The sequence below is a fragment of the Chelonia mydas genome, chromosome 7 (assembly GCF_015237465.2).
Source record: "Chelonia mydas isolate rCheMyd1 chromosome 7, rCheMyd1.pri.v2, whole genome shotgun sequence".
Classification (NCBI taxonomy): domain Eukaryota; kingdom Metazoa; phylum Chordata; order Testudines; family Cheloniidae; genus Chelonia; species Chelonia mydas.
Window position 1 is genome coordinate 90,306,467 of NC_057853.1, and position 285,467 is coordinate 90,591,933.

Here is a 285,467-nt window from a genome sequence, read left to right on the forward strand (position 1 = left end):
TACTGAAACCCTCCCCCACCCCAATCCCTTCTGCCCAGTTTTTTCACACTTGCTATCTGGTCACCCTAGGCTGCATCTGCTAATGAGGATTTATTTCCAATGGATTTTAAAATGTTTTCATCACCTAAATATTTACCTTGATTCTAGCTCAATGAGACATCTGAAAATACATGATTATAGCACTGGCATCTCTGTAAACTAGTTGGAATAAGTAATACAAAAATGCATCAGCTGCTTTGAATGATTTTTGTATAAATGAACTGATTTTCCTTTACTGAATGCTTGAAATGAAATGTTAATCAGGAGAACTATAGGACTATATGACCAATGGTGTAAATACTTTCATGCTACAAGCCCTATTCAGCATATTTAGTAGCTTTTTTCCATGTAAGATTCATAACTCCCTGCCAGGTAATTTTTTTTAAATTCATCACCCTGCTATTATTAGTCAGAGCCAGCATTTCCTTACTTGCATGTTACTTACATAAGATGCTGCCCTTATGGTTGTGAAATACAACCAAAGAAAGTCATCTTTGTAGAGCTCATCCATTGCTATTGCTTTATATTTGCTGTGATTACATAAAGAGTAAATAGTTTCTTTAGAAATATCTAGGGACATAAAAACTTGGGATAACGTATGGTTGTTTTTTTCATGGCAGAAGGCTACCAAGCATTCATCCAGCATTGTTTTCGGAAACAATTAAAAACTATGCTTGACTAACTTTTTTTAGTTTTATTTCATTCTAGAACATTATAGGGTCTCTTTCAAATGAAAAAAAAAAAGCAAAATTGCCTGCTTTCTTCAGAATGGTTTTCTGGGTCCTGACCTTGCAGTAAATTTCACATGGTTGGGCTCCTGCAGCCATGTACAAATCCATTGAATGTGGTGGGGCTCAGTATGAGCCTGAGAATACACCCACACAGGATCAGTTCAATGGGTCCCCCAGCCATATCTAAGGTCTCTTACTCATGGTTACCTTTGGGAGATGGTCTCTTTGAGCCTCATCTGCAGTGGACATTGGCTGCAAGATGGAATTGAAATTATGAACACAGCTTAGTCAAATCACAAGGGAGGAGTCCACATAAGTCACATTCTTTCATATGCATCACAAGTCAATGTCTAGATTGTTCAGCCATCTTACAGCTGCCACGTGTTAAGCCTCATCCAGGATCTGCATCCCAGGTTGCAAACAGGTGGCAGTAAGCTAGTGCTTCTGAAGTTCATCATTATGCCTGTCTCTCTATCCCAGAGTTACTGCCACTTTGCCACTTAGTTGTAGAACCTCATGTGCCATTCTTCATCTGAGATTGGCACTGGACCAGCAGCATGGGACATGAATGCATGTCTGGCTGCCACAAAAGGATGTCTCAAAGTCAGTTGTGGCAAGTAGCAGGAATGGCAGATATAGATGTTTTCTTCTGGAGGCAGGCAGATTTTCTTGTGGGAAGTGTGTTTTGCTTATTTGAATCTATTGCAACTGTCACCCTTGTGTGCAGTAGGTTGTTTTCTTCCGGCTTTGCCCTTCATGCAGTTTTAAGTGTGATGGCATCTCATCAAAGTTTTGAGGGAGCTATGTAAGCCAACACACACAAATTAGAGGTTAATGTGCAGCTAAAGAGGAATAAAAACAACCTGAGGAATTACAGACCAGTAGGTTTAACTTCAGTACCTGGAAAGATAATGGAGCAAATAATCAATCAACCAGTTTGCAAATACCTAGACAATAATAAGGTGATACGTAACACTCAACAAGGATTTGTCAAGAACAAATCATGTCAAACCAAATAGCTTTCTGTGACAGGGTAACAAGCCTTGTGGATAGGGAGGAAGCAGTAGATGTGGTATATATTGATATTTTGGTACTGTTTCACATGACCTTCTCATAAACAAACTAGGGAAATACAGCCTTGATGGAGTTACTGTAAAATGGTGCATAACTGGTTGGAAAACCATTCACAGTGAGTAGTTATCAGTGGGTCACAGTCGAGCTGGAAGGACATATCGAGTGGGGTCCCACAGGGATCAGTCCTAGGTCCACTTCTGTTCAATATCTTCATAAATGATTTATAGTGGCATAGAGTATAAAGTTTGTGGATGATACCAAGCTGGGAGAGGTTGCAAGTGCTTTGGAGGATCGGATTAAAATTCAAAATGATCTGGACAAACTGAACAAATTGTCTGACCTAAATAGGAAATTCAGTAAGGACAAATGCAAAGTACTACACTTGGGAAGGAACAATCAATGTGCACACACAAAATGGGAAATGACTGCCTAGGAAGTAATACTGCAAAAAGGAAATTTAGGAAAGATGTGGACTTCCAGCAGTTTTAGGGTCTTCCAGCAGTTTTCCTGGCTTCAGAATGGCTACAACCTTTGCCCTGCGCCAGATTTTTGGGATGCAGTTCTCTTGGAAATATCTGTTGAGGAACTGAAGCAACCGGCTTTTGGACACAGGTGAAGTAAGAACTCTATACGGATGTAATCCAGGCCTGGGGCCTCTCCTGTTTTCTTAAGCTTTGTGGCCTGATCCACCTCTTTGTCTGATAATGAAACACACACAAGGAGCCTGCCCCTCTCTGTTACCTTATCCAATTCTGTGTACAGCCATTAGCTGCTGACTGGGATGTGATAGCATTTGCAGTGGAAACTCTTTTTACTGAGACTGGAATCTCCAGAGAGTCTTGTGATAGTCTAATAGGCTTTCCAGATAGAATAAGTACAGTGCATCTTTGTGACTCTCTCTCTCCATTGATTGTGCCAGGTTTGATCCAGTAGTTAAATGAGTTCCTTGCTTTTATTAATGGTCTCCTGTTTGTTACCAGCAGATTTAAACTCCTGGTAGAGCTTAATTGCCTCTGATGATCATCCATGGATATACTATCAGCGATAGCCTCTAGGGATCAGTTTCTTAGCAGCTGCCTGAACTATTTCACAGAAGAGTTAATAGGGTCTTTATATTGGCTGGACATGTCAAATCCAAGTCAGCCAGTTCATTGACAAATGTCTCCAGTTCCGCTGGAATGACCTCCCACTGGGCTTTCTGCAAGCTGCTTGATATCCGCAAGGCCTGTGGTGATCAAACACGGCCAAGGCTGACACTTTTGGGGAAAGTTTCAAGCACCTTCCACTCTATGACCACTGGTGGCTGTTGCCTGGAAGATGAAAAAGTGATGTCAGATGAAGAGCCTGTTGCACATCTGCTACCGTGAAAGCTTGGCGTTTTTCTTTGGGTTATAGAGGAGTTGTAGGTAAGCAACTGATGCCCACTCTATTAGACTCTCTCCTTCAGCATTGTTATCAAGGTATCCCAACACACATGGCAGGAATTGAAGTTGCCACTGTAGATGGAAGGACCTGACAAAGTAGACAGAGCAGGGGTTGGTATGTTTGTAGACATTGATCAGCATAAGTTCTTTAACCTTTATTGCTTACCATTTTCTGATGTCATTTGGACCAGATGTCAATATCATGATCACAGACAGCCCCTCTGTAATATAAGATGCCAACCCATATTGCTTGTGATGGTGATGAGCCACGACAGCATAGCCTGGAACTGAAAGGTGCACACTGATGGTGGAGTGCGTCTCCGAAGCAAGATTACATGTGCTTCAAGGTTTGTAGCTAGGTGGAGGAGATTATTCCTTTTCACCGCCAATATCCCCTCGATGAAATGCAGCATGCTGAGAATCAGCCCCAGTGCTATGATTTGCAGCCCTGAAAAGGGCCCCATCGGAGCACAGACCTTTTGGACTGATTGTTGATTAGAACATGAGCCTCTGTTTCACATTTTGTCTACTTACATTTTGCTATCTGCAGCAGATGACATCTCCCCAGTTGACTCTTTCATTCATTCTTCATTCCTTCTCCCTAGCCTAGCCCAGGAGTAGAAAGTGGAGACAGAGAAACTTCTCGCCCAGCTCCATTCCGCCCAGCCAGGCACAACATCCATCTGCATTCTGGGCAAGCAAGGAGACGGTATGAGCGTCTCCAAAGTGATTGAGCCTGCCCCTCCCCTCAAGCCTATTCCCAGGGGTTATCTGTCCCCTTCTGGCCCAATCAAACATCTTCCTTGGGGTCAGCATTTCTGCTATCTGTTGGCATGGTAAAAAGTCTTAACTATGGGTGGGATTTTTCAGAAGTATACAAGTGATTTTAGGAGCACAAGTCCTATTGAGCCATAGTGTGAAGGATATGTGGGAAATTAAGGAAATACTTTGTTTTCAGGGGGGCTAAATTATGGGCTGACATTTTGGGCAATTTAGGAGGTTGGGGTACTCTCTGAAGAACACATTGGGAAAGTTCAAATATTTTTCCTGTTAGCTTTTGTGAAGAAATAAAAATGCCAGTGTATCTAACAGCAGTTCTTAAAATGTATTCAACAAAGCAAGCAAATCTTACTAGAGTCATTCACAGTACAAACACACTTTCCTTCTCATAATAAACATAATGAAAAAATCAAGTACATGTACAGACTGCCTAGAGGTGATGTACTTAAAGTACTCCTGCTAAAATTAACAATGATTTTGCCTTAGCCAGAAATAAATCATGCACTTCCATTTAATTCCCCCACAGCTCCCAATGTGCACTGCCTAGAGATCAATTTATAGTCCTAATACGGTTAATACTCAATTTTCTAGCTTCTCAGTTTGTATATCAAGGACACAGAGCAGGTAATTGCAGGATATTAACTTGCCCTTGTCAGTTTCCATTAAAGGTGCCTCAAAATGATTAGTGATCAAGTCATTTCAGGAAACAGTCACAAATTGTTTAAAGAGATCATTAACCCACAGAGTATTTTTAAGCTTTCTAACTGAACACTAAATATGGGATTTATGTCTTGATCAGCCATGTTTCTTGGCGATCTTACTCCTTGATGGACCATTAATAATACTACACAATGGTGCATCCTATGGTCGCTATGAGAGAGCATTTCTCCACATGTAAAAATGTTTTAATTACTAAAGAGCATTTTGAAAGTGGTATAACCTTAGCAGAATTATTCAAAATTGCAGTCCAAACTACCTTGATCTTTTACTCTTACTCTTAAGTTCTCATGCTGTCAACTCTAAAGGCGAACCTAAACTGAAATAATAGAAATCAGTGCTCTCTATACTTGTTGTTGCGGAAAATGTAATTGCTGCCCAATTATTTACTTGAATCATGTTCAGCCATGCAAATCAATGACTTTTAAATGACTGCCTAGATCAAGTGTCATTTTAGTATTTAGCATCATTGTCATGGAACAATGAAGACAATAAAATAAAACACTGAGGAGATAAGAATATGAAATGAAACTGTGAAAAGAAATGTTCTTACTCATGTTACAGATGCTCTGTTTTACAAATCACTCCCCCAGTCCACCTTACATAAAAACAAATGTGGCAGGTATATGAGGTTGCTCAGCATTGCCATAAATAGATCAGCTGATATCATAACCCAGGTTTAGTTACATTTGGTAATTAGTGAGCAGCAAACTCCATGGACAAAGTTGAGTTAAGACACAAATTCTCCTTCTCAGCTTTAGCCACACTAGAACAAGGTGTGTTGTTTGCAACGTATGTACCTGCACTAGCTTTAATCTAGCTAGCTTCCTAAAAAACTTTCTAACTGTGAGGGTGGTTAAGCACTGGAATAAATTGCCTAAGGAGGTTGTGAAATCTCCATCTGTGATAAATTAAGGTAGAGGGTAGCTCCCTTTTATGGACACCTAGCAAGCCTGTAGCTATAAAATCACTCTTAGTAGCTGTTCGCTAATTGCTCTACCCGTAAAGGGTTAAAAAGTCTCACTGCTATGCATAGGTAAAAGGAAGTGAGTGGGCACCTGTTAGGATATAGATATTCAGGCCTGTCTGTAAAGGCCTATACTCTAAGAATTTAGGTGTATTCTTATCACTTAGCTAGTTATAGAGGTATAAAAGAAAGAATCAAAATCACTGTCTACCGGTGTAAGGGCCTTCTCTTACTGTGATAGTTTGAGGCCCTGTTCTTAGGCTAAGACCTTTGGCTAAGCAGCAGAGGCAGCCATAAGCTGGGAAGCGAACGGTCACATCCTCACATTCCAAACTAGTCACATTGAAATAAGGTGCTATTGGGCTGTTAGGAATACAGTCCTGTCCTGATAATGCCTGTCACCTCCAGAGAAAGGGAAGTGCCTAGAAGATGTAAAAGGAAACTTAGTTTGATAGCATCCTGATTGGCAAGAACTCACTTATCAATAGCTGGGATGTGAAATCCTCATTTCTGTGGTGTTCTATCATTGTAGTCCCCATTTCTCTATTGTTTGTCTGTATAAGCTCTGTCTGGTTCTGTGATTGTTTCTGTCTGCTGTATAATTAATTTTGCTGGGTGTAAACCAATTAAGGTAGTGGGATATAATTGGTTAAATAATCATGTTACAATATGCTAGGATTGGTTAGTTAAATTTCAGTAAAATGATTGGTTAAGGTATGGCTAAGCAGAACTCAAGTTTTACTATATAGTCTACAGTCAATCAGAAAGTAAGGGGGGGAATGGGAACAGGGAATGGGGGTGGGGAAATTGGAATCATGTTTTGCTAAGGGGGGTGTCATAAAAATATAGGGAAGGGTAACCATCTTTCTGTATACAGTGCTATAAAATCCCTCCTAACCAGAGGCAAAACCCTTTCACCTGTAAAGGGTTAAGAAGCTAAGGTTACCTCGCTGGCACCTGACCAAAATGACCAATGAGGAGACAAGATACTTTCAAAGCTGGAGGAGGGGGGGAACAAAGGGTCTGTCTATCTGTGTGATGCTTTTGCCAGGAACAGATCAGGAACGCTCTTCAGAACTCCTGTAAAAAGTTAGTAAGCAATCTAGCTAGAAATGCGTTAGATTTTCTTTTGTTTAAATGGCTGGTAAATAAGCTGTGCTGAATGGAATGTATATTCCTGTTTTTGTGTCTTTTTGTAACTTAAGGTTTAGCCTAGAGGGATTCTCTGTTTTGAATCTGATTACCCTGTAAGGTATTTACCATCCTGATTTTACAGAGGTTATTCTTTTACCTTTTCTTTAATTAAAATTCTTCTTTTAAGAACCTGATTGATTTTGTCATTATTCTTAAGATCAAGGGTTTGGGTCTGTGTTCACCTGTACAAATTGGTGAGGATTTTTATCAAGCCTTCCCCAGGAAAGGGGGCGTAGGGCTTGGGGGTATATTTTGGGGGAGGAAGACATCTCCAAGTGGGCTCTTTCCCTGTTCTTTGTTTAAAATGCTTGGTGGTGGCAGCAGAGGGTTCAAGGACAAGGCAAAGTTTGTACCCTGGGGAAGTTTTTAACCTAAGCTGGTAAGAATAAGCTTAGGGCGTCTTTCATGCAGGTCCCCACATCTGTACCCTAAAGTTCAGAATGGGGAAGGAACCTTGACATGGTGGCAGAGGTGGGATCATTTTGGGATCATTTTGAGGTGTTTTTTTTAGATCATTTTGAGATCATTTTGAACCAGAAGCACAGCAGGATTTTAAAAGGTTTTGTAAAAGAGGATTGCAGCTGTAAATTCTGTGTCTCTGCCTGAGGGGGGATGGAGCAGCAGGCATAACAAAAGGATTCTTCTTTTCTGAGTTGGAGTTTTCTCTATCTAAAGGCAGGGTAGTTAACCTCCTGCAGGGAAATTCACAAGTTTTTCACAGACCTGAAGAGGGTTTCTTTTTTAAGCTAAGAGCAGCTAGAGGGTTTTCTGTCTATTTGCCTGGAGATAGAGGTGTTAGTTTTTTGGTTTTGGGGTTTTTTTAAAGGATTTTTCTGTAGGCTGAGAATAGCTATCAGAGAACATAGGTATCGCATTAGGTATCACATTACAGCACAGCAAAATTTTACAAGCCAGGTTTTTTGGTTTTATTTTGTGGTTTTCTTTCTAACTCTCGGGTGTAAAGTTAGTTAAAAACAGAGAGGTTAGGATGACAGAAACCAAGGCACAACACAAACTGGAGTTAACCAGACTGGAGGCAGCGAAAGAGGCAGAAAAAGCCCAAGAGGCTGCCCACAGGAGAGCTATGGAGGCAAAGGAAAAAGAAATGGAAGCAAGGGAAAAAGAACTGGAGGAGAAGGAAAAAGAGAGGAAGCATGCACTGGAGATGGAGAAGGCAAAGGCTTGGCAGAATATACCGGATAATCCTAACAATCCTTCCCCAACAATCCAGAAATGGGAGCGACTATGTCCATAGTATGATGAATCCTGTGATATTGCTGAATATTTTCTCACCTTTGAGAGACTGTGCACACTCTATAAAATTCCTGAAGCTCACAAGATGACCACATTGGTTGCAAAATTGACTGGAAAGGCTCTGGACACATTCAATAAGATGCCTATTGATGAGGCTTCTAACTATAATAAATTCATGGATTTGGTTTGAAAGCAATTTCAAGTTACACCTGAAACTTACAGAGTAAAATGTAGAGCCCTTAAGAGAGGACCTGGACTAAGTAATGTGGCTTATATAAACCAGATGAAGGATCTGTTAGATAAATGGGTCAAAGGAAGGGGTGTAACTAGCTTTGAAGGAATGTGTGATTTGATGACTCAGGAGCAATTCCTGAATATGTCCAAGGAGGATATAAAACAGTGTTTATGGGATAAGAAAATGGACTCAGCAGAAAGTCTTGCTTCTTATGTTGATCAATACGAGCAGTCCCAGACCGCCAGAGAAGCGGGGCAAACCGGAACAAAATGGGTGACGGGAGGAGAGAGAAACAACCATGGTCGCAGTTGGAGTAGATACCAGAAGGGACAACCTCAGATCACATCCTACTACCGGGGGCAGCCCAAGGCCCCAACTACACCCCAAGGAACGCTCCAGACACTTATCGTCCCGCCACACCGTTCTCCAGCAACCCACCTCTCCCTCATGACCCGTCAGCTGGACAATGTTTTAAATGTAACAAGCCAGGACGTGTAAAGCCCAACTGCCCCAAGAACCCCAACAGATTATAGTCCATTTCACTGGAATCACACCAGAGGTCCTCAGGCCCAAATACCTCCCAGATACCCTCGGAGCGGAGGGAAACTGTGAGTGTGGGCAGGAAGAAGGTCACCGCGTGGAGGGACACCGGAGCACAAGTGTTGGCTATCCATGCTTCCGTAGTGGACCCCAATTTAATCAACCCAGAAGTCCAAGTGACGATTCAACCCTTCAAGTCCAAATCTTTTGACTTGCCTACAGCCAAGTTACCGGTCCAGTACAAGGGCTGGTCAGGAATGTGGACTTTTGCAGTCTATGATGATTATCCCATCCCCATGCTGTTGGGGGAAGACTTGGACAATCTTGTGAAGCTAGCCAAGAGGGTGGGAATGGTCACCCGCAGCCAGGCTAAGCAAGCCATCACGCCTAGCTCTGTTCCGGAAACTTCTACCAGGACCCGGTCAGAGGTGATGAAACCAGACCCCATGCCAACGTCTGCAACAGCAGTAGTAGATCCAGTCACAGAGACCCAGACAGAGCCAGTCTCAGAACCGGAACCGGCGGAACAACCAGCACCAGAACCATTGCCAGCACCGAATCCAGTACTTGCAACCCCAACACCAGAGGGCCCCACCGAACCTGCACTGGCAGCAGCAGATAACCCTACACAAGAGGCTCAGCCAGAGCCTGAACCCCAACATACTGCACCAGCAGAGAGCGGTTCACAGTCAACGGAAACAGCCCCATCACCTGCATTGCTTCCAGAGGGACCAAGCCCAGATCCACAATCCAATGAGGAACTGATGTCTCCAGCATCAAGGGAACAGTTCCAGACTGACCAGTAAGCAGATGAAAGCCTCCAGAGAGCTTGGATGGCAGACCGGAGCAACCCACCGCCTCTCCGGTCTGCCATCAGCTGCTCACCAGCTCTTCTAATCGATCCAGGTTTGTTGTAGAAAGAGGACTTTTATACAAGGAAACTCTTTCTGGTGGACACCAGGAAGACTGGCATCCTCAGAGACAGTTGGTAGTTCCAACTAAATACCGGACCAAGCTCTTGAGCTTAGCCCACGATCACCCTAGTGGCCATGCTGGGGTGAACAGGACCAAAGACCGTTTCGGGGGGTCATTCCACTGGGAGGGAATGGGCAAGGATGTTTCTATCTATGTCCGGTCTTGTGAAGTATGCCAAAGAGTGGGAAAACCCCAAGACCAGGTCAAAGCCCCTCTCCAGCCACTCCCCATCATTGAGGTTCCATTTCAGCGGGTAGCTGTGGATATTCTGGGTCCTTTTCTGAAAAAGACACCCAGAGGAAATCAGTACATACTGACTTTCATGGATTTTGCCACCCGATTGCTGGAAGCCATGCTGGGGTTAATAGGACCAAAGACCGTTTGAGAAAGTCATTCGACTGGGAAGGAATGGGCAAGGATGTTTCTACCTGTGTCCAGTCTTGTGAGGTGTGCCAGAGGGTGGGAAAGCCCCAAGACCAGGTCAAGGCCCCTCTCCAGCCACTCCCCATAATTAAGGTTCCATTTCAGCATGTAGCTGTGGATATTCTGGGTCCTTTCCCTAAGAAGTCACCTAGAGGAAAGCTATACATACTGACCTTCATGGATTTTGCTAAAAGCATGAGCCAGGCATTGGCAGATATTTTTGCCAGGGTAGGTTGGCCCTCAGACATCCTTATGGATTCGGGAACTAACTTCCTGGCATGGACCATGAAACATCTTTGGGAAGCTCATGAGGTGAAGCACTTGGTTGCCACCCCTTACCACCATCAAACGAATGGCCTAGTGGAGAAGTTTAATGGGACTTTGGGGGCCATGATACATAAATTTGTGAATGAGCACTCCAATAATTGGGGCCTAGTGTTACAGCAGTTGCTCTTTGCCTACAGGGCTGTACCACATCCCAATTTGGGGTTTTCGCCCTTTGAACTCATTTATGGCCATGAAGTCAAGGGGCCATTACAGTTGGTAAAGCAGTAATGGGAGGTGGTTATATCTTCTCCAGGAACTAACATTTTGGACTTTGTAACCAACCTGCAAAACACTCTCTAGCCCTTGCTCGAGAAAACCTACAGGATGTTAAACAAGAGCAAAAGGCCTGATATGATAAACATGCCAGAGAGCATTCCTTCAGAGTAGGTGACCAAGTCATGGTCCTGAATGCGCTCCAGGCCAATAAGATGGAAATGTCGTGGGAGGGGCCATTTATGGTCCGAGAGTGCCTAGGAGCTGTTAATTACCTCATAGCGTTCCCAGACCCTACCCTAAAACCTAAAATATACCATGTTAATTCTCTAAAGCCCTTTTATTTCCAAGAAATCAAGGTTCTCCAGCTTACAGCCCAGGAGAGAAACAAAGCTAAGTGGCCTGAAGGAGTCTACTATGAAGGAAAAAGCAACGGTGGCATAGAAGAGGTGAGCCTTTCCATGACCCTTGGGCATAAGCAGTGACAGCAAATCCAGGAGCTGTGCACCAGCTTCACGCCAATGTTTTCAGCCACCCCAGGATGGACAGGTGATGCTCGCTCACTCCATTGGCACGGGTGATGCTCACCCAATTAGAGCCCAACCCTATCAGATGGCTCCTCAAGCCAAAACCGCAATAGAAAGGAAGATCAAGGGTATGTTACAGATGGGTGTAATTGCTCCTCTGAGAGTGCATGGGCCTCTCCAGAGGTTCTGGTTCCCAAACCATATGGGGAAATCCGTTTTTGTGTGGACTACCGTAAGCTAAATGCTGTAACTTGACCAGACAACTATCCAATGCCACGCACAGATGAGCTATTGGAAAAACTGGGATGTGCCCAATTCATCTCCACCTTAGACTTAACTAAGGGGTACTGGTAAGTGCCACTAGATGACCCAGCCAAGGATAGGTCAGCCTTCATCACCCATGTAGGACTGCATGAATTTAATGTGCTCCCTTTCGGACTGTGAAATGCACCTGCCACCTTCAAGAGACTGGTAGGTAGCCTTCTGGCTGGATTTGGGGAATTTGCAGTCGCCTACCTTGACGATAAAAAGAAAAGGAGTACTTGTGGCACCTTAGAGACTAACCAGTTTATTTGAGCATGAGCTTTCGTGAGCTACAGCTCACTTCATCGGATGCATAGCATATCGTGGAAACTGCAGAAGACATTATATACACACAGAGACCATGAAACAAAACTTCCTCCCACCTCACTCCCCCGCTGGCAACAGCTTATCTAAAGTGATCCTCAAGTAGAGCCATTTCCAGCACAAATCCAGGTTTTCTCACCCTTCCCCCCCCCTTGACGATGTGGCTGTATTCTCAGATTCATGGGCAGAACACCTGGAACACCTCCAAGCTGTTTTCCAGCGCATAAGGGAGGCAGGATTAACCGTTAAGGCCAAAAAATGTCAAATAGGTCTAAACAGAGTAACGTACCTTGGACACCAGGTGGGTCAAGGAACTAGCAATCCCCTACGGCTAAAATAAATGCTATCCAAAATTGGCCTGTCCCTAAGTCAAAGAAGCAGGTCCAATCCTTCTTGGGCTTGGCCAGGTATTACAGACAATTTGTACCACACTACAGCCAAATCGCCACCTCACTGACTGACCTAACCAAGAAAAAACAGCCAAATGCAGTTCAGTGGACTGAGAAGTGTCAGAAAGCCTTTAACCAGCTTACGTCTGACCCTATACGAAGGGCCCCAGACTTCGACCAACCTTTAGTCATAACCACAGATGCATCTGAGCATGGTGTAGCAGCAGTTTTAATGCAGGAAGGACCAGATCAACAATTCCATCCTGTCATGTTTCTCAGCAAAAAAATTTCTGAGAGGGAAAGCCACTGGCCAGTCTCAGAAAAAGAATGTTACGCCATTGTGTATGCTCTGGAGAAGCTACGCCCAGACATTTGGGGATGGTGTTTCCACCTGCAGACTGACCATGCTGCACTGAAGTGGCTTCACACAGTCAGAGAAACTAACAAAAAAATTCTTCGGTGGAGTTTAGCTCTTCAAGACTTTGATTTTGAAATATAACACATTTGAGGAGCCTCTAACAAAGTGGCTGATGCACTCTGTTTCATTGAATCTCCTGATGCAAATTTTTTTGAAATTTTCTAAATGAAAATTTGAGTTTTTCCATTTCAAATGACTTTTCATTTTGAAATATAAGCAGGTTAGACCGAAAAAAGTGATTTTGAAAAAGAAAAGGTCACAATCAAGACAAAATATACTTTGGTTTTTGGGTTTGTGAACATTTTTGAGATTTGTACTTTTCAGGATGAGAGAAAAAATTCAAACTCTCAAATATATGAAAAGGTTTCCCTCCCAGCTCTATTCACAAGTACAGATAAAGTCAAATCTATTTACTTTCAAAATATTGATTGCTATTGGTGTTAAGTGCTTTTGAAAGGCAGTTCAGGCACTTAAAACCTTAATTCCCACTGATTTTGAATGAGACTTTGCCTAAGGGCTTGTCTACACATACAGCGGTGCAGCGCAGTGCGCTGTTGCAGCGCTTCTGATGAAAACCCTCTATGCCAATGGGGGAGAGGCTCCCGTCGGTATAATAAAACCACCTCCGTGAGAGGCAGTAGCTATGTTGGTGGGAGAAGCTCTCCCGCTGACATAGCACTGTGCACACCGGCGCTTATATCAGTGTAACTTATGTTGCTCAGGGAGGTGGTTTATTCACACCACTGAGTGACATAAGTTATGCCAACAAAAGCTGTAGTGTAGACATAGCCTTAGTCACTTCTGAAAGCAAGACTGCGGCCTGATTTACACTAGAAAATTAGGTTGGTTTAACAAGAGTGGTCAGGGGTGTGAAAAATCCACACCCCTGAGCAGTATTGTTAAGCCGATCATAATCCCTGTGTAGATAGCACTAGATTGACAGATGAATCCTTTCATCACCCTAGCTACTGCCTCTTGGGGAGGTAGATTGCCTACATCAATGGGGAATCCCTCCCATCAGCGTAGGTAGTATCTACACTGAAGCACTACAGCTTTTAAAAATTTTGCTGTGTTTTTTAAGAGTTTGAATGATAAAAGTAGTAATTGAAGCTCTGGCTTTGTATCAATGACAACACAAATTTAATCTTATTTTTTTTCTCAAGAGACTAATTATTCTCTAATATAGGATTTTTAATACAAGTCTGAATATTTGTACTGTAGCATTCAATTTAAAAATAAAAATGCCATCAAGAGTCTTCCTGCATGTTAGTCACAATTTGATTAATAACTATAATTGGTTTTACAGCCTGGAGATTATCAATCAGCTAAATTTTTTAGGAATATACATTTATTTTCTATACCGGTTCTTTTGGTTTCGTACACATTACTGGACAAATATTCTCATTTGAAATAGTGCCTTCTGAGCTTTACTTATCAGTAATCCTTATTAGTACTATTTATATTATACTAGGAGATGTTGCTATTTAAGCCTTTCCACTGGCTTGTTTGCAAAAATAATTCACTAAGTATCAAACACTGCATTTGATGTCCCACAAATAGCTGTGCAGGTGTTCCAATACTCATTTTTAGCTCCTACCTTAGAGACCAAGTATTTCCGCTCTTCTGACAGGTTATCTAACATACTAATTGTCTAAAAATAATGAGTGTGTTGCTTTCCAAATGAGTCAGCTGGCAGAGATTATTCCAGGTCTGCCAACGGACAAAAGAAACTATCTGCTGCATAAACTATGGGGATTCTCCACTTACCCCCAGCATGCCCTGTATGCAGGTGTTTGCAAGAGGGTTGTGCAAGGCAGTAATGGCTGTCCTTTGAAATGATTGCATGGTGGGGGGGGGGGGGAGCCAGGAATTCTCACCTGGCCAGCTAATGGGCTTTCATAGTCCCTCTGTGCATTTCAGTGTTGTGATAGGGAGAATCCCTCACACAGTATAGAACCTCCCCCATGTGGCTTTTATAATGCCCAGAACAATGAGGCCTTGATCTGATGTCTAATACAGGGATGCAGTCTAATAGTCTCTGGCTCTTGTACTGACATGGTACCAGCATTGTACTGTTCAGTGGCCTCTCACTATAAATAGTGGCAGTTTCCTCGAGAAAAAGAGGATTCTGAAAAGACTCTAGTATGCTAACTTGCCTGAAAAAAAATTCACTCTGAAGATTTTATATTCTTATTACTGTTAGGAAACTTCAGTAACATTCATCATTATTCAAGAATACAGTACTAGACATCTACATATGCCATTGAGAACACTGAATGTCACTTTCCTTGTTAAAACAACAGATTATTTCTCGTTATGCTAACAATAAATAAATCTATTCATAGTAGACATTAGTGTGGATTGGAACACTTTTGACAAAATGCTTCATAGATATGTGTTGATTTGGTCAGAGATGAAGAGGGGAAGTCTCTCTCTCTCTCTAGCCTGGTGGTTAGGGCAATGGCCTGAGAGACACAGGTTCATCCCTGCTCTGCCTAATTCAGAGTGATCTGGGATGAAAACTCTGCTCTGACTCAGGCAGAGCGGGGACTTGAACCTGTGTCTCTCAGGCCACTCACCCCCAGCATGCCCCTTATGCAGGTGTTTGCAAGGGGGATGTACAAGGCAGTAATGGCTGTCCTATGGGGGCAGGAAATCTCACCTGGCCACCTAATGGGCTTTCATAGTCCCTCTGTGCCACTTCAGTGTTGTGACGGGGAGAATCCCTCACACAGCATAGAATATGTCAATTTTTTAGACAATTAGTAAGCAGCGACTTAAGCCTCTCCCAGGCTAGAGCTACACACTCGTGAGTGCCAAGTTATCTTGTATAAAACCCTCTCGTAACAGTTAATGTTGCTGGTTTAAAGGTTTTACTGGGCCTCCTGGACAAACACACACAGGTGGCTTTGTGCTGTTTCTGTGCCTTTCAGATTCTGGTCTGCCTCAGGGGCCAAAACAGCTCCAGCACAACATAGAGAAGCCCCAGCGTGTCCCTGGATGCCTCTGGACTGTAGGGCACTCCAGAATCCCCATAGTACAATGTGCTACAGCTCTGCCCTGAGCCCCACCTCCAGCATCTTCCTTACAACAGAGCTTGTCAAGGAGGCAACAGAGACTTGCTTATGGTGGCCCTATTCTGTCATTGCACAACAGGAAGTCTGCTCTAACCAGTTGTGTCTTATTAACCAGACTGGATTGGGGGACAGAATCTGTCTAGCATTTTATCATTCATTTATTGTGTGTTTTAAGATGTTGGGATAATAAAAGTATAAGATTATTTAGTAATTAGAAGGAATAAATATGCATTAGGTATCCAAGTAAGTAGGGCTGAAATGCCAGGCCTACAAGCTGAGGCCTGTAAGATGTCAGCTTAGCCATACTAGGCCATAGGCTAAGAAATGCTTGACATAAGTAAGTGATCAAAGAATGACCCAATGCCACAAGATTGCTGAAAAAAGTGCCAGTGGTATTGTGAAAAATTAACAGAGTAATTTTTTGCTTACAAGATACCTGGTAGTTACCTTTTTTCTAACACATGCCCTAACCACAGAGTGCACTATGTGCGAAATGCTAATGGGATATAGTTAAAATCACATTATAAAAAGAGAGTGCCCAAACTGGAAGAATTGAGTTCACTATGGGAAAACACCAGCAGGAACCATCCCTCTACTGATAGTCAATTGGCACGCAGCCATCAGACCTTAAGAATATCTTTAATGATGTAAGTATAACTATATTTGTAACTTGTGCATAGGTCTTTCTAAAATTTCTATATGCTTGAGTAACTATAACTTTAATTGTAACTTTAATAACATTTGTAAAACAAACTAGACCTTGTACTTGGAAATGTATGTGTGGTCACTATCCTTAGTATTTACGTGTTCCTAGAAACTCTAAATGTAAAGCAAGTAACAAGGGTGATTTTCACTCTGTTAGGCTTGAAACTGTAGCCACTGTAGAGCCGAACACACAATGGCATAATACAACATTACAAAATTCGCTTTAAGTAAAATAAAATTCTACACTGGTGTTGCGATTTGTGTGTGAGTGTAAGGCTGCTTGGTGGTGACTTGTTTAAGGTATTGCAAAGACAGGAAGAGCATGCCAAATGCCCTAATGTATTTTTGTTTTACCTGACTAGGGTACTGACCAGGAACAAATTTAGTCAAATCTAGTTTGACTGATAATTGGAAAAGAACCCTGACTTCAGAGGAGGTTTGGAGCTCTCTACATTTTCTATTTACTTAATGTTCTGGACAAATCATATTATATTTGATTGTACCTAGTTGTAGCCTGGTGCCCCAAAATATAGGATTCTGGACATTGTACTCTCAATAAAATATTCCATATTTTCATTTCACTTACATGTGCTTTCATAAAATAACATGCGTTTTAGGTAGAGAAATAGTTAACTGTGAAGATGACTACAATCGGGGTGGTTCAGGCAAATTGGCCTCTCAAAAATTTAATATGCCTTTGAATATGAATTACATAATTCAATAGAATAACTGTAGTGAATGACTAATTTAAAATGCCATAGTGTGGTTAGTTTTACCTTGATAAATTAAAGCTTTAGGAAAACAGAGAAAATGTGACACCTAAGATTTCTGTTAAATATCAAGCTGTGTAGGAAGAATGCACACTTTAAATTCATCTCTCAAGTAGAGAAACCATGTACTATTCCCTTGCTTATTAAAGGATAATTGTATTACTAATGTAGCATCCAGATGCCCAGTTCGGGATCTGGACCCCATTAAATGCAGTTTTATGTTTTAATGAACTGATTCTAAATGAAACGTTTCAAAAAACTGAAATAATCCAGTTCAGGCTGAATTGATCTGAGATGAAATATTTCATTTCAATTTTCACAATGAAAGAATGATTTTCCCAAAAATGTTTTGATTTAAGAGCAAATTTCCTCATAAAAAGCCGGACCCTCCATTGATGCGAATGGTATTGCAGGCCATTTTCACTGAAGTGAATTGTATTAACTTTAATTAAGCTAGGCTAAATTACCCCAGTTTAGGATCTGGACAATATTGTTAGAGAGCTGGAGAGAGAGGGGAGCTGGGAACTGAGCCACAGCTTTCCCTTCACCCAGAAATATTCATGTGCTCTTAGCCATGAGGGTTGGTTCATACAAAGCTACTTTTGGGGCTGTAGGGAAGTTTCCCATGTCCTCTGCCACTCTAGCATATCTGTACAGTGAGAGGCATTGTTAATGTCATGTATGTGAACAAGCGCCAGGGATGGGGATAGCACAAAGTCTTCTAAAGGATTGTTTGGAGCTTGGGAAGGGGGGGTTAACTCCAGGTCTGCACAGTGAGGCCTACCACCCTGGGTCAGTGAGTGGTTTTGGTTGGGAGAAAAGGGAGGGAAGATGGAGTGGGTTTGCTGGGAAAATTTGCCTCCAGATTAATGTAGAGTTTGGAATAAAAAAAGCTAAAAACTAATGTGAATCTCAGTCACTGCAAAGTCTTAAAATAAGTTCTGTGTTTTTGGCATTGTATGGAGAGGAAGAGTTAGCAAATTAGAACACAGAGGGACAAATTTTGCTTGGTCACACTGGCGTAAAGCTGGAGTAATGCCACATGAGTCAGTGGAATAACCCTATATATATATAAGTGAGCAGAATTTATACTTTCTGCCTTACAGAAGCAACTTCCAAGAGCCCATATCATGCTGCTGATTCTGAAGCAGTTTTCTTCTTTGAACCAGTGAGAGTTCTGGTGAAAAATCAATGCCATGATAATGATGCTTAATTTAATTAATAAAAACAAGTCACTTTTAAAATGATCTTATACTGTTTCCATAGCATTTATTTCCGTACGCCTGGCCTGGAATGAGACCACCATGGCTTGCATTCCTTATAAAAATTACAATCCTTTTTAATATTTATCTTAAAGATTAATTATTAGACATGCTAGACTGCATTAATGAACACATTAATTCAGTTCATTATGTGACCCTTTAATCAGATGGATGCAGGAAGCACAGTGATGAGTCAGTGTATAAACACTGAAACAAGTTCACAAAACATACAGGCCCAGATTTTTAAAGGTATTTATGTCTACTTCACTTAGCCTTGCAATGCCTAACTGAATTAAGAGTCCAAGTCTCATTTTCAAAAGGGATATAGGCACTTAGGAGTCTAAATCCCAGACAGTGGGTGGGATTTAGACTCCTAAGTGCCTACATCCCCTTTGAAAATGAGATGTAGGCTCCTAAACCTCATTAGGCTTGAGTAGATGCACAAAGGCCTAAGCTAAACAAAGCTGAGGAAATGTTCCACGCTTGTGTTTACACAGATTGGAGGAAGTGTGTTGTTTCATAGAATCATAGAATATCAGGGTTGGAAGGGACCTCAGGAGGTCATCTAGTCCAACCCCCTGCTCAAAGCAGGACCAATCCCCAATCAAATCATCCCAGCCAGGGCTTTGTCAAGCCTGACCTTAAAAACTTCCAAGGAAGGAGATTCCACCACCTCCCTAGGTAACGCATTCCAGTGTTTCACCACCCTCCTCGTGAAAAAGTTTTTCCTAATATCCAACCTAAACCTCCCCCACTGCAACTTGAGACCATTACTCCTTGTCCTGTCCTCTTCTACCACTGAGAATAGTCTAGAACCATCCTCTCTGGAACCACCTCTCAGGTAGTTGAAAGCAGCTATCAAATCCCCCCTCATTCTTCTCTTCCATAAACTAAACATTCCCAGTTCCCTCAGCCTCTCCTCATAAATCATGTGTTCCAGACCCCTAATCATTTTTGTTGCCCTTCGCTGGACTCTCTCCAATTTATCCACATCCTTCCTGTAGTGTGGGGCCCAAAACTGGACACAGTACTCCAGATGAGGCCTCACCAATGTCGAATAGAGGGGAACGATCACGTCCCTCGATCTGCTCGCTATGCCCCTACTTATACATCCCAAAATGCCATTGGCCTTCTTGGCAACAAGGGCACACTGCTGACTCATATCCAGCTTCTTGTCCACTGTAACCCCTAGGTCCTTTTCCGCAGAACTGCTGCCTAGCCATTCGGTCCCTAGTCTGTAGCTGTGCATTGGGTTCTTCCGTCCTAAGTGCAGGACCCTGCACTTATCCTTATTGAACCTCATCAGGTTTCTTTTGGCCCAATCCTCCAATTTGTCTAGGTCCCTCTGTATCCTATCCCTGCCCTCCAGCGTATCTACCACTCCTCCCAGTTTAGTATCATCCGCAAATTTGCTGAGAGTGCAATCCACACCATCCTTCAGATCATTTATGGAGATATTGAACAAAACCGGCCCCAGGACCGACCCCTGGGGCACTCCACTTGACACCGGCTGCCAACTAGACATGGAGCCATTGATCACTACCCGTTGAGCCCGACAATCTAGCCAACTTTCTACCCACCTTATAGTGCATTCATCCAGCCCATACTTCTTTAACTTGCTGACAAGAATACTGTGGGGGAGCGTGTCAAAAGCTTTGCTAAAGTCAAGAAACAATACATCTACTGCTTTCCCTTCATCCACAGAATCAGTAATCTCATCATAGAAGGCGATTAGATTAGTCAGGCATGACCTACCCTTGGTGAATCCATGCTGACTGTTCCTGATCACTTTCCTCTCTTCCTCTCACTTTCTAACCAGTTTCAAATAAAAATTTCTTTTACAAGGTCCACCTTTTCTACATTTGTACTGGGTTGCCTATGCGTTGGAAGTGATTCATTTTAAAAAAAACAGAGACAATGTCAAACATGCACTGGCCTTGTCAGCCTGAATTTGACATTGGGTGGGATTTTCAAAAGCATCTATAGACTTAGGTACCCAACCCCTTTGGGTTTTTTTGAAAATTCCATCCATACCTATTTCTGTTGCACTCATCATCACAGCTTCTGGGAATAGCCTTCGGCTTTTAACCTTTTTCCAAAATTACCAAATTACTTTTTATGACTAAATCAACTCTTTGAACATGTATAATAATGCTATAAAATTGATGATACTATGGGTTATAACAGTTCCTTTAGTTGAAAATAGGCCAAACAATTCAAGTGCCTGAGACAAGGGTTTCATGGAAATGGTCCCATTTCTCAATTGACAATGCAAAGTGAAACAACTTGAATTCCAAGTACTTTTGCCCCCTCATACTATGTCCTTTTCATATCTGTCTGGTCCCACAGTGATAAATGCATCTCACAAGACAGTTCAATAGTCATTACTTTGGGACATTTTTTTTAAAGTAAATAACCCTGTTAATTCAGAAAGTGTCCCAGATTGATGTCTTCAGGGGAAAACCTGCCAAAGCCTACCACAAGCTTTTCCTCGTGGAGTTCCTTTATATTTTCCTCTTGGGTTTTCTCTCCCCGTGAAACTCAAGTCCATCTTGGAATGCATGCTGTGCCTTTGCATGGCCTGTTGGCTCTTGCAGCCCTCCTCTGCCTTTGTCAGCAAAGCTCCAGTGGAGATTGCTTGCAGGACTTCCTTTGTAGAAACGCTCTCATAAAGGATGGGAAAGGGTCTCCTGCATCAAAGGGCACCAACTCAGAAGTTATTATTTATTTGTATTACCATAACTCTTAGGATCCCATTGTAATAGGCACTGTACATACACAGAATAAAAAGACAGTCCCTCTCCCAAAAAGGCTTAAGATCTAAGTATAAGGCAAGAGATGAATGCGAATAGATGGAAACAATAAGGCAATATTAGTCATGATAGGCTGTGGTCTCAGTACACTAGCAGCCTAACCATTACTAAGTTTTTTGATAGGCATCATTGGCAAAGGAGAGTTTTGAGGAGGGATTTGCAGATAGATAATGCATTAGCTTTGCCACCGTTTTCAGGGAGCACCTCCCAAGACTGTGGGCACATTGGGAGAAAGCACAAAGGCGCTTGCTTGAAAATATAACAAGTTGGCACTGGAGGCTGGCATCATGAGCCAGTCAGAGGCAAGCATTGACAGCTCAGTAGTGAATGAGAGATGACAGGTAGATTGGAGTTTGACTGTGAAGGGCCTGAAAGTAAAGCTTTGCAAAAGGTTTGAAGATACTGGGAGTGATGCATATTTCCCTTCTCCAGTTGTGGATCCCAGGGAGAAAAGAGGAGGGGATAATATCAGAAAGACATCTAATAGTCTTTCAACCTGCATAAATGATGAGATCTGGGACCAAATGCTTAAAATACACATTCTGTCCTTGATAGTGTTTGTGTGTTTGTCACTGATTTCAGTGGAAAGTACCTGGGTGTACATGAGGACAGACATTTCTGTTAAATTATAAATCAATTCAACTAATAGGCTATCCTTTTGGAAAATGTGTGCACACTAGTAAATGTTACCCTAAACCGATAACTCGAGCCATTTAGTAGCTTTCCCACTAAAGAATACCCTTTCCTCTTCCCACCCACCAACCAAACTCAATCAATAGTAGATGGTCCACACATAAATAACTGACTGAAATATAAATTCCAAAAACAACACATTTCATTGCAAAGAACAAGTTAGGTTGCAGAGTGATTGATGACAGCATAGCACCATTTACAAAACCCAAGCTCCAATGAGTATAAAGTATAAAGAAGTATATATTTCATTACAACATAGAAAACTTTACTTTGTCGCAGGAGTTGTATTTTATAATTTTTTGTTATCTTGCTTTTGGTGTACTTTAAGTATCACTTACGTATGTTTATCAATTGACAGCAACATATTTTAGCAAGTGCTTCTAGTTGCTATTGAGAATAATGTGCTATGTGCAGTTTGATAGGAAAACCATGTACTAATTTATGCTGAAATTATGTTTGTGGACTTGCATTTGCAGCTTATCAGTTTATACATATAACCAATAATTCTCATTAAAAAAAGTTTTGTTTTGTGTTTTTAATTATATTACTTCTGCAAGAATAATATTGGGTGAGTCACAGAGGTTATCTAAAGGAATGTGTACTTGGTCACTTGATAAAAATGTGTGCAGTGTGAAATGTATTATGTCCTTATCCATTTACTTGCTTTTAGGTGCTTGGGGTTTGTAAATGATGAGATAGGAAACAACATTACTGTCCTTAGTGATCTGTTCTGGTTTATAAAACCCATGTTACTTTGTTTTTCCAGTTACCCAGGTGGGTGTGGGGAGGTTTAGTGCTTTTTGATATCTTTTTTGTAAGTAAATAAAGATACAGCATCAGATCCTTGGTTGTAATGTGGCCATAAATGTGACTCAACCAGCCCAGGCAGGATCACTCTAATGCAATCAACAGATAAAACCAATATTAAGTAGTGACTAAATCCCAATTAAAACCCAGAAGATACAAAATATTTGCTCAAATGTTGAATAGGCAACCATCTTACAACCGCCTACTCTGTGTAAAAGGCAGTAAAACAAATTATATTCTTCCAGCAGGAGACAAATAAATTGTGGGCTTATATAAGAGTTAGTAATAATGCAGTCTGCATGTCCTTGAAAAATTGTGCCCTAAATTTTATACTGGAGCCAGAAGTAGTTCAGACATTTATAATTTTCTGTGGGACAATTTCTCTTATCTCTTCCTTTACAGTTTATTCTGCACAGTTATGATGCACTTTGAGCTTGAGTCATCAGAGGAAACACAAACGGTAATGTGTAAATGGAATAAATTATAATTCACTATCTAGATAAAAATGGTTGTAGAAAGGGTCAAAATATGACATTCAATAAAGAGACACTGGAAGGTGCTCAGAAAACATTTGTTCGAATTTTATGCAACATCCATTTCTCATTTTTTTTAAGAGTAATTCACTGAGTCTAAATTTCAGCTGGGATCATGCTTCCCAGCATGGGTAGACAGACATGTGCTAGCTCTGCTCAAACTAGCACACTAATAATAGCAGCATAGCTGTGGGTAGTGTGGGCAGCAGCCCCAGGACATAGCCAGTGGGGCCGGGTGGGTTTGTATTTGATCAACTAGTCTGAAATGTAGCCCATGCTATCCTCGGCTACACTGCTGTTTTGAGTGCACTAACTTGAGCAGAGCTAGTGCATCTGTCTACCCATGCTGGGAAGCACGCTCCTAGCGGCAGTGTAGACAAACCCTCAAAAGAAGAATTAATGTAGCAGCAGCTCCTTTAGCACACCAGACTGCATGATACACGCTAGGTGTGGGTAGTTGCTAAAATATCAGTAAGAGCAGGTCTGCACAGCATTTTGGAGTGAGGCTCCCAGCCTGGGTCAACAGACTCAGGGTAGTGGAGCTTGCACTAGACGTCTAAAAATAGCTGTGTAGACCATGCTTTGCAGTTGTGGCCGCGCAGCTTTGAAATGGGGGGTTAGGGGGGTGCTTCAGAGCCCAAGCTCCAGCCTGAGCTGCAACTTCAAAGCACTGTCTATATAGTTGTTTTTAGAACACTAGCACAAGCTCCACTAGCCCAAGTCTGTTGACCTGGGCTGGGAGTGTCACTCCAAAATGCTATGTAGACATACCCTAGGACTTCATTGAACCACCTAACATGCTGCAGAACTCTCAATGTAATGACACGATTATTTGCAGTATATTATTCTGCCTTTAGATGTCTCTGTGTGCTGTATCGAATTCCAGACAGGGTGTTATCATTGGTAAATAAGGAAGACAAAGCTGGACCTTGAGCTGCTTGGAAGTCTGTTTGTCTGTAGCTGGTAGCTGTCTTCCTTAAAATACATGGTTCTATTTATCATGACATCTAGGATCACTTACAAAATAACTTATACTGAACATATGCTCAGCTTTCAATGGCATATTGTAACATGCTTTATTTTGACATAATCTTCCATTACCGTTAGCAACTGACAGAAACTAAGCAGGTCACTAACAAATGTAGAAATATACAAGAACCAAATTAAAGCATATTGGTGAAATTCTGGCCCAAATGCAGTCAGTGGGAATTTTGCCACTGACTTCAGTAGAGCTAGGATTTCACCATGTGAGTGAGTGTAGCATAGAGGGAAGGGGAGAATTACCTGTGCTGCTTTTTTTAAAGAGTATTAAAGGCATTGTAATCAGATACTAAGGATGATCTGGTTTATACTGATAAGGCCAACAGATAGAATTGAAGACCCAAGCAAATTCTCCAAGGACTTGTAGAAAAGTAATTTGTATTTCTTTCTGACAAAGTATGAGAGCACAGAAACTGGCAGCTGCACATGAAGAAATACTTAAAGAACAACAGATCAACAAAACTTACTTTTCCTGGACCTAAAACCTAGTAGTTAGACAAGTCAATATGAATTATTTCTGATAATGAAAGCATCTGTTAGGTCAAATTTGCCTCCAGTGACTTTGGATTTTTTTTCGTTAGTCGTGCAATGTAAATATCTGTCTTTCGTGTATATATGTGTATATATATATATATATATATATATATAACATAGTTGGAGACAGGCTTTCAGGGTTGGTGAATATTTGGGATAGTGCTGGCAATGTTAGAACACAATTCTTTCATTGGTCTACAAAATCCTTGTAGTCTAGTTGTCCTAATTTAAATGACATTATTTCAAACTAGTCAACTGGCCTTTAAACGTCTGTAGAGATCCCACATAATTACACAGATGCCAAGGACTACCCACTGGCAATCTGTAAAAGTTCGCAGTTTGCATAAATTGCCTTAATCAAGACTAAAAAGCAACACTGAATCTATTATCTGTGGTATTTTTTTATTACAAAATAGCTCAGTTGTCATCATAAATTAACACAAGTTTCCTTTATTTGTTTAATTTTTTTATACAATCCAGCCTATGAAATGTGTAAGAACTATAACTATTAACTCAATTTACTGACTAAAATCCCCATGGACATCTGCAATATGTAACAGATACAAGCTCACCAGTTCTGACACTGAAAACGAATCTTGTGGAGAGGGACAGTAAAGAGTAAATATCATAAATATCTTTATTAGTCTTCAGTCAGAGTAAGATGGAATTTTCCATTACAGCCCTTTTGAGGAAGAATGTTCTATACCCTTACACAAAAATGTGCTGGATCTAAATGTACATGTACAGTACATTTCCCATTCTTACTATAAATGTACTTTTGAAGATCTAGGCAGACACCTGGCTCCCCACTCTTTTCTGTGTTGAAGTGTCTTTTCTTTTACTTCTTCAAGAACCTAAAGGAACACAATCTATACCTAAGAGGGAGGAGAAATGAAGAGGTAGCAGAAGTGCCAGTCCCAGGTGCTTTGCTGCCCAGGGTGGAAAACATTCCCCACCCTCACCTGAGTAGCTGAAGATCAAAGAAAAGAAAGAAAGAAAAAGATTGACAGACAGGCCAAGTAATATGCAGCTGTGGATGCTGATTTGGCACCAGTTTCTAAGGAAGAAGCACATGCAATGGAGTAGGCTTTTTTTACACACACACACACACACACACACACACGTATGCACATATGTATGTGTTTCTGTTCGAGAAGAAGGATTTTTATGCAGTTCTGGAAGTGGAGGAGGGAGAAGGAAACTAGAGATGGCTCCAATCCAAAATCCCAAGTCTGAACACCCCTAAACTTAAGGGAAGTTGTGGCTTGGGCTTGAAAGTTGGGTTTGAAACAGCAAAATATTTTTGGGATATTTAAATAGGCAGAGATGTGTTGAGTAAAAATTATAGCCACAGGTACACTGAAGTGCCTAAATTGTGTAATGCACACCTTTACTTTTATTGTATCCATCATTATGATACTTGGGCATATAATAGAAAAATTAAAAACAATTTTTTCCAAAGACTGTGGCAAATCAAACCCCCGCCCCACCCCACCCCCCAGACACTGCCTCCCTGCCTGTTATAATGGGTCAGATTAAGAAAAAGCTAGAGTAAATAAGTGGATGTTGCACTGTGTCCAACATATTTGACTCTGGCAGAGTGAAAGAAGGAATTTACTCCAAAGCCAAGGGCCTTCCACCATAAATGTATCATTGCATCTGCCACCAGGAGTTCAACATGGGACAGACACAATGTCTATTTTGATTTATTAAAAAAGCTAATGAAGGCCCAGTTTCACAAGATGGACAGGGAACTACTCCAGCCCACCTGTGCCTCATTCACAGCCTGGATGGCACCTGATAGAGGGAAGGTATTCTTACAAAGAACCAAAGTGACATAGGAAAAAGGGGAGAGATGCTTTCTTAGCACAGTCAGTAGTATGTCAGTCTCCTAAACTAAAGGTTCTGAATTTGAGTTTCAGAGGGGGCAGCCCATTTCCTTCTTTGACAGGGTTACTAGCCTAGTGGATGGGGGGATATTTTGATTTTAGTAAGCCTTTTGACGCAGTCCCATATGACATTCTCAACTAGGGAAATGTGGTCTAGATGAAATTACTATAAGGTGAATGCATAGCTTCTTGAAAAACTGTGCTCAAAGAGTAGTTATTGATGGTACACTGTCAAACTGGGAGGGTGTCTCTAGGAGGGTCATGCAGGGGTCAGCCCTGGGTCTGGTACTATTCAATATTTGTATTAATTACTTAGATAATGGAGTGTAAAGCATGCCTATACAATTTGCAGATAACACCAAGCTGGGAGGAAAAGCGTAATTATAGAGGTTGTTGGGTTTCTGAGATCCTACATGGTATTGAAAATAATTTGGGGTGCACTGCTTCTTTCCCTGTGAACAGGGTTGGAGGTGAGTTGAAATTATGAGAGATTTTATTGTCACTAGACGCTCATCTGCTGCCGTACTGCTCTTCCATTATATTCAGAAGGTGCATTAGGTAAAATGATCAGCAGCGAAATAGTTAACAATGTTGGTTTTTAAACTGTCATCATTTGGTTCCAGTGTTAACACTTATTAAGATGAAAGGAGGCAGTATACCCTGTCTGAGCTATTGCTTTGGGCTGTCTGCAGACTCAGGAAGAGTACACTACCTCCTTTCACTCTTACTTCATTTTCTTTGCAACTATACACTAGGAAACAATGTTTAAATGTAAGCTTAAACTCTGTCCTACATTTCCATGGCAGAGGACAGATTCTGCAGCAAATCCCCCAGCCATGGTATTTCAAAATACACAGGGCCATGCCTAAACAATGAAAATCACAGTAAAGTAAAACTCCTTGGAAAATGATTTCACTTATGTTATTTGAAAAGCTGTCATAGATTTGGTTTCGTGATAAAGAAACTTGCAGAGCATCACTACACAGAAGACTGGGAACAGTAAATCTTAGGCAGTATACAAAAAGAAGTGGGAAACTAACAAGAAAATGTGTTTTTTAATTAATACATGAATTTGCTCCTTAAGTAAATTTTAAAAATCAAGTAATAATATTAGGTGTTTTCAGGCATGTAGATAGTAGGAGAGGCACATAAGTATTGGAATATTTTGTTTTTAATCTTATAAATTAAGAGGATTTCTACTAACTGTTCAGCATAACTCAGTTAATTGTTTCCCATTCTAAAATAGCTTATAGGCTATTATATAGACTTCTCCACCAATCAAAAAATTAGGCCATAAATCTCCACATAACATGGGAGATGGTGAACACACAATTTAGTTTGAAATGGTGAGCAAAATTATTAGAGGCCATATTTACTCTGTACAGTTTCCTCTCCAAGGACATTGGATACTAGCAGTCTGAGTGCAGATAGCGGTTATGTTATTTACTACAAGCTAGTTATTCTCAATTCCGTTGGCCTAATAATCTGTATGAAAATAGGAAAACACATCTCAGTTGTTATGTACTGGTGTTCTTGAGATGCTCTGAAAACCTACCTGAGCAAGAAAAACATTATTTAACATACTGTGACAGGGTCCGGCCAGATGGCTACAGGAGAGTAATAGAAGGCAGATATATTAGCCCCAGGTTAAGTAGGTCTCTTTTCCCTGGGTAAGGTAACAGGGAAGGTTTTTTTTTTTGCTTCACTCTTATTTATTCAGTAGCTGTAGCCATAAAGAATTTACAGAAAATACTGTGACAGGGTCCGGCCAGATGGCTACAGGAGAGTAATAGAAGGCAGATATATTAGCCCCAGGTTAAGTAGGTCTCTTTTCCCTGGGTAAGGTAACAGGGAAGGTTGTTTTTTTTTGCTTCACTCTTATTTATTCAGTAGCTGTAGCCATAAAGAATTTACAGAAAATACTGTGACAGGGTCCGGCCAGATGGCTACAGGAGAGTAATAGAAGGCAGATATATTAGCCCCAGGTTAAGTAGGTCTCTTTTCCCTGGGTAAGGTAACAGGGAAGGTTGTTTTTTTTTGCTTCACTCTTATTTATTCAGTAGCTGTAGCCATAAAGAATTTACAGAAAATATTGTGACAGGGTCCGGCCAGATGGCTACAGGAGAGTAATAGAAGGCAGATATATTAGCCCCAGGTTAAGTAGGTCTCTTTTCCCTGGGTAAGGTAACAGGGAAGGTTGTTTTTTTTGCTTCACTCTTATTTATTCAGTAGCTGTAGCCATAAAGAATTTACAGAAAATACTGTGACAGGGTCCGGCCAGATGGCTACAGGAGAGTAATAGAAGGCAGATATATTAGCCCCAGGTTAAGTAGGTCTCTTTTCCCTGGGTAAGGTAACAGGGAAGGTTGTTTTTTTTTGCTTCACTCTTATTTATTCAGTAGCTGTAGCCATAAAGAATTTACAGAAAATACTGTGACAGGGTCCGGCCAGATGGCTACAGGAGAGTAATAGAAGGCAGATATATTAGCCCCAGGTTAAGTAGGTCTCTTTTCCCTGGGTAAGGTAACAGGGAAGGTTGTTTTTTTTTGCTTCACTCTTATTTATTCAGTAGCTGTAGCCATAAAGAATTTACAGAAAATACTGTGACAGGGTCCGGCCAGATGGCTACAGGAGAGTAATAGAAGGCAGATATATTAGCCCCAGGTTAAGTAGGTCTCTTTTCCCTGGGTAAGGTAACAGGGAAGGTTGTTTTTTTTTGCTTCACTCTTATTTATTCAGTAGCTGTAGCCATAAAGAATTTACAGAAAATACTGTGACAGGGTCCGGCCAGATGGCTACAGGAGAGTAATAGAAGGCAGATATATTAGCCCCAGGTTAAGTAGGTCTCTTTTCCCTGGGTAAGGTAACAGGGAAGGTTGTTTTTTTTTGCTTCACTCTTATTTATTCAGTAGCTGTAGCCATAAAGAATTTACAGAAAATACTGTGACAGGGTCCGGCCAGATGGCTACAGGAGAGTAATAGAAGGCAGATATATTAGCCCCAGGTTAAGTAGGTCTCTTTTCCCTGGGTAAGGTAACAGGGAAGGTTGTTTTTTTTGCTTCACTCTTATTTATTCAGTAGCTGTAGCCATAAAGAATTTACAGAAAATACTGTGACAGGGTCCGGCCAGATGGCTACAGGAGAGTAATAGAAGGCAGATATATTAGCCCCAGGTTAAGTAGGTCTCTTTTCCCTGGGTAAGGTAACAGGGAAGGTTGTTTTTTTTTGCTTCACTCTTATTTATTCAGTAGCTGTAGCCATAAAGAATTTACAGAAAATACTGTGACAGGGTCCGGCCAGATGGCTACAGGAGAGTAATAGAAGGCAGATATATTAGCCCCAGGTTAAGTAGGTCTCTTTTCCCTGGGTAAGGTAACAGGGAAGGTTGTTTTTTTTTGCTTCACTCTTATTTATTCAGTAGCTGTAGCCATAAAGAATTTACAGAAAATACTGTGACAGGGTCCGGCCAGATGGCTACAGGAGAGTAATAGAAGGCAGATATATTAGCCCCAGGTTAAGTAGGTCTCTTTTCCCTGGGTAAGGTAACAGGGAAGGTTGTTTTTTTTTGCTTCACTCTTATTTATTCAGTAGCTGTAGCCATAAAGAATTTACAGAAAATACTGTGACAGGGTCCGGCCAGATGGCTACAGGAGAGTAATAGAAGGCAGATATATTAGCCCCAGGTTAAGTAGGTCTCTTTTCCCTGGGTAAGGTAACAGGGAAGGTTGTTTTTTTTTGCTTCACTCTTATTTATTCAGTAGCTGTAGCCATAAAGAATTTACAGAAAATACTGTGACAGGGTCCGGCCAGATGGCTACAGGAGAGTAATAGAAGGCAGATATATTAGCCCCAGGTTAAGTAGGTCTCTTTTCCCTGGGTAAGGTAACAGGGAAGGTTGTTTTTTTTTGCTTCACTCTTATTTATTCAGTAGCTGTAGCCATAAAGAATTTACAGAAAATACTGTGACAGGGTCCGGCCAGATGGCTACAGGAGAGTAATAGAAGGCAGATATATTAGCCCCAGGTTAAGTAGGTCTCTTTTCCCTGGGTAAGGTAACAGGGAAGGTTCCAGAACAATCAGGAACCTTCTGGAGACAATTAAGACAGACAGGCTGATTAGAACACCTGCAGCCAATCAAGAAGCTGCTAGAATCAATTAAGGCAGGCTAATCCGGGCATCTGGGTTTAAAAAGGAGCTCACTTCAGTTTGCGGTGCGTGTGTAAGGAGCTGGGAGTAAGAGGTGCTAGGAGCTGAGAGTGAGAATGCATACTGTGGGAGGACTGAGGAGTACAAGCATTATCAGACACCAGGAGGAAGGTCCTATGGTGAGGATAAAGAAGGTGTTGGGAGGAGGCCATGGGGAAGTAGCCCAGGGAGTTGTAGCTGTGGCACAGCTGTTCCAGGAGGCACTTTAGACAGCTGCATTCCACAGGGCCCTGGGCTGGAACCTGGAGTAGAGGGCAGGCCCATGTTCCCCCCAAACCTCCCAACTCCTGGTCAGACACAGGAGGAGTTGACCTGGATTGTGGGTTCACAAAAAGGGTCAAACTGAGGGCTGCTGTGAAGCTCCAAGGTGAGCAAATCTGCCAATAAGCGCAAGACCTACTAAGGTAGGGGAGGAACTTTGTCACAATACTGATATGTTATCACCTGAAAGCTGCTGAGGAAAATTGATGACCCCTGACCCTTCCAAGACTGAGGTTTTCCCCCCCCACCATAACTGGTTCTTAAAATAGAGACTATACACTTGTCTGATGTGACTATGTAGTAAATACATTTAAAATAGCCTCAGGATAAGTTGCAAAGGAGATAATTAACTAATCATTATTAAATAACTGCATCAGATGAGTGCTGAGTAAGGCATGTTATTTTTGATGGATTTTGTGGTTTTGCTTCAGAATGGCTTTATTTGATAAAACAATACAAAATGTATTCTCTAAAATCACTAGTGGTTTGGAAAAATATAAACTGTGGCAAAATATGGAAATATATCCACTGGTGGGATTGTATATTGTAGAAGATCATTAATGACATAGGAAGCCTGCCTCCTTTAGGTCTCTAGCTTGTATCCAGGACCAGGTCTATTTGGACTGAAATTCAATTTTGTGATGACTGTTTGTTTGGTAGCCTAGATTAAAGCTGTCTTGGTATGATTTATATCACTCTCATCACCATGTAATGAAGTGTCTGGGTTTGTGATTTTACTCCAGGAGCCTGGTGACCCTATCAAAGAACTGGATCTTATTGGTCCCTTTTTTTTGCCTGTTTGCAGAAAAGCCCAGGGTTGGTTGGATGTGGAAGCTGAGCTACCTGTGTTGTTCTTTAAGATTACATTGAGTCATGTTGGTGTGTGCAGTATACAAAGGTTTGTGTTGCTGCTATGTGCTATATTTAGAGAACACTAATTGCCAAGCTGTCAACCTGGCATCATTCACAAGCACTAAAAACTTATAAAGAAAAATATGACCCAGACCATAGCTAACCCTTAGGAAAGTAATAAACATGAATAAGCCACTTTTAAAAAATGAATCATAAACCTGGTTTTAAAAGCTAACACTATGCTAATATCACAAACTGGCAAGAGCAGGGAAATTCAGATCCAAGGACAATAACACCTTAATGCAGAGATCTTACATATGTGAAGTGCAAAAGAGACCATTTTTACTGTCTGAAAACATAACCTGGGGTTTAAATGAAATACGTTCTCGAAATAAAATAAGAGAATGGGGTGGAAAAGGGACAAGCAGAGGTATGCATGTTCAGTTAAATGAGAGCTACAAGCTATTGCAGAATAGAAGGATGCACATATACTCTGTAAGAAATGAAAACCAGGATAATAGGATACCCCCACTGTTTTAATGCATTTAAAAATCCTCCCACATAGCAGAACCAGTTTTTAAAATGTGTTCTCTTCCATCATTTCCTAGCTGTTGTGACAAGATTAAGCCTGACCTACTTACAGGAGAGAAACTATAACAGATTTAAGACCTTAGAACATCTTGGAAAGATCTAAAAGCATCTAACCAAGGTCATACTTACAAGAACCTGGTTTATGCTGGAACATTTATGGTCCTTCTTATGAGAATTGGGCTTTTTCTGATCTAGGGTTGCTATAAGAGGCAGGTTTTCAGATTGTTCAAGGTATCCTTGTTTACTTGGATCAGAAGAGCTACTTGATAACTCTGGAAAGACTGCTGTGAAAAGCCTAAGCATTTTCCATGGATGTAGAAGTCTAAAACCCATAGTAACCTGGAAGGGAAAAGAGCTGTTCTTTGCTTTTAGTTGGTTTTTAGTTTTCTTCATGACTGTCCCTTTCTTTACATTTCTGCTCCAATATGTATGTATTTAAGTGGGTGTCCGTGCTCTTAAACTTCAATCCATGTTGTTTCTAAGGTTTTACCAACATCCTAGCTTTGGTTTCTGCCTGAGCATCTGTCCTGACTCCAGCCTGAAGCTGACAGTACTGCCCTACCAAACTACCACTAGCCCACAAAAGGAGCACCCATTATTCGTTTCCTTTCCCTGCTCCTGTCTTCTCTTACCTGGGTTTTTCTGTGTGTGTCTGCATTCATTTTGAGAAACTGACTTGACAAAACTCATATCTGTGTAAATAAGATGAAAAAGTTTTGATTGCAGCTTCAATTACATTTTCATAAATCAGAAGATCATGAAGAAGCAGAGCTTATTTTCTTTTCCTTAGTAAGTAAAGGTGGGTTAACATCCTGTGTTGTTATTGAGAAGTTAAACCTGAGAGTATTAAAAAGAATCCTAAAACATAGCCCCAGCCACGGGGATCAAAGTAACGTCCAATGAAATTGCATATCCTGACATAGTCTCAGGAGTCAACCTTTCAAATTATTGCTGCCAACACTCTAAACAGGCTTAATTGGCTCTTCTTGGAGCAGTACCATTGGCTTCAGTGCACTGGCATTGTACAGAGTTCCCTAGCATCCATATTCTACTTGCATATTACAAATGGCCTTCCTGGGTCTCGTGGGCACCTGAAGTACTATAAGTGCCTAACTGCCACGTCCTCTGTGGCTAAATGCCTTTAGCTATAGGGCTCTGTGATTACTTTTCCAACTCTTGGCTAAGTTAACTTACAAAAATAAAAAATAGCCTGAAAGCAATGCTTCAGGAGTGGCTTTTGCCCTGACTGAATTAGGTGTTCCATTGCCTAAAAGTGGAAAGGTGTGTTCTAAGGGCAACCATGGTCATTGTCTATGTGGGCAGCACCCGTATAAGCAGCTAAAACCAAATCACTGTACCATAGCCAATTTCAGGCGAAAGTAACAAAAGGAATTGTAGTTTTAAAGGGCCCCAAGGGAGAATAATGTGAAGGAATCTCTGGAAAGCAAAGACTTGCAGTATGGAATGAAAAGGGTTCTTGTAAATGAAAAATGTGTGATAGTACTTTTTTCATCTGCTTGAAATTAAGTACCTGTCCTCCTTTACAAAGGTATAAACTGTATCCAGGATGAGATGGGTTTTGGCTATTTTCATTCCCCTGCCACCTTTCACATTCTAATGATTTTCTATGCTTGTTGAAACAGTAAAAGGGTCTTGGTATTAAGATCTACAATTAATAAAGGGAGCATATTTTGAGCAGTAGAGTGATTCAGTAAGTTTTCTAGAAATAAGAATGATTAGACCTGATCATCAACAACAATAACAATTGTTAATATTTTTTCCTTTTAGACTCTCTGATCTGCCTATATCCATCTGTTGTTTCTTGTCTGATACTTAGATTGTAAGCTTTTTGGGACAAGGACTGTCTTTTAATTCTGTATTTGTACAGCACCCATCACAATGGGATCCTGATCCGTGCCTGGACTCCTAGATACTGCAGCCATACTACTAATCATAATGGTTAGACCCTTTATATTGAGTTTCATTTGTAGTTATGGTAGATACTTTAATTAATGAGCAAGGCCAAATGGCTATGAATGACACCCTAACATGTTGAAATTAGACTATGTGATGATGTGTCTACCCCACATTGGCAGATAAGGGTTAAAGACCCCTAGGGAGGCTGTGCAAAAAGCAGCCAATAGGAGAGCGGTTGTGAGGAGTGGCCAGTCAGAGCCCAGCAGGCCCATATATAAAGAGTCTCAGGTCAGTAGCTGTCTGGAGCTTGAAGAGAAAGGACTGTGTCTCTAGCAGGCTGAGAGACCTGCAGCACCTTGGACAGAGCTACTGCTGGCAGGGGCTGTGGGAGCAAAAGGAGCTCCTATCTGGCTGCTCTGCTGAGACTGGGTAGTGGCAGTCCCTGAGGAAGGGCAAAGAAGGTGCTAGGGGCCATGGGGAAGTAGCCCAGGGAGACACAGCAACAGGGAGAAGAATTTGAGGCACAGCAGGAGGCTGTGATCTACAGGGTCCCTTGGCTAGGACCTAGAGCAGTGGGCGGGCCTGGGGCCCCAACATTCACCGCTGGGGAACTGGCATGACAAGTTACTGAAGTTGCCATTGTGGAAGTGGCAGGACTAGGAGCTAAACTCCCCTGGAAGGGGGGAACACAAACAGTGTCACAGCTGGAGGGCTGAGTCACAAAGAGGATGCTGTGATTCCAGAGGCTGTGAGAGGGATTGCAGACCGTGGACGGAAGCATCAGCCTTGAGCTAATCCCCAAGATGGCTAGCAGCAGGTGCCAGTCCAGTGGTGAGTGATGTGCTCCATGAGAGGGTACAAAATAGTTTTCAAAACTGCAGCTAAAAATTAACTTGATTTTTGCAATCTGGATTGTGAGATTGGATGCCCTGCCATGTGCTAATAGAGTATTTGCTTGTTATCTGTTAAAGTATGGTTCAGCTCTTCAGTTCCAACATTCATGTTTCTTTGATTTGTGGGATCACAATTTTGGGCAGTATATCCAGATGTAGGGGGTAGGATTAATCCCAGATTAGGATTAAGATTATTGTGGGGGAGAGGTCACCTAATCTCCCAATTTCATGTTTGGGAATTAGAGAATATGCCTTTTCCTAGGATGAGGGATCAAACGATTATCCTATGCTAATGAAAAATGTAGTGCAGACATTCCCATATCTTTTACTGAAAGACTTGGATACTTCCCAGCCTAGTATTTCTGCTGAACTTTAGGTCTGTCTAGACTTTCGGTTTAGCTGGCCCCATTTGAGTATATTAAAGACACTCAGAGCCATAAAAGAGGGGGGCAAATAGTGATGGTGTTATTAGTTTAAAAACTAAACACTGTGCTTGTTCTACAAGACGCAATCTCTAGTTAAGATGTTTACTGCCTGAAAGGCTGATAAAAGGCAAACGAACTCGGTGGGACACTCAGACAGTGGCAGGAACTTAAAACTGTTTTAAGTGATTGAAATGGTGATAGTGTAACGTTGTCAAGGTTCACCATTCTGGGTCTTGTGGCTTTAAAAGACAGCAGAGGAACTGCAGTTCTCCCCCTTTGAGCCATTGCCAGGACCTGTTGCCCTAAGGTGCTCCTCTAAATTCAACTCAGTAAAGTGACATCTTTTTGGTGATTTGCTAAATTAACCTTGTGGCTTTCCTCATTGGTCCCTGCTCATAATAACATCTGATTAACAGATTTCACTGAAATTCCTGTGGAAATAAAAGGAAATAATTTTAAACAAGACCTGGTGTTCTGTCCGGACTCATTCACTTCAACTCCTGATTGCAAGTGAGCTCATAACAGAAGCACTGACTTTCTAATGTGCCGGTGGGGGGGTGGGGTGTGCTCTTCTGGCTCCACCCCAGGCTCTGTCTCAGCTCCACCCCTTCCCTCAAGGCCCTGCCTCCACTCCACCTCTTCCTGCCTCCACCCAGCCTCTTCCTGCCCCATTCCGCCCCCTCCCCCAAGCATGTCTGGCCCTTGCTTCTACCCCCCTCCCCCCAGCACCTCCTGCATGCCAGGTAACAGCTGATTGTGGCAGGTGGGAAGTGCTGGTAGGGAGGGGGAGGTGCTGATCAGTGGGGCTATCAGTGGGTGGGAGGTGCTAGGGGGAGGAGCTGATATGGGGGCTTCCAGTGGGTGCTCAGCACCCACCATTTTTTTTCCATGGGTGCTCCAGGGCTGGAGCACCCACTGTGTTGGCGTGGGTTCATAATATAATGACAAGTAAAGTATTCCAGAAAAGTTTTAGGTCTTGATCCAGTCATTCCTACCAAGGACAAACTACCAGACCCGAACCTGAGGAAGGATGGTCCAGTGGTTAGGAGGACACTAGTCTAGGATTTTGAGACCTGCTCCTCCACAGACTTCCTGTGTGAGTTAGGGCAAGTCACTTTGCCACCCAGTGCCTCAGTTCCCCATCTATAAAAAGGGGATAATAGTTCTCCTTCCCCACCTACCTCTCAGTGGTCTTATGAAAATAAATTTATTAAAGACTAAGAGTTGCTCAGATACTAAGGTAATAGGGGCTGTACTAGTACCTAAAATCGATCAATCAAATTTAGTAGCTTGGACAAATCTCTTTTATATTTACTACATTTTTTTTCACAAACTCTTCTTATACCTGACTCTGAAATCACTCACCTTCCTTAACAATGGAAGTCATTGCAAAATCAATGAAAACCTACTGCCTCATTTCCCTGTACTCTGCTGTCAAGTGCTTTAATCTCAACCAGTACATCCTATGCTCCATTTTGTCTTTTTAGATTGTGCTAGTAAATTTACAGATCTATAGACTAGCTAGCACAACCTAGATACCTTGTTTTCTTCTTGGTTGTATGACTCCACAAATATAAAATCATAATGTAAAACAGGGTATCTTACTAAGATTAGTTTTGGTTTATTTTCACTTGGCTATTGTAACAATCTGAACTCTCATACCTTTTGGAAGACTATTAAAAATTATTTTATTTAGAAAGAGTCCTTCTGTCCTAGGGTCATCAGACAGCAAGTGTAAAAAATTGGGACGGGGGTGAGGGTGGGAGGGTTATAGGCCCCTGTATAAGACAAAGCCTCAATTAGCGGGACTGTCCCTATAAAATCAGGACATCTGGTCACTCTATTCTGTCCTGGCTATTTCCATTTCCTTGTTACCAATCTATCTCCATGGAAAAAAAAATTTAGTCAACAAGTTCATGACCTGTAATTAGTAATTCAGCACTGCCCCTTCTTCTATGCAGATTACCAGTGCAGCCCAAAATAGTTCACATAAATTAGGGCTTGCAGGATCAAACCCCTTGATTCTAAACTCTCAATTGGTCTCAAAGGGAGAAAGTGATTGGGGAACCTTTACCCATCCAAAAATGGGGGGAAAAGTTGGGTTTAAAAATTGCACCTCTGGAACTGGAGCAATTAAGATTGAGCCCATTCACTATCAGCCTGGATTTCATTATGGCTAATAACTGGTTAATTCCAGGAAATATTCTGTCTGTGGAAATTTCCTTTAAAGTTCTGGTGTATGTGAAACAAATTTGTGGATGATTTGTTTGTAGTGAGCAAGCTCTCCTGCAGTATGTCTACATTGCAGCTGGGAGCAAGCCTCCCAGCCTGGGTAGACAGTCTTGTGCTAGCAGGGCCTCACGCTACCATGCTAAAAATAGCAGTGTGAACATTGAGGCACAGACAGAGTCTCAAGGCACTTGAGCTCAAGCTGACCCAACCTCCTAGATCCAAGCTCAGGTAGCTAGCCCAAGCCTCCACCAGTACCACAATGTTCACGTAGCTATTTTTTGTGCACAAGTATGAGCCCAGGCTGCTAAAGACTGAAACCATAATGACAGTTATATAGTGTGGGAGCTTTCCAGGAAGGGGAAGAGGGGGGAATGATTGACACTTGGTTTGAGACACAAGATCAAGAGAGAAACTTTAGCTGCTAAAGTTCTTGTGGACCTCAAGTGGGAATAGATTCATGTTTGTTTGCTGAAGGTCTTGGACAAACAGATAGTAGTCAGAAGATAACCACAGCAGCAAAATATGAACCAGTTGATCTGGTAAATTCTGGCCTAGGAGAATCCTTTAAAGATGGGACCTTGTCTGGTTCTACAATCCTAGGAGAAGAAAAGGTAGGATTGGAGTCCTAAGCTGGATAAATCTTGGAAGAGACACTGAACAGTAGCATCATGAATAAATGAAATGCTGTATAGAGTTGCCTCCCAGGATGAAGCCTGAAGTTATCCATAAGGACCATCTGAGGAAGTATAGGGAGATAGAACTCCAGCTTGACTACCTCATGCCCTCCCATCCCACCCCTATCCCTGCAGCTGGAAACACAATTATGGAAGCAAAGGTTTAGAGAGCAATAAAAGGAACAATGGACCTACCACAAAAGTCAATTGAAAGGGGACCTTCCCAATCTTCTGAGAGAAAATCATAGGAACATAGGGCGGGAAGGGACCCCAAAGTCATCAAGTCCAGCCCCCTGCTCTGTGGCAGGACCATATAAACCTAGAGCATCCCTGACAGGTGTTTGTCCCACCTGTTCTTAAAAACCTCCAGTGATGGGGATTCCACATGCTCCCTTGGAAGCCTATTCCAGAACTTTACCTGTATAGTTAGAAAACTTCCTCATATCTAACTAAATTTCCCTTATTGAAGATTAAGTCCATCATTTCTTGTCCTGCCATCACTGGACATGGAGAACAACTGATCACAGCAGTGGGGGAAACCCTTCCAGCAGTAGACGCTGCATCTACTCTACAGGGTTATGCCAGCATAGCTACAGCGCTGTAGCTATGCCACTTCAGTCCCTGTAGTGTAGACATGGCATAAGTTTAGACTAAAGATGAACAAGTCAGATGGCTATTAACAATAACTACATTAAGGATGTGAGAGTTATTGAAACTGATCTCATGACTTAATAATGGAAAGGTTCTAACTGAAAAAGCCCCCTGCCTTTTTTTTTTTAAGAGCTTAATGCAGATTATCACAGACATTTGATCCTCAGTGCTTTTTATTTTTGCTTAAGGGGCTGAAATTGCTATTCCATTTAAGACAGATTGCTGCTTGTTTGATTTTTCAACCCCTGCATAAAACAGGTACCAAGCAAAGGAGTCTCACATGACCCTGCAGTGAGATATTGCATATCCTCACATTCTCAATGGTTTGGCATTAAATCCATGTGGCCTCAAAAGCACCCAGCTTTCCGTTATGGGGGAGTCCTAGAGGTGTGATTCATGACTAGTTCTTAAGCATTACAAGTAAATTTCATTACAAAATCTGACTCAACAAGCTTTGCAATGAAAACCAGTATGGGGTGGAGGAGGACAGATTCCCCCCCTACTTAATACACAAAGCATGTGGCACCTGTGCAACTGCTCTGCATCTTTTTTCTGTGGTCCATGGGCCACCCGTTAGCCTGCAGGATGCCAAAAGCCCATGTCTGCTCTTACAAAATGGTCTGCCATGGGGCCTGGTTCCACAGTGAACTGCAAAGTTCTTCTTCATGGCCTGACATTGGTGTGAATTGGTTCCACTGTATTTTGGGCCTCCCACAGCTGGAAGGATTTCTTCCAAAGTAACTTCAGTAGAGAAGGGAAAACATAAAAGACTAAATAGGGAAACTTTTTAATCAAACCAGTGAGTCTTTTAAGACAAGGTGGCCTGTCTCCTTTAAGAAGTAGTAGGGACCAGAGCCACCCTGTTCTATGACACAGCCCCTTCAATGTTCTAGGAATTCTGGAGCAAACAAGGGCATAGGGAATGGTAGAAGCAGATGCTGGGAGAGAGGAAGTGGTCCTGAGGTAACAGCTAGCATCAGGGGTGACAGGGAGTGGACGCTACTATTTATTTAAGGGCCTGAGAGCTGGAGCCTTGTAGTGTAAGGTAGGACAAGACCCTCCTCTCTCTCAGCCAACCAGGCCAAGCTCTGAGAAGGAGGGCCACGTAGAAATTGCTTTTCCCCTCTTTATGAGAGAGGGACTAGCAGGAGAAGGACTGCTTCTCTCTTCTAGCCCAGGGGGAAAGGACTGAGATGGCCTCTAAGTGGTAAGGATGATTGGACAACTACACCCCAGCAGAGATGTCTGAGAGGAAAGGGTTTTCTCATGAAGGTGATGTTTTGAATTCTGTTTGTTTGAAAGTCTTTACTGCCGGTCTAGGTGGAACTGGGTGCATGTAATTTAAAGGGGTCCGCTGGGAGAGCATGGATTAGACTGCAGCCTGCCTGAATCACAGGCCCTGATCTAAGGGGTAGACATGTCTGAGACCATGGGAGGCTCCATGAAATGGGGGATGAAACTTAGATATTGAGGAGCTGAGTGAGCCACACCACAGCCCCATGAAGGAGTGCTGTGGAATCCCTTAAGCAAGGGGAAAGAGTTGAGTTCCTGGATCAGGGCAGAAGGAGACTGGAGAGAGAGACTCTCCAGAGAGTACACTGGGACTGACAGAACTCCCTGGCCCAGAGGGAACAGGGGGGCACCTGGGATCCTAAAGCCTGAAGAAAGTGTGTTGGAATCCCTAACAGGGATGGATTGGGCCTGAAGAGACATTGGAGACAAAACTATATAAAGGCTTAATAAATTAGACCCCAAGAAAGGAAATGTACTCTGGACTGTGAATATGTTATTGAGAGATCCAGGAGGGAACTGGGGATGAGGTGACTGCAGGGCCATGCAATGAGTGGATGCGCTAGGGGATGGCACCCAGCCACAGAGGTACATAACTTTCTAGGTGGTTTTTAACATAATTATTAAGGTGTGTTGGTTAAAGAAGATGTGTCTAAAAGGATATAAGAACTCAGCAAGAGACTCCAAAATAATCCTAGAAAGTAAAGGCACTTCTGTTTTACTGCATTCTTCAAGTAAAGCTTACAATTCCATACTGTATGTATACAACCTGACAAAAACATTACACAAGGACAAAACCTATTTTTCCCTAACTTTGTTCTGAGAAATGGTTGAATCATTTTTGCTTATGACATCCCAAAAACCTCTGTCCGGGGCAGACACCCAGCATGACAAATTTCCACCCAAATGACTTAAGTTTGACAAAGTTACAAATAATTGAAAACAGGGTCTTATAATGGGAACTGATCTGAGATCTTAACAATAGATGTCTCAACCTTTGCTACCTACAATGGGTAAAGAGGGAACTCCGTCCTAGGAATGGTGTTTATTAGTTTCTCCACCTAGTCAAATACATTCCCTATTACCAGGCTAAGCATAAATGCAACAAAAGTAATGTTTTTATTACTCTTGCATGCCTTAAAGGTAAGGTTTAATCACTGTAACCTGGGCAAACCATTGCAGGTATGAGTGAAAGGCCTTAGACAAAGTCTCTACAAAGTTAGGCTACTTGCAATATGAAAAAATTAATGAATCATCTTCAGAATTATTCACTCTTAACAATTCCCAGATAATAAAATATTGTGGAACAGGGCATTTTCTTTTGGTCAAGAGTAATAAATGAATGGAACAATTTCCTGTTCATACATCTCTAACTAGATAGTATGAGTCACTGTGGAGTAGGTGAAGTGGCCTTGTTCTGAGATCTCCATGATTTACAGGAGATGCTTTAATAACAGCCTTTCTGCAAGGACTAAGATCCTGTCAGAAAAGCAGTCCACTGTATCTGAAAAACAGATCTAAACTAGGTGAGACTCTCCGTTAGCATGTACAATACCTAAAGATCTTACCATAGATTGCTCTTTTATGCTTGCTAGTGGTATAAAACACAGCCATTTCAGAGTTTGTTTACTTTATGCTACAATCTAATAATGAAAATTAATTATATCACTGAATGGAATGCATATTGAAACTTCTATGTTATTGGCAACAAAATTAGAAATAAAACAAATTATGGGAATTAGATTTACAAGTAATTGAAAGTGCTGCAGAGGCTTAAGTGATTACAGCTTATCTGAACTTCCCAGAAATAGAGTAATGAAGTGGCGTTCAGCTCTGATCACGGACTTCATTCTTCCAAGGTTTGGTATTTACCTTGCAAATCTTACAGCATGAAACTCTACTCCTTTGGAGGCTGGCGGTGGGGAAACAAGCCAGATTTTCAGCCCTATACTGTGCAGGTGGTTCAAATGGAAGACGAACTGCCTGAAACTCCCTAACTGTGGCTTTTTCCGGCCTGCAGGGGGACCTCAGCAGGTGAAGCATTGTTCCTATGTAGGGCTTGCCAATACATTTCTTAATTGGATTTTTGACTAAATGAAACTTCACAAAAAGTGTTTACTTTCCAAGGAGAGCATGAATTTATTGTCACACTAAACTCCTGAAAATAAAAATATTTCAATTCAGGTACCCCACTGCCCTTATCATGAGAGCTGCACTTCAGTTTCCTCATGACCCCATTCTCTCTAATGGGCTGGTCTCCCCAGCTGGACTACATTGCCTATGATACACCCCGACTAAGGGTGTGATGCAGTTGTCTGCCCTCACCATGATAAGGCTTTAGGCCATCGTGCAGTATTTGTAGAGTTTAAGGCCAGCAGGGACAAGGGGAGCATCTAGTCTGACTTCCTGTATATCTGGGCCATTACATTTCATTGAGTTACTCCTGTACTGTGTCAAATAACTTGTCTGACTGAAACATGACTTCCAGAAAGGCATCCAGACTTGATCTGAAGACAGCAAGAGATGGAGAATCCACAACTTCCCTTGGTAACTTGTTCCCATGATTAATAACTGTCACTGTCTTTAAAAAAGGAAAAGGAAAAGAAAAAGAAGACACTACCTAAATTCTAGTTTGAATTTCAGCTTTCAGTCACTGGTTCTTGTTATGCCTGTCTCCACTAGTCTAACCAAGGAGCCCAGTCTATAGGGGAGAGTGCAAGCATGAGGCACCCAAACTACAATTCTGTGAGGTACCCAGGCAGCTATTCTGAGTTGAAATTTTCTGAAAGAAACAAGCTCCTTTTCCAGCCAGCTGTACGCTTATGCCGTCGGCCTTCCTTCCCTGTAGCCCTAGCACAAAAGGAAAGAGGCGGCACGGCTGGAGCATTTGCAGGGCTGATATTTACTTCCTTGGGGACCATTTGGTAGTTGGCCTATGAAAGAACAGCCACCAGGTTAGGGCAGAGAATCGGGAAATTGTAACCAACTTCATCATGTCTATTGCCTCACTGCTGCACTGAGCAGATCCCAGGTGCAAGAGAGAACTTGGCCCTGTATCTAAACTGAACTTAGTATTTTAAAAGGTAACTTAGAACCTTTGTGCTCTTTTCAGAAGGTGAGAACTATAGTAACTAGCATGATTTTTTTTTCTTTTGTATAACCTGCATTGTTCTCTCATATGGAACAAATGCTGAATGGGGAAAATTTCCCTTGCTGCTATTTTCTTCTCTTGAGAGTTTGAAGCTCTTGACTACATGAGAGGGGTAGTGAAAATTTTCTCCTGTCCTTGGTAGTGATTATGCAGACAAGACTTCACTGGCTGTTGACATTTTTAACATTCTGGAGCAGGGTTAGCATCACCTTACCCAAAGTCTGACCTTTACCAGTTGTTTCTGTTCCTAGCTTTGGGGTGCTATCAGTGACTCAGGGGACATAGATAAAACACAGTTGTCCTTTCTCCTAATTGCAAGAGTTACAAGGTCTAACATATGAGACTTTGACATTAGTATAGAATACTAGTGAAGTCTTCAATTAATTTGTCTTTTTATAGGAGACAGCTGTCCTGTCTATTTTCTCCATTGCAGTCATGCTGTAATGGGTCAGCTTATGCTTGAAAAAAGACCTTGCTAATCGTAAGGGCTCAAACAGATTTTTTTTTTTTAATGAGACCTTTTATTCTGTCAAAGCTGATGGAGCTATTAGAGTACTTGCCAATCTGGTGTCCCAATTCAGTCTGACCACTGGGTACACTTATTTGTAGCTAGTGGAACTTCATACATGCCAAGTATGGACAATTCACAAAATTAAACACTCTTTCCTGGTTTTCTTGCTGTTGCAGTGTGCTCCACAGTAGATGGTTCTGCTGGGAATTGCATGACCCAATATGCAAATGAACTTTGAGAAAGTCCTGTTTGAGGTTTAGTTTGAACAAAGTTCTGGAATGGATTTTTAAAAAGATGCTATCTCTAAAATGCTCTTAGAAGTCAGTTTTTGCTAGCGTGGGAATCTCTGGTAGGCTTTGTTACTTCTAGGAAAACTGCCAAAAAACTAGGTTGAGAACCAAATATTAAGAGCACAGCTGCTGTTCTAATTCCTAGCAGTTGCTAAATTTAGATGAGCAACAAAATAACATAAACATTGTTAATGTAGCTGAGTCAGCCTGGTTCACTGTCTATCAAATGGTACTTGTTACTTTTATTTACAGTGATGACATCAATCATACACTGCAGTTAGCTAACTCTTAAATTAAATTTATCACACTTCTACACCTCATAACTTGATAAACCATTGATCCTTAATACACCATCTAACCATTACTCCAAATGCAAACATTAGTAACATTGTAACTTTGATACTTTATACACAAATACTTTGTAGTGACTATTGCAACAGTAGCCATGGGAGGCAATGTAAACTGATCCCAGTCACATGATAGATGTATACCCTCTTGTAAATGACATGTGTAATATGACGGGCATTAAATACATGCTGTCTCTTACCAGGTGACCTAATCTGTCTTAGCATTACTGCACATATGAATAATAACCTGGGATCAGTTACTGATTACATTGGCAGTCAATGAATAAGTCCTTAGGTCACTGAATAGGACAGTTGTGGAAAGGAGGGCAGAAGTGGGAAAGTCATTGCTTTGCATTTATTTGTAGTGACAAAAGTTAAAAAAAATTTTAAAAAAGAAAACAATCATTTCTTTCTTTTCTGTTTAAAATAGGTGTTGGGTAGCTATCACTAATAGCTTAAAAGTAGAGCTGGTTGAAATTTTCTGAATGGAAAAGCTTTATTTAAAAAAATGGCCTCTTCTCAAAATTGAAGATTTCTCTCATTTTGTATTTTAAATTTTTTCTTTAACTTTTTTTGTTTTCCTTTTACCATAATTTTCTTTTTTCTCACTTTTTTTTCCTAGTCATCTTTGAAAATCAACCCTGTTTTTAATGATTTTATTTGAGGGTGGGGAACATAAAGAAAAATCCAAAAAAACCTGAAAGATATGAGAGGAGCCAGAGGGGATGAGAGGAGTGAAATGCCTTCATAAAGCATATTGATTTATTTGTATTTAATCTATTTTTTTACTCCAGATGAGAAACTGATATCCTACTCAAATATCACTTTCTAAGAGAATACATTGAAGTTTTATTATATGGTACAATGAAAATAATGTACAATTTAACTTTATGTGGGGGACCAGAACCATGTAAAGAGGGGACCCCCTATCTCATTCCCATGTAGAAGGGGATATAGATTCTTGCATGACACTACCAGAGAATAGTCACTGCAATCATACTTGTGCATCTATAGCACCTTACATCTGAAGGTTTCAAGGGGCTTTACAAAAATTAAGTAAGCTTGATAAAGCCTTTGAAAGACAGGTCAATAATAAGCCCATTTTCAGATAGATAAATTGCAATACAGAGGGGTCCAATGGGAATTGCACCACTTGCTCTACAATTTAAGTCATCACACAGCAGATGGCCAAGGTCTGCATGTCACCAATGCCTTCATGTTCTTCAACGTCACATATAACAAGTACAAGCAAGAGTTAAATTTAACATATCATGCAGTGTTCTGTGCAGCTTGCTCACTCATTTCTGTATTTCAAATCAAAACTCTAATTAAACAGTTCAGAAAGGAACTTAAGGCCCCCTTTGTGAGATAACGGTGCACCAAGCTGAATAACAATGAGAGGAGAGAAACAGTAAAGAGCTTTTCCCTCAATTTTCAATACTGCTGACTAATGCATCTAAGGTATAACTGCAGATGATATGGTGGCATTCATGTATGCTTTAGAGGAAGGAACACATCAAATGGAAGATATATTCCAAACAGCACTGTGTCAGAGACAGACATGAAGAAGTAATGAGACACAACTAGTGTTTTTCAGTTTTTCTTTATCATATTTGCTCTCGTTTTGAAGGATATGTCAGAAGGCAGATTTTATTTGTGCAGGGTACAAAGCAAGACCCTGATCCTGTAACTTGGCTTCATGTGGATGCAAGCATCTGCTTGTGTGAATGAAGATACTGAATTGGGGCAACGCTCTCCTCATTGATCTGTCAGATATTGGGCCATTGACAGTAATGAGCCCAAGATTTCACCCTAACACTCTCAATATTATGCAACAGCTGTAGTACAATTTTCTGTTGCCTACCTCACTGTTTCTTTCCCTACAATTGTTTATCAACAAGTGGTGACCTAAGGAACTAAAACTTACTTAGTAAGGATGCTTACCAGATGTTGGATGTGATCGTTAGCTCTCTACATACCAAAAATGAATGGGATATACCTAGAGTGACTAATGGCTTACAACATTAGTTTATTCATGTGAAGTTGGATAGCTTAAGTTATACTGAATTTGCCTTTCAAATGCTTGTTACAAAATTAGCTTGCTTGTGATGGTTAAACTAGTTCAGATGAAATAAGAATCAACCTAAAGCTTCACTCATAATTAAAACTGAACCCAAACTAATAGATATTGAGATTCAATAATACAACTAACTTTTAGGAGATAACATTCAGCAAAATAATGATTTTTGAGGGAGTGGATATGTAACAACGACATGAGAATTGGCTGAATACCAGAGTAAGTTATTTAATAATAGTCATATTCATTGAGTGTTGTATTTGTTCAACTTTCATAATCGTGTATAATGTGAAAAACCTTTATCAAAATCCAGATCCGATAATAGGTTCAAGTAGAGCATACATTTAAATGGAGTCAGGAGGAAACTGGCAGTATCTGTAAACAAGGGTCTTTTATCTAAAAGTCCCTCTAAGCCTTCTGCTCTTCCTATACTTGTTCTAGTTTCTTTGTATCATCAATCATCAGCTAGGAGGGCAAAGAGGCTACTCTTCACAAAACAACTATTTCTGTATTTCTTGTCCTTGTTTGAGGAGGCTTTTTTCAGTACTGGTTTTGAAATCAATGATGCACAACAGCACTCAAAGTTCTCTCCTGACAATTCTGCTATTTTAAAATGCAGTAGGCAGTGTGAACATTTTAATTACCAATCTTCAGTTACACCCTGACATTAGTCTTAAGTGCCCAAAACTTAAATAATACATTCAAAAGAGGAAGATAAGGAGGAGATTAGACAAGTGATGCATTGTCAACAGCAAAGTACAACTGTTTCCAGGACATCTTATACAACTGGAATCTGAATATTCTTTAACCATTTGACTGCTGAAGTTTCACATTTAGGTAGTCCTCAAGGCCTGTTGACATGAGAAAGTTGTACCAGTTTCAGTAAGCCAGTGCTAACCCTGTGGGGACACTGCACTGGGTTAGCTAAATCCCTTTAAAATCACACCTTGAGCTTAGCTAACTGGTGCAACCCTTCATGTAGACCGTGTCTCAGCCACTATGCTGTTGAATGTAGCAAATATTTCCTGTCTGCCAAGGCCACTGTTCCACTGATTTCATGGTAATATTAGAGAACAGCATCATAATAGTGCAAAGCGACAGATGAATGATGAAGGAATTAAGAAAAATATTTTTTGCTAAGTTTTTTAGATACTTCTGTGATTAACTTAGAAATAGCTAATTTGTGTGATGGAAAGATACTTCGTCTCAGCACATCATTTAACCAATTTTTATTAACTGATTTAAACAACCTTCTTTGAACATATACTTTCCACCAAAGACACCTAACTTGTGGGTAACTTAAGAGTTCTGAGCTTTGATATGGTGTTGAACTTAACCACTTTATCTGAATAGTGGCTCTGACAGATCAGAAGCCTTTAATTGTAGCAGCTGCCAGCAATGTGGAGGAACCTGACTTCAAAAAGGGAACTCCTGAAGGCTGGGCCTGAAAACAAGAAATCTAGATTCTCACAGATCACCTTTAGAAGACTCACATGAGAATGGACACGAAGAATCATGAACATCAAGGTCGATTCATTAAAGAAAAGAAAGAAAGAAGCTGAGCAAAGAAGACGAGCAACCTAGAAATCAGATTTAGAGTAGCAGCCGTGTTAGTCTGTATCCACAAAAAGAACAGGAGTACTTGTGGCACCTTGGAGACTAACAAATTTATTAGAGCATAAGCTTTTGTAGGCTACAGCCCACTTCATTGGATGCATAAAATGGAACATATAGTAAGAAGATATATACACATACAGACAAGGTGGAAGTTGCCATACAAACTGTAAGAGGCTAATTAAGATGAGCTATTATCAGTAGGAGGAAAAAACTTTTGTAGTGATAATCAAGATGGCCCATTTAGACAGTTGACAAGAAGGTGTGAGGATACTTAACATGGGGAAATAGAGTCAATATGTGTAATGACCCAGCCACTTCCCGTCTCTATTCAAACCCAAGTTAATGGTATCTAGTTTGCATATTAATTCCAGCTCAGCAGTTTCTCCTTGGAGTCTGTTTTTGAAGCTTTTCTGTTGCAAAATTGCCACCCTTAAATCTTTTACTGAGTGGCCAGAGAGGTTGAAGTGTTCTCCTACCAGTTTTTGAATGTTATGATTCCTGATGTCAGATTTGTGTCCATTTATTCTTTTGCGCAGAGACTGTCCGGTTTGGCCAATGTACATGGCAGAGGGGCATTGCTGGCACATAATGGCATACATCACATTGGTAGATGTGCAGGTGAACAAGCCCCTGATGGCGTGGCTAATGTGATTAGGTCCTATGACGGTGTCACTTGAATAAATATGTGGACACAGTTGGCATCGGGCTTTGTTGCAAGGATAGATTCCTGGGTTAGTGTTTTTGTTGTGTGGTTGCTGGTGAGTATTTGCTTCAGTTTGGGGGGCTGGCTGTAAGTGAGGACTGCTCTGTCTCCCAAGATCTGTGAGTGAGGGATCGCTTTTCAGGATAGGTTGTAAATCTTTGATGCGCTGGAGAGGTTTTAGTTGGGGGCTGAAGGTGACAGCTAGAGGCGTTCTGTTATTTTCTTTTTTGGGCCTGTCCTGTAGTAGGTGACTTCTGGGTACTCTTCTGGTTCTGTCAATCTGTTTTGAAGAGTACCCAGAAGTCACCTGGGAGTGGCTGGGTCATTACACATATTGAATCTATTTCCCTATGTTAAGTATCCTCACACCTTCTTGTCACCTGCCTAAATGGGCCATCCTGATTATCACTACAAAAGTTTTTTTTTCCTCCTACTGATAATAGCTCATCTTAATTAATTAGCCTCTTACAGTTTGTATGGCAACTTCTACCTTCTCTGTGTGTGTGTGTGAGATTATACACAGACACACACTATCTTCTTACTATATGTTCCATTCTATGCATCCGATGAAGTGGGCTGTAGCCCACGAAAGCTTATGCTCTAATAAATTTGTGAGTCTCTAAGGTGCCACAAGTACTCCTGTTCTTTTTTTCTAGAAATCAGAGAGATTGTGTTTGTGAAGGAATCCACTGATCTCAAATGATGTTGGTACTTTAAGTAAAACCTTGATAATAGGTGTTGCTCTAATATCAGGATCACTGGTGTCCCTGAGAAGGAAGATGACAAGAATCCTATTTTTGTTCAGAACTTATTTAACCATCAATTCAGTAAAGAATGTGACGCTCCTACCATTGGAACAGACAGCTAGCTCACTAGGGTCCCGTCCACCTCCCCTGAACCAAATCTTAAGGAAAAAATATGCCTGGAGCCTTAATTTTTAGAATGCTCTGGTAGAAGAATGTAAGAAGGAGAATTTTCATGCAGAGAATTCTTTTTTTTTTTTTTTTTTTTCCCCCCCCAACTTCAGCTTGGAGACCGAGGTGCCAGCTGGAATAGAACCAGCACAGGGATCAATTTGCCAAGATAGTCAGGACACTAAAGCACCTGAGACCTGGTACTCTACAAAGTGAGTTGTCTTTATTATGAAAATGGGGTTTCTTTAATATCCCACAACAACAGAAGACCTTTCTATATAATTACCCTGAAGTAAAGCTGCACCTGTCTATGAAAAACCCTATGGAGTAAACAGAAACTCCACTGACCTACAACATACTTTTTTTCTTTAATGTGATGTCAGGTTTCTGATACAGTTAGTATAAAGTTAAATATGTTTAATTTCAAATTCTTATTCAAATGTATTTCTTAACAGATCCAAATGGGACTCTGCACCTCTAGGATTGGAGAGTCTTACCAAAAGAGGCACTAATTTATTTGAATGTATTATTTTTGCCTCCTAGGCTAAATGTTTAGCTCAAAAGAAGAACCTTAGGATATTAGCATTCCCCACAAGTCTGTCGACTGTATTAATATGATGCTGAGATCATTCCGTTTGTACTTAAATCACACGTGTTATAAGAGACTTACTGTACAGCAATGTGCAACAAGGGCTAATCTACATTTTGCTAGGTTCTTAACTCTCAAAAGATTTTGCTCACTTTTGTTTTTCTGCCTTTTTTCCTGTCTCTCCTTCTTTAACAAAGTTCACATTTTGTGTGGGTGTGTACACACACCTACTCCTGGGGTAATTCTGCGGGACTCAGCACCCACAGAATTCCTGTGCTTCCCTGCAGAAAATGGCAGGGAAGCAAAGAGAAGCGGGGTGGGGATGACCATGGGCACAATTTTGGAGGGGGATTAACCCCCCCAAACAGGCGAGGCATAGGGAGGCACACAGGGTTACCTGCCACTGCGCCCCCCCCCCCCCCCCCCATTTCTGCAAGTGCAGGGCTGCCCTGCTGAAGGAGGCTGTCTCTGGGCTTCGCTGACTCTGCAGCTGAATGCTGGGTCCTAGTGCCAGTCGTGCTTCTGTGTGCTGGGAGCCTTCCTGTTTTCTTTTTTCAGAGTAGCAGCCGTGTTGGGCTGTATTCGCAAAAAGAAAAGAAGAACTTGTGGCACCTTAGAGACTAACCAATTTATTTGAGCATGAGCTTTCGTGAGCTACAGCTCACTTCATCGGATGTAGCTCACGAAAGCTTATGCTCAAATAAATTGGTTAGTCTTTAAGGTACCACAAGTACTCCTGTTCTTTTTCCTGTTTTTCTGTGCAACAGTGAGTGCCTGTGGTGGGGATGGGGGAAATGATGGGGGGAAGGGGAAGAGGCAATGGGAAAGAAAGGGGTGGAATAGGACAGGGAAAGGGGAATGTGGGAGTGAGGCATTGGTGCTGGAACTAGGGGTGCTGGGGGTGCTGCTGCACCCCCTGGCTTGAAGTGGTTTCCATTATCTACAGGGTTTCAGTTTGGTTCAGTGGCTCTCAGCACCCCCACTATACAAATTGTTCCAGCGCCCATGGAGTGAGAGCTGGGAGATGGGACAGTGGGGGAAGAGGATAAAATGGGGAAGAAGAGGGGAGTCACAGGGCAAAGCAGGAGCCCAGCATCTGGCATCCCCTCGGCAGCAGCTGGGGCTCCCCTGTTTAAGCAGGCCCATTGAACCCTCACCCTGACAAGCCCTTTCCCCTTACAATCTGACCCCACTGAACCCCCAACCAGCTGCACCTGGACCCCCATGCCATCAAGCCCCACTCCCCTGGCACCCAGACCTCCTCCCCCGCTTAGCCTCCCAGACCCCCACTGCTGAGCCCCAATCACCTTCACCTGGACCCCCTGCAGAGTCCCATTGCCCCTGCACCTGGAACCCCCAACGAGCCCCTGTGCATCCAGATCCCCCACTGAGCCACCTGCACCCAGACTGACCCACACAGAAACCTCTCACCCCACACCTGGATCCCCCACACTAAGACCCTCCACACTTGGATCCTGCTGGGCTGAGCCTGCCCACCCACACCTGATGCACCTGGAGCAGAGGGGCAGGGCCCCAGGGTGTTTCTGGGGCAGGCCCAGCCCTTGCACCATGTCAGGGTCAGGTGCAGCCTTACTGCCAAGACCCTATACCGGGGGAGGTGGGGGCTTCAGAGTGATCTCCCACCTCAATGCAGCTAGTAGCTTGTGCTCCCCACTGCCATGCTGGAGCCACATTTATATATTGACAAATAAAATTTGCAGAATTTTAAAATATTTATGTGCATAATTTTTTGGGGTGCAGAATTCTCTCAGGAGTAACATATATATTCTAAAAGCAGCTATTAGAAGCAGTTATGGTCCAGTTTCATCTTTTGAGTTTGGACTCTCACATTTTGGCAAAACTCTTGGTCTCTAACTTGGATAAAGTGATATCTTCCTCAATGAATATCAGTAAAATGGTTTTATTACTGCTGTACATTTTGTAGTTAATGTTAAATAAGCAGACTATTGATTCTTCTGATAGTTCATACATATTAATGTCTTTAGATGCCAAAAGCTTTTGATGGGGTAGAGTAGGATTCTCCAGTTAAAGTTTATATTACAGATTTTTTATAAAATGAGCAACCTCCGTGTATCTATCACAGGGGTGGGCAAACTTTCTGGCCACATCGGGGTTCTGAAATTGTATGCAGGGCTGGGTAGTGAAGGCTGTGCCTCCCCTAACAGCCTGGCCCCCGCCCCCTGACTGCTCCCCTCAGAACTCCCGACCCATCCAACCCCTCCTGCTCCTTGAACCCTGACCACCCCCACCTGGGACACCCCCTGTCCCAATCCTCCTGGGACTCCCACACCTATCCAACCCCCACCCCCATTCCCCATCCCCTGGATTACCACTTTTTCTATTGTTTGGTATAGACTTACAGCCTTTATCTCTACTTATTATAACGTGTCCAGATACTCCTTTTATTAATATTGGAGCAGAGACAAACTTGATAGCATTTTTATGCTGATCACAAGTTTATTTCTCTTATAACCTGAAAAATCAATATCAATTCTACTGGAAATTTTGGAATCCTAGAGAAACAAGTCAGGATTTCAAATTTTTGTTAGATTCTTAGTACTGGTCTCTCCCAAATATAAGGAAGGAATAGGAAGAAACTCTCAAGTACCACAGCATTCATCTAAATTTGCCAGCTTCAAGATTTTCTAATCTTAACCATTCCTATCCCATTAATACTGCTACGAAGCCTGAAGGAACTTGGTGGGTCTGTATTTTCCTCAAACTGATAGTCTCAATGGAAACATCAAGGATGAACTCCTGGTCCCATTGGAGTCAGTGATGCCAGGATTTCACCCCAAGAGTAGAAATACCTGTAACTGAATAAAATCCTCTTGTGGGATTTGCAGTTTCTATTGAATAAAATTTTGAAACATAAGCGATGTAAGGAGATATCCCCCTTCACCTGAATTAAATATCCTTTTACGAACAAAAGTAATCATGCTCCTGTCTGCAACCGGGAATTATTTAGGGATAATATCTAACTATTCACCTTTCTTTTCATTGATTTTTAGTTTCTGTAAAGGAATTTTTTGAAAAACCCAGTTTTTTAGTGGACCAGATTCTGATGTTCTCACTCATGGTGAGTATCACTTAACTCCAAAGGAGACCCTCTGATTTCAAATTATGAGTAAGGGCATCTGCATCTGGTCCAATACTTAGAGCTAAAACACTCAGACGCTTAAGGCTACAACAATACATCCCTAAGAAAGTGGAGTCTTTTTTTGTAGCAGGGGTTGTTTAAGGACATGAGCTAGACTGTATTTATAAATCATTAAGAAATTCTCACAAATGAGAGGGCAAGAAACAAAATATCTGAACCTCTGCAAAAGACCTACAAATTAAAACTCTCAATTAGAGGGATTGCAGATGCCTCAAAGCACTGACTCAAGAGCCAGCTTAAAATTGCCAATTTAGACAGGTAGTAAAATTTGATAGATGCTTAAAATCACACATTTACTAGACAGTTTATGACCGTTTCCAAAGATGATTTCAAGTAAGGTTATTAAAAGAAAAAAAATCTTTCCCAGTATTTCTGGGAAGGATGGACAGAAATGTTGCTTCTTGCATAAATACAGGATATTATCTGCAACATGGTACTCCATGCTTTATTAAAACTTTGTTTTGTCTCTTTTTCCTTGTGTTCTTCAGTTTTAATTAATTTGTGTTTGCTGGTTTAATGTTAACTAAAACTAGAGATGTGGATTTTTGTACTAACTTCTGTAAATGCTAAAATGTATTAGACGTCAGTGATTTTCCTCTTATAGTAGGCTTGCATACAGAGAGCTATCTGTAACTGAAGCCAGTTATTCTCCTCTAGCGGTATGGTCCAAGATGAACAATATGGAAGAGATAGAAGCCTTTTTCCAAGTGACTGTTTGTTAAGTTATTTAAAGCTCCTTTTAGAAGCACTTGCTATTATGTAAGTAGCCTTTTAGGGTGAATTTTAGCTGTGAAGGGAAGACAACTGGGTGTTGTCTTTACACAGCACACCTTCAGACAAACAAGAACAAATGCATAAGTAGCCAAAAAAAAAATCTAGTTTGACCTCACAGTCAACTTGATTCCTACAGTTCTCACCATGATACTCTTAATGATCTCCCTGACAATGGGTATGCAGTGAAGAATCTTCCTCCACTCCTACCTAAATATCCTTCTCGGCTACAGTAATGTCCTTTGACTTACAGCTGTAGATAATGGGCCACTTTCTCATCTGATCTCAAGTGTCACTGAACATGAAAATGAAGCTATTTATTACCAGTAGTAGCATTAACAATAGAAAAATCAAGGTTTTCTAAAAACAGTAAGTATTTCAAGGTAATTCTTCAGTAATTGTATTTTCTTTTCCTGACACATGTAACTCACATTGACCTTAATGGTATTAGAAGCATAAAAAGCAGAAGAGAGCTTAGCTGTGTTTAATAACACGTCTCTATTTAAAGTGTTGGACAAAAATTGGTATTTTTTCATTCAAGTAATTATGAAGTGTATCCTGTAATCTGATGGAAAATCCAGAATGCCAGCCCCTACTGCTCAACTATTCCTTCAGTTCCCATCTTAAATACTTTTCCCAGTCCCATCTTCTTCTCTATTCCCATGGCTTCAACTACCATCTCTGCACCCAGTGTTTCCAAAATCTCTATCCCCACTGGTCCTAAACTTTCTCTTTCCACCCAGTCCCAGAACTGTAGCTCCTTCTCTGACCTCTTTTCTTGTATGTCCTGCTGTCCTCTCTAACTCTTTCCAAAACCGAATTTGTCCTTTCTTTCCCTAATCTCTCCCCTTTGTCTCCTGTTTCTATCTCCATTGACAACTCCACTGTCTGTGGGGTGTCTGAAGCCCATACTGTCAGTACATAATGGTCATGTCAGGATCCAGGAAAAGTAGCCACAACTGTAACAGCAATTGGTGGTCACAAACCCACATCACATTTATGATCTAAAAACATCTTCTGTATTTTTCACAGTATGCATCCGATGAAGTGAGCTGTAGCTCACGAAAGCCTATGCTCAAATAAATTGGTTAGTCTCTAAGGTGCCACAAGTACTCCTTTTTCTTTTTGTGAATACAGATTAACATGGCTGTTACTCTGAAACCTGTCATATTTTCTGTTTCCACGAGTACCTTTGTCTACCCTTGGAGCTCTGAAGGGTTTGAGTCCCATTCATAATGGTTAGCACTGATGGAAAGTGGCAATCACCTGTTTGTTTCTGTCCAGAGAAGCATATTTGATTCATTACCCTTGTAACCAGGGCATTTAGAAATTCTTCCAAGCAATTGGAGATAGCCGTTTGCCTAGTGCCTGTGGTGTCCCCAATGGCCCTCTGAAGAGACTCGGGCAAGTAGATATCAATTGGCAGCGACACTTTTTCTCACCCTACCAAGGTCATCCTTGAGCTCCTCATGTGGGTGCAATATGGCCTTTGAAGTGAGCTGGTACTGTCAGACCACCTGTGTCCCATATGTCAAGAACTGGCCTCCTGGGCCCAGAGAGGGTCTTTGCAGAGTATTGGTGCCTCCCCCATCGCTGAGCCAAAGGAAGTCTTCCCCCCACTCCTCCTTTCTCTCTAGATATGTCACCCTAGCATGGTTAGGTGTTTGTAGTCAATGGCTGATGTGGTACCACTATGATGCACATCCCTTACTCCTACCTATTGTATCGCTTGCCTCTCCACTGGCCTTACTCCAAAGCCCTTAGTAACTACTTTCTCTTAGACAATCAGAATCACATGTGCAAACTCTCTCTCACCCATGCTCTCCTATGTCCTGGGGGTCGTCTTAATCAATTAGAAGTGGAGTTCCTATGAGGTGTGCAGAGCAACCAATGAGCAGACTGAGCTGCATCTGCTGCCTTAATCATACAGCTAACACATGACTAAATCAGAAGCACCTGACTGACAAGAGGAGGGCCTCTAAGCAGTTCTGAAAATCTAAGTCCTAAGCATGCCCCAGACCCACCCTCCTGGAATACTCCCAGTGTTTCCAACTCTCATGGTTTTCTTAAAGCCTCACCTCCTGAAGACAAGTGCTAATGTGAGAATCTCAACTTTCATTTTTTTTTTAAAGTAAGTTTCTAATCATCATGGCTGCAAAGCTTGAAAATGGTACATGAGTGTACCCTGATGGCACAAACAAAAATTACGAGAATTTTAAAAAATGCTCGATTCTCTCTCAAGTGGATTTTACCTCCCCAAATGCTCTACATTTCATCCACATACAGCCCAAATGTTCAGGTTTTATGCTGGTGAAGTGGATTCGAAGGAAGACAAAATAGTGGCATTTGGATTTTATCAGGGAGTTTTCCTCATGCAGATAGGGCTCCATGGGAGAAAACTTCCCTGAACATATCCATGCTAACTGGTGGGCAGTAAAGGCTGGGAATATAGGCAGAGGTCAATATCACAATAGGTTATTAGCTCAATTGGGTGAGGCAAAATTTATGAAGGGCCTTAAAAGTAGAGAGCAGACACTTATATTTGATGGGGAGGTGAAAGAGGCACCGGTGCAAGGTCAATGGGGTCAGAACAGTGATCCAAAAATGATATTTAGCAGCAGCATTCTGAATGGACTTGAAGAAACAAAGCTGGTGTAGTCAAAGGCAAAAGAGGAGATTGAAGTAGTCAAGACATGAAATGTCAAGGGCTTGCACAAGAGTTCTGGCTCTGCGAACAGAGAGGAAAGGCCAGCATTTAGATGAGTCGTGTCAAGAGAAAAGCTGCAGTATTTAGAAATGGCCTGGTTAGGGGGGTTCAGTGAGAGGACTGAATTAAGGATGGCACTGAGATTATGGGGTTAAGTAATCTGGAACATAATGTGGATGGACAGAAATTATGAATTAAATGGAAAATAATTTAGAATCTTCCAGGAATAGTGTCTCTTCTATAACAAATGTTCCAATTAAATCTTTGTGACTAACATGTTTTTGCTAGTCTAAATTGGTTGAGCTGGCTCATGAAATCCCCATAGTTTATTATTCACTAAACATAATCTCATTTTCAGAAGAATTTTATATAAATCTTCATCTGTGACATCTGCAGATGCATTTACTGCAGTGGTCAGAAGGGCTATTTCAGTTGTACAAATCATCAGTGGGACAGTAGTCAGACTGTTCAGAGAAGAGGAGACTATAGCTGTATTTTTCAAACAGACTTCTCTGAAACATAATTTTTATCTAAGGATATTAAAGGGTTTTGAGCCTATTTATATTCAGTTATGGGACAAGCAAGTTATCTTTAAAAGTAAGCAATCATAAAATACATTTTTGATCTTATAGAAATTTATATCACTGTCACCTTGACCTAAAAGTGCTTTTCTAAAGACAAACCAGTGTAGTGCTTATGTAATATAATATAAAAGTCAGTTTCTCAGTCATACTTGGAACGAAAACCTATTATCTCATCCTGGCAGCTAGTTCTATCACCACAAAAGAAGTTAAATCACAATGCCTTATCCTTGATTAGCAACGCATGGTAAATGAGAGGCATAGTACTGTAGTTTAATCTATCACAAAGATCTGAATCACAATAGACACAGTGGAACTGATTCTGCTCTCACTTGCACCAGTGTAATTTTCACATAACGCCATTCAAGTAAATGAAATTTGGTATAAAATTGGAATCAGTCCCAATAGCTTGACCATCTTAGAAAACTGAAGATCTACACTAATAATGGTACAGCTTGTATGTGTGCAAATACTAATTTGCAACTTCTGTAACAAAACAATAAAAGCACTTACACTTTTTTTTACTGCCTTTCATCCCAAATGATCTTCCATCACTTTACAAACTGAACGTGATCTACAAACTGTGCATAAGAATCATTTTGTCAGCTCCTGCACTACACCTACTTTTCTCAGCCCCATCAGTAGTATTACAAGACGTGGCTTTTTCACTGGATGTGAAAAAATCAATTGCCACTAACCTCGAAAGACAGTGTTTAGTTTTTTTCTCACTTTTGAAGAGCTCACATACAATGAATATGACATTTTCTAAACGCAAGACAGTGAGATCTTTTCAGTCCTGTGTAGTAGGAGAGTATGGAGATTAACAGTGAATGATTTGTAGAAACTTTGCATATGCAGTACATTGTGAAATGGTGAAATATATCAGGTTAGTGATTCAGTCCTTGGTGAGTGGGATTACTTATTTTCAAAACCAATTAATTCTGCCTTTTCTTTAATTATTTTGTTTATATTTTTGCTGTCTCTTGTTCTCCTCTAGCATATTTTTTTTAATTCTCTGACCTGTGGAGGCAAAAGTTAAGACAACTAGCTCAACATTATCATGCTGCTCAAGTTCTATGTATATAGTTACTTGGTTACTGCTGACATTTGTCTCTTTGCCTTAATGTATGTTCATTTTTTGTTTTTAATAACAGCCAAAAGAATTTTTAGGAAAAAAATTGATTAGCTGTTAAACAATGCACAGGAATGTTACACAGTAGTTTAAGATAGGAACTGAAGAACCTATCTAGTTCAAACTGCATAGGGAAAATCCCTCCCCCAGTTAACTTCTACATGCTGCAAAGACAGCAGGTGTGTCTTCACCAGCTTTTAATACAAAATTTCCATTATAAAAATAATTAAACTAATCACAACCAACTATACCTGCAAAGAAATGATCACCCAGTTTCTAAACTATTTCCCAAAAATCCATTGGCCAAGGGTCAACGTTCATATACCCTCCCAAGTTTAAGACTGCCCCCCAACCACCACTCCCCCCACAATGTCTCCTTTACATATGTCTTTAAGCTGTAAGGAAAACACTCCCAGGGTAAGAATTAGCTCCCTCTTACATGGGCCATATTGCAAAATAAGTCTCCTGTTTTGGACACACAAATATTCTCATAGTTATTCACTCTTCTTAAAACCATATGTACTCCTTCTAAGCTCACAAAAGTTATCTTAGGGCATGTCTACACTTACCAGCGATCTATGCTGCTGCAATCGATGCACCAAGTGTTGATTTAGCGGATCTAGTGAAGACCCTCTAAATCGATCACAGATTGCTCTCCCATTGACTCCGGTACTCCTCTGGAATGAGAAGATTAAGGTAAGTTGACAGGAGACCTTCTCCCATCAACGCAGCATGGTGTAGATACCACAGTAAGTTGACCTAAGCTATATAGACTCCAGCTACATAGGTCGACTTACCCTGGTAATGTAGACAAGGCCTCAGATACAGAGCAATTCCTTCCTCCATTTTACCTAATAGAGGCCCTTCTTCAGCAAAGCACTTAAGCACATAGATTCATAATTTCAAGGCCAGAAGGGATTATTGTGCTCATTTAATCTGACCCGCTGTATAACAGAGGCCATAGAACTTCTCCAAAATAATTCCTAGAGTATATCTCTAAAATATTATTTACTTCAATGGGACTGAAACATATGATTGAGGTCAAATACATGCATAGGTGTTTTGATGAATAATGACAGACCTAAGCAGATGCTTTAATGCTTTGCTGAATCAGGGCAGTATTCCCAGTCCTTTGCTTTAGATAGGGTCCAAAATATATCTGAAACATAAAACCAGTTTACTGGCTATCCAAAGGAAGAAACAAAAACCTTTCACTCCCATTCACTGTACACACTTTATACATGTACTGGTAGTTTTACCTGTATTCCCTTTCCTGTTCATTTGTACCCGCTTATCCAGGTGTAACCCACCCCATTTGGGTTCACTATGGGGACTGAATCTACCTCCACCACTATAAGAATGAGCCTACTGCTTAAACTAAGGGCTTGGCTACACTTGCAGATGTAGAGCACTGGGAGTTAAACCAGCCTTCGGAGACTGCAGCAGGGAAAACGCTGCTGTGTGTTTAGACTGTCAGCTGCAAGCGCACTGGTATGGCCACATTAGCAGCTCTTGCAATGACACAAAGAGCAGTGCATTGTGGTAACTATCCCAGTGTGCAAGTGCCTGCAACATGCTTTTCAAATGGGGGGAAGGGGTAGAGTGTGACAGGGAATGTGTTGTTTGTGTATATGGGGGGAGAGACAGTGTGTTTTGGGGGGCAGAGAGCATGTCAGCATGCTGTCTTGTAAGCTCAGACAGCAGCAGACCCCACTCGCCCTCCACCTTTCTCTCTCACACAGCATTCCACAGTAATGGTTTCCTTTGTCCCGGAGCAGATAAGCATGCTGGCTGTCAAAAACTGAGCTTTGAAAGGGGATATCCGCATGCCTGCAGCAGAGTTCAAAATAATGACAAGAGTGGCCACTTGACTTCAGGGGATTATAGGAAGTTCCCAGAAGCCAATCACAGCGCAGTAATGCAACACCTCGTTCAGATTGACGCTGGGGTGTTTCACCCAAGGCGCACCAAGCGTTATTCTTCTTGTGGAGGTGGATTACCAGGAGCGCTCCAGCTACAGAGTCCAGGCGCCTTGCCAGTGTGGACTGGTCATGAGTTAGGGTGCCTGGGGCCGCTTTAATGCGCTTTAACTTGCAAGTGTAGCCAAGCCCCAAGGGACTGAGTGCAGAAGGGACTGAGTAGGGATTTTGTTAGGCAGAAGCACCATGCTATAAGTGTTTGGAGACATTACAGTTTTGATACAAGAGAACCATTAAAAAAGAGAGATTATGATTGTAAGAAAAAAGATGTAACATATGCTAGAAGACCCAAACACATCAATAATTGTGTGCAAATGTTAAATTATCTATAATGACAGGGAACTGAAGTGCCTATTAGCAATGTTATTTCCTGTACAGTTGGTAGCAAATCTCACATAATTACTTTTTAATGAAAAATACAGGCTCATAATGCAACACAAAACACACTGGATTTAATGCGAAAAAATGAAAATGCATATTAGCAAATTAGCTGGGTATTTAAAAAGTCATCTTTCCCAAATATCACTAATTTGCCCATAGGAAATAGTTAAAGAAGCTCTTAGAAATATCTACTGTGGTGTCTTCAACATCAGAACTAGACAACGTTATTACTTTTTTTTTTAATTGAAGATATTTGGCTTATACCAACAAATGTTAGGAAACTCAAATATGAAGCTCCAAATCTATCCATATCCTACTTTGTTTTGTTCCAGTGTTGGAAAGTCTTCTGAGAAGTGTGTGATTATGTGTTACACATTGTACTGTTCTCTGTTTTGCATACTGGGGCAGAGTACTGAGGGAGTTTCTGGGTTTTGTTGATTTAAACCCTGGTAGTGTGTGAATTCCATGTCCTTTCTAGAGTTTTTTCTATTCCATTTTCTTTGGGGATGTTTTTATGGAAAATTTGAGTTAGCTTTAAAATATAATTCTCTTTTACAGACCACTGCCTTAATGAGTAATGCAACATATGAGATGGACATATAGAATGTATTGAGAAATGTTGGATCATGATAACAATATGGAAGAAATCCATTAGATCATTAAATCCAATCCCCTTCCAGTTTGTGTTTAGAGTGATTAAACTAATCATACTATATTATAGACCATGCTAGAGGGAAAGGAAAGAGTGGTTATTAAGTCTGTTGTATGAAATCCAAAGTATGAGGGCAGAATCTCTCCAGTGCAGGGTAGCTACCTTATGTTGCACCACCAGTAGAAACTAGTTTAATTGGCCTAGGCAGGATCACCCCCGTGTAAGGATGAACCACTGGAGGCATAAAAGTCCTTACACCTCTATTCATCCCAGTTGCCAGTACAAGAGGTAAAAGGAAGTCTAGCTGGGAAACCCTCTGTGCAAACCTATCTTTGGCTGTTGTTTCAGTCCCTTGTGGCCCTTTGCAGCCAGTATAAATTAGAGCAGACTAACATGGTTGCTCTACTGTGGTACAGAGGCTGGGCCAGGATCAGATGAGTATGAAGGTGAATTTTAAACCACCCTTTCATGCATGCAGCCTGCCATGCACTCTGTGGATCAGGACCATTATATCAAGCCATTTTTTCCAGTGAAAAACATCCATAATAAAATAAGCATTTCATGTACATCAATAAGAGGCAGAAGTGGATTCTTCTCCATATAATTACAAATGAAATATGAGTCCTTCAATGGCCTTGGATAAGACTAACACCTTCTCAATTAAAATTAATTAGCATCAGCAGTGTTTGTAGGGAGATGGTTACAACGGCAATACACTTTGTTTCTGTGTCCACAAAGGGTTGATGGACTGCCAATTTCTTTCAGAGAAGTTCCCAACTGAGTAGCAACACTCTGTATTGCAAATTAAGAAGAGCTGCATGTTGAACATATTTCAGGAGGAACAAGGAGACACCGTGGGAACTTGTCTCCCAAATGATTCCATGGCCGTTTTCTCAAAGGTTTATTTTTTTTTGTATTTTATCAAAACTAGTCAGTCTTCTCTGGTATTTTGTTCGATAACAGAATTTAGGCACTACATGCTGTAACTTGCAGATAAGAGCTTGACATTTAATGGCAAAAGATATATCTATGTTATGCAGTTATGTAACAAAAGTACATAAAGAAAAATATGTTCTGTGGGCTTATTTAGGCAGTTCCTCCAGATAGGCAATCTGTTGTGTAAATATTAATCAGCTGATTAGATAGACTGAGTCATGGTAGCAAGAGACAATTCAGTCTATTTACTTTACTGTCTCTTATGATAATTTAAACAGCTAAACAATATTCCTGCATCCTGCCAATGAACTGATAGAGTTCCAGCGGGAGCCATGGGTAGACTGTCTCCCTTTTAAAAAGCATAGTGTTACTTAATAGTAATATAACAATTCTGAAGAGATATTAACAAATCTGCTTTTACATAAAAGCTATTGTGATTTAAGTTCAGTCTTTTGGATGTAGAAGATCAAAAACTCCAGTCTTGTAGAACACTTGTACAAAAATGACTGAGTCAAAATCCCTGCTACTAACCAATGACTGCCAAGTTTTTGATACCACATTCTGGTATTCTGTAAAATGAACACAAGCTTACAATCACAACTCTTATTACATACATGAGTGTTAGGATTCCTATCTGAGAATCTGGGTCAGATTCTGCATCACTCTTTCACCCAAAGCTTTTGTTGAGATTTGAAGTTAATGGGAGACTTGGGTGACCAGATATCCAGGATTGGGCCCTTAATAGACAATTCTCCAATATTTACTTATGAGTGATGCCAGTGACTAGCAAATCGGAAAACAAACTATCTCAGTATAGGAAAACATATCATAGTAAACAGCTATATACTATAGGGTATAAGTTATAGGCAGGAAATATACAGAAGGATAACACACCTCAATGGAGAAATTAGATGTGATTTCTGAAGCTGGTTAGCTGTAGTTGGGGAGTATTTTCGAATATCTGTTGCAATTGTGTACTTGTGTTTGGGTCAATCATGTTCATTCCCCTTTTTGTTCACTGTCAGTAAACATTCTCAGATGTTAAAGTTCTGTTCACTTGGACACTGGCAAATAGTTGGTATTCATACTAATAACCATTTTCACACACAGACAAGTGTACTTGGGCGTGAACGAGAATGTATTATTCATTATACACTGTCTCAATCATCCAGTCAGGGAACAGGAATAATACTGTGTCACAGAAATCAAACTACAAACTTCAGTGTAAGGAGACTGATATCTCCCCATAATTCCTCTAAATATGCTTGCTCCTTGTGAAGTTGTAATATATGGTATGCCACATGTATGCTTTTAATTTCAGTTATGTACTGTAAGGGTAATTATTTTGTCAGCTAAACTTCTCACGGGTAGCTGGGGACCAGGGATAAGTTCATTAGGACTAATCCAAGCATCAGAAGGAGTTGTTGGACATGGTTCATTTTTATAGTGAATAATAAACAACAAGTATTGGATGCAGCTCAGTCTTCATAAACCCCAGCTGAAGCAGGTGTATTAATGTATCATTTAATAACAGACTATCTGGCCCAAAGCTATCATTTTAAGAGGCAGTCTCCAAGATGTGTTTATCTAATACATATTCAAAATACCTGCCTAATTATAACTATGATGGACAAAATGTTATTGTTTTGTTATGAAAATCTGTGGCTACAATAGTGACTGTTTGTTTTTGTGTAGTTGCCATCAGTCACTGAAATGTGAAAATGCCTCCTTTTTAGATCCAGTTGGAACATTTTCACCAAAATTTTGGTGAAATATGCTGTTTTGTTGAAGCCGAAATGTTTTATGGAGACATAAATTTCCACAACTTTCCTTGGGAAGGTGAGAGAGAGAGACTTCAAGTCTTTGTTCTAAGTAAAAAACTGCTCTGAATCAGGCAGAGGAACGGTGACTTGAACCTGCGTCTTCCACGTCCCTAACCACCAGAATGCAGAATGTAATGTATGCACATGTACACTCCCCTGACACAATTCCATTTTCACAAATATTTTATTTTCATTCCACTGAGGAAGGAAAAACAAATTTCAAAATCTCAAAGTTGCTGCAAAATGGAATTGTCTTCCTCTGGTCAATTCTACTCATTTCTGTGTTTGGAGGCAGCATTTGTATACTAGAAAATGATTTTGTATTCTATGTTGCTCAGAATATGACCCCCCTAATCTAGATCCTCTTTTCTCTGAATTTCCTGTCAGTGTTTATCTGGTGGTGGTTCTTCCTGGCTGACCACACCTCTGGTGCAAATTCACTGGCAGGGGTGTTGGAACAATTTTTATAATGAGAGTTCTGAGAGCCATTCCACCAAACTATAAATCCAGTATTATAACGGAAACCAAGCCAGGTGTTGCAACAGCACCCCCAGCACTCCTCGTTCTAGCATCTATGTTCACTGGCTTCCTTCTTTGTGAGTATGGAATAGGTCTTCCTGTATTTTAGTACAGTGCACAGCACAAGGATATAATATATGTAACCTAATGTTCTCCATTTCAGATTGGCAGCGAGAAGAGCATTTGTGTGACTTTTTCCATGTTACCCCTATATAGCCAGCCAAACAAATTGTTGACCAAAGAGAAGTAGGACAGATAGTAGTGGAACTGCAGTGGCAGTGGGAGAGGTCACAGTTCAGAGGCGTCAATGTCTTGAAAGGTTTCAGAGTAACAGCCGTGTTAGTCTGTATTTGCAAAAAGAAAAGGAGTACTTGTGGCACCTTAGAGACTAACCAATTTATTTGAGCATGAGCTTTCATGAGCTACAGCTCACTTCATCGGATGCTCACGAAAGCTCATGCTCAAATAAATTGGTTAGTCTCTAAGGTGCCACAAGTATTCCTTTTCTTTTTGCGAATGTCTTGAAAGTGGCATGGGTAAACAGTGATTCCATGTGGCCTGGAAGAGAATAGTGAGTAGGAAATTCACCAAGTAGACATAATCTCATGGCTGCAGTAACTGCAGTTACATAGAAAGGTACATTTGCTTTCTCAGTTTTATATATTCAATATGTCTAACGAATTACAACACTTGTGTCCAACAGGTTCTATTCCAGATATGTGTATCTAATAGAATTGTGGCATTCCTAGGAAGCTTAGAGATGACAGAATAATTGAAGTATAAGAGATGAGCACAGATTTAATGACTTTAAGGCAAATGAATAAAACAAGAATCTGTTATTTACCACCCTAAAGAAGTTTGCTATCTATATGCACATATCCTTAGCTTTGGGAATTTGTCCTTAAGTGTATCTCCAAAATATCACAAAAGATTAACCAGCACTCTAATACAAATTATGCCTTCAAAGATACAAATGGAAAATTTGCAATCTAAGCTTTTTTGTCTTTTAAATTATATTCACATATATAATAAGAATTAGATGTAAAAATTAGCATTTTTACCTTGTGCTGAGTATACAATGGTACTACAGAAGTATTAATTTGCACACGACTTAGAGCCCTTAGAAATAATACCTACAAAGTTTTAACCAGTTAATTAATTTTAGTAATTTACACATGTGGCAAGATGGCCAATTTAGTCTGGTGTTTCCTGCGCTTTTCTTGGTAGGAAGCTAAGATGCCACCCTTTGCCCCTGCTCTTGGGTGCCAAGGGCCCCGCTACTAGGCCCCACCGGGAAGGTGGTAGAGGAGGGAAGCGGAGGAGGGGTCTGGGTTTGCTCCTTGCTCTTAGTCCCAGCCCCTCTCAACTCCTGTGGGTTTCTTACCCTCGTCCCCCTAAGGTGGGGTTACCCTCGGTCCTTAGATGCTGGGGGGAAGGGAGTCTCCCTGTCCTCCGGGGGCAGGGTCTCCCTTACTTCAATTCTCAGGTCTTCTAAATCTCTCAACACACCTCTAAGTTCCATTTCTTTTTTCTTCCTCCTCCTCTGTCTACCTGACGCAGGGGGTTTTATTAGGTTCCTAACAGGGCCTTAATTGACTGCAGGTGCTCCAATTAATCTGCAGGGAACCACGCCTTAATTAGCCTTGAGCTTATATATATTTCCCCCCAGCATTCTCCCACTGCTCCCTGGCCCTCCTGTATCACAATATGTAAAGTGACAACTGGTGTGAGAGAGATTATTGCTGTTCCTTTTTTTAAGTACAAGTCCTAATTCAACCCGATGGAAGAAACTTATAGAGAGCAACAACTGTGTTTGTAATATCATAAAAAATTGAAAGAAATTAGCCAGAGCTTAATATTCTTGATCTTGTTTAAATAATGTTTAATATGTGCCTAGTCCTGTGTGAGTGCATGAGGGACTGAGAGCAGGAGAAGGATGTTCTGATATGCACAGACAAGTATAGTAGACTCGCCAAAGGAATTGGGGGCTTATAGGGTGAGGTTGGGACTATGTTTCTGCCCCACTTGCTCCAGCTATAGCACAGCCAGAGTCTTGCCCTGAGGCTTCAACTAATAACTCTTACGCCAGCCTATGGGAGCTGGATCAGACCCTTAGTGAACGACACACCATTTAAAGTAATACATGGCGATTATGACCCAAATTCATCCTTGGAAGGAGTTCAGTGACTTACTCCTGGTTGGGTCAATCTAGGGACCACACTGAAGAATTATTGTGTTCCTTTTCAATTATTTTTTTCTGGTGATATAGCTTAATACAGCGGTTCCCAAACTTGTTCTGCCGCTTGTGCAGGGAAAGCCCCTGTCGGGCCGCGCCAGTTTGTTTACATACTGCTTCCGCAGGTTCAGCCAATCGCAGCTCCCAGTGGCCGCGGTTCACTGCTCCAGGCCAATGGGATCTGCTGGAAGTGGCGGCTAGTACGTCCCTTGGCCTGCGCCGCTTCCAGCAGTTCCCATTGGCTGGCAGCAGTGAATTGAGGCCACTGGGAGCCGCGATTGGCCGAACCTGTGGACGCAACAGGTAAACAAACCGGCCCGGCCCGCCAGGGGCTTTCCCCGCACAAGAGGCGGAACAAGTCTGGGAACCACTGCCTTAATTAATGTAAAGTTACTTGTTCAAAGACTTCTTCCACTGACTTTTCTGTGACCTGATTCCCCTAATGTTTTTGTGTTGCTGTGTCATAAATATAAAGGGAAGGGTAACCATCTTTCTGTATACAGTGCTATAAAATCCTCCTGGCCAGAGGCAAAACGCTTTCACCTGTAAAGGGTTAAGAAACTAAGGTAACCTCACTGGCACCTGACCCAAAATGACCAATGAGGGGACAAGATACTTTCAAATCTGGAGCGGGGTGGCGGGGACACAGGGTTTTTGTCTGTCTGTGTGATACCTTTTGCCAGGAACAGATCAAGGATGCAAGTTCTCCAACTCCTGTAAAGTTAGTAAGTAATCTCGCTAGAAAATGCATTAGGTTTTCTTTGTTTAATGGCTTGTAAAATTTGCTGTGCTGGAGGGAATGTATATTCCTGTTTTTGTGTCTTTTTGTAACTTAAGGTTTTGCCTAGAGGGATTCTTTATGTTTTGAATCTGATTACCCTGTGAGTTATTTACCATCCTGATTTTACAGAGGTGATTCTTTTACCTTTTCTTTAAATAAAATTCTTCTTTTAAGAACCTGATTGATTTTTCATTGTTCTTAAGATCCAAGGGTTTGGGTCTGTGTTCACCTGTACCAATTGGTGAGGATTATTATCAAGCCTTCCCCAGGAAAGGGGGTGTAGGTCTTGGGGGAATATTTTGTGGGAATAGGACTCCAAGTGGTCCTTTCCCTGTTCTTTGTCTAAAACACTTGGTGGTGGCAGCATTTTACCTAATCCAAGGGCAAAGACTTTGTGCCTTGGGGAAGTTTTAACCTAAGCTGGTAGAAATAAGCTTAGGAGGTCTTTCATGCAGGTCCCCACATCTGTACCCTAGAATTCAGAGTTGGGAAGGAACCTTGACATGCTGTCTCTACATTTCTTCTCTCTGGCTGGTAATTGTAAACCTATGAGGGATACATCTTTGCTCACAAGAATTCTGATGACTCTCCATAGGACTGTTTGTTTTTTAAGAGCAGGTTCAAAATGTTCCGTCATGTATATTACTGTTTCCTGCTGCAATAAGTGACCAAAGACAATGCATGTGGCTGTATTGTTTAGAAGTCAAATAGTGGCTGGAACAATAATTTTGCCTCAGCTAAATAACATTTCCACTTATTTCAATGAATACTAAATTTATATATTTGGTACACCCCTAATAAAAGGCTTCAGGTATGTGGTCCACAATGCAGAGAGGGTATCAGACCAATGAAACACTTATTGCTGTGCCAGGGGAAATAAGAAGAACAAATAATTGATCTGACAAGATTAACACTATAGGAGATCTAATTACTGATCCCTGTGGATATTGTAAGATGAATTCAGTATGTGAAGTGGCATATAAACGTGTCCTTTTCTATTTGGTTGTGCCCTAAAAGATCCCTTGTTAGGAATTAAAGGTAGAAATATGTAAAGGCAGCAAGAAAAATAGGAATCTAGAAGAAGAAAAATAAGAGTGGGGCAGTGAGTATAAAAATACTGTCAATTTTTAATTGTGTATTGGAGGCTTTTACTCTAATGAATTCCCCACTTCATCTCTCCTAAAGTCAAGTGACTGACATAAATCAAATGGGCCATCTAAGATAATATACAAATGTTTTTTACCTCATCCAACAGCCAGATTTTGGTGCCAGTAACCTAGATGATATAAACAGTTGGAAGAAATAACAAGTTTTGAGTTTCAGGCAGAGTAGCTCCTCCTTTCATTCCAGTCCACATACACATGCTTATCAAGGTCACTATCAAATTCTTCTTTGCTATAACCTGGCAAGAAGATTTAAAAAGTTGTATGTCTGGAATAAGATGGGTAAATACTATTGTAGAACTCTTAATCTTTTGTAATATCAGCCGAAAGCTCTTCACTTACAGCCAGTCTTGCTATTCCTGTTGTTCAGATGAAGCGCAGAAAAGGGAGGACAGTAGCCTTTCTGTTCTGTAATATTACTAGTTTTCATGGGTAGGCATTTAGCACTGATACCATGTACTTCAGGAGGAATCGTTTGCTGGACAGATCTGTAGAATGGTACCAGCAAAAGGAAGTCTCAATAATGCCTTCTGTCATTAACTGAGCTTTGGTTAATGTTGCCAAACATCTACAAATGATTGCAGCAGGAAATGCAGGGTTTGCCATGGTCATTAATTTGTCTTTATTTTTATTTCCTTACTTTTTGTTGTTCTTGATTCTCTATTAAACTTAGTGCCTGATTAATAACTAGGCTTACATAGCTATAGGACCAAGAAAGAAAATTGCACCACTGGGGTTCTTCGTTTGTAGTGCTTGATGCAATACTATAAAACCGGTGACCAACATGCATAGAGTATCTAATGTTATAACAAGAAAAATCATGACTTACAAGTGGGTTTATGCACCCAAATTGTCAAACAGTTTTCAGAACAATGTGTAAAATTAGGAAGATATACAATACTTTTATATTATGTGGCTGGTGGTGAAGGATGAGTTAGGGTTGGAAAAAATTGCACCAAAGTGGAAGCAGGGTGTGAACTGGCAGGAATGTAGCAAGGAAGGGAACTGGTAAGTAAGAGAGGAAAGAATTTCACTTCTTTAATCTTTCTCATTTAAGGCCTGATCATTAGAAGTTTTTAGTACCTGCAACTTTGGAGTGTGAATCGTATTGTTAGCACTCTTCATGATCAGCAGTATACTGAGCCCTTGGGTCCTGATTCTGCATTTCTGTGTATGTACCCACACACTGAGTCAGTACTATTTTTGTATGCCAAAGGGATTCATTAAAACTTCCTAATTCTTATTCTTTCAGAGTTATTCAACGCTATCCAGTCAATTTAAGTAGCTTTCTGTATCTTGGGTTTTATTATAGTGAGAGCTTTAATCAAACAAGTGAAGTTGAATCAGGCTTACTTTTCTTTTATTAATCTAAATTAAAATTGCCTCAGACAATGTATTCACTATCTCTATAGTATGTAAGTTCAAAGAGGCCACATGGCATAGAGGTTACCATTCAGTGAGTTTTGTAGTATATTGTATAAAAGTAATTTCCTTTTACATGCTCCCTAAATTAACATTTAATCTCTCTATATATTTGAATATTGTAAGTAAGAACAGAATACAGCTTAGTACCAAGTACATCAGAAATCCATTTCCCCTTCCTACTAATCTTGTCTCCTGGGATACACAATGTGTACCATTTGTTGCAGATATGGCAATCATCATTTTTGGTTATAATGAAGATTCATATTTTATAGTCACAGGCATTTAACATTTTTGTCACAGGCATCTGAAATCTGAAGTGTTTGGGAATTAATTTCCTTGCATACCTGATTTTCTTTAAGCTATTTTTGATAAATAGGTTCTCTAATTATGTCAACAGTCTAAAGGTTCATTTTGGTCTCATCAAGGAAATTTTTTTGTGAATTTCAAAAATATACAGAGCGCCAGTTGAATTCTATTTGAGTTATTTGCATATTGAACACTCAGTTCACTGAAATGATGAATAAAATATCTCATCATATCTGACTTGTGTTATGTCACATATGGATATGGCTTTTCATGCTTCGATGCAACGATGTTGTGCAATATGAATCAATGTCTCAGATCTGAAGTAAATCAATCAAAATGTCCTTTGGGTAGATGTTGATATAGTATCTCTGGATATGCTGAGCATGTGGTACCATGCAGCTCACTGATGTCACTGGTTCTCATTAAAATGAAGTTCACACATTAGGTCAGGGGTGGGCAAACTACAGCCCAGGGGACATATCCGGCCCTTCAGACATTTTAATCCAGCCCTTGAGCTCCCGCTGGGGAGTGGGGTCCAGGGCTTACCCTGCTCCATGTGTGCCGTGGCTCCGCATTGCTCCCGGAAGCAGAGGCATGTCCCCACTCCAGCTCCTACAGGTAAGGGTACCCAGAGGGCTCTGCATGTTGGCCCCACCCCAAGTGCCACCCCCACAGCTCCCATTGGCTGGGAACTGCGGCCAATGGGAGCTGCAGGGACAGCACCTGTGGACAGGGCCGCGCTTCCATGTAGGAGCCAGAGGACATGCTGCTGCTTCCGAGAGCTGCTTGAGGTAAGTGCCGCCTGGAGCCTGCACCCCTGACCCCCTCCCATGCCCTAACCCTGATCCCCCTCCTACCTTCTGAACCCCTCAGTCCCAGCACAGAGCACCCTCCTACACCCGCTTCCCCAGCTGGAGCTCCCACCCTTCCCACATACCCCAGCCCGGAGCCCCCTCCTGTATCCTGAACTCCTCATTTCTGGCCCCGCCCCAGAACCCACTCCCCTACTGGAGCCCTCACCCCCTCCCGTACCCCAACCCCCAATTTCGTGAGCATTTATGGCCCACCATACAATTTCCATACCCAGATGTGGCCCTCGGGCCAAAAAGTTTGCCCACCCCTGCATTAGATGGCTACAATAGGTGCTGTGGTGACTGCTGCGTGAGTTGCTGTGGAATGTGTGAGAGGACCAGCAGTGCTCTCTTACACTTTCTGCATCTTTCTTCACTTTCTTCCCAGCTGGTCTGACTCCTTATGAAATTAGGAGCACAGCAAGATGACATATTGATATTAGGTTTGAGGAAAGGGAGGTGAAAGAGGCAGAAAGAGGAGGAAAAAAGCCTCCCTTAAGTGAAACTGAGAAAGTGTTTATGGGATAAGTCTCTGTCTGCCTGTGTCCCTCAGCCATCCCCACATCCCACACAACTGTTAGTTCCTGTGGCCTGTGTTTTGGCACACTTTATCAGTTAGACTGGTATTCTGAACAGCATCAGTATGTATCCCCTGTGTTACTCAGGGCTGTTTGCTAAGTCACTCTGTGAGCACTTCTGCCAGTATTCTTCCCATGGGGATGAATCCCATCTCCTCATGTGTTCTGCAGACTGCTGCTTGGCAGTAGAAGCGACGTGATTCCGCTGGGCAACGGAAAAGAGCTGTGCAGGGGAGTTCCATGCAAGGAGACCTGAGTGGGCCCAGAGGCCGAATGAGGCCCCACCCCCTATAGGAGGCACCCTGTGGTGGAGATGCCAACCCTGCACTGAACGGTCTCTGAGGCTGCTGCAAGTTATACCAGGGCTGAACTTGTCCCCAACTGCTCTCAGGATTGGGAAGGGCACAAAGGTGACCTTTGCCCTCTTGCCCCAAGCTATGCTGAGTGCAGCTTATGCACTACAGAGAATTCAGCTGTATATATTGTGGACATTTTTCCTTTTCACCTGTTCTCTGCCCACTAATTAATCTCTGCTGAGTCTTCTTTAGCATCCCAAACCACTGAGCAACTTTCAAGCAGTCACCATTTAATGATTTATCTTTTAAAACCCTGCCACAAATGTTTCCTTCCAACTATAGTTCCCACCCCACCACCACCATCTTACCATAATCTATAAAGTCCAGGTGTGAAATTCTGGCTCATTTGAAGTCAGTGGGAATTTTGCCATTGCCTTCAGTGAGGCCAGGATTTCATCCCAGGTCTAACATATTTCAAACTTGGACTAATAATGTTGTAAGGTTTGATATCTGACCAGGGGAATAACTGTGTGGCTGGTAGTACTGCTAAAAAGGATCTGGGGGTTATAGTGGACCACAAACTGAATATGAGCCATCAGTGTGATGCAGCTGCAAAAACAAACCAAAAAAACCACTATGATTCTGGGGTGTATTACCAAGACCGTTTAATGTAAAACACAGGAGGCAATTGTCCCACTCTACTCAGCCCTGGTGAGGCCCCAGCTGGAGTACCATGTCCACTTTGATGGGGTGAGATCTGAGTTACTACAGAGAATTCTTTTCTGGGTATCTGGCTGGTGAATCTTGCCCACATGCTCAGGGTTCAGCTGATCGCCATATTTGGGATCGGGAAGGAATTTTCCTCCAGGGCAGATTGGCAGAGGCTCTGGGGGTTTTTCGCCTTCCTCTGCAGTATGGGGCATGGGTCACTTGCTGGAGGATTCTCTGCTCCTTGAAGTCTTTAAGCCATGATTTGAGGACTTCAGTAGTAGTAGACATAGGTGAGAGGTTTTTCGCAGGAGTGGGTGGGTGAGATTCTGCGGCCTGCGTTGTGCAGGAGGTCGGACTAGATGATCATAATGGTCCCTTCTGACCTTAGTGTCTATGAATCTATGAATTCTGGGCACCACTCTTTAGGAAGGATGTAGACAAATTGGAGAGAGTCCAGAGGAGAGCAACAAAAATGATAAAAGGTTTAGAAAACCTGAGCTACGAGGAAAGGTTGAAAAAAATTGGGCATGTTTAATCTTGTGAAAAGAAGACTGAGGGGCAAGCTGCTAACAGTCTTCTAGTATGTTAAGGGCTGTTATAAAGAGAATGGTGATCAGTTTTTCTCCATGTCCACTGAAGTAATGAGCTTAGTCTGCAGCAAAGTAGATTTACATTAAATATTAAGAAAAACTTTCTAACTATAAGATAAGCTTTGGAATTCTATTCAAGGTCATGGAGACCCCATCATTGGAACTGTTTTAAAACAAAGTTGGACAAATACATGTCAGGGATGGTCTAGGTTTACTTGGTCCTGTCTCAGTGCAGGGGGCTGGACTCGATGACTTCTCGAGGTTCCTGCCTGCTCTATGTTTCCATATAGAAACATCTCAACTAGCAACAGATCCTTTATCCCATTAAAGCACTGGGTCACTCCCCTTCTCAGTGGTATAAAGCATTTGGTTGTAATTTTAGAGCAGTGCACAATGTGTGACTTTACATTTGTGACCACCTATTGGATAGAAAAGGTATATTAGAAGTTTTAAAAATAGAATTTATTGTTCTCTGTCTCCCACAACTTCTACAGTATGATCCATCATACTAAGAGAAGCCAGCATTACAGAGGATGAATACAAAAATAATCCCAATAAAAAAAGCCATAAACCTTACTCTCTAAAATGGTTTAACAAACATGACAGTGCTTTAATGTTTTCTGGAACAGAGGTTTTATTGGCATAGAGTTTGGGATCGCCTAGATACCTTGAATGTGGCTTTAACTTCTCTGAATAATGAAGCAGTCCCACATTCCCAGGAATCAGGGCCAGCTCCAGGCACCAGCGAAGGAAGCAGGTGCCTGGGGCGGCCAATAGAAAGGGACGGCACTCCGTGCGTCATCGGGGCAGCACGTCTGGGTCTTTGGAGGCAATTCGGCAGCGGGCCCTGCAGTCCCGCTCTTCCTCTTCGGCGGCAGCTCAGCCAGGCTTCTTTTTTTATTTTTTTTTCCCTTTGCCGCTTGGGGCGGCAAAAAAGCTGGAGCCGGCCCTGCCAGGAACAAGCCTCTATAGTATCAAGTATGCACATCATTTATTTATATACATACACACACTCAAACATAAAAGCTTAGATTCTGTTCTTTCAGAAAAATGACAAACTTTAACAGGATCATACTCCACAGGAGATTTATTCAGAACGTCATTTGATGTTGATTGATAGATTTTTCTAGGGCAGAAGGGATCATTATCATCTAGTCTGATCTCCTGCCATAGACCTTCCCCAACTAATTTCTGCATAAAGCCCGTAATGTTCTTTTCAACTTAAAAACTCTGAGTGATAAAGAATCCATCATTGCTGGAGGTAAGTTGTTCCCGTGGTTAATTATGCTTACTGTTTTTAAAAAATTGTGACTTAGTTGTAGTCCAAATTTGTTCAGCTTCCACCATTGCTATGCTGCCTTCTGCAAGATTAAAGATGTGTGTACTGAAAAAAATCCTTTTAGACCATGATCAAGTAATCTCTTAACCTTCTCTTGGATAAACTAAATAGATTGAGTTTCTTAAGTGTCTCACTGTAATGCAGATTTTCCAGACCTTAAATCATTTTTATAGCTCTTGTCTGAATCCTTTCCAAATTTTCAAAATCCTTTTAAAAGTGTGTACCCCAGAACTGGACATAGTATTCCAATAATGGTCTCACCAATGCCATATGCAGAGGCAAAACCACCCCTCTCCTCCTACGTAATATTCCCCTGGGTATACATCTAAGGATCACATTCACCCTTTTAGCTACAGCATTACACTGGAGGTCATGCTCAGGGGTCTGTGATGGATAATCAGCGAAGTCTTTTTCAATGTCACTGCATTTCAGGATTCAGTCCCCCCTCTTGTAAATGTGATTGTCACAGGGTGGGTTGGCTCTTTTAGTGAGTTAAGCTCAGCCTTGTCTGTGTCTAGTTATCTGTCCCCAGGTGATGGGCTTGAGCCAACATTTCACTTGAGCAAGAGGACCAATATCACCAGTTATTAACCTGGTGTGAGACTTATAAGAGGGAACCTTCTTCATCAGTGAAGGGAGACCAGCTTGAGCTGTAGACTCGAAGACAACTAGGGTGGCAGTTCTCCACCCTATGCGGATGCAAAGGCCAGGCTGGAGCTACCTTCAGGGAAGGGCAGGAGCAGAATCCTTAAGAAAAATAGGCCAGAGGAAATACAGAGCAGCAGCAGCTGGTTTTTTTGGGACTGAACGTTTATAATTATATAAAGTGTATATATAATTCACTACATACATACATTCTCTCACTCATACACACACACACACACACACACTCTTATTCTGATTTAAATTGACGTTTGAACTGAGATGCTGTTTTAATAAACCACATCCCAAGAAGGGATATTATGTGACAAATATGAGAACCTGGGTGCAGTGCCCAAGAAAGGGAATATGAGGTTCTCGTGCCAGATCCAGAAATACCCTGCTACAGTGACCTTTGTTCCTAGATATATGACCTTGCATTTGACTGTATTAAAATATAAATTATTCAAATGCCCACCTTACCAAGTGATCCAGATAGGTCTATATAACTGACCTGTCACCATTATTTACTTCTCCATCAATTTCTGTATCTGCAAGTTTTACAAGCAATTTTATATTTTCTCCTAGATAATCGATTAAAATATTTAATAGCATTGGGCCGAGAACAGATCCCTGAAAGAACCCACTAAAAGCACCCCTTAAGAGGATGAGGACTTCGAGATCAGTTCATTTTTTAATTAATTTAATATGGGCTACATTGATTTTTTGCATAGTGCTGATTATTTTATCAGAATCTCATGCAGGACTAAGTCATTTGACTTACAGAAGTCTATATTATGTCAACACAATTGTCTTCATCAATCAAACTTGCGATCTCCAAGGTCTTGTCAAACAAACTTGATATATATCTCTATCTTCCATGTCATTACGTTGAATGGCATTACTTTTGGAACCACCCTTTAATTCTTTACTGATTTCATCCTATGATTTTACCCTGGATCTCAATGTCAGACTAACCAACCTAGAGTCAACCAGGCCATCCTGTTTAACCCTTTTAAATATTGGGGGGGAAAGCTAAGGTTGTGCCAGTCTTCTGGAACTTCCAACTGCCAGAAGCTGGGACTGGATGATAGGGGATGGATCACTCGATAATGGTCCTGTTCTGTTCGTTCTCTCTGACGCATCTGGCAGCAACCACTGTCAGAAGACAGGGTCCTGGACTATATGGACCATTAGTCTAACCCAGCAGGCCATTCTTATGTTTCCCAGTATGCTGAGATTTGTTTAAAAACATGATTTTCCATGGCTGAACATTACATCTTAGTCCTCATCTGATGACTTCCTCTCTAGTATTAAAGCATTGCAAGGATCACTTCTTTCCAATGCTACAATACTGAAAAATGTCTGATTTTGATAACTAATCATGGATTTGACAGCACTAAATTATACTGGTGCATGGCAGCTAGTTTAGTGTTATGCAGTTTCAGTTAGTTATGTCATGCAGTGTTGAAGTCTTACTGCTCCTATCAACAGAAAATTTAAAAATTCTTTTCTCCCCTTCTATCCAAACTACCAAGACTGTTGTTGACACCCTTATCTCATGCCTTGACTATTGTAATCTCCTCTCTGGCCTCGATGCCAGCCAACCACATTGCCTCCATCAAGTTCATTCAAAATGCTGCTGCTGGAATCATTTTCCTGGTTTGTCACTCCAATCATATAATCCCTCTTTCTTTGAATCTCCCCTCCCCACCTGGCTTCCCCATTCAAATACAAACTCTTTTTGTCTTTACTTTTAAGGCCCTTTATCATTTATCCCTGCCCTACTTATCGGATCGATGAGCTTATCAAGCCATCAACCCTTGCCAACTCTATCAGGGGTGCCAGCCTAAATTGCCTGTCTGTCGTCTTCTCCCACAAGCACCTACATACTTATAAATAACCTTTTTTAGAAAAGATATTGTGTTTCAGATATTGCTGCTTTTCTAGTTCAATATACTTTTGCTTTTAAATATTTTTAATTTCAACTTTGGTTTTAACAAATAAAAGTACATTCTCCTGTGAATGTGTTTATAATTAACATAGAGAGGAAGACTAGAACTCAGGATTAGCAAAATTCACAGGAGAAATCCTAGTCCAGAGATCGGCAACCTTTGGTACACGGCCCGCCAGGGCAAGCCCAGGCCGAGGGGTGTGCTGGCTGCTGCTTCCCACAGCCCCCATTGGCCTGGAATGGCAACCACGGCCAGTGGGAGCTGCGATCAGCCAAACCTGCGGTCGCGGCAAATAAACAAACCAGCCTGGCCCACTAGGGGGCTTACCCTGGCGGGCCATGGGCCAAAGGTTGCCAATCCCTGTCCTAGTCCCACTGCAGTTAAAAAATCTCTCACTGTTTTCAGTAGGGCTAGGATTTCATCATATATGTCCTTGATCATGAGTTTATCAGCCAATTTACATTCTAGCTGAGCTAAAGTCTCTTTGGACAGGGATAGGTTTTCTTTACCCTTTCATGTCTGAGCCATTTGAAACTTTTGGACCGCTTCAGAGGTGTGTGCCAATATAATTAACTAACTTTGACTTTATCATAGGCCATAATCTTTGTTCAATTAGATGGTATTGCTGGGCTGACACTGGGAATGAATCGTTATTTGAAATGATTGAGATAACCCAGGTCATGTACAAAAACAAGGCCATGAGAGAGAACTCCTTGGCTTGGTTGCCTCCTGCGACTAAGAAGCCTGCCAGAATGCCTTATTTTTGCCAAGACAATTTCATATTTTTAGGTTTTCCTCTTGTCCTTTCCATTTTCTCTCATGCAGGAAAGACCATTCTCCTCACCTTGAGAATTCAGTTGTAATAATTCTCTAAATAAAATGTGGCCAGAGTAATTATAAGCAGGATTTGGTTTCCAAAACTGCCATGTCTTTTTTGCTTATGAGCTTAGTTTCATCCAGAATTTGCTTTCCAATCAATGCTATTCTGTTTCATCTTAAATATTTTCACAACTGTCTTATTACTTTATATCTACTTGATTCTGATCTTCATTTTGACACACGCATCCTGTTTTTCTCCTGTCATTACATTCTAAATTCTGAATTCTCCCTTAGTTTGTGTGTCAATACAACTGGGGTCAATCGCTTGACATATCACAGATTAACAGGACAAAATGTTATTCAAGATGTAGGATCAACTCAGTGGAACACCACTTATTTGGCTCAGTTGTGTATAGAATAAATTAGATTTCTAGAACTAGTAACCAGCAAGATGTATTTATCAATTCTAATAGTATTTCCTGTTTATTTCCTTCCTTCTAGTGGTTTTATTGGATGAATGAAAACAAAAACTATAGAACTTCCTCTCTATTTCTGGAGATCAGAATGTGTCATTACTATTAGTTACTTTTCATTTGGCAAACCACATTGACTTCAGCAGAACTTTAGTGATGTATCAGGGTGCTTCTGTGATGGATATTCTTATATTTATAGCTGGTGTCAGCAGCAACATGATCCAGCCAGTAAGCACTATCACCAAAGCAGCCTGCTTGTCCTCCTGAGAACACTTTGGGCCTGATACTGAGTTACACTTAGCCCCCCTGTGGTGGTCTCACCCATCCTTGGAACATGCTTTTGCCTCAGTGTGGGATGTTGCTGCTATCTTTGACTTCAGTGCCTCCTGTTAGCTACCTGCCTCTGGCTCCAGATCTTCTGTGGCTCAGCCCTTCGGCCAAGTCACAACGTTCAAACCACTTCCAGGGTATCCCGAACAAGTCCAAATGAATCTGGATAACTCCCTGCCCCTGGGGCTACTGAAATCCTCTCCTTGAACTGGCACAAACCCTATCTCAGCAATTCCCTCACGGGAGCGTATGCTGCCCCCATAACCCTGGACTTCTGTCAGCCAAAGCGGCCTCTACAGCATCTCCCTCAACGAAGCTTCTTCAGTCTATTTAGTATGGCCTGGCCCTGCTTGTGTCCCCCCCCCCCCCCACCTCCCCCAGCTACTCACGTCTCCAGGTGCAGACATGACTAATTGGGTGTATTCACTAGCCTTGCAGGTGATGGGGTTAAGCCCCATCACACTCCCATATACTCCTCTGATAAAAGTAAAAGGGCCTTAAAATGGATCTTAAAAATCCGATTCAGATCGCTTATTCCCAGCTGCTACCCAAATAGAACAGGGAAAAGATGATGCCTTCCACATTTGACCAGCCAGCAGATCATGTCACATCCTGTCAGTTGCAGTCTTGGCCACTGTAATCTAGGCATTTATAACCTTCAAACTAGATTAGATTACTGCAACACTCTGCATTCATTATAGAAACTCAACTAGTGGAGGATGCAGCATCCTGCCTCCTGACACATTCAGGTCAATAACAGTACTGGTGTACTCATTCCAATCACTTAACTGGCTACCCATTGAATGCTGGATCAAGATTAAAGTCCTGGCTTTGATCTTCAGTGCGCTCAATGGGCTGGTTCTGGGGCATCTCAAAGGTTACCTCTCCCTCTGTGATCACCAGACCATCCTGGACAGCAATGATCTTCAGGAACAATGGAACCCGCAATGGTATCTAGAAGGCACTTAGTGACAGATACGTCTTAGTAGCTAGCCAACTTCTGTTAAACTCCCTTCCACCAGTGCCTTCCACAAGAATGACCACAAACCTGACGGTTTTCAAGACAAAATGCAAGACGCTCCTCTTTACCATAGATTTTCCATCCTAATATTAAAAACATGATGATTATATTAATAAATATTAAAAACCTTTTGTTTTTCCTTTTCTTTGACAGAAGGAAAAGAGAGTGAATTCTAGGTCAGTTTGTACGCCACTTGTCTGGATTTATGTAATTTTGAAAAGTGCTTAGATGCAACAGTGAAGAGTGCAATATAATTATATAGATAGAAAGATGAAAGAAAATCATACTCTCTTTTCTGAGGGGGAAAAGTAAGTTAAATGTAAAATAGCATGGTGAAAAATATCCTGTAAACTCAAAGACAGGTGTGGGCGGTTCAGGAAGCGTGGTGTTGGTGGGTCTCCATAGACTTGTAAAAAAAAAATAAACCAAAGATGTTCAAAAAACTGGAATTCTCTGCTGCAAAATGGACATGATCCTCATCTAATTTAGCAACCAGAAAAGAAAGTATTGTACAAATTGTAGTTTGAGGAAATATGGGTTCAGTCACTTATTCAAGCAGAATGGAGAACAGCTATAAGTGTAAAGGTTTTTGTTTTTTTAGGATGGGAAAGAAGTTGAAAGAGGCATGAGCCTAACATTGCGTCTTCTACTTTTTGTATGTACTTAAACTGGGATTTCTCCCAGGAGTCTAAGGAAATTAGGCACTCTAAGCAAATTAATATTTAAGGAGATTTGGTTACCTAACTCCCCTAGGTGCCTTTGAAATCCCCAACCTTATTTGTTAGTCCATTTGTATTTTTGGCATATCCAAAAGTGACGACTGACCATGAGTCCCTCCCATTTTTGTGTGTGTGCCCAACTTCAGACATCTAAAAGGAACCTAATTTTCATAGTGCAAGTGAAGTGCTCAGCATTTTTGAAAAGCAGGCCCCATTAAGGCATCTTAAGTTCACCCACACATCCATGTAACCCCACAGAATTAAAATTCAGACCATTACTCCCCAAATCATCCATGACCACAAAAACTAACAGAATAATTATACTCTACACTAAACTTCAGGTATTTTACAAGTTATCTAGAGCTGATGTTAAAAGGTGAAACACTAATATGAGAAAGGAAAAGCAGCGAAGACTCCTTTTTTGTTAAGGCACAGATGTTGGAGCCAGGAACCCTGAGTTCTATTTCTGGCCCTGCTACAGCCTTGGACAGGTCACTTAAACCTTTACTCATGTGGCAAATGAGGATAATACCAGCCCACCTTACATGAGGCTTAATTTAATGCTTGTAAAGCACTTGGAGATCTGCAGACGGAAGGCATCAGAGAAGTGCCAAGTGTCATTTTATGCAGATGTTCAAATTACCCATTGGCATTTTTTGCACACTCCTTTTCTTACCCTGTGGCATGTTGTACACATGATTTGCTTAATGTATTCTGGATGTGTAGGTATTTAAGGGAAGCCTTTATCGCTCATTAGCAAAGTAAGCTTTGCCATCTACTGCTCAGTATCGCAGGAGATGGGATTGCAGGAAGGCCACAGGCAGAATAATGTGCTCCGCATTGCATGACAAAATATCAGTATATTATGATTTCCAGTATTCTTTGTAAGCCAGATGTATTGTTTAGTTGATTGACTGTTGTTGGATGGTGATGATAAAAAGGTGTGAAACTGTAACCTATTATGAAGCAACACTTTCCACCAGCTCTCCCATGCTGGGGATAGGGAAATACCAAACTTGGCTCACAGTACATACTCTATTTGATTAATAGACACTAAGGTCAGAAGGGACCATTATGATCGTGTAGTCCGACCTCCTGCACAATGCAGGCCACAGAATTTCACACACCACTCCTGCGAAAAACCTCTCGCCTATGTCTGAGCTATTGAAGTCCTCAAATCGTGGCTTAAAGACTTCAAGGAGCAGAGAATCCTCCAGCAAGTGACCCGTGCCCCATGCTACAGAGGAAGACGAAAAACCTCCAGGGCCTCTGCCAATCTGCCCTGGGGAAAAATTCCTTCCTGACCCCAAATATGGCAATCAGCTAAACCCTGAGCATATGGGCAAGATTCACCAGCCAGAAACTACAGAAAATTCTTTCCTGGGTAACTCAGATCCCACCCCATCTAATATCCCATCACAGGCCATTGGGCCTATTTACCATGAATATTTAATTACCAAAACCATGTTATCCCATCATACCATCTCCTCCATAAACTTACCGAGTTTAATCTTAAAGCCAGATAGATCTTTTGCCCCCACTGCTTCCCTTGGAAGGCTATTCCAAAACTTCACTCCTCTGATGGTTAGAAACCTTCGTCTAATTTCAAGTCTAAACTTCCTGGTAGCCAGTTTATATCCATTTGTTCTTGTGTCCACATTGGTACTGAGCTTAAATAATTCCTCTCCCTCTCCAGTATTTATCCCTCTGATATATTTATAGAGAGCAATCATATCTCCCCTCAACCTTCTTTTAGTTAGGCTAAACAAGCCAAGCTCCTTGAGTCTCCTTTCATAAGACAAGTTTTCCATTCCTCGGATCATCCTAGTAGCCCTTCTCTGTACCTGTTCCAGTTTGAATACATCCTTCTTAAACATGGGAGACCAGAACTGCACACAGTATTCCAGGTGAGGTCTCACCAGTGCCTTGTATAACGGTACTAAAACCTCCTTATCCCTACTGGAAATACCTTTCCTGAGGCATCCCAAGACCGCATTAGCTTTTTTCACGGCCATATCACATTGGCGGCTCATAGTCATCCTATGATCAACCAATACTCCAAGGTCCTTTTCCTCCTCCATTACTTCTAATTGATGCGTCCCCAGCTTATAACTAAAATTCTTGTTATTAATCCCTAAATGCATGACCTTACACTTCTCACTATTAAATTTCATCCTATTACTATTACTCCAGTTTACAAGGTCATCCAGATCCTCCTGTAGGATATCCCTGTCCTTCTCTAAATTGGCAATACCTCCCAGCTTTGTATCATCCGCAAACTTTATTAGCACACTCCCACTTTTTGTGCCGAGGTCAGTAATAAAAAGATTGGTCCCAAAACCGATCCTTGAGGAACGCCACTGGTAACCTCCCTCCAGCCTGACAGGTCACCTTTCAGTAGGACCCGTTGTAGTCTCCCCTTTAACCAATTCCTTATCCACCTTTCAATTTTCCTATTGATCCCCATCTTATCCAATTTAACTAATAATTCCCCATGTTAGCACGGTATCAAATGCCTTACTGAAATCTAGGTAAATTAGATCCACTGCATTTCTTCTTCTTAGAAAAAATTATGTAGGTCGTGCTACTGGTATTTATTCCCAGGGATCATTGTTTTAATTTAACGAAGAGATGGAAATTCAGGGTGGATTTTTAAAGTCACTAATGGCTGTTAGGCAGGTGCCTGTCATTTCAGCCTCTTAAAATCTGTTAGACAAAATTAAAACAAAATCATTGGCTGAAGCAACACAATGATATTATAGATTTGCTACTGCTTGTGTTTTCAAAGGTAATGTTGGTCCAAAAGCATTTAGCACCTATGTCCTCATTGTAGATCCCCATCCACCAGTTTGTGGAAGCATTCCTTGCTTCTTAGCCCTCAGATAACATTTCTTTTACAACACTTACAAATAGAATATATTTTTGATTAAATTTAAAGTCACAATATTTACAGTGAATTTCACAGAAAATTTTAATACTAGTACATATTACAAAAATTCATTTAAATAATGGATCTAATAATGTACAATTATTCTATTAAATCTGAAGTTAAGGTTTTGCTTATCTAAAAGGAAAGCATGACATTCCACTTTGTTCTGAATACAGGTGCTTCAGTGTCTGCGAAGTAGCTAAGCATGTCAGAGTCAAAAACTAGCTTTAGAATATTAAAAGATGTCCTTTTGCTTTCTGTTATGCATTTACTGAAGAAAAAATAATCTTCAGGTTTTTGCTTTTACTGTCACTCATATGAGTACCTCTTCTCCCTTAAATCTTCCATCCTTTGTTTTATATGTTGCACCCTGTTCTGATCTGACTTTATTCAGAGTAATTCCACTGAAATCATATACCATTGTAACTGATCAGAACTTGGTCCACGGAGTACTTACAATAAACTTTCTCACATTAAATATTTAAGGATTATCAAAACTGTTATCACTGACATGCTTGAATTTTGTACAGCTCTATTTGTTCTCACTATGTACCTCTTGGAAAATCCAAGTGAATTACCAAAGGCACTTATTTTATTTAAAATGTGGAGTTCACAGTGACTAATCCTATTGATGAGGTACTGAACGGGAGTCCTGGTGACTTTTAATACTGTGACAATGGCTACTCTTGTACTTGATTATCATCAGTACAACAGCATACACCCCCATGAAATTCAACTGAACAGATGAGATATGAATCTAAAAAGGGTGCTTTTATATATATTCTTCAGAAACAGCACACAAGAGACCGTTGAAAACCTCCCACCTTTCATGCAGTTACTTGAACAAAGAGATCCTAGTTTCTCTATATATTCTGATACATCAAAAATCACCACTTAGAAAGGATATAAATTAACCCTTTGTTGTGTAAAATATATACATCTTGCTCTTGTCTCTTGGATTTTGTCATAATAAAATCCAAGAGACGCATTTTTACTGAAAGGTCAGAGACAACCGACAAATTATGTTCCATTTTTATCTTAAACACCAACCACCACCTGTGTCAAAGATGTACAACTAGACAGGGCTTTCGCCATTGAATACCAAAGGGCCACTTTTAACAAAAATCAGCCTTTTATTGTTGTCTTTCTGGATTTTAGCTCAGACATACAGAACATTTTCAACACAAGGCTTGAAAGCATCTACATTGCCACCATTTGCTTGAAAAATATCTTTTTGTAGTAAAACAAAATACATTCTGTATCATGGGTGATCCCTGAATAATAATAGCATTGTTAAAAGAAAAGGAGGACTTGTGGCACCTTAGAGACTAACAAATCTATTAGAGCATAAGCTTTCGTGAGCTACAGCTCACTTCATCAGATGCATACAGTGGAAAATATAGTGGGGAGATTGTTGTAACCCACAAGCATGAGAAACATATATGAATGGTCTCTTCTGTTTACATTGATAAAGGAGCAGATCTGTACAATATCTTGTCTTTCTGGATTTCAGTTGATTTCTTTCCCCTCAAGTGTCAAACTGCTTATTGCTAAAATGATTTGGCTTTCTCAAACAGAAAATTCTTTTCATTTGTACACAATAGCAATTATCCCACAAAGAAATGAGAGGTGTCACCACTTCCATGAGAAATTCATTTAATACAATGCATCAAGCTCATGGATTTTTTTTATTTTTTAAACATTCCCATTCAAAGAAGATTAAGTGCATTTCATAACCCCCTTCATTTCTTCTCAGGCTAAATCTTCATTACTTTTCCTTCCCCAGTCGTGCCTTGGCATATCTGACTACTTCGCTGTGTATTTGGTCATAAGTCATGACTCTTTTTTCTTGAGTAATCAGAGTTTCTCCTGTTTTAAGAAAAAACACACAACCCACAATGAATTAGATAGGAAAATGTAACAGCATCCCCTACGGGGCCTGATCCAACTCCCATTGAAATCAACGGAAAGCCTCCTGTTGACCTTGATGGGAAATGGATTAGGCTTATAAAGAATTAGAGCTCTTTCCCAGAAGTTCAGCACAAAACTTGAGGCCCAAGGAAGTGGGTGGCTAAGGGTCACCTTTGTGCTTACCCAATTCTGGGCTTCTATGAGGGCTAAAAAGGTCCTAAGCACAATTTGGACAACCCTAAAGTACAGAAGCCCAAAAACTGCTGAAGCAGCATCTGCTAAAGCCCTCCCCCTGGCCTGCCCCTCTACTCTCTGGTCTTACACTAAGCCCCACTGCCTAGCTTAGGACTTGTGCAGGGGGCCTCATAAGATAACCTGTGGTTGTCCTGTTCAGTTCTTATGAGAGGAGAATTTCCCAGGCACAAAAACTGAGTAAAGGGGCCATAGCAGGATGGAGAATCCATCCCTTGATTTTGCAAAGTGACCTTTATCCACATAACTTCTGCAAAAATAACTTCACACCCAATATTTGTTGATAAAATAATGTCACATTTTATCTTAGCTGCACCATTGTCCCATTAATAATCACTGGGGCCAAATCCTGCTCCCTCCTCTGATGTTGTGGAGAAACTCAACCCAGTGGAACTAGTGCTGTTCTGCTATGGAAAAGGAAGCAGGGGGTCATCAGTCCCTGCCCATGTCAGAGTTCTGTTCCATGGGGGCTTCCTGCACCCCACCCAGCAGGGATTTTGGGGCTTGACCCTGCAAGTTGCTGAGCTCTCTGGCCCTGATCCAGCAAAGCACTTAATCAGGTGAGTAATTTCCCTGAATTCAGAATCAAGTTCTTTGTGGAGAATGGTAGTGGATCCGTGACTACATAGATCCGCCAGTCATTCTGCCGCACAGAAAGTGTTTCCTCAGCCACTTGGACATTGTGTTGCGATCCAGGATTTGGCACTAATGCGCAAACAACAACAACAACAACAAAAAAACCTACGAGGGCAATGGTAAGGCTGAAAATTAAAAACAGAAATAGCTCAAAATTTCTGAGTTTGGTTTGCATGATAGCCTAAACTCAACTCCCTCCACATGCCAGAGGCCTGAGCAGAGCTCTTTTTCATGTGACTACTCCTACTGACATCAATAGGATTATTCACATCAGCCCAGGGTCCAGGAACAGGCCTTTTAACAGTCAATCATTTCATGAACTCAGGCATTTCAGCACATTGAACCCACCCTAGCAAACAGGAAATAAATTGAACAAAAGGAGGCCCTTCCTAGAGACCAATAAAGGATAACACAAGAAAAGCAATTTTACAGTGGGGTACAATGCAGAAATAGATTTCAAACAAGTTTATTTCCATTGTTAATTAAAATGAGAAGACATAAGCAATTAATTGTAAAAACTAACCAGATAATCATATCCAAGGTCAAAACTAGATATGGAGGAATGAAATAATCAAAAATAGGTTGTTTCATTTATTTATATATATAGTTAAATAAAAATAATAGTCAGGGTCTGCTTTAGCTGAATGCACATGCCTAAGGAAGTTTTCTATTTGATATCTGCTTATATATTGCATAAATCTGAAATGAATACAACTTATAGAACCAAATTTTTGCCCTCAGAGATACACACTCACTGAAGTCAATAGGAGTGACTTCAGACATTGCTGGTTCTGTTGATCTTTATTTGTGGATGTGGGTGAGAGAGAATTTGGAGTAAGTTATAGATACTCTGTGAAAGAGAGAAAATTTGGAATATCAAAGATACTGTAGATTGACTCTTTTAATTCTAAATTTGATTTATGTTTGAAAGTTAGAAACCCTTTATTGGTACTTTCATAGTGTTTGCTGTATTAAATGCCTGTTTATAGCAGTTTTTAAAAAGAGAAATCTAAATCAATGGCTGTGTATGAAACAGTCCCGCAATCCATGTGTTGCTGAAAAGGACTCCAATGGTTATTGAATAATGGGATCTGTCAATTCTATGTATACAATCAGTGATCCTTAAATTCTCTCTCATGCTATTTGATTTCCATGACATGTTTAAAGTCCTATCCTATCAGTGTATATATCAGGGCCTCCCAGGTGCATCCCTTAAGAGGGGCAGCAAAGAGCTTGTGCAGGCCCTAGAGAATCAATCCCAACCATACAAGACAAATTGCTCCTTGGGGTAAATTCATGCTAAGGTATGATTCTACAGAAAATTCCCAGATATCTTATTAGACTACTAAACCATAGTGACTCTGCCAGGCTTCCATTAAGCATGCTTTAACTAATCAGTCTTCACTAACAAAATCTTGTCTCTAGTGGAGGCAAATCAATCTATTTATCATAGGTAGGTGTGTAGTTATTACGACTGTATTATTTACATGCATTCTAGGAGAGGATAACTGTTCCCTTGTATGTATCCAGCTCTAAATTTCTATAGTGTCCAATCACTGTAATACTTAAGAGACTTGGTGGGATAATTCACATGATTGGAACATTGGTATAGAAGGGTACAGCTTGTTCAGGAACAATAGACAGGAAACAAAGGGAGCAAGTGTTGGCTTCTATATCAAAGACATATAAACGTGCACTGAGACAAAAGTGGGAGGCAGACCTGTTGAAAGTGTCTGGGAAAAGATAAAAGGCATAAAAACAAGATTGATGTCATGGTGGGGTCTACTATATATCACCTAGCCAGGAAGAAGAGGTGGATAAGGCTTTTTTTAAACAACTAAAACAAAATCATCCAAAGCACAGGACTTGGTGGTGATAGGACACTTCAAATACGAAGACATCTGTTGGGAATATAATACAGCAGAGAAAAGATTATCCAACGAGTTCTTGGAATGCATTCAAGATAACTTTTTATTGCAGAAGGTGGAGAGAGAACCAAGAGAAGAGGCTGTTCAACATTTGAGTCTGACAGATAAGGAGGACCTGGTTGAGAATTTGAAAGTGGAAGGCAGCTTGCGTGAAAGTGATCATGAAATGATAAGCATTCATAATTCTAAGGAATGGTAGGAGGGAAAGCAGCAGAAAAAAGACAATGGACTTCAAGAAGGTAAACTTTAGCAAACTCAGAGAACTGGTAGGGAAGATCCTTGGGAAGCAAGTCTAAGGGGAAAAAGAGTTCAGGAGAGTTGGCAGTTTTTTAAACAGACATTATTAAGGACGCAAGAGCACACTACCCCAGTGCATAGGAAAGAAAGCAAGTATGGTTAGTGACCACCATGGCTTACCCAGGAGATTGTCAATGATGTGAAACAAAAAAAAGTCCCACAAAAAGTGGAAACTAGGTCAAATTACGAAGGATGAATAGATTTAAAAAAAAACAACATAAGCATATAGGGACAAAATTAGAAAGGCCAAGGCACAAAATGAGACTAACTAGAGGCATAAAGGCAACAAGAAAACATTTTACAAATACATTAGATGCAAGAGGAAGACCAGTGACAAGCTAGGCCCATTACTCAATGACGTGGGAAAAACAATAACAGAAAATGCAGCAATGTCTGAAGTTTTAAATGCCTTTTTTGTTTCAGTTTTCGCCAAAAAGGTTAACAGTGATCAGATGACTAACAAAGGGAACATAAGTGTAAATGGGGTAGGATCTGAGGCTAAAATAGGAAAAGAACAAGTTAAGAATTACTTAAACAAGTTAGATGTCTTCAAGTTGGCAGGGCCTGACAAAATATATCTTAGAATACTTAAAGAACTGACTGAAGAACTCTCTGAGCTATTAGCGATTATCTTTGAGAAGTCGTGGAGGACATGGGAGATCCCAGAGGACTGGAAAAAGGCCTATCTATAAAAAGGTGAACAGGATAACCCAGGGAATTATAGACCAGTATAATTAACATTGGTACCCAGAAAGATAATGGAGCAAATATTCAATCAATCAGTTTTTAAGCACCTAGAAGATAATAAGGTTATAAGTAACAGTCAACATGGATTTGTCAAGAACAAATCATGTCAAACCAAACTAATATCCTTCTTTACTGGGTAACAAGCCTTGTGGATAAGGGCAAAGCAGGTATGATATATCAACTTTAGTAAGGCTTTTGATATTGTCTCATGTGACCTTCTCATAAACAAACTAGGGGAATATAGCCTAGACCAGTGTTTCTCAACCTTTTTGATACCAGGAACTAGCTTGTTGCCTTTCTAAGATCTCAGGGAATGATCCACAGGGTCCACAGACCGGTCATTGAGAACAACTGGCCTAGACATACCTACTCTAAGGTGGGTGCACAACTGGTTGGAAAACTACTTGGAGTAGTTATCAATGGTTCACAGTCAAGTTGGAAGGGCATATTGACTGGGGTCCTGCAAAGATCTGTCCTGGGTCTATTTAATGTCTTTGTAAATGATTAGATAATGGCCTAGAGATTACACTAATAAAGTGTGCGGACAATACAAAGCTGGGAGCAATTGAAGGTCAGAATTGGAATTCAAAATGATTTTGATAAACTGGAGAAATAGTCTGGAGAAATTCTATGAAATAAATAGGATGAAATTCAATAAGGACAAATACAAATTACTGCACTTAGGAAGGAATCATCAATTGCACAAATGGGAAATGACTGCCTAGGAAGTATTGCTGCAGAAAAGGATCTGGGAGTGCTAGTGGATCACAAACTAAATATGAGTCAACAATGTAATACTGTTGAAAAAAAAAAACAAACCTCATTCTGGGGTGTATTAGAAGTATAGTAAGCAAGACACAATAAGTAATTCTTCCACTCTACTCAGCATTGAAAAGGTCTCCACTGGAGTATTGTGTCCAGTTCTGGGCACTGCACTTCAGGAAAGATGTGGACAAATTGGAGAAAGTCCAGAGGACAGCAACAAAAATGATTAAAGGTCTAGAACACCTGACATAAGAGGAAAGACTGAAAAAATGGGTGGTTTTAGTTTGGAGAAGAGAAGACTGATTGGGGGACATAAAGAGGAGGGTGATAAATTGTTCTTAACCATCAAGGACAGGACAAGTTATAATGGGCTTAAATTGCAACAAAGGAGATTTAGATTAGACATTAGAAAAAACTTCCTAACAAGGGAAGTTAAGCAGTGGAATAAATTAGTTAGGGAGGTTGTGGAATCTCCATCATTAGAGATTTTTAGGCAAACACTTGTCAGTAGTGGTCTAGACAATTCTTAGCCCTGGTCTACACTAGGACTTTAGGTCGAATTTAGCAGCGTTAAATCGATGTAAACCTGCACCCGTCCACACGATGAAGCCCTTTTTTTCAACTTAAAGGGCTCTTAAAATTGATTTCCTTACTCCACCCCTGACAAGTGGATTAGCACTTAAATCGGCCTTGCCGGGTCGAACTTGGGGTACTGTGGATACAATTTGACGGTATTGGCCTCCGGGAGCTATCCCAGAGTGCTCCATTGTGACCGCTCTGGACAGCACTCTCAACTCAGATGCACTGGCCAGGTAGACAGGAAAAGAACCGCGAACTTTTGAATCTCATTTCCTCAAGAAAAAAGGCGCGAAACTATTGTCTGCTGCTGTTTTCACGGAGGGAGGGAGGGAACGGGGATATGTACCCAGAACCACCCACGACAATGTTTTAGCTCCATCAGGCATTGGGATCTCAACCCAGAATTCCAATGGGCAGCGGAGACTGTGGGAACTGTGGGATAGCTACCCACAGTGCAACACTCTGGAAGTCGACGCTTGCCTCGGTACTGTGGAAGCACTCCGCCGAGTTAATGCATTTAATGCACTTAGAGCATCTTCTGTGGGGACACACACACTCGAATATATAAAAACGATTTCTAAAAAAACGACTTCTATAAATTCGACCTAATTTCGTAGTATAGACATACCCTTAGTCCTGCCTCAGTGCAGGACTAGATGATCTGTCGAGGTCCCTTCCATTCCTACCTTTCTATGATCTCTATTTAGTCGCCATGTTCTATAAGGCTGAGATATCACAAAATAACTTTTTTCCACAGTATGTGTATCAAGCATCTGTTTGTTCTAATTTTGTATGTATTTTTCTTGTGACTGAATGATTCCTATTATTGTATGTGAGTCCTCTTTAAAAATGCTGCTTGGCTCCGTTATACGACTACTGATACCTAGCTCTTATAGAGCCACTTTTCATCTGCAGATCCCAAAGCTCTTTACTAAGGGGATGAGTACCATTATCCCCATTTACAGACAGGGCTAGATTTTTGTGCGTTTTAAGTTACTGAGTCTAGTCATTTGCATTCTGTTAATTCATGACAGACTTTAACACTTGTATGCTTAGAAATAAGAGAACAAGTTTGTTACAGTGGCTTTCTCTTTTATGTAGAAAGAAAAAGTTAAGCAGACTGTAAACACAATTTTCTGGAACTAACAAGACCACACATAAGGAAAGCCCACACATCTGCTGTATTAAAAAGAGAGACTTGCTGATCTTTTATTGATTGAGTAGATCTAAAACTAAGAGCAAAATATTTATCCAGTCTGGTATGTCAATAGTTTATAACAGTACAATAGGTTTCCTCTCAGTGGACTCTCTCTCCCTCTCTTCTGGAAACTTAGGTATTTTAATATGTATTTTGGATTCTGGCATTATTTATTCAATTAGAACTATATATAAATCGATCATAAATGATAGACAATTATAATACTAATGAAAAAAGGCATAGGTTCACGAAGTCTTAAAATGTTTCCTACATTGCCTCTATATATAGAAAGAGATAGATATAGAGATAGATATCTCTCTCTCTCTCTCTCTCTCTCTCTCTCTATATATATATATCAGCATCCACGAGAAAGCAAATAATCAGACAGCCTTTCATCTACAGTGAAGGCCATCAGTCTGGAGGTTGTGAACATATGCCCTGGGATTGCAAACACTCTGTACTTCCCATACTGCTCACAGTGCGAAAGGGTCCTAGTTATTTGGGAGAAGGGCTGAAGGAGGTCCTGGTTTGAAAAAGGTTGAGAGCTACTGATCTACCATTATTAAGATGTATAGAAAATGAACATTTGAAAAAAATTATAAACCAATTTCAATACTCATGAGGGGCAATGGCTATTTAGAGAAAAAATAAAGATAACAGCCATAAAGATACTATTAGCATGTACTTATTGTACAAAGACCAAGAGACAAAGAGATTTTCTTTTTAAAGGACGAAAAGAACCTAAGATCTACGGTGAGCTATGATCAGGATCTGCTGATAATTTTTTCCTGTGCTTTCCCTGAGAGAAGTTTATCTCTTGAGCAGTTTTTCCTGAAAGACAAGAAAAATCAAATAGAAAGTTAAGGTGGTAGCTATGCACAAAATAAATGGCATCATTTTCAAGGTTCCTTGGTATTCTGTGTCCTGCATTTTAGAGTCTTAGTTGAACTATCCCTAAATTTACCTCAACAGTGCTCTAGAGATGCTATGTTGAATAGTAAAAATAGTACAACATTTTTTTATATATACTGAATGCTTGTTATACCACAAAGCTAGAACATGAAAAGGGAGCAAAGATAAAACTTTGCAGTACAGATTTACTCATAAACACCCTTAACTCAATAACTGTCTGAAGTACATTTATTTCAGATTATTTGGCACATCTATGGCTCTGTGTGGTATTGGATAATAAAATAATATCTGGATAGGAAGAGAAAATGAGAAATTACTTTTATTTTGATCAAATGAGTATAAAATGATAGATTGATACCTCGCTTTAAACTGTTAAAAATAATTTGAAAAAAAATTATAATTCTTTTATTTCAAAGGCTCAACAACAGATCGCCACTTTCTGCTATTAATTGAATCCATCAGTTAATCAAAAGCATGGCTAAACAAATAGGTCGTATATTGTGCTCTGACACTCACCAAACCCAGGTTCTGGTGCACTGCTGGAGGTGGAAGGAAATCCAAATGAGTGGGATCTTGGCGCTTCCCAGTTGACCCTGGCTGAGGTGGGCGTGGTCCTGACTACTTAATGATCCCTAGTTATTGCTAGAGCACTTTAGTAATTGTCCCAAGTCTTTGGCCATGAGGGACTGTGCCCTAGGCTCAATGTCTGGTTGGGTCTCTGGGGGTAGAGCTACACTACAATGTAAGCCCAGGTTAGTAGAACTTGAGTTAGCAGAGTCTGGGTTTGTAAACCCAGGGCTTGAGTGTCTATGCACATTTGTAACTCTAGGTTAGGAATTGTTGAATCCTGGGTTCCACCCTGGGTCTCCAGTGTCTACACTGCATTATGTGGGCCCGACTCCAACCAGCCATATGCCAGACTTGACTTCCGAGCACCATCCCAAAATGTGGCTGCTGTAGCCTTGTTTGCGGTGCAGTGTGGGAAAACTTGCCTGTCCAGAAGACAAAGAAAGTCAGCCTGTGGGAGTGTGGGACACTTGTGGAGACTCCCAGAGCATGAGTCCAGTGGGGCTGTATCCACAGAGCAAAGCAATAGGGTTTGAACCCTGGGACCTGGCTTGACTGAGGCTTGGACCCTCCACCCCAGAAGATCCTGGGCCTGAGCCAGAGTTAGCACAATTTGTGCGTAGATGGAAGGAGGGTTAGGCTTGAGCCTGAGTTTGAACCCTGGGCTTATATTGCGGTGTAAACGTACCCTGTGAGTCCTGAGAAAGTCTAACCATAGAGATCCTGCACAGAGTAGCCCTAATCATAGAGATACAACCTAGATTGACTCCCCTGCTTTCCAAATCAGGACATACAAGCCCCTGTCCATGAGGCAGGAGTCATGGAGAATGAAGGAGACTGAACAGTTCTGGGAGCAAGCAATTCAGAATTTGTTGCTGGATACAATAACACATTAATTGCCCATGTGCCTGGGCTCTGGTAATGGGACCTGGAAAACCTGAACCTCAAACAGAATTCTATATAAAGTATCTACATACTCCAGCTTTTGAGCTTAAAATGTAGTTCCTGCACACATTCTTGCAAGCAAAACTCACTCGCTGGAATGTAATAGAAAGTAAACACAAAAGAGTGGTGTGAGCACAAACAAAGCACTTTCACTTTCAAATTTAAGTAAATATTTGTGGATAACGATTTCCATTATTTACACAACTCGAGTGTTAACTAAACCGAAACTACGCTAACATGTTGCCTCAAGTAGATATCTAAGTAAATAATTAAGGGTATCCTTTCTTCTGGGATTAGACACCTTTTGGGTTTTTCACAAAGCTAGTTAGTTAAAAGCAGTAAAGATAGTGAGAGAGCATTCTCAGGAGAAGCATAACTTTGTTTCAGCCATGATCTTAGCCAAATTCCAAAGCCAAGGACCACATTCTGCTCTGTTACACCAGATACATCTGGTGTAACAGAGACCTCAACCCTTTTGAGATGGGATGCATGGGCCTGCTTGATAAAGTGGCCACACCTCTCTGTAGAGATACTGATTGAGTGCTTATGTGGGTGAAAAGGCTCCTTCTGTCCTTTTTACTTGGTATTTCAGAAGTCTTTCAGCCTTTGTGATTAACAAGGAGCTTTCTAAACACCTCCCGGATCCAGCATGGGTGTGTGGAGAGAATCCCCACACCTGAGGATCAGATTGCTGAAAAACTTAAGCCATAATTCTCAGATGTGGGGACATAAAGCTGGATATTAAAGGCTCTTGGAGCTCCCATTGACTTCAGAATATTGATTTAGGTACTTACCTTTAGGCACTCCCCAGTTAAAAAAAAAAAATTGGCCTTAAAATGTGTTAATCTTAAAACATATGTCTGGGCAGATGGGTGACCTCTGATGTCAAAATTATTCATTTCATGTTAGATATGAAAATTTATTTATGGCAACACCAGCCCCAGTACCATTTGTATATAACATGTCAACAATCTCGGCCAAATTCTGCTCTCAGCACCTGTGCAGCTCCATTCATTTCACCTGGGATGCAAATTAGATCAGTTCATGTGTCTGCCCTCAGATTCATGGGGGTGCCCATGTTGCCTCTAATTTTGTGTGTATGTGTGCAGAACAAAAACTACTAGATCTTAAATTTAAAATCCAGGAGTCCAATCTCTTCAGCTCCCATTTTCTCCCCCAGGCTATGCTGTCTCCCTTTCTATCCATCTTATTTGTCATTCACATATTTTTTCATTTTCCTTCCTGTCCATTTACTAGCTGTCTTTCCTCATATATTTGTCTTATAACTTATGTTCCTTGTAAGGTCCTTGCCCCCTTTCATTTCCCTTTTCCTCTATCCATCCTGTATAACCTCCCTTAACTTTCAGTGTGTGTGTGAGTGAGAGATATAATCTGTTTTAGGGTTTTGTACTAATGCTTATCACCACTGTAGAGACATCTCTCTCTCCCTCACAAACACACACACACGCACCCTCCCCTCCCCCCGCTATCATACATTACTTTCACTCTTTCCATGGGAGGACGGGGAGCCTTGGGACCCCCTTACCTCAGACAGAAGACAGCAGGTGGAGTGGGAGCCCTTAAGCCCCTTCTTCCAGCAGGAAGCAGATGCCTCCTGGCAAATAAAGGTCTCTTGAATGGCTCAAATGTAACTGTGCATGAAACCTGCCAGCAGGGTGCATAGCCATGCACATGAACAAGGTAGTGAGGCAATACAATATTCCCTCTATGTATCTGATAAACATCAGCTATTGCCTACAAGCTTGTGCACTTCCAGTGACTTTACAAACTCTATTCAAGAAGACTGGGACAAATTCTGCATTGGTGTATGTCTCAAGTAACACCACTGAATTCATTTAAAGTTAGTTTAATGTGGTGAATGTTAGAGCAGAATTTAGGCCAGAATTATCTTTGGCATTATAAGATAATTACCTTATTTCTAACTTGTAGTGATGGAGACTACTTTGTAATGAGTATGCTTTCTCCTCAGCAAATATCCAATATCCTTTTCTAAAAAAAATTGGGAGTTATGAAACTGTGAAATAATAGAAAGGGTTTAATTGGCAATGATACAATATTAGCTATTCCTGAGATTTCTTTTACAAAAGCCCCAAGTTTTCCTTTCTTAAGCTTAAGATTTGCAAAATGTAGGAACACCAATTGGTAAAGTGGTTTCTAATGTTCATTCATATGTGAACACAAAGAGATCAGTGAGAAGAAGGGAATCCTCCAGTGTTAGGTGACTGGATCAGCGGATGGCAAAGGTGACCAGTGTAGACAACTTTAAAATAGTTAACCTGAAAGAAGAGATCAAGATAAGAAATAGGAGCCAAATGGAACAGTCATCCAACACAATGATAAGGAAAGGATCTGGGAGTTATCATGGGTAAAACTCAACATCTATAGCCTAAGTACACAGCTCTAATAAATAGTGCAAACTACATACTAATGTGTGTTAGCAAGGGACAGAAAGCAAAATGAAACATCTGACATCCTGAGACCATTACTGTACTGTAACTTGTTGAGTATTAGCTGGAATATTGTGTGCAGTACTGGTCATTATTCCACAGAAAGTATATTATTGATAAAAGGCTTGGTTCTGCTCCATGCAAGTGAATTGGAATTTTTCTATTGATTTTGGTGAGAGCAGGATCAAGCCCTTAGAGAGGCTGCTGCGCAGGGCAACAAATGGAACAAATGTCTAAGTTTTTAGGCAAGGTTGAATGCATTACTGAAAAAGAGAGATTTTTTTACAAAACTTAATAATTTTGAAAAAATATTAGGTAATCATATGAGTAGTGACCAAAATATGATTTCTTAGGTATCAAGTTTTATATTTGATACATAAGAGTGGTTCACAAATCAGCAGATGAGCTCTAGAAAGTAGAAAACTGCGATAAACTCAGACAATTTACTACTATTGTTGAGCAAAGAATATCAATAAGGCCAACAGAACCCTAGATTTGAGTCTGGGAAAGTTTAAGTCTAAATTAGACAAGATGGGCTCAGCTGATAATTAGATTAAGCAGAGTCAGGTAAGGGCCAGATTGCCTTTTCCTGGTCTTAAAATAGGTTATATATCAGTTTCATATGTTAAATTAGAGATGTGGGGCAAGATCCTCAGCTGGCATAAATCAACATAGCACCATTGAAGCTTCACCAAATTATACCAGCAGATGATCTGGCCCATATAATCAATGTGTATTTTTTCACAGCCATAAATGCCGTTTCATTGGAAGGTGTACAAAAGTGATAGTAAACTTCACTAATGTTCATTCACAGGTAATCAAGTGAATAAAATTATTACATATAAATAATAATAATCCCAAATGATACAATTTCCCCAGTCCAATTTTGTCTTACATTGTTTCCTTTTATAATAGTATAAAGTGGAAAGGGTTGGTTTATGCTAAAATCCCAAATACTCTAGGGCCCAGTCCTTACTACAGCAAAAAACTGTGGCACTTAGTTAATGATTTCATCGGGGCCGTTTCTCTAATTTTCTTTTAACTCTGAAGAGAAAGCAAATGTGTATAAAACTGAATTATTGTAAGAAGGGATAAGTGACCTTACAGCACAAATTCTGACTTTTCTGCAAGCTTCAGAGCCTCGTGCATCCCTGCAGCTGATAGTTTCCGGTTGATATTCCTATATCTGCACTGTAGTAGATTGCGATAGGTTGTCCTCAGGTCCCGATTGAAGAAGGCATATATAAAGGGGTTAATGAGAGAGTTTGCATAACCCAACCATAGAAATGTTCTTTCAACCCAAAACGGGATGCAGCTGCATGCTGTACCACAGATAAAGGGTCTGGCAGTTGAAAGGATGAAAAATGGCAACCAGCACACAGTAAAGGCCCCAACAATAATTCCCAGGGTAGTGGCAGCTTTTTGTTCTCTCTTGAAGATGGAAATGTTTTTTCTATCATGTTTAAGGAGTCGTGAAAAATTTGTACATTCTTCTGATTCCTTGTGTAGCTTTATAACTCCATTCACAGAAACCATGCCTTCATTTTCTTCTGGCCGTGGGAAACCAGCAAACTTGTGTTTAGCAGCACTCCTCTTAGCAGCCTTGTAAATCTGATAGTACATGAAAAGCATCACTGACATCGGGATATAAAACGCAACTGCAGTGGAGTAAATTGTGTAACCGAAGTCTTGACTGATTAAACAAACTTTTTCATCGTTCACGTTTTGGGCCCAACCAAAAAGTGGTGGTATGGTGATAGAGGCAGAGAGGAGCCATACACACAGGATCATTTTAGCCATACATTTTCCATTCTGCCTCACAGGATATGTAAGTGGTCTTGTTATTCCAAGGTACCTAGAACAATAAGGAAGAGTTACTACATGGTTCATTGATTTATGGGTAAAACTATTTCATGTAGTCTGCCATAAAGAGATTGAATAATGTTTAAATTTTATTTTACATTCTCTATTCCTGTCTCCTGCACTTTTTCAAACTTGCAGTTAATTCATGTCAACTTAATCACCTTTCGGATAGACAGAACCTGCTTTCCTGTAGAGATAGTTAGTTAGTTATTCTCCTAGGGTAAAATCCTGGTGCCACTGAAGTCAATGGCAAAACTCCCATTCACTTCAGCTGGGACAGTATTTCACCCCAGATGTAGAATCTTTCTAATTATGTAAAGACGGAAATCATTTTTTGCTTATAAAAGTTTTTTATAAAAGATTCTGAAAGTTAGGTTTTTACTTAGCTAACTTCTGGAATTTAACCGTTGGTACATTCTATGATCTACAATTCACGCAAAGTGATTACTCTTTCACATTTTGACTTATAACTGTGCTTACAGCAATATAAGTGATCCTACAAGAGGTATTCTATAAATAAAGTGTATAGATCCATGCCACTAAACTGGATAGGATACATTGTGTTACTCTTACCTTTGTGCTTCCAAGAGAAACAACATAGACTTTGCAATAATATTCCATGATTTGATCATTTCAGCAGTACATTATAATACATTTTATGATTATATAATTAGAAAGAAATGCCATTTCTTCAACACTCACATCAAGTGTTTATTAATTAAACAAAATAAAAATACATTACAACTTTCAGTTGAACAATGCTTGGGAACAAAGGCATTAACTATAACTGATAAAAAATTATTACATTTAGGATTACAAAAGACTAAGAAAACAAATTATATAAGTGCTATAGCAACAATAGGGTTTGTCACAGAGTTTATGAATAAAATGAAGTCTATTGCCAGGTTTCCATGCTGTAAATCTTTCTTAAATGTTAGTTGTTGAACTTAGAATACAAATATTTTATTCTAAGAAATTTTTATGACTCGAGTTCTATTTAGATGGTGAGACTACTGTAAAGTGCCACACTGGTGCCCTTACTGCAAGGTAGCAAATTATGGCTAATGCTACTTCTTTAAGTAAGAATCCGGTGGCAACAATCACTCCGCAACATCACTGACGATAAGCATCACTGGCATGGCAGGAGTGTGAAAGGTAGATTTTGGTAACAGTGCCATATCCTTCACAGCCTGGACTGGCCAATTACAGTGAGCTTCTAATCAAATCATGCTGTACTTCTGAAGACTGGGCCAGGAATGGGCTGAGAATGGTTATTATGCTTGTCTGGAATTGTACCTCCATGATAAGTGATCGCATATTGTAACATAGATACTAGTAAAAGCTATAGTATTTTTGTTGTTTTTGTTCTCTCACACCTTTTGCATTAGAATATTATCTCCTGCTAAGTCTTGGAGTCCTGGAGACAAGCTGTAGATGTCCTGGAGAATTCTATTCTGTGAAATCACTGGCTGGAGATTGTGCCACTGTGATGAACAGAAAGTTCCCGAAGGCATTCCAAGATATAGAAAATCAGAGTTCATACTGGAAAGGGCTGGAGTTCAATTGTCATGGGACAGAAAGTGCTGACCGGTGCAAGGTTAACTTCAAAATGGCTATCTATTAGCCGACACATTTTGAGGTTTGTGTTGGCACTATAAATAGGTGAGGTACAACAGCTCACGCTCACAATGAAGCCAATGGGATTACTTAACCCCCAAAGAGTTAAATTACTAGCATGACTGAGCATTAATAAAAAGTCACTTGTAATGCACAGGTTTCAGAGTAACAGCCGTGTTAGTCTGTATTCACAAAAAGAAAAGGAGTACTTGTGGCACCTTAGAGACTAACCAATTTATTTGAGCATAAGCTTTCGTGTAGCTCACGAAAGCTTATGCTCAAATAAATTGGTTAGTCTCTAAGGTGCCACAAGTACTCCTTTTCTTTTTGTAATGCAGTTTCACAGTTCAGGGCAACTGCACCTGTATTTCCCTTCAGTGGCCCAGCAGTGGCACCCACACTCAGGATTCCAGCTGTTGCCTTTCTTGGGTGGAGTTCTGACGAGGATATTTCCAGGCTGGACAGTTCCCCGCCTTCACTGTCTTATTCCCAGCAGAGACAGGCTGCCCAAACATACCTGCTTGCTTTCTCTTCAGAGATGGTTAACAGAATGATTGTCTACAGTTTTAAGTTCCCTTCAGTTCTTTCTACGCAGGCCTATTTTATTCTTAAACTAAAAACCATTACAGAGAAAGCATATTAAGAAGCTGTATGCATGTTAATAAGCTTGCCAGAGATTAGCCCAACTCTAGCATGGCCTCTGGAAGGAGCAGTCCTTCAATGCCCCACCCAAGGGGTTTCCTTTGTGATGACTAGCTCATAACAGTTTCAGTTCAGAACAAGCATGGTCAGAATATGTTTTGTCCACCCTTTATACAGTTCAGGGGTCTTTGATCTGGAGTTTCCAGGAGCAGGCCACTAGTAGACAATGAGTTTTTCTTCCCCAGGGCGGACCTTGCTTCAAAAGTGTGGATTTGAAAAGGGTCATTTGCATTCCCCTTGCCCCCACGCACTTTCCGAGGAAATCCACTTCATGGGTATTGTTTTAAAAAAAAAAAAGCCCTTTGGAGTTCCTAATACCTTCCAGAGAATGTATTAATCTCTTAAAGAAGGTATACACATGCAATTCCACAATAACACACACAACTGCATTTTAAATAAATGGATGCCAAAGGTATTAAAAGTACTTCAACAAGGTTTAACTTAATTCAGTAAAATTCATTCAGGACATTAGAGGATATTATCAGTCAGACATCGCTTTACAAAAATCAACACAGGATACGGAGCTTTGTAACTGAAGGGCATGAGCAATAGCAGCAGACACGTGTTCCTGGGATGCATAATACTATATATGTCCAACTATTTCATACTTTGTTTTCCATGATAATAAGGCTATGATGATGGGGGCCAAGGGTGTATAGCTTGAGGGATTAAACTAAGTTTCAGTGAAAGACAAATTTGTGCTTAGACAGGTTGGTTTCAGGAATGCCCAGTGCTGCAATTTAATGCATCCAAATGTAACCACAAAAATTAATGTAAGCAAAAATATATCCATATGAATTAAAATGTATTAGTAAAATGTGGTGTCAGTGTAAAGTTGAGTTCCACAATGTATTCTATTAGAAATTAAAATGAACTAATTTACATAAAAATAAACTGGTTTCCTTTCTACCCTATCTACTTCTGTTAAATGTAATGGGCTGGAAAAACTAAACAGGCATAAATCAAGTAACCTTCACATCTTTTATCTGGGTGCATAAATTCCATTAACTTTGAAAATTTAGATACAACTTTAAAATAACGTGAATCATTGCCACTGTATAATATGCTGGAGATTACAGAATGGTTTAACAAGAACTCATGCCCTTCTGAACTATTGTGTCTATTATTTCTGAACTACTGAGTAGCAGAAAGTAGGTTCTTTAATACAGTCAGTACCTGAATAATTATTACCTTCCAAAAGTTACTGAGTAGGAAGCAGCGGCACCATTTAGAGAGGGCAGGGGGCACCGGCCTCCTACCTCCCCCCGAGTTTCGTACCATGGGCTGAGAGCGACCCCTCCCCCTGTTGCTTGCTCCTCTCCCCTCACCAGCCAGGAGTTGTGCCTCCCCAATCTGAAATGGTGCTCCTGGTAGAAAGCAATTGTTTTCAGATACTGTTTGGACAAAAGCAGCATCCAAGAAGTCTGTAACCTCTTGAGGCCTTGCTGACAAGGAATGAAAGAGGTTGCATTGTCCAACTTCCTGTCTGGTTACTGGTTTCTCAGACTCCTTACTACAAGGAAGAGGAAGGATGATCTTTAAGGTACTGGGCTGGTACTCAGGAGATTGGGGTTCACTTTTTGGCTCTACCAAAGACATCCTATGTGATCTTGGGCAAATCTCTGAGCTTGAAGTTCCAACTGGAAATATAAGGCTAATAATACTTGTCTACTTAGCTCTTCAGGGAAGGGGCTTACAATCTGTCTCTTGCTATGCATACATACAGTGACAAGCACAATGGAGTTTCAACCTAAACTGCGGCCTCTAACTAAGCAATGTTGTAATATATATATATATATATATATATATATATATATATAAGAACACAAAATCATAGGTATTGATCTCATACCATTATCTTAGTTACTGGTCCCAGTGGGCCAATTTACATTTGAAATTAACACCCTATGCAAGTCCACTAATCACAGGGTCCCAGCAGGCATAAACCCACATTGAATTTGGCCTATTTACATACTGTGAAATATATTCATACGACTAGCAATGGAACATATCAAATAAATGGTATTCTCTTTCTTTTCCAAAACATATAAGGGCTGTTGAGGTACATAAGAAAGTGAGACAGGCTGAAATTGATAGCAGCCCTGCAGGGTGGCTATGAAAACAAATAATCACAGTAATTTATTATGATGTATACAGCCCCCAAAAGTGTGATGGGGACTAGAATCTGTAGTGAACTAGACCCTACAATGTGGCACCAGACTTTAAAAAAGGCAGATACTTTCTCCACAGGCCTGCTGACAGCAATTCTGGGCCCCAGGGCAGAATAGTTAATGAGCTCCCCATACATGCATAAACTCCCCGGGTTTTTACATACCCGCCCAGTAGGGTTGCCAACTGTCTAATCGCGCAAACCCAAAGACCCTTGCCCTGCCCCCTGCCATGCCCCTTTCCTGAGACCATGCCCATGTCCTGCCCCTTCTCCGAGGCCCTGCCCCTGCTCACTCCATCCCCCCTCCCTCCGTTGCTCGCTCTCCCTGACCCTCACTCACTTTCACCAGGCTGGGGCTGGGGGTTAGGGTGCAGAGTACAGGTTCTGGGAGGGAGTTTGGGGTCAGGTTCTAGGCAGAAGTTTGGGTCCTGGGTTCGGGCTCTAGGCTAGGGCAGGGGGTTGGGAGGGGGTGAGGGATTGGGCTCTGAGAGGGAGTTTGGGCCCGGGGTGCGGGCTCTAGGCTGGGCCACGGGTACAGGAGGAGGTCAGGGGGTCAGCATTTACCTCGGGTGGCTCCTGAGAGTGACCGGCACACCCCTCTGGCACCGGCTCCTAGGCGGGGGTCCTGGGGGTCTCCGCATGCTGCTGCCCACAGCCACCACCTCTGCAGCTCCTATTGGCCGCAGTTCCCAGCCAATGGGAGCTGCGTAGTTGGCACTCAGGATGGGGGCAGCGCGCGGAGACCCCCTGCGTCCCTCCCAGGGGCCGCAGAAACATCGGCCACTTCTGGAATCTGGATTCAAGTGGAGTGAGGGTGGGCAGAAAGCCTGCCTTAGCCCCGTTGCATTGCCAACGGCATTGGCCGGGGGCTCCCAGACCCTTTTAAATCACCTGGGGCCCTGGGCAATTGCTCTCTTTGACCCCGCCCTGTCGGCAGGCCTGCTCCTCCATGAGGAGAAGAGTGATAGTCAGAATTGTAGAAGCTGGCTGCTCTAGATAGTTATTTTCCCTAGACTCTTGGCCTAGAGATTTAAATACTGCATAGTGTCAAGCCACAATACCAGCAGCAGCAGAAGAATGTATGTTCTGACTCTGATTCTAAACAATACTATAAACATTCACTGTTTCTTCCATTTATGGATGTTTTACTTCTACAAATAAATGACAGACTTGGGGCTGACAGTAAAACTGTTTCAAATGTTATTGCTTTCAGCAAATATAACCAGTGAACTTGAACATTCGGTCACTGCTTTTCAGATTTACCCACTAATAAACATCAGGTCTCTACTGAATAACAATAATAGATAAGATACTTACAAAGAAAAGAGACCTTACTCAATACTATTAGTAAAACTCCAGCTCAGTGTGACCTAATATTCTTTCATAATATCTACCGTATTGTGAAGGATATTTATTTTCACTGTGGGTTACAGCTCCTGGGGGACATTCTTTTTTACATTTTGGCTTTTTTGATACACTATTGATGCGCTATAATGACTACAGAAAATGTTTGGTCTATATCCAACAACGCTAATATATTCACTGTACTTTCATATTAACTACAGATCACACAACCACCTCACTTACTACAGTGTGTTAAACTATACAGAAAGCTATAACAAGTGCTTTGGGCTATAACATGCACTGAGAAAGCAGCATGCTCTAGAGGATAGGGCACTGGACAGGCACTCCCAAAAGCAGAGTTCTGGACCTGACCTGGTATGTAAACTTGGGCAAATCAGGTTACTTCTCTGTGCCTCTTTTTCCCCTCCCACCCTTTGTTGGTTTTTGTCTATTTACATTGCAAGTTCTTTGGGCCAAGGACTGTCTCTCTCACTATGTGCTTGTTCAGCAACTAGTGCAACAGGGCCTGGATCTCAACTGGGGTCTCGAGGTGCTACTGTAATACAAATAATAAACTATATAGAGACTGTTGTATGGAGACCTTTGAATCCTTTAAACCATAAAATGGTGCAGAGGCTATTTCATCTACAGTAGTACAGGAGTGAGTGCCTGTAGACACCCATCTGTCACAGATGTGGCAGAACTTTCTCATCACATCTCTCTGAATGTCCCTGCATTTGTGCTTGAAGCATATGACAGTTCCATGTGTGTAACAGAAGCCACTGACTCATCCTCCAACCACAGTTGCCAAGGGTAGGCAAAGTCAGTCTTTGGAGCATTCATGGTAAGCCAACACTAATTTACCTCAGTGTCTATTGAACCCAAGTTTCAGAAACAGTACCTGCTTCCTCCTTTCCTGCGCTTGTTCCCATTTGATTTAGTACTTATCTTTGAGATGCTGGAGAAAAAGGGGAGGGGTCATTGCTATATTTGGAACCTCAAGGTCAGAGAATGAAGTTTTGTTAATAAAGATGACACCATGGCCTCTATGCCAGTGATAACCACAAAGGGAAAGATACAACTGAAGTAGAATAATCAGATATCTCCCACTACAAGAAACCTATTCCCACTGTCTCTTCTGGGACATACAGAAGATATGCTGAGGCAAATTCAGACTAGTTGTAAGCAGGCCCAACTCCATTAACAGCTCATATGACCATTTAGCTATGCATGAACATTTGCCACAGTACCTACTGCCAGCTTAAAAAAAAGATAGTATAGCCTGAAGAAAAGTAGGAGGCAGATTTGTTGCTCAATGTTTGTTGTTTAACTATTTTTTCTTTGCCACAGAATAACTGAATACATAACAGATTACTAATATCTGAGAGTTCTCAAGACATTTTCAGGGATCCTGTCCATGGTGTTATTGTCAGCCAGCCACACATATCTCTTTCAAATATACAGGGAAGCATTCCCCCAACACACACGATGTGCCTTAGGATTGGTCTCAATGTATTTCATAAGCACGGGATTCCATTTAATTCATATTTATCTATCATCCTGTATGAAATATTGCACGGGCTTGTCACTCACTGCCACTAATCTGACCTGTTCTCCCAGCATTCTGTCAGAATCAACTTATGTTTTTCATTGCCTAGCTTTGCTTTCATGAGGATGAATGGATGGGTATGGGAAAAAAATTGAAAAACTGCAGAAGACCAATACTACTTGGAATCCACTTATTTTGTTTAGGTGTCAGAGTAGCAGCCGTGTTAGTCTGTATTTGCAAAAGGAAAAGGAGTACTTGTGGCACCTTAGAGACTAACAAATTTATTTGAGCATAAGCTTTCGTGAGCTACAGCTCACTTCATCGGATGCATTCACTAGTTGTATCCGAATGAAGTGAGCTGTAGCTCACGAAAGCTTATGCTCAAATAAATTTGTTAGTCTCTAAGGTGCCACAAGTACTCCTTTTAATTTGTTTAGTTACTGCTTAAATCTTGAATAGGGTTTGGCTTGGCTTGGCTTGCCATTGTGTTTAATTCCAAGACCTAAGCTTTTGTTATATTTTAAAAGATTAATATAAAGGTTTGCCTTTATTTATTTTTAATCTTTTCTAAGAATAACCAAACCTGATATGCTCCCTTTTGTAATGTGTCAGGAGTTAGATATCTCTCTCACCATATTTGGGCCTTTCAACCCGGAGCTGTGGAATCTGGTCTAACTGTTCACCAACCAGAATAAATTATTTTAGAAGAAAGGCTAATTTAAGGGCTTGGCTATCTTTAACCTTTTGCTGCGGATCATCCACCCCATCTGTGGAGCTGCCATAATCTCTTAATAATTCATCATTAATTTTCTATTGAATTCAATGCAGTATTAAGACAAGAACAGGACTAGGACATAACAAAACATAACAGATTCTTAGAGTCTGTCGAGCATTTACAAACTTTCTCCCTACTACGTGAACGATATTTGATATCTAGAACAACTATTTTTGCCTCTTCATTAATATATTTTATTTAATTGTAATGCTCCACTGCTTAAACAACACATAACTAATCATGTAAAAATGACCACTAAATCTATTTAGTATTTCTATTACAGTAGCAACTAAGGGCCACAATTGAAACCTAGGCCTGTTATGCTAGATGCTGGTCATGCACATAGTAACAGAGAACTCCATGCCCCAAAGAGCTTATGTTTAGGTAGATGTGAGAGATAAAGGAGGGGAACAGGGAAGTATTACCCCCATTTTATAGGTGAAGAATTGAGGCAGAAAGAGAGCAAACATGACTTACTCATGTCACACAGGAAATCTGTAGCTGAACCAGGAACTGAACCCACATCTGCTGTATCCTACAAGACCACCCTTTATTTATTAAATGCTAATGCCTTCAAACTTCTTATTTAAAAAATTATAGTATTGTGTACTTACATTGTGCCTTTCAGGCAAAGATCCCAAAAGCTTTACAAAAGGTGGGTGAGCATTATTTTACCCATTTTTTTTCAGAAAAGGAAACTGAGGCACAGATGTGTTACTTGCTGAAGCTAACACATGAAGTCAGTGGCAGAACTTGGTAATGAACCTAGATCTCTGGATCTCTGTACCCATGCACAAACCACGGGATCACACTGCATCTTTGATTTGCATTCAATTAGCCACATCGGCTCATTAACAATAATAGCAGTACCATGTACTACACAGGCATTTTACCACATTCAGTGCTGACAAATGTACATAAATCAGAATGAGTTTGAGGGAGACGGATAAATAGGCTGATGGGATGTGAAAAGGAATTGGCTTGATTTCTAGTATTACAGTATTGGTTCATAAGTTTCTTTGCAACACTCACTGGCTGAATCTTGAGGCCAGTCTGGCTGTAGCCTAGCAAACCACATAACTACCCTGTCAGCTCATGGTGGAAGAGGAAGAGAATAATGTGGATCCAAAGGAAGTAAAGAATGAAATTCTACTCTCCTTCCTAGAAGGGGGGCCATTTTGCTGGTTAAATTGCAGGTACTGCATGACTTTAAAAACTCAGACTAAATATTGGTAAATTTTTGCAATGCCAGGCTAGTAAGGTTGGTTCTTTAGCCAAAATCAGAGTACTGTACTGATTGGTAAAGATAAAACTTTCTAATTTCATGTTCCCTGTAGTTAAACAATCTTTGTTATGTAGTGAATTAGGTGATAGTCTGTGAAAATCCCGAACTCTACAATGCTGGCCTACTTCCATACCCTAATTACATTACTTCACCTAATCCTTTAATTTTTCTTCCTCCTAAATGTCAGGTGTCATGAAAGAGCTTAGTTTTACTATAAAAAGTGTTATAGCACATTATTCACCATGTATAACAGTTTAGACATTATATATTGTGCACTTTATGTATAAGTCTTTACTAGTCTCATACTAAAATATTAAGTGATAATTTTTCATTATGAAGCATGGGGAAAATTAAATATTTGTGAACTGTGATTCCCTGTACCAAGGTGAACATTTTCATTTATTATTCTAGATTGCAAATGGAGCCTAAGCATCTTTCCTTTTGAAAACAAAGGGGAGTTTATGCCCAGAAAAGTAGCTCACTCCCAGTGCCAGAAGTGGGGATTGTTACTAATATGCAAGCACCAAAACTAAAAGAGACTAACACAGTTCCGACTCTTTGTTCCCAGCATCCAATCTAGAGGTTCTGGTTAGTTCTGACTGAATCCAAAGAAATGTAAACCTTTAGTGATAGAAACATTTTTTTAAAAAAATAAATCAATACATATAAATATTTTATGTTAATACTAAATAAAATTTCTCTTCACATATTTACAGCTTCCTTATGGTTCTTTCCCTCTTCCATTTCCCAGTTTTTCTGTGTTATTCTTTATTTGTTTGTCTTCTTTTTTCTAGTCCTCCTCCTATTCTTTTCTGAAAGCAGTTACTGCTTTATATTTTTTGCTTTGTATGTTCTGTATATACTTCACTTTAACTCTTTTTCATTCTTCCTTTATCTCTTCCATTCCATTTTCATTTCAGTCTCCTGCTGTTGCTGTATTTCTATTTCTATTTCTTCTTTTTTATCTCTGTATGTTTCCCTCTTCATTTCTGTCTGCAGACCTATCGTTCCACTTCCTTTAGAGACATGCATTCTGCTTTCATTCTAAGGCAATTTGTAATCATTTGGGAATAAAGGTACTTGCAGTGTGTTTCCATTTGATTTTTATTATCTCACACATAATTTCTGAAATATCATTCATTTTTACTCCAATCTTGGCAGATGTGCTTTCCCACTCCTGCTCACTTTTGCCTTGATTGTCCCTTTACCTGTCAGCCCAATTTGCCTGTCACCCCTCCCTGCTCAATTCTTAGCCTCCAGATACAACACTTCAGCATCCTGGGGGAGTTCATTGCACTGAACCCCCCCAAAAAAAATTCTGTCTCCTGCACAGATGACCTTTACCCTGATGGTAGAGTTCCATCATGCCTGAGAAGAACAGTTGTCAGCCATGGTCTTCATCCCATAGCTTTAGGTGACCTTTTAGATAGCGAGGCCAAGGCCATTGAGTAACTTAAAGATAAGGACAGAGACTTTGACTCGATATTCAATGGAAGCCTGTGTAGGGAGCAGAGGACAAGTCTGATGTGTTCCTGAGATGTGCTGCAGCTGTCTGTACTAGTTGGAATTTCCTAAAGGCTGGTTGGAACTGGTTCCTGCTTCTGCTGCTCTGTCCCTGCTGGGAGAAGGAGGGACAGGATGGCTTGAGGAGCAAAGACCTGGCCCCCTTCCAGGGTGCTCAGGGTCCCCTGTCAATTCTGGTGGGGCTGGTGGTATGAAGAGCTGACTGGAGCTGGTTCCTGCTGCTGCTGTGTCCCTGTTGCCTGGAGGAGGGGAAAAATGCCTCACTAACCTATTAAAAAGATTTGACCATGTCATCAAAACAGCAGATACAGGGAAACCAGCTGACATAACTTACTTGGGCTTGCAAAAAGCCTTTGACAAAGTCCCTCCCAAGAGACTATTCAGAAAACTACGTAGTCATGAAGAAAGAGGCAAAGTTTTGTCATGGATATGAAACAGAAACAAGGGGCTTGATTCTCCTTTTCACTGCAGCAACTTTATGCCACATGGCAGTCTAAAATGGTCATCTAGGGGACAAAACTGGATCTGGGATGAGCAGAGTATCCTGGGTGGACAAGGTGGGCCTAGCACAGGACTTCTGGTGTCATCAAGTAGGTTTCTGTGATACAAACTACATCAGATTCTTCATCACTGAGAGCATCATGTATTGTTTGATGGCAACAGGTCTTTCTTGATCAGCATCTGTTTTAGTTCAGGTAGCTTTGTGCCACCTTTTTTGGGCCCTTACCTTGGTAATGGTCCTGTGTAATGGACAGGTAGTAGATGTCTGGTAGTCAGTTTCTTACGTCTACTCTGCTGTCTCCTTGGACAGTTCCTCCCTATTTGAACTGTGATAGGTGAAGTAGTGGGTTGAGTCATGGGATGCTCTGAATAGAGGAAAGGGTGTCTGGTTCGCCAAATTCCATGAGCAAGACGTATCTGTTGGACCCCATTTGGCAATATGACCTAGCTGAGTCCCAGGGATGGAAAGAGCTGGAATAGTCTGTTCCTGTCGTCGTGGATGTGCTAGCAGCATTGTGGCATAACAACAGAAATAATTATAATAGTAACAATAATACTAGGTAGGGCTGAGTACAAGAAAACAGGGGTATCAATGGCATCAGGCAGCTGTGTGTGTGTTCCCTTTCCTGCTTTGGGGGAGAGGCAGGCAATAGTATTTACTAATGAGTAGTGTGTGAGAGTTACAGCTGTAAAATGTCCACTTGAACAGAAGATGGCAGCGAAGGCTGGAGGAGCATGGTTGAGGCTCCTCCCCTATAAGAGAGGCAAAGTCTTTGAGAGCCTCATTTCCACTAGTGGTTCCTGTTCAAAGGTTGTCCACTCCGGTACATAGACTCCCCCCCGCCCCCCGCACGATCCAGAGAGACACACAGCTCATGCATACAATCAAACCATGGCCAACCTGAACTTACCAATTCATGAGGACTTCCAGAAGGTTCTAAAGACACATCTGAAATCTCGCAAGTCTCTTTGGGATCAGACTAAGGCTCTTAAATTGTCCTCATTCAATCCTGGGGCATGCTGGAAAGTTCTCTCGGATAATGCAAATGTCCCAGACAAACACCTGATCAATGAACTTCCAGGCTTCAACCTACCCAGGAAACACTGGCATACACTGAATCGTTTTAGAACACTGCATGACAGATGCTGTCATCTCTTACACCTTTGGAAGATGAGACAATGGACCTTGTCAATGTGGACATTAGTTGCAAACTGTGGACCACATTATAAATCCATGTCCACTTCAATCATTTGCCAGTGGCATCTCCAAATCACTCCTGAAGCTACCCACTGGCTCACTAATCTGGACTTGGTTCTTCAAACATTGCTAATCATCTCCCTTGCCACGCAAAGGAATTAGTAGTTCCTGGGCTGCGGAGAGGGGAGCTGGGACATGAGTCACAGCCTCACTTTCAAAATTAGAAAATCTCTCTTCCTTCAAAAGTGAACGATGGCCCCTCCCTGGCTGTGGGAAGGAGGGGAAGATGGCGGCAGTGATAGGGTATAACTGTTTCCATACCTTTGTTTTAAAGGTGTTGTTATTAACTGAATTACAGGAGCAGGTAGAAGCACCGAGGCTGAAGCCCCGCTGTATAGTTGTGGTAGCAGAGGCAGCGGCAAGTGGCAATACAGGCTGGCCGCCCCAAGTATGTATTCATAGGGTCCGGACAGGTATGCACTTGGGGCAGCTATCCTGTGCTGCTGCTCACTGTGTCCATGCTCCTGCAGCTACACTACTATTGTTCGTGTGCTAGCTCAAAGCAAGGTAGTGCGAGTATGTCTGTGCAAGCTGGGAATCACACCCCTAGCTCATAGAAACAGCCGTGGTCCCCACCCAAGAAAGTGCACTAGCTCTATATGTCGCCTGGAGCTGGAAATTACACCTCCACCTTGAAGTGTGGATGTATACTTTGACCAAAGCCATATTCTGATTGGGTTTGTCAGAGTGCAGAGGACAGAAGCTCTGTTTCATGATGGATTTTCAAAATTTGGCTTTGTTCCAAATATGAGCAAAACCTGAAAATTTCCCATAGAAAATTCAAACAAACTTATGCTTCAGGTTGATTTAAATGTTTCATTTCAATTTTGACTTGTTATATTAAAATTTAAAAAATTACATTGTCTTTTCAAAACAAGAAGTTGAAATATTTCATTCTGAAAAAGTCGAAACATGTCCAAGTGAAATGTGGCTCAGCTGAAGTTTCTCTGATTACCTCTACGCCTTTTTGACTGTTACAACTGTAAGTCAGCTCCCAACCCAACCAAGACCAATCACTGAAATACAACAGCAATAACAAATCCCGACGTTATAATAAACCAATGGAGTGGGGGAATATTAATCTGAGGAAGAAATAACAAAGAGCAATATGGGGGAGGAAGAGAGGCACTGAGGGAGGAAAAGTGACAGTTTTAAGATGGCAGGCTGCCTGTGCAGCAGCAATTTAAGACCTTCCAACTAGTATTTACCTACAGAACTTTCTATTGTAAAATCCTTCACCGGGAACTGATGAGAAGATTATAAACCATCTCCTCCTCCTCTGTAGCTCAGTTAAGCAACTTTTTTTTTCCATTTACAGGATCTTATTTTATTTATTCTCCCACTGATATTTTGATGATGGTAGGGGAGGAGGCAAGGAGATCCTCTTTCATGCTGCAGATGTGGTGCAGAATGCTGCAAAGGTAAGGTCAGACTCAATCAGATAATTTTCAGTACCAACATAAGCATGTACCGACCACCTCCATGGCATCTCTGAAGCAAATCTCACTTTATTTCCCTAGCATTTGTTACTTTTTCACAGCTGTTTACTTGCAATATGCTTACACTTAGTTCTCCCTTCACTTACACCTATATAACCTAAATGACTTCAGCGTGTAGCCCTTTTCCTGGGTACGGTTAATAGTAGGAAGGGCCACATTCAATGTAGTCTAGGGCTATATCTACACTACAGCCAGTCGGCAAAACTTATATGTGTGAATATTCTACCCCCATGAGCGACAAAAGTTACACTGGAATAAGCATTCGTGTGCACAATGCTATGGTGACAGGAGAGCTTCTCCCACTGATATAGTTTATGCCGCTCATGGAGGTGATTTTTTATGCCGACAGGAGAGCTCTCTCCCGTCGGCATAGAGCGGCTTCACCACATGAGCTCCAGCAGTGCAGCTGTATCAGTACAGCTGCGCCGCTGCAGCACTGTACATATTGACATACCCTAGGAGTTCTATTTAAAATAAAGGAAATGAGCGGATCAGGTTGTCATATGAAACCTTTTCTGCTCCCAGCTTTTAGCAGCTTCACATTTGATCCCGCCTGGTCACCTTTACAGGTGTTTCTTTCCTGCTTGCAAGCACACAGGAATCCTTAGGCAACTCCTTTTATTTGGAAAAAACAAGATAAACATCTAATGACATAAGCAAACCCCAAGCACTGTGTTTGGGGGTACAGCCAACAGCACAGTTCCAGTTATTAATTGCCCAGATTGTTAGAGCCCAGAATGCTTATTCACAAAACAATCCCCCCACCCATTTACATCTCACTCACAAATCCATTTAGATTCAGCATGGCCAAGTAAGCACCTTGAGACATCTCTTCTTAGCCCATCTGCTGCAGGCAAGGGAAGTACGCGCCGCTAGGCCTGCCACTGCCAGGTCACGTTCTACCAAGTGAGCGCCACACAAGCTGCAAATCTGGGGAGGAAACCCAAAGGAAAAGCAAGACCCTGGTCAGGTCTCTGCTCTCTCCAGTAGTCTCTGGTCTCTGACAAAGTCTCTGCTTCTCTTGTTGAACTTGGTCTCCTACACAGTTAGAGTCCACTACCTGACAGCTCAGGGTGAACTCCTTTCCCCAGGCCGTTTCTCTCCCCTCTCGTATGGGAGCAGAGAGCTGCTTTTGGCTTTAAATCTTCTAAGTCTGGGGCTTGCATTTGGAAAGATAGGTTTTGGCCCCATGTTGTGACTCCAGTTGTCCAAAATGATAATTTAGACTACTACTGAACTGTATTTAGGCCAGCTCCATGGAACAGAGGTAGCTGGGCTCTAGGCCATCCATGCTCTGTGGCCACAAACACACTGAGTGTAAGCAGGGGTGCTATACAGCCACTGACTTCTTTCCTTAGGCTGCATCTGGGAATCTTCCCTACCCCAGCGGAGGGCCCTGAGGAATGACGTCCATATGAGAAAAGATAGTGTCATAAATATAAAGGGAAGGGTAAACCCCTTTAAAATCCCTCCTGGCCAGAGGAAAAATCCTCTCACCTGTAAAGGGTTAAGAAGCTAAAGGTAACCTCGCTGGCACCTGACCAAAATGACCAATGAAGAGACAAGATACTTTCAAAAGCTGGGAGGAGGGAGAGAAACAAAGGGTCTGTGTCTGTCTGTATGCTGCTTTTGCCGGGGATAGACCAGGAATGGAGTCTTAGAACTTTAGTAAGTAATCTAGCTAGGTATGTGTTAGATTATGATTTCTTTAAATGGCTGAGAAAAGGACTGTGCTGAATAGAATGACTATTCCTGTCTGTGTGTCTTTTTTGTAACTTAAGGTTTTGCCTAGAGGGATTCTCTATGTTTTGAATCTAATTACCCTGTAAGGTATCTACCATCCTGATTTTACAGAGGTGATTTCTTTACTTCTATTAAAAGTCTTCTTGTAAGAAAACTGAATGCTTTTTTCATTGTTCTCAGATCCAAGGGTTTGGGTCTGTGGTCACCTATGCAAATTGGTGAGGATTTTTACCAAACCTTCCCCAGGAAGTGGGGTGCAAGGGTTGGAAGGATTTTGGGGGGAAAGACGTGTTCAAACTACGTTTCCCAGTAAACCCAGTTAGAGTTTGGTGGTGGCAGTGGAGATCCAGGGACAAAGGATAAAATTAATTTGTACCTTGGGGAAGTTTTAACCTAAGCTGGTGAAAGTAAGTTTAGGAGGTTTTCATGCAGGTCCCCATATCTGTACCCTAGAGTTCAGAGTGGGGGAGGAACCTTGACATGGTGGCAGAGTGGTGGGATTAACCTGAAATCATTTTGAGATCAATTTGAGATTTTTTGAGCTAGAAATACAGATTTTAAAAAGGAAAATTTTTTTTGTCCTTTGGGGCTGCTGGAAAGGAGGTCCAACTGAAAGCAGCTAGTTTTTTCTCTGCTTTGGGGCCAGAGCAGAGACAAAAGGGGATTACCTTTGTGAATTGCAGGTTTTCTTTGCCTGGAGGCAGGGTACTTAACTCCTGCAGGGAAATTCACAGTCTTCCAAACCAGAGTTTTTTTTTTTCTCTTCCCTAAAAGTAAACAGGGGGGTGTTCTACCCATTTGCCTGGAGACAAAAGTGGCAGGAGTGTTTTTTTTTTTTTTTAGGATTTTGATTTTTTTTTTTTTTTACAAGGAGCATAGGTTTGAAAAGGATTTTTTTTTCCTTTGGGCTGCTGGTAAGCAGATTTCCAAGTAGTTGGAGGTTTTTTGCTCTGATTTGGGGCCAGAGCAGAGACAAAGGGAATTGTCTTTTTCTGTAGGCTGACAATCACTATCAGAGAATAGGTATCCTATTCCAGCACAGCAAAATTTTACAGCCAAGTTTTGTTGGTTTATTTCTAAACCTCGGGTGTAAAGTTAGTTAAAAACAGAGAGGTTAGGATGACAAAATCCACGGCTCAACAAAAGCTGGAATTAGCCAGATTTCAGGCTGAGGAAAAACAAAAGGAACATGAAAGACAGATAGAACTCATGCGGCTGGAGAAGGAGGTACAGGAGGCTGCCCACAGGAGGGAAATGGAGGCAAGGAAGCATGTGGAGGAGGAGAAGGAAAAAGAGAGGAAGCATGTGGAGGAGGAGAAGGAAAAAGAGGAAGCATGCACTGGAGATGGAGAAGGTAAAGGCTCAGCAGAATATACCAACAAACCCTAGCAATCCTTCTCCAGGTACCACTCCCCATCCCAGAAAGTTCCCCACCTACAAGGCAGGCGATGATACTGAGGCCTTCTTAGAAAACTTCGAAAGGGCCTGCCTTGGGTACAGCATCTCTACCGACCAATACATGGTAGAGCTGAGGCCGCAGCTCAGTGGACCCTTAGCTGAGGTAGCAGCTGAAATGCCTAAAGAACACATGAACAAGTATGAACTGTTTAAATCCAAGGCGAGAGTCAGAATGGGGATAACACTCAAGCATTCGGAGGTTCAGAGCCCTAAGGTGGAAACCAGACGTGTCATTTACCCGACATGCCTACCACATTGTGAGACATTGGGACGCCTGGATATCAGGAGCAAGTGTTGAATCTCCAGTAAATTTGCCCTTCCTAATGCAAATGGAACAATTCTTAGAGGGTGTTCCTGAGGAAATAGAAAGATACATCCTAGATGGGAAGCCCAAAACTGTAATCGAGGCAGGAAAGATTGGAGCCAGATGGGTGGAGGTGGCAGAGAAGAAGAAGGAAACTGGTCGCAGTTGGAGCGGAGACCAGAAGGGACAACCCCAGACCACACCCTATTACCAGGGGCCGCCCAAGGCCCCACCTACCTTCCAAAGAACCCTCCAGACACCTTATCGTCCCACCACCCCGTTCTCCAGCAACCCACCTCGCCCCAGTGACCCGTCAGCTGGACTATGTTTTAAATGTAACGAGCTGGGGCATGTAAAGGCCAACTGCCCCAAGAACCCCAACAGATTACAGTTCATTGCACCAGAATCACACCAGAGGTCCGCAGGCCCAGATACCTCCCAGATACCCATGGAGCGGAGGGAAACTGTGAGTGTGGGCGGGAAGAAGGTCACCGCATGGAGGGACACTGGAGCACAAGTGTCAACTATCCATGCTTCCTTAGTGGACCCCAATTTAATCAACCCAGAGATCCAAGTGACGATTCAAGCCTTCAAGTCCTACTCTTTCGATTTGCCTACAGCCAAGTTGCCTGTCCAGTACCAGGGCTGGTCAGGAATGTGGACTTTTGCAGTCTATGATGATTATCCCATCCCCATGCTGTTGGGGGAAGACTTGGCCAATCATGTGAAGTGGGCCAAGAGGGTGGGAATGGTCACCCGCAGCCAGGCTAAACAAGCCGTGAGGCCTAGCTCTGTTCCGGAAACTTCTATCAGGACCCGGTCAGAGGTGATGGACCCGGACCCCAGGCCAATGACTGCAACAGCAGTAGTGGATCCAGTCCCAGAGACCCAGACGGAACCAATCGTCTGGACCAGAACCGGAACCAGCAGAACAACCAACACCAGACCCATTGCCAGCACTGAATACAGTACTTGCAACCTCAACACCAGAGGGTCTCACCGAACCTGAACCAGCAGCAGCCCATAACCCTACACAAGAGGCTCAGCCAGAGCTTGAACCCCAACAGAGTGTCCCAGCAGAAAGCGGTTCACAGTCAACGGAAACAGCCCCATCCCCTACATCGCTTCCAGAGGGACCAAGCATAGGTCCACAATCCAATGAGGAACTGATGTCTCCAGCATCAAGGGAACAGTTCCAGACCGAACAGGAAGCAGATGAAAGCCTCCAGAGAGCTTGGACGGTGGCATGGAGCAACCCACCGCCTCTCAGCTCTTCTAATCGATCCAGGTTTGTTGTAGAAAGAGGACTTTTATACAAGGAAACTCTTTCTGGTGGACACCAGGAAGACTAGCATCCTCAGAGACAGTTGGTAGTTCCAACTAAATACCGGACCAAGCTCTTGAGCTTAGCCCACGATCACCCTAGTGGCCATGCTGGGGTGAACAGGACCAAAGACCGTTTGGGGGGGTCATTCCACTGGGAGGGAATGGGCAAGGATGTTTCTACCTATGTCCGGTCTTGTGAAGTATGCCAAAGAGTGGGAAAACCCCAAGACCAGGTCAAAGCCCCTCTCCAGCCACTCCCCATCATTGAAGGTCCATTTCAGCGAGTAGCTGTGGATATTCTGGGTCCTTTTCCGAAAAAGACACCCAGAGGAAAGCAGTACATACTGACTTTCATGGATTTTGCCACCCGATGGCCGGAAGCAGTAGCTCTAAGCAACACCAGGGCTAAAAGTGTGTGCCAGGCACTAGCAGACATTTTTGCCAGGGTAGGTTGGCCCTCCGACATCCTCACAGATGCAGGGACTAATTTCCTGGCAGGATCTATGGAAAATCTTTGGGAAGCTCATGGGGTAAATCACTTGGTTGCCACTCCTTACCACCATCAAACAAATGGCATGGTGGAGAAGTTTAATGGAACTTTGGGGGCCATGATACGTAAATTCGTAAATGAGCACTCCAATAACTGGGACCTAGTGTTGCAGCAGTTGCTCTTTGCCTACAGAGCTGTACCACACCCCAGTTTAGGGTTTTCCCCATTTGAACTTGTATATGGCCGTGAGGTTAAGGGGCCATTACAGTTGGTGAAGCAGCAATGGGAGGGATTTACACCTTCTCCAGGAACTAACATTCTGGACTTTGTAACCAACCTACAAAACACCCTCCGAACCTCTTCAGCCCTTGCTAAAGAAAACTTACAGGATGCTCAAAAAGAGCAAAAAACCTGGTATGATAAACATGCCAGAGAGTGTTCCTTCAAAGTAGGGGACCAGGTCATGGTCTTAAAGGTGCTCCAGGCCCATAAAATGGAAGCATCACGGGAAGGACCATTCACGGTCCAGGAGCGCCTGGGAGCTGTTAATTATCTCATAGCATTCCCCACCTCCAACCGAAAGCCTAAGGTGTACCATATTAATTCTCTAAAGCCCTTTTATTCCAGAGAATTAAAGGTTTGTCAGTTTACAGCCCAGGGAGGAGAGGACGCTGAGTGGCCTGAAGGTGTCTACTACGAAGGGAAAAGTGAACCTCTCCATGACCCTTGGGCGTATGCAGCGACAGCAGATCAAGGAGCTGTGCACTAGCTACGCGCCAACATTCTCAGCCACCCCAGGACTGACTGAACGGCATACCACTCCATTGACACAGGTAATGCTCGCCCAATTAAAGTCCAACCTTACCGGGTGTCTCCTCAAGCTAAAACTGCTATAGAACGGGAGATCCAGGATATGTTACAGATGGGTGTAATCCGCCCCTCTGGAAGTGCATGGGCATCTCCAGTGGTTCTAGTTCCCAAAACAGATGGGGAAATACGTTTTTGCGTGGACTACCGTAAGCTAAATGCTATAACTCGCCCAGACAACTATCCAATGCCACGCACAGATGAACTATTAGAGAAACTGGGACGGGCCCAGTTCATCTCTACCTTGGACTTAACCAAGGGGTACTGGCAGGTACCGCTAGATGAATCTGCCAAGGAAAGGTCAGCCTTCACCACACATCTCGGGCTGTATGAATTTAATGTACTCCCTTTTGGGCTGCGAAATGCACCCGCCACCTTCCAAAGACTTGTAGATGGTCTCCTAGCGGGATTAGGAGAATATGCAGTTGCCTACCTTGACGATGTGGCCATATTTTCGGATTCCTGGGCGGAACACCTGGAACATCTACAAAAAGTCCTTGAGCGCATAAGGGAGGCAGGACTAACTGTTAGGCCTATTTGACACTTCTTAGCCTTAAACAGAGTGACTTACCTTGGACACCAGGTGGGTCAAGGAACTATCAGCCCCCTACAGGCCAAAGTGGATGCTATCCAAAAGTGGCCTGTCCCAAAGTCAAAGAAACAGGTTCAATCCTTCTTAGGCTTGGCCAGTTATTACAGACGATTTGTACCGCAATACAGCCAAATCGCCGCCCCACTGACAGACCTAACCAAAAAGAAACAGCCAAATGCTGTTCAGTGGACCGAAAAGCGTCAGAAGGCCTTTAACAAGCTTAAAGCGACACTCATGTCTGACCCTGTACTAAGGGCCCCAGACTTTGACAAACCGTTCCTAGTAACCACAGACGCGTCCGAGCGTGGTGCGGGAGCAGTTTTAATTCAGAAAGGACCTGATCAAGAATTCCACCCTGTAGTGTTTCTCAGCAAAAAACTGTCTGAGAGGGAAAGCAACTGGTCAGTCAGTGAAAAAGAATGTTACGCCATTGTCTACGCCCTGGAAAAGCTACGCCCATATGTTTGGGGACGGCGTTTCCACCTGCAAACCGACCATGCTGCACTACAGTGGCTTCATACCACCATGGGAAATAACAAAAAACTTATTCGGTGGAGTTTAGCTCTCCAAGATTTTGATTTCGACATCCAACACATCTCAGGAGCTTCTAACGAAGTGGCTGATGCACTCTCCCATGAAAGTTTCCCAGAATTAACTGGTTAAAATCGTCCTTGAGATGTGGAAAATATTGTTAGTCTTTATGTACTTGGTAGTATATTTAGAGGTGCATATGTCTTATTAACTCTGTTTTTCCTAGAGCTCCAGGAAGAAATCCCAGCCAGTGTTTCACCCTAGCTGAGATTTGGGGGGCGTGTCATAAATATAAAGGGAAGGATAAACCCCTTTAAAATCCCTCCTGGCCAGAGGAAAAATCTTCTCACCTGGAAAGGGTTAAGAAGCTAAAGGTAACCTCGCTGGCACCTGACCAAAATGACCAATGAAGAGACAAGATACTTTCAAAAGCTGGGAGGAGGGAGAGAAACAAAGGGTCTGTGTCTGTCTGTATGCTGCTTTTGCCGGGGATAGACCAGGAATGGAGTCTTAGAACTTTAGTAAGTAATCTAGCTAGGTATGTGTTAGATTATGATTTCGTTAAATGGCTGAGAAAAGAACTGTGCTGAATAGAATGACTATTCCTGTCTGTGTGTCTTTTTTGTAACTTAAGGTTTTGCCTAGAGGGATTCTCTATGTTTTGAATCTAATTACCCTGTAAGGTATCTACCATCCTGATTTTACAGAGGTGATTTCTTTACTTCTATTAAAAGTCTTCTTGTAAGAAAACTGAATGCTTTTTCATTGTTCTCAGATCCAAGGGTTTGGGTCTGTGGTCACCTATGCAAATTGGTGAGGATTTTTACCAAACCTTCCCCAGGAAGTGGGGTGCAAGGGTTGGAAGGATTTTGGGGGGAAAGAGATGTCCAAACTACGTTTCCCAGTAAACCCAGTTAGAGTTTGGTGGTGGCAGTGGAGATCCAGGGACAAAGGATAAAATTAATTTATACCTTGGGGAAGTTTTAACCTAAGCTGGTGAAAGTAAGCTTAGGAGGTTTTCATGCAGGTCCCCACATCTGTACCCTAGAGTTCAGAGTGGGGGAGGAACCTTGACAGGTAGGGACAGGTTTCCATTGACTGAATGATCACCCAGGAAGAGAAGGCGGGATGGGCAAGTGACACAGCAAGTGACACAAGTGACACAGCAAGCTGACAGTTCTAAAATTGGCTGTCATTTGCAAGAGGAAAGGCCTTTTGAGGCCATAATACTTCCAAGATTGTTGTGTGAACAACTGAAGATAGAGACTCTGCCCTAGAATGTCCTCAAAGATAACTGGGATTTTAAGGGCCCAGAATCCCAGTTCTCCCATCTCTTCTCTTACCTGACTTGTGAGGGTTACTGCTGCAGCAACCTTCATGGGTGCAATAGGGGTAGATAGAGGATCGGCAGAAGGCTGCCCGTCTTTCCCCCACCACAGGCGGTTCCATATCACACTGATAAGTAGTGGGTGTGGCTCCTCTCTCTTCCTATTCTGGGCTGGCAACCTTCAGGAGCTGTTGGCCCTTGATGGCACTGGCTATGCAGGAGTAAAACGCAACTGTACTTTCAGTTCTCAATAGTTCTCATAGTTCTAGGACAGAAGTTCAAAACTGGGTATCATACGTTATGCTCCTAAATTCATATTTAGGCCCTCATGTGGCCTGACATTCGTAACAGCTGAGCACCCACAAATCTAATTGCATTCAATGGGAGCTGCAGGTGCTCAACATCTTTTGACAACTAAGCCACTTTTATTTAGGTGTCTAACTATGAGCTTGGGAGCCTAGCGTTAAGTACCCAGGTTTGGAAATGTTGATCCTAGTTCTTATGTTTTCTTGTTTGTAGAAGAATATTCTGATGTCTTCTTAATTTGCTTTGAAAATTTCATAGTCTCTGAAGAAATGAAGCTTGTTTTGTGCTAGTGACCAAATTAATGTAGGAAATAATAAAGGACAATGTCATTTTGAAATATTGCACTTTCAAGTGGCTTTAGCAACAAGGCTAAAAATGGGTTTCTCCATTTCTCCAACTGCAAAGACAATTTTTAAAATGAAACCTAATGTACACAAAAAGTGCATCTTTACAACTGCAGGAGCCATATTGTTTGTAATATCAAAACAACACCTTAACAGGTCACTAAAAAAGTGCTGAGCATCAAAATAACACCACCAGCTGTTCCTGGTTCAGGCATACGTATTTTCATGTAATTCCCTGCACAGATGAACATCGTGGATCTGATCATGGATCATCTATTTTCTCTGCACTGTTCTCCATTTCTCAAAGCATTTAATTGTCTAGTTCTACTACAAACAAACAAGCCATTAAAAATTACTTAGAAACCCACACAAAGGAGGACTGTTGTTTTTGGGGAATCCTGCTGGCACATGTTGCTGCCAGATACACAGTATTTAGCAACAGTCACACCATGATTTGAAGGTTTACATTTTTAATATGGTGACAGCATGCTGCAAGTTTCATTATAAATTGAAATATAACAGCATGCACTTCTGTTCATTGTGCAAACTTCCTTTTCAAGCACATGGCATTAGACAATTAATTATATGAATTTCAACTGTCTTAAAGGAATATACAGTATAGTGTACTTTCAATAACTTTTAAAATCAGTTGAAAAATGAGGACAAAGATCATTTAGGGGGGAATTTCTTCCATTGATATGTGGATGATTTTCATGCATAACCCAACTGTTGTAATGAAGAAAGCTCGGCGACAGACTTCTTCCATGCCGTAGCTCTAGCCACGGTCTTTTCGACACAGTGGACCAAATGGTGGCCTGGCTTACACAATGGAGTAAGTGGGTGAAAGCAGTGCTTAATTTGTAATAAAAGAGAGGCGGAAGCTCAAGCAATATTTTACTTTCATAACAGACACTGCAAGCCCAGAGATGCCAGGGCTGTGAATTGCCAAACCCTGAGGCACTGGGGTTCAGCTCTGGCAAGTCCTGGCACAAATTAAGCACTGGGTGTAAGTCACCTCCTGACTCCTTTGTGATGACTCTTTGTTCCACAGGTACACAAAGAGGAGAGTAGGCTCTGCAGGCCCTGGTACATTCCCCTGCTCCCTGAGGATGGGTGGGAGTGGTTTGGGACAGAGCAGAGCCTTGGCTTTGCCTTGCACAATGTGCTAGCTTGCAGAATTACACTAAGGGAAGTAGGCTGCGCTAGGTTTAGGCCTAGGGCTGGGCACTTCCCCCTAGGAGCAGGGGAGACCAGAAGGAAGGCAGAATGTGACTCAGGAACAATCTGCCTCCCAGTCTGCTCCAGAGACAACAGAACGATGCATTACCCCTTGCTTGTGGCTTATAGTTCATTATTCAACCCAAAGGTAGTTATTTGCAATTTTTTCTAAGTCAAATGCTAGTAATTATTATTGTTTGAGTACTCATCTCTTCAGTTGTAAAACTGTTTTATTCAGTTAAATTGCAATATATCAGTGCATAACTGTAGTTTCATGAATCTTATCCCTCTGCTCCAGGGCAGTTTGGTTGTCTACATGCAGCAGTTTCTTGTGATTACATCCACTGATTTATCTTTCCTTAAAATGCTCTTAAGATGCAGTAGTGCTAATATACAGAACTGACAGCTATTAGCACTTTCAGTCTTGCTTGTACACCAGCCAAGGAGTGTGGGTTATTGCTGATGTCATAAATATAAAGGGAAGGGTAACAACCTTCCTGTATACAGTACTATAAAATCCCTCCTGGCCAGAGGCACAATATCCTTTTACCTATAAAGGGTTAAGAAGCTTAGGTAACCTGGCTGGCACCTGACCAAAAGGACCAATAAGGGGACAAGATACTTTCAAATCTAGGGTGGGAGGAAAGGCTTTTGTATGTCTGTTCTGTGTGCTTGCCGGAGAGAGAGAGATCAAGAAAGCAAGCAATCCAACTCCATTAGAATTAGTAAGTACTAGCAAGGAAATGCGTTCGTTTACTTTTGTTTTGGCTTGCGATTTTCCCTGTGCTGAGAGGAAGGTGTACTCCTGGTTTTCTTTTTGTAACTTTAAAGTTTTTGCCCAGAGGGAATCCTCTGTGTTTTAAATCTGATTGCCCTGTGAGATTAGCTTCCCTTCTAATTTTACAGAGGTGCTTCTTTTACCTTTTTTCTTTCTAATAAAGTTCTGTTTCTTTTAAGAGCCTGACTGATTTCTCTATGGTCCTAAGACGCAGGGGTTTGGGTCTGTGATCACTTTGTACCAATTGGCTAGGATATTATTCACATGTCTCCCCAGGAAAGGGGGTGTAAAGGCTTGGGGGAATATTTTGGGGGAATAGGAACTCCAAGTAGTCCTTCCCTTGATTCTTTGTTAAATCACTCGGTAGTGGCAGCATACCCTCCAAGGGCAAAAAGTTTGTGCCTTGGGGAAGTTTTACCCAAAGCTGGTAGAAATAAGCTTAGGAGCTCTTTCATGCGGGTCCCCACATCTATACCCTAGAGTTCAGAGTGGGGAGGGAACCTTGACAGCTGAGATATCACTCACTTTCTGATTTCTCTTTCTATTTTAATATTTCTGCAACTGCTTGTAATTTTATCTCTATGGATTCCTCACAAAGGGAACTTTTTAGTGGTGGAAATGATTAATTATCTTTGCATGTACAGATACAAGGAGTATCAGACAACTGATGCACTGTGTGAAATTTTCTGAAAAAACAACCAAAGCATATTTTAAGTATATTAACTTTAAGAAACCAGACAGAGCCAAATTCTTCCCTCAGATATGTGCCTGCAGCTCCCACTGAAGTCAACAGGAGTTGTGTGTGTTAAGGTGAAATTTGACAATTTAATTGTTAGTGATAATCAGCTGCAAGTGATCTTGTAACTTTACTGCTCTAACTGTTTAATTTTTCACTCAGGGCTTTATGATGATACTAGTTTTACGTACAAAGGGAGACTTTTAATTTTGTCAAAATCGTTTCAAATGGTTGAATAGTTTTCATTTTCTACCATTTCAAAACTCAAAGGTTGACTTATTTAGCAGTATGTATCAGCCTACAGACTGCTTTCACAAAAGTCCTCAGAATTACAGAGACAAGTAAAACATAGGTGCCTAATCCCTTCTGCCCATCTCTGGTGACTGAAATTCTCTTTTTACTAAATCTAGCTTTCCCGGCAGCACGCAGAAGGGAAATTAGATGTTCTGCATTATCTCTGTTATTGTCCTGGAGAGCAAATATTCACATGAGGTTTGTGATCTAGCTCCAAGTCTCAGGGATTGAATTAAGATGGTATAGCCAATATGCCCTATTGCCACTTCTTGCTGACCTGATGTTCGAGCTCCATTAGAACTATGTCAGACTTTCCCTTCCCCCTCTGTCTCTGGTCCAACTCTGGCTCCACCCCCTCTCTGCCTCCTTCCAATGAGCACAATTTGTACTTGTGCTGTGCCTAAATGCACATCCAGAAGTCTCCTCTCTGTTCAGATCTGCAACATTGCTATAAAGGATCAAGCATTACCATGGGATCACACAGGCCTGGACTGGGACACTGAGAACTTGCCAGATAGGCAGCCATTCTCTTGGATGTGCCAACTGTGGACTGGCAAGTAGAATGATCAGAATTACTATTTATTCTGCTGACTGCTTAACAGCCCGAGACATTTATGGAAGAGGAGAGTGAATAAGAATCTTGGTGTAACTCTTTCTCCTCTGGGAAGAAAATTCCCCATTTTCCCTTCCCTGAGGAGATGCAACAAAATGGACAGTTCCTATGGCCTCGACAGCCAGCTCCAAAATCTTTGTGCAATTTTCTTTTTTTTTTTTATTTGGAAAAATATTCCTCTTTTTAACATCAAAGTAATTTCTGGTCACAGAGCAACAGCTGGAATCTTCCCTTCTCTCAGACTGGTAAAAGAACTGGGGAATAAAACGTGGGTTTTTTTGGTTGGTTGGTTGGTTGGTTTTTTTAAATGCATAAGCTTAAATTTAAAAAATGACAAGGTAATTTTGTGTGCTCAGCTTCAGCCACTTTAAAAGGAGCCTGATTGTCAGAAATGCACAAATGCACAGTGCCCAGGTGCTGAACACCAGGCCCTTTTTGAAGTGGGCACTCAAAAATTGGACACCTGATATCACTAATCACTTGTTAAAATTTAAGCCACAATATATATCAATGTAGGAGCAAGCATCAGCAGTTAATTTCAGTTGGAAAATGCAACAAGCTGATTTCAATGAAAAGCAGAGTTGTAAAATGTATGTAGTTGAAAATGTCCATTAGCAATTGATCCAATAATCCCACCTACTTTGCAGCATTCAAGCCTTCCCAATAGTCTTTTGACTCTAATGCAGGAAAATTTGCAGCTTTTCCTATTCTGAATAGTCTGTTTTCATAATAGTAACTAATGTACTTAAACGTAGCTACCTAAGCATCCCTAATCCCTAACTTTTTTCTCATCTTCCCCCATGCAATCACAAGACACAGATTATGCTTTAGGGCCCAGTGCTGCTCCCAAAGGAGTCACTGACTAAACTTCTGGGGGCTTCAGTAGGAGTAGGATCTCAACCTCATTCCTGAAGTGTCATTGTAACATATATGACAAACACAGGCATATCTTTGAGAATAAGGTTATCTGCATATTTGTGAGGGACTGTATGATGGCTGTCTAGGGATTGTTACTAACCCCATTCAGGAACTCAAATCAGTGAGGCGGGAGAATTTATTGCAGACCTGGGAACCAGTAAACAAATCCAGAGAAGTACCACCTGCTGGGGTGAATTGCATATACTGGTGCCATTCCGTGAGGTGGTGCGGTTACCCCAGAAGTATGAAAGGCATCATTCACAAAACTGGAATCTTCATGGGGCTGGTGGTGGAAGAATGATGCTTGACTTCCCCAGTTCCACCCTACACCACCTCTGACTCAGACACCCCATCCTACAGGCAGATACCTATTCCCAAAGAAGGACTCCCACAAGATATAGGGGGGATGCCACAGAGGTGGCACTGCCCACTTTTGCACTCCCTGATTAGGATCTGTGGGGTTTTCATCCTGTGAAGATAGAAGAGATGATATGGGCTGCAAAAAACCTAAAATTCCAATGTTTGATATTGTCACGGATATTACCTTAGATTCTCCACTAAGTTCAGTCCTGTATAGATACTCACCGGAATGTACCTTTTCTAATTTGGCTGAGTCCCTGTGGAGCCTGTAAAGTGTCAGTGATCACTATACTAACATTTTAATAAGTGCTTTGCACAGTCTTAATGTAGCATTCATTAATACAACGTAGAGCACAAATATTTACCAGCTGTTTTATTCACTTTAGATCCTCAGTAACTGCATGTATCTGAATTCTAAAAGCAGCACTTAGGGAAATAAATACCCATTTTATGTGCTCATGTGTCAATTTGAGTAACCAGAGCGAGTATGGACATCCTATTCAGAAACTTATATTTAAAAAGTGGGCCCAGAGGGTGAAAAAACAAATTGCATACTATATCTTACATTGGATACAGTCCTTGCATATCTTTAGTAAGACAAGCAAATTGCCTATCACTGAAGTGCATATAGGTCTATTATTCCATCACCTTTTCAGTTTTAGCCTTCTATTTGGTATGCATCAAAATTCTCCTTCAACAAACTGTCTCTGAATGTCAGTAAAGTATTATGCAAATACATTGAGCTGTTCCGCTCTCTCAGGTACATACAGTGCTGCACATATTTTATGTATTATAAAATGCGATCACTTGAAACGCATTGTGGCCCTGTGGAATGAACACTTCAGGATTTTGCAGGGTGCTGCAGACCACCACACACAGAGGGTATATCTTGATAGGCAAAAAGGGTGTGTTTTTCAACTGAGTTAGCTTAACAGATTGAAAAGAGGCATTACGATGCAGACTAACCACTTTGAAGCCATGTTAGCTAGCCATGGTGTAGGCTTTGCACTAGGCTACAACAGGACTTTAAAAGTGTTAGACTGCATCTCGCAGGGCTTTTGCTTAACACGATTGAAAATGAGGCCTGAGCACACAAGGGCTTTCAGTGAGATTTAAGTGGTACAGAAGATTGTGCTGGTCCTGTATGTGGGAGTGAATTTCACACACATACTGCAACCCCTGTCCCCTGGGTCTCACTGAATGCATCCGATGAAGTGAGCTGTAGCTCACGAAAGCTTATGCTCAAATAAATTTGTTAGTCTCTAAGGTGCCACAAGTACTCCTTTTCTTTTTGCGAATACAGACTAACACGGCTGCTACTCTGAAAACTGAAAAGGATGGCTTGTTTGAAACTGTGGTTTTTAGTTTCATTACATACTTAAGTTCTTTCAAGATTTTCCTTGGACTGATAGTGATTCTCATCTCTGGGAAAGATGACTTGCTGCAGGAAGAGCTATTTCTGCTTAGAGTTCTAACAATGAAAAGCAAAAATGGTATGGCCAACAGGTTAGTTTTGTCTCCAAACCCTGCTTCTTGCTTTTCCCACAAGGGGGAGGCTAATTGGATTACTGTATATGCTCCCTACGCTGTTCCACAGAGCAGGTTTTTGGGGTAGGATGGACTCTCTCCCCTCCCAGAGGTTTTTTTCCTCTAAAGTAAGATCAAATATACAGGCACTTCCATCAAATCCATTGTTCTTTGTGAAATTTTTTGTACTCTCTTAAATAATGCATACCATGTGATTTGCAAGTTGCCACCTTACACATACAGTTTTACTCAGCACCTCTCACCCATAAATGAAATGCTTTCTACTTACACAAAAGGGTAATTCTACTGTAAATGAGATAGCATGAGATCAGTGCTATCTGGGTGATAGTTTATTGCTCAGATTAAATTTTGGTCCTTTCTAGTTGCTGAAAAAATTCTATGCATCTTCACATCTCCAAAAAGTTGCTAATATATATCATGGTTACCTTGAAAACCCCCCCTGCACCTGATTCACCACTGGTAATCCACTTCTATGCCAGTGTAACCCCATTAAAAATAATTACTCTTCTAGCTCATCTCTTTATTTCTCTTTTCTTAGTTGTTACTAAACATTTAGTAAGATTTCACTAAGGATTTATCTGCAGCTATTCCTTACCTGACATCAGCCTTAATCTGCAGCATCACAACTCATAGTTGTATAATAGATTTGAAGTAAACAGAGGTTAAGGCATCAGGCTTCACAGAGAATTATTATTTTAAGTTGGAAATAAGCAGCAGGAGAGTATGAACTCTTTAAGAATCAAAAGAACCTGCTTTAATACAAGTATTTGTTCAGTAATATACAAAACAAGGAATAAACAAAGTAAAAAATGAGAGAATATTTTCATTGTTTTTGTCCATTAAAAATCAATGATTTTGTAATTCCAGTTCCAGATTCTGTCTTAAAAGGATATATTATCTCCTTGTTACATGTGTATAACTTCTATCATTGGTTTAACTAGTTTAACACTTATCACTAGGGTAACTATAACAACTCAGGCAAAAGACCGGAGCATCTCAATGAAGACCTCTGCCCAGTGCCCAGCGCTGGCCAAAAATAGCAAAGAAAAATGTTAGGATGTGTAAGAAACAGAATAAATAATAATACTGAAAATATTACAATGCAATTACGTAAATCAATGGTACAGCCTTACTTGGCAGGTGAGGTTCAGAGATGGGCAACAAGAATTATTAGAGTCATGAAAAAACTTAAAAATTGGGACTTTTTGCCACAGAAATGGATAAAAGGGTATACAAACTAATGAATAGTTAAAAAAAAAAAAAAGGTGGGGATGGGGGGGTGAGTCAGTCACTGCTGTTCACCTTTCTCATAACTCAAGAATTTAATTTAAAGGTGGCAAATTTAAAAGTGATGAAAGGAAATACTTTTTTGTTCAGCATTAAATTAATATGTGGAACTCATTTCTACAAAATATAATTGAATTCAAGAGCTTATCAGAATTCTACTAAGGATTGGTTAATACAGAGTTAGCAAGAATATACACAATTGTAACAGCAAATATTAATAAACAAGAGTTTTGAGGGATATAAACCTTCATGCTTCAGGTCATAAGATAACCTCTGATTGTTAGAGATCAGGAGGAAAACTTTCCTGAGGGAAGGTTATCCAAACATGTCTTTTGCAAGATTCTTGCACTTTCCTCTGAAACAGCTGGTACACTGTCAGACAGGAGTACGCCTGCCGACAGGAATTCTGGGCCCCAGGGCCAGGACTGTCCTTAGGGGCGCCAGGGCCCAGGGTGGAAGCAATGAATTTGTCACCTCTGAGGATCTGTCACCAAAATGATGACTCTGTCACCAAAGCGCTGGGCCTGGCCCCAGAGCAGTTGCGCGTGCCTAGGAGCCCTGCGGCCTGCTCAGGCGATTTTAAAAGGGCCCCCAGGCCCTTTTAAATTGCCCGGGCCCCTGGGTAATTGTCCCCTTTGCCCACCCCCTGTCAGCGGGCCTGGACAGGACACAGTAATAAATGGTCCACTTCTCTGTTCCAAAAAGGCAGTTCCTATGGTCCTATCAATGCTAGCAATTATTACTGATATATATTGATTAATAAAATCCACTTGCTGTTTAATTCAAGGTTTCAAATTGCTATGTTTTTGTTGACCATAGAAGCAAAATTCCCAATAGTTTAAATAAAATTATGAAATATCTTTGGGCCAGATCCTCTCCTTTTCTCTAACCCCTTTGCACCACTCAGGTAGCACAAGGGCTGTAAATGGCCAGTGGCAAAACCACTGGGTGGAGAGGAAATCCCAGCTGGTATAAAGTTGATGGAACCAGCTGCTGCCTCATACAGGCAGCATACTGAGGGAGGGAGTTTGGTGGGGATGAGGCAGAGCACTGGCCCCATTGTGTCAATCCTCCATAGGCATAAATTACAGCATCCTATAGCCTGCTGTAACTTATATCCAGTGTGGAATCAGGGAGTCACAGCAGGCTCCCTGAAGCTTCCTCTCCCTCAGCTTTAGGGGTGAATCCAACCCATAAACTCGATTTAAACATTGGAAACAAATTACTAGTAAGCTGTCCTGCAGTCAGTACACACACTCCCCCCACTCCGTTTTAGGGTCCACATTTTTCACATGTATTTGCCTGTGTGTAGGTTAGCAACAATAGGCTGCGGGTGTAAAATAGGTTAGTCTATGATTGAATTGATTTTTTCTTTTTAAAAATGCCATCCATTTTTCCTCTGAGAATATCTGTTGTTATTTCCCAAGGAAAAATAAGCAAGCAAAAGAGACCCCTGGTGGAATTGCCATACACCATATTTGCCAGCTGCAGTCAGCATTCAAGATTCTTCTCTGCTAACTTATCCACCTAAATAACTTTGAGCTATTTTGCAGTAGTAGGTTGTTTCTACTCTATTTTTTCTCCTAGCCATTGTACTGTTCAAAGGGGGGCAGTCACTCAGTTTGCTTGTCTCAGCTCCAGCCAAAGAGAGACACACAGCTACACACGCAGCACAAGTACACAGGAGATGTTGGTATCTCGGCTTTTGCACTCACCTGTCAATACTTATCACACACAAAGTCATAATGGAAGCAGTGCAACACATCACATCCATAGCAATGAAGACATTACAGAAAACGTGGCCAAAGATCCACTCTCCTCCAATGAGGTCCGTTACGCTGACAAAGGGCATGACGGCCACCGCTACCGAGAGATCAGCCAAAGCCAGGGAGACAATGAGATAGTTGGAGGGCTGCCGGAGTTTCTTCACAAAGCACACGGAGATCACCACCAGGCAATTGCCCGCGATGGTCAGCAGAGTGATGAGGGAGAGGATGGCCCCGATCACAACTTTCTCCATGTTGCCGTAGCTGAGGATCTGCTCCCCGCAGCCGGTGTCATTTTCGGGCGCCAGGCTGGAAGCGGGGCTGGGGCTGGGGCTGGCGGTGACATCCTGGATGATCTTCAGCCAGCGGGGGTTCAGGGAGCCAGCCACCATCCCACTGCCGCTCAGCTCGCGGGGAGCCTCCAGGGCGAAGGCGCGGAGGTGGCCGGACACGTGACTGCTGTTGCTGTCCATAACCATCCTGACGGGTGCTGCCCATGAAGCCGCCGGCTCCCAACCCGCTGGGTCCTGGGGAAGGTCCCCGAGCCCGCTCAGCCCCCAGCTGCCCGGGGCTCGCCCCCCCCGACCCGGGCCGGGGCTCGGTCGTCCGCGGGAGAAGCGCCTCACCCCGGTTAGCTGATCATTGCCACCACAGGTGGAGCGGGTGCCTCGACTTCCCCGTGCCCCGCTGGGCTCCCCGGCTCCGCGCCGCTGACCGGGCTCCGCGGGGGCGGGAATCGCGCCATGGCGTCCGCGTGAGCTGAGCCCTGCCCGTCGGGGAGGCCGCGCCCCCCAGCGGCCGCCGCTCTCTCCTGACCCGGGAGGCTGGCTGCTTGCGCTTCGCCCGCAGCTGCCGCCTCCGCCGCCGCGGCAGCCCTCGCCCAGCCCAGCTACCTGCGGCGGCGAGGGAAGTTTGAGTCTCCCTGGCTGCTCCGCCCCTCGCCCGCCTGCAGCCGCGCTTCAGTAGCCTGCCCCTCTGGAGCGGGGCCTGCGGCGGTGAAGGGCAAGGGGAAAGTATTCAGTAGATTAATGCTTAATGGAGTTCAATGTGGTTTGCTGCAGAACTAAAATAGAACTGCAAACACAGTGCTACCTCTGAGTTTAAGCAAACAGGATATCTCTATCCCACAAATAAAACTTTTCCTTTGAATAAACAGCTTACTGTGGTAGACTTGTAAATATTGGTAGGCTAATAGTTCGATTTAATAATTGGGCAACACCGTTTGCAGCGCATATACGCAACTTCATCCTTTTCTCCCATTTTGGAGGTCTTTTTAGAGCTTTTTGAATACTTCCTTGTGTTCTGAAATGTATTCTGGGAGAGATTTTTGTTTTCTTCCCATTTTAGTGTGTCAGATCTTTAAACCGTTATCTGCTAACCGCTTGAAATGTGTACGTGATGTGTGTGAGATTCATCAGTATGTTCAGATGCGCATGTGCTTCAGAGCTTGCCTGCCTGTTTGTGTGTATCTTCTAGACTAATAGGCTAAGCCTTACATCAACAGGCAGCTTTGCGTATACACGCAGACTAATGTATTAGCATAACACATTTCTCATGCAATGTATTGTATTTTCCTAATAAAATAAGTTATTTTTATATATTTGAATGATACAAAAGTAGGGTGAAAATCAGAAAAAAATGAATAATACTTTTTGTAAAAAACAGGATTTTTTCAGTTAAAAAATGGTTTAAACTGAAAACGAAGAGGCTTATATATAAAGGATGAAGCCTCTCCAATCTGCTGCTGTTCTGCTGCTTAACATTGGATAACTTTGTACACATTTTGGCCTTTTTAACAACAGCTGTGGGGACCCTTGTAGATCATGTGAGGGGGAGGGCGGGCAATGTCCCGTTTCCCCCTCAGTCGTGCCAGGCCTGACGCAACTATGAGATTATGAAACAGAGATCTGAAGGAATTAAATAAGTTAAAGACAATAAAATGTGGAGGAAAGAGGAACTCTCTGCCAGTGGAAAGTCATTAGAGGAGATTCCATTGCATCTGCACTAGCTGCCCTGACCCTCAGTGTAAGGAGAAGGAAGGGGTATGTCAGGTGCAGGAGATAGATGGAAAGGGGCGTGGTGGGACAGAGTTCTGCCACAGCTGGTCCCTGAGGATCTTACACCAACAATGTATGTTGCTGCCCTGTCTTGTGCTAGGGTTGGGTGTCTATGAATCAGGCTCCCTGTGGCCCCCTACTCTCCACTCCATCCAATGAGAATCAAAGCTGTTGTCTTTTCTGCATTTACTTGACAACTAAAGAATACAGAGGAGCCAGCAGGATTCATATTGTTATGATGGAAGATGTTAATGGCTGCCATCAAGAGGCTCTTTAAGCAGTAGACAATCATATACCTAATTAAAGCTGATGGGTGGGCTAACTGCCTTTTTTTTCAGGCTAAGTGGAAGAAGCAATTAAACCCCTTTATGGAGTGAGATAACTAGAAACAATAGGAAGCTACCACCCAAGGCACTGGGCCACATGGAAAAACCTGAGCATAGTGAAGCCACATTGGCCAAGAAGTTTCCTGGGAACGATTGCAATGCAGAGGCTGAGGGAATGACTGATTGCAGCTGCAAGTGACTATGTTTGAGAGGCAGAAAGCTAGAGACACAGGGTGTGAGTGGCCTTGAGAGCAAGCAGAGTTCCTTGGGGAACAAGACTGGCTGAAAAGGCAAGTTTGGAATTTGTGAGAAAGGAAACTGACAGCTGTTCTTTGTAAATAAACAGTTTTGCACCAAAGAAATACCTGATGCATATCCTAAATTTCTCCTTCTAATGGAAACAACCCAATAAGGCCTTGAATACTGGCTAACCACTTGAAGCAAAGGGGCAACCAAATTGACAAAAATGCACAAAATAACCACCATCCCTCCCTTTTCCCCCCGAAACTTCAATACAGGATGGTGTCAGGAATGTACAAAATAAATAAAGAAGTATGATTAACAGAAAATTCTTTTGCTTTTTCCCTTCTATTTCTTTATCCCTTTTTTCCTTTCCTTCCATCTCTGATCCATATTGTCCGTCTTCATGTCATGTTGTTTACCTATTCTTTTCTCTCTTTATTCTTTCCTTTCAATTCTTTCTCCTTTGAAAATCAGCATCTCCTTTCCGTTGGTGCCCATAAAGGCAGTGATGAGCTGGAGCCGGTTTGCTCGAACCAGTTGTTAAATTTAGAAGCCCTTTTAGAACCGGTTGTTCTGCGAGGGACAACCGGTTCTAAAACGGCTTCTAAATTTAACCGGCCAAAAGTGGCACCTTAGGTGCCAACTCCATGGGTGCTCCAGCCCTGGAGTACCCAAGGGGAAAATTTGGTGGGTGCAGAGCACCCACCGGCAGCTCCCAGCCCCACTCCCGGCCCCACCTCACCTCCGCTCCGCCTCCTCCTCTGAACGCGCCGCCCTGCTCTGCTTCTCCGCCCCCCCAGGCATCCCGCAAATCAGCTGTTCGCGTGGGAAGCTGGGGCAGGCTGAGAAGCAGGCCACGGCTTCCCGCTCAGGTCCAGGAATGCGGAGATGAGCTGGGGTCAGGGGGGCACGAGGAGGGCCGCCCACGCCGCAGCAGGTAACCTGGGCCGGGGGGGGGGGAGGCGCCACAGGGGAACCACTCCTCACCCCAGCTCACCTCCGCCACCCTTGGCCTGAGTGTGAAGCCGCCGTCTGCTTCTCAGCCCTCCCAGGCTTCCCGACAAACAGCTGATTCGTGGGAAGCTGGGGGAGGGGGTGGAGAAGCAGAGCTGGGCAGTGTGTTCAGCGGAGGAGGTGGAGCAGAGGTGAGGTGATCTGGGGCCGGGCACGGGGTGGGGAGCTGCCGGTGGGTGCTCTGCACCCACCAAATTTTCCCCGTGGGTGCTCCAGCCCCAGAGAACCCAGGGAATCGGCGCCTAAGGTGCCACTTTTGATGTGATCAGTGCGGGAGCGGCCGCTCCCCCTGCTCCCCCCCTAGCTACGCTCCCCCGCCCCTAGGAGCCAGAGGGACCTGCCAGATGCTTCCTGGCAGTTGCCCCAGGTAAGCACCTCCGGGACTCCCCACCTCGCCCCCCGGCAGGTGCCTCTGGCTCTTAGGGGTGGGGTGGGCACCCACTACGGTGGCCCACGAGACCCTCCTGCCCAGTTCTGGGGGCAGTCGGGGACAGGGGTGGATGGGGCAGGGGTCCTGGGTGGGGGTCAAGGAACACGGGGGGGTTGGATGGGACAGGAGTCCCGGGGGGCGGGGGTTGGCAACGACCCCCTCGTGGGGTGAGGAGGGAACCCGTTGTTAAGATTTTGGCAGCTCATCACTGCATAAAGGTCTGGTAAGTTATTGCTGCTCTGAGCATTAACGTGCTGGAAATAATAAATAAGATATAGGTAAATGTCCCTCCAGCCTGTGGAGGATATGTTGTCAACATGTTGAACATATTTTACCACTCTCTGAATTACATTCTGAAACTATTATTTGAACCTTGATTTCTATTCCCAGCATGTAGTATTTAGCAAATCATGTTTCTGTTTGACTTGTAGCAGAGATGGTGCAGCTGCAGTTTTCTTTACTGCCTTTTCTTGGCTTTGTGAAAATAAATCATCATTTTGTGGTAGTAAAACAGAGTGGTAAACATTCATTTCTTTGGTGTTTCTTTTCTTCTTGTCAAAATAAACGTTAGCATCTGCACAACTTAAACAAATGTGAAATTAATTTTTCACTTTTTTGATGCCAACATATACTGACTGCAGCAGGCAGCACAGCTGTGACAGATACCGCATCCCCATGCAATATCTTTGGGGGTCATTGTATTTAATTTATGAATGGTTTATATATGAGCATGACTGTGTTTTTCTCCATGGAAGAGGGTAACCATAGGTCCTCCAGGAACTAAAAATAATGTTTGTGTCAGGGAGGGGGGTTATTAAAGCAAGTCACAAACTAAACAGGTGGTTCAAGCTGGGTTTTCTAGAGACTAAGAGACAAAGAAAGGTCTTTTGGTATAAAAGGATGAGCTTGAATTGTCACAAGATCTTTTCTACTCCAGCAAATAGACAGGACCTTCTGTCCTAGAGGGGCCCCACCCATTGTGGAAGGGTTGGAACATCTTTGGCCTACTACGGCCCCCTAAGAATGATGGGTGACTCCTGGTATCTTTAATGTATGTTTAAATCTGTTTATTGTTTTCAGATGTTTTCTCTGTTATACTTTTACCTTAAGACTAAATGGGCTTGCTTCAGGTGGATTTGATTTAAATCAATTTGATTTAAATCACTAGACAGGAAGACTGGATTTAATCATGGATTTCTACATAAAAGTGCATTCTTGTTGGTTGTTATAACCTTAATACATATTCTTCACAACTCAGAGATAGATGTAGGTTTCATTTTTAGAAAGTACACACTATACATTTTTAAAGTGATTTATTTTGAAAACTTTTCAGATTAGTTTTACAGCTATATCAGAAAATGAATGATTTCTTATTTCATTTACCAAAGGTAATTGACGCAGATAGTTCACCTCCCAATGACTTCATAAATATCTCCAATTCAACAGGTTAATCATTAATATTTGGTGGATTTTCTTGCCATGCTGTATTAGGAGGAGAACATCACCAGACAGACATTTAAATTGTTTTATTTAACTAAAACAACAACGTTATATATTCTGGATTTTTTCTTCAACAGCAAATGTAATATTTGAACAAAATAAGCATATAAACTTTTGAATGTAGTTAAACATTCAAGTTTTTTTAAATCAGATTTGTTTTTCTTAAAATTGTTTAACTAAAATAGTTAAATGAAATATTTAAAAAAAATAAAAATTTAATCAACTATGTCAGCCTTAAAGACGAAACTTAAAATATTGGCTTCTGCAGCTAACTCTGTCATTTTCACCTTCATTTTCCTGTTTGTTCATAATCTGGAAAGAAAAACAAGGTTTCCTGCTTTTTCAGCTCCCAAACAATTTCTCAATTTGGAATGAATTAGTCCAAAGGAAGAAAATATTCTTTCTACACCGGTAGAAGAAGCTACTGCTGTTAAAAGTGAGATTATCACTTCAACAGTCTCTGAATCCAAGTGGTTAAGTGACATCCACCAGTTCACTGGTGTGACTTTCTTTAAAACATAATCAGCAAACATATATTTCTTGAATGGTTCACCCTTAGCTCTGAAGTTTATTATAGTTGGCCTTATGGAGGGATGATTGCTGGATGTTCATGTCATAGCCAACTCCTCTTCTCCAGCAGTTAAGGTTTGATCCTGGTACCGAGTATTGAGAATATTTGCAAGAAAATGAGCTGGAGATTGTGCTTGTCCCATTCGTTTTTTTTAATGCTTGTAATTTAACTCTGTCGTTGCATATTTCTCTTTTTAAGATCTCATTCAGTTCCTTCCAAATTTCAACAGCTTCAGCAATAAAACAGCTATTTCCCTGCATTTTGTTCAAGGCTACAGAAATAGGTTTCAGGGTACTTGGCATGTGTTCCACATTTCTCTTAAGCCCAATGTTGAGAACTTTGGCTGTGACAGTGCCATCTATTTTTTCACGATTTTGTTCACAAACTGTCATCAGATTAGGCCAGTTCTTGCTATAGAGCTCAAAACAGTTCACTACTGAGTTCCATCGCGCATCTTGTGGGAGAGTTAGCTTGGTTCCTCCCACTTTTTTCAGAGCAGCTGCTGCAAAGTGGTTGTTACAGAAGTATTTTGCAATTTCAACAACATTAGCCTTTATTTCTGGAACACTAGAGTTGCATCAAATGAGCACTGCAACTGTATGTTATTAGCTTGGGACTCTCTTCACTCTCTTCTCATCTTGAATACATTTTTAGCATTGTCTGTGACCAAGCTGCATACTAGGCATTTGAATTTTTTTTCACAGTTTGTTACAGATCTTACTGATACTTCTTGTAAGTATTCTGCTGTGTGTGCATTTCCTGATGTATCAATTGTTTCTGTAAGGAAGACATTCCCTTCTTCTGTTGTCACACAGGAACATATAACAGAATCATTCTGGACTTTGCTCCATCAAGACTCAGGTTAACAATTTCAACCTCTAGACCTTTTGCACACTGCTCAATTTCTCTCTCATACACTTTATCCAGCAATTTGCCTGTGACATCTGCTCTGTTGGGTGGACTGTATCCTGGTCGTAATGACTGAACCATGTTAATGAAATGTGGGTTCTCAATCATACAGAAAAGAGAGTTTGTTGCATAAACAAACTGGGCAATTTTTTCATCAGTTACCTCTTTCTGTAATTTGCTGGTTCTTATCACAAATTTATCTATGGTTGTTTCTGGATGTTGGAGGGTTTTTTCTTTTTTTCTTTTTTGCTACAGGTGATATACTGTGGCTATGTGACATACATGATGTGACTGAAACACTATCATTGGCAGATAACTCTGAAATGATAGAAAATGATGGTGATCCTGAAGGTGGATAGTCTTCAGAATCCTGTATGTGGAGGATGGATTCTCCTAAACAAAATAAGTCAATGCAGTTATTTAATTATTATTACCATACTGCTCATTTAGTATTACTCATTGCATACACTGACACTCAGTACTACTTTAAAGGTGAAATTGTAAAAGGAAGATCTACCTATTTCAGCTATTTATTTTTTATCACAACTGCATCTAAAATGATAGTACCATAGAGTAACAACTATAGTTTTTGCTCAAACATGAGATTTCAAAAATAGTCCAGAAGACAGGCAGTCCTTAAGAAAGAAGTATGAAATAAAAAAGTTTCCCAACCTGAAGATCCTGCATGTTCAGACATGTTCCTTTCATCATCTTCAATGCAGCTTCCTCCTGAGAAGGAAAACTTTTCATGATGTTGTTTCATTTGGGCAGCCAGGCCTTGCATTTCTTTGCACTCTTTGCATTTTGCACGCCTGCCACTGTGGCGGTTCAATGACAAGACAGAACACAGCTTTTAGCAAGCAAGCGGCTGGTCTCTGCTAACAGGCTTCTGCCTGTCAGCTTTCCACCTTCCCCTTTATTCTCTCTCTCCCCCCGCGCATTACATTCTCCAACAGATAAAAGGAATACACTGGCTTTGTTTAACATTCTTATTTACCAATTTCTATCTACCGCATTCCTTGCTCTCGGGCCTTGAGCCCAGTCCTGAGAGGCTTCCCACGGTTCATGTCATCTTGGCGAGATTCCAAGGTTGATGCCCTTGGATGGAGCAGTGTGTGCACTGCTCCTACACAACACTCCGGGTGTGCCCTGAATGTTGCCAAGCGCATAAACCTTTATGAATCCTACATGCCACAGGTAGAGGAACTTCATTAAAATATTCCCAAACTGGGTTTCTTTTACGGCCTGCTTCCATTATAGGTTTTCCCTTCTAGTGAGAGAATGGTATGGTAGATCTCAAATCAATGAAGGCTATACTCAGAAAGACCTCAAGACTTCTGGAATATGCTGCTCAAACAGTTTCACTTTTGTTTCTACTGCCTGTCTCTCCCTTCTCACATTTATCTGCAGACTTCTTCTCCTTGTCCAGGAGAAGAAGTCTATTCTTCTATTCCGCCCCAACAATCTTCTATTCATTGAACTTTTTGAAACTTTGCACTTTTAGAGAGAGGTAAGGATTGACTATGTGTACACAAATTTGCAGGGGGACAATAGGGTTGAGGTCTGTTATTTCTCACCTCTATATATTATTTATTTATTTTAAAACATTTTTGCTGTTAACAAGCATGTTATCTCTGGTGACAGAAATCCACAGTTTGAGAACTGCAAAACTAATCATCTCTGATGGTATCTTCTAGACTGAGCACTGAGTCCCATTGGGTAGATAGAAGGATTAACCTAAATAATCTATACAGAACCCCCTGGAACCGCATAAAATTGGGTCCCTAATCCATGAACTATTGGAACTAATTTACATAATTTTTCTTAAACGTTACATGAATATATTGTCTCATACTATAGAATTAGAATTTATAATCCCTATTCCATGGTGAGATATCTTTAAGCTATAATGTATCTATTTTAAAAGGGGTTTTTTCCTCAAAAAGCATTTTATCAAAAAAATCCGATTTTAAATTAAAAAAATCCGATTTTTTTATTTATTTATTTTTTATCCACCCTGGCTTGCTTAGAAAGAGCTGCATGGTAACTTGTGACTGCTGCAATACACCGGTCATCACCCTTGGAGAGAAAGCAAAGCACAGGCGGTAGCCTTTAGGCAGACTGGTTTGCGAGGAATATCACAGTGTAAGGCACAGAGCAGTGCAGCCTTAAAACCGTCTGGTCAGAAGGGAGTGGGACAAGGGTTCCTGCCCAGGGACAGATAAGAGTCGGAGACCTGAGACTTGACTGGGAACCCCTGAAGTAAACTACAGGGTGGGGATGGGAGAACACAGGTGCAGTTACCTGGAAACTGTTATGGAGGCATCTCACCTGAAAATAAGACATGGCAAAACTTATAGTGAAGATGCTATGTCCCTGGGAGACAAGTTCTACCACCACGAAAAATTCATCCTGCACCAACAAAAACAAGCAAGGGCACTGCTCTGGTGAACAGAAGCATGAAATTAATCTGATGAGGTTCAACAAAGACAAGTGCAGAGTCCTGCCCTTAGGATGGAAGAATCCCATGCACCGCTACAGACTAGGGACTGAATGGCTAGGCAGCAGTTCTGCAGAAAAGGACCTAGGGGTTACAGTGGATGAGAAGCTGGATATGAGTGAACAGTGTGCCGTTGTTGCCAAGAAGGCCAATGGCATTTTGGGATGTATAAGATGGGGCATTGCCAGCAGATTGAGGGACGTGATCGTTCCCCTCTATTCAACATTGGTGAAGCCTCATCTGGAGTACTGTGTCCAGTTTTGGGCCCCACACTACAAGAAGGATGTGGAAAAATTGGAAAACGTCCAGCGGAGGGCAACAAAAATGATTAGGGGACTGGAACACATGACTTATGAGGAGAGGCTGAGGGAACTGGGATTGTTTACTCTGCAGAAGAGAAGAATGAGGGGGGATTTGATAGCTGCTTTCAACTACCTGAAAGGGGGTTCCAAAGAGGATGGATCTAGACTGTTCTCAGTGGTAGCTGATGACAGAACAAGGAGTAATGGTCTCAAGTTGCAGTGGGGGAGGTTTAGGTTGGATATTAGGAAAAACTTTTTCACTAGGAGGGTGGTGAAACACTGGAATGTGTTTCCTAGGGAGGTGGTGGAATCTCCTTCCTCTGAGGTTTTTAAGGTCAGGCTTGACAAAGCCCTGGCTGGAATGATTTAGTTGGGGATTGGTCCTGCTTTGAGCAGGGGGTTGGACTAGATGACCTCCTGAGGTCCCTTCCAACCCTGATATTCTATGATTCTATGATTCGTGAATTACTGAGATAGGAGTACTTAATAAGAAATACTCTGCCAGACGGGTTAAACTCAAAGCTATGGCAAAAGAGTCTGACACTAGCTGCCATGAGCTGTGTGTTGAAAGTCCACTAAACTGACTATTCTTATTCCTTTTAGAGTCATGATGGGCAGCTGCTTCCCCTCTCCAACAGTTGTGATGCATGAATTCCTTCTGTTATTGCTGCTTCTATTTAACACCTGTGTATTACCATTACAGGACATTATAAAACTGACACAAGCTGTAAAGCAAGAAATATTTCAAATGACATATAACACAGTTTATTTTTCATTCAGTGCAAACGGTGCTATTTATCCCAGTGTATCAAGGAGATTAGCACCTGGAAAAAGGATAGTTTGCTCAACCTGAACCACGGAAAGACCTAAGAGGTGCTAGTTGAGAGAATGAATTCTTCAAGGGCTGGAAATCACTATCACCTTCTCCTTGACTGAGACCATCATTTTCCCCTAGCAGTTAAGAAACTTCAGCTTTTGGGTCATGCTGGACTGATAACTGACTCTTGACAGCCAAATACCAAAAGGGCTTTCTTCCATCCATCTTAAGTCCAGATATAAGTCTGTGGTAGAAGGAAATAAAGCCACCCCTAGGCTCTGGCATTTTCTCATAAAGGAAGTAAAAAAGAGTCCCAGTATTGAAGTTTTCCATTCCTGCTGTAAAATGCATATTTTCACCATAGCAGTCCCTAAAGACTCTGAGAAGAAGAAATGCTGGCTCACTCTAAGGTAGCTACCTGTGATTAAACCAGGAGAAAGCATGGAATCTCTCCCATTGTTTGTATAATCAATTGTAGAGTGCATAGTTACAACAGCCGTAGCTTGTACTGAATGAATAATAATTGCAACAGATACATTTAGGATAACCCAGGAAGGAGCCAATAAGATTAAGTAATAAAAGAACTGAAGCACTGGTATTGGAAAGAGCAATGTATCTAGGCAGTTATAATTGGAGATGCATTAACTGGTACAAATAAAATAATTTCACCCAAAACTTAAACTAAGTGGAACCCTGACTCTTTTGTGTTGAAAATGTGTAGTTAACTAGTTGCCTATTAATCTAGGTACCTACATGACCATCTAGGTACCATTTATTTTCTTTAAATGTTCAGCCATTAGAACTTTTCTGATATTTTCCCTCAGAGTTTGAATGCTAGTTTGGGGGGGGGGGGGTCACTAACAGTGATTAAAATGCATTAATAGTGTATGTAAGCCAAATATATAGTTATTTATAAACAACATCGATTACATTTTAAATGTAATCGATCAGAAAATGAGGAGTCTTAAAAACCCATTTTCCCCTTTTCTTGTCATTGTCAATGCTCCATTGGAGCCTCAAATAATTTCATTGGTAATAATTGTTTAATATAACTGCTCCATCTAGTGGCTGCAATGCTGTTCTCTCCAGCAAACAAGGAGCCCACCACCACGTCTTCTGTTTCAACTTTGTTTCGGTAAAGGATTCCACCTCCACAAAATACGTATATACCGAGCTACAGTGTAGCTAAGAGCCAGGTTATCCCGCCCTGGGGAGACATCCATGGAGGGGGCTTGAGGGGTTCAGAAACTCTGAGATTCACCTGTCTGAGCTTCTTTGAAATGTGCCTCTGCAGATGAGGCACTGGGGGTTCAGCATCCCGAACCCAGGGATGGACAAGGGAAGGAATCCCCAGGTAGGGGCAGGAAGCAGCATCAACGTAGGTGCTGTGTCCCTTGCCCACAGAAAGCTGCCCCTGGCCTCCGCAGGCTGGTGCCTGGTGCCTGCAGTACAGCGGCGGGCGCTGCCTCCACTTGAGACATTTTGCCGCAGGTTCTCCCTGTTGCTCTGCTGGCGGGGGCCGTGCCGGGAGGCCGAAGCCCCTGGCCCAGGCTAGCTACCCCCAGGGTGGTAAGCACTGTGCGCAAGAGATGCGCGCCGAGCAAGGCTCGCTGACAGTGCGGCGCTCTGGGGGAGCGGACCCGGCGTTTGCACTGAGGGGAACCTGCCCTGGGTGGAGCCGGGAGAGTCTGGGGGCGGCCGCCGTGGACACTGCGCGCCATGTGCGCGGGCCCTTGCGCTCAGTGTCGGTGTCAGTCATCATGCGCTGTTGGGGCGGGAGGCAGGCTGGGCGGGGGACGGGGGCGCACGCACCCCCACAGTAGCACCACCGCGCGGGAAGCTAGTAGCGTGCCGCCACCAAACTACAACTCCCAGCATGCCTTGGGCGGAGCCGGGCCTGAGGCGCACGCGCAGTGCTGCAGCGCGGAGTGCTGCCGGCGCCACGTGGTTGCAGCATGGCTGCTGCGTTTGCGGATCTGAACGTCCCGGGCGCGCCGGAGAGAAAGTCGCTGCAGAGTTTGCTGGAGGCTGCCGCGCACCGTGAGTAGCGGCCGCCTTGCCTTTCCCAGGGCGGGGCCCGCGCAGCTCTCCCAGCCTGCCAGGCCCTGGGCGGTGCGGGGCTCGGAGTGGGTAGCGCCGAGCACCTCTCAACCCACGGGGGCGGTTCCGACTCCCGCTGCGAGAGCCGAGCCGCTGGGCGCTCCCCGGCGGCAGCGTGCGTGCGAGCGAGGGATGCCCCCTTCCCTAGGCACGGAGCTGTTGGCCCCGCCCTGCGGGGTGGAGCCGGGGTGCGGAGAGCCCTGTTGTTCCCCCTCTTCCCTCTTGTTGGTGGTGAGCCGTGGCCTTTGTGCTGGTAGCGCCAGCCTCATTGCAGTGCGGGGCGCTTCAGCGCATGGACCAGTCGTTCTCAAACTTGTGTACTGGTGACCCTGTTCACATAGCAAGCCCCTGAGTGCGACCCCCCTGAAAAATTAAAAAACACGTTTTTATATATTTAACCCCATTATAAATGCTGGATGCAAAGCGGGGTTTAGGGTAGAGGCTGACAGCTAGTGACTCCCCCCCGTAATGACTTCACAACCTCCTGAGGGGTCCCGACCCCTAGTTTGAGAACCCCTGGCATAGACTGTCTCGGGAAATGGGTGCGGAATCGTCCTGCCAACTGAGCTTGGTTCCCGAGCCTGGGGTGCTCGTTTGAAACTATGCAATTCCTTTGCTCTCTGCACTGCAGGGACCTGCTCCAGACTCAGAGAACGTGATTTTCCAGTTTTCCTTTCAAATAGATCCCTAGGCCAAAATTAAATGTAATTTTTTGGGGGGGTTAAATGTCCTAATTTGGAAGCCAACCTCATGCTACAGTTTCTGTGTGTCTCTTTGTGTTTGTCCTAGCACTGTTGGTAATGCTGTGTTTAGCAAACAAACTGTGCATCGTGGGTCATTCTTAACAAAATAAGTTTTAGTGGCCAGTTTTAAGTCCCTCTGTTTGCATCCCCTCATGCAATACATTTTTAACTTCTCCTGTATGTTGAGGCTGGAAAGATAACATGGCTAACTATTATGATAGGTCCAATCAATAAGCCAACATACATGTCCCCTTTCTATCCTGGCAGGTGTGCACTATTGCCAGTAAAACTTCACTGTTATACTATCCACCCTGGGAGTTGGGACGTTTTGCTATGTAGCTTTCCCAGCTCAGGCTGGAGCCACAGCGAAGGGGAGGGTCTCACTGGGTTTCAGAGCCCGGCACCCAGAGCCTGAATGTTTACACTGCTATTTTTTAGCCCTGCAGCAGGAGCCTGAGTCAGTTGCCTTGGGCTCTGATTGTATGTCTACACCACACAATTAAAAATTTGTGGCTGGCCTGTGGCAGCTGACTCAGACTCACGCTAAGGGGCTCTTCAATTGTGGTGGTGTAGACATTCAGGCTCAGGCTAGATCCTAGGGCCCTGTGAGGTGGGAGGGTCCCAGAGCTCAGGAAGCCTGAGCCCAAATGTCTACACTGCAATTAAACAGCCTCTTAGCCTGAGCCCCACAAGTCCAAGGTCATGTCTACACTAGCACTTATGTCAGCAAAACTTTTGTCGCCTAGGGGAGTGAAAAAAAATACCCATCTGAGTGACATCAGTTTTGCCAGCATAAGCACTCGTGTCCACAGCGCTATGTTGGCAGGAGACGCTCTCCAGCTGACATAGGTACGACCACTCATTGACCTGGTTTTATGATGTTGATGGGAGAGCTCTCTCCTGTCAGTATAACACGCCTACGTGGCAATTTTATAGCGGCACAGCTATGTAAGTGTACACATGGCCCAAGTCAGCTGGCACGGGCGAGCTGTAGGTGTCTAACTGTAGTGTAGACGTACCCTGAGACACTCTGCAGCAGGGTGTTTTAGTGGAGGGGGGACGGTTTTCTCTGTAGAGACATACCTTCAGGCACTGGTCCTATAAGCAATTGTGGCTGTGCTCTAACATTAAGGAGCAAGTAGTCCAAACACTTTATGGGATTACTTTTGTTCTTACAATTCAGTATTTGCATAATTGTTTGCAGGACAGGGACCATAATTCTTCACGTATTTAAAGGAAAAAAAATTTTTTTAATGTTAAGGCATCATGTTTCCTACTGATTTTCTGTTTTCAGAAATCTCAAATTATTACACAAAGAAACCTTTCAGATTTGTAAATGACGTGTGGAGTTTAATTGCTAATCTTAAATCTCTCTATTCTGATTAATTTCTATTAAATAGTAAATAGGGCAAAAAAAACTTACCATATGTTTACCTTTTCTAGTGGGATATTCAACTGTTGCAATTAACCATGTCATTGATTTCAAAGAAAAGAAACAGGTAGGGCTCTGTTTCAATATTTATTCTTGTTTTTTTTATTTGTACTTAGTAATAACTTCATAACTATGCATACATCTAGGTGAGTGATCTAAGAAGGAAGCAAGGTTAGGGAATTACAGGGTCCTTCAGTACATGACTAAACTACCATTTTATAACCCCCTCTATCTAGAAGCTGTACAGTTTGGGCCTAAATTTTTTGTCCCCCATGTTTAATACATTGTAAGCATGGTGTTTTTGTTTGTTTTTTGTTTCAGGAGATTGTCAAACCAATATCTCTTTCAGAACTGTTTCCATCTTTGCCTATTGTACAGGTATGTCAGAGTTTAAATTCCACCTGCACATGATAGTTAAGGATACGATTTAGTCACAGAGGTCAGGGAAGTCACAGATTCTGTGGCTTTACCGGACCTCCATGACTTCAGGCAGTCAGGGCGGAGTCAGGGCTGTGCTCAACCCTCCTTTCCCCCTGCAGCTTCGGGCGGGGCTAGAGCTGTGCGCATCCCTCTCTTCCCCCTGCACCTTTGGGCCAGGACTGCTCCCCCCCATCCCTCATGGCTTCGTCTGGGGCCGACCCTGCTGCTGTGTGTGCCCGCCCCACAGCTTTGGCAGTGTCTGGAGCCAGGACTGTGCCCCTCTGGTGGGGCTGTGGCTGTGGCTGTCAGTCCCCCCTAGGGGGATCCAGGTGTCATTCCTTCCCTCAGCCCTCTCTCACCCTGTTATCTTTAGTAAAAGTCATGGACAGGTCAGGGCTCCCATGAATTTTTGTTTATTGCCCATGACCTGCCCGTGACTTCTACTAAAAATAACTGTGACAAAATCTTAACTAGGGCTGTCGATTAATCGCGATTAACTCAAAAAAATTAATCGCGATTAACTCGCACGGTTAAACAATAAAATACCAAATGAAATTTATTAAATATTTTTGGATGTTTTTCTTCATTTTCAAATATATTGATTTAAATGACAACACAGAATACAAAGTGTACAGAGCTCAGTTTATATTATTTTTTATTACAAATAATTGCACTGTAAAAATGATAAAGAAATATTATTTTTCAATTCACCTCATACAAGTACTGTAGTGGAATCTCTTTATCATGAAAGTGCAACTTGCAAATGTAGGGTTTTTTGTTACATAACTGCACTCAAAAACAAAACCAAATAAAATTTTAGCGCCTACAAGTCCACTCAGTCCTACTTTATGTTCAGCCAATCGCTAAGAGAAACAAGTGTGTTTACATTTATGGGAGATAATGCTGCCCACTTCATAATTACAGTGTCACCTGAAAGTGAGAACATGCGTTTGCGTGGCACTGTTGTAGCTGGCGTGTCACATGCTAGATACGCTAAAAATTCATACATCCCTTGATGTTTCAGTCACCATTCCAGAGGACGTGCGTCCATGCTGATGACGGGTTCTGCTCGACAGTGATCCAAAGCAGTGTGGATTGACGCATGTTCATTTTCATTATCTGAGCCAGATGCCACCAGCAGAAAATTGATTTTCTTTTTTGGTAGTTTGGGTTCTGTACTTTCCGCATCAGAGTGTTGCTCTTTTAAGACTTCTGAAAGCATGCTCCACACCTCGTCTCTCTCAGATTTTGGAAGGCACTTCAGATTCTTAAATCTTGGGTCGAGTGCTGTAGCTATCTTTAGAAATTTCACATTGGTACCTTCTTTGTATTTTGTCACATTTGCAGTGAAAGCGTTCTTAAAACAAATAATGTGTGCTGAGTCATCATCTGAAACTACTATAACATGAAATATATGGCAGAATGCGAGTAAAATAGAGCAGGAGACATACAATTCTCCCTCAAGGAGCTTAGTCACAAATTTAATTAACACATTATTTTTTTAACGAGCGTCATCAGCACAGAAGCACGTCCTCTGGGATGACGGCCGAAGCGGCACATGAATCTTTAGTGCATCTGTCGCGTAAATATCTTGCCACGCCAGCTACAACAGTGCCATGCAAATGCCTATTCTCACTTTCAGGTGACATTGTGAACAAGAAGTGGGCAGCATTATTTTCTGCAAATGTAAACAAATTTGTTTGTCTTAGCAATTGGCAGAACAAGAAGTAGGACTGATTGGATTTGTAGACTCTAAAGTATTACATTGATTTATTTTTGAATGCAGGTTTTTTTGTACATAATTCTGCATTTGTAAGGTCAACTTTCAAGATAAAGAGATGGCACTACAGTACTTAGGTGAATTGAAAAATACTATTTCTTTTGTTTTTGACAGTGCAAATATTTGTAATCAAAAATAAATATAAAGGGAGCACTGTACCCTTCGTATGCTGTGTTGTAATTGAAATCGATATATTTGAAAAAGTAGAAAAACATCCAAAATATTTAAATAAATTTTAACAAAGAACATAGAATATCAGGGTTGGAAGGGACCTCAGGAGGTCATCTAGTCCAACCCCCTACTCAAAGCAGGACCAATCCCCAATTTTTGCTCCACATCCCTAAATGGTATTCTATTATTGTTTAACAGCACAATTAATAGCGATTAATTTTTTTAATGTCTTGACAACCCTAATCTTAACCCTAATTATAGTCACTCTAAAAAATATATTTTCATGTTGGTGTTTTTATGCCAATAATTCTTGTTTATGTCGTGAATTTAGAAAGTCATTGTCCGACTACTAAAATAAACCCACAGCAGCAGCAGGATTATTTATTCATGTTTAAAAAAGCTTTATTCTGTTCTTTGCTATCCATTTTATACGATATGAGGCAAAAATTGCACTTAGCATGAACTTTGAAACTGCTTATAGTTGAGTGACTACAGTATTGTCAAATTTAAGGGCTTGATTTTTAAGGGCTTGGCAGTTTACCAGATTTACTGTCATAGGATTTGGGAATACAGTCAAACTGTTAAAATTATATAAAAAAATGGACTTTAATTCTAAAACTGCATTTGTAGTGCCCTTATTGTTTGATTAGAGAACAGTAGCGGTAACCCAATAAAATGTGCTTGTTACTCTCCTGTGTTGATTTTTTTGTTCGTTTGTTGAAAGCAAAAACAGACTTCAAAGAAATACAAGAAAAGCCACTATTTCTGAAGAGCAGAAATGTACAAAAAAGCACAGAAGCAAAGCATTAAAATTAGAAAGGAAAAACTATGAAGAGTATAGTTAGAAGTAATCAGAAAATTGGTATAGTCAAAAATACAAACAAAGCATCATTCTCTATTTATAGCACTAGGCATGAAAATCTATCAGCTAGGTTTTTGCTTTGTACTTTCTTCTACAGTCTCTTTGATTTTTTATTTTGCTTACAGGGAAAATCCAAACCAATTAAAATTGTAACCAGACTAACACTTGTAGTTTCTGATCCTTCTCACTGCAATGTATTGGTAAGTATTTTAAAATTTATTTATTTTGTAAGTTGTATTTTCTCTTCATAGTAAAATGTTATTTTTGAAATTTTATGGATTTCACAAAAAATACTGCACTAATTTGCTGACCTATAATGTCTCCTTACAATCGCATCACTCTCTGAAGATTTCACTTTATAAAACTGGGATGTGCTCTGCACTGGTGGTTTACTAATGCTGCTATGAGAAATTGGAGTTCTGTTCCCATGCCCAGTCCCTTGATTCCTGGGCCTGAAGGCTTCAAGTAAAGTGCTGTTACCAAGCGCTGTGATAAGGTGGGGAAAGAAGTGTTAAAACATGAAATCATCACCCCATCTCTAGAACTTGAGTTCAGATTTTAAAATATGACAATAGAGCCGATATTGCATTCGTTCAATTCTGTTTAAACTTGAACTCCAGCATAACTGCCCTCCCCCCCCACACGAGGCCCCAGAGAGTTTTGCTGGGTGTTCTAATAACTTGGGCGAGGGGAGGACTTAGAAAATGTAAGTGATAAAGTAGGACATGTGTGGCTGACAAGGCAAACAGTTGCTAGTGCTTTACTTATTGTGTAGAATGAGCGCCAAAATAATGGCCATGGTAAAACACTGTCAGCAGATAGGGCTGCTAATAGAGCCTTAATAGGAGTGGTTTGGTTTTACAACTCACAACTGGAGAAGCGTTTCTTCTTCTTCTATTAGTAGTTGTTCTGGCAATTTTCATGGTACATACCTTTAGCATCTTCCATAAATTAGCGTGATTTTTTTTTTCTTTTTGTGTCAGAGATCAACATCTACAAATATAAGATTGTATGACATCATAGCAGTGTTTCCAAAGACAGAGAAACTGTTTCACGTAAGTATTAAATATATATATATATATATATATATATATATATATATATATCCTCTCTCGAAGCATCTGAGAATCCATTTGTGATCATAACTGTCAATGCTGGAATAATGTTCAGTGCTTTGGGTTGGATTAGACGAGTGTTCTGCTTGGATTTCATCTCAAACTTGATAGAGTGCAAGGCAGAAAAAGCACACCAAGTGGCAGTGTGAGAAAAGCATCCATTACCCATGCTAAGCTGTTAGTGTTTAGAAAGTGTGTCTCAAACAATTTGCCTTCCCAAATTTGAACACCTTCCTCAGCTCATTAGCTCTTTGGCTTAGTAGGAATTGTTTTGGAACTCTGTTGAAATGATGCTTTGTGACGACTGAAGGAATGTAGGATTTAAATGTTTGAGCAGTGGGGGTTTTGAGGGTGACTCACTGACCTATCCCCCGCAAAAAAAGTCTGAGATCTGTTACTGAAAAGCCATATGGAAATAGCAGCCAATCATTTTGGTTTTTTTAAAAAAAAAAATACGGGTGGAGGAGGGTAGGGCAGGACACATCTTTTCTTCTATAGTCTCTGCACATGTAGAGTGTATTTTCCTAAATCAAATGTTTCCATTAAAAAAAAAATCACCCTTGGCATTGAGACTGGCTTTTACCAAATGTAGGAGGAGAAAGCTTTGCTCTTGCAAAACCATGGATTTTCTTATAAAATATTTGTGTGCAGTTTTCCCTCTGGCTGCCAAGGGCAGCACTGAAGCTGCAGGACGTGAAGTAAACCTAGGCAAAAACATTTAAGAGGAGAAAAATATTTAAGGGAAACTTGTAGTTTTCTTGATCACAAAGGTTAGTGTGATAGTTGAAAATAAACTTTCAGGTTAACCCTGTTCCCAGGACAATGATGAAGATTCAGTCTCTGAATGCGTTGCTACACAGAAATCTTATTATATTTTAAGTAGATGTTTTGGACACTACAAACTATCACCGTGAAAGGGCTCCAAACCATACTGCTGAGAAAGATTCACCTTTAGTGGTTTAGTCTCTCTAGTGTATATTCAGGAACCTTTTAGTGGCAGTTAAATAAGGCTTGCTTCTCCTATTGGTTATCACTCAAAATACAGCTATTTTATACCCTTAAAAATTTGTATTGTTATTCCTGTCAACTTACGAAGGCAGTTTTGTGTGTTTGAATATGACCTAATGTGGTTCAGTTTTTGTACTTGACAGAGGAAATTTGTTCTGCTTTTATCTAGTAAGGTGACATTCACCCTACCTATCATCTCTCACTGAGTATCAAGAGGTTTTCTGCTGCCTCCGATTGGCTCATAATGCCAATCTCCATCTACCTTTTGTTTAACTTTCAGACAAGCACCTTTGTGGGTTTTTTTTCCCCTCATTCTTCTCAGGCTTGAGAAGAGCTCCCTGTGCACATCTGCAAAACCACCCGATTACCCTCCTCAACATCCCCCCTTAAAACTCACCTGTGCTATGAAGCCTACAAAAAACTTGGCAATGTTTAGGCCACTGGTGACCTGAAACCACAGCCTGTCATGCTGACCAACAGTGCTCGTTGTTGCCTTGTTCTGCCCCATCTGTCTGCATGTATCCATCTGTTGTCTCTTGTCTTCTACTTAGATTGTAAGCTCCCTGAGGCAGGGATTGTCTTTGTTTGTACAGCACCTAACAGGGTCAGGTCTTGGTCCATGATGAGGGCTCCTAGGCACTACAGTAATACAAATAATTAGTAGTAGAAATTAATTTTTCCCCTCCCAGTACCATATCTTTTCAGAGTCATTCTGTCAGACAGGAGAAGGTTCGGCTTCTTAATCAACTGCATTTTCTGGCCATCATGTTTTTAAGCATTTTACAGTTGCTGTGGCAATACACTCAATGTGCGGTCAGACTCCGGTGGTTACTGAGCATTACACTGCACACTAAGTTGTACTGTTGTATTTGCTGTTTGTAAATATATCTTGAACAAACACCACGGCCAGAAAAATATCGGTTCTAAAGCACTATCAAATGGAGGGTGGTTTCCGGATTAACTAGTCAGGCAGTAGACATTCACTACCTCCCTGTGTCTCATACACAAGGTGTTAAAATGTGCGATATTTGCATAGCTGGTTTGAGTGCCCCAGTCTCGCTGATGGTCTGACACAACCTCGCATTTGTCAATGTTTTGCGCACATAAAATTGTCAGGTGGATTCACTGATGAAAACTCATTCGGCTTCTCTGCTAACTGTGGAATTACAAGCATGAGTAGCAAGTAACCGTCTGCTTTTGCTAGTCTGGCTGACAGTGAACTGATCTTTCGTGTGAGAGATGGTGTGCTACCAGCTAGCATACTGACTCTCTTGATGGCAATGCCAGTATTCACTTTCAAAGGAAGTCTGCCAACTTGGAATGGAGTCTATTTAAAAAATGACTGAAAACTATTTTCTGTTACTACAGCTGCCCCTGAATGCTCCTGCCTATTTTTGTAGTTTAACCATCAAACTTCCCTGCTTTTAAAAAAAAAAAAAAATTGTTTTCCTCTGCCTTGTGAAAGACCCATATGTACAGGAAGCTGACAGAGGTAGAATTTGACTATACAAAGTAAACACAATGAAAGATTTTTTTTCTAATATCTTTCAGCCATGGTAATCTTAAATCTTACTTGTAACAACTGTAGTTTAAGAAAACTCCCATTTGACTGATTTTTCTTTTAAATTAATGTTCCTCTCTTTGAATAGTTTTCTAAGGTGCCTTGGAGTGTCTTCCTCTTTCTGTTTTTAGGTTTTGAAAGATGCAAATGACCTCCAGAAGAAATCTGCAACAAGGGAGATATAGGTTAGGAAAAACTTCCGAACTTTAAGGGTAGTTAAACACTGGAATCAATTACCTAGGGAGGTTGTAGAATCTCCATCCATCATTGGAGGTTTTTAAGAACAGGTTAGGCAAATACCTGTGTGGGCTTGTCCAGATCAGTGGTTTTCAAACTTTTTAGGCTGCATACCCCTTTCCAAATAATGTAGTCTATCACATGCTCCCATCTGAAATAGGCAGAAGTGATGTGTGTGTGTTGTGGGGAGAGGGGTTCTGCCTTCCATTTAGCAACAGCTTCTAGAGGTTTTCAAACTGTATTGCACCCTCCCCCCCCCCCCCGGGGGTGCAAAGGAATGCTTGAGGGGGAGGGATTAGCAGTTTTCAAAGTTTTTTGAGCTGAAACCCCACTTCCCCCCCCCCCCCCCCGAGTTACAATTTTTGGTTGCAAAGCCCCACGCACCCCCAACCCAGACAGACTGGGTGGCCCCGTGAGGTGAGGTGGAGCTCCCTCCCCAAGCCCTGCCCCTGTGAACATTCCTCCTTGTCCCTCTGGGGGGGCTCGCCCCACAGTTTGAAAACTTCTGATTCTGAGTCGCACAGCAGAAAGGAAATGTACACCAATGCAGCTTCAGTTTTAACTGAATGGCGATTAAACATTGATTAGATTGCCAAGTCTTACTAAATAAAATGCGTTGTCCATTGTTAGGGGATTTTTCTCGCTTACCCCCCGATGAGAGTTCGCGTACCCCTACAGGTGTGTGTACCCCAATTTGAAAACCACTGGTCTAGATAATCCTTAGTCCTGCATCAGTGCAGGAGATTGGACTGGATGACCTATCGAGGTCCCTTCCAGTCCTGTGATTCTATTTATTTGATCCTAAGGTGGCTCAAGATCTTTCCAGGAGGCACTGGTAACAATGTAAAACAACTGGAACTGGAATGTTCAATCTATACAAGAAATTAGAGCAATACATTATTCTTTAGAGACTGAATGTCCTGTTGATTGTTAAATAAGTTAATAGGTAGGTAGTACTTCACTAGCATCTACCTGATCTTCCTTTGAAGCATCTCCTTCAGGCTTCAACATTTAAATCTTATTGGCTTCAGCAGTAAAATATCACTTTGCCAAAGTAAACCCTTCTGTCTTTGGGAATTTCAAGGGATAAATTATTTATTTTACTGCCAACACCAATGTGTCCACCAGATGAGGCTGTTCCCTCCATTTGAGGGTGCATGATCGGAGCTGTAGTGGGTAGGACTCCATGTATTTTTTTCTTTATAAAGTTTGGGCAGCCAGACTCTGTGTGAGTTGTCTGGTTGAGCCAAAGACTGAGCAGTTACTGGAGTAGAGTGGATCTCAGCAAATGTTCCAACTTTCTTGGCAGTTTAGGAATTCTCCCTTTAAACATGCTTCTTTCTTCTCTTTAGTTCTGCCTTTCCTTTTTTGTTCCTTGTGACAGCACCTAAACACTGGAAGTCCAGACTGGTATTCTTGAATTTAAACAGTTTCCCCTCCAGTTGTGGCAAATGCGTGACATGGAATAGATGTTTTCCTAATCCACTCAGGTGCAGAGAGTCTGGTTCTCTGTCATCCCACAGCATGTCTGCTGGAACTTCTGTTTTGTATTTTTGGGTATGTCTACAGTAAAACACGCGTGGCTGACCTGTGTCAGCTGACTTGGGCTGCGGGGCTATAAAACTGCAGTATAGATATTCAGGCTGGGTGCCAAAGGCCAGGCACCAGCCAGAGCTTGAATGTCTGCATTGCAGTTTTATAGCCTCGTAGCCTGAGCCCTGCAATCCCATGTCAGCTGACACAGGCCAGCCACGAGTGTTTTATTGCAGTGTGGACTGATCCTTTGTTTTCATTCACTTGTTTGTGTCTTTCCATCCCCAGTTCTGTGCCCTTGCTGCTGTCCCACATAGGGGATGATTCAAAGCCCAATGAGGGCGTTGTTCATGCTCACTGTCAAGATTTGAACACTAAATTCACTAACCCCTTGGCTTTTTGTCACTATCTTGATAACAGGAATGGCCGGGATGACATTTTAATATCAAAAAAAATTTAAGAGGATCCAAGATGATGATTGTAATTTCCTGTAGATGTCCCATGAGTTGCCTGTCTTTCCAGTTGATAGCATTACACTATAGATAAGGAAGGGGTATAAAAATAGGTTAAGCCTCTGTCCATACTCAGATCAAGGAATCATACTTAAACTCAGTTTAAACAGCATTCCAGCTAAATGGGTGTCTGATAGTATAGCCAGCTGGTTGGATATCTGTTAAGCTAGAACTGCAGCTGATTTTGAACACTATTTATCAAACTTGATTTGAAAGGGAGGGTAAATGGGGCCTAAATTTTGGAATGTCAATATTCCTTGAAGCCCTCCTGAGTATATCTAGGAATCATTTGTACATGGTGTAAAACAGTCATGCTTTGGAGGCTTGCATTACAGCAATGTGGGGGTGTGTGACAGGGTTGAGGTAACCCCGTCCAGTGTGTGCATGAATGTACCCCCCTCTCCCTTAGGGTGTAGGGGCAGGGTGTAAGTAGCCCATGTTTATGTCACTGTGGCCAAAGCCAATATACTCGCCCCTATTAGCAGGGCAATAAGGCCTAGTGGCAAAGTTCACAGATTCGCCCCTCTCAGCAGGGCAGTAAGGCCCAGTGGCTAAGGTCAATAGCTTTGTCTCTGTTAGCCGGGCAGTGGGGCCTAGTGATCACAGTCAACAGGTTTGCCCCAGTCAGCTGGGCAGTAAGGTATGCTGGCCAAAACCAATGGCATCGCCCTTGTTAGCAGAGCAATAAGGCCTACTTGGCAAAGTCAATGGATTCATCCCCAGTCCGTAGGGCAGTAAGGCTGAGCAGCCAAAGTCAATAGATTTGCCCCTGTTAGCAGGGCAGTAAGGCCAAGTGGCCTCAGTTGGGGAAGGGGGCCGCCACGCACAAAAAAGTGGGGTGGTAGCTGCCCGGGTCGGGGGCCCAGGGCCCTTCCTCTCCACCGGGCCCCATCTCAGGGCCCTGGTAGTGGCAAGAGTGCATGCCACTGAGTCAGCAGGGGGGTCCAACCAAAACATGCTGACTCAAGGTTCCGGTTCACTAACCAAGCCACTATATAATTCCCCTGAGCTGCCTCCTGCCGTAGTTCCCACTGCTGCGACCAGGGCCTCTCCGCTGTCTCCAGGTTCCCCGATCTGCGCTGTTCCCGGTGACTCCAGACTCTGTGAGGCCTCCCTGGGTACCCTGGCGTCTGCCTGGGTTGCAGCATCTCCAGCTCCTACGGCCTTGGGCTTTGGCTGGAGCCTACGGTGTGCATCCTTCTCCAGCGGTCCGCTCAACTGAGCTGAGCTTCTCCGTTTTATACTAGTGCATTTGGAGCATGCCCAGTAGAGTTGAGGCATGGCTTCCTCACCCCACAATGTAGGGTTAATGCTTCCCCATCCAGTGCAGGGCGAGTGTGCCCCGAGACAAGCTGATTAACAGAGATCCCTTCTTCAAGGGACCAGGAAACAAAACCAGAAGTGTTTACTCTTCTCCTTTATAATGTATAAAGATAGCCTGCTGAAGCATTTTAGAAATTAGTGTTTCTAATCTCTCTTTCCTGGAGGACCTTGATAAGCCCCTTGCAGAATTGGAATAATGATGATACACAACGCTAGTAGGTAGGGATGTGGGAGAGCTACACCTCTGTTGTTGGTCTTATGAGACATGGCTCAGCACCTCCAAAGAATTTACCAGGATGTTCAGTGAAGAGCGCAAAGGGAGGACCCTACACTGCTAATTTTACAACAAAAAAACAAAAGTGACTTTTGAACTGTGAGACTATCTTTATACTTCATTGAGAAACGGAAAATGGGGGGGAAGTTGGGTTCTGCTTTGCAGCACACCTGGTGATAACGTGTGGGCTAGATTCTCCATTCCAGCCAAGCTGTGCTCAGACAGAGTGGAGAAGTGATGCTGCAGGGAACCACATGCAGTTCCCTCATTAGGAATTGCTGAGCTCTGTGTTGTGCCCTGGAAAAGCCCAACACGCTTACTTGCCTTACAGTGGTGGGGAGAAGGGATGGGGGGGGCGGGACTCTTTGGCTGGTACAGGTTGTGCTAAAACTATTTCTGCTAGTGGGGAATTCCCCCCTCCCCCCCCCCCCACAGAATTCTGCACTGACCATCTCCAGCTAATTTATGGCTTCCAGCCTTTAAATGGCCTTGATGGACCAGAAAATCTGGTCCCCTATAATCATCTTTACTGTGTATGCACATATAGTGTGAACAAGACTGTGTATGCAATTAATGTCTTGTGGGAGAAACTATATAAATCACGCGGTCCCCTCATGGGGAGTTAATTGTCTCTAGACAGTTCATTGGCCACATTTAGCTCTTTTCTTTCCTTTTTAAAGAGAATGTAAATTGTGGGGACGTGCCCTAGTAGCCTGTAGCCAAGATTTTAAAAGTGAGTCACGATTTTGGGCACCCCATTTGAGACCTTCAGAAGGTGGGTACTGAGCACTTTCTGAAAATCAGGCTCCTTTAATGGGTCCCAAGTTGGGCACCCAAAACCTCAGCCACTTAGCAATGTCTGAAGTGCTGCTGTCCTCGGCCAAATCCTTTTTCCTAAAAGCAAACAAGAATTGTCCCTCTGGGATTTGAGAAGTAACTTTGGGGAAGGAGGGGGGAATTACTCTGCAGTTTGTTTGATAAAAGGAGGCTCTGCTGTATTAGCAATGTGTCTGGTAGAGCTACTTTGCTAAACCCACTTTAAGGGGGTGCCTGACAGCCAACTGAGAGCAAAGCGATGATGCCCACTGCTAAGCTGTCTGTTTATTTCAATGGAAAAAGTGCTGTCCTAAACATGGCTAAGTGCTTTAAAAATAAATAAACCCAACACACCCACATGGCACTGTTGCAGTGTCTTGCTGGTATCCCCATGGAACAGCTCTTGGATTTAAAACATAGACTACACTGGAAATGCCTTTGACATATCTGTGTTGTAGCAAATGTCTGCATGTCTAATGCTGGTAACCCACTTAAAGGTGCCTTTTCGGTTTGTGTTTTTGTGATGTAGGTCGCTTGCACAAATCTAGATGTGGATCTGATATGCATAAATGTAACAGAAAAGCTGCCATTCTACTTCCGAAGACCCCCTGTTAACATGGTAAATTTGCAACTAAATTATTTGCTGCTACTAAACTCAGTATTTAATATTAACACAACTGAGGTTTTTCACTGGAGTGGTTCTTTTCCTGCTCTTGTACTACAGGGTGGTTTTTCTTTGAAAATGTGTTCCCTCCTTGCCTTTCTACACTATGACTATACTGAGGTCTCATCTGTGTAACGCAGTGCTTCACTAAATGAAATCAGTGCCAGTCGATGGAATTGCTGAATATTTTATACTGGATAAAAGTTAGAGTAAAAACAAAGCATCAGCCATTTATAAACTATCTTTTATAAATAAAATCTTGCCCACACAACTTAGTCTGGATTCTTAGGTCAGATTCTTTCCTTGAATATGGACCAGTGTCAGCTCCTTGTCAGTGGCGTGGATGGGCATCCATGGGTAGATTTTAGTCCTTGTTGTTGAAAAATTTACAGCTAGAGCTGGCTGGAAACTTGAATTCCTGTTCCATGGGAATAACAAAAAAAAAAATTGTTCTGATATGGAACAAAAAATGAAGTTTCTAAATTTCTCACCGAACAGAAATTTCAGCATCTTGTTTGGGGGAAAAAAATCTGAAACAACATTTTTGTTTTGACCTCTCAAAATGTTTCTGAGGCTCCCAGAGCCCCAGCAGTTCTCCATGTGGGGAGCTGGGCAGCTCAGGGACCCTGAGGGTATGTCTACACACCAATATAAACCTGGGCCCAAGCCTAACCTCCCCTTGCGTCCACACATCAATTCTGTTAACCTAGGGCTCAAACCTAGCGCCCCAGGACCTTGCAGGACTGGAGGGTCCAAGTAGGGCCGGCTCTAGGCACCAGCAAAACAAGCAGGTGCTTGGGGCGGCATTCCGGCGCTGCCCACGCCGCCCCTAGAAATGTGCCACAGCTCTCCTCCACTCTGCCTCCGCCTGCTCCCCTGAGCGCGCCGCCACCGCTCCGCTTCTCCCTGCTCCCTCCCAGGCTTGCCACGCGCGAAACAGCTGTTTGGCGCAGCAAGCTTGGGAGGTGGGAGGAGAAGCCAAGCAGCTGCGCGCTTGCAGGAGGCAGCGGTGGTGGAGCAGAGGCGAGCTGGAGCAGGGAGTGGTTCCTCTACCCTCCCTTCCCCCCGTTACTTCCTGTGCTCCTCCCCCACCCCCCGCTCACCTCCACTCTGCCTGCTCCCGTGAAAGTGCTGCCTCTCCCACGCCTGAGAGGGAGGGGGGAGAAGCGGAGTGGTGGCATGTTCAGGGGAGCAGGCGGAGCGGAGGTGAGCTGGGAGGGCGGGGAGAGAGCCGCAGAAAGCAATGTGGGGGGGGAAATGTGGCACGCCAGGGGGAGGAGGCAGGGCCAGGGATTTGGGGAAGGGGTTGGGAAGGGGTGGAATTGAGCCGGGGGCGGGGGAGGCACGAAAAAAAGTGGGGGCGGCCAAACATTTTTTTGCTTGGGGTGGCAAAAATCCTAAGAGCCGGCCCTGGGTCCAAGCCCAGGTTAAGTTGGGACCTAGGGTCAGAGCCCTATTGCTTTCCTGTGTGCACGCAACTCCAGCTTGACTTAGATCCCAGAAGGCCTCTGAATGTATCCCAGAGTTCCCTGGGGCAGCTTCCTTAGTTCTCTCTGTGCCAACAGTCTGTGTTGCACTCTGTTGCAAATGGAGCACACTGCACCAAGCCCTAGGGATGCACTTCACCACTCTGCAGACAGCAGCAGCCAGGCTGGTGGGGGTGTTTTTCCTCTGAAACCTACATTTGATGTCAAACTTCAAAACAGACAAAAATAAATTAAAAAAACCAACCAAACAAAAATACCTTTGCTGTACATCCCATTTTAAAAATTCAGAATCACAACGTTTCTTTTCAATAGTTTGAAAGCCCTGAACGCTGATGTCCTAATTATCCTGAGAACAGGTGCCCATGGGCATTTTCCCACCAATGTGACTCAGCCTAGAGGTAGAGAGCCCAATTCTCAGATTAGAGGGTAGTCCAGTATAAAGCTTCCTCAAACTGCAGTCATTGTCCTGAGACAGCCACCAAAGGAGCTAGTTATGAAGTTTATGTACTTGTGGGCACCTGAGTTGCATCAGTGGCACCACCCCAGTATGGAAACAGGGTGAGCAGTAGTGTTTTTCCACAGTGCATCACATTCCTAGGGCGAGAGCAGTGGTTCCCAAACTTTAACAACCTGTGAACCCCTTTCACTAAAATGTCAAGTCTCGCAAACCCCCTTCTAAAAATGAATATTTCCAAGGATTTTCTCCTTTACCTGAGTATAAATTATAAAAGCGGTGATCTTGGAACTATAAAATTTGTTTTTATGACATGCTCATTACACACTATTTATTATTAATTATTATTTATCATTATAGTATTTTTATTACATTATGAAGACGGCAACACTCTTCCAAGATCTCACTTTCGTAGCTTGTATCACTTTGAATAAGCCTGTTATAAGACAAGGCTCCGATGTTTCATCAAGGAGTATCAGATGTGAAACAGCATGAAGGTATTTAAGAAGCCAACTCAAAGAGTTCCTCCTGTACAAGCATTCAGGTCTTGAGGAGTCCAGGCAAACAATGCACGTTACAACAAAGCTTAAACTTGTTCTTCATAATAATTTTAAAAACAATACTAGCTACCTATTTAATTTTAAAAACAGCAAAAAATATCCACCTCCCTTTCCATTTCTTATAAGGAGTCTTGAAGTTTAAATCTCCTCAGTGTGATAGATATGCTTGCTTTGATCTGCTTAGTTCTTGGAAGTCCAGGGGCTCCAGGCTGCTGGCCCTGTGCTGCCCTAGGTCCCTTGGGACAGTTCTGTCCGCCATTAGGGATTTTTTTCCCGAGAACCCCCTATAACATTTCGCGAACCCCCCGGGGTTCACGAACCCCAGTTTGGGAACCACTGGGCTAGAGTGTTGACACTGTGGCGGAGAGGAGTGGCACTAGGCACTCTAGGAGAGGGTTACTTTGACTCAGGTCTGTGCACTGCAGTGTGGATGCCAGAGCCCTAGGTTCAAGCACAGGTCAGAAAATCCTTAACCTAGGGTTAAAATGCAGTGTAGACACTCAAGCGCAGGGTTCCCTGACATGGGTCATCTGACTCGAGTCCCAGTAACCCAAGGCTTACGTTGTTGTGTAGACATATCCTGAGAGCCCCAGCTCTGGCACAGTCCATCTGGTGGACTGCTGAGATGCTGGAAGCCTTGAAACCCAGGCTTCTGAGGGCTGGGGCAAGCAAGCTGGCAGGAAGTCAGTCAGGTTTCTGACTGAAACCTGTTTGGCAGGCAGGTTTCCCTGGTTCTGACCAGCTCTAATGATGATGTTTGATAAATCTCATGCTTGGGTGCATGTGGAGGAGAGGCACAGAAGTTAATTGGACAAATAGAATAAGAAGGTTCTCTTTTGTGTAGTGCAACATCTTGCTATAAAGATCCATAACGCTAGTGTGAGACCGTGTTGTGCAGTGAGCTGACCACAGAGCCAAGAGCTTATCTGCAAAAGTGAGAATATCTGCTTCACAGAGAGGCTGTGAGGGTGGGTTAATGTTCTTTTGTTCCGTGTCTGTACAGCACCTAGCATAATGAAGTCCTGGTCCGTGGCTGGGGCTCCTAGGCACTACCACAACAGAAATAATAAATAACAAACTGTACTACAACCTACTGTCCTTCAAAAATTGTCAAATGGGGTGGGGAAGATTTAATTAACTTCGCTCTTCTCCCGGAATAACTTCTTTGTTAGTGAGTACTTGAGTACTGTGGTGATGGGTGCTAGGGAGAACCCTCAACTTTGGAAATTGATACTCTTCAAAGCCAGCTATGAAGCTGCAGAAGGAGTGTTCTGACAATTTTTACAGTGCCTGTCTGTCCATGAAATGCTCTAGTGGTTAGCCAGGTCTTCAGGCTTTGGAGCCATGATTGGCCTTCTGAAGAGAAGAAACTTCCCACTGTTCTCTTTCTTTCACGCTTTGAGACTTCCACACTTGCAGCTGATCAACTCTGATGTCTCTTATCTGAGCAGTCTTGGAAAGCCTATTATAGCCTGGCAAGTAGAGAGGAAGAGAGGCTTTTTTTTTTTTTAAATAAGCCTCAGTTACCTGACAGTCTTAAGTTCAAATGCATTTACATGGCATACAGACACAATGTCTTTATTTTAACCCTTCAGACTACAGTGTGTTTCTATCAGAACAATTCCTGCCGCATGTTAGTTTTGTATATAAAGCGGTAGAACTGAGAGAAGAAGTCATCAATAATAGGCACTAGTTGTAAGATTGTTATGCGACTCTGCTTTTGGTTTTTGATTATTTTCTTTCTTTCATGTGAAGGCAATAGATCGCGGCATTTACTTTGAACTTCTTTACACCCCTGCCATCAAAGACTCCACAATGAGAAGATACACAATTTCAAATGCTCTTAGTCTGATGCAGATCTGCAAAGGAAAGGTGAGTTCTCAAACCGAAATAAAATTAACTCTGTCAGTTGTTCAAATTCTTCTGGAGTTGCATCAGCTGAGCAGTTTCAAGGAAGTTTGATGCTGGAATTTCTGAACACATGACTGAGCCTTTGCCTGCCAATACGTGCAAACCACAATTCCAGCTACCAATACCCTTAATTATGGAACATCTAATCTTTTCTAAAGCCGATGCTTTTAAAATGGTCGATTTTTTTCAGAGCAACCGGTCAGTTACTGCAGATGTAATACTGGGGCAATGCAGGGCATTCACAAAAAACGGTCCTGGTGACTTAAGGTTTGCACAAAAACAGATGTTTGTGCATATTGTTAAAGGTATGTAGTGAATTTCTAAATGACAAAAAGCACATCTTATAGATCTAGGCACCTGGACATATGTTAAACTATCGTATCATACCATATCATATCTTACAAAATACTTTAAATACAGAATCTTGCATGTATGTAAAAACAATTAAGTGAAAACATCACTAAACTGCTATTACATAAAACGAGCCCATGCTGCTGGCTGCCACAGGGCAGATTTCTGGCTGAAATAGCTCTATCCTACATTCTTCATTCCTCAGTTTCAGAAGCAGGGCAGAAAGTCTTATATCTGAAGATCCTCATGTCCCTCCTATTGATATGTTGCATTCCACCAGGGTAGCCTGTCAATCCTGGTGGAGCCTCACATCTCATGCATAGCAGCGTATCAGACTCCTGCCCACAGTGCTCAGTAGAGAGGAGGAGGAATCGCAGCTTGCTTTCTTCCCTTTCTCCGTGGAGATGTGATAGGTAGCACCACCTCCTGAATCGTTCTTCTCAGCCTCCCGTGCCCGCATGCCTCCTCTGGCCTCCCTCCAGCTAAGGGGAGTTATGATATTGCCACCTCCTGGACTCTGCTGTCTGTTCTCCTGCATAGAGCCTGGAAGACAGGCATTGGCTGCAGCAGCTCAAAGCAGCAGGCTTAATTTTTCCAGCTGAAGCAGTCAGCATCCCTGAAACTCAAAAGCACCCTTGAGATCCATAGTAAGCAGGTTTAAAGCTGACCTGCAAAGCAAAAAAAATCTCCTGGGATCTCTCCTGATGTGTGAGGGGAAGTTCCTCTGTGGGTTACTTCTGCTTCTGGCTTTCAGTGCTCTCTGAGCCATAAGGGTCTGCGCGTCCTTTCCTGCTCAGCACCTGAAGAAGTCTTGTGCATAGTGGAGACAGTGAGGTCGTTCCATGGAAATACAGATAGCTCTGAGGTAATCAGAGCTCCCACTTGTGCACGCAGTTGCTCTCCTCAAGTCCATGCTCCACTCCTTGTGTTGGGAAAGCGGAGGGTCAAGTGAAGCCATGTAGAAGAGCAGCAAATGGGCCATATCCCCCAAACAGGAGTCGTGTGGTATTTAAGTGTCAATGATGTCAGAGTAGGAAGAGTGCTGAGGCCTCACAACTCAGGCTTTGCCCTGAGAAGGAATCCCACAGCCCTATTTTCATCTTTAAAATGGTATGAGAGATCTTTAAGGCTAATGCTTTAGAGGTTTCATGAGCACCTTATCTAAAGTCATTACAGGCAGGAGTCCTTTGGGGTTCACCATTAAAGGAACTGTGGCAGCTATGCAAAGAACTGGGATGTGTGAGCCCCCGAAACACTCACCCTCTGCCGTGGCCTAGGGGTCCCATAGAAGCCTAGTGAAGGAAAGAGGGGAGTTAGCCAGCCAGGGAGATGGGAGAGGAGTGTGGTATTCTTCCTCCGCCCACCACTTTCTTATGAATGCATAGATGCTGATATTGAGGGCAATCAGTATTATCAGTGATAAGTCAGTGGATGATATTAATGGGTTTTCACTGGCTGACGTCAAGCTAGTGCTTTTAGCCAGTAAAATTGTTAATAGGGGTCAAAATGTACTGAAGATTTGATCTGCCCGTTGCTGAATTAGTACTATTAGTATTGGGGTGTGTATTTCGAACCCCGTCAAAAAAATTTTAAAAATCCAGCCCTTAGAAGAGTTGGGGGTTTTGTTTTGTGTGTTCAACTCCAAAACACAGAGACAGACTATTTAGCTCATCCCATAGCTGATGTAACTCTGGCTTTTTTCACATCTGTGGGTGAGGGGTTGTAACTAAGGGTATGTCCACACAGCAATTACACACCTGCAACTGGCCTGGGTCAACTGACTTGGGATCGGGCTACGAGGCTGTGAAACTGCTGTGTAGACGTTCAGGCTCAGGCTGGAGCCTGAGGTCTGGGACCCCATGGATGGGGAGGGTCTGAGAGCCTGGGCTCTAGCCTGAGCCTGAACATCTACACAGCAATTTCACAGCCTTGCAGCCCAAGCCCCATGAGCCGGAGTCAGCTGACCTGAGCCAGACACAGCTGTGCCATGTTTTTTTTTTATTCCAGTGTAGATGGAATGAGTGTAATTATGATGCTCTTTTTTCTTTTTCTTTTCTTTTCTTTTTTTTTTTTTTTTTTTTTTGGTATAGACTCTTGGCCCAGTAAGCTCTGCAACTTGCAGAGCTGGTAGATGGTTTTGGTTTATTGTTTCTAAGAAGCCATGATCTATAATCTTCATGGATTTGCCTGTTCCAGAAAGCAGCAGATACTTTAGCTAGATAACAGAATTAACTCTTAACTTTAAATGATACTCAGAGGAGTATTAGTGTTGGGTTTATGTTAATCTTCAATTTATTAATAACATTTATCTGAGATTAATGCTTGTTCTCCTTTATTCTCTAGAACATAATTATATCCAGTGCAGCTGAAAGGGTAAGTCAGTATTTTTTTAATGTAAATAAGTTTAATGTAAATAAATTTCTGCTAGAAATATAAGCATCAGTATAATTACCCTTTTGAATTTTTATTTTGGTTTCTTGTGTATCACTTTATTGCATTTTCTTAATTCTGCTAGTGGAAGTGGGCACTTCCTGTTTTCCCTTGGTGATAGCAATTGTCTTGCTGTCATGTTAGCATCTTCAACAACTCGGGAAATTATTAAATTAATTATATGAAATTTAAATTAACAGTTAATGGCTGATAGTTTCTGTAAATAATCTTATCTTGCAAACTGTGACTCTCTAAAATAAATAGAGGGGGTGTGTAGATATTCTCACTTGTGTCTTCTGTTTTAGCCATTAGAACTTCGAGGTCCTTATGATGTGGCTAATCTGTATCCTTTCCCAAGTAAAATCTGATCTTTAAGAATAATGTAGGAAACTTGCAGTTGACTTTCAAATATTTGGTATTGCAATAAAAATATTTCTATGCCTTTCTCTCCCCCACCCTCCAGACCTTTTTAAAATTTGTGACTTACATAATTGTGACTTACATAGTGATTGTAACAGAACTCATGGCAGCAGGAAGGTTGTTTGAATTATTAATTTCAGAACAAAATTCATACACTAAAATCTCTTCTGTATGTCTAAAGTATGTCTCCAGCGGCAGTGTTGAATAAAACAAAGTTTAAAAATAAAATAAAATAAAAATACCTTTCTGTGAAAAGATAGGGTGCAATCTATCTGTACTAGAACATAAGCATTGCAACTATAAAAAGACTGTTAAATAACTCTAATTTGCTTTGTCCTCAGTAGGAGTGTTTGGGTTCTTTTGTGATTAGGTAAACTATAATGCTTTTATAATACAGTGTCAGATCTGAGAAATAGATTTTTGGCTTCACGCTTTAATACTAGAGAATGACAATACTGCAACTGGCAATAACAAAACAAAACAAAAAAAAGTAAAGTCTCCGCATTCTAGTTTGTCACTCTTGGAGAATATGGGTATGTGTACACCTGCTATATTTCACACCATGAGGCCAGTTGACGATTTCCTTCCTGAATCAAGATTCTGAATGGGCATGGGAGAGTGCCAAACTTGTTTTGTCTGATTAGAAAGTAGATCCAAGTTTCCTTTTCTTCCCAAATTAGGAGGATTCTCCCCCTCCTGCAAGATTTCGGAATCCTCCGTAGGATGGAAATTCCATTTTCTGGCCAACTCCTAGTCCCCTTCACACTGCCCTACCAAACCACGTTTCAAACCAGGTTCGATGGAACAGCATATAAACATGGTTTCCTAACTTCATTGAAAGGCTAGTTTGGACAGGGACAAGTCTGGAGAAGAATACTCAACTGGACTGAAGATTCTGTCCTCAAAAGGGAATGGGTTCTTCTGCTTAGGGCCTGATCCAACAGTAGAATCAATAGAATGTTGACAATGTAAGTACTTCCATTGGCTTCAATAGGCATTGAATCAGATCCTCTATACTTTAAGTGCCACCCATATAATAGTACCACTCTTTGGGTAACTTTATGCAAGATGTCATTCTGACTTGCAGCTTTGATAGTTCCCAGTTGCTTGTCAAGTGACCAAATCTACCCCAGGGGAAAGAACCTCTTAATCTGTTCACTCCTTTTTGTACACTAAGCTCCTTAACAAAGGTGACAGAGGTTTGTTGTTTGGCCTGTCTGAAAGTGACGCCAAGGCAGCTATTTCTACCAACTGCAGAGCAGTCCTCCTTCATGGAGGTGAGTAAATAGCACAACTATCTTCTGTTTCACATTAATTTACATATTTTTTTTTAGTAATGCAGCTCTGACACCTTATTTTCCAAATGGTGCTGGGCCCTCTCTTAAAGGAAGAGTCTTCTTGGAATTCTACTTTCTCTAGGTGATGATCCACAGGTGCCTCTTCTCCATTCCATGTACTTTTCTCTCCCTCAGTGCAGTGGCCTCCCCCAAGGAGTAGGAGGAAATGAATGGGTCTTACCAGTGGTGGTGATTGCCTTGGAATACTAATAATAGTACTTATGGGGCTCCTCTGGGAAAGCACAGATCATAGAATCAAACCGCACATCAGTCTATTACATTATGTAGCAAAATAACATTTTGATTCATAAGGGCCAAATCCTGGACTGGCTGAGATCAGTGGGAACTTTGCCAATGACTTCAATAGGATCAAGATTTGGCCTTAAATGACAGCAGATTCTGTTGCATTCACCCTCTTTATGCATGTCTGTAGATGCCCCCGTCTTCCCTTTGTGACTTTTCATTTTACATTGATTTCATTCATTGCTCCAGGATGCTGTGAGAGCACTTCATGAATGATGTGAAATCAAACTCAGTGTTCTCTCGTTGGTAAGAAATGTTACTAGCAGAGGTGCAATGTTCTGAGGTATTAGAAGATTAGAACTTGTACCTTGTGCTTTCAGCATAGAAATCTATACAACAACTGTAATTCTTATATGCTCATATATGTCATCATTGAACAATAGGCAGAAGGCAATTTGGCTCTTACCTCTTGCAGTGGAAATCAACAATCTTCCAGTTGTATTATGTGCTGCATTCACTGGCACATAGAGATGAATAAGACAACATGGCATATATCAATTTAAACATCCTAGTTTCCCAGTTAGCCACTTTACAGTGTGCCACTAATTCCTTTCCCAACTCCCCCCCCACCCCCCCATAGAAAATTTTATCACCTCTTAGCAACTCCTTTATTTTAATTTGTTTACTCCAGCTTGAATCTCTTTCACTGTAAGAGAGGTCTGCCATGTGTACCATAATAAGTGGTGTGAATGACTGGTCAGTTTTGACCATAGAAATAATTTAATGCCAGAACTGAGTTGCTCTATGTAGAGAAGACACATTGGGTCTGGACCTGAAACTCTAACTACAAAACAGGTGGGACCTGAAACTGTTGTCAATGGCATGTTTGACTTCATGTAAAAGTCTGAGCCTATTCACTGTGAGCCTCTATCCTCCTGCCAATCTGCAGTGACAGTAGTATATTGAAACTGCATTGCCCTGACACACAATGTACTTGCTCACCCTTTACCGTGATGTTGAAAAAAGCTGATATTTTCTTTACCTGTCCAAAAAAAAGTGCTTGCCCAGGATGAGTGAGCAATTCTTTTGCAAGGTTATCTTAAGGTAGGTTTCCTGTCTGCTAGCAATACATGTATATAGGAGTTTTTTTTCTTCCCAACAACTAGAGGAGTATCTTTCCAATTAGTGTTGGTGAAAATTGCATGTATGGCTTGGGGATACTAGAATACGTGACAAGTGGTGGTGTTAGGTGCCATTATAACTTCCCGTATCAGTTTTCATCCTTCTGTAAAGTAAAGTGTTTTTGAATAGATTGAAATGCTTTAGGTGCAGATAGGTAGAATGAACATGCTGAAGAGGGTAACACTCAAGTCTGTGTTACGCTGTTGCTTTTTAATACTTCAAAAGTAAGTTGCCCTCAAGTCAGATTTAAAAAAAAATGTTACTTATTGTGAAGGCCTCAGCTGATCCTGATTTGAAGTTTGACAATGCATTACGATTTTTAAATGTCCACTTTTAAAATCTTGGGATGCAAAGGAATTTTAAAGAACAAGAAAATTTGTTCAGAAGTGCTGAGCTTTTTCAGATACTCTGGAGAAAAATGTTATATCTTCCAAAAGACAACATGTGTATCCATTCAGACACACTGCGGTTGGCCTTTCTGCATGGCATTTTCACATGGAATACAAGTAAGATTTCAGGAGAGGAAAATAAAGCCTAAACTTTTATCTAGTTACTTTTTATAGCTTGGTGAGTTTAAAACACTGTGGCTGTGTTGTGGCTATTATTCTGCCTTCGACCTTAAGGGCTTGTAAATGAAACCGCATTTCAAAACCCTAACAGCTAAATAAATGCCTTGTGCAGCACTTGGGTGGTAGCCTTGTTCTAAACCAATTAAACTACCCTAGACTCATAGATTCCAAGGCCAGAACATGCCATTGTGATCATTTAGTCTGACATCTTTTATAATACAAAATAACTCTTAGAGGATATCTTGTAGAAAAATATCCAGTCTTGATTTGAAAATTGTCAGTGACAGAGAATCCACCATGACCTTTGGTAAATTGTTTCAATGGTTATTTATTCTGTGTTAAAATTTTATGCCATATTTCCAGTCTAAAATCGGTCTAGCTTTATCTTCAGGCTATTGGATCATGTTATAACTTTCTTTGCTAGACTGAAGATCCCATTTTTTGGTCTGCTTGTAGGTACTTGCAGACTGTAATCAAGTCACCTCTGAACCTTCACTTTGTGAAGCTAAATAGATTGATCTCTTGGAGTCTATCACCATAAGGCATGTTTTCTAATCCTTTAGTCATTCTCGTGGCTCTCCTCTGAATGTCTCCAATTTTTCAACATCCTTCTTAAATTGTGGGCATCAGAATACTAGAGAGAGCATTCCAGTGCCAAATACAGAGGTAAAATAATCTCTTTACTCCTACCCGAGGTTCCCCTGTTTAGGATTGAATTAGCCCCTTTGGCAACAAGGTCACACAGGGAGCTCATGTTCAGTTCATTACCTACCATGACCCCCAGATCTTTTTCAGCATTATTGCTTCCCGCAACAGTGTTCCCCGTTCTATAAGAATGGCCTACATTTTGTTCCTAGATGTATACAGTTATGTTTTAGCTGTATTAAAACACACATTGTTTGCTTGCACCCTGTTTAATAGGCGATCCGGATAGCTCTGTATTAGTGACCTGACCTCGTAATTATTTACCACTCCCCCAATTTGCGTGTCATCAGCAAACTTCATCAGTGGTGATTTAATGTTTTATTCCAGGTCATTGAATAAAATGTTGAATAGTATAGAGCCAAAAACATATCCCTGTGCAAACACACTAGGAACACACCCCTTTAGCTATGATTCCCCATTTACAGCTATATTTTGAAGCCTGTCAGTTAGCCGGTTTTTAATCCATTTAATGTGTGCCATGTTAATTTGATATTTTTCTAGCTTTTTAAATCAAAATGTTGTGCAGTACCAAATCAAATGACTTACAGAAGTCTAAGTATATTACATCAACACTGTTACCTTTATCAACCAAACTTGTAATCTTTTAAAATATCATCCTAAAAAAAGGTATCATGTTAGTTTGATAGGACCTATTTTCATAAAACTATGATGATTTGCATTAATTACATTATCCTCTTTTAGTTGTTTATGAATTGAGTATTGTATCAGCCGCTCCATTATCAATTGTCAATGTCAGTCTGACAGACCTATAATTACCCAGGTTACCCTGTTCACCCTTTTTACATGTTGGGGCAACATTAGCTTTCTTCCAGTCTTCTGGAACTTCTTCAGTGTTCCATGACTATTGAAAACCAACATTAAGAGGACAGTGAGCTCCTCAACCAGCTTTTCTAAAATTTTGAATGCAAGTTATCTGGACCTGCTGATTTAAAAATGGTTAACTTTAGTAGATGCTGTTTAACATCCTCCTGAGATGCTAGAGGAATGGAAAGTGTGTTATCATATGATGACATTATATCATCTGTTTATTTTGCCAAATACAGAACAGAAATATTTATTTAACACTTCTGCATTATTATTGATAATTCTACCACTTCCATCTACTAATGGATCAATACCATTGACAGTATTCTTTTTGTTCCTAATATACTTAACTTCCTTATTGTCCTTAACTCTGCTGGCCATAGCTTTTTCCTTGTGTCCCTTTGCTCCCTTATCAATTTTCTACAATTTCTAACTTCTATATATTCGTTACGGTCAACTTCAGTGTTCTTCCATTTATGTATTAGGGTTTTTTTATTTTTTTATAGCTGCCTTTGCTTTCCTTCTAAACCATTTTTTAACCAATATGGCCTTCTTCCTTGATTGTGGATTTTTGGGCATCTAGTAAAATTAGCAGAATTAGCATAAGGATTATTTATGCCCTACTGCTGTAACTAGGTGCTAATTGATTAATGCAAAGCCACACTGCCACTACTTAAAACTATTACAAGTCGGTGCAAAACTGTTTTTCTCTCTGTGGTATTAAGCTGAAACAAATCCACTTGATTTTGTATTTTAACTAATTGTCCAATTTATAAGATATTTTTAAGTGGGTTTGGCAGTTTTAGCTGAATTCTATTATATCAAGAAGTCCTAAAGGCCTTTTTAGTCTTTCAGGATAATCTTTATTTTTCCTTGTTTGTTTTTTTAACTTCAGAAATATTGGGTATATCAAATTTGATGTTCCCTAGTTTTGCTGGAACATCATTTGGGGACTGTTTGGGATGGGGGAAGAGGAAGCGGAGAGTCATGCAAGAGACTACTGTGAGATTGCACGCCTTAGCTGAAGGGAAGCAGGATGTCAAATGTTTAACAGAGGCATCTTTTCTCTAAAATGTTCATTAGTCCATTGATTGTAGCCAAAGGAAAACAGAGTTTTAAACAGTCTGAACAAGTCCTTGTTCTGTTATAATTCAGCTTTGTCTCCTGACTCTTGTGAAGTCATATAATTAGTTCTCCCATTGCTGTAGTCTCCAGGCAAAACAAAGACCTGAATTTCTATCTTTTAATTTCTGCTTTAAAAAAGCACAAACCCTTTCCAGCCTTCTTCAGGGCACAAGCCCACTTTTCTCTCTCCCTTTTCAGGTCACCTTCAGGAGCTACTTTCTACCCTCAGTTGCTATCTTGTAGCCTCCTAAATCATGGGCTTACAAGGATCTGAAAGCCATATTTGCCCCTTGTCTATCTTATGGCAAGTATTCCTGTGTTCTCTATGTTCAGAATCTCAGAAATTGAGACTATAGAAAATACAATGTATAGATATTATCCTGCCTAATATTGGTGACCCGTTTTGGGTCTTATCTACGCAGATAACTATGTACCTTATAACTGACCAGTGCAAGTCATTGCTTATTCCTACGCAGCACATCTGCACTTGGGGTTTGCACTGGAACAGCTGCACCAATAACCAACTTTAAACCATCCCCACCCTCCTGGTACACAAGACCTTCAGCTCTTTCCCTACTGATGGTGCCGGAAAGTTCAGTGTGCATGCTTTCTATGTCAAGTGATTGAAGTGTGGAAACTGTGCTCTCCACAATAGTAGTTCCAGAACAAGTCCACTGAACTCCTCTGAGACATCACAGGAGGATCCCCAAGAAATAGAGGAATGGTAGGTAGTAAACTCACTTGCATGTATCAGGATGAGCAGATGAGCAGGCGTGGGGATTGAATTAATGATCCCACTTCCTTTTCCATTCCCTATTGCCTGTGGGGTCTTGTGATGCCAAAAGTCAAGATAATTATGCCTGAAGAAGAGGAGCTGGGTGTCTGGGGGTCCCAGTGAATGTGAGTGGAATGCAATTTGTAATGACCCTTGTGTGAAACATACAGGAATCTGTTCTCCAAAATCTGAGAATTTGGGGTTTTCCTTTGGGAAGGAGGAATCCAGCGGTCTCTGCAAAGCTGGATGAAATGACCTTGTTAGCATCTTGTTAACCAGTTCTGTGGTATAATTTAGGAGACTGAAATAATTAATCTTTTGAATATGCACTTGTTGTTCTTGGGTTTGAGCATCTTTGTGTCTGCTGCCTTTTTTAATGTGTTTGAGTGCTCTCATTTTAATGCTTCATAGCTGTATGAAATGTACAGGCTGCTACTATGGAGAGCAAAGGGGACGCAATGCCACATGAAAAGAGGGAATTTGGGATTGGCAGAATGAGGCAATCTGGAGTTATCTCCCATATGAAATAGGCAACAGAATGCAAATTTGAGAAGTACTGCATTAGTAACATATAATTCAGATCCATTGCATTGTGCCGGCATTATCTGTGGGGGGGAGATGGAGAAGTACTTGTTAGGCACAAGTATGGAAACAGACTGAAATGAGCAGTTAACATATTCATATCACTTTTACTTGATCTGTTTTAAACTTTGATTTTTTTCATTTTTAAATTCCAGAAACCAGAAAGACTGCTTTTGGGGTGGTGTACACGAAGAAAACCCCCCGAGCATCAGAGGAGGAAGGTGTTCTCCCAGTCCGCAAGAAAGCCAAGACTGAAGTATGAGGATCAAACCCAACTTCTCAGCTTCTACAAAGTCCTTTCCTCCCATGCTACCCACCCACAATTCTTTGATGCATTATTTTAATTTGTTCCGCTAAGAATATTTTATTAAAAAAAAACAAGTTTGTGCAAGAATAAGGTTATTGAAATCCGTAACATTTCACCACAGCAGAACAATCTTACTGCTGATGGCAAAAGGACTGGTGTAGGACTGGTTTGCTGCTGCAGGCCAATGGGGGCTGCGGGAAGCAGCGTGAGCCAAGGGATGTGCTGGCTGTTACAGCGTGAATTTTACAGCTACATACATCTTTCTATACGTTGACATGATTTTACAATTAGCCCTTCTAAAACGTGATCACCACTTCTTCTCTTCATCAAAGTTTAGAAAGTTTCCAGATATTTTACCTTACCATTGCAAGCCAGTACCCACAATCCCCCCACTGGCATAAGAAAAATAGTTGCATGGTGCAGAATAGCATTGTCTAATTTTGTTTCATTATGATAGTCTGCTGAAAGGGAGATTCTGGCATCTTTGAATTGCAAAGAAATCCCTTGTCAGTTACTTGTATTACAGTAGCTCCTACTGGCTTGAGCCCATTATATTAGACATGATACAAAGATATAACTAAAAGACAGTCCCTGCCCAGAAGATCTTAAAATCGAAATATAATACGAGACAACGGCTAGTTACAGCAGACAGACAAGAAGAGCCTAAGGTAACAGTGAGATGAGTGTGATCAATGCGATAAGCAGAGGTCACAACATGCCAGCTGCTTAACCTCGGTCGCAGTAACCTTAGAGAAATAAAACTTGCATTACGGTCTATGTTCTCCAGCAAGAGCATCTATTCTGTTACCAGTTCCTACCTCAATGCGTGTAATCCAGCTTCCTGCAGATTATAATCAACTCCCTCCTGTAAAACATTTTTAGGGCTCTTCCAAGTCTTGATTAAGGCTTTTCTTTTGATGGTGAACTATATGAAGGAGAGGTAAGAGACTGCAATGGACCAGCTGTGTGTCAAACTATGACGATTTCAGCCCTTTGGCCACCGCTGGAAGCAAGCTGAGAAATGCTAATTATAGCTTGTAACATGCTGCAGGGGTCCTTTTGCAGTAGATTTACAGAAGGTAAAACTCAACAATTGGACTAAGCACCATGAATGGAGTTTTGCTTTAAAATACACGAACACTTTTAGAAATGGAGTGTGTTAGTCACAAGAAGCTTTTGAGTTTACAATGCAATTTTTGCCCTTGATGCTGTTGACTTTCTTTGACTTTGTGCTTGACCTGTGTCCTGTTGTCAGTCAGTGGGTATCATTACATTAGTTTGTCCTTTAATGAATCATAAACAAGATCCTGACATACTGGCTGAAACAAAAGAGGAAACTAAATCCAGCTGACTACTAAATACGAGAGTGGCACTGCCTTCTCTTGCCATGGCCAGAGAGGTACGTGCTTTGAGCAAGAGAGAAATTGCTTGTTGAATGATGCATAGAGAGAGGTTTGTGAACATGGAACAAGCAGCATGGTAATCTGGTTTACTATTTGTTTAACATCAGTTCCATGCTGGAGATAACCTTGCGAACAGCCTATACTATTTGTTCTTTATCTCCTCCCTCCCAAGCACTGTTAGAATAGTAGGGGAGACAACATTTAATTCTTTAAATTTAATTTTGTTTTTCTGTCACACTAGCCTCTGAGGCCTGGACTGTATAAATATTTCTCAAGTATAAATGTGGACAAAATAAAAAGAGCCTATTTCATGTCCTGTTTCCAGCAAGTTCTGTTCTTAGCTCTCATGGACACTGAGCTGGTCTATTGCACAGAAAAGCAGTGTAGCTGCAGTATGTGGGTGGTGGGCAGTGACAGGGATCTACTATGACTCAACAGAGAGGAGCCTATTAGTGAGTCCCAGCATTTACAAAGATTTTTGTAAGTACTTGCATATAGTGGGCTGGATTAATTAGGGGGCACTTTGGAAAACACTTGTCCGAGAAGAGGATGATCTGTTTCATCATCAAGATAGGTGGCTGCTAATAGAATTCTCTAGGTATTGATGCTTTGTGGGTAGATCACATCTGTGCTCTTTTATTGTCATGTTTGGTTATAATCGCACTCCTGTGCAAAACCACACTTTTGTAATACAATATTCACACATACTACCAAAGTCTAAATATAATTAACTGTTTTTAAATGACTGTCCTACCCCATCATTTGCAGCAATGTATCACAAGGACTTGATTTAGGTTTCTTTCTAATGTTTGCAGACTCAAGTGTGACTGAACTGGGGGAGGGAGGAATACACAATGGGGCAATAGTAGTTCTCTCATTTGCGTGGCTGCGGCACTGGTGTGTGGTTTTAATTAAATGCAGTATAAAAGCCCACTATAACATTAAAAGATCTAGAACTCCCACCTGGTGCATCCACAGGGATTAGATTAAGGGAGTGCAGGGGAGAATATAGTTTTGCTTTCTCTACTAAAAGCAAAGAGAGAGCTGCTCTTCCTCTCCCAACATGGGCAAGTACAGCTCCCCCACTTCCTTGGCTGGTGCTGTTCAAGCTTCCCATCCTGTCTGGCTCTGCTTTAGCTACTGCTTAGCTGAGGAGCTGATCCCTATTCAAACTCAAATCAAAACTGAATTTAACTTTGGTATTGACCGCTATCTGTCTAACCTTTTAAAAAAAAAAAAAAAAAAAAACCACACAAATGAAGCTAAAAAGGCATTTAATAATGAAAACACAGTACTTCAGAGCTGGTAGCTCCAGGTAGCTGAGTAATTTTTGAAAGCAACTACACCTAATCATTTAGCTAACAAAGGGAAAGCAGTGGACTGTCTGGCAGCATCATGGTGCTCCCTCCACACAATTTCACCTGGCAGAATACACTCGGAAATAAAAAGAGCCACCCAGTTTATTAAATTTTAAATAAGATCAATACAAAATGTACATAAAAAGCAGTACACATTTACAAATATACATCTGTCTTTCCTTAAATCAGCATGTACCAGCTTGTCAGAGGTGCATGCTCCTTCACTATCGTCCTCTTACCTTCAGAACATTGTTTGACCCAGCAACCAAACAATTACTTAATGTTTGACTTGGCCTTCTTTATTAATGGCTAAACAACACAAGTCCAATTACTGAACTGTTCCTTTAATTCCACTTGGCATCTTAGTAAACCTTCCATTGCTTTCTACTGTCTTCCACATATTGCCACTCATTTTTACCAGCTTACTCTAATACTGAGAGTTAACAGAGACAGAGCAACAATGACATGTTAGCTAATTAGGTCTATAGAAAGGCTTGACAGGAGTACAGTTGGACTGCTGACTAAGATAAGGGCGGGGAGGGTGTTAATATTGCCGACTGATTCAGGTTACCACAGTAGTAACTCTAGCTTTCTGTATAAAAAGAACGGTAACATGACTTGTTGACAAAGATCAACAATGATAATCATTTGAACTAACAAAATAAAATAAATAGAGCAACTTTTAATCAATGGAATTTTAACACAAATGGTTTTTAAATATTTCTGAATCTTTGTTCTAGAGTATTCCAACAAAGGCAGCTACAAATAATCCGCTAGGCTACACATTTTTTTCTTCAGTAAAAATAGCATGTTCAGTGCAATTTTTCTTGAGGTTGGTTGGTGCCTTTAAACTGCTGAAGAGAAGATTACTTTTCTCCAGGCAAGTAATTTTTCTCTCTTCAGAATGTGTTTATATGGGAGTTCTTTTTAAGGCTGTTGAATATCTCTTTGGTGCCATTCTGCCACTGAAGAACAAGATCCATAGGGGTTTTCTTTTCCTATTCAAAAAAGAGTGAGGGGAACCAGGTTTAATTTCAGTTGGTAAACTTACGTAAATTAATGTCCCTGTTCTCTTCTAGTTGTGTGTGTCAGACATGTCTAATGTATGGTCTTTCTATATTTGATGACACCTAAGTTCTGACAAACTCATCACCATGATATTCACTGCCCTGCTCAATAGAGGTATTCCTGCTCCTTTCAAAGTTAGCGGCTAACAAATATCCACTAATTTCAGTGGTTGCAGGAGCAGACGCTGTTAGTAAACATCCTGATCAATAATAAAGCACACTTTACATTTAATCTGTTAAAATATCTAACTTTTCAGTTACACAAAGTTTATTTTGTTTTAGCTTAAATTAATCAGGAATTTGGTTAGCTAAACCATAAATCACTCTTAAACTGAAATAAGTGTCTACGTAGGGGGTTGCAACAGTTTAACTAAACAGCTTTAAAAAAAAAATCACACTTTAAGCTAAACAGGTACAACCTGTTGTAGACAAGGCCTAAGCGAGCAGATTTTTGGCTTTCAGCACTTATGTCCATTCATCATACATATGCTGATGAATATGGTCATTAGTGACTGTGTTACAGAGGGACTAAATAGAGTGGACTGAGGAAGTTGCCTGGTAGTCTTAGCAAAGTGCAGGCCCTGGGCAGCAAGGCAGATAACAATTTGGGAAAAATCCAAGTGCAAAAATTGGTGATCGACGGCAATAGAGGTCACTTTCCAGCCTGCCATGGCTTTGGGAAAAACATTTCCTGATTTTGTGAGCAGAGATAAGTATTTTAACAACTGGTTACAGACATTTTCCTGTTACTCCCTAGCTGCTACTGTCAGAATTACCAAATGCAAAAGGTCAGTTTTTGGGCTTCCGAAATTAATCTTTAAAAGTTCTGCTTAGCCAGAGTACTCCCCGATTGATTTATAGGTCCAGCTGGTCAGGTTACTAATGAACTATTCATCCAGACACAGCCAAGACCAGCCATCAGCTGACTTTCTTTTTAAGGGGTTAAGAGTTAACTTCAGTTTGTGATGTTTAAAATATTACGAACATACAGTGAAAGTGCAACAGGTTGTAAGAAAGAATCGCTCCAAAATAATAATAATTCTGCATTTTTTTTTAAGATAGGTCACTTGGGTAGATTTAAGGTGGGGTATAATTTTAAATCAGAGTTGGATAAAAAATTTGATTTTTTTCAAAAATGTACTGAAAATTTTTCATAAAACAGACCATTTTTCAATACGTTCTACTTTAATCTTAAATAAGAGGTCAGACTAGATCATCCTAATGGTTCCTTCTAGCCTGCAGATCTATTAAACTATTTTGATGGGAAGATTCTGTACTAATCTTACTTACACAGTTCCTTATATGTAGATTTGCTCCATACATAATCAGGAGTCTAATCATTTTATAACGATTCAGCCTCACTGCATCATGAAGTGGTGTATCTCCTTCCTAAAACAAACAAACAAAGATTGATTACTGGCTTAGATTCTGCTGTGCTCACCCATCTTTCAAGACTGAACAAAGGACACAGTCATTTTACAATCAAGTGGAATTATAAAGGCATATTGTCAGCTCAGTGCTAGATTGTAATTGAGAGTTAGCCTCTATGTTAAGTAAATTTATATATTTTACTTACTCTGTCTTTGGCATTGAGGTCTGCTTCACAGGCAATGAGGTGCTCAGCACATTCATACTGACCCGTCCTCACAGCTACGTGCAAAGGTGTACTGAGCAACTAGTCAACGGGAGGGAGAAAACAATCAGAGGGAGCAGGAAAATCATCAACAAAAAATAATCAAATCTGATTTAGAGCCAGTACATGATGAACAGCTGCCAAAATAATGAACTGAGGATCGATCCATTTTTCACATCCAGCTTAAAAAGCCATATAAGAACATACCTTGTCTCTGGCGTTTCTGTTTATTCCTTTGTTGAGCAGGAATTTCAGAACTTCCAGGCTTCCCCCACGACATGCCCAGTGAAGAGCAGTAGATTCAAGCTACAACCATAAAATAATTGAACCAAAACCCAACAAATTAAACAATTGTGATAAAACCAATATTTATTCATTTAAAAATTTTTAATTCAGTCTGACCTAAATCAAATTACTGTAAGTCAGCGACCACTGAGCTGTAGCTATTAGCAGCTTTTTCTTATTTGGCCCGACTGTCTCTAGCCATGCTGATTTGTTATCCTTCACAATCATTGTATGTTGTACTTAAAGGCAGCAGGATCTGGCAACACTGCAATAGTAGAGGGTGTCTGGGCCCGGCTATGGGTTACCTGATGATTATAACATGCCTTAAATTAAACCTGTACTAAGTGCAGATTTATTTTTCTACACAGTAATTTAAAACAAGAGGTCCAAAATTTTCAAACCTGGCTGCCTATATGGAGGCCCTCCCTAATTTTGAATGAGCTGTCCTTTCAAAAGTGTCCAGCACCCACAAATCTCAGTGAACTCAACGGGAGCAGTGAGCGATCAGCACTTTTAAAAATCAGGCTACTTATATTTGGGTGCCTGCTATGGGTTTAGAAACCTAACTCTGGGCAGCCAAGTCTGGTGTTCAGTTTTTGATGTCTAGCAATATTTTTTTTTACTCTGTTTTGATGCCTTTTGGACTCCAAAACATAAGAAAAACAAAGCTCAGTGTAAAGAACCATTATCTTTTCCACGCTCTTCTGCAGATGGGGAGGGGTCCCTCTCACCATCTACTCCCCAGGTTTCCTCCTGCCTCTTGGGAATCCTTCTTGTTCCTTCATCCCTTCTACAACTCCCACCTCCAGTCACTGGAGGGTTAAGTGAGGCTTCTCTGTTCCCTGCCCTGTAGTAATGATGCAAATAGTAAGGAGGGGAGAAGCAGCAGCAAATGCTGTTGCTACTCAACCCCACTTAGGGACAGCATTCCAGAAGAGCAGCGTCCTCTCTTCTGCTCCGGGCTGAAATCCCAGCCCAGACATTGGGGTTGTATTGCAGTGCACTGCGATCAGTTGATGAGGCTGTGGCATCTCTACCACTTTGTAGAGGCGACAGGCCTGGAGTAGTGTCCTGACCCCAGGTTTGCTACTCTTTTGGGCTTTTGTCAGGCTCTGTTGTGAATAAGCAACAGAAGATATGCTGGGCAGTCTGTTTCTCATCCTCACATCTTTCAGCAGCCGATTTGGGGAGGGTGCAGGAGGAGGGGCAGACACCCTTCCCTTATATTCCCTTCTCAATAGTCCTGTTTTTGGGGTACACTCTGAAAAGCTGCTCTAATTGCTTTGTGATAGACCCTGTAATTCTGACGTCTCTTGTATGGGTCAGTGGGTTTTGCAAAGAAACTTAAACAGATGTATATACCATGTCTTGGAACTCAAGTTGGGCTCCAGCTTCCACTAACTTTTCCACCAGCGTCAGATGTCCTTCTGAGCATGCCCTGTGCAATGCAGTGCGTTGGTACTGTCAATTAAAACAGGGATAAGTCAAATACTGTACGTGGCACAGAGATTTGTGAAATCCTTTTCCTTCTTGTACCCTGGGATGATAGCAAACACACATTTTATGCTGATTCATTTCTGAGTGTGTATGCTTTTGAGACCTTAAATCTGCTAAATTTTAATAGCAACCTCCTAGATGACAGCTGCCTACCCAGCACATTTTAAAGGGCATGAGTAATGTCTGCAATGTGGCATTCAAATTAAAAACCTCCTGAACCTCTTGAATTCCCACGTCTATATTATACTATGTTACAAATGCACTTTAAAGCAGGGTATAGTGTAAGGAATCAGACAGTTCCTTCCTAGCTTGGAATGTGGTAGAGTCAGATATCCAAACAAAGCTGTACTTTTTAAGAATGAAAGAATCCTGTTTTGGTAACTGTGCAGAAAGCCTTCTGTATTATAGCTCATTGTCATGGAATCCTGCAGCACTGAAAGGCCTTTTGCCAAAGGAAATCAGGGTTTCCTGATTGCCAGCACGTTTCCAAAAAATATACAGACTTTCCTAGGTAAAATACACTTTGTTTGTTCCCAGGGGTGCCTTTAAAGCAAGAAAACGTAGTAAGTTGTAGTTTCCTGTAGTTAACTCTCTTTCCTTTATGCTGCAAAAGGATAAGAGAGGCTACAAAATGTAATGGAAATTGGAATTTTGCCTAACTACACCCCGTGATCTCTTTTTCCGCTATCTTTCTGAAGTGATAAGAATAAAAGTTGTACCTTATCACAAGCATCTGGATCCCCTTTGTCTGACAGGTATCTTTCAATTACTGGCAATTTATTCTCCAGTGCAGCTTTTAAAAATGTAGGTATGTCCACTGGTCCTGACTGATGGAGACAAATTTACAGAATATAAGCGTGTGTTACAGCTGTACACTGCTCCAGAAATTCCATCAAGTCTTTCATAAAAGAATGCACTTTCTAACAATAGAACTTACAATAACTTCTGGTTCAGGTTCCTTTAAAACAGGCACCTTCACTTTTGTGCATTTTTTCCTTTTCTTCAGCTGAATAATTTTTTCAAGATCTTGCAAGTTTTCAAGTTTTGGTCTCTCCTCTAGCTTTTTCTTCTTGAGCTGAATGAAACAAGCAAATGATAAGACTGAGTCCAGAGGGAATGCAAAACTCCTTTCCTTTCAGCACGGCCATGCAGTTTACACTGTCAATCAACTAAATTCAAATGGGAAATAAGATGCCACTGTTTAACTGCATGGGATAATTAACCACTGGAATAGTAACTAAAGGATGCGGTTAATACCCCATCACTTGTAGCCTTTAAGTTAATTTGCATCTCTTTCTAAAAGTTATGCCCTTTCAATAGAGCCCTGCGCAAATACAAAATTTCTATCCACATCCAATCCAGGAGTACGGTCCTCAAATATAAAGTGGATACCCTCTGATTTGCAGGGCTCTAGATATAACATTTGGATCCATATCCATCCACGATTTGCGGATATACCCCCTGATTTGCAGGGCTCTACCTTTCAACCACAACTTGTTGTGGTAGATGCAGTAATCACTGGGTGACATACTACAGCTTGTGAAATATAAGTCAGACAGATGATCATAATGGTCCCTTCTGACCGTAAATCTATGAAACCTGTGAATTGTGATGGTGGTACTGATACTATGGATAGCAAAAGGAAAATACACCTTTAAATAAATGCAGGGTCCATACTGACCTGTAGTTTAGTAGATTACACCGCAGTAATCTACTAAAAAGCTCACTGCTGTCCTTAAAAAGAGGCGCCAGTAAATGCTTAAGGCCTAATTCAGATCTGGTGTAAAAAGGTGCAGCAGCACTGAAGTCACTATAGTTACACCTGCTTACAAGTATGAAATTGGCCCCTAATGACTAAAAAAACTAACTGATAAAGAGCCAGATTCTACCATTCTTACCCATATTGTGTAGTCCTCTTGACTTCAGTAGGATTACTCAACAGGGCTGCAAGCTAGCAGGTGAGCCAGCCCTCTGATCATTTAGGCATCAGCCAGCTGCCTTAAGAAGGCTGATTGGGGAGGTATAAGCTAATTATCTGATCAGGTTGGAGGCTGGATAATCCAATTATACCCCTCTGTTGATAGAGTAAGGTTGCAGGAAGGTAGTACAGGGGCTACAGAAGGAGTAAGCAGGACTATCTGAATGTAGTGATTTCAAGAAAGGGTGATCTCTATACTTCCCAGGCCCTGCAGGAAAAGGTAAAGGAGGGATGCACTGTATGTAATTTTGTTGTATGGGAATGTAAATCAATCATGCGAAGTTGCTACTCAGCGGAGAGTCTGAGCGGTTCCTGGGGCATCTGAGGGTAGGACCAGAGCATGCCCTGTTACAGTGCAACGTGAGGAGAGTAAAGGGGCTAGAATCTGGCCCTAAATAACTAAAAATGTAAAATGACTTGGCGAGCAGACACTTCGTGTCTATTTTAAGGGGAATTTTAATCAAGTAGCTTCACCTTCTCCTGTTTTGGATGTGCTCTGCAATGAGGGCCTCATCCAAAGCCACTGGCTTTCTGGCTAGTAAGCACATCGCAGGGTGTTCTGGAAAGGAAGGCCCTTAGTAACAGGAGACTAAGGTACAGAACTTTGCTATTAACACTTGGCAGGGGAATGGTGTAAGTGAGCCAGTTTGGAGAATAAGGGCTGTCTAGCTGATAGTGACAATGGTTATGTTTATGAATGGGAGAGCTTTTCCCATATATGCTACTCCTTAACATACTCTACAGCTGGCAGCAGGTACCTTCTGGACAGAAAAGATTACTAATTCTTCAGTTAGAAATTACAAATGAAGAGAGCTTTAGAAACAGCTTGACAGCATTACTGGCCTGATGCAAAGTCCATTGAAGACCATGAGATCCTTTCCTTTCTCACTGGGAAGTGAGCTGCAAAGGTTTTACTTCTTATGCTCATCATAAAATTTTAGTTAGAACAAAATCATGTGGCATTTTAGGGCTACACCAGTACAGCAGCCACATGATGACAAAAATGAACACAAAATCAAAGTGCTTACCTCTGCCTGTTGCTTTTTCTCCTTTTCATAGGTCAGGTTTCCTCGGGTCAGGGAGTGCTTAGGGAGTGTTTTAAGGTCCTCTTGTTTCTCTAATCTTACAGCAGTTTCGTACTCTCCATTTTTGAAGTCCTCTGGGAGGAAATCTACAGTCTCTTTACTGTCACTCTTCTTCCCTGTCACCTGTAAAAGGGAACACAATGTTTTGTGATTGCAGCACCATGTCTTAAGCACCCACCTACTGGGAACACTTAGTGGTTAAAAAAAGTTAAAAAAAGGTTAAAAGTTAAAAGAGGTTTAAAAAAAAAACCCTATGTGTAAGTGTTCTATCTGTCCCTAGAGTGTGTGTGTGTGTGACAGTCGGAGCCCAGTGCTTACTCACACTCTGCAACAGGATTGGCTTTATGACAATGGTTGCTGCAATTTCATTAATGGCTTGATCCAACATCTATAGAAGTCAATGAAAAAACTCCCATTGATGTCAGTGGATGTTAGCATGGATTATGAAGTTCTGAATCTCCTTTCTGACTGGCTGGGTCTTGGTTGCTGCTCTGATAACAGTAGTACTACTGCAGCAAGTGTCCGACTACAAAGCCAACATCTCTTTCTGTTTTCCCATTAATTTCTATCCTGTGTAACATTCATCAGAGTCATAGAAGCTCAAGGTGGAAAGACACATTAAAGCAACCTGATCAACTTCCTGTCAGTGCAAAATCATTCCTTATTACTTACAAGCACAGTCTGCATGCTGCAGACATAGTTGAAGATATGCTAGTGTCCGGGAGCTTGCCATCTAATTCAGACACATACAATAGAGTTAAAACAGGTGTGATACATAGGCTAAGAGCCTGCTCCTCACCCAGTGAAGTCAATGGTAAAGTTCCCATTGACTTCAATGTTGTTGGATAATGGTAGCTTTAGGTAGTCTATACACACCAGGTGTTGTTGCTATGTCACAATACAAATGAGAACAGTCCTTGAAATTGTTTCCTATGATTGATAAAGTACTTTCAAAGTGTGTGTGTTAACCTTTCTGTTTGGGATTTATTTTGCTAAAAGCATATGATCTGGAATGGTTTTGCAATCAAAAACTGTTACACAATTTGGTTTGTTGGAGAATTTAGCAGTGCAGAAATTGGAGGGACTTTGCCAAAGAATTTAACTCCAGTATTTACTAACTATGCTGTACAGCAATTCTATGTTAAAGTATTCTTCTGGGAGGAAAAGGAGTTTCCTAACAAAATTCCAGAGTTTCTCTACATTTGTCCTGTTTGCTCAGTTTATTGGTCAAATCAAGTTTATGTTAATTTGTAGTGTTCAGCCTATCTTTCAAAAAACTCCTTAAACCATGAAAAACAGTTTATAGGAATTTTTGTTAGTGATTCTCAACATTACATTAAAAGTACAAAGGAAACAGTCTTGCTTATATAATCTACACCAGTGACTCTCAACCTTTCCAGACTACTGTACCCCATTCGTGAGTCTGATTTGTCTTGCATGCAAGTTACACCTCACTTAAAAACTACTTGCTTACAAAATCAGACATAAAAATATAAGTGTCACAGCACACTTACTGAAAAATTGCTTACTTTCTCATTTTTACCAAATAATTATCAAATCAACTGGAATATAAATATTGTCCTTACACTTCAGTGTATAGTATATTGAGTACTATAAACAGGTCATTGTCTGTATGAAATTTTAGTTTGTACTGATTTCGCTAGTGCTTTTTATGTAGCTTGTTGTAAAACTAGGCAAATATCTAGATGAGTTGATGTACCCCCTGGAAGACCTCAGCCTACTCCAAGCGGTACGTGTACCCCTGGTTGAGAACTAATTAACATCTAGACCTTTTTCTCCTTTTACTGAGTGCGCACCTTTTAAATGTTTGTGATTTGCATACAAATGCAGCAACTAAGCTTAAAAACAAAGTAAAAAGTATACAACGAATGCCAGGCTACACCATTCCTTCTGGTGAGTCATCTTCCAATACAAAACCCAGTCAACTACTTTGTTACATTACATGGTGAACTCAACACTCAAGGAATAATTAAAACAAGCTCCTCCAAGCATAATGTGGTATAATAGGTATAATTATGTACCAGAATATCACAGTGATAGTTGTCCTTTAACTACCTGTAATAATAAAGACTCCCACTGATTAGTTACAATAAAAATCCTGAAATAACAATAATTGTGAATGAAAAGTAGCTTATACCTACCAGCTCCTCTACTTTCAGCATCATCATGTTTGCCAATGGTTGTAAGTTGTATTCCTTTATGATTGAAATCCGCTAGTGCTCAGGTCAGCTCTGCTGAGACTCACCACGATAGCTTAGCTTATATATCTTTGGGAGAACTTAGACTGAGTGAGATAATCTTCCAACCTGGGAATCCAAGTACATCCCTAATGCTGCCAGCTCAGAGGTAGGTACATTCTCATTCCACATGTGTTAACTAGCCAGACCTACTGTCGGGGTCAGGATAGGGTGGGGGTGTTCTGTGGCAGGGGGTTAGGCTTACAGTCTAACCACACTGAATATGTGACTCATTATGCAACATGAGCTCATCATTCCATTGGCAATGACTAAATAGCTCAGCAATGCTAATCATTCTGTCTATCCAGTGCCCACTAGGACAGCTGTCTGTTGATATTGCTTTTTTCCCCCACCCCCGCTGACTTTCAGACCACTAGGAGATACCGGAAAGGGTAAGTGACCCATGTGCAGCACTTGTAATAATAATTTTCTGATAAGTGGACTGACAGCCCCTTAGGTTTTTGGGAAGCCGTTCTTTTCATTGTGGTCTATTCCTGGACTGTAAACAATTTTAGAGGAAAAGATTTTTCTTAACATGAGGCCACCCTTCTATATATGTTGGAAGGAATTCTCTGAAGGGATTACTAAGACGGAAAGATGTCTCTGGTGCTAAAAAGACCTATGACATGTTAAGTTATAGTCAGTGTAAGACGTCAAATACAGCCAGCTTTGCGTTTTCCCTGGAAGCTGTCACCGATTATAAAGAGAATAATAACTTACAACCTGTTACTCTACAAAAAAGTAAAATAATTGCTGCTTTCTCAAGCAATATTCTCCTTTAGAATCTCAGGGAATATGGGTGCAAAAATGATCCACTTAGCAAGTGGACTTGGCTGATGCATATTAAATGGGGAGCAAGTTATGGGCAGAAGCAACTTTTCAGATTATTACAAAAAAGTGGACAAGCTCCTCGGCTGTTGAAAGCCAGCATAAATGCACTGACTACAGTGGGGCTATATTAATTAACATCAGCAGAGGATTTGGCCCTGCATCTTTACGAAAGGAAGATCTGTTAACCTTCAACTTTCAAATGCAAGGAGAAACGTGGTTTGGCACTTTCAGATGCCTAGGTCCTCAGGCCAGCAAAGCCCGTGCTTAACTTTAAGCATGTAAGTCACAAGTTGGACTACTCAGGTGCTTAAAGTTGAGCATGGGCTTAAGTGCTTTGCTGGATCAGGGTCTGAGTGGCTAGGTGGTTGAGTAAAATTGCATTCATAATACTGACCTTTCAAGGTCCCTGTCCTCCCCATATCTATCCATCAGTAACTTTGAGTTACATTTTTAAACATGTCTACTAGCCCCCATCATACCTGCCCTCCCTTTCCCTGAAATGAATCTGGACATCAGGTGGTTCCTTTACTACTCAAACAATGTGAGACATGGGAAGGTGAGCCCCAGAACTAAAATAGTGTTTGGCTTGCTAGAGAGCCTTTCTGCATCTCCCTTCCCAAACACTAATACCTCCTAGTACATCACTCCAAAATAGTTGTGTTCTATATTGCATTTTAACCAGAAAATACTTTTGTGTTGCTACTGTACATTATCTAGAACAGCAACTAACTCTGGCTTGGCTTTGCTTTGTTTGTAAAGGGGCCATAACAGGGGCTCTCCAACTGTTTCATAGGTCTGGACTACACTTTAAAATTTAGATTGACATAGCTACATCACTCAGGGATACGAAAAACGAAACCTAAGCACTATAGCAGGGGTCGGCAACCTTTGAGAAGTGGCGTGCCCAAGTCTTCATTAATTTAACGTTTCCCATGCCAGTAATAAATTTTACATTTACAGGGGCCCCACAATGGAACCCCAGACTGGCAGTGGGCTGAGTGGGGCCAGCGGCCAGGTCCTGGGCTTGCAGGGGGCCTGGCGGTTGGAACCCCAGACCAGCAGCGAGGTGAGTGGGGCCGGCGGCTGGTATCCCAGGCTGGCAGCAGGCTGAGCAGGGCTGATGGCCGGAACCCCGGGCCGGTGGCCGGAACCCCGGGCCGGCGGCGGGCTGGGCTGGGTGGGTGGACAGAACCCCGGGCTGGCAGACAGAATTCCAGACCGATGGCGGGCTGAGTGTGCAGAGCCCCCTGGCTGCCCCTATGCATAGGAGCTGAATGGGGGATATGCCGGCGCTTCTGGGAGCCACACGGAACCATGGCACACATGGAGAGGGGCAAGCCCCCGGCTGGAGCAGGGCAAGCCCTGGACCCTGCTCCCTGGTGAGAGCTCAAGGGCCAGATTAAAATGTCTGAAGGGCTGGATGTGGTCCCTGGGCCATAGTTTGGCCATCCCTGGTCTAGATAATACTTAGTCCCAGCCTTGAGTGCAGGGGACTGGACTAGATGACCTCTGGAGGTCCCTTCCAGTCCTATGAGTCTATGATTCTAATGTTTAAGGTGCTCCGATAGCAGTAAAGGGTGACATGTAGAAATTTAGGTTGACTGAGAGTAAAATCTTAATTGAATTAAAAGAGTAAGGCTAGATCCTTACCTGATGTAAATTAGTGTAGGGCTGTTGATTTCAACAGCCCTACACTAATTTACACCAGCTGAGAATCTAGCCCAAATTCTCAGCACAATCACCTGATAGTGGAAGAAGAGGGAGTAGCATAACTACCCATTAGCTTGTTCTCTGCTGCTAGAATAGTAACTGAGTACTAACCTTTCAACAACTGTATTTGTCATATCTCTGTTAAGGTAATAATAGCAGATAGTCAGTCAGTGGTAGACATGTGTCATGGAATTCTAAAGCATACATGGCAACCTGCTAAAGGTTAAGGGCAAAGCAAAGGTCTGCAAAATGTAAGATTGTGATTAAAAAGGGTAAAGGGTAATAAGCTGTACATGATATAGAAGTGTCTGTATTACATACCTAAGTCCCTACTACCACTCAAGAAGTTGGTTGCCTATTGTAAAGGATTTATTTGGTGGGGGAGGTTGTTTTTGTTCAAAAGGACTAAACAGACTGTATGGAAAACTTTTGCAGAGAATGTAGAAGGTATTTCCACATCCTATGAAGTTTACCATCATGTTTTTGATGCTGTCATCTCTCCACTTAACTATCTTACATTCTAAATACCTTTGCTCTGCCCTTGACTCTAAGAGGTTGCCATGTGCACTTTAGAATGCCATTGTGCATGGCTGTCACTGTCAATCTGCTACTACTAAATAAGTATAGGTATGAAAAATCAGTTACTGAAAACTGATTACTTAACAGGGCACTAATCCAGCATAAGTGAACAAATCATGATTTAATGTTCCTAATTGCGTGCATGATTACATACACACATACAACTAGGAACAGTAAACCATAAGTGGTTCATTCATGCTGGATTAGTGACCTATCAAGTAGATAGGTTTGTTTATTTCTTTGTGTGTGTGAATGTGTAATACATATACACATGAAAAAAATAAACCTTAACTACAATATACCATGCTTAACTTGCTTTTGGGACTTCTTTTTCTCATCAACTACTTCTTTCCCCAAAAAAGAGAGGAATCAATTATTTCTTTGGCATTTCTTGCCCATGAAGGAGACATGCTGCTATATATTTTCCCCTTGGTATGTGTATGTATCCCCATTAATATCCATGGGATTGCATATATTTGTGTACGTACATTAGTGTACATATGAACAACCCCTTACAGTGTAGATCTGGTTTTATTTTACTGAACACATTCACAAATCAGTGTGCTCATTCTTTACTTAAAAAGAAAAGGAGTACTTGTGGCACCTTAGAGACTAACCAATTTATTTGAGCATAAGCTTTCGTGAGCTACAGCTCACTTCTGTAGCTCACGAAAGCTTATGCTCAAATAAATTGGTTAGTCTCTAAGGTGCCACAAGTACTCCTTTTCTTTTTGCGAATACAGACTAACACGGCTGTTACTCTGAAACCATTCTTTACTTAGGAACTTTTCAGTTTTGCATATTAATGGAGCCTTCAGAATGGGGGGAGACATGTTTCTCTGGATTGTCTATTAATAATGGCAGGAGGACACGTGCTATGAATATATGCTAGCAGAATTCTTAGCCAACACCCTAAGACATGTTCTATATATTTTCTTAATAGCTGTTAAAACACATTTAGTGCTGCATGTATATAGTTGTGTAAAAGACTGCTATTGGGAATGGTATTGGCTCACTAAGAGTAAAAGCTTGTGCCATTCAAAATTACGAATGGAAAGAGATTTTAAACTAAAAAATTTACAAATAGCAAATTATTAAACTAATGATGAAGATGTCTGTAAATCCCATTTGTTGTGACCAATTGTTATAAAAGAGATGCTGACGTCTCATAGTCTGACAGGTGTTTGCTCTGAAGAACACCATCCTTTGTTGTCAGAACCTAAAATAGAAATGAGTCAGTGGTTGCATCACTTACTATGGGATTTTAAAGAGCGCTTTCTAGGGACTTGAAGGTTGGCTTGGGGGGGGCTTTTTTTTAATCATGATGGTAAAAATATTGTGTATTATGTCTGAAACTCAGGATTTAAATTCATTTCAGCTTTTGAGTTTTCTTATGTACCATTCTTGCAACACAATGAAACTGGCTAATTCACATGGAGCAATCAAAGTTACCAAACTGATACAGTGAAGCAAACAGCAAAAGTTATGCTGTCCGTGGAGAGTAGGAAGAAATTTTTGCCTACTGTTACACTTGTCAATCCTTAGCACAAGCCAACAATACTGTTTTCCTGTACTCTTGCTGTATGGTCTGCAGAGCACCTCTTCAGCTGAACTTTCTCATTAGCTGCCCTAAATGTGTAATGGAGCTATACCAATTTCCAACAGCTGAGGTTCTGGCATCTGACATCTGCAGACCTATAATCAATATTTCTACCTCAATTAGATTCATATAACTGTTATACAGCCTATAGGTCAGGAAACTAAGGTAAGGGGGATTAGAGGGATATTGTGTTTGGAAAGAGCAATGAGTTTAACTCTTAGCAAAACGTCAGTGTACCAGCCTCTCTCTTAGTGAAACCAGGAATATTATATTTCTTTTATATTCTTAGATATACAAGTTGTTAGGGGTTGGGTTTTTTTTTTAGACACAAATATCTAAACTCTTGTTTCTTTTAATTTATTGATGTCGACATTTAAATGCACAAATCTACTTCCTAGTAAACTTTCTGAATAGCTATTTTTTTTTCTCTGAGATGAGATTTCATTGGCAGTGAGATGGTATTGGGTTTTCATCCAAGCTATTTTTAAAAGGTATCTCTTGTGATTGTCATAGCAACACTGGGGGGAGGGGAAGAGGAAAGGAAGCCTTGATGTAACTTTGGAATTACCTCACATCCAATTATGTATGACATCCACTTTGTATAGGAGAAATATTTCTGTGACTACAAACACAGAGAAAAATAACTATCTTTTTATTCAACTTGTTAGAGGCAGAGAAGATATTTTAAAAATGCAATTTTAGTTTAATTTTAGAAAAGTTTCTAAAAGAGCCTTCATTTTTTGTTTGCAATTTCATAATGGAGGCAAAACTGGTGCTGGGTTAACCTCAGGGGTGAAAGTAAGTCTAGGGACTTACCGGTATGGGGCTGGGCTGGGCTGGGGCCGGTTCTGGCCCCCCAGAAGGGGCGGGCCTCAGGCGGAAGGGGCGGGGCTGGGGGAGGTCAGAGCCAGCACCAGCCCACCCTGTACCTGCAAGTGCCTCCTTCCCCATCCACGGGGTAACAGCAGCAGCCGGGGGCTCTGGCAGCGGTTTAAAATGCCCTGGGAAGTAGCGGCGGCCGGAGCCCTGGGCCCTTTAAATCGTCCCCAGAGCCCTGTCGCCGCCGCTTCCCCAAGGCTCTGGCAGCAGGGCTCTGGGGACAGGGCTCCGGCTGCCACTACCGCCCCGGGCCCTTTAAATCGTCCCCGGAGCCTGCTGGAGTCCTGGGGAAGCGGCTTCATTCTTTTGTAATGCATTAAAGCTTGAAAAGGATTGTCTTTTGGTATGTTGGCATGTGCATTCTGTATTTAATTTTATTTCGGCAAGGGTGTGGGGAATGTCTAAGCGATGGGTGGAGGGAGATGAATGGCAAGTGACCTGATTTCTCCAGGCCTGCAAGCTGCCTGACTTGATCTGGGAGCAACTCTGAGCTGCTACTTCAGGAGTAGCAAAGACACAAGATAGGTTCAGACACAATTATTTTGTCTCTGCAGACATACCTTCCATACCTTCAGGCCAGAGGAAGCTGGATTGGGGGAGAGCAGTTCAGGCCCCTACTGAAGGCACCTGGTACGCTACAAGGAGCTGGAAAAGTCACAAGGAGGTTCTATGCTGCCTCTCTTAGATTAGACCCTGCTACAGGACTGCCCATATCTAGCAAAGGTACATCTGGGCCCTGAATGGCTTCTTCTATAGCCTTCCACATCTTTTCAATCAAACCGGCTTGCTCCTGCCACCACTGCACAAAGCCACAGAAGGAGTATGTTCTCTCCATTCTATATGAGAGAAATCACATGGGAGGCCTCCCTGCAATATGGCAATGTAGGGGAGACTGCAGGACAGCACTGGCCCCACCCAATACCACTCCCTTCCTTAACTAGGAAGGAAGTGTGGAATTCCAGCACTGGGGAATGTGAAAACATTCCCTGTGTCTCAGTTCTGAGGGTAGGACAGATGCAGGATTTGAATTTAGAAAGGGAAAGCGCTGAAGCACAAGCCTCTACTTGGGCTGTGACCACCTGCATCCTCTCTGAGCACAGAATGGCCTGTATTTAATGGAAGCAGCACAGTTCTGCTGAGCAGAGGGCCCTGGGGGACAGACCACTCAAGGCGGCTCATTGACATACTGGAACTTTGCTCCACAGTGCATCTCTCTGTCAGTGCAGTTGGGAGTTTGAGACATGGCAGGACAGACCAGGACAGAAAGCAGATCCACCTCTAGGCAGAATCACAGACCCAAACTCCCTTCATAGAGAGGCTCACATGAGCCCCAGGTACAGTTACTCTCCCAGACCAGGGACAGTTTTTTAAAATTGGAATTGTATTAAACTTAATATTTAAAAAAAAAAAACCCACCACCAAATACAGCTTGCACAAGCCTCATTGTTACTCAGTCCTTTCAGAGTGTGCACAACTTTGCTGCTGAACCAGAGCTGACCCCTTCGACCTCCTCAGCAGACCTTCAATCCATAAAGGGATAGAGAACAAGTAAATTTAACCCTGAGCTTCCCTTATGGGTGCTACACTACTACTGCTGGTCATGATCTGTAGAAGCGTCTGCACAAACACTCATTGTTAAACTGCTGGATGGAGTGGGGAGAGTCCCCTGACACCTACGTTACAAATCCTACTTATTCTAGCTTTGCATGGTTGGGGTAGAGCAGGGGTGGGTAAACTATGGCCCGGGGGCCACATCCGGCCCTTCAGACATTTTAATCCAGTCTTGGAGCTCCCGTTGGCTGGGGAGCGGGGTCCAGGGCTTGCCCCGCTCCGGCGCTGCAGCCAGGGGCTTGCCCGGATCCGCACATGCTGTGGCTCCACATAGCTCCCAGAAGCAGTGATATGTCCCCCCTCCGGCGCATAGCATCATTCAGGGGTCTCCACACATTGCCCCACCCCAAGCACTGCCCCTGCAGCTCCCATTGGCTGAGAACCATGGCCAATGGGAGCTGCAGGGGCGGCACCTGCAGACGGGGCAGTGCACCAAGCCATCTGGCTGCGCCTCCATGTAGGAGCTGGAGGGGAGACATGCTGCTGCTTCCGGGAGCTGCTTGAGGTAAGCACCACCTGGAGCCTGCAACCCTGACCCCCTCCCACACCCCAACCCCCTGCCCCAGCCCTGATCCCCCTCCCACCCTCCGAACACCTTGGTCCCAGCCCAGAACACCCTCCTGCACCCCTAATCCCCAGCCCCACCCCAGAGCCCATACCCCCAGCCGGAACCCTCACCCCCTCTTGTACACCAACCCTCTGCCCCAGCCCGGAGGCCCCTTCTGCACCCTGAACTCCTCATTTCTGGCCCCATCCCAGAGTCTGCTCCCCCAGCCAGAACCCTCACCCCCTCTGGCACCCCAACCCCCAATTTTATGAGCATTCATGGCCCACCATACAATTTCCATACCCAGATGTGGCCCTAGGGCCAAAACGTTTGCCCACCCCTGGACTAGAGGGATAGTGTTTGGCCCACAACTCGGTGAGCCATAAGCCAATATAGTAAACTGAGGTCTTCCTGCTTTGTTGCTTGAACTAATAAGAACAACACAAGTGAACTAGAGAAGGAGGAGGAATTCTGGCTATCAGGGTATTTGGAGGATGGAGAAAACACCAGGTGGCCAACGAGCAGAAGAGGCTGTGCCACAAAGCCAGAGCAGAAAAATGAAAGCAACTGTGAATTTTACTTTATCTATATTTAGCAATTTTGTCCACAAAACATAAGGCTAAAGGGACAGGAATGTAGGATATGATGTGCTGACTCAGACCATTGGTGTTCTTTGTTTAAAGACTCTTAGTTTCTTTGTGTCCTCTCTTGCTTTCATATTGTGCAGCATGGTAAGAAGGAAGAAGTGTTTCGACTCTCTCAATACCATTAATAGTAAGGATAGGGGAACTGGCTTGAATAACCTAAGAAATTATCCAAACCATTGCCAAAAATTGATCCTGAAAGTCTAGAGAATGGAAAGTCTTTGGCTTCATTATTTTATTCTACATACAGCTCTGTATTTCCTGGATTTGGCAGGGACGGGAAGCAAAATGCAGCTGAAGCCAGAAAGTACTAGAAATCTTATGAGACTCCTGAACAGTGAAAATGTGGTACTGCTTCTAATATAAGCAGACCATCTGCAGAGGAGAAATGTAGTCCAAGAACTTCTATCCATGCTCTACTCCTCTCCAGAGCTGCCCAGCTCAGATTTCACTGAAGGATTTATAGCGCAAACCAGCTCTGAAGTTGGAATTGATGCTGTCTTCATTCAAGAGTTTGAGGGAGGAAGAGTACGATTTTCTCTATTTGCCAAAAATTGTTTGGGAGAATGAAAGCAGCCTCTCATTCAAAATAAATGTTTGGAAACAAAATGAGCTCTACATCCTAATGTAGTCTTTCTGAAATTTTCTAAAATTGAAAGATTAATATTCTATGAGAGAACTATTAATGCTTGCATAAAAATATCAATGTTTGTTTGTGGGCTATGATAGAATAAAGATGTTGACAATACTTTCATTATCCCCTCGTGCCAGCAGTCATTTATGGATCCTCCCCCTATCAACAATGAGACAGGATCAGAAATCCAACTTCTGATATTAAGGGGTTAAAGTATTTTTTAATTGTGGCTGTATGTATGCTAATCCCACATGTTAATCTCTTATCAAAGTGTCTTATTTTTCTTTGATCTCACTAGTTTATTGAGAGCAGTTGTCACAGACATCCTTAATCCCTTTTATTAAATTACTGTAGGCATTCCACCCTGAACTATCCTGCTTTGCCACGTTCAGCAAAATGACTTGTAGAGGAGGTATTTTCCCCGTGGTATGTATATGTATCCCCAGTAGTATCCATGGGATTGCATATATTTGTGTACGTACATTAGAGTACATATGAACAACCCCTTAAAGTGTAGGTCTGGTTTCATTTTACTGAACACGTTCACAAATCAGTGTGCTCATTCTTTACTTAGGAACTTTTCAGTTTTGCATATTAATGGAGCCTTCAGAACGGGGAGAGGCATGTTTCTCTGGATTGTCTATTAATAATAGCAGGAGGACATGTGCTGGCAACTTTGTCAGCAATAATGGCATTTCTTTGGTACCAGCAGGTTTTTGTATACAGTATTTATATGTATAATTGTATGCTGTATTACATCTAAAAAAATGGTTAACTTTGCTACTTTAATGTTCTTAAGTGCTGAACAGTTAGGAAATGCCATACTTGAGATTGCACGTTCAAACTTAATTCAGTCCTGTTGTGTGCATACAACTGCTGTGAAATCAAAGAAAAACAGGACACTAATATATGCTGGCTAAAATGTATACATATCATTAACAATATGTATTATCCACACCCTAGATCTAGATATAATAGCATCAAGCACAAATATTATAGTAGTTATATAACTTAAATTGGCCTATGATTTTTATATAATCCTGCTCACTTATGCTACATGCCCCCTTAATGCCCCTACTCTACTTGCGCTACATTGATGACATCTTCATCATCTGGACCCATGGAAAAGAAGCCCTTGAGGAATTCCACCATGATTTCAACAATTTCCATCCCACCATCAACCTCAGCCTGGACCAGTCCACACAAGAGATCCACTTCCTGGACACTACAGTGCTAATAAGCGATGGTCACATAAACACCACCCTATACCGGAAACCTACTGACTGCTATACTTACCTACATGCCTCCAGCTTTCATCCAGACCAGACCACACCACACAATCCACTGTCTACAGCCAAGCTCTACAATACAACCGCATTTGCTCCTACCCCTCAGACAGAGACAAACACCTACAAGATCTCTATCAAGAGTTCTTACAACTACAATACCCACCTGCTGAAGTGAAGAAACAGATTGACAGAGCCAGAAGAGTACCCAGAAGTTACCTACTACAGGACAGGCCCAACAAAGAAAATAACAGAACGCCACTAGCCATCACCTTCAGCCCCCAACTAAAACCTCTCCAGCACATCATCATGGATCTACAACCTATCCTGAAGGATGACCCATCACTCACAGATCTTGGGAGACAGGCCAGTCCTTGCTTGCAGACAGCCCCCCAACCTGAAGCAAATACTCACCAACAACCACACAACAAAAACACTAACCCAGGAACCTATCCTTGCAACAAAGCCCGTTGCCAACTGTGCCCACATATCTATTCAGGGGACACCATCATAGGGCCTAATCACATCAGCCACACTATCAGAGGCTCATTCACCTGCATATCTACCAATGTGATATATGCCGTCATGCGCCAGCAATGCCCCTCTGCCATGTACATTGGCCAAACTGGACAGTCTCTACGTAAAAGAATAAATGGACACAAATCTGATGTCAGGAATTATAACATTCAAAAACCAGTCGGAGAACACTTCAATCTCTCTGGTCACTCTATCTCAGACCTAAAAGTTGCAATTCTTCAACAAAAAAACTTCAAAAACAGACTCCAACGAGAGACTGCTGAATTGGAATTAATTTGCAAACTGGACACCATTACATTAGGCTTGAATAAAGACTGAGAGTGGATGTGTCATTACACAAAGTAAAACTATTTATTTCCCCATGATTATTGCCCCACCCCACCCCCACCCCCACTGTTCTTCACACGTTCTTTTCAACTGCTGGAAATGGCCCACCTTGATTATCACTACAAAAGGGTTTTTTTTTCTCTCCTGCTGGTAATAGCTCACCTTACCTGATCACTCTCGTTACAGTGTGTATGGTAACACCCATTATTTCATGTTCTCTGTGTATATAAAATCTCCCCACTGTATTTTCCGCTGCATCCATCCGATGAAGTGAGCTGTAGCTCACGAAAGCTTATGCTCAAATAAATTGGTTAGTCTCTAAGGTGCCACAAGTCCTCCTTTTCTTTTTGCGGATACAGACTAACACGGCTGCTACTCTGAAACCTGCCACTTACACTAAGTATCCCATAACCACTTGCATTTACGGAAGTAAGTTTTGGCTTGAACAAATAGGGAAGCTGGCAAGATCAGGACAGATGAGTGCTTTTCCATAGCAACAGAGTTATTCTCACAGGCCTGTCCTGGAATGTCCCAAAGGAAGAGGACAAGACGTATGATTGTTCTAGGGTAGAACTGACCTAGGATGTGCCTTCACACCCTGTTCTACCTGAAATGCATGTTCTCAGAACAGAGAGAGAAAGGGTATACACCATGGTACCAGAAAAACAAGGTAGAAAGCTGATTGGTTAAATCTCGTTTCAGATGACATGCACAGTACCTTTTAAACAGGTAGGGGTATAAAAAGATGGCCTTAAGGGTATGCTTTGAGAGCATACCTTCTGCATAAGGTGAATGTACTATCACTGCACGAGATGGCTTCCTGGAGACTGGTATCTTATAGAAGCTTTTTCCTGTACTATATTATTATTATTATTGGATTATAGCAGTAAACCTTACTGGCCTTGGTTATTTGGTCACTTGAGTATATTTCATAACGAACCAACATGTGGTCAAGCAACTGAATTTACAGTTTATCATCAAGTATGATATAATTTCTATTTATATTCTATTTTTTCTATAGGCCCCCTGCCTCATTCCATCAAACTGTCCCCTTTTTTCTTTTTCCATCTCAAGTCTTGACCAACTTCCTTTACCCCATTTACCTCTCCAGTGTTCACCCACTTCTTCCTCCAGTTTTGCTTCATGCACCAAGCTCTCTATTCCGGCAGCCTCCACTTTCTTTCCTTTAATTTTCTCAGGTATCCCCTACACTCTAACTTCCATTCCCTTCACTGAAATGGCTCTAAGGTGACCAGTGACTTCCTGGCCATGTCTGAAGGCCTCCCATCTTTTCTCATCCTGCTGCTTTTGACATAATTAGTCCCCCTCCCTTCTGGGCCTTCTTGACTCTGTTCTCTTGGTCTTCCTCCTCCCTGTCGAATTGCTCAGCATTTCCCCCCATTTCTCAAGCAGTAGTCTAAACTGTGCGGATCTTGCCTACGTAAATGCATGTTCTTATTGCTGTTTTGTTTGTCTTCTATCTCTTGTTGCTTCAAAAAGTCTGCTGCACCCACTTGTTGTATATTGCATTGATTACATTGTAACCCTTTAGGGCAGAGACCATATTTTGGTCTATTTGTAGAGTGCTTAACCTGACTCTGGGATGAGGCCTTGAGGTGCTACCAAAGTGCAACTAGATGATGATGAGGATAGAGAAGGACTAGTTACAATAATTTTCTAATGACTTTTGTTCTGATCTTGCTTGAAGCAAACACATCGTTGATACACCGCACATAGATATCTATCAGTAGCATGCCCTGCATATCATTTTTTAAATTCCTGTCGAATTTTCTACAGGACTCCCACCAGCTGAGCTGTATTAAATTGCAATTTATTCATTTTAGCTGGAATGTAAATAAAATGCATTTTCTGAGCATCAGCAATGAGCTACTGTGCAGTGCTGCAGAGTGAAAATACCACAAAATAAATGGCGTGGCAATTGTGTAGTCATTTGACAGCTTTTAAGAATAAAGGCTGTCTTCTTTTTGGAACCTGCTCAGCTCATTCTTCTATCAGCTGATAGTTTCCAATACCAGTGGGGTTCTCTGTATACACTTGCTCCCTTCCCAAGGTGCACTCACCCTTAGCAATTACAGACAAAGCAGCTCTGAACAGGAAACACTGCTCTGTTCTTATTCTATGGAATATGGTATCTGTAGGAGGAGGTTTGCAGAGGTGTACTCGTGAAAATTTACTTCCTAACCTGCTGAGGGATTAAGGGCTATCTGTCTGTCATATGAACCAGCAGGGGATTTAAGGGAAGGGTGTGTCCTCCCTCCCTTGGCTGAGAGAAGTAAGGGAAAGGGGACTGAAGCCCATTTGGAGCACGGGAATTGCTTCATTCTAGTGTTTCTAATGAGTTTAACCAATTGTACCCTTAAGCAAGGGCCTGAAACAAGCTCAGGCATAGTGTTGGTTCCTTCTTGGGCAGGTGAGTTAGGTTATCCGATAATGGGCACCCGTCTCCTAAGTTAAAATATACAGTGCAAAAATATAACATAAAGGTGTTGTGATCCCATCTTGGTACACATAAATAGCCACTAACTAATACAAGGATATTAGAAATAATCCAATTCCCTCCAGCCCTCAGCCTCCTTGTCATCCCCAAAAGGTTAACAGAGGGATGCATGACGTACATCTCAAATTAAGTCACAACAATAGACCTTGAAATGCTATGGAGTTAATTTTTGACTGAGGTTGATGAGTTGTTACTGATGTAAATTATTGACATCAGTAACTGGGGAGATGAGACATCTTCATTAAGTAATTTTAATTAATTGTACAATGTTTGACATGAATTAATTGAATTTTAGATAATTTAGTTAAAGTACAGACTTGGGAATGCCTAAAAATTTAAAAGTTTTATTAATCTAAATGAAATTCAATTCCTGAGAAATCTCCATTTAACAGGGGTTAGTGGAAATGTATCATCCTAACTCACTCTTTTCTACACAGGCTCACTGAACATTGAGTCCAATTCAGAGCTGCTTTCCTGATTTCCAAGCCCACCATGGAATTTCTCCTGCTTAACTGTAAGTCCATCTCACTCTCAGTCTCTGACCACAGGCACTCACAACAGGTACGTTCCACTGACCGTAAACTGTCAACTGAGGGCTCCTAGCCACAGTAAATAGACCAAGAATAGAGAACTTTCTGCCAGATGCACTAAAAATAACCACTAAACTCACCACATACAGAACTAAATGCAAACTCTATCTCTTTGACCAGGCTCTCCTGCAACAGGATCCTCACTTTCATAATAATATATTTGTACCAAACCAACTAAGCAAAAAACTACACCTCTTTTCTGCCAGGGAAGGAAGAGAGAGTGCAACATTATTTTTAGCTGTGGGAGGCAGATATCTCTGTGATGGATAATGTATTATCTGAAAACTCTCGAAGGGCTTGTCTTTGCTACCGCGCTACATCGGCGCTGCTCCATTGATGTAGCGCATCTGGTGAAGATACACTATGTCAATGGCAGAGCACTCTCCCAAAGACGTAATGACTCCACCTCAATGAGAGGTGGAAGCTATATCGGCGGGAGAGCATCTCCCACCAACGTAGCACAGTGTAGACACTGCTTTAAGTCGCTGTAAGTTACGTCACTCGGAGGGGTGTTTTTGTTTTTTTTTTTCCACATCCCAAAGCAATGTAACTTGCATCAATTTAAACAGTAGTGTAGACAAGCCTTAAGTGTTGTTTGCTCTAAGCCTGGATGTTCTCAGCAATCTTGGCATGTAAACACCATTACCTGTTAAGTACCGAATTAGTGAAATGGAATTTCAGGCATTGGCACAATCCTTGTACCACTGAGATGGTACGAGCACCGGGAGGGAAGAGATGTCTAACACATATAGGGTTACCAGATGTCCTGATAATTGGGACTGTCCTGTTATTAGGACTTTGACTTATATAGGACCCTATTACTGCTCTTCCCCCCGCCCCCTTTTTCACACTTGCGATCTGGTCACCCTAAAGATATGAAAATGGAATGAGACATTTGTTATCCATAAAATTTCACTGGAGAAAAAAAAAGTCAAATAATGATAGGAACCTCCAATAAGAAGTAAGCATATGAATCTACTTACAGTAATAGCATTTACCTATCCACATCTAACTCCATCAGAGCAAGTACAACACAAACTATGCAGCCTCTGCAGCTGTACGTTCATGGAGCCAGTAAGTCCAGGAAAGATATATGGGGTCTGAAGAATACAGAACCTTGGCTGATGACTAATAAACTTGACCTAAGCAGCTGCCGACTCTCCCTTGTAATCTGTATATGCGGAGAATGCAAGCACTGCACTTGAAACTATTCCCAGCTGCAGCTGTTGGGTATTCATAATAAGTGTCTAATTGCTAAAGCTGTGTGTTGGGTACAATGTCAGCTTTCACATAGGGGGACGATTGTGCATTCTCCACATTGGTTGAGATACTGGACTGTCAGAATAACACTCTAAAGCAGACCTCTGTATTCTAAGAACATCCATTACTGAGCAGCAGGTGCTGAACTATGTCCTTATGGCTATTTGTTACTCATAGGTATACAATACTAAGATACTACAAATAGCTGCCACTGGTTTCTGGCTGAAGTGCACTATACAAAATGCTACAAGATGATGGGATCTAAATTAGCTGTTACCACTCAAGAAAGAGATCTTGGAGTCATTGTGGATAGTTCTCTGAAAACATCCAATCAATGTACAGTGGCTGTCAAAAGAAGCTAACAAAAGGCTAGGAACCATTAGGAAAGGGATAGATAAGACAGAAATATCATAATGTTGTGATATAAATCTATGGAATGCCCACACCTTGAATGCAGCATGCAGTTCTCGTCACCCCAGCTCAATAAAGTTTATATTAGAATTGGAAAAGGTACAGAGAAGGGCAACAAAAATGATGGAGAGTATGGAATAGCTTCCATAGGAGGAGAGATTAAAAGGACTGGGACTTTTAAGCTTGGAAAAGAGATTACTAAGAGGGTATATGATAGAGATTTATGAAATTGTAACTGGTATGGAGAAAGTGAAGTGTTGTTTACTCCTTCATATAACAAAGGAACCAGGGGTCACCCACTGAAATTAATAGCCAGCAGGTTTAAAACAAACAAAAGGAAGTACTTATTCACACAACAGTCAACCTTGGAACTCATTGCTATGAAAGCCAAAACTATAACAGCGTTCAAAAAAGAATTAGATAAGTTCATGGAAGATAGATCCACCAATGGCTACTAGCTAAGATCATCAGGGATGTAACCTCTGTGCTCTGGGTGTCCTTAGCCTCTGATTGCCAGAAGCTGGGAATGGGCGACAGGGGATGGATCACTTGATAATTACCTGTTCTGTTCATTTCCTCCAAAGCACTGGGCATTGGCCTCTGTCGGAAGACAGGATACTAGGTTAGATGCACCATTGGTCTGACCCAGTATGGCTTTGCTTATGTTCTTACTGTCATCATTTTTTGTTTTCATTTCTAACTCTGATTCTGACATATTGTAAAGAAACTTCATTGAAACCTAAAACTCCTGAAAACAGTCATGCGCTGCATACATACTTTATCCCTGCATAGTTGAAAGGCCATAGGGGCTGTGTATAGCTGTGGAACTGACTTGTTAAGACATTTCAATATGAAAAAGTTTTTGGTATTGATGTTGAGCATCATTAGGAAAATCAAAGCTCTGTGAGGTATTTTGTTTAGCAAATATATGAATAAGAATAATGGGGTAGTTGTGACAAAGAGAAAATAACCGCTGGACTTTGCCAAAACACCATTCTCTGAATCAGTCTAGTTGGGGCAACCGTCATTTTCCATTTAGTATCATTCCACAACCTCATCTGAAAAAATGTTTTCACATGTCACTCTCCATCTTCCAGCACAGGAAACAGTCCTTCACTGAAGTATTGCTTTGGATTAAAACTAGATCTTATAGAAATTTAGCCCAAGAGTATCCCGTTCATCTTCAGAAATAAACCAGTATTTGTTTGGGCACATTTTGTTTGAAGTCATATCTTTAGCTGGAATTAAAAAAAAAAAAAAAAAACCCTGTTAATTTTAAATAGTGTGAACATTTGTCTGAATTTTGCAATCAGCTGATTGCAGTTGATTTAAATATTTCTCATGTTTAAAGGCACAGAATATCTTTCCCATGGATAGACTTTGAAGGAATTTGGATAGAATTTGAAAATCTTACTTGATCTTTGCCCATAAAACTACTATCTACAGGGTGCATCTCCATTTCATAACAATGTGATGTACAGCATTCTAAAGAGGGCATACAAAGTAACTACTGGACAATATTGGGAGAATGATAGGACATTTAAAAACAGCAAAATTGTCGTTCTTCAGATCTGAGTTTGTGGGACCAATTTTATGACAGTGCTAAAAGTCTTATAGAGCAAGATGAAATCTCACTTGCTTCATTCACTTGGTAGTACAAAATAAACTAAGGGTCCAATTCTGCATGTGCTGGGGCAGGGGTCCTTGGCATCTTCCAGGGTCAGCCCCTAAAGGTATTTGTTTGAAATGAAGAAAATGGCCATGTGATTTATTTTTTGTTTACAAGACTCATGTTATTTGCCACAAAAATAAACCCAACCACAAAGGAGATTAGCAGGGGAAGAGCTGAATAGTATTCATAAAATGGTTTAATGAACAATGCAGTAGGAGAAAAGCTTCCATTCCACATCAGAATTTGTGTACTTGTTCTGCTTGTGTGCTTGTTCTTGTGTGCTGCTACTCCAGTGACGCCAGGTTGGCTCAATACCAGTGAAAGAGGTGACAATTTTTGTCAGATCTTTTGATGATTACATTTTCTGGCATGTATTTGTGCACACAAATCTGTATATCAGCATGCATTTGAAGAATCACTTTGCAAGCACCTTTCAATAGCAGTTGATAACATCAGGAAGTGGCCTAGTCCTGCAATGTACTTGAGCCACTCCTGGCAGATGCTGAGCAACCTCCCACTCTTATTTAAGTTAGTGAGAGGTGAGGGCAGTTAATGTTTTTATAGGATGATCCTCAATACTTATTTAATTGTGTAACTGGGTTGATTTACTGAGTCCTGTTTCTGAAATGTTGACAAGCATCATTCTCTTCCTTATTTGGCATAAGGCAAACACATTTACCTTTCTCCTGACATTCAGCCACATAAACCCTTGGACAAATCTTACAGAGGGATGGTAGTAGTTGTTAATCTTTCCTGTGGAAGTTAATATCTGAGCAAGCCTCTTATGATAAGAGCAGAATACCACCAGCTGTGTAAGTGAACATTTAAATTACTTACTGATTTGAGCCAGCCCTTTTCTCTGTTCTCTTCTTAAACATGTTCCTCCTTCATAGAATATCAGATTTAGAAGGGACCTCAGGAGGTCATCTAGTCCAACCCCCTGGTCAAAGCAGGACCAATCCCCAATTTTTGCCCCAGATCCCTAAATGGCCCCCTCAAGGATTGAACTCACAACCCTGGGTTTAGCAGGCCAATGCTCAAACCACTAAGTTATCCCTCCCTCCCCACACAGCTTCATGTGTTAACCTAATGTCTCATTTTCATAGTGAAACAATCCTAACAGAATGCGAGGCCAAGTTGCATCTATAAGAACATTAACTAGGAGGTTTAACTTGTTTTATTGCAGAAAAGATTTTGAGAATTAATGAAACCAATTTATTACCTGACAACTATTTATACTTGTGGGGTATCAAATGTTTTAGAAATTACTCTTTCATACCAAACTGAACAACATTGGCCATCTGAACTGGATACTAAAAACATTTAGGAGAGTATTTGAAGATATTTGAATGAGACAGTTTGGGAGATACAAACTGAATCTAAAAGGCTAATGAGTTCAACAGCATGTTGTTAAGCATCTAAACTTTTGTTTGATCTGCCTATTTAAAGATGCATGAGAGCAAGTGGAGCACAGATAATCTCTCCCAGGCCCTCTAATAAGGGTGTAGTATATGCATGATATGAATTTCATACATGGATCGGATGCATAGTAAATTAGAATGAAATCCCTTTTCAGTGACAGTTTTCAATTCTGCCACCCACAGTGTTCTTAGCCTTAATACTGCTACAATAAATGTAAAAGGAATTTTGATTTTCACATTGTTGGCACTTACTGTATAAAACATTCTTTATAAGCAACATCTTTTCCTCTAGCTATTCTCCCCCTGTATTTCACTTACTTCCACTCTAACCAGAGAGCCAAAGCGAACATAACCTCTAATCCATGACATTGTAGTCCAGTTTGCAAAGTACTGAGTCACCCCTGGAATAAAACCCTCCTTTAGCTTCTTATTACGCTTGTATTCTCCAACCCCCCACTCCCACGTTAGAAAGTACTTGATGCATTTATTTTTTCTAAATTGTACTCCTTCAAAGATATTTATCCACTGGGCTGCAGAATTATGTGGTATCATCTTGCAAATGGTATTTATGAACCACAAGATACTTTTATATGAAAGCTGTGTTTAATTTAATTCATATTTCATTCCATGTCTGCTCACAGTAGTTAAAAATGGAGTGATTTGCATAGTCTCTTACTCCCATTAAATGGTGAAATAATTCATTAGAATACTAGGATGCTATTTATCAAACTTGGATGCAGCTGTTTTTTAAATAACATAATATAAAAATGCCCATCTGAACTCATTGAGATTTAGAATGGCAGAAAGCTTCTCCATTAGCTCTAAAATACAACCTTTACAGAGTAGAATTTAATGTATTCTTATTTTAAATCCAACAATAAAAAGCAAACCAGCATTTCTAAATAAAAGAACTAGCCTTTATTGCATCTGCTCACCTTATTCTTGGCTGATAAAACTGTCTTTTAAACAGAGCTCTCTGCAATCAGTTCCTTTTAAGTACTCTTCCAGTGCACCGACTAAATGATGTTGAAGATGACTGAGCAATGACAGTCAGGCAATTTTTTAAATGAAAGAAAACTCTGGGCAGATCATGACCATTTCAATGATCATTCTGAAATTTCACATCCCTCCCAGTTACCCCAAGGTAAGAGAGATTATATCAGGAGATTTTTAAATTTCAAATAATTTTAACAAAAATACTTCATTTTTAAAAAACCTACACACACAACTTCATATGTGTGCATACAGAAATACATTGTATTCACACACAGAGATGTATTCACATACACATGCTGTGCATTTGTTTTGTTTCTATTCTTATAGCCTATAATACCACCCTCATCTCTGTAGTAGCTAAGTGCCCTCCAGTATTGCATTAAGCATGACTGACATCTCTCACATGTAGTTCATTCTCTCTCACTCATCCTCTCTCCCAGGGCTGAATCATAGAATATCAGGGTTGGAAGGGACCTCAGGAGGTCATCTAGTCCAACCCCCTGCTCAAAGCAGGGCCGATCCCCAATTAAATCATCCCAGCCAGGGCTTTGTCAAGCCTGACCTTAAAAACTTCTAAGGAAGGAGATTCCACCACCTCCCTAGGTAACGCATTCCAGTGTTTCACCACCCTCCTAGTGAAAAAGTTTTTCCTAATATCCAACCTAAATCTCCCCACTGCAACTTGAGACCATTACTCCTTGTTCTGTCATCTGCTACCACTGAGAACAGTCTAGATCCATCCTCTTTGGAACCCCCTTTCAGGTAGTTGAAAGCAGCTATCAAATCCGCCCTCATTCTTCTCTTCCGTAGACTAAACATCCCCAGTTCCCTCAGCCTCTCCTCATAACTCATGTGTTCAGGTCCCCTAATCATTTTTGTTGCCCTCCGCTGGTCTCTTTCCAATTTTTCCACATCCTTCTTGTAGTGTGGGGCCCAAAACTGGACACTGTACTCCAGATGAGGCCTCACCAGTGTCGAATAGAGGGGAACGATCACGTCCCTCGATCTGCTGGCAATGCCCCTACTTATACAGCCCAAAATGCCATTGGCCTTCTTGGCAACGAGGGCACACTGACTCATATCCAGCTTCTCATCCACTGTAACCCCTAAGTTCTTTTCTGCAGAACTGCTGCCTAGCCATTCGGTCCCTAGTCTGTAAAGGTGCATTGGATTCTTCCGTCCTAAGTGCAGGACTCTGCACTTGTCCTTGTTGAACCTCACCAGATTTCTTTTGGCCCAATCCTCCAATTTGTCTAGGTCCCTCTGCATCCTATCCCCACCCTCCAGCGTATCTACCTCTCCTCCCAGTTTAGTGTCATCTGCAAACTTGCTGAGGGTGCAATCCACACCATCCTCCAGATCATTTATGAAGATATTGAACAAAACCGGCCCCAGGACTGACCCTTGGGGTACTCCACTTGATACTGGCTGCCAACTAGACATGGAGCCATTGATCACTACCCGTTGAGCCCGACAATCTAGCCAGCTTTCTATCCACGTTATAGTCCATTCATCCAGCCCATACTTCTTTAACTTGCTGGTAAGAATACTGTGGGAGACCGTGTCAAAAGCTTTGCTAAAGTCAAGGAACAACATGTCCACTGCTTTCCCTTCATCCACAGAACCAGTTATCTCGTCATAGAAGGCAATTAGATTAGTCAGCCATGACTTGCCCTTGGTGAATCCATGCTGACTGTTCCTGGTCACTTTCCTTGAGGACCTGCTCCATGATTTTTCCAGGGACTGAGGTGAGGCTGTAGTTCCCAGGATCCTCCTTCTTCCCTTTTTTAAAGATGAGCACTACGTTAGCCTTTTTCCAGTCGTCCGGGACTTCCCCCAATCGCCATGAGTTTTCAAAGATAATGGCCAATGGTTCTGCAATCACATCCGCCAACTCCTTTAGCACTCTCGGATGCAATGCATCTGGCCCCATGGATTTGTGCACGTCCAGCTTTTCTAAATAGTCCCAAACCACTTCTTTCTCCGCAGAGGGCTGGTCACCTTCTCCCCATGCTGTGCTGCCCAGTGCAGTAGTCTGGGAGCTGACCTTGTTCATGAAGACAGAGGCAAAAAAAGCATTGAGTACATTAGCTTTGAATTGTGTATGCAATCTGTAATGTTTTTGCTTTGGTAGGGTTTTGGGTTTGGATTTTTTTTTTTTTTTAAAGTACACACTCCATTGGTTTGTTAGAGACTGAAAGATTGAAGACGTGCACCTTGCACTTAGAGTGGAAGGTGGTCAGGTTTATACACACATACACAAATCATATCTGAACAATCTAAAATATTTTATTAATGCATTTGAAGAAAAACATGGGATAATAAAATTATTAATCTAACTTTTTTATGACGATATGAGTTAGTCTGTTATAGCAATTCACCCTTTTTGCATTTTATTTATATGGATTAATCATTATCTACTACCAAAAATAGACAGTTAGTGAATGGTAATAGAAGAAATCCTTTAATTCATATGTTTTTGTACATCTGAAAGTGTAAATATCTGAAGTCATTTGATTTCTTGTCAAACAGCTAGTTAACTAATGGCACATAAGCGAGAAATACAGCAAAGATATTTTGCAATACTGTTATGAATTAATGTTTTCAAAAACATAAGGGGAAAACAAACAAATGTACCCATATGTTTAATCTGTCCCCAGTCTGATTATCACACACAAATGTCACAATGATGTTTAAAATGGGCAGACTGTTAGTTGCAATAATTTATTATAATGACACAATATTGCCTAGTTCTCTGAGCCCAGGACTACAAATCAGGGTTAACTAAGATAATCTTGGCTTTCTAATTTCTTATTTCTTGTACGGCCTTGGAGAAGTCACTTAGGGTGAAATCCTGACTCCATTGAAGTCAGTGCCAAAACTCTGTGTTTTCAGTGAGGTTTAAGGATTTCAGTTGTGAGCTCCCTGTCCCTCTTTGTTCCCATCTAAAAAGTGTCGCTAATTATAATTACTCACCTTTAGTTGTTTTGAGATCAACAGATTAAAAATTCTATATAAATATTAAGTATTGCCATTGTTCTAAAAGTACAGGGTCTTAGAATACGTAATGAAAACATCAACTGTAAAAATAAAAAGGCAATTTCTAGCATTTTTCATACAATTTGAATCAAATGTCATTTAACTCCCTTACTTGCTGTATTTTTTCATAGCTGTGCCTTTTTTAGAATTATTTCAATATCTAAAGAGGGATTTAAAATTGTCTTTAATTTGTATTTTTCTGAATACTTGGTTGCTATTATTGTGAAATTATTCATGTATAGATAGACCTGAAAATATACTAAAAGTCTGATTCTGATTTGACACTTGGACCACACCACTGTACGTGAATAGGGCTGGTATGGGTGAAGAGTCTGCACACAGACTGTGGGAGGGATGGGGTTAGAACATCTCCCCAAATAGCCAGTCATCCCTGCACTCTGTTGTTAAGCATGGCTAGATTAACAGGTGTTCCTGTCAAGAGTGCTGATGAGCTTCTTTATCAGTAGGCAGCTGATGAGAGGGGTGTATAGATCCACTTGGGAAAAGCGGCAGGAGTGAGGGGGCTGAAGTTGAGGATGGCTGTGGTAGCAGTCTCTGTGGGACTTGGCTGAAGTAAGCTGTATCTTTATTTTGAGCTGTGGCTGAGGGAAGCCCTGTTTTATTTACGTTTATATTTAATATTTATGCTTAGGTGTTTAAGGGGTGGCAGTTTGGGACATTTATGTTTCACAATCAAATTGCTGTACAAGTATTCAGATATCACTCGGGTATGCAGAAGTCTTCCTTTAACTAGCTTTCCCCCCAACCTGGGTTTCACAAGGGCCTTCTCTTTCAGTCACTTCTTCAGCAAAGTTATCTATTGACTTCCGTGAGTCTACAGTTTGCAGGTGGCTCCGCATTTCTGGCTGCATTGTACTTAAAGAGTGTGTCCTGCTTTAAGTATAAGTTGGCCATTGTCTCTAATTGGCAAACATGAAACACCACGTTTCATTTTACTTGGTGTCACCTGATTAGCCAACTTGTTGTCTAATATAAAATCAAGGTTGTGAGAAGGCTGTGCTTAAAATATTTGCTAAACATGGCTGATGCTAGGAAGCTTTTCAGGATGTAAGTACTGTGTTCTCTTCTGTCCTCTGTTGAATGTACAGTGAAGTTGAGATGCCTGTCTAGACAAATGTGTAGTGTTTTAGGGCGTATCTACACAGAGTTATTCTGGAAAATAAGAGCATCCATATAGGGAGTTAATCAGGAATAGCTATTCTGCTTTAAATTCATACCCTACCTTAATCCAAATTAACTTCAGTGTAGACAAGCCTTTACTCTCTTAGTAAGGCCCACTGCAGGTGCATATGAGAGGCACAGTTCTCCTTCTTAGCTAACCTGGCAGCCACAGGTCTCTCTCACCATCACTTTCAGCCGCCTACAGTCAAGGCTGATTGTAGATCTGCTGCCAGAGTTTTAATGCTAAATCTGACCTTCCCCCAATACTATCGTATTCATGACTTTTTGTTTGTCAAATGTCACACACTTGAAATCACTCTGAGCAAAACTGCTGCTATGTACATTTTATTTCTCAGCCTGATGACTTTAACTAGTCATAGAACTAATCTCCTATGGATGAAGCAGAAAATGCATTCTGCTGCTTGTTCTTAGCCAGAGCTTTTCTGACTCACTGATATCCAGCTAGCTCCCTCTAGCTCCTTATTACAAGCATTCTCATTATAGGCACTAATTCCCTCTCCCCCCCACCCACCCTCCACCCCCCATGGCACTGAGGTCGTGACAGAATAATACACAACAAATAATTTGACTCATGCACACCTTTCACCTCTACACACAATAATAAGACCAGCATTTGCACACAGACTCAAAAAGGAGCGATTTCCATAGCAACAGCAAGAATACATTAAATAGTCTGAATGCTGCCTCAGAGACAGTGTACAGAGCACCTTCTTTAGAAATACATAACAACATGGGCTCTGAACTGCATTTGCTGTGTTTATATATGGAAAAGATTTGCATAACATTATTTTCGGGTCAAAAAACTGGTCTTTATTTCTAAATAAACTCAAAAAGAAACAAGAATTGTACATGGATGTAAAAATACCACTAAAGTAATCAAATCTATATAATTACTGATGCTACTTGCTCAGAACCTGTTGCAGGATTTGCCTATCACTTTTTCAGCATGTTTCATACAGCAGCTCAGTGGACTAATGTTAATAAAGGATCTAGTGGTAAGGGAAAAAGCCACCTGAAGCAAGCAGCAAGAAAATGGTAGCACAATAGATGTAGAAAACCCAGGATCAACTGGGGCTTCATTACAAAACCAGCAGGGGCTTCCTGCTGTTGGAAGATGGGGAGGCAATGTAGCTAGCGTTTGACAATACAAGGAGGATCAGTTTTGAAGAATTGGAAACCTTAACTCCACCCCCTAAGATGGGTGTGTGCCCTTCTGCTCCTTGTCACTTCCTGTTCCATTTCCTCTGTGCTCACCAATGTGTGCGCACACATAGCACCAGAGCTTTCAGGCTCCCTACTTGTGCCTTCCCAGAAAGGCTAACACATTAGTGAGACTCCAGAGAAGGCTGTAATGTTTCTTAAATGGTTAGAGGGGCTGATCGCTGAGAAAAGGCTAAAAATAAATAGGCCCTGACTTTATAGTGAGAGCTGTATGAGTGGCCTAGGTTTCTATGTGGCAACTGAAGGCTAATATCACCATCTGCATTTATTTGCAGGGCATCAAATTGGGAAGTATTGCTTTGATTAGATAAAGGAGGAACTAAGTTATTGAAAGTAATTTATGAAATTTAATGTGAAATGTAGGTTGAGTATCAGGAAAAAAGAAAAATTCTCAACAAGGACTGTTATGCTGCCAGGCAATAGGGAAAGTGGACTGTGGAATAGTCTTAGGGAAATGGTGGGATCAGTACTGTTGAAGTTACTCAGATTTAGGGTTTAGTTTAAAAAAAAAAAAAAAATCAGCAATCTTGCTTCAGGGTGAGTGCGGTGAACTGGATGCTCTAATAGAAACCAAACACACTGGTCAATCCATGAAATACCATGTACCTCTCGCCTCCAAAAATATGACCAAGGCTGCTCAACATATCTGACAGTTTTATTTCTTTGTTACTTTTGAGATGAATCTTGTTTCTTTGTTCTAACCAAGTGGGCACTTAACGCAGTTGTGCAGTGTTTTGGTTTGTTTCTTTTACAGTATCAGGTCCTTTCATTTGGTGTGATAGAACCTGGTAGCTAGAGAACAGAGAAGTGATATTTCTAATTAGCACAAAAGAAGCAACTAAGAGCATTTTCTTATGTGTGTGCAGCCAATAACACAGTGTTAGATTATATTGTACAGAGTATAAAATACGGTTGGATTTGGACACGTAGGTCTGAGCTCTCCAAGGTATAGAAGACTAATGGGCCAGCCTCTTTGCAGGGAAAAAGTCTTCTATTCTCTTTCAAGATACTGTGTGAAAGTACAGCCTCCTTGTTAGTCCTGAGGCTAAATTCTGCACTTAGTGACTGCTGTAAATCCAAAGCAACTCCACTGACCCCTGGCCAGATTGTCCCAGTAAATACTAAGAATGGGAGTAAGGTGAAGAGGCATCACCTTTCTCCACAAGCCTATGCATATCCTTCCTTTTGAACATGGCATGGCTGCAGCGTTATGGTTTTCTGAGGAGGCTCACCAGAGGATGAAACTGAATGGCCTGTGATATACAGGAAGTCAGACTAGAATATCTAATGGTCCTTTCTGGCCTTAAACTATACGAATCATTGTATCCTGATGCCAAAAGACTTGTGTATCATATTACTTCAAGGATGGTGATTGAGGAAATGTTCAAAATACAAGTCCTGTGATGATTTTACTGTTGACAGTGATTTATTATTTCAGGTCTTTGGCTGAGGTGGTTAGTTTAATGACAACAGAATGAATGTTATTGCCTTCAAAAAAATGAACACAGGTTTTAACCCTAGCTGGTCCCGGATCTAATTAATTGTAATGGCTATGCAAAGGTAAGGATGCAAAATTTAGTTGGGGTTGGACCTGCTTTGAGCAGGGGGTTGGACTAGATGATCTCTTGAGGTCTCTCTCTTCCAACCCTAATCTTCTATGACTCTGTGAAAAGCCACAGAGCAACTGAAAAACAATATTTTCCAGCATATTGAGCTCTTCCAGATTTATGGGGCACTGATAACCCCCTTGCTTCTGTTTTTCTCATTTCATCTTTTCCATTATTAGCTTTACCTGTTCAGAAGAGATCTGGGTTAGGTCTGGCTTCATGGATGCCATGGTGAAAAGAGCGAGGCAGCTTGGCTAATAAATATATTAATACAACTTGTATCTTTTCTTTTGCTGTTGTTGGCTGTACTTACCCTTTAGAACTGGCCTTACATTATGTTTATTGATTTAGCTAATGAACAGTATCTTACACATTTATTCTTTTTCTTGGAAAAGATAGGGCCTGAGCTATGGGTCCTCTCTCTCCTTCTATTTTCCCCCATATTCTGCTCTGCTGCAGCTATTTGCACTCAAGTGAACAGTGCTGGCTGGGGACCGTCTTGTTGCGTATTTCTGCAGTGGTAAATGAGCACACTAGTGGTCATTTCAGCTGAAAAATAGAAAACTACACAATAAAATTGTTACTGTGCCACCAAAGACACATTTATCAAAGAAAGTAGTAGTGCCGGTAGTACTATTCACACCATTAGAAAGTAGGAGCATAGTAAGAGCGCAAACATCAATAGAAACCAGAGTAAGAACCTACAATTCAAACTCTTCCTGCCTTTAAAAGGGGGGCACAGTTTTTCAAACAATGCCCACTCAGATTAAGTTCTACTAAGTATATGATTCCTGGCAACTACAATAGCTTTAAAAAATGGGTTATAGCCTTGATGTCTTAATCTCTCCTGCTTAACAACACTTCAGAATCATAGAATCATAGAATATCAGGGTTGGAAGGGACCTCAGGAGGTCATCTAGTCCAACCCCCTGCTCAAAGCAGGACCAATCCCCAATCAAATCATCCCAGCCAGGACTTCGTCAAGCCTGACCTTAAAAACTTCCAAGGAAGGAGATTCTACCACCTCCCTAGGTAACGCATTCCAGTGTTTCACCACCCTCCTAGTGAAAAAGTTTTTCCTAATATCCAACCTAAACCTCCCCCACTGCAACTTGAGACCATTACTCCTTGTCCTGTCCTCTTCTACCACTGAGAATAGTCTAGAACCATCCTCTCTGGAACCACCTCTCAGGTAGTTGAAAGCAGCTATCAAATCCCCCCTCATTCTTCTCTTCCGCAGACTAAACAATCCCAGTTCCCTCAGCCTCTCCTCATAAGTCATGTGTTCCAGACCCCTAATCATTTTTGTTGCCCTTCGCTGGACTCTCTCCAATTTATCCACGTCCTTCTTGTAGTGTGGGGCCCAAAACTGGACACAGTACTCCAGATGAGGCCTCACCAATGTCGAATAGAGGGGAACGATCACGTCCCTCGATCTGCTCGCTATGCCCCTACTTATACAGCCCAAAATGCCATTGGCCTTCTTGGCAACAAGGGCACGCTGCTGACTCATATCCAGCTTCTCGTCCACTGTAACCCCTAGTTCCTTTTCCGCAGAACTGCTGCCTAGCCATTCGGTCCCTAGTCTGTAGCTGTGCATTGGGTTCTTCCGTCCTAAGTGCAGGACCCTGCACTTATCCTTATTGAACTGCATCAGGTTTCTTTTGGCCCAAGCCTCCAATTTGTCTAGGTCCCTCTGTATCCTATCCCTGCCCTCCAGCGTATCTACCACTCCTCCCAGTTTAGTATCATCCGCAAATTTGCTGAGAGTGCAATCCACACCATCCTCCAGATCATTTATGAAGATATTAAACAAAACCGGCCCCAGGACCGACCCCTGGGGCACTCCACTTGACACCGGCTGCCAACTAGACATGGAGCCATTGATCACTACCCGTTGAGCCCGACAATCTAGCCAACTTTCTACCCACCTTATAGTGCATTCATCCAGCCCATACTTCTTTAACTTGCTGACAAGAATACTGTGGGAGACCGTGTCAAAAGCTTTGCTAAAGTCAAGAAACAATACATCCACTGCTTTCCCTTCATCCACAGAATCAGTAATCTCATCATAGAAGGCGATTAGATTAGTCAGGCATGACCTACCCTTGGTGAATCCATGCTGACTGTTCCTGATCACTTTCCTCTCGTGTAAGTGCTTCAGGATTGATTCCTTGAGGACCTGCTCCATGATTTTTCCGGGGACTGAGGTGAGGCTGACTGGCCTGTAGTTCCCAGGATCCTCCTTCTTCCCTTTTTTAAAGATTGGCACTACATTAGCCTTTTTCCAGTCATCCGGGACTTCCCCCGTTCGCCATGAGTTTTCAAAGATAATGGCCAATGGCTCTGCAATCACATCCGCCAATTCCTTTATCACTCTCGGATGCAACTCGTCCGGCTCCATAGACTTGTGCACGTCCAGCTTTTCTAAATAGTCCCTAACCACCTCTTTCTCCACAGAGGGCTGGCCATCTACTCCCCATGTTGTGATGCCCAGCGCAGCAGTCTGGGAGCTGTCCTTGTTAGTGAAGACAGAGGCAAAAAAAGCATTGAGCACATTAGCTTTTTCCACATCCTCTGTCACTAGGTTGCCTCCCTCATTCAGTAGGGGGCCCACACTTTCCTTGGCTTTCTTCTTGTTGCCAACATACCTGAAGAAACCCTTCTTGTTACTCTTGACATCTCTTGCTAGCTGCAGCTCCAGGTGCGATTTGGCCCTCCTGATTTCATTCCTACATGCCCGAGCAATATTTTTATACTCTTCCCTGGTCATATGTCCAACCTTCCACTTCTTGTAAGCTTCTTTATTATGTTTAAGATCCGCTAGGATTTCACCGTTAAGCCAAGCCGGTCGCCTGCCATATTTACTATTCTTTCGACTCATCGGGATGGTTTGTCCCTGTAACCTCAACAGGGATTCCTTGAAATACAGCCAGCTCTCCTGGACTCCTTTCCCCTTCATGTTAGTCCCCCAGCGGATCCTACCCATCCATTCCCTGAGGGAGTCGAAGTCTGCTTTCCTGAAGTCCAGGGTCCGTATCCTGCTGCTTACCTTTCTTCCCTGCGTCAGGATCCTGAACTCAACCAACTCATGGTCACTGCCTCCCAGATTCCCGTCCACTTTTGCTTCCCCCACTAATTCTTCCCTGTTTGTGAGCAGCAGGTCAAGAAAAGCTCCCCCCCTAGTTGGCTCTTCTAGCACTTGCACCAGGAAATTGTCCCCTACGCTTTCCAAAAACTTCCTGGATTGTCTATGCACCGCTGTATTGCTCTCCCAGCAAATATCAGGAAAATTAAAGTCACCCATGAGAACCAGGGCGTGCGATCTAGTAGCTTCTGCGAGTTGCCGGAAGAAAGCCTCATCCACCTCATCCCCCTGGTCCAGTGGTCTATAGCAGACTCCCACCACTACATCACTCTTGTTGCTCACAGATGAGCATGTGCAACTTCAGAAATCTAGATTTGCTCAATAGGACTATTTTTTAGCTCTAATTTCTCTAAAGAGTCCTGCAGAAACTAATCCCAGTTAAAATTAATTACTCGGGAAGAACATTACTGGAAGCTGCTTTATTTCATCCCAATCACCCGTCCTTTCCCTTCTTAGAAATGCAATGTCCCTGTGTCAAAGCCATACAAAAATAGGTTTTGGTTTTGGTTTGTTTGGTGTTTTTGTTTTGCAGAAATGAATGATTCTTGCGACTCCATAATGCCAGGTGGCATTGCCAGAAAATATACTGAACAGAGACTAAAAAGGGAGCAGCAGCTTGTAATGAAATGTCTTGTCTTGTATTGAAGCAGTAGAGTCGCATGATTCTCCACGTATCCTTTAAGCTAGTAATAAAAAATTACTCAACTTGCCAGCCTTAGTAACAAGTGGCCGATAGTCTAAAAGGTCTGTTTTGTGACAGAAAAATATAGCACTACGTATACCAGTTGCTTGATCAGAGATTCGCTTCTGAAATTGCAAGGTAAGGAGGAATGATCTGTCTTTATAATGCAACTCCAAGGTTCCTTTTTTTTTTTTTTTTTTTTAAAAGTGCTACGAAATGAAAACATCTTCTAGTGCCAATACCAGATCTTGCTAATACTGCCGTAGGAAAGTTTTTTTTTTTTAAATGTTTAATAAAACACTTCTGGGCCCTGGAATGGAAAGTGCTACAGGAAGTATTATTTACATTTTAGATATATCTGTAAGGATCATGTGGAGGAAAAAAAGTGTCACCTCTTATGTCTACACTGCCCCCCTCAAACCTCCCCCCCCCCCCAAAAAGACCCGGGGCAGCAAGTCAGGGAGCCCAGGTCAACTGACTTGGGCTTGTGGGGTCGTGCTGTGGGGTTAAAACCAGCAGTGTAGACATATGGGATTGGGCTAGAGCCTGGCTCTGATACCCAGCTAGTTGGGAAGGGTCTCAGAGCACAGGCTCCAGCTCAAGCCTGCTCTTTCTAGCCCCATAGTGTGATGCCTGCAAGACCCAGGTCAGTTGACCCAGACTCTGAGACTTGCTGTCATGGCTTTGGGGTGGGTTTTTGTTTGTTTGCAGTGTGGGCGTACCCTTAAGAACAAGGAAAGAGGTTTTCTTGGGATTGTCAGTGTTCAACCCAAAACTCCCTCCACAAAAAAACCAGATGCCCAGTTTAATTTGTTTGTTGAAGTTGGATGTGGGAACTCTATGTCTTGTTGTCTTTGAGCATAATCCATATAAAAGGATGTGCAACCTTCTGGGTGATGCAAGTCCCCAAAGACATCAAACACTGCATCCTTGATAGAATGAAATATCTAGGGGACAGGATGGCCCATTTTATAAGCCCAACGAGGAGAAAAAGCACTCACCCCATTATAGGGAGTTGGACATCTGTTCAGGAGAGAAGAGCACATGCAGGTGAAGGTTCTGCTTCAGTCACCTTTTGCTATTTACAAGAAAGACAAGCCAGTCATCTCTCCCACCAAAGAATTTCCTTCAGCTTTAGGGCCAGTTATAAGGTACTGTGGAGCATGGGGAGATCCTTCTGTTCTACCTCCTCACCCCATCGCTGGCTAATTCTGAAGGATTATAACAATTAACTCACCTGGATGCCCAGTAATAACGTCTTCTTGCATGATGGCAATGTTCAGGCTGCATGCCTTCTGCCTTCATCTCCTTTGAGCTTTAGCCTGTACAGGCAACCGTACCTTTAATAATCTTCCCAGGCTGACAGATTCAGTGAACCAGAGAGAAACTTGCCAAACTCACTAGAGCTGGCTGAATTATTTGTTGTGAATTTAATTCTTCTCTCTTAGGCACTAATTGTTTGCTAGCAGATCTGGATTTCAACAAATGTATCTGGAATTTGCCAAATAGGCTGATGTTTTCTGGAGAAAGTGCACCATTGTATCCTCTTAAATTGGGTAACATTTTAAAAAGTGCCTGAATGACTCATGCTTCTAATTCTGAAAGTAATGCTTTTAAGAGATTGAAGTGTTATGTGCACCATTTGTTTGCTTCCCCATCACACAGATGGCTGCATCTCACTCTGTTAGCTACTGTTCATCTAAAAGGTTTCAGTCCTTTTTTGCAGTGGGGGTTCTGCAGACACAAGAGTTATTCACCTTCATTCAGTGTTTGCAGGATCAGGCCCTAGTTTGGTGCATCCTAACATTTATTTTAAATTGTATTTCTTTAACAGTTTAATTCTAGATTAGACAGTTGCATTATAATATCTCAAGCAATCGCTTCGATAGACTGTCACCTATTGCTTGATGGTATTGTATAGGTATACTTAGAAAAATGTACTGTGGGCCTGATTCAGAGCCCATTGAGGTCAATTCCCTTTGACTACATTGGACTTTGGACGAGATCCTGTGGGCACATTTCAGGCGTTTTTCATACATTTTATTAAAATTCTATGCCGTACCACTACACCCTGACATCAAAAGCAAAGTCATGATAAACGAACCTGATTTATAATCCTTGATATGTTTTGCACAACTCATATGTAATCAAGGACATCACTACACCAAGAGTAAAAAAGTTGGTATTGGGAGTTTAAAATACCTATTTACTCCTTGTACGAAGCAGGCAAGAATTATCCAACCCACAGTATTCACCTTCATAGATATGGACCCTCAGAAGTTCCAGAGCTTGAATGGAAAATTGTGCTAGGTGAGAGAAATACCTGGCCTCCTAAGATGATGCTGATAAAGAACAGAGCTGTCCAATAAATACAGAAAGTGACTCATGACTATTTTCTTACATATCAGTGATAAGTTTGGCATGCTGCTATTTGTGGGGGCATAGTATTTGGACAGCTGTCAGATATTCATGAAAATGTTCAATCACTTCCTGACTCTTTCAAAGGGTGTCCCAGAATCTTTAATAGCCACCCAGAGTAGATGCAGCCTCCATTGTTTCTAAAATGCCCACAAACACATTGAGTTCTACTGCAGTTTACTATCTACCTGAGATGACTGAGAAACACAGTTGACCTTGTCGATGCATCAGCTAGTGAAATGCAATCAAAATTTCATCTGGTAAAAGAAACAAACCTGTTAAATGAATACTTTTCCTGTGAACCAAACCTAAACATATATCATACAGCAGAGAGGGACCCCTTAAACAAATAGCTGTAAAAGGATTAGACCCGCTAACCTTGTTGCAGCAGCATTTTATAATATAATCTGATTTAACAAGCTTCTGCTGCATACGATTTCAAATACAAAACTCTCATTAGCAGGTTCTTTGACAGTTTTTCAGAAGTTATATGAGGTAAGAGGTCAGTTTCATAACTACTCTGTCCCTTGAAGCTGAATAATTAATGATTAAGAAGAATGTATTTAGTATTTTCAATCAGTGGATTTGTGCTTTGTCTTTGATAACCCCAGAAAATTAACACCACAAGTGACAATGGATTTCTAGCTCATATAGATGTATGCCTTGATATAGAAAGAGGCTTACATGGCTATTGCTGAGTGATTAAATGCTTCTTTAGCTGGCAGACCCACACTGTAATGGAAACAGATGCTATTGTCCCGAGTGTTTTCTCGTAGCCTTCCCATTAATGAGAATAATAATGCTGGGTGTCTGATACTGAGATTTTGTTTAAAAGCTATTTTAATTATAGAGCCTTCCTTGAATCAATGCACTGGGGTTACAAGGACATTAATTAGTCTGCTTCAGTCCTTTTGGATTTTCAATAAAAAGGAATGAAATAGTTGATCCAGCTCTAAATTTGTTTGGGGAGGTTGAATGAGATTCTTTAGAGACATCTTGAGCTTTCTGGGGATAGAGTGAGAGTCCATGTAGAGTCAGCTGTATGAAGTACAGTTTCAGGTACCAGTTACAGCAACTCAAGTTACAGTTAAATCTTGTGGCTTTGGTAGCTGAGGTTGAACACATTTTTCTCTGTCATATTTTGTTGTTTTCAGAACAGGAGCTATTTATCACTCATGCTTAAAGTTAATTTAAATTGGCATTGCGGTGGTTTATTCCAGATTGATCTGCTACGGTTAGGGTGACCAGACAGCAAGTATGAAAAATTGGGACCGGGGGTGGAAGGTAATGGGTTCCTATAGAAGAAAAAGCCCCAAATATTGGGACTGTCCCTATAAAATAGGGACATCTGGTCACCCTAACTATGGTGGACTGGAATAAAGTAGTAACAGCATACAATGGCACTTCATGAGATAGATATTTGGCGAGGGAGCATTGGATTTATCTGAAATTTGGCTCAACCAGAAAAATGAAAAAATGCCATTATAGGTGGGGCTGGTAGAACTTCCTATCATTAAGGGTGACTGACACTTCCCATTATAAGACCTTTGTTTAGTTGTTGCCAAATTTAACTGTTTGGGCTGCAATTTTTATGCTTGGTGTCTGCCGGAGGGTGAATGTTTTTTAAAAAGAATGCATTGTTTTGCAGAGTAAAAAAAAATCGGGACACCTTTTCTTTAAGAAGCTTTCTGAGAAGCTCTAGCTGCCCCTTGCTTTGGAGCAAGGACTTGAAATTTGTCAGAGGGTGGCCTTTGTGTCAGGGATGTGCCTTTTGCCATCTTCATAAAAAGCCACCCAAATCTAGCCAAGTCATAAGCCTTTGAAAATTGCAGTCCACACATACTCAGAGATTTTAGAGTTTAGTGGCAAAAAACTCTGAAGATTCCATCCTCGCTGAGCAGTATCGAGAACCTTACAGTGCCTAGTGCTGACCAGACTCTGCATCCTCACAGAGCAACTGTCGAGCGCTGAGGGGATGGAGCATGCTCTGTGAGCATAGTGCATGTGCAGTCTGGTCATACATATGAACTCTCAGGGGATGGAGCATGCTATGTGTGACCAGACTCTGTATGCTCCAGCTCCACAGAATGAGAGAGCAAGGTCCAACCCAGGGTTACGGGGATTAAGCTGGACTTTCCCAGTAATGGCTGCTTTGGTCCAGAGCCAGGCACTGGAATGACAACAGGGAGCCTGTCTTTCTCGTGCTCTCATTTACCCCACCCCTACTACTGCCCAGACAGCATGGAGGAGGAAGCTGCCTCACTCAATGCAGAAGGGATATTAGCCAGTCTGGGGAGAGAGAGAGCAGGAGATGGGGACAAGGAGCCTGGTGAAACTGGGACTGGAAGAGCAGCTGGGAAGAGAGATACTGTGACTTGGACTTGTGGGGAGAAGACTGAGACGGGTTGGGCAAGGGGAGCGTGACTGGGAGCTGGAGGGGGTGCTGTGACCAGTTGGGCAAGGAAATTGGATCTGGGAGTTGGTGAGGGAAATAAGGGTGGGAGAGGACTGGTTGTGGGGAGGGAATACTGAGGTCAGATGATAAGCTGAGGATTGGCTGGGCAAAGACTGGAACAAAGAGCCAGGGAGAGGCAGACTGGGACGAGGAGGTGGGGGTGGGATACGAGGGGAAATGTCTGGAAGCAGGTGGAGAGGGGAAGAGACAAATTAGACAAGATGCAAGGAGGGCAAAACTGGACCTGGCTGGGTAACTAGACTGCCACATTCAATGCACAGGATGTACTTGCTCTGGGATGAATCAGGACTGTGTAGTATCTCATTTGTTGCAAAAGTTGGAAGGTGTGTACCTATTGTGGGTACTCGGACAAGTGAGTCTAGCCTGCCCAAAGCTAAAGTCCTGCCCCTTCAACTACGGAAGAGGAACCACTGAGCCCAGGCCACAAGGGATTACTTGGGACAATGAAAGAGAAAACCGGAACAGGAGTGAGATCAAGGTTAAAAATTAGGGAACCAGAAGGGGACACTGAGCGGAGAGCCCAAACAGCACCCACTGCTCATCAAAGGCATCTCAGGAGTCCATGGACTCTGTCCAGAAGAACTGTGCCCAGAGGTGTAATTGGACAACACACTAGATCTAGGCCCCACAGTCACAGCCCCTCCCTTCACACTGTCTAACTTCCTCCTCCTGGGGTGATGGATGGCCCTCTTGGCCAATGACAGAGGAGGTTGACGAGGAGGTCTTGCAACTTTGTGGGGCCACAGACTGGGTGTGCTAGGATAAACAAGTTATAGGGAAAGCACAGCCAGAGTCTCAGTAAGAGGAGGAGCTGGAAGAGGGGCTACAGCCTGATGCACTCTGTGCGCATCAGGGTCTCCCTCTTGCCACAGAAAGAACAGGTTTCAGGAGTTCACAGACCGTGCCAGACGCATACATGTGCTCACAGATCCATGGAGGAACTGCCAGCTAATATCCCCAGTGGGCCATGGAACCAAAGTGGAGTGTACACTGGTCCAAATTGTGCCCTGCAGGTGGTGGCTGGTCCCACCACTTGGTACTGGAGATGGACACAGCGGCGAGAAAGTGGATGGTATGAAGCACAAGCGAGTACAGATGTTCTCTGGGCACAGTTCACAGATGGATTGTCTGGATGTCCTTCAGCCGATTCAAGTGTGTGTTGGGGACAGTCAAGAAGGCTTGCAGGGCAGCAGCCCAATTATGAGTTCCAGAGGGCCAGGCGTGGGCGGGGAGCATCTTCCTGCAGGACCTGCTCGAGAAAAGTGGTATTCTCATGGTGGTGAAGGTGCTCTATTACCTAAAGGAAGCTTGTTGTATTAAAACTGAGAGATTTTTAGAGTGACAGGAAAAACAACTTTAGCCCCTTGTCCTGAACTGTTTGTTACTGACTAGTAGAAAAAGCATTTTGCTGCCAACTGTTTGGAGCCGCTGCCAGAACAATCCGCCTCTTTCTTCATTGCACTAAAAGCTAGTAGTTAACAAGTTTAATGCCAGGTCAGAGTTTGGTTTCATAATTACAATATGCAGACCTCGAAGAGCCCAGTTTTAGGAGAGTGAGTAAAAAATGGGCTTCCTTAACTAGGTAAAATTTTTGGACTAGAAAGGTGACTTTGTGTTCATCAATTTCTATTAATGAAAGTGTTGCTAATAGGATATTCAAATCACTTACACAGTGGCCATGCCTAAAAACTTGTTTGCCCTAAATACCTAATAACCATTACCTCAGTATTTTCTATGCTTAATATTTCCAATAGTGCCTATTTATAAAATAAAGCCATCAAAGTGAAAATTATAATATTTTAAACATGTCCATGGTAGGGTGCTAAAATACTATTTATTTAGAAATTTTATTCTTATTATCATGGCACTTATACATACCATTATTTATTATTCATTTATTTAGATTTAAATGACAGCAAGAAATTCGCACAAGAAAAGCTCTAGGGGCCAGATTTTTAAAGGTGCCCTAACAATTAGCTAGACATCCAATGGTAACCACCCATCAGCAGAAAAGGGATACAAATAATGAATTAACTTAGCCAGGATCATATCTTCAGCCTTCCCCAAACCCCAGTCAAACAGATTGCTTTTACAGAATTCCTGGAAGATCATCCAGTTTGGATTATTCTGAACCAGGGAGATGACATTCCAGAATCCCGAGGCCTTCACCAAAAACACCCAGCTGGTAACTTCATCTCTTGTAATGAAAGAGATGCTGGCCTCTGCTGACCACAGCTGTGGCAGTAGGCCGTATGGGGAGAAGCAGTCTTTCAGGTAGGCAGATCCAGGCCACTTAGGGCTTTTATAGGTCATAAGCAACATCTTAAATCCAGTCATACTCCTGTTATAATATCAAATGTAAATATAGTAATAAATATACCTGTATCTAACACTGTTTGCCATTTCATATCCTTGTGGTAGCTGGAAGGATACTTCAGAACATCCCAGTAGGTTGCCAGGGGGCAATTAAATGGGCAAGGTGTAACCCAGAGTATGTGAGACCTTGCAAGTAATGCATTTTCTTTGATCATATGGTTCATATATTCCTAGGTCATGCATACATCTTCTATGAGACTAGAAATCGTACCATTTTGCCCGTTCCACTTTTGCCATGTATGAGAAATTTAGCCACAGTTTAAATTTGACAGAGTTTTGAGATACAAAAGTAGTTCTATCCAGCTCTGCTCTTCAGAATCCAGTCCTAGGATAATGTGCTCTGATTTTTTTTTTAAATTGTGTTTAATCTGAAGGTTTTATATGCTATCCATTGTGACATTGGCACCTTCTCCTAAGAGGTATCCTATTTTATATTCCAGCTCATTGCTTTATAAAGTAAATAAAACCCAGACCCATAACAATCCATGTGTCAACTTCCTCCATCCCAAAAGATTTCCATAAATTCTATACTCCTAAAATGGTTCTCGCTTCAGTTCAGCCACTGCTTGATTGTGCTAACCTTTTAAATTGTCCCTTGTGTGTTAAAATGTGTTCTTGAACTCTAGGCAATGTATATCTACACCTTCCTATGCACTAATTCTTGTTAATCTTCCTTTTGAGAATTCATGATGAATATGTAACATTTCTCAGCCCATCATATTCTTTTCTAGGTTCCAGTAGCACGCTGTTGGAAAGCCAAGATGCTGGGTACGCTGACAGATTAGGCTAGTTTGGAATAGTGCATTGTGAAGATGTAGATTTAAACATGTTGTTCCCACTTTATTTAGCATAGTGCTGCAGAGTGGCTGTAGCTTCAAATTAATACAAATTCACGTTGTCACCTCTCATGCCATCTCTTTAGGTCCAAATATAAGTCATGTCTAGAGTAGGCAAATAATCATGTTTGACTATATAAGTGTGTGGAACACCCACGTGTCAGCTAGCGGTGATCGACCCTAGGATCCCTCTACACTCAACCATGGCTTGTCTCCCAGCTTGAATGCACACAGCTGTCTGTCGCAATAGGTTTGGGGTTCCAAATGATGTAGAAATAATATAATTTAATTCAATATAGTTGTATCTATGAATGATTATCTGCCTGTTTATAAAGTGTCTTCACCACTACTGCAGCCACATTTCTAAGTCTGACTTCTTGGATTTTCCTCTGTTGTTTTTTTCTTAAATAGCCTCCCTTCAGTCCAAAACAGCTGTTGTGCTCTTTTCCCCCAATAATGTCTCATTTTCTTCTCTGTCTCTTGTTTCAAACCCTGGGCTCACCCTCTCTAGCCCAGCAGGCTTTAGTTTTCCAATTGTCAATAACTCTAATTCCTAAGTTCATCCAAAGTGAGCTCTTTCTTCTAGTGCATCTACTGCTCACACTGTATGCACATCTATTTCACATACAGCAATTTTTCTTGGATTGCTTTCCATTTCGCCGATCACGCAATGGATTTCACCCAGCACCAGCCACCTTTTCCTGGCATTTGCCCTGCTGAAATTCAAAGTGCTTACTCCATCTTCTTTCTCTCAAAACTGGGTCCTGATCACATTATCACAAATAACACAGAATTATTGATCACTTTCCCTCTCACTTTCAACATCCCCAATGGAGACTCCTTCTTTCTTTCTAGTACTCTCTTCTACACCCCTTAAGAACATAAGAATGGCCATACTGGGTCAGACCAAAGGTCCATCCAGCTCAGTATCCTGTCTACCGACAGTGGCCAATGCCAGGTGCCCCAGAGGGAGTGACTCTAACAGGTAATGATCAAGTGATCTCTCTCCTGCCATCCATCTCCATCCTCTGACAAACAGAGGTTAGGGACACCATTCCTTACCCATCCTGGCTAAGAGCCATTAATGGACTTAACCTCCATGAATTTATCCAGTTCTCTTTTAAACCCTGTTATAGTCCTAACCTTCACAACCTCCTCAGGCAAGGAGTTCCACAGGTTGACTGTGTGCTGAGTGAAGAAGAACTTCCTTTTATTTGTTTTAAACCTGCTACCCATTAATTTCATTTGGTGGCTCCTAGTTCTTATATTATGGGAATAAGTAAATAACTTTTCCTTATTCACTTTCTCCATACCACTCATGATTTTATATACCTCTATCATATCCCCCCTTAGTCTCCTCTTTTCCAAGCTGAAAAGTCCTAGCCTCTTTAATCTCTCCTCATCTGGGACCCGTTCCAAACCCCTAATCATTTTAGTTGCCCTTTTCTGAACCTTTTCTAATGCCAGTATATCTTTTTTGAGATGAGAGGACCACATCTGTACGCAGTATTCAAGATGTAGGCATACCGTGGATTTATATAAGGGCAATAAGATATTCTCCATCTTATTCTCTCTCTATCCCTTTTTTAATGATTCCTAACATCCCATTTACTTTTTTGACTGCCGCTGCACACTGTGTGGATGTCTTCAGAGAACTATCCACGATGACTCCAAGATCTTTCTCCTGATTAGTTGTAGCTAAATTAGCCCCCATCATATTGTATGTATAGCTGGGGCTATTTTTCCAATGTGCATTACTTTACATTTATCCACATTAAATTTCATTTGCCATTTTGTTGCCCAATCACTTAGTTTTGTGAGATCTTTTTGAAGTTCTTCACAGTCTGCTTTGGTCTTAACTATCTTGAGCAGTTTAGTGTCATCTGCAAACTTTGCCACCTCACTGTTTTCTCCTTTCTCCAGATCATTTATGAATAAGTTGAATAGGAGTGGTCCTAGGACTGACCCTTGGGGAACACCACTAGTTACCCCTCTCTATTCCGAAAATTTACCATTTATTCCTACCCTTTGTTCCCTGTCTTTTAACCAGTTCTCAATCCATGAAAGGATCTTCCCTCTTATCCCATGACAACTTAATTTACGTAAGAGCCTTTGGTGAGGGATCTTGTAATCCAAGTACACTGGTTCCCCCTTGTCCACATGTATGTTGACCCCCCTCAAAGAACTCATACATTACACATTCTCAGAAATATGACTTTGACTTCCTCTCCAGGGGGTTTTGTTTTTCTTTCCCTATTGTCTTCCTTCTCCTGCTATTCTTTCTGATGAGACAGTGTCAGATTTTTCTTTATCAGCTTGCTGCTTCTGTTGTCTCTAGCTTTGAGCCACAAAGTCAAATCTTCCCGTTTGTGTCCTAAACTGATGTGGCACATGAGTGTGCTGCAGGGGACCGAATCCATCCCTTCCTCCCCTTTCCCAGGACCAGGGAAGACCAGTAGAGCTGGTTGCAGTGGCAGCCTCATGACTTCGATAATCTCTGAAGCAGCTGCTCCCCCCTCTCTGCAGAATAGTGGCTAACACACTAGCAATGTTACCTGACCTGTCCCTTTCTCCCCGCCCCCGGCCCCCACAAACACCTGTTGATGTTGCTGCAGATGGAGCCCTGAGGAGACAGCTCTGCAGCACTCGGAGCTTGTAGACCCCTCTCAGTAGGCTCCCAACGTTCTGCCTCTCCCATCTGGGAGAGCTGCACTATTTTTACTGCCCCTCATGCCTCTTATGTCTCAGAGGAGGACTGTATTTGCCTCATATTTGTTACTTCCTTGTCTGTGTCTTGCAGACTCTCTCCAATTTATCCTATCTTTTGTCTGAACCTCAAAATCTTGCCCTATTTTGTGTTCCTTTCCACTCCATGTTTTGATTTAGCCTGTGTCAGAAGCCATGGTGGATGTGCAGTAGGAATTCTTGGGGACCTTCTTCCATTTCTCCTCCCAAAGTCTAAGGCACCACATGCTTCATTTGAAAAGCGTGAAGCTGAATGCAAGTGAAGCTGAACAAGTCGAACTTTATTTTAACCCTGTGGGCTGCTCTGTCCCTGCAGCTGAGTTGCTTCCAGCTTCTGCTCTACTCTGCGCTGATTTGGCCTCAACTGGAGTATTGTGCCCAGTTCTGGGCGCCACATTTCAGGAAAGATGTGGACAAATTGGAAAAAGTCCTGCGAAGAGCAACAAATTATTAAAGATCTCGAAAACATGGTCTGTGAGGGAAGATTGAAAAAACTGGGTTTGTTTAGTCTGGAGAACAGAAGACTGAGAGGGGACATGATAACAGTTTTCAAGTATGTAAAAGGTTTTTACAAGGAGGAGGGAGAAAATCTGTTCTCCTGAGGGTATGATAAGAAGCAATGGACTTAAATTGCAGCAAGCGGGGTTTAAGTTGGACATTAGGAAAAACTTCCTGTCAGAGGGGTTAAGCACTGGACTAAATTGCCTAGGGAGGTTGTAAAATCTCCATCATTGGAGATTTTTAAGAGCAGGTTAAACAAACACCTGTCAGGGATGGTCTAGATAATACATAGTCCTGCCATGACCTCTCGAGGTCCCTTCCAGTCCTATGATTCTATCTGCATTCCCTGTTCCATTGGTGTCCTGTCCATTCCAGTCCCTCCAGGGAACACTGGCCCACTGATTCCATTTCCACTGATCATAATACATTTACCCTATTTTATAAACATTAACAACAAATAACAGATGACCCCTCACCCAATGTCCTTTTGGCCAGAGATTGCTAGCACATAACCGAGTTGGAGTCTCCTCTTCTTTACTACAGGTTCAACTGGTTACATTATCTATGAGATAGTTTGGTCTTCTCAACAAGCACCACATCAGGAGTGACCTGTCTCTGTCTCCAAGTCCAGCATGGTGTCTCTCTGTGAAGTCTCCTCCCTCCCTGTGGAGTTGACCTCCAGATGGTTCTCTGTCTCTCTCTCCGTTCTGTGGTGATCTCTGTAGCCGCTCTCTCGATGTTGTGTCCACTGGCTCATAAGTATCTCCTGTCCCTCTTGCACTGTCACTTTGTATAGCCTGCATGTCACTGCACCTCTCAACTCCTTTAGTCCACTCCTCTTGGTGTCTCTCCCTAATGGCTGGATCCTCACAGGAGTGCCTGTCTCTAGGGCTCGTAGGTCCTTGCCTGACCTGTTGTACTCTAGTGCCTGCTTTCTCTGATTGTTGGCCATCTCTTCTTAGTGGTATCTCCATCCTGCTGGCTGCAGCAGGCTTCACCTCATTGGTAGCAGGGTTTTGGTCCTTCACCCCATCAGTGCCTGCTCTGGATTGTTTTCACAGCCTTGTGATGGGGTATTCCTGTATGCCAAAAATGCTAACAAGGATCTTACCCAAAAGAAAAAACCCATGTGTAATAGTCTCATAGTATATAAATAAATAGTGTGTGTGTGTGTGTATATATATAAATAAATGGTATATAAATCTCCCCACTGTATTTTCCACTGAATGCACGATGAAGTGAGCTGTAGCTCACGAAAGCTTATGCTCAAATAAATTTGTTAGTCTCTAAGGTGCCACAAGTACTCCTTTTCTTTTTGCGAATACAGACTAACACGGCTGCTACTCTGAAACCAGTCTCATAGCTGTTTTCACAGCTGATTCCACCTTACCATTACTCTGTGGGTGTGCTGGAGAAGAAGTGGGGTGGTCAAACTCCTATTTATGTGCAAATCTCTTGAATTCTTCCAAGGCAAACTGAGATCCGTTGTCGGTAAATAAGGTGTCCAGATGGCCATATCTCACAAAGTGGGCCTTCAGTTTGCCAGTCACTGACTTGCTGCTTGTATCAGGCAGGGCACTGACCTCCCCAAAACTTGAATAGGAGTCCACTGTAACTAAGTACTGCTTCTCCTTGAAGGCAAATAATTCCACTGCCATCTGTTCCTATGGTTGGGTGGGCAGCTCATGTGGTAACAGTCTCTTTCTGCCGGAGGTTATTACACGACTGGCAAGAGTCACACCCTGTTATCAAGGAGTGGAATTGTGTATTCATTCCTTGCCAGTAAACATGCTATTGAGTCTAAGACATGTGTCAATGCCAAGGTATGAGGCATGCATTTTTTTTGCATAACATCCTTATGTAATGAGGTAGGGATATCTCTGTGTCCTCAAAATATTCCCTCCAGCACATTCAGCTCTTCTTTTATTTGAAAAGATGGTTCTGCTCCATCTGGTACATGGCTTTTTGTCTTCTGACCACTTGCTGATATGGCTCTATTGACTGCCTGTAGTTGGATGTCCTATTCTGTAGGCCCTTTTAGATTTCCATCAGTTTTGCTGTTGAAACTGGGAAATAGTGCAGCATATTAATGGGAATTCAGTGTCCTCATCCCCTTCCCCCAGCTCACTGATGCTGGGTTTCTATGCCCTGCTCAGGACAATCCCCCTGGACAATATCTGATCTCTATCCTGGTAATGCTGGAGGCACATCAACATGTGCTGCAATTATTTTGGAGCACAAAAAGCTGCTTTTTCTGTGATTGTCTCTTAGTGTTTGTGGCCTGATTGCACTACTACTGTGTACCTGTAAGTATACTGATGGAATTGTTCCACTCCAAATACCACAGCCAGAAACTCTTTTTCTATTTGGGCATACCCCTCTTCAGTCTCTGACAGGGCTCTGCTGGTGTCCAGCTCCTCCTGTAAAAGAGCTATACCCAATCCTTTTTCCAATGTGTCACACTGGAGTGTCAGTGATTCTCCTGGCTGGTAGTACTTCAGGACTAGGTCATCCATTATTATTTGTTTCAGCATGTCACAGGCTTGCTGTTGGGGACCTGCTGGTCCCACTCAACATCCTGCCTTGTGAGCTGACATGGTTTCTGCTACTGTGGCTGGATGTGGCCAGAACGCGGACAGAAAATTGATCATTCCTATCAAGCTGTGTATCCCTTTCACATCCACTCGCATGCCTCTGACTGCCTTGATCGTGTTGGGATCTGCTTTCAGTCTTTCTACTGTGAGCAAGTGTCCAAGGTATGTCACCACACCTTTAGTCCTGCCAGTGCTTGGCTGATTGTTCTCTAGAACACTTCTGGTACTGGGCTCGTGACCATCAGCATGTGCAGCCATCTATAGCAACCAAATGGTGTGGTAAAGACTGTCAGCATTACCGGACTTTTTATGCAGGCTTATGTGCACAACCAGTTCCTTCCATCATAGACTGTAAAGATTCTGGTTTTGGAAAGTTCTGGCAAGATGTCATCAGTTGTGAGCAGGGGTAGTGGCATCTTTTCAATGTCTGTTTCAGTGGCTTGGGGTCTATGTAGTTGTGTAATTTGCCTGGTCACTTCTTTACCACCACCACCACCATGCTGCTTACCCAGGCTGTACTGACCTTTACAGGTGCTATGATACCCCTGCTCTGCAGACTTTAAAGCTCCTTGTATACTGGATTACACAGAACCTTTAGAATTTTCTTTCATGGTAATCACACAGGTTCCACTAGAGGGTCTGCTTTCAGTCACAGCTTTCCTTCGAGATACCCGTCACCTCTGAAAACATCCCCATATGCTTTGAAAGTTGTCTCCATGGTCTATGGGACTCCCCATGTTGCTTCTTGCACTGCAGCAATAAAATTCTGATGCTGCACCATGGGTCATATGGCATCTGGGTCTGTGGTGCTTACCATCCACTGTCGCAAACTTCGTGAAACTCAAGGCAGAGTGGTGCAGATCTCCCTTCCTTGTTCCACAATAAGATGAAATAACAGCTTTACTTTCCTGCACTGCCAGGTCTGCGTCCAGCTCAAACCTCTCCTTCCACCATGGCCATTGCTGGGCTAGATTTGTGCCCACAAAATCTAGGGCTCCATGGGGCTTCAGACTGAGCTTTGTGGCTCACGCTGCCAGCTGCTGCATTTCAGTGAACTCACAGCTCAGCTGATACCACTATGTTTCATTTGCAAAGAGTGAAGCTGAATGCAGGCTAAGTCAAACAAACTTTATTAAAACCTGTGCACTGTTCTCTCCACGTGGCTGAGTTGCTTCCAGCCTAACTCTCTGCATTCCCTGTTCCACTGATGACCCATCAATAACAATCCCTCCCGGGAGTACAGGCCCACTGCCTCCAATTCCACTGATCATAATACACCGCGGGTTTTATTTCATCAAACTTTAGGGATTCCTGTTGCAAACCTACTATACTAATCTCTGGTCCATAAGATTTTAAGGATTTATATGTCACTATTCTGATACACACAAGTTTGAACTCTAATACATAGAGGTGATCCCTGGGACTGTGCCCTATCACTATTTTTGTGGGTGCCTAAGTCATGTTTTATGGGAGAGCACTCAGAGACTCTGGTGATAGAGGCCATGTAAGTATCTAGACAGATCTTACACTGACATACAGAGAGAGCCACTGGAAGCAAAGCTGGCATTTTGTGCAGGACTGAAGAAGAGTGCTTTGTGAATAATAATCTTCTCTTTAGCAAAGGAAACAGCTGACAATATCAACAATAAACATACTTGTATAGAGATAGAATGATGGTAAATATGAAGTACTTCACATGATTAACTGATGATGTACAAAGAATGAATGTTGAACAAATACTGATAGCAATTTACAGCAAATATTGATAAATGTAGAGAAAACAGTTTATTCTATATAGTTGTATACTATAGTCATGCCTAACTATTTACTGAGGGAACCCCTTTCCCCTATGGTTACCTCTTAGAGAAGGAACTGAGATATTTTCAATGGTAGAGGGTTTCTTACACAAACATATATTCGTACCCAGAGAGGTAAGAGACTATTTTAAGGTTCCTATTCTGGGTGCTACTTCTAAATATCAACAGCAGACCCCTGAATAAATTAGCAGGAAGTTAATGAACGATAAGCAGATGTTCTACTTATTGTAAGCGGGAGAATAGTCCCGCTATTGTGGAGAACTTTCCTGGCTTCTGTACTACCCTGGTGAAGTGGGCTAGCGAAAGGATCTGAGTCCTCGCTCCCACTTCCTTTACCCAGTGGCCTCCCTGCCCTTGAGAACTCCCCTTCCACTCTCCTGTCTGGCAGAGTCCTCGTAACCCCAACAAGGCTGGGCCCAGGATCCCTGGAGGGCTTGACTCCCAACCCTGCTGTGGTCACCTAGGACAAGGGCTAGGGTGTCTCCACTCCGCGGTACTCTCTCTGCACTGGGCACTTCTCTGACCCACTGATCATTACATACAATTTGAAGCAAATGCAAGTTATTTAATCAACAATTAATTTTAAAAAGAATAAGGGAAAATGGGAACGGTTAAAGGAAACACATCAACCCGCTCTGTGGCAGGGAACATCACAAACAGTGTCTCTGGAATGTCAGGGCAGTTCAAACTCTGTTCCTTGTAAGTCCCAGGCCTCCTTCTCAGGCTCTGGCTGTGCTGCAGGGATGCTGTGGGTTGGACACTCGCTCTGGTGGTGGCCACACGCTCTCAGGCTCTAGGTGGCAGGACCCTTCTTCCCAGCATTGCCCCCGCCCTGTCAGGGTTACCAATCCCCCTCTGAGTCTGGCCTGCAGAGCCTCCTGGCTGAGGAGTCTCCCTGTGCTGGGCCCACTGCCCAGGGTCACCCCTCGCTCTCCCCAGCTGCTCCCTGCACCCTGCTCCAGCCCCAGCTCCAGTTCCACTCTGCCTCAGCACGGTTGCTGCTCTGGCTCCAGCTCCCTGGGCTGCTTCTCTGGCCCCTCTGGCTTTGGTTGCTGCAGCTCTCCTCCCAGGGCAAGTCTGCTCTCTGGGCTGTGCCTCTGGTTTTGGGGCTGCAGTTCTGCTCCCAGGACAGGGTCTGCTCTCTCTGGATCTGGCACAGCTCTGCTCCCCAGCTCAGCTTGGGCCCCTGCTTTCTCCTTAGCTCAGCCCCACTCTGTCTGATCCAGGCAATTCCAGCTCACATGGAGGACAGGACCTCCCTGGCCTCCTGACTCCCTGATTAGCCTGCCCGCCCTGTCATTCAGGCTGACCTGGAGCATTGGCCTCTACCCATTGCTCCTAGGGACTGGCAGTCTCAGGGTCCTGATTCCCCATCGACCCTTCCCCTTTTAGTACTGGGAGCTAGCAACTAAAACACCCCCACTGAATGTTAGTAAGGGGGCAACTGTCCCCTTACATTCTGATGCCATACATTATTTGTACAAAGATGATTATGTAGTCAAGAACTAAGCTGATTGTTCCATCAGTTCTCTGATTTGACTGTCTTTAAAACTTCAGCAACAAACATACTGCTTAATAATTTTTAAATTTTAATTAAAATTATTTTAATAGATTATGGTAAGGTTAGACCTTAACATAGGTTGTCATAATTTCAAATTTAATTTTAAATAGGTCTATTTTTGAAACAAAATGTATTTAATGTACATAAAAAGCTGATTTTAAATTTAAAAAATCATAATTTTTGTCCACCCCTGGGCTGCACTAATTCAAACCCCTGGCTTGAAACTGGTGCAGTGGCTGTTCCTGTCTTCACTAGGTGTTGATGGCTGGTATAAGGGCAAATCCTCACTGTAAACAAGGCCTTGGTATGTTTGTACAGTGCCTTGTACAAAGGGATTCATATCCTGGTTGGGGCCTCCAAGCACTACTGGAAAACAGACAAGAAATAACAGTATTATCCGTGTGCTGCTGTTATACATTGCTTTAGCATTCAATTCTTCCAATAAGTCACTGCAAATCAGTTTTAGAATAGTTAAGAATTGAGTATTGATTCAAATTGGGCTAATGAAACAGCCCTAACCTCCGTAGCTGCCTCATGCTCTTATAAAGAAAATTACTTTTGTTGAAGTTTTGAATGATTTGTTTCTAATTCTTTTGCTCACTTCCAAGGTACAAAGGACATTAATTATGCATTCTCAGAGTTGGGTCTGTTTCTAATAATCATTGGGAGGCGTATTGGTTTCAAAGCAAAAGCACCATCCTGTATACAAGAATCATACAGAATAAAATGGTATTTCTTTTGCTGTCTTTTATTGATGATAAATAATCAGTGACTGAAGCAGTGTATTTCGGTGGCATTTCAAAATGTTTCTGTATTGCTCCCTAACTATTCTCATCCATTGCTTTTATCTGTTGACAGTTATGCAAACTTCTTATCAAATAGTCTGTGAATAAACTGATTTTGAATTTGTAAACAGGTCTGAAAATTGCATACCAGAAAATCCCCGGCTGGACTGCAAGTGGCACAACAAAGAACTGGGATTGTAAGTCTCTGGTTCACAGCTTACAGCAGCCCCTTCCCTTCTCAAACAAGGCACTCCACATAGCCCAAGTAGAGAGGGACCTTCACTTAAAACCCCTGGTGACACTATAAAAATAGTAGAAATCCTTGGCTATAAACTAATTCTAAGTAGTATATTGCACCAACACTGGCTTGTGCTAACATTTAATGTAAATAGAGCTAGCTGAATGTGGAAATCTTTTTCTGCATCAAATATTCATTTAAATTTTAAAACAAATTGATTTCATGCCGTGTGTGTGTGTGTGTGTGTGTGTGTGTGCGCGCGCAGATATTTTAGCACCTGCATGTACTGGCAGGAATGTTTTGCCAAAACAGTGACTGTTAAATAAATATTGCAGGGTATTCACAGAAAACAAACTTAAAATGTGTAATAGTGAGTAGGTGCTCTGGAAGGCTGATTCTAAGTATTACACTTATGCAACAGCTAGGGAATTCATCTACCGTTAATATCTGATACTAAGTAGAAATTGTTACTATGGAAGTATAGAGAAATATGGGCACTGTCTTTAAATCTAGGACAAAGAGAGTGGAAAAACTGCTTCAGATAACATCTTGACCAAGTCAATGGCAGCCTAATTAACATCCAAAAATAAATTCAGCCAGCCAGAGATGGCTGGGAGAGAGGGAATTTAGACATAATAGTCTAGTTTCGGCCAGGAGCAGACAGCCTATTTGCCCAAGATAACAGGTTTGCTACCCCAAATTCTGCTTGGCACAGCTGAGGACAGAGGGGGTGGCAAAGGTGGCTTTAACGTACCGGTCACGTTTAAAAGAAACTTGGGAAAAAATCAGAATGGCAATTTTAAAGTAATTTTGGGTTTTAAAATTTTTGATTTCTGATAATTCTTCAACTTTCAATCAAAGCAAAACACGGTTAATTCCTCCACATAAGTGGGACTTTATTTGATGGGTAAGAAAAATATAATAAATAAGGAAAAGAAATGGTTATTAAATTCTGTCTCAATAACTTGGTTCAGTTGTGTTTGAAAAATTCCATATTTATTTCTTTTCATTTGTTATTGCAGTTTAGTTGATGGTCATCCAGCATTTCGAGGGTATAAAGTGCTGCATTCGTGCGAAGTGTTGTTAGGAGTGAATAGATAATTCTATTTCAGATTGTCCTTTCTTTTTTATGTCCAGAAAACTCAAAAGTAGCAGTAAGATTACACATTTCGTGCAAATGTATTATCTGTGCAGAATAACCAAGTTTTTCTTTGTCATCTTAAAATCCTTGCTAGTTTTAAAAGTTTAACCTCACAAATGGGAACAGCTATCTGTGTCAGCTGTAAATAATATGCTTACGTTTTCAAAGTCTGAATGAGTCCTACTCATACTAATTTCATTTACATTGACATCACCTTGTAATATAATTCATTATTTGTACCATTTCCAAGTTACTGTTCTTGTTCAAATGTAAAAGTACATTCTCACAAAATAAAATGCAGTTTTGGAAGATGAGAGCCACCCAAGACTAAAGACAAGTTGCAGGAACAACAAAAGTTACCGAATGCTCATTTTACAGACTTAATTAAGTAGTCGAGGAGAAAATGCAGCAAGCTAGGTATTTTTAAAAAAAATATTAGCAGTATGTATTTGGAGAGATGGCTATTAAGGATAGAGGATTTTGTACAGTCCTTTGATACAAATCTTGTATCAGCCAATAAGAGTGTAGTAAAGTGAAACCTAACCCTTTAATAGAGTCAGAGAAGGAATTTTTCATGTTATTTGTATTGTATAAGAGTCTTGATGCTTAAAATATTAGAACATTTTAAAAAAAGAATAGGTAAAATTATTTGTGCTTACCTACAAATGTCCTTTCTTCAAATAAAAAGGCCTGCAGATCTGTTACAATGGGTACCTGAGCCTCCTTGCAGCTTGGGGGCACAATCAGACATGTCAGTCACTGGCTGCCGAGGAATGAATCACCTACTGAAGTTCCCTCCAGCTGACATAACTTCCCTAGCCAAGGTAGTTCAAATCTACTTTCTTAATTACAGATTGTGTTAAATATACTTTGAGGGGAAAGCATCACAATTTCACCTATTGCAGAGCCTGGGAAATTCCCTCTAACAACAATAAACCCAAATCCTCCACAGATCTCTAAGGCTAGAAATAGGATGGGGAGTGGGTTGTAATGCTCTGAAATGAAGCAGAAGACGTATGATTTCATTCATGTCATGCATGGCCTTTCCATGGGTTGCTGGGAATGGGAATGGGACAAAGCTATTCCTGAAATTCTTGCATGGCTGCACAGGGTAACTCTTCTTCAGTGACCTCATATGTCAAAGCCAGAGGTTGTCCTTTTATTTCCAAATTGATAGTGCCACTGGGGCTATCAAGATTCTAACTGGGGGCTTAACTCCAGATGGGGCTGGCTGGGAGGCCTACAAATAGCTCTGAAGCAACAGAGGGCAACTGCTGACCCTACACTTGTTCTAGCTACCACTTGCAAAGAGGTATTGTCTCCTTTTGTACGTCACAGACTCTTTCATTTGCCAGATGACCTATATTCCTTTCTATAATGTATGGAAGGAGTCAGGATTGTAAGTCATTTTCTGATGCCCCTGAATAGCCTCAGGTGGAGGGAGCTTCAGAAGGCAGAGGACTTCCCTGCTGCCAGTGCCTGACATCTCTTGTGTTGCTTCCAGGCTCCCCTTTGTAATGGATCCGTGAACCTTAAGCATGAAGAAGAACTGTAGCAATTCAACTTTGATGCAACTATTTAATATGTCAGTTTCTCTTCACAGCATATTGTATGGACACACAGTTGGTCACACAATTATTATTTAATATATGAATTGTGGTATCACCTAGGAGCCCAGTCCAGGAGCCCATTGTGCTAGATGTTGTACAAATGTGGAACAAAAATACAGTCCCTGTCCCAAAGCGCTTATACTCTAAGAACAAGACAATAGGTGGCTATAGACAGAAAGACGGGGTGCATAAGGAAACAATGGGACAATATTGGTCAGCATGAAAGGCAGTGGCACCAGCTCACTGTCTGCCTAGATGGCAGCCTCCCCACTCCAGGTCAAAAGCCCTGTGTTAGTCAGCCATCCCCCGGAGCTAGGACACCCAACTACTGGGTTTGCTCTGTCCCTGCATCAAGGGCTCAAAGCTAATTGGCTCCTGGGTTTGTTCTGCCCTTGCCTAAAGGCCTCAGAGCTGATTGACTCCAGGGTTTGCTGTGCTCCTGTTTAAAGGGCCCAGGGACTATAGACTGTTGGCTGCTCTGCCCTGCCCTGTCCTGGGAGGCCCTGGTTCTAGTGGTAAGCATAAAGTGGTAAGAGTAAGATTTAGTCACAGGTATTTATGGTAAAAGTCATAGATAGGTCATGGGCAATAAATAAAAATTCACAGTCCATGACCCGTTCATAACTTTTACCAAAAATACCCCTTACTAAATCTCTACTTCTGGGTCCCTGCTACTCTGGGGGAAACCTTGCTGGGGGCACGGCCTTCTCCAGTGTTGGGGGTTGACTGCTCCCCAGCCACTGCTTCTCGGGAACACGCTCCGGATGGCCTCCGGGCGCCCCTAGGGCCACTGCTCTGGCCGCCCAGGAATCGCTGCTGCTTGGAAGGTCCCCAGGTAACCCCAGGACCACTGCTTGGGCACTCCCCAGAGCCAGCCAGCCACACCAGCCGCTGTTCCAGCGGTCCCCGGAGCCAGCTGACCGGGGCCTCCTGAGCAGCAGCCGGTGCTGCTGGCTCCGGGGCAGCCCCTGGGACCGCCGGCTCCGGGGCAGCCCCTGGGACCAACGGCTCCGGGGCAGCCCCTGGGACCGCCGGCTCCGGGGCTGCCACCAGGACTGCTGCTCAGGCAGTCCATGCGACCAGCCATACCAGCTGCTGCTCAGGCAGTCCCCAGAACCAGCTTCCTGGGGCCTCCCAAGCAGCAGCTGGTGCGGCTGGCCCCAGATCACTCTAGCTAGCAGCTGAAGTCAGCCACATCAGCCACTGCGGAAGTCACTGAGGTCATGGAAAGTCACAGAATCCGTGACTTCTGTGACCTCCGTGAAAGAATCGCAGCCTTAACTATCGGGGGTTTGGCCCCACTGGACCAGCTAGGATGCTAACACCTATTTGCTAGTTCCCCCAGATACTAGGCAGCGATCCCAATGGGGCAGTGTGGCCTCCCTCTGACCCAGAGAGGGAAGGACAACCACCATACCACTACAGAGGGTTATGAGGCAGCTTTCTGGCTGTTTACAGAGAGCTCCACTCAAGCATGAGGGGCAGCATGGGAGAAAGCATAAAGTGCTCGTTTGGAAATTTAACAAGTGAGCAAGTAGTTTGCCTTTCTTATAGTTACTGCTTTGTGTTATATTCACCAGTATTGCAAAAAACCTACAGGCCTGTATCCTGTAAGACATTTGCTTCAGCAAGTTAGCCTAAGGCTTGAGGCCTATGAACTTTGAACAGATAAACTTTGCACAAACAGAAGGCCCAACGGAAAACCCCAAGTAGTTGGGGAGCTGAAAACAGAGTTTAAGGGGAAGTTCTGATCACAGGTACATAATTCAGCCACAGAAGTGTCCTGGCAACGAACTGACTTACATAACAGGTACATGAGATACATCTAAGGCTAGCCTGCTTGCGTGCCTATATATCTTTTCTTATAAGTTTCTTATTTTCTTATAGGTTTAATGATGTGTTTTATTATAATAGGTTTATATTAAAGTATATTTTGGCTGTAACACAAGGGACCTGCAGGCCACAACCTACATGTTAAGCTAAGGCAAAGTTAGCCTACATATGTTCGGGACCTTTCACCTAAATAAATGGTGAAGAGCTGAAGCATAAGGTCCATGTATGGCTGCGACCTTTAACATAGAGGATGCATTAAAGCAGGGTGGCATAGGGGCTTTCCTAAGTTCATACCCTTTTAAACTTAACAGGTACACAACAAATTGCAACTTGGAAAGAACTGAAATAACCGGTTATAACAAATGCAATGCCTAACCGCAAAAGAGCCATGGTAACAAAAGGACATATATAATAATATGTTAAAATCATAGATATACTAACCTATAGGTAAAAGACACACCAACATTAATAAGATGAGGAAATACAAATAAGAAAAAGGGGGAAAAATCCCCTGCTGAATATGCATCAAAAACAGCGCCATGATAGAATATCAGGGTTGGAAGGGACCTCACGAGGTCATCTAGTCCAACCCCCTGCTCAAAGCAGGACCGATCCCCAATTAAATCATCCCAGCCAGGGCTTTGTCAAGCCTGACCTTAAAAACTTCTAAGGAAGGAGATTCCGCCACCTCCCTAGGTAATGCATTCCAGTGTTTCAGCACCCTCCTAGTGAAAAAGTTTTTCCTAATATCCAACCTAAATCTCCCCCACTGCAACTTGAGACCTTTACTCCTTGTTCTGTCATCTGCTACCACTGAGAACAGTCTAGATCCATCCTCTTTGGAACCCCCTTTCAGGTAGTTGAAAGCAGCTATCAAATCCCCCCTCATTCTTCTCTTCCATAGACTAAACATCCCCAGTTCCCTCAGCCTCTTCTCATAACTCCTGTGTTTGTAACTGAGCTAAATGTATTCATAAACTACATTTGTAAATATAAGAATTCCTATCGTGTAAGTGTTGCAACTGTGCATATCATGGTTCCCAACTGTATAATAATTTAAATAATACTGGGCCTGATCTTGGGCAAAAACCTGGCAACCCTCAAACTGATAACTGGGAATTCTTAAGTAATCAATATAATTAATGCATAATCTAAAGATCAGGCAACGTGACAAAACTGGCCAATCAGAAGCAATAGCATTTCAATACAACATGAGACCAAGTCAAGCCATTTTGGTGAGCAGAAGAGTTGAATCAGAGCTGCAGGCCAAATGAGGAAAAATAAACAATATGATATGTTACAGTACACATTCGCCCATGCCCATCCCATTCCAAAATCAGCTTTCCAAGTTCCATAGTGCCTCAAAGCATAGGCACCGACTCTGCGGGTGCTCCGGGGCTGGAGCACCCAAGGGGAAAAATTGGTGGGTGCTCCACACCCACCGGCAGCCAAGCTCCCCGCCCCAGCTCACCTCTGCCTCCTCTCCTGAGCGCGCTGTCCCCGCTTCTCCTCCCAGCGCTTGCTGCCGCGAAACAAGCTGTGGGAGGAAGGAGGGAGGAGTGGGAATGCGGAGCGCTCAGGGGAGGAGGCGGGGCTGGGGCAGGGATTTGGGGAAGGAGTCCAATGGGGGCAGAGTTGGGGTGGGAACTTTGGGGAAGGGGTTGGAATGGGGGCAGGGCAGGGGTGGAGTTGGGGTGGGGGCGGGGCGGAGGGGTGCGAGCACCCATCAACACCAGGAGAAGTTGGCACCTATGCCTCAAAGGATGGGAGGGGACAGTAACTAACCATCTCCCGCTCTGACAGTATATCAGGCTGCCTGTCATATGAGATATTGGCTGAATAAACTTCTTTGCTATAGACCTATTCCACACCCATAGAAATCAATGGAGTTCTGTTACTTTCAGTGAGAGCAGGATCAAGTTCTAAGTCTATTGCTCTTCAACACTTACTGTATTTTGTTTTTAAAGATGGGACCTAGACTGCTCAGTGCAGATCTGAATCCCAACTCTGCTAAGTCTGATGGTGTTTGTATCCAGGATCCTTCTCTAGGTCATTTATACAGTGGCTCGGTAACACTCAGAAATTTAACAAAATTGCAGAACAAAACCCCACAGCACTTATACTCTTTTTCTCACATACACAACTTGTTCGCATGAAGATCATGAGAACATTTTCCTCAAAGTATTCCTAGGACCAGTGGGTCACTCGTTCTTTGAGTGTATTGGTTTATGTTTGCTCTTATTTCTTTTAAAGAAGAGCTAATAGCATGGCTTTCTGTTCAGTGGCATAGTTGCCAATTCCATATACTGAGTAAATCAATTGTTGTTTGTCCAGTGTTCCACTAATGATTGCCATGCTACAAAAGTCCCATGCAAATGCCTGTTCAAACTTTCTAGTGACGTTGTAAATAAGAAGAGAGCAGTGTTATCTCCTGTAAATGTAAACAAACTTTTTTGTCTGAGCAAGTGGCTGAACAAGAAGGAGGACTGAGTGGACTTGTTGGCACTGAAGTTTTACATTGTTTTGTTTTTGAGTGCAGTTATGTAACAAAAAAAACTACATTTGTAAGTTGCACTTTCACAACAAAGAGATTTCACTACAGTACTTGTATGAGGTGAATTGAAAAATACTATTTCTTTTGTTTATCATTTTTACCATGCAAATATTTATAATCATTCCTCTGGAGGGAAGCAAAATGGCTTTGGAGGTTATACCACTACTACATCACCATGAATAAGTGCTGAGAGGCTCTGCTGCTGTGTTGGGACCTTATGAGGAAGATTTTTCCCTGTATCTATGTGGATCTCCACAGTGCAAGTCCCAATTATTCGGCCTGTGTGCTAGTGGTCAGGATTTGAGCCACAGTATTTGGCAACTCCAGAAATCAAAGATTTAGCACTTTGACATATTTGTAGCTATAGCATAATGAGCTTTGATAATTGCTCTTCAGTAGGCGTTTGCTCTTCTACAGTCCATGCGTATTAGGTCAGGATAAGTGACGTACGAATTGAAGCCTTTTCAGTCTCTCTTCTTTTGAATCTGGAGAAGACCTAATTTGGCTATCTATGCTCTCCTCAAATTAATTAGAGCTGTACTCCTACCAAAGATCTACAGAGCTAAACTTCATAGCTTTCTATGTGTCAGGTTGACAGTAAAAGCTAGAAGCTGCTGAAATAGTGTTGATTAACAAGTTCAGCACTTAAAAAGGGCCAATGGTAAAATTCCAAGATTGTCTTCATTTTCAGAGGATCATTAGAAGGTAACTATAAAACCTGGAGCTGGCAGAGAGATTTATAGAGCACAGAGGTACAGGTTCAGTTCTCCTGGGCTAAGATGAGACATGATCCATAACTAGTGACTAGAAACAGGGCTCGACCTAGATCAGCTACTGCAGTGTTTAGCAGGTTTCATGACTTTAACTGTGTAGATGAAGAAAATTTCAAAAAGAAGTGAATGGATAATGACCTGCTCTTACACTTGAGTTGGCATCTTTTAAATGCTTGGATGCAAAACTAATATATACTTTGATTTCAGTTACAACACAGAATACAATATAGATGAAAATGTAGAAAAACATCCACAATATTTAATAAATGTCAATTGGTATTCTATTGTTTAACAGTGAGATTAAAATCACGATTAATTTTTATGAATAGCTATTAATTTTTTTTTAGTTAATCACGTGAGTTAACTGCAATTAATCAACAACCTTACTTTCTACCTCACAGGAAAGTTGTGAAGCACTTAGATAATATGATGATGACCACATAAATACCTCAATAGAACAGAATAGTCTTTTGAACCTGGCCCTTATTACTGTCTGAAACACCTCAGAGAAAAATGTAGCTTTAGTCACTTGCCTTTGAAGCTTTAAAAATGGCTACAGGCGTTTCTCCAGAATGGCAGCTGTGAGTATTTTCTGCCAGACTTAGTCCACGTTGCAAGATATTATTTGACTTTTACACTCTTTAGATCTGGCATGTAAGTAGCTCCCTGATATTCCTGTAGATGGCAGTGGTAGACATTCTGAACATACACATCACCAAAACTTACATTGTTTGCCCCTTGAAAAATTTGTGATGTTTGTAGTTTTTGCTGTGGGTGATAAATATTTCTTAGAACGCTAGTAAGGAACTCACAGGAGATAGTATGACTGGTGTCTATCTAATTCCAGCCAAAATGATCTCTTTCCAAAGTACCCTAGAAAAGGAAAAATAGAAACTCTAATACTGATAAAGTCAAATGGGAAGGCGGGCAGGAGTGAAAATTGAATATACTATTAGTGCTGCAAAATCCAATCTCTTGTCTCTTTCTGTGCTGCTTCTGTGGGTAACCATACCCCTACCACACAAATAACCGGCTTTTGCTGGCTAATTGCTGTAGAAAGACACAAAGCAAAGATGAGTGCCAACTATGCAAAGTTGTATGGATAGCCAGCCAAATTCCAGCTGTTTTACTAATGGTGTTTTTTTTTGAGGCAAACGTTCTGAAGAGATAGCCAGCTACACAAATAAATGTTTCATTCTGCTTTCCTTTAACTTCTTACATTACTTGTAGTTTTTCAACTGGATTTGACTTTTTTATGAGTGAATTTGCACATTGGGTGGTTCTTCCCAAATGTACACAGCCCTATTATTAATTTGATATTTTACCAGTCATGCCAGACAATTCCATTTATTGTTGAGAGTGCACTGGAAATTTGCTTGAGGGTTTCCCTCTTCTTTTCATCCCACTCTCCCCCCATACCCAAAAGATGTTTGATAAATACAATAATCATACTAGGAAACTAAAATATTCATACATTTAAAAAGTGGGTTTTGTTGCCCAGAAATTAACTTGAATTACATACCCCCATCTTGGGGGACATAACACCACTAGTGGTGACTTAAAAAGGAACAACAGCATTTGCAGTTTAATTACCTATTGTAAAAGCAATTGCTGGAGAAAACCTTTTTTTTTTTACCCTTGTATTACTTCTTTGCTGTCACCTACTTGGTTCCATTGCAACAAGTGATATAAATGAATGTTTAGTATCAACATTAAAAATCTCCTCCAAAGGAAGTGAGCAGAATCAAGAGAAACCCACCTGCACTTGAAATAGCTTTTACCATTACCATCTGCTGATGCAAGACCAATGTCCACACATGATGGAGGGGAAAACCTTTGGGGAAAAGGCTTGAGTTTTGACCTTTTTATGGGTTCATGTAAACAGCAAATAAAATCATGTGGGCGGGAGCCTCTCAAATGTGTATGATCTTGAGGTCAATTAATTTAATTTGTCAAAGTATGTTCAAGATGATGTGCATGAGCAGACAAGCACTTTGTAAAGATGTATGGATGGGCACGCTCACAGTGATACATATTATAGAATAATGAAAGAAAAGGATTTGATATAGGATTATCTGATTATCTTGTTTAGGAAAAAATCAAGATGAACCTGATGCAGAGACATTTAATACCACAAATTTAGAAAAGTAGACTTAAGATTAAGCGGGTGCATGCTCATCTAAATCTGCAAAGCCATAAATAACAAAGAAAAACTTTGCTGTGTGTAGATCTTATCAAAATCCTTTTACTTCTCACCAGAAAAAATGTAATTCTGGCCATCAACAGCATTGATTAAATGCTGGGTTTTGTGCTATTATATTTGTCATTTTATGAGCCAGTGCTTGCTGCAAAAATAGAAATATTAATGCCTGGGGATGGTGGAGTATGCTAACTGATATTAGATTTAGCATACAAAAGAACAGTTCAGAAGATACAGGAATCTGGCAGAGTGCCATTTAGAGATGAAGGAATAATCATGTATGATAAGACTGTTACAAATACCCTCCATATGAGAGCAATAAAAATTGTTGTCTACGTTAATACTTCAGTATTTCAGGATTACTACAAGCCCAGGGTTTGGTAAACATGTATATGTTCATTTGTATAAAAACTAAAATGTTGTTTTAATGCTGTATTAATCACCACAAATAGATCAAATTCTCCTTAAGGAAAAAAGAAATCAAATTCTTTTCAACTGTTGTTGTGCTCAAGTTTCAAACTGACTGGCTCACTGAACCAGCATGATGTTGCAAGTGGTAAGCCTTGTTTGGTGAGGATTATTGACAGGTGTTGGCACTGCAGTTGATTCTGAATGAACAAGAACAAAGGAAAGGGGCAAATCATATTCTCCTCTCCCCACCTATCAACATTCCAGACTTTTTCTGAACTTCATTCCAATAGTCTCTGACACCAACATCAAACTTTATCTGCTCCCCACCCTGAACGGCCATGAACACGATGCCCCCTGTTAATAAGTGAGGCAGGCTATATTAGGACTCAATGCAGTTTCTTCTCTCACTGGCAGGATGCGCTGCATCCAGCCAAGTGGCTTCAACTTGGCGCACATGCAGGATAGGAAGTTGCATTAGTTGCTACAGTGTTGACCCCAGAAAAGCTGGCAGGAGGGAAGCACCCACAAATGGCCGTAGTTGACTCAATGTTTGAATTGATGCATCTCACTCTTTCATTTGCCCCAGATTAGATGGCAATAATGTTCCTCCAGTTTATGTTAAACACTGACTTGGGATCCAGTGGAGGAGTGCATTCCTTTTGCTGCAGGACACTAGCTCAGATGATGCTGAATGCAATTTTTATTTACAGAGCTTCTATTTCTGACCAGGAGACCAGAGTATCTTTTCAGCTGCTTTGCAAAATGTGAACCAAAGTTTGAACTTTCTGTTAAGATGAATGTGAAGGTGAATTCAAATCCTATCTCACCTTCAAACCTCTTGTACTGAGCAAGTAGCCGAGAGGATGGTGATGGGGGGGGAGGAATAGAAAGCCAAGCAAGAGATACATCTAGGGAATGATAGTTTAAAAAAAGGAATAAAAGGAAAAGAAAGAGGGAGAGAGATGTGAGAGGATTGTAAACTGTTGCTACAATGCTATAATTAGCATTAGAGAAGTTAATTTAGGGCAAGTATTCCTTCCTGGTACCATAAAAAGCATATGCTCTGCCATCTGCTGAAGTTGCCCTGTAAGTAAAATTAAATCCACACCTGGATGTGGTCATCTTTAATAGCTCTTTTAAAGAAATATAGTTGTTTTAAACAACTAAATTGTCAGATCAAAAATTCAAGATGATAATGTAATGCCACCCACCCACCTCAATGGGTGGGAAATTTGATGGGGCCACCGTGATTTGGACAGCCCCAATTGAATGGGGAAGGAGGAACACATGGTGGAGGGAAGATGCAGAAGTAGCCCTTCCCCCTCCAGACTCTGGAGTAGGGTGACCAGACAGAAAATGTGAAAAATCAGGACAGAGAGTAGGAGATAATAGGAGCCTATATAAGAAAAAGACCCAAAAAAATTGGGACTGTCCTTATAACATCGGGACATCTGGTCACCCTACTCTGGAGGGGAAGGGCTACTTCTGCAACTCATTGGCCAGCTGGGAGAGGAAGGGAGTTGATTGTTCCGTCGCCCTCCCCTTTCATTAATTTAAACCCTAGCTAGCCCAAGCAATGTGGAACCTCTTTCTGCTCTGTTTCATCAAGATAACAATGCATTGCAGGGTGTTGTATCAGCATAAGAAGGGGGCCTTGATGGATTACTCTGTTGCTTAAATCATGGAGCCAGCCAGAGAGAACCTGCTCTGTTGCTGGATTCTGCTTCATTAAATAACTGAAACTGTTCTGGCTCAGAGACTTGCTTTTGATGAATTACTTGTTGTAAGCACTGAAAATAGGTTTTTTGGGGGAAAAGAGGGACTTTCGAAAACAAAATTTTCTGGGGGTTTTTATAAGGCATAAAATAAAGCCAAAAGCAAAGGGAAGAGAGAAATGTGGGAATAATTTTTGGAAGGGGTGGAAAAATGTGTAAGCATCCACAGGAATAGACTTATACTGTTAAATATCCTTTACTAACAGGCACATCAATAGAAAACTTAAATAAAAGCTGTCAGTTACCATTATCTCTGTCTAGACTATCGCTAATATTTGTCAGTTTTACTGCTCAGTCAAGCTTTTATATTACACTTCCTTATACAGTAGTTTTATGGTTAAAACTTATCTTCTCTTTACCCCAGCTGTACTGACAGGTGGAGCCTAGTTTTGCCACCTTTCCTGACACTGAGTAGAAACAATCCATGAATAGTGTCCATTAAAGGCAGTCGGACTCTACTCAGTGTAAGTATAGGCAACAAAACTGAGCCCCTGGTAAACAATGCATATTTTCTGCAGGTTTTTTATTTAAGTTTCAAATATTTTAGCCTCTGATCCTGCAAAGATTTGAGCACTTGCTTAACTTTATACACTATAAGGACGCTCATACTTTGGGCAGTCCCATTTAAGTCAGAGTGCATAAAATAAATATGTGAGCAAGCCTTTGCAGAATTGGGACCTTAGTTTAGAGGCACCCTGCTCTGATGGAGAAAAGTGGCATAATTAGGATACATCTGGTATACTCTAAATATACTGGGCCAGATCCTTGTCTGTTTTAAATTGAAGAGCTCCATTGAAGTCAATGGAGTTATGCTGATTTATGCAAGCTGGGGATCTGGCTTAGTACGTTAATATATTCTAGAATACTCAAGGAGCTGACTTTGGAGATATTTGAGCCATTAGTGATTAGCTTTGAAAAGTCATGGAAGATGGGAGAGATTCCAGAGGACTGGAAAAGGATAAATATAATGCCCACCTATAAAAAGGGAAATAAGGACAACCCAAGGAATTACAGACCAGTCAGCTTAACTTCAGTATCTGGAAAGATAATGGAGCAAATAATTAAGCGATCAGTTCGCAAACACCTAGAAGATAATAAGGTGGTAAGCAACAGCATGGATTTGTCAAAAACAAATCATGTCAAACCAAACTAATAGCTTTCTTTGACAAGGTAACTAGCCTTGTGGATTGGGGGGAAGCCGTAGATGTGGTATATCTTGACTTTAGTGAGGCTCTTAATACTGTCTCACGTGATCTTCTCATAAACAAACTAGGGAAATACAATCTAGATGGAGCTACTATAAGGTGGGTGCATAACTGGTTGGAAAACCATTCGCAGAGAGTAGTTATCAGTAGATCACAGTCAAGCTGGAAAGGCATATCGAGTGAGGTCCTGCAGAGATCAGTTCTGGGTCTGATTCTGTTCAATATCTTCATCAACGATTTAGATAATAGCATAAAGAGTACACTTATCAAATTTGCAGACGATACTAAGCTGGGAGGGGTTGCAAGTGCTTCAGAGGATAGGATTAAAATTCAAAATGATCTGGACAAACTGGAGAAATGCCCTGAAGTAAATAGGATGAAATTCAATAAGGACAAATGCAAAATACTCCACTTAGGAAGGAACAATCAGTTGCACCCATACAAAATGGAAAATTACTGCCTAGGAAGGACTACTGCGGAAAGGGATCTGGGGGTCCTAGTGGATCACATGCTAAATATGAGTCAACAGTGTTACACTGTTGCAAAAAAGCAAACATAATTTTGGGCTGTATTAGCAGGAGTGTTGTAAGCAAGACACGAGAAGTAATTCTTCCGCTCTACTCCATGCAGATTAGGCCTCAACTGGAGTACTGTGTCTGGTTCTGGGTGCCACTTTTCAGGAAAGATGTGGACAAATTAGAGAAAGTCCAGAGAAGAGCAACAAAAATGATTAAAGGTCTAGAAAACATGGCCTCTGAGAGAAGACAGAAAAAACTGGGTTTGTTTAGTCTGGAGAAGAGAAGACTGAGAGAGGACATGATAACAGTTTTCAAGTGTGTAAAAGGCTGTTAAAAGGAGGAGGGAGAAAAATTGTTCTTCTTAACCTCTGATGATGGGATAAGAAGCAATGGGCTTAAACTGCAGCAAGGGCGGTTTAGGTTGGACATTAGGAAAAACTTCCTAACTGTCAGAGTGGTTAAGCACTGGAATAAATTGCCTAGGGAGTTTGCGGAATCTCCATCATTGGAGATTTTTAAGAGCAGGTTAGACAAACCCCTATCAGGGATGGTCTAGATAATACTTAGTCCTGCTATGAGCGTGGAGGACTGGACTAGACAACCTCTTGACATCTCTTCCAGTCCTATGAGTCTATGCATGAAATGTTATCTGATAGAGCTGAGGCCCCAAAGATTAGAGATGGATGATAGCATTCAAACAGGGATTTGAAAGTATAATACAGGACAACAGAGAGGAGGTAGTACAGAATAACTCAAGATTTGCGGAAACTTGCTGAACAAAAGGACCTGATGGGCAATTGACCCATGAAAGAAACTGACCACAAGAACAAGGCAGAGGAAGAGACTAGATAGTGGAGGTGAAATAGAGTTGAGTAATAGGTTTGCTGTACTATAGAACATGGAGGAAAAACAGGCAGAAGATATGGTGGCAAGGAAGAAAAGAAGGGAAGCCAGAATGCAACCCCAATGTATTTACAGTCTTAGGGCTTATCACCCCTACAGTGTTAGCTCAGGTTATAAATCAAGTCTTGCCCCTAACCTACATCCTGTCCACACACACATATGTCTAGCTTGAGTGTGGTGGTGCTTTTAACTCAAACTAGCTGACCTGTCAGGGAGTGTGGCTTGAAGCTTGAATGCTGCTGCTGGAATTAGTAATGCAATGGAATGCAGCTACTCCGTGCTGCTGATACAACCTCCCCTGTGCTCTTAATCCAATCACTTGTTGCAGTGTGTGTGTTATTTTGCAGTGAGAACAGTCACACTTGAGCTAGGCTAGCTCAAGAGGAGTTAACTTGAGCTAAAACTGCAGTGAAGACCAGCTCTAAAAGACAGACATGAATAGAGAAGACACACAGGGCCAAGAGCGGTGTTAAAAATGTTATTTTATATAATTTGTTTGGTCTAGTGATTTCCTGCCCCTCCTCTGCTGTTGAGAAGTTCTCTCTCTCTTTTTAATCTGTTTGCTATGGATAGGAGTGGGAGCTACTTTTTACTGTTTTGTAAAGATATTGTCTAAATTTGTTGGGGGTGTTTCTAGATAATTTTCTCTTTGTGGACTACTTTGTTTGTCTATGTGACCTTGGCTATGAGTAAACCTAGTTTCAGATGTGGTATATGCATTATTAATACTCTCTGTACTTAGAAGTGTCTGGTTTAGATGTGAAAAAATCATAAAAATGTTATTTTATGATTCATTAAACTTTCTGTTGACACTCTGAGATACAACAAATAGGAGTCCATGAAAATTGTTTATGAGACTATTAATTGCTCTGTTTCTGAGAAATCTGTTTAGAAAGTGACCTGTTAGTACTTCCCCCCCTGTGATAGCATTCAGCTTTTCACTTCTTATGAAGTTTAATCAACAAAATTGGCCAGAGTTCTAGGACATAGTTCCTGTGGTGACTCACAAGTTTTAAGTGAGTGTTTTTGACAGGCCATAATGCACTTTATGAATCCTTTCCTTTTTCTCCTTGGAAAAACAGAGGTACAAATATGGACCAACTTTGCAGTACAAAATTTTATTTCTGCTTGAATGAAATTTTGAATGAATGAGCTTTTTGTAACTTTACCTTGGGTGTAAAATGGGGACAAATACTAGCTGGACTAAGTCTCATGCACGTGTTCAGTATTATAAATGGAGCTGTCACTGTTTTAATGTTTTTGAAGAAAATTAACTGCAGTGCTTACATTATCTCTATTGTAATAAAATGTTATTGTGTTGCTAATTTGTATTGTGCTGAGACGTTAAATGCATGTACATGGTACACATAACAGATCTAAGAAAAGAGTGTTTTTTGATGAAAATAGTATTTTAATAACTGACCACCATGGAGACAATATTTGTGAGATTTTGCTACTATTTCTAGTACTAGGTAAAATTATTGCATTGCTAATTCTAGAGTTTTCAAAAAGAAAATCCCTTTAAAAGGGGAAACTGCAACTAGTTCTTACAACTGTACCAAAATGTCATCCATTTCTTACCTGTTGCTGTTTGAAAGAAACACACAAACAAAACTCTTTCAGTTATAGTAATGAGGGGAGACACTTGAAAAAGTAGTAGGTTTTTAAAAAAAAAAAAAATCAGAGAAGGGAATTTTTAAAGTCCATGGTGTCCCTCTAAGCAGGGGCAAGATATAGTCTTAACAGCAGTCAAGGTACCTCTAACCTCAGATCCTGAGTAAATCACCTGGTGTGATTATCTTCCTGTTCTTTGAAAATGGCATAGTATCCTGCAAAGGAACAGGGGGAGGGGAGACTGATTAACTCAGTGAAGCAGAGTACTGCTGATGCTTCAGAGCACTCTGCAAAGGCAGGTCATTAGCCCTACTTTTTCCACCTGGGGAAACAGAGACTTGCCCAATGTCACCCAGTAAATCAGTGGCACAGCTAGGTGTGATACACCCAGGTATAGAACTGATGTCTTCTGAGCCCTAGGTACACAGCTTACCTGCTGAGCAGGGCTGCCTCTCCAAAACAGAAAAGCTTGTCTTATGTGTTGAGCACCCACAGGTCCCCCTGCCTTCATGAAGAGCTGCAGGTGCTCAGACTCACCTAAAAAATGAATATTCAGTGACAAACTTCAGTTTGAATTCATTGCATCAGTGCTCTGTTTTGCAATAGGACTCCATAGTCATTTCATAGTGCTAAGACTTTTTTTTCATAGGGGCACCATTCCAGATCTTTGCTATTGGATAAACTGCCTTCCTGAATGAAAGGACATGTCTAAAGATGGTGTGATTGCCTAACATGGTGTGCAGTTAGTGAATAAAGCTTGTGTATTTGGCACACTTACTTCATGGAATCTTAGAAACTAACCCCAAGATAATGAGTTTACAGCACTTCTTACGCTAAGGAAAATGCCTATAGGATTGTAAAGTTTGGAAGGAAGGGCTTAGAAAGAGCTACATTCAAAGGAACTTAAGAATTCTATTTCAATTTCCCTCACCCCCCAAATATTTATCTCTTCCAAAACGATCTGTGTAAAGAGACTGACCTTAGTTTTTCTAGCTCTCTAGCTTCTGTAATGCTTATGAGGATTAGCTCATACCGAGCTCAGAGGAGTCAGCTACCAATGTGAATGTTGCATTACTGGGATGCACAGGTGCATGCTGATCCAGTCCCAAAGACCTTTTAAGAATTAAGAGAGCCCACGTTATGCAGTCCCCAAAATAATTTGCTGGGAAAGCAGCCATCCAGTGACAGGCAAAAGCAAATGCAGGCATCTCCAGAAGAAGGAATAGGACTGGGTTTGCACTGCTACCTTCAGCCCCAGAACAAACAGAACTAGTCCTAGGGATATGCAGAGCATGTGATGGCTTGCAGCACCCCATAGTCCTGTCTGGTGACATCAGCAGCAGCATGAGGTGCAACCTTAGGCTTACAACAGCTATGGAGAATTGCCAAGTCCCCAACAAGGAGGGACAATACCCCCTACTCCCATCCAGTAACCACTTCTCTCCTCAGGCTGTCTCCAGTCAAGAAGGAGGAGCTAAGCAGAGGGAATGGCTTGTTCTGACCATCCATTGCAGAAGCCCTGAGACATTGGTGAGGAGAGCACACAGCACCATCCAAGGGATTGTGGAGGAGGAGAGGAAAGGAGGGCAGGATTGTTGAAGGAAAGTGGCTGAAAGGCAAAGTGGTACCAGATGGAATGCTGACACCTGTGTGTTTACAGAGTAAGGAAAGAGTTGGGGTGAGAGTGAATGAGGGGAAATAGGGTACGTGTAAATGCAGAGGCAGTGTGCATCTGGGGGCAGGGGGAAGTGTCTCAAAGTTTGGAATTTATTTCCATGAAATTGACTTTTTTTCTATGCAGAAATGCAGCTTCTCCCCTAGGTAGGAGGGTGCCATGGTTACAAATGTTTAAGGTTTTTCGTTAGGTATTATATATGTTAGGGGAATAATTAAAATTGCTGTGATGTCACATTTTGTTATTCAGTGGAAAGACAAAAAAAGGTTACTGTGATTACTTGTGGCTATATCTAGTGGTGAATTTTTAGGGGAATTTGAAGTGGCCTTAGATTATTAAGTGCCTTATTGTGCTTAGTGTGATATTGGTGTTAGTGACAGTCCTTATTGCAATAGGTTGAAAAAACACAAACACTTAGGAGCTCAGGAAGGACTTGAAAATGGGATTCCAAAGTTTTTTTTAAAAAGATACTGTTTTACATGCAAAGCTCTACCTCTCCAGAAGCCTAGCTTCAGAATGATCCGTCCCATTATCGTAAAGCTGAACAGCTTTTAATACAAAATGCTGATTTTGAAAAGCTTATTTCAGCAGCCTTTTGTTTTATAAACTATTAAACCAGTGGGCAGAAGGCTGTTACTGAACATTTGTTCCACTGTTTGCTGAATGAAGAATTGAATAGTAGGCATTTAATTTACCTATAGAAGAGAGAATACAGATGGAAAAGTCTAGAGTATTGTTGCAGAAGTAGAGAACAAGAGGCTTCGGTTATGAACAGCTTGTGCCAGTGAAGCCTGTTTGTGGTGTGTGAACAAACAGACTGAAAGAAGGGACTGATGCTTAATGAGGTCACCAAAGCTATTACAAAAGACTTAAAATACCTCTAAATTATTGGTATTAATCCAGCTCAGGGTGCTAGTGAAAAAATGCCAACATCTGATGGCTGTTCTACCTATGTGAAATGAGTTTGATAGTCTCAGTCCAGTTCTCAGTGGACAAGTTTCCCCATCACAAGATGGGCTACCATAAGTTGTTGGCAATGGAGTGGCTAGCCATGGTATGGCCATGTAAACTGAACTATCCACTAACCGGTAGCGTAGTTCACCCAGGTAAGTATTGAGCTAGAAGGGCAGGGAGAAGCTTACACAGGTGGAACAGAGACTCCACCAGTACATTTGATTGAGAAATTCAGCCTGCAGCACTGACAATCCAGAAACCTCTCCTCACCCCCCCCCCCCACCCCCACATACAGGTCATGGAGGCTTGAAGTTAGAGCAATTAAGCAAGGACTTAAAAAAAAAAAAAAGGATGGCACTAAAGTTGGCATATTGTCAAAAGGGATGGAACTTTTTAAAAAGTGAATTTAGTGTTGATGAAATGTGCCAGATAGCTCTAGAGACTGAAGTCCTCTGACTACAAGATATGTATATCTCAGAAAGTGGCAGTGTATGTTTGTTCTGCCCCACCAATGTGCTTCCTCCTTTACCCAGCTGAGTGATGTAGCTATAATACTGCAGCTGGGACACACCTAGTTTCAACTGTCACATAGAGTGAGTTTTCCCTTCCAAAATAACCCAGCAGGTCAAAACAATACCTAACAGAAGATCAGTTTTTTCAGCAAGAAAGATCCTGTACTTTGTCCTTGACACTTTAAAATAAAGGTTAAATTGTGCCAAATATATTGGAAGAGAAGATGTCAGGGCTCAAAATGGAAGGTCATCCTATCATCATTTATCAAGCCTACAGCGCAAGTGCCAAATAGCCCACTTAAACATGAGGACATAGGTGGAAAGAAGTGTTGCTCTAAAGGATTCACACTTGGAAGAGTTCAGTTTAGCAGGAAAAACAAGTAGCTGGTTAAGCTGGTAAGTTAAAGTAACTGCCTACGCAGACCCAAATCCAGCCCTGTGTAACTTCACTGATTTCATAAATTGGACCCAAACACTATAACTTGCAACTTCTTTGGATCCCTCAACATAAAGTAAAACCAGCTCAGACTGCCTTACATCTTCCTCCTGATGTGTTACTTGTACCATCTTGTATATCAACTCTGAATTTGGCCCTGCGAGTCTTGGAAGCCAGGGTCTTTCGTGTATAATAAAAAAAAATGTAGATGTAAAGTCAGGAGCCACATGTGACATCCTTCACTCCCTTCATGAGACTCTTTTAGCTCTTTCAAGATGCCCCTTGACCCTCAATGATGGTGTTTCATTTCCTTTTTTTTGACCTTAAAATACACATCATCTTTATTATTTTTCACAAAACAGGTGAATTCTCATCCCCTTTCTCACAACACTTGTTTTGAAGAAATCATGAACAGAGACTTTTATAGATCTGTCAGGATACCACACTCACCAGTGATTTAACTTCTCCTACTCTAACCTTCCTGTCCCACAGTCCTTATCTAGACGTACTCATTAGCAAAACCTTTTAAAAGCAACCAAATTAATACACTTTTAATAAGAGGATGTTGGTCAGTGACAGAGCAACATTAGGAGTCTGTCAGGTGGTCAGTAGATATTTATTTGCCAAAAGAAAAGGAAACTGCTAAATAAAGAACAGGATACAGAACTAAGATCAGGAGTACTTGTGGCACCTTGGAGACTAGCGAATTTATTTGAGCATAAGCTGTCGTGAGCTACAGCTCACTTCATCAGATGCATTCAGCTGTAGCTCACGAAAGCTTATGCTCAAATAAATTTGTTAGTCTCTAAGGTGCCACAAGTACTCCTTTTCTTTTTGCGAATACAGACTAACACGGCTGCTACTCTGAGAACTAAGATCAGCCTTGTTCAGGATTCTAAGACGTTGTGGTTGGAAACACCTTGCAACTTTAAGGATGTGTAGTCATTTTTCCTCTAACTGCTACTTTTCCCCAGTATTTATCTTGAAATTCAAGTAATGTCTTGCACATCTGATCACTCCATCCCTTCCATTAACTGCTCACACTCCATCAGATTTTAAGGTCTGTTTTTGAGCCTGCAACACTTGCACCTTTCTCCAATGAAAGGAGTTTATATAATTAAAAATAATATCTTGTATGTAAATCAAAAATCATATTGAATTTGCTTTTCTGCTCCTAAGATTTTCATTCTGAAAGCCAAACTAGAATGGCTGTTTCCTGAGTCATCATGAGAATGTTTTAAAACTGTATGACCAAAATAATGGTCCAAAGCAAATATGCCAATGTTACTGATGTATAGTAAATGTTCTTATTTATTCAATAATCATGGAATAATGTTAGTTCATCCAGCCTTAGACATCTTCCCACAAAAAATTCATAAAATATCATTCCAATTATTTGATATTCAAAAGTTTCCCCCAAAATGGAATTCCTTTTTTAAAATTGTCTTTTTTTTCCTCTGACTTTCAGAAATATCTCCATCCCCATCCCCATCTAGATAATGAAGGTTTACCTGTATTTCATTTGACAAAACTGGTCTGACAGCACCTCATCTGTAGTGGGAACTATAGTATTATGAAAATTACTTTTGCAATGCTGTCTATAAGCTAAAAACAGTCAGGATCAGGACCTTTCGTTTATCAGTTTTAATTAAGGCATTTCCTAAAATTGATTCAGTAAAAAGGGGAACTACATTATGGCTTCATGTTCTCCAAGAACACATCCACCTGGCTATTGGAGAATAACAATGCAAATCACAAGGAGTGAGGAATTAGGCCAGAGTCAAACAAAGAACTTTTTTTTTACACTGACACTTCAGCGGATGACCCTCTTCGCCTTGCTCACGCTTGCTCTCCCAAACGCTAGAAAAGGGGTATAAAACTGTAACTAAGTAATTCCTGTGGGTTTCTTCTTGTCTCCTTTGACCACCAGTCCACTTGCTGTGGGAGGATACACTAAATTGACATCTTAAATTCAGTGACTTCCATTGGTCGCTGAAGATATGCTGGGTTGGGACTGCTGAGTGAATGCAGCAGAGAATGCATCCACCAAATAGGAAGGGAAGGAAAAGAAAATTGCAGCAATTACATCACCAAAGACCCTGGAGTGCCTTTTAGCATGACTGATGGATTTCATTCACATGATCTTCCAGACAACAAAATGGAACAGTAGCATTGATTTTTTTTTTCTTGACTGTCTCCTACAGAGTTTGTGAATGAAGTCTACTAACAGCATTAACAAACCTTCCAGTATCACTTCTCCTGCAATTAGCAACTAAGCTTGTAGTGCAGTAGTGGGTGTAGCTAAGAATTTGTTCTGTACAGACACTGAACTTGCTTCATTTCCCCATCCCTTTCATCTCTGCTTGTCCATTCTCACTCATTTATACTCTGCTATTCTTTCTATTCTCCTTCCTGCTTATTTCTCACTAACACCGGTAGAAGAATTTTGATTGCAGTCAGTTTTTTTGTCAATCTCAACAAAAAAGCAAGAGAGAGATTTTTATTTTTTTTAAAGATAACTTGCATGAACATGTAGTTGTTGTTGGACTAGCTCTATTTCTTACCTGAAGCCCCAGTTCTGTGTTTGTGATATCACAATTAGTTTGCTGTGGATGTAATCATGCCTGTGGGTGAGGAAAAATCACCAGGAGAAATGAAATTCCTAAGCAATGAAGATGCTATTTTCATGCAAGAGTCTCAGAGGTTTAAAAAGGAGGGAGAAAGTACAAAGAAATTATTACATAAAAGCTGGAGTGTTTCTAAAAAAAATGTTTTTCAGTTTTCTGTTGGCCACTTAGTGTCTGTCAGTTACTAAAAGGTTTCTACTTATGCTGACAACTTTTATAGTACTCTTATGTTGGCAAATAACTGCAGGACCATTGACACCTCCTGCTGAATACAATCTTGGCAGCGCCTGGGGTAGTGTTAAGAAAAATGTTGAATGCTATGCCCTACTTTCAGTTTAACTAATGAGAGGTTCTTTTTATCCAACCCGTAACAGGAGGTTCCCTAAGTGTCTTTAATTAAAATAAGAGGCAGCTTGGTTCCATAATTCTGCTGTCTATATCTGGCATAGATGACAATCTATGTATGTAAAAAGAAAAGGAGTACTTGTGGCACCTTAGAGACTAACAAATTTATTTGAGCATAAGCTTTCGTGAGCTACAGCTCACTTCATTGGATGTATTCAACACGGCTGCTACTCTGAAACCAATCTATGTATGTGTTCATCTTATCAGGAAAGATCAAGCAGTCACCAAACCCTCTCAGTGGCCATGTTTATAACACATGAAAAAGTAGGAAGTTGGGGAGCTGAGTTGAGAACTTGAAAACTCATTGAAAGGGCAAGGGATATTAGGTGTTTGCTGTAAAATCCTCAAAATATACATCTAAGGTGTAGTGGAACCTACTGATATGCCTCTCCTGAATAAATACAGATTGCCTGTGATTTCTCTTCTCTGGTTATATGCCATAAAATTCCAATCTAGCTGCAAAGATACAAACCCTGAGCTACCCAGAGTTGGGGGGAAATGGCATTCAGATATGTGTGACTGAGGAATTTTCATTGTTTGCTAGGAACCCTTTATTAAGTGACAGAATATTCTGTTAAATAAACCAAACATCTGAAAAAAACAAACTACACTGAACATATTGGTGGGGGACGCCGTAGTCCCTGACTTTGAATATTTGACAAATTAAATTCTGAAAATGTCATGTTTTAGCTGAATTGATTAGCAGTTACTGAGTCTTTTATTTTAGTGAGTGAGAATTTACAGACGGTGGGGGAATTCTTTTATGCATTTCATAAACCAAAATATCCTGTTACTCATTCTGATCTAGAAACAAAGAATAGTCTGACAAATTCCACTTTCTTATCTCTCAGACAAATCTTTTCTAAGCTTGCCAAGAAAATATACTAGTGTACTACCCCAGTAAGCAAACCTTTTACTAATATTCACTTTTTAAAATATATTTTTGGTAATTGTTACAACTCTTAATAATAAATGTTTTGGCTGCTCGGATAAGTTTGTGACAGGTAAAAAAAAAGGCTACAGCATAAAACTCCCGGATACCTGCTTTCTAGGACTCTGTTTATATGGATTCTTTACTCCAAATGATAGTGCCATTGGGCACTTCTACAGAAGGGACACATGAGGCAAAAATACATTCATGCTATTTATGTGGTGGCCCAGTACAGCAAAAATACCCTGTTGTACATGGCCATTTAGATTGTGTTGTGAAGTTACAGTCATCTTAGGTGCTGTGGGCCGTGTCTTCCTGAATGTATGCTGTGGAAGGCATTGAACCTTAATGATAAAACAAGTCTCCTTTCTTCAAAATCTCTGAGCCAACCTGTTGCCGCTGCCATGTAAAAAGCCATGAGAGGTAATTTCTTCTAAGAGAGCCTTCATCAGGAGTCCCTTGTGCCTCTCACCCTAAGTTTTCCATTAGTTGGTAGGGTTTGCCTCCTGTACCTTTTCCCCCTGGCATCCCATTGGAAAAGGCATGGGAGGTCTGCCTTCAAATTTGGTGGATCCCTGGAAATCCACAGCACAGACAGCCATGGACATCTGCACAGAGGCCTAGTGACCCCACAATTGCTCCAGCCCAATGCACACAAAACCCTAGCAACATAGCTGCATTGGACTGAGCATGGTGTCCAGGCTACCCAGAAAAAGTAATATGGCTTGAGCTTGGGGGCTGCTACCTTTCTGGACAAGTTCTTCAGGGCTAAAGGGGAGTTGGTATATAAACATCACCTCTCGGCCCTGCCCTGCCCAGTCCATGCTCCTCCCCATCATGGACCTGAGATGCTCAGTTGAGTTAGACTTCAGATTTAAACAAAGCACAGTAACTGCCACAGATAATTCACTTTTTGCTGGCAAAAAATAATAATTTACATCTGACTATCCAGCTTTCTCCTGGCAGGCCAGTTAGCATTCATTAATTGATTAGTATGCTAAGTTTGATCATATAACCCCATTAAACTTCAAATGGTACCTCATTATATGAGTTACTGAGCTCTTCAACTTCTACCGATTTCAGCGGGAGTCGATGGCTCTCAGTATCTTGCAGTATTGGGCCCTTGTGCAGATAGGATGGGAGCATACACAAGAAATCCAAAATACATATTTCTGTTGGGATTACATCTCTATTCCTAGAAACTATACTAGTTTGAGTTAGCACAGAGAAGGGCGAAACTCCAGTTTATGGTTTCCTCACCCCCTTAGGTTAAAGTAGTTTGCATGAACTTTGAGAGAATTGTGGGATGAATCTGCACATGAATAGGGTATACAGAGGGCTAAATCCTGCTTGCCTTGCCAGTGCGAGTGCTAGCCCTTTGGGGGCCCTAAGCAGGAATATTTTGGGCCCCCACACAACATATACTAATAATTAACAGGGGGCCCCCTTGAGCCGCTTTGGGCGCTAAACAATTGCTTAGTCTGCTTATGCCAAGCACCTGCTCTATGCCTTACTCTGGCTGAAAGGATGGGGTTTTTGCAGGACATAACAGAAGGACAGCTCACAAAGCTGTAACATTTACAAGAACTGTTGCAACAGTTTTGTGATTCGCTTTCAGATTATGTCTAACTCTATCATACGTGGGTTGGAGGGGAATGTCCCATTGCTGTAAAATCCCTAACCATTTGTTTTTCTCCTCATAATACTTCCTCTTCTCAACTTCCCTTCGCCTGCATCACACCTGGCTAAAGGCATCTGTTGTTCATATAAGAATAATTTGTTTTCAAGTTTGTTTTAGTTTATTTATACTTAGTATGGTAATACCCAGAGGGCGCAGTCAGGACCATGGTCCTATTATGTTAGAAGCTTGACAAACCTAAGGGAAGGCATAGTCACTGTCCTGTGGGGAAACGTGAGTAAAAGTGTCGCTTTAAAGTTTTGAATTTTTTCTTTAAATGTAACAAAGATATCAATAAAAGAATAGTATTAATAGTCTAATAATAAAATACTACAATGAATATTCCAAATTAAATGTCTCCTTATGCTTAAAATGCCTGCCCCTAAACAGTGTGGACAAGTAATAACATATGCAATTTGACTGATCAAATAGCTGCAAGATCCAGTGCAGTGTTCTAGCATAATTTCTAGACATTAGTTTCTTTTTTTCAAAATCTGGCTGGAGACCAACAGTATCAAAAGACAGGAAAACCCCAGACATGCCCAGACACTCATCTGTGTGAAGTTTGTTCTTTATCATAAACAAAACCAAGACTCTAAATGTCACATGTACATTGTTTTGCATGTGTTTTGGATAGATAGTATTTGGAAAAGTTAGCATTTTATGCACAAAGATCCTGAAACCCTTGCTGAAACTCATATTGAATACATCACCTGATTCCCAAAGTGTCAGAATTTCAGCCTGTGTTTTGTGACAAAGTCCTGCCACTCGACACATTTTAATTGGTTAATATATTAAATACTATTTTAAAGCCGTTCCAGAAGCAATCTGTTTATTCTCTGTCCCATTTTAGGAGGTAGTTGCAGACAACCATTCTTCAATTGGTCATCTGTTCTCTATCCCCCTTACAAAGTGCACTGATGTAACACAGGCTCTTGTATACCTTAGTTCATAGTCCACTAAGCTGTGTAATGCATAGCTCTTCGTTACACTTTAATTAGAACATTCAAGTAGAATGCCGTGCTGTCAAGGCTGTAAAAAAGGTGTGAAAACAAGTACTTAGGGCTGTGCTTTGTACTTGAGTCCAACTGTGAATACTCCCAAATGTAGGAGTAGGTAAATGGCACCAATACAAGCCCCTCTTTACATAGGGCAGCATGTTTAATCCAACGGTTTGCAACAGTGTTGTTGCACTTGTGCAAAAATCCCTAACAGAGAACCTCCAACATGAGGAATGTTCATATTTTGATCTGCACAGTGGCTATGCATCAGAAATGTGCATCTTTTATTCATGTATTTATTAAGTATATAAACATTAAAAGGTGCTTATGCAAAGCTCAAAACACCTTTATCATATCTCAAATATACAAAACATATATGCATCACCCCCCAAAATGAAAGAAAATAAAATACCCTGTGATCCTCCCGCTGCAGAACACCATGCTCACTGCACACAGCCTGGACTTCAGCCCATGCCCACCCCCTCTCTAAAAGCCTGAGAGAAGAGCCTTGGTAGTCTGAAGTTGCCTTTTAAAATCTGATGAGTCTGGACTGTACAAAGTGCCCTGAGTAAGGGGTAGTGCACAGCTGTGCTCTGCAGCGCAGAGAATGAGTTGTAACTCAGTCACAATTCCTTCCTCCTTGCTGCTCCCCGCCCCTTGTCTGCGGTGGGAGTAAATTATTTCTGCTCTTTTGTGGATTAGCTCAACTGCCCTCTGAAAAACCGTTGGCAAGCAGGGGGTGATTGAGCCAGGGCTCCCCCAGTTTCCTCCTGGATGGGAGTAACTGGCAACTAGATCTTACTCTCCACCCTCCCCAGAGAAGTAACAATTTGTGCAGCGCTGAGCAGTGGAATTGGGTGGGTGAGTGGGTGTTCCAGTCCCAGTTACTCTCCTGTGCAGCTGAGTGAAAGCTCTGTCAGTCTAGCCTATAAGTAAGAGGGGGTTTGGTTCTTTTAGTTGTGAATGATACAAGACCAAATAGTATAGTTCACACCTAACCATCTCTCAGCACTTAAAATAAAATAAAACAATAATCAAACTAAAAACATCCACCCAATGCCAGGCTAAAACCAGAGGTCTTCAGTTTAGTCTTAAAATTGATTTCAGCAATGCGAGGGACTACAACTCTGAGTCCACAGGTCAGAAACACTGAAAGCAAAGGTGGTGCCTTTACAGGCTTCCAGCTGATCAACAAGACAGATCAGAACTCCTGCCTGAAGGATCATAGTGGGAATGAAGGAGGTTATTAAATCTGAGGTAGATAAGGAAAGTAGCCCCAAAGAGCCTAAAAAGTCAAAAGCAAAATTTTGAAGTAAAAATGTTTTAAACCACTGCAAAGGCTCTAAATCAGGAGTTTGATGCTGGGCTAGCCCTAGTCCAAGGTTAGGGAGTTGAATAGCTTGGTAGCCAAATTCTGGGTGGAGGTTGCCATTCATTCTAGCCATCAGGAAAGTAGAGAGAGTAATTTTAGAGGTTTTAAAGCCATAAATTACTGTTTCCAGGTTAGTTATGGAAAGACAAAGATGTATCCTGGCAATATTCCTGAGAGGGCAGGGCAGGCATTTGGTGACTTTTTGATTTGAGCCTAAAGTGACATCCAGACACTGATTCAATGATCCTAAATATTACTGTACCCTGATGGGCTATATTTTGCCCATTGTGTGTATCTGAAAGGCAGAAGTGAACACCAAGTGGAAAAGTAACCAAAGACAACAGAAACTGGCAATTGCATAGCATCAAACCTGAGCACTTTAATTTTGTTGCTCTTTAGTTTTAAAAAATTCTTTGCCAACCACAAATTTTACAGCTGAAAACCGCATTCATGTTCTTGAGTCACCAAAGATACATTATCAGAGGAGCTGTAGATGGGAGAGATGCCAGTTGAATGTAATTAGACAATCCATAAAATTAAAGCTATCATCCATGCATGTAAATGTTAAAAACATGGGATCCAGAACAGAACCCTCGGGAGTAGCCCAACGGCTTACCACACTATCAGAAATAGAATCAGAGGAAGTGAAAGAAGTATAATTAGAAAAATGAGTCTTCAGCCAAAAGATCCTCTCTATGACATATGCAGACTTTACTGGGAAGCTGTAAAGCAAATTAGACCCAAAATGTAGACTTAATTTAACATAATAATAACTGAATATAAGATTGAGATTTTCAAAGATGTAGAGATTTAGATATCTTGCATTACAATTAATGGAACGCAGTGTTGTCAACTCTTGTGATTTTATTGTGAGTCTCACAATATTTGGTGTTTTTCTTCAAGCCTCAGCAGCTGGAGTCAAGTGAAATATATAAGAATCTCAGCTTCAATTTTTAAAGAAATAAGTTTCTAGCCCTTGTGTTTTCAAGTAAAGCTTGAAAACACAAACTCTACAGGCTCAAAAATGAAGGGGAAAGAAAAACAACCCAACATTTATTATTTTAAAAATGTTATGACTGTCAAGCCCATTTCATGAGGTGGTGGGGGCGTACATGATTTTTGGGGTGGCAATATTGTGTCTACAATCTCTCTGAAAATCTCAAGCTAATAATAATAACTTGTCATTATGTTTTCAAATAGCAATGAAAAAAGATTTGGCCTCTTTTCCCTGGATTTAACTATTTTCTTGCAATATGAGGGACTGGTTAGGGCACTAGCCTGGTACTCAGAAGAACCAGGTTCAGTTCACTGCTCTGCTGCAGGCTTCCTGTTTGGGATTGAACAAGTTTCCCCGCTCTGTGCACCCATTCCAGGAGAGGAGTTTGGAATTAGCCATTGCAGTCTGTCTGCAAGATCACACATCAATCAAGCTGGGCTCACTGACTCCAGCACCATGTGTGCAATGGGTCAGGATTAGTGGCACTGCAATGGAGAATGTTCAGATACATTAATGTATGCCTTGTGCACACTATCTCTGCAAGTGGAGCCAACCCTCCTCCCCCATGCTCTCCATTCTAATGAGTTATAGACCTCAGGTTCAACCTATCACCATAAGGAGGAGCTGTCAGATGGGGAGACATCAACGCCTTTGGAGATCCCCTCTGAGGGTAGCAACTCAGATATGCCACCACTGGAGACCTGTATGGACAGTAACCAAGAAACTCTGCTTTTAACACAGTCTTGGAGTTGCCCCACTGGGATTGGACCACCAGCACCACATGGCTACAACCTGGCTGGGCCTGTACAAGCACAAGCACATCTGCTCTGGCCACCAGCAACAGGGAACTGGGATTAGCATCTCTTCACTGGGCACCTGCATCACCAACTGCACTACTGGGGAGCACCTCTGAGAGTAGCTGCCATGGTCCTCCACCTCCTGTGGCCACAGATGGGGACAAGATGTAATATTTGGCTCATGGTATATCCCTAAATGACCCTCAAACAAACTCGATAACTCTCTCTAGAGAGAGAGAGACCCGGAGAGACATCAGTTCCTACTGCAGTGTGCTCATGAAGTTTTTCCCACCCCACCCGCATTACAACTGAGAGAATTTTGGAGAGGTCATGGCAAACCAGAATGACACACTGGTGTGGGAAGTTTCATGGATAAGGTGGAGCAAGATGGATGGCTCAAAGGTGTGCTGGACTATTAGAATAAATCCAGTGATGTGAGCTGCATGAGCTGTGACAGGCTGTGTGGAGTTAAAGAGGCCATTTTTGCATTGCATGGTTGGCAGGACAGCCAGACTGCAAAAAAAGATAGCAGAGGCAATCATGCTAATGGCCACCCAGTGTCAGGCATCTGGCATTCTTCCCAACTCATCAGTGCATGGATTCAGACCCAAGCGCATGAAAGTGCTTTGCCCATCCTCCCCACTGTTCCCCCACTGCAGAATCAATTCAAACAATCCTAGCCAAAATGTTGCTTACTGCCCAGCCACTCAACCACTACCATCTATCATACCAGCACCCACCTGCTTCACCTTTCATGACCTTCATACTCTCACTTGTACCAATGTTTGTCAGTCCCTTCCTCCCCAACCAATCCCCTCTGTCCTTCTACCTCCTCCTGTTCCCATATGTACTCCTATCTGCCCCAGACCCCCCGTGCCTTTCTACCCGTCATCTGTGTCCCATCCCCCCAACCCCCCCCCCCCACACACACATAGGCTTGGTGCTCCAGTCCCCCTACCACAGCCCGCAATCTGTCTGTCACAGACAACAATAACTGGACTGTCTACCTCTACTGAAACTGATATTGACACCTGGACAACTTCTCAAATACCCACTACTTCTGAGGGTGAAACTGCTGATCCACATTCAAACAGTGACAATAATGGTCATCTGTGCCCTGTGTTTTGGTTACCCCTCCACCAAAACCTTCACATTAAAGAAAGGGCAAAGCAGTGATGAGTGACCCCGGTCCCAGCACGTCTCCACCAGTAAGCCCCACAATACAGCAGAGAACCGGAATGTACAGGGTCAGTTACTGGGTGCCAAAGGAAAAAAAAAAGGGTAAAAAATGAGCAGCCATGTGCACTTAACACCTGTTCCTTCCCCCACTCCCATGGACTTGACCACCACTTCCCCCAAATCTTTGTTATGAAGACACTTCTTTATTTCCATAACTACCCAAACTGTCCCAACACACATCTCTTATTTCCTGTAGGTGCCACACTAACCCCCTGACCCACTAACTTACAATCTATCCCTGTCTAACTAAAAATTTTCTCACAACATACATCTCTGGCTCACTCTCAGTTGCTGTTTCTGGCTCACCCTACACTTTCCTGCCGCCATTTAAGCACATTCATTGTTGCCACTCCACCTAATACCTGCAGTCAGTACCAGGTGACGTGTTAAGCTTGACCCAAGCACTTCTACATGACCAGCCACTGGAAGTGAGATAGGAGTGCCACAGCCTAGTATAAATGTCAGTTAGACACGCAGGGAGCTCATGTCAGCAAGAGAGCTGAGAGGTGGCACATGTAACTGTTCAGATGTACTGCTAGCTGAGTTTGTGACTGTCCCTGTGTATAAGCCCTGTTTCTCAAGGCTGTGGCCATTGACTGTGTGGTAGCAGCAGTGCTTAGGCTTTTCTAATGCTCAGGCATTGTGGTTCCAATGAGCAAGAAAGCAGGTATCCATGGGATTAGGCACCAGCTAAGTGGCAGTTTTAAAAATACCATTGGTGGACTTTGGTGCCTATCTGCCTCTTCAGGTGCCTAAATGCCCTCAGTTTCTCTTTACCTCAGTTCCCGATCTGTGAAATGAGAATAATACATCCCTACTACACAGAAGTGTTGTGAGGATGACTAGACTAAAGATTGTGAGGCTCTCAGGTCATATACAGGATAGATAAATAGAAACCAGATACTGCAGCACTGTGCCAGTGCAGGAGATCCAGAAAATGAAATAGGTCTGCGCATGGGATTGGGACTCGGAAGCCAAGAACTCTTACAGTAGATCCAGAAAGTTGTGACCCTACAATGTTCCTATGCATTGTACATAATACATAGTATACAGACTCCTAGTATTGCCATTATAGCACTGGGTGGCAGATACATGTACATCATGTTAGTTATGAAAATAACCATGAGGTATTCTAAGGAAATGCCTTTGAAATGGTCTGAAATACAAAGAAGCAAATGGAGAAGACGCTAAGAAAACAAGTGAACTGTTGTTACACGTTTCTTTCCTTTAAATTTAAGTTGAACTTTGAAATGTTTCCCAAAAATTTATTAGCAGCTTTGCAGATGATATGTTGTTATAAATGTAAAATAATACATCTCCCACCCACCCACTAATCATAACTGAGTACCATTTGCATCTAAATAAATGGGCCATATACAATTCTAGGATAACTCAAGGAAGAATTTGGCTCAGGTTAGCCTGAGTTAAGATAAAACATTAAGAATGGTGCATTGTGTACAATACATTGTGTATCTTTTTCTTCAGCTGAAGATATGTGGGAAATACCCTATACCAGGGTATATATTTTATAGATAAGAGAAGACTGATGCGTGACTTATAAAAGGTAACCTCCAACGCTTAAACATTTAAACGATTATTCTGAATTTAGCTTACTGATTTCTAGGAAAACTCAAACCGAGAGTATGGTTGATAGAAGGAATTGATAGAACCTTGTTTACTGGCATTAACTAAAAGGGCCACGTACACAGCTGGGGTAAAGTGGTAAGCTCCAGAGCTGCCCCTATTCCTCTAAACTGTACTTCATCACAAGCAAGGCAGTCATTTTAGATGCAGCATATGTCCAGGTATAACTATGGAAATATTTTATACAGTTGAAGCTGTTTCTAGTGAAACTGTTTTAGTTGAATGAGAGTCTCAAATTGTTTCAGTCAATTGCCACTAGAGATAGACCTGACCTGGAATCCAGCATCCTCCCATTCCAAACTTTTGGGAGTTTGGCTCTGTGGCCAAACTTAACAGCCTGGGCTGGTCTTTAATTGCAGAGAATAATTAAAATTCTAATTATAGGCAGGGCCGTCCTTACCCATACGCAAAGTATGCAGCTGCGTAGGGCCCAGGAAATTTGGTGCCCCACATTTCCTGGTGCCCTATGCAGCTGCGTACTGCTCCAGCCCCTGCCCCACCTCTTCCCCAGGACCCCCACCCCTGCTCCGCCCCAGCCCCACCCCCACTCCACCCCTTCCCCAAAGCCCCCGCCTCTGCTCCACCCCCTTCCCGCCTCTGCTTTGCCCCCCGCCCTGCCCCTTTCCGCCCCTGAGGACTGCAGCAGGGCCAGGCCTGCACTCACCAGCAGCGGGAAGTGCAGCGACCTGGCCGCAGTTGTGCTGCTGGTGGGTGCTGGGGGCCGGTTCCTCCCTGCCTCCCAAGCCAGCCCGCCCCCCACCCACGGAGGCCTGGGGCCCCCACAACCTCCCTGCACGGGGAGCTGCGTAGGGCCCCAGAATAGCTAGGGACGGCCCTGATTATAGGTAATGACAAAATATAGTTAAATTGCTGGGTGAAAAGGTTATTTTCCTACAGGTGAATTCTATTGTGCTTTAAGAAATGATTCCCCATTGTGTCAAGCTCCCTCCCACACTGTATGCTGTCATATTGTCCTTCAGTGTGGGTCTGTCTGGCATTAACTTGCCCCTTGGCAGTTGCAGAACAGTTATCCCAGTGAGTTCAGAGCAAACTGCAGCTCTCTGTTCAGTGGCTCTTCAAAACCTCAACTCAACTTCAACATTAACACAAAGCTGTTGCTCAAGGGCAGGGGACTAAGGGTGCGCCTTAGCATCTGTCACTTGATAGAAGGGGGATGGCCAAGAACCCCCACAACAAACATTGCAACCCTGCATACCAGCACAAGCACTAGCCCCCCAGAAGAACAGAAGGGAGAATGCCCTAAATAGATGAGCAAATTAAGAGATTCCCCTTCTCTTTGCCAAGCTGCTAGGCCCAATCATCCTAACATTGTGCCTCTAGGACCTCTGCACTGCAATAACAATAATCAATTAACCTGTCAGGAAAGATTGTCTTTAGGGCCAATATTGTAAGTCCAGCCCAGCAAGTCACTCCATACCCTGCCTGCTGTTCCACAGAGCCCAGAAATGAATTCATTGCATCCTAAGCAATCTGCACAGCATACTTCATATCCATCCAAGAATCCAGTCCAGTCTCTCAGGTTTATTGATGCTACCACATGCTTCATTTAGGAAGATCTGTACTGAAGAACAGAAGAAAGGGCCATTCTGGGTCAGACCAATGGTCCATCTAGCACAGTATATGGTCTCCTGACAGTGGCCAGAACCACATGCTTCAGAGGGAATGAACAGAATAGTGCAATTATCAAGTGACCCATCCCCTGTGTCCAGTCCTAGCCTCTGGCAGTCAGAGGGTTAGGGACACCCAGAGCATGGGGTTCCATCTCTGACCATCTTGGCTAATAGCCATTGATGGGCCTATCCTCCATGAACTTATCCAATTCTTTTTCGAACCTAGCTATGCTTTTGGCCTTCACAAATTACAAAATTACTCAAGATAGGTAAGTCCAAAGTTGACTCCAAAGAGTTACAAAGGGATCTCACAAAACTGGGTGATATGACAGATGAAATTCGATGTTGATAAGCGCAAAGTAAACATAATCCCAAGTATACATACAAAATGATGGGGTTTAAATTCACAGTTACCACTCAAGAAAGAGATCTTGGATTCATTGTAGATAGTTCTCTGAAAACATCTGCTCAATGTGCCCCATCTCCAAAAAAGTTATATTAAACTTGGAAAAGGTACAGAGGAGGGCAACAAAAATGATTGAGGGCATGAAAGAGCTTCTATGTGAGGAGAGATTAAAAAGACTGAGATTTTTCATCTTAGAAAAGAGACAACCAAGGGGGGATATGATAAAGGTCTACAAAATCACAAATGGTGTGGAGAAAGCAAATAAGGAAGTGTCATTTACCCCTTCACATAACAAATTTTGCCAACTCACTGCTCATCCCCTTTTTCAGATAATTTATGAATATGTTGAACAGCACAGTTCCCAGTACAGATTCCTGGTGGACTTCACTATTTACCTCTTCCTATTGTAAAAATTGACCATTTATTCCCGCCCTTTGTTTCCCATCTTTTAACCAGCTACTGATCCAGAAGAGGACCCTTCTCTCTTATCCCATGACTGCTTACTTTGCTTAAGAGCCTTTGGTGTGGGACCATGTCAAAACCTTTCAGAAAAGTGCAAATACACTATATCCACTGGATCACTGTTGTCCATATGCTTGTGGACTCCTTTAAAGAATTCTAATAGACTGGTGGGGCATGATTTCTCTTTACAGAAACCATGCTGATTCTTCCCCAATATATCATGTTCATATATGTATCAGATAACTCTGTTCTTTACCACCGTTTCAACCAAGTTACCTGGTACTGAAGCTACACTTACTGGCCTGTAATTGCCAGAATCGCCTTTGGAGCCTCTTTCAAAAAATCTGAATTACATTAGCTGTCCTCCAGACATTGAGTACAGAGGCTGATTTAAGCGCTGGGTTAAATATCACAGTTAGTAGTTCTTCAATTTCATATCTGAGTTCCTTTTGGGTGAACACTATCTGGTCCTGGTGACTTATTACTTTGTAATTTATCAATTTGTTCCAAACCCCTACCTATTGACACCTCAGTCTGTGACAGTTCCTCAGATTTGTCACCTAAAAAGAATGACTTAACTGTGGGAATCTCCCTGACAACTTCTGCAGTGAAGACGGATGCAAAGAATTAATTTAGCTTCTTCACAATGGCCTTCTCTTCGTTAAGTGCTCCTTTAACACCTTGATCATCCAGTGGCCCCTCTGACTGTTTGGCAGGCTTTCTGCTTCGGATGTATTTTTTTTTAAAAGGGTTGTTGCCGGCACCCAGTGCTGAGAGGCAAAACAACAGCGGGGGGGGGGGTTCGCTACCCGGTGTGTTTCACCCAATAATCACAACGGGGTGGAGAAGCAGAAAAGTTTATTTGCAGCTGCAAAAAGGTACAGGGAGAATAGAATCTCAAATCCTGCACCCAGAGCAGGAAGTTACACAGGCTTTTATACATCCTTTCTTCAGCATACTTATCCAATAGCAAGCTGCCCTAAGTATCCATATAGCCAGCCAATCCAGTTACCAGCTAGTTCCCTTGTTTTTTGTATCATTTGTTAAACTATACATAAAGCTGCTTTATTCAGCATTGTTCTTCCATATCTGCCCTGTTTGGCCTTGTTTAGTTTCAGGCAGTCTGACTCTGCAACATATTGTTGCAGATCCTCAGCATAACTGCTGTGAGTCCCTCCAGGCGGGAGGGGGGGGCCAAGGACACTTGGGCCTAGTGCGAGGGGGCTTCATCGACACTCGTGGTCTTCCATCCCCTCGAGTTACCTAGTGGCCATGCCCCAGTGTCCCCAACAACTCCCTCCTTTGAGAACACTCAACAGCCATGGCTCTGAGTTTTCTCACTTGATAAACTTATTTCTTTACAATAGGACTTTGCATAAGCACTTTGTGATAGCCCTGAAGAGAATGACTTATTAACTTTTGCAAAAGGGCCCTGACACATGATACTGCACAGCATAATACCGTTAATACAAGCAATACAGGAAAGAGAAGTTTCAATAACAGGCTAAATAAATCACCAAGCCAAAACGACAAACCCTAGCCTGAAAACAAGATTTGCAATCAATCGCTCTCTGGGGCAGTATAGGCAACCTGTGCTCCGGCTCGGACATGGGCCTCAGCCTGTACCACCTTTTCATAGATTTCGTAACTGCTGTCATTTACATATACACAACATCGGGGCCCGACGGGGGCACAAACCCCTCCTTGGGATGCCAAGAGATAGTCCAAACCCAGCCTGTTTTGGAGGGAAAACGTCCTGAGCTGCTGTACCTCTTTATTTAATGTTTTTACTGCTGACCCTAAATCACTAACCGAGTCCTCTAACTCTAAGGCAACTTTCTCATGTACCATTTGCAGCCTTACAATATAGCGGCCTATGCATGCCATGGCTGGCCCGGTAAACAGTCGCGCTATTCCCAGTACAGAGCACCCTACAAGCTTCTCGGTTGTGAGGGAATTCTTTATATTGCCCTCCAATGCTGTAGTCGGTCGCCGCAGGGTCTTTTCTCGTGACTCAACAGAGGTGTCTCGGGCATTTCTAATCTTTCCTTTGGGCAGTGTGGCAGTTATTGACAGATGAGGAACTCCATTAGCTATATAACAGCTACCTGTCCAGTTGGCTGGCAGCACCTTGTAAGCCTTTCGGCCACATACAAAATAGTGACCCTGTAGGGCCCAGTAAGGATTGTTTCTTAAGGGGATTCCTGGGATATTTAAGGCTGCTTTGCCAAACAGTTCATATGCCCCTAAGGGGGCATCCCATCCTCCTGATTGGGTACAAGTGGGGGCGTTTCTAATTGTGCTGTTCAAATTACACTCGCCATAGGGACCACTACAAACCCACCATTGCCTTGCTACATTGGAGATATTAACTGGATGGCAAGTTATATTTCCAAATCTTTCTTTTGTGGTAAGATTATTTGTAAGAGTTTCCCTAAAAGGGGAGGAAACATTACACCCACACTGCTGGCCTCCCCTTTTGGTCATTATCCAGTACCCATCAGCCCACTGTGTAATAACACAGGAGCTGTTTCCCACAGGACGCCCATAGCGATCAGATTGGTTTCGGGTAAAACAACACTCCCTCAGTGAGTACTGCAACTGAATACTTCTGGTCCTGATAGGTGGCCTGCTGTAAAGAGGTCTTATTCCAGAATGGCGAGTCCGTTCTTTCCTGCTCTTTGGTGGCAGCTAATTCTGCTAGGGTCAAGGGCAGCATGTCAAGAGGCATTCCCGTTTTGGGGGACAGTGGAGTTGGAGCACATACCCAGCAATCAGTCTGGTTTGTTAAAGTAGCAACATGGTGCGCAAGCGAAAGAAAGGAGTTATGCTCCCGATATACACAGTTTGGAAATACCAATACAGAGAATAACAATGTTACCCAATTAATTATCACCAGAGTCTTCCCAACCCAGGTTCTCCAGTACCTGGGTGGGCCCATTTTAGTGTTAAGGTGCCCACTATTTGTGTCTTTTAAACAGTAGCTTTAGCCCGAGATCTTCACTAGATGAGGAGTCAGCAGGTTGGACGGTCCACTGTTCTGCTGACGAGGGGGCAGGTACTGCCTTCAGACAAGAGTGGTGGATCCAGTTCTTGTGTCCCTCGATCTTTGCCGCTGTGTGGGAAATCAGCAGGACGGTATAGGGTCCTTTCCACTTTTCCTGGAGAGGCTCGTCTTTCCAGGTACGAACAAGCACGGAGTCACTGGGCTGTAAGGAGTGGACGGGAGAGTCCAAGGGGAGAGACTGGGAATCCTTGGTATACCTGTGAAGAGATAAGAGAACAGCAGACAGGGAACACATATACTGTGACAAAAAAACCATTACCCAACTCCCATTCCCGTGACAGAACCGGGGTGCCATTCACAGGCCATGCCCTTCCAAACATAATTTCAAAGGGACGAAGCCCTAATCTACCCTTAGGGAGAACGCGGATACGAAGTAGGACGAGGGGCAAAGCATCAGGCCATCGCAGTGAGGCTTCTTGGCACACTTTTGAGAGATGCCGTTTAAGGGTCTGATTGGTACGCTCCACTACACCACTGGCTTGCGGTCTCCAGGGCGTATGGAGTTTCCAGGGGATCTGTAAGGCATGTGAGATGCTTTGAATGATTTTTGATGTGAAGTGTGTCCCGTTGTCAGATTCCATCCACAGGGGGAGTCCAAAGCGAGGAATGATCTCCTTAACAAACTTGAGGGCCACTGTTCTGGCAGTGCAGTTACGGCATGGGAAGGCTTCTGGCCGTCCGCTGAACCGATCCACTATGACAAGGAGATATTTGAACCCTTGGGTCTGGGGAAACTCAGTAAAGTCTATTTGCCACACTTGTCCGGGGCCTGGAGTGGGTTCTAGGGCAGCTAGTGGCACAGGATGTCCCCGTCGCAGGTTATTTTTTTGGCAGACTAAGCAGTCCGCTTGTACCTGGGCAGCCAGGGGTCGGAGTCCGGAAGTGATAAAGTATTTTCCCATTAGCTGGATAAGTGCTTCCCTGCCAGCATGAGTGGTTTGATGTAGTTTTTGCAGCACTGGCCGGATCAGGCCCTTTGGTAGGAGGACCTTCCCTTCCGGGGAATGGAGCCATCCCTCCTTTTCCTGGAGACCGAGTTTGTCAGTTAGCTGTCTCTCCTCCCCAGAGTACTGAGGGGTTGGAAGCTCCCCTACTGATGGGATAAGGGCATGCATATGGGCGTTCTCAGTCTGAGGGGATGGCAGGGTGGCAGCATGCTTAGCCTCTCTATCTGCCCGGGCGTTACCTCTGGCCACATCTTGATCTTCCCTTTGATGGGCTTTACAGTGTACCACTGCCACTTCCAAGGGAAGTTGTACGGCTTCTAGAAGCCGGAGGATTTGGGGCCCATACTTGACTGGGGAGCCTTGGGCTGTCAGCATTCCCCTTTGCTTCCATAGGCCAGCATGAGCATGTAGCACACCAAAAGCATACTTTGAATCAGTAAAAATGTTGACCCGCTTTCCTTTTGACAGTTCAAGTGCACGGGTCAGGACTATTAGTTCGGCAAGCTGGGCAGAGATCCCAGCAGGCAAACCTTCAGCTTCCACAGTGTCATGGAGGGTCACAACAGCATAACCCGCCCTCCTTTGCCCATCTATTACAGTACTGCTACCATCAGTGTACCACTCATAATCTGCATTTGGGAGTGGTACATCCTTTAAATCCGGACGGCTGGAGTACTGGGCATCTATGATCTCTAAACAGTCATGTTTCTGTTCCTCTGTTTCTGGCAAGAGGGTAGCTGGGTTAAGGGAGGGGCAAGGCTGTAAGATGACTTCAGAGTTCTCTAACAGCTTAGCCTGATACCGAGCAATCTGAGCCTGGGTGAGCCAAAGCCCTCCCTTTGTATCCAATAAGGCTCGGACCATATGGGGAGTATAGATTTGCATAACCCCTCCCAATGTTAGCTTCTCGGCTTCCTCAAGCACTAGGGCAGTAGCTGCGACCGCCCGTAAACATGCCGGCCAACCGTTTGCAACCTGATCCAGTTGCTTAGATAAATAAGCCACAGGACGTCTCCATGCTCCTAACAGCTGTGTGAGCACTCCTAGGGTCACCCCCTTTCGTTCATGTACATACAACTGAAACGGCTTAGAGAGATCTGGCAGGCCCAGAGCCGGGGCTTCCATCGACTTCCTTTTCAAGATTTTAAATGCCCTGTCAGCCTCTGGGGTCCAATAGAAGGGGTCATGATCTGCTCCTTTTACACAATCGTACCAGGGTTTAGCCCACAGTGCAAACTCTGGGATCCATATCCTGCAAAAGCCTGCCATACCCAGAAATGCCCTGAGCCGCTTACGGTTATTTGGGGTAGGAACTTGACAGATAGCTTCCTTTCTTTTTTTTTTTTTTTTGCTTGAAAGCTGACGCTCCCCTTGCCTTAGCTGTAACCTGATTCCGCTCTACCTCAGACAACAGGGTTCTCAGGAGGATATTACAGTTGTCTCAATCTGGTTAGTGGCTACTGAGGCACCCCTCAAAGACTGAAATAAACTGGCTTGGGTTCATGGAGAATTCCCCAGCCTGTGTTTTAAAAGCTGCTAGGTCTATGGGATTGAATGGGTGTAAACTTGCATAGTGGTAGCCTGATGTCCGTCTGCCCCTGGGCAAGCCACAACAGTCTCGGTAATCAAAGGATAGAGTCCCACCGAGGGGGCAATCTCTGTAACCCGAGGCATCCTACCCTTATAAGGTGGGGGTGTGGGGGCTGAAGGGGACACCGGCTCTGCCATTACAGTGGGGGTGGGGGTCTGGGGACTAACATTAGCTACTACCGAACCAGTCAGAGTCAAATTACAGCTCTGCAGAATTACAGCTCTGTTCTATTTCTTAAAGCCATAAACGCTTGTGCATACAAATGTTCATTCCATTTACCCATTCACTGACAAAATAAAACTAATTGGAGGATCGTGTTGTAATTAATTGACCCTCCTGGTGGCCACCACTCCTGGTCCTCTAGTTGATATTGAGGCCAGTCAACTGTACAAAATTGTTTTAATTGGCTCTTAGTCATCGGATCCGCACCAAATACCTTCCAGTTTGCTAGAATGCACTCTAGGGGCATACACTGTGCCCTAACCCCCGAGTTCTGTCCCTGTCCCATACCTACAGGGTAACTCTGGGCGTCCCCAGGTTCCAACAGAGCACACAATCCGGATTTCAAAAGGTTCCTACCTTATCCAAGGGACCGGTTCCTCACCGTCGCCCGCAGCTGCTCCTCCCCCATGTCCAAGGGACCGGTTCCTCACCGTCACCCACAGCTGATTCTCCACTATATGAGTGCGTTGCACCATTGTGCCCTCCGGGGTCGATCAAATCGCGTCTCCTCCGAGGCCCCCGATGAACTCACCGGTGCGCGCTGGGCGTCGGTTCTCGCCGCAATCCTCAACCTCCAGGAGGGGTCCGGGCAAGGCTAAATAGCAGCCTCGTCACCCACCCAGGGACGCCAAAAGCTGTTGCCGGCACCCACTGCCGAGAGGCAAAACAACAGCGGGGGGGGGGTTCGCTACCCAGTGTGCTTCACCCAATAATCACAACGGGGTGGAGAAGCAGAAAAGTTTATTTGCAGCTGCAAAAAGGTACGGGGAGAATAGAATCTTAAATCCTGCACCCAGAGCAGGAAGTTACACAGGCTTTTATACATCCTTTCTTCAGCATACTTATCCAATAGCAAGCTGCCCTAAGTATCCATATAGCCAGCCAATCCAGTTACTAGCTAGTTCCCTTGTTTTTTGTATCATTTGTTAAACTATACATAAAGCTGCTTTATTCAGCATTGTTCTTCCATATCTGCCCTGTTTGGCCTTGTTTAGTTTCAGGCAGTCTGACTCTGCAACATATTGTTGCAGATCCTCAGCATAACTGCTGTGATTGCCTCCAGGCGGGGGGGCCAAGGACACTTGGGCCAAGTACGCAGAGCTGCTGCGAGTGCCTCCAGGCGGGAGGGGGGGCCAAGGACACTTGGGCCTAGTGTGAGGGGTCTTCATCGACACTTGTGGTCTTCCATCCCGTCGAGTTACCTAGTGGCCATGCCCCAGTGTCCCCAACAAGGTGGTTGTTAGTTTTTGTGTCCTTTGCTTGTTGCTCTTCAAAATCTTTTTTGGCCTGCCTAATTATACTTTTGCACTTGATTTGCCAGAGTTTTATGCTACTATTTTCCTCAGTAGGTGTAGCGGGGTGGTCACCTGGTCCGGCCTTAAAGGGCTTAAAACTGCCCAGGAGAGGGCTGTGGCTAGGAGCAAGCAGTTCCCAGGCTGATTGGGGGAAGCAGGCTCAGCTGTGGCCATGCCCCAATCAGGGTTCAGCTGGCCCTTATCAGAGGGCAGTGGGCCAGGAGCAGACAGAGCCTCTCTCTGCCTTTAGAGGGAGAAGGGCCTGGCTGCCGGGGAAGCGTACCTGGGCACCCAAGGTGGAGCAGGGCTGGGGGAAGGCCAGAGGAGCTGGGGAGCTCCGGCCTGGAAATCCCCCAGGCTGCAGGCCTAGTGTAAGGCCAAAAAGGGTACTACAGTTGCAGGGGCAGTCCACGGGTAGGCAGAGGCAGCAGGTCCAAACCCCCCTTGCCTGTGATGATTGGCTGATACGCTACAGTCCACGCCAGTGACAGGGGCTAGATGGTGACTGGGCAGTAGCGAAAGACTGAGCCAAGGTGGTGATAGTGGGTGGGGGCTCCCTGGGGAGGGAAGACCCAGAGACTGTGCGGCACTGCCAGGGAAAGGGCACAGGGGTCTATGAGGGACACAGGGGCCAGCGGCAAGCGGGACACTGACCTGCAGAGGGCACTCTGGAGGCTGGAAGAGCTAATTCCCTGAGAGACCAGCAGGAGGCACCGCAGGAGTGAGTCTCACCCCATTACAGTAGGCTTTTGAATTCCACTTTTCAAAGGATGCCTTTTTGCCTTTAACTGCCACTTTTACTCAGTTGTTTATTCACGGTGGCATTTTTTTGTCCTCTTCCTGTTTTATTATTTTATTATTTGGGATGTACAGTTAGGTTGAGCCTCTGTTATGGTGTTTTTAAAGTAGTTTCCATGTAGCATGAAGGCATTTCACTCTTGTGACTGTTCCTTTTAATTTCTGTTTAAGTAGTTTCCTCATTTTTTGTGGTGTTCCCCATTTTGAAGTTAAATGCTACTGTGGTGGGTTTCTTTGGTATTTGTAAATTCAATTACATTATCGTCACTATTACTGAGCAGTTCAGCTATATTCATCTCTTGAACAAGATCGTCCACTTAAGACGAAATAAAAAATTGCATCTCCCCTTGTGCGTTCTAGAACTAGCTGCTCCAAGAAGCAGTCATTAATTGTGTCTAGAAATTGTATTTCTGCATCCTGTCCTGAGGTGATGTATGTCCAGTCAATATGCGGATAGTTGAAATACCCCATTATTATTGGGTTTTCTGCTTTTGTAGCTTTCTAATCTCCATTTCACAGTCCTCATCATCGTCCTGGTCAGGTAGTTGGTAGTATATTCCTGCTGCTATGCTCTTATTATTCAAGCATCACATCTCTATCCATAGAGATTTATGGTACAGTTTAATTCATTTAAGATTTTTACTGTATTTGACTCTCTGCTTTCTTTCACATATAGTGCCACTCCCCAACCAGCATGACCTACTCTCATTCCTGTATATTTTGTATCCTGGTGTTACCATGTCCCCTTGATTATCATTTTTCCACCAAGCTTCTGTGATGCCTATTATATCAATATCCTCATCTAATACCAGGCACTCAGGTTCACCCATCTTAGTATTTAGACTTCTAGCATTTGTATTCAAGCACTTATTTAATCATCTACCTTCATATGATGTAACTGAAGGGGATTCTTTTTTGTTTGAATATTCAGTTCCTACCTGTACTTTATCAACTTCTATCCTCTCCTCTTTACTAGGATATAGAATATCCCTTTAATAAATCCTTTCCATGGAGTGTATCTGAGTGAACCATGAGCTTCTCCACAGATGTTGACTTCCCCCCCAGCAATTAGAAAACTCTGACCTTTTTAATTTTACATGCCAGCAATCTGGTTCCGTTTTGGTTTACGTGAAGACCATCCTTCGTGTGTAGGCTCCTTCTTTCCCAAAAGATTTCCCAGCTCCTAATAAACCTAAATCCCTCCTACCAACACTATTGTCTCATCCACACATTGATACCCTGCAGTCCTGTCTGTCTAACTGGACTTGCATGTGGAACTAGAAGCAATTTCAGAGAAAGCTACAATGGAGCATAGTTGAAGACAGAAGTGGAACAGTTGTAATATATGGGCACCTGGCACTATTACTGTATTTTTTAAATCAACAATCAAATATGATTGTAAGCCCCCTTTGGGGGTCATGACTTATTCCTCTGAGGGGCACTGCATAGTCAGTGTTTGACAGAGGAATGAAGTCCTTTGCATCAGCACAAAGTGTTGCTTTGAAGAGGAAGTTGCTCTTGCAGCCTGTTGCTCCTCCCTTTTTCTCCAACCAAAGCAATACTGAATGAAAGACAGAGAGTGGCAGGGAGCAAACAGCAGAAGAAAAAACAGAGTCCAGTTTTAGAACTGGCAGAGGGAAGGCTGAACAAGAGATCTCTTGACAGCCCTTTGGCCTCGCCCAGCTGCCCCCCTTCCTCAGTTGGCTCCTGTCAAAAATTTCTATCTTAGGAGAGGAGAAGAAGCGAAAGGCTCCAAAGCTCAGACTGCATACTTGTGGGCTGACCAGCATGCCTGAATTTCTGAGATGCCCCAATAGATCAGCATCTGTACTGTAGCAGCTGTTGTGAGTACCCCAGGGGATGTTCCAGCAATCATGGTCTAAGCAGTTAGTCAAAGAATCTTCGGGAGAATGACGGTTGTGATGCTGGATTTTGTTTTATATTAGGTTTAGAAGCCTTAAAATTTTGGCCCCAAATTGCTGCATTGGACTGTGTGTTTGCAAGAGTCATTCAGCTTGTTGTTACTGTCTGGCTTGGATTCCTAAAAATAGTTTAAGGGTGCTCCTCATCATTGACTGCATCCACCCACTTGGTAATATGGGGTCAAAATATAGAGGAGCTCTCAGAACAATTAGCTGAGCATTCATTTTCTAGCAGGACACACAAGTCCCCAGGTACACAGGAACATAGCCAGCTGAGGATGTGCTGACTGGCAAAAGCATCAAATTTCTATCTGTTTCATGGAGAATTTTCTTTTCCCTCTTGCCCCCAACAAATACAGAGCTCCAGTTGGGGCAGCAGTACAGTGTCCCAGGACCTCTCCCAAGCTGCTGTTTGTACTCCAGAATCTCAGCTTTCATATAAAAAAAAAAATTGTCTCCAGCTGTTACAGTTTCAGAGAAAATCTTGAAAATATGCACTGAGTGTAAGCAGTTCATATGTTTTCACATAGCCTGAAACAAGATCTTTGAGATGTGTGAACAGCCTAGCTTATTTCAGCAAGGTCTTTTGATTTCTTAAAGAACTGGATATATTGTTCACTGAAATTATTATGAAATAGGATGACACCCATTGTGTACATATGTTCACAGGAGCGAAAGGCAGTGCTGATACCACTGTCTGATTACCAGATTTAATTACAACTAAACAGATGACACCACAGTCAAGATTAACATTAATCTGACCTATAAATCCAGGCCCTTCATACACATCCAGATAGTGATTGTGCATGTTCTCTATGTTCAAATGATTACTTTGATGCCTGAATGGATCAAGCTACCCAAACGATCAAAGGTAGCATGCTCTGATAAAAGCAAAAATAGCTGTGAGAGAATCTTTGCAGAATGGCCATGGATGTCATCTGTATCCTCAGGAAGAGCAAATCGGATGCTACTACTAATAAGTACTTACCCATGCTTGAAAGCACTCTTGGCAATGCTGGAAGTGCAGAAGGGGAAAACTTTTTATAGCAGCTGAGGATTGTTACTAAGCAGGTAAGAGAGAAATCATCCCTATTTGATTTATCTGGAAGATCTGCTACAACCTGTGTGCTAGTTAGAAGAGGTGTGTCCACAGCTAGACAGAAATGAATGAGACTGAGTCAGGTCTTGAGAGGAGTCCTTTATTCTGATCTTCTGCTAATCTATTTTGGTTTGATAGTGAAGGTAAAAACCATCTAACATTTTCCCATTTTCTGAAAGAAGTCTTGAAGGCCTCACAAACTCTTTCTTCCTAGAACACTTTCTGCTTACCTACAGTCAAGGCCCATGTCTTTGATGCCCTACGCCAGTGGCTCTCAACCTTTCCAGTCTATTGTACCCGTTTCAGGAGTCTGATTTATCTTGAATTTTCACCTGCTTACATAAGAATGGCCATACTGGATCAAACCAAAGATCCATCTTGACCAGTATCCTGTCTTCCGACAGTGGCCAATGCCAGGTGTCGCAGAGGGAATAAATGAACAGAACAGGTAATCATCAAATGTTCCATCCCCTCTTGCCAATTCCCAGCTTCTGGCAAACAGAGGCTAGGGACACCATCCCTGCCCATCCTGGCTAATAGCCATTGATGGTCCTATCCTCCATGAACTTATCTAGTTCTTTTTTTGAACCCTGTTATAACATCAGACATAAAAATACAAAAGTGTCACAGTATACTATTACTGAAAAATTGCTTACTTTCTCATTTTTGCCATATAATTATATAATCAATTGGAATATAAATATTTGTATTTACACTTCAATGAATAGTGTATATAAAGCAGTGTAAACAAGTCATTATTTGTATGAAATTTTAGTTTGTACTAACTTCGCTACTGCTTTTTATGCAGCCTGTTGTAAAACTAGGTAAATATCTAAATGAGCTGATGTACCCAGGGTTGAGAACCATGGCCTTAGGCCACAGGATGAGGACCCAGTAACTGCTCACTTGCAAGCTCACTCACCCAAGCGTCTGTTATTAGTGGGAGGAACATGAATACTTGTCTAGTAAAACTAAGGAAATACTGAGAAACTGACACCACTGAAACTCCAAAGGCACCCAATGAAATAACAAAATGGGACTTCTATTAGAGCTACACCCTATGTAGAACATCAATACCAAAATATGGGGATACTGTATTTATTGCAATTGTAAAACATCATATAAAGCTGGGAGGGAGAATGGGAAAGGAATCTGAGTTGCTTTAACCAAAAGATAATTTAGTAATCTCAAATTATACTATTAAGAGCTCATTATTTCCTTGATTTTAACACTAGAAATTATCACCCATAATGCCAGGGTCATAATCAACACAACAGCACTAATAACCACCCCCCTCACTGTTAAAGTTCTGAATGGGCTTTTGATGGGAGATAAGGGAGACTGATGTGGCATTTTTCTACGACTGTTTTCCAAAGCACTATTTTGTCATTTTATGGGAAAAGGAACCAAGGGCTGCCTGAAGCTACCATTGTCCGAAGCAGTAATGTGCATCAGAACTTGTAACCGAGCTTGCTTTCTTCATCAATGTGTAAAAGCTTGTGCGTGTAGTGACGACTTGTTGCTTTCCTTACGGAGTAAGCAGAGGGAGAGATGTGGTTTATTCCAAGAGCCATAACTGGAGGGGACAGATAAATAGATTGAAACATGGATGGCTTACACGCTCCAGCTCCGGAAGAGGGGGACACGCCGAGCACACCGGGACGCAATCCAAGCACACGGGCAGATACTCAGGGTGGGTTTGACTCTGTCCCGCTAGATGTTTCTCTCTCAGTGTCCAGCCCAGAATGCAAAATCCGGCGGGTTATTCGTGTGTCCCCCGGCATC

General features: G+C 42.0%; 3 protein-coding genes and 1 long non-coding RNA gene across 10 annotated transcripts; 2 read left to right on the forward strand and 2 right to left on the reverse strand.

Moving 5' to 3' along the window:
- Positions 1-86,661: 86,661 nt before the first annotated feature.
- Positions 86,662-134,129, reverse strand: HTR7 (5-hydroxytryptamine receptor 7). 3 transcript variants are annotated; one of them, XM_043551147.1, is made up of 3 exons: positions 133,040-134,129; positions 99,303-100,052; positions 86,662-88,641 (listed from the first exon to the last, which is right to left on the reverse strand). In XM_043551147.1, exons 1-3 carry the CDS (start codon positions 133,567-133,569, stop codon positions 88,593-88,595), a joined length of 1,329 nt encoding a protein of 442 aa, XP_043407082.1. In that variant the 5' UTR covers positions 133,570-134,129; the 3' UTR covers positions 86,662-88,592. The 3 variants fall into 3 exon arrangements, with proteins under 3 accessions (XP_043407082.1, XP_007071627.2, XP_027689550.2); XM_007071565.4 differs by having other exon boundaries at positions 86,662-86,861; positions 99,298-100,052; positions 133,040-134,127; XM_027833749.3 differs by having other exon boundaries at positions 86,662-86,861; positions 133,040-134,126.
- Positions 122,098-177,287, forward strand: RPP30 (ribonuclease P/MRP subunit p30). Of its 3 annotated transcripts, none has more exons than XM_043551150.1 (11): positions 122,098-122,116; positions 148,046-148,101; positions 148,356-148,412; positions 151,393-151,467; positions 152,251-152,322; positions 160,176-160,265; positions 164,567-164,683; positions 167,417-167,446; positions 167,809-167,846; positions 169,121-169,200; positions 175,422-177,287. In XM_043551150.1, coding segments are annotated over exons 1-11 (723 nt in total). In that variant the 5' UTR covers positions 122,098-122,115; the 3' UTR covers positions 175,529-177,287. The 3 variants fall into 3 exon arrangements, with proteins under 3 accessions (XP_043407085.1, XP_037760445.1, XP_007071626.3); XM_037904517.2 differs by lacking the exon at positions 122,098-122,116 and adding an exon at positions 145,624-145,799; XM_007071564.4 differs by lacking the exons at positions 122,098-122,116; positions 160,176-160,265 and adding an exon at positions 145,643-145,799.
- A 1,127-nt stretch (positions 177,288-178,414) lies between these two features.
- On the reverse strand, positions 178,415-188,259 carry ANKRD1 (ankyrin repeat domain 1). 3 transcript variants are annotated; one of them, XM_037904521.2, is made up of 9 exons: positions 188,042-188,259; positions 185,823-186,002; positions 183,754-183,891; positions 183,536-183,643; positions 182,682-182,780; positions 181,242-181,340; positions 180,978-181,076; positions 180,692-180,790; positions 178,415-179,332 (listed from the first exon to the last, which is right to left on the reverse strand). In XM_037904521.2, exons 1-9 carry the CDS (start codon positions 188,066-188,068, stop codon positions 179,234-179,236), a joined length of 948 nt encoding a protein of 315 aa, XP_037760449.1. In that variant the 5' UTR covers positions 188,069-188,259; the 3' UTR covers positions 178,415-179,233. The 3 variants fall into 3 exon arrangements, with proteins under 3 accessions (XP_037760449.1, XP_043407084.1, XP_043407083.1); XM_043551149.1 differs by lacking the exon at positions 188,042-188,259 and adding an exon at positions 186,552-186,650; XM_043551148.1 differs by lacking the exon at positions 188,042-188,259 and adding an exon at positions 186,202-186,336.
- On the forward strand, positions 184,892-197,339 carry LOC122466563. The gene is made up of 4 exons (XR_006292181.1): positions 184,892-185,014; positions 189,929-190,034; positions 194,291-194,459; positions 196,813-197,339. It is a non-coding gene; the product is annotated as an uncharacterized LOC122466563 (long non-coding RNA).
- The last annotated feature ends 88,128 nt before the right edge of the window (positions 197,340-285,467 follow it).

Coding starts and splice junctions, on each gene's coding strand:
- HTR7 (XM_043551147.1), bottom strand. CDS start 133,569: ATGGTTATGGACAGCAACAGCAGTCACGTGTCCGGCCACCTCCGCGCC. Junction 100,053..133,039: donor TGTGTGATAAGTATTGACAG/GTGAGTGCAAAA, acceptor TTATTGTTCTAG/GTACCTTGGAATAACAAGAC. Junction 88,642..99,302: donor GAAAAGTCAGAATTTGTGCT/GTAAGGTCACTT, acceptor TCTCTTTCACAG/AGTATCTATAACTTACTCCA.
- RPP30 (XM_037904517.2), top strand. CDS start 145,715: ATGGCTGCTGCGTTTGCGGATCTGAACGTCCCGGGCGCGCCGGAGAGA. Junction 151,468..152,250: donor CTTCTCACTGCAATGTATTG/GTAAGTATTTTA, acceptor TTTTTGTGTCAG/AGATCAACATCTACAAATAT. Junction 164,684..167,416: donor TGCAGATCTGCAAAGGAAAG/GTGAGTTCTCAA, acceptor TTTATTCTCTAG/AACATAATTATATCCAGTGC.
- ANKRD1 (XM_043551148.1), bottom strand. CDS start 186,267: ATGTTGGATCAAGCCATTAATGAAATTGCAGCAACCATTGTCATAAAG. Junction 186,003..186,201: donor AGCCAATCCTGTTGCAGAGT/GTGAGTAAGCAC, acceptor TCCCTTTTACAG/GTGACAGGGAAGAAGAGTGA. Junction 183,892..185,822: donor AGAAAAAGCAACAGGCAGAG/GTAAGCACTTTG, acceptor TGTTTCATTCAG/CTCAAGAAGAAAAAGCTAGA.